The 214,198-nt window shown below is 40.3% G+C and overlaps 16 protein-coding genes across 25 annotated transcripts; 7 read left to right on the top strand and 9 right to left on the bottom strand.

Moving 5' to 3' along the window:
- The first annotated feature begins 1,701 nt into the window (after window positions 1-1,701).
- Window positions 1,702-16,482, top strand: si:dkey-98f17.5 (uncharacterized protein LOC569123 homolog). Its single transcript, XM_042422595.1, has 12 exons — window positions 1,702-1,945; window positions 3,876-3,987; window positions 6,345-6,438; window positions 8,226-8,280; window positions 11,289-11,429; window positions 11,525-11,685; window positions 12,372-12,470; window positions 13,177-13,322; window positions 13,440-13,611; window positions 13,704-13,816; window positions 14,016-14,103; window positions 14,856-16,482. The coding sequence occupies exons 1-12, from the start codon at window positions 1,834-1,836 to the stop codon at window positions 14,907-14,909; spliced, it is 1,347 nt and encodes a 448-aa protein (XP_042278529.1). The 5' UTR covers window positions 1,702-1,833; the 3' UTR covers window positions 14,910-16,482.
- Window positions 16,483-16,593: 111 nt separating this feature from the next.
- Window positions 16,594-30,450, bottom strand: LOC121904098 (apoptosis-inducing factor 3). Its single transcript, XM_042421630.1, has 19 exons — window positions 30,394-30,450; window positions 26,135-26,312; window positions 24,443-24,552; window positions 24,230-24,339; window positions 24,082-24,126; window positions 23,894-23,990; window positions 23,682-23,794; window positions 22,815-22,901; window positions 22,555-22,646; window positions 22,287-22,417; window positions 21,887-22,002; window positions 21,532-21,603; window positions 20,943-21,006; window positions 20,155-20,231; window positions 19,944-20,061; window positions 19,744-19,842; window positions 19,472-19,547; window positions 19,203-19,307; window positions 16,594-17,884 (listed from the first exon to the last, which is right to left on the bottom strand). The coding sequence occupies exons 1-19, from the start codon at window positions 30,422-30,424 to the stop codon at window positions 17,842-17,844; spliced, it is 1,764 nt and encodes a 587-aa protein (XP_042277564.1). The 5' UTR covers window positions 30,425-30,450; the 3' UTR covers window positions 16,594-17,841.
- Window positions 30,451-37,325: 6,875 nt separating this feature from the next.
- On the bottom strand, window positions 37,326-38,019 carry cldn26 (claudin 26). The gene has a single exon (XM_042422478.1). It carries the CDS (start codon window positions 37,980-37,982, stop codon window positions 37,326-37,328), a length of 657 nt encoding a protein of 218 aa, XP_042278412.1. The 5' UTR covers window positions 37,983-38,019.
- Window positions 38,020-39,391: 1,372 nt separating this feature from the next.
- On the bottom strand, window positions 39,392-47,441 carry lztr1 (leucine-zipper-like transcription regulator 1). 2 transcript variants are annotated; one of them, XM_042422412.1, is made up of 19 exons: window positions 46,830-47,441; window positions 46,228-46,290; window positions 46,084-46,140; window positions 45,913-45,992; window positions 45,707-45,815; window positions 45,178-45,261; window positions 45,026-45,083; window positions 44,787-44,926; window positions 44,498-44,699; window positions 44,013-44,123; window positions 43,721-43,813; window positions 43,494-43,589; window positions 43,008-43,194; window positions 42,748-42,917; window positions 42,246-42,529; window positions 41,597-41,746; window positions 40,911-41,016; window positions 40,706-40,786; window positions 39,392-40,266 (listed from the first exon to the last, which is right to left on the bottom strand). In XM_042422412.1, exons 1-19 carry the CDS (start codon window positions 46,979-46,981, stop codon window positions 40,150-40,152), a joined length of 2,340 nt encoding a protein of 779 aa, XP_042278346.1. In that variant the 5' UTR covers window positions 46,982-47,441; the 3' UTR covers window positions 39,392-40,149. The 2 variants fall into 2 exon arrangements, with proteins under 2 accessions (XP_042278346.1, XP_042278345.1); XM_042422411.1 differs by having other exon boundaries at window positions 43,008-43,197; window positions 46,830-47,440.
- Window positions 47,442-50,983: 3,542 nt separating this feature from the next.
- gal3st1a (galactose-3-O-sulfotransferase 1a) lies at window positions 50,984-54,652 on the bottom strand. Its single transcript, XM_042421872.1, has 3 exons — window positions 54,313-54,652; window positions 53,890-54,040; window positions 50,984-52,742 (listed from the first exon to the last, which is right to left on the bottom strand). Exons 1-3 carry the CDS (start codon window positions 54,353-54,355, stop codon window positions 51,605-51,607), a joined length of 1,332 nt encoding a protein of 443 aa, XP_042277806.1. The 5' UTR covers window positions 54,356-54,652; the 3' UTR covers window positions 50,984-51,604.
- A 3,837-nt stretch (window positions 54,653-58,489) lies between these two features.
- pes (pescadillo) lies at window positions 58,490-68,304 on the bottom strand. The gene is made up of 15 exons (XM_042422599.1): window positions 68,121-68,304; window positions 67,851-67,930; window positions 66,065-66,218; window positions 65,620-65,729; window positions 65,199-65,370; window positions 64,974-65,063; window positions 63,822-63,938; window positions 63,459-63,536; window positions 62,094-62,183; window positions 60,687-60,817; window positions 60,422-60,547; window positions 59,766-59,950; window positions 59,416-59,579; window positions 59,159-59,326; window positions 58,490-58,888 (listed from the first exon to the last, which is right to left on the bottom strand). The coding sequence occupies exons 1-15, from the start codon at window positions 68,142-68,144 to the stop codon at window positions 58,814-58,816; spliced, it is 1,764 nt and encodes a 587-aa protein (XP_042278533.1). The 5' UTR covers window positions 68,145-68,304; the 3' UTR covers window positions 58,490-58,813.
- A 585-nt stretch (window positions 68,305-68,889) lies between these two features.
- p2rx2 (purinergic receptor P2X, ligand-gated ion channel, 2) lies at window positions 68,890-75,234 on the top strand. Its single transcript, XM_042421928.1, has 12 exons — window positions 68,890-69,316; window positions 69,948-70,083; window positions 70,197-70,268; window positions 70,374-70,449; window positions 70,541-70,637; window positions 72,364-72,444; window positions 72,554-72,707; window positions 72,923-73,053; window positions 73,153-73,243; window positions 73,320-73,385; window positions 73,496-73,573; window positions 74,671-75,234. Exons 1-12 carry the CDS (start codon window positions 69,150-69,152, stop codon window positions 74,767-74,769), a joined length of 1,248 nt encoding a protein of 415 aa, XP_042277862.1. The 5' UTR covers window positions 68,890-69,149; the 3' UTR covers window positions 74,770-75,234.
- Window positions 75,235-76,397: 1,163 nt separating this feature from the next.
- Window positions 76,398-92,132, bottom strand: pole (polymerase (DNA directed), epsilon). Its single transcript, XM_042421907.1, has 48 exons — window positions 91,867-92,132; window positions 91,574-91,709; window positions 91,374-91,454; window positions 91,184-91,228; window positions 90,764-90,856; window positions 90,122-90,276; window positions 89,887-90,031; window positions 89,719-89,799; window positions 89,513-89,620; window positions 89,314-89,424; window positions 89,094-89,179; window positions 88,894-89,013; window positions 88,655-88,787; window positions 88,409-88,522; window positions 88,095-88,307; window positions 87,894-88,001; window positions 87,652-87,780; window positions 87,460-87,562; window positions 87,227-87,373; window positions 86,986-87,131; window positions 86,622-86,770; window positions 86,389-86,481; window positions 85,768-86,070; window positions 85,425-85,620; window positions 85,036-85,250; window positions 84,486-84,588; window positions 84,307-84,387; window positions 84,106-84,228; window positions 83,725-83,934; window positions 83,310-83,522; window positions 83,045-83,188; window positions 82,809-82,949; window positions 82,502-82,655; window positions 82,156-82,262; window positions 81,814-81,990; window positions 81,470-81,693; window positions 81,073-81,293; window positions 80,750-80,954; window positions 80,461-80,634; window positions 80,199-80,324; window positions 79,484-79,616; window positions 79,005-79,212; window positions 78,721-78,852; window positions 78,346-78,539; window positions 78,027-78,227; window positions 77,544-77,669; window positions 76,896-76,985; window positions 76,398-76,784 (listed from the first exon to the last, which is right to left on the bottom strand). Exons 1-48 carry the CDS (start codon window positions 91,932-91,934, stop codon window positions 76,668-76,670), a joined length of 6,882 nt encoding a protein of 2,293 aa, XP_042277841.1. The 5' UTR covers window positions 91,935-92,132; the 3' UTR covers window positions 76,398-76,667.
- Window positions 92,133-94,841: 2,709 nt separating this feature from the next.
- Window positions 94,842-117,243, top strand: acacb (acetyl-CoA carboxylase beta). 7 transcript variants are annotated; one of them, XM_042420519.1, is made up of 54 exons: window positions 94,842-94,895; window positions 96,760-97,333; window positions 100,349-100,481; window positions 100,578-100,716; window positions 100,920-101,029; window positions 101,135-101,216; window positions 101,315-101,413; window positions 101,587-101,696; window positions 101,791-101,901; window positions 102,017-102,226; window positions 102,322-102,492; window positions 102,603-102,764; window positions 102,863-103,026; window positions 103,341-103,491; window positions 103,609-103,712; window positions 103,796-103,877; window positions 103,972-104,117; window positions 104,215-104,365; window positions 104,474-104,608; window positions 104,954-105,100; window positions 105,193-105,381; window positions 105,547-105,647; window positions 105,766-105,854; window positions 105,968-106,092; window positions 106,194-106,307; window positions 106,529-106,642; window positions 106,734-106,823; window positions 106,907-107,025; window positions 107,507-107,530; window positions 108,180-108,320; window positions 108,438-108,537; window positions 108,623-108,730; window positions 108,843-108,899; window positions 109,243-109,284; window positions 109,404-109,619; window positions 109,788-109,943; window positions 110,298-110,501; window positions 110,698-110,853; window positions 110,932-111,054; window positions 111,137-111,406; window positions 111,509-111,606; window positions 111,737-111,857; window positions 111,945-112,055; window positions 112,771-112,914; window positions 113,019-113,139; window positions 113,247-113,343; window positions 113,451-113,547; window positions 113,634-113,769; window positions 113,859-114,036; window positions 114,177-114,289; window positions 114,426-114,580; window positions 114,715-114,885; window positions 115,036-115,172; window positions 115,998-117,243. In XM_042420519.1, the coding sequence occupies exons 2-54, from the start codon at window positions 96,780-96,782 to the stop codon at window positions 116,122-116,124; spliced, it is 7,305 nt and encodes a 2,434-aa protein (XP_042276453.1). In that variant the 5' UTR covers window positions 94,842-94,895; window positions 96,760-96,779; the 3' UTR covers window positions 116,125-117,243. The 7 variants fall into 7 exon arrangements, with proteins under 7 accessions (XP_042276453.1, XP_042276455.1, XP_042276452.1 ...); XM_042420521.1 differs by having other exon boundaries at window positions 94,851-94,891; XM_042420518.1 differs by having other exon boundaries at window positions 94,856-95,175.
- A 79-nt stretch (window positions 117,244-117,322) lies between these two features.
- Window positions 117,323-123,394, bottom strand: foxn4 (forkhead box N4). The gene is made up of 9 exons (XM_042420526.1): window positions 123,315-123,394; window positions 120,781-120,947; window positions 119,729-119,841; window positions 119,525-119,635; window positions 119,306-119,433; window positions 119,094-119,190; window positions 118,793-119,000; window positions 118,294-118,686; window positions 117,323-118,204 (listed from the first exon to the last, which is right to left on the bottom strand). The coding sequence occupies exons 1-9, from the start codon at window positions 123,392-123,394 to the stop codon at window positions 117,954-117,956; spliced, it is 1,548 nt and encodes a 515-aa protein (XP_042276460.1). The 3' UTR covers window positions 117,323-117,953.
- Window positions 123,395-131,404: 8,010 nt separating this feature from the next.
- Window positions 131,405-143,011, top strand: myo1ha (myosin IHa). The gene is made up of 32 exons (XM_042421276.1): window positions 131,405-131,639; window positions 134,326-134,460; window positions 134,544-134,659; window positions 134,776-134,974; window positions 135,076-135,156; window positions 135,571-135,750; window positions 135,845-135,943; window positions 136,031-136,144; window positions 136,226-136,297; window positions 136,378-136,497; window positions 136,591-136,658; window positions 136,851-136,956; window positions 137,056-137,136; window positions 137,222-137,313; window positions 137,720-137,814; window positions 137,940-137,986; window positions 139,446-139,526; window positions 139,756-139,861; window positions 139,962-140,079; window positions 140,181-140,294; window positions 140,378-140,454; window positions 140,528-140,596; window positions 140,695-140,779; window positions 140,876-141,038; window positions 141,113-141,196; window positions 141,274-141,367; window positions 141,439-141,494; window positions 141,576-141,711; window positions 141,799-141,869; window positions 142,209-142,306; window positions 142,385-142,484; window positions 142,603-143,011. The coding sequence occupies exons 1-32, from the start codon at window positions 131,634-131,636 to the stop codon at window positions 142,627-142,629; spliced, it is 3,090 nt and encodes a 1,029-aa protein (XP_042277210.1). The 5' UTR covers window positions 131,405-131,633; the 3' UTR covers window positions 142,630-143,011.
- Window positions 143,012-143,067: 56 nt separating this feature from the next.
- kctd10 (potassium channel tetramerization domain containing 10) lies at window positions 143,068-147,473 on the bottom strand. Its single transcript, XM_042420574.1, has 7 exons — window positions 147,372-147,473; window positions 145,941-146,154; window positions 145,676-145,845; window positions 144,927-145,013; window positions 144,771-144,823; window positions 144,459-144,654; window positions 143,068-144,363 (listed from the first exon to the last, which is right to left on the bottom strand). Exons 1-7 carry the CDS (start codon window positions 147,372-147,374, stop codon window positions 144,145-144,147), a joined length of 942 nt encoding a protein of 313 aa, XP_042276508.1. The 5' UTR covers window positions 147,375-147,473; the 3' UTR covers window positions 143,068-144,144.
- A 214-nt stretch (window positions 147,474-147,687) lies between these two features.
- ube3b (ubiquitin protein ligase E3B) lies at window positions 147,688-156,936 on the top strand. The gene is made up of 28 exons (XM_042420568.1): window positions 147,688-147,790; window positions 147,971-148,240; window positions 148,387-148,555; window positions 148,734-148,851; window positions 148,995-149,054; window positions 149,146-149,250; window positions 149,341-149,437; window positions 149,551-149,636; window positions 149,764-149,846; window positions 149,980-150,085; window positions 150,167-150,287; window positions 150,386-150,563; window positions 150,845-151,011; window positions 151,163-151,330; window positions 151,433-151,604; window positions 151,699-151,817; window positions 151,926-152,040; window positions 152,151-152,250; window positions 152,330-152,449; window positions 152,556-152,732; window positions 152,835-152,945; window positions 153,050-153,187; window positions 153,286-153,351; window positions 153,435-153,493; window positions 153,588-153,770; window positions 153,957-154,068; window positions 154,168-154,260; window positions 154,345-156,936. Exons 3-28 carry the CDS (start codon window positions 148,395-148,397, stop codon window positions 154,534-154,536), a joined length of 3,207 nt encoding a protein of 1,068 aa, XP_042276502.1. The 5' UTR covers window positions 147,688-147,790; window positions 147,971-148,240; window positions 148,387-148,394; the 3' UTR covers window positions 154,537-156,936.
- A 161-nt stretch (window positions 156,937-157,097) lies between these two features.
- aldh3b2 (aldehyde dehydrogenase 3 family, member B2) lies at window positions 157,098-161,102 on the top strand. The gene is made up of 11 exons (XM_042420569.1): window positions 157,098-157,187; window positions 157,363-157,463; window positions 157,939-158,134; window positions 158,272-158,382; window positions 158,682-158,802; window positions 158,907-158,992; window positions 159,551-159,632; window positions 159,718-160,107; window positions 160,200-160,366; window positions 160,464-160,563; window positions 160,653-161,102. Exons 2-11 carry the CDS (start codon window positions 157,411-157,413, stop codon window positions 160,850-160,852), a joined length of 1,506 nt encoding a protein of 501 aa, XP_042276503.1. The 5' UTR covers window positions 157,098-157,187; window positions 157,363-157,410; the 3' UTR covers window positions 160,853-161,102.
- A 55-nt stretch (window positions 161,103-161,157) lies between these two features.
- Window positions 161,158-162,922, bottom strand: mmab (metabolism of cobalamin associated B). The gene is made up of 9 exons (XM_042420575.1): window positions 162,759-162,922; window positions 162,440-162,498; window positions 162,237-162,330; window positions 162,087-162,144; window positions 161,926-161,998; window positions 161,741-161,838; window positions 161,587-161,651; window positions 161,414-161,473; window positions 161,158-161,331 (listed from the first exon to the last, which is right to left on the bottom strand). The coding sequence occupies exons 1-9, from the start codon at window positions 162,860-162,862 to the stop codon at window positions 161,247-161,249; spliced, it is 696 nt and encodes a 231-aa protein (XP_042276509.1). The 5' UTR covers window positions 162,863-162,922; the 3' UTR covers window positions 161,158-161,246.
- Window positions 162,923-163,069: 147 nt separating this feature from the next.
- On the top strand, window positions 163,070-173,218 carry mvk (mevalonate kinase). Of its 3 annotated transcripts, none has more exons than XM_042420571.1 (11): window positions 163,070-163,142; window positions 163,396-163,475; window positions 164,308-164,455; window positions 164,836-164,980; window positions 167,324-167,479; window positions 169,021-169,124; window positions 169,276-169,321; window positions 169,508-169,598; window positions 170,032-170,151; window positions 170,359-170,512; window positions 171,675-173,218. In XM_042420571.1, exons 2-11 carry the CDS (start codon window positions 163,398-163,400, stop codon window positions 171,824-171,826), a joined length of 1,194 nt encoding a protein of 397 aa, XP_042276505.1. In that variant the 5' UTR covers window positions 163,070-163,142; window positions 163,396-163,397; the 3' UTR covers window positions 171,827-173,218. The 3 variants fall into 3 exon arrangements, with proteins under 3 accessions (XP_042276505.1, XP_042276504.1, XP_042276506.1); XM_042420572.1 differs by having other exon boundaries at window positions 163,097-163,184; XM_042420570.1 differs by having other exon boundaries at window positions 163,084-163,475.
- Window positions 173,219-214,198: the final 40,980 nt, after the last annotated feature.

Raw genomic sequence — 214,198 nt, 5'->3', positions numbered from 1 at the left:
TTAGAGGGCAGAAGTTGGTATTCCCCGTTTAAAACATGCAAGGAGTCAGAAGAGATACTGTTACCAAGTCTGCTCTTGTAATAATATAACTGACTGGGACCACCCTGCTGCATAATAAGTACTTATACTTTTGTTACTTAAGGATATTTTGTGGTAATACTTTTTTTGAATGCAGAACTTGTGATGGACAATGTTTGAAGAAGTACTCTGATTCTTTGCATGTCAAAATACTCCATTACAAGTCAAAGAGCTGCATTCAGAACCCTGCTTACGTAAAAGTACAGAAGTATTATCTACTACCTAAAGTATCAAAAGTAAAAGTACTCATTCTGCAGAGAAAATGGCCCCTGTGACTGAGAAATTATCACATTGTTGCATTAGATTGTGAATACTGCTCAACCATGTGTAAGCAGCATTTTCCTGTAGCAGCAATAAACTTTCTAATTGTAACCAACCTCTATGTTGGATTCAGTTAGAAAGTTTAGTCCAGTGGTTCCCAACCTCAGGCTCAGGCCCCTCTAAATAGTCACAAGATGGATCTGAGGAGTCATAAAATGTTTAATGGAGAAGAAGAAGACAACAAAACAACAAACCTCTGCTGCACAAAATCGATTCATTTTTTCACTTTTTCTCTAATCTTTGCTTTTTTTTCCTTTTTTTGTTGCCTCAAACAGTTATTTAAATGAAACCATCTGAGAAGTTTAGAGGGGAAACTGTTAACAACTCATAGACATCTGAGTTGGACTAGAGGACCAAGTAGACACTTTTTTGAAGGGGTTACAAGCAAAAAAAAAAGTTTAATCGTGAACAATGTATTATATTTTATCATCTTGTCATGTTGTTATGTAAAATCTTAATCTGAAAAGTAACTAGTTACTATAACAGTCACATAAATGTAGCCTAGTGGAGTAAAAAGTACAATATTTCCCTCTGAAAAGTAGTGCAGTAGAGGTATCGAGTAGCCTAAAATGGATATACTCAAGTAAATAAGTCAAGTGCTGTGAGTACAGAACTTGAATAAATGCTTTACTTTCCACCACTAGTGGGATATTTTTACATTGTGGCATTGCTTTACTTAAAGGATAGGTTCACAGTGTTTCAAGTCTCTCCAGGTGTCCACATGAACATTGAAACAGGTTTTTCTTGTTGTAATCATTCCTGTTCATACTGACCATGATAAGATCCCTTCATAATGCACTTACAATGCAAGTGATGGGGGACAAGATCCATGGTTTGCATTTTGTGCAAAAATGTATTTAAATATTTATCTGAAACTAATGTGAGTCAAATCAAGTAGATATATTTCATCGTTACAGTCTTTTTAGTGCCATAGTCCTTCTTTTTGTTACTATACTTCCACCACAGCTCAACAGGGAAACACTGTTCGAGGCAACACAAAGAGGGAATTTCATGCTGGCAGGCAGATATCCACTTGATATGACTAACTCAGACTGATTAATATAAGCTTCGGATCAACTTTTAAATGCATTTTTTCACAAAATGACTGTGTGGACACACTGTGGATTCTGGCTCCTATCACTTACATTGAAAGCACATTTGAAGGGGATCTTTTAATAGCCAGTATGAACAAGGGTGAATGATTATAGTGAAGGACAGACTTGAAAAACTGTGAACCTGTCCTTTAAGACAGTAAAACCCTGCTGGAACAGGTTTGACTGCTCCTGGTCCTGCTGAGTCTGTCCTCGGTGCCCTGACAGTGTTCGTCCGCAGGGCGGCGCTTCATCTGCACCGCAGAGTCTTGTGTGCAACAGTGAAACTCTTCCCCCGCTGACTGTGGAAACAGCAGTGAGGCGGCAGGTTGCCCTGTTCATTATGTCGGGCAGAAAGCCCCGGTCGGTGGCAAACCCTTTGGAGTCTGCGATCACCACACCGAGTGAGAGGATACTGAAAGAATGCCACAGTTTGTATGTCGACAACGAAAACGGTAAATAACGAATAACTAAAACGAGTCGACGCTACAGCAAAGAACAAAAACAAGCAAGCATAGTTGTGATGTTATGTAACGTTAATGGTGCAAACTATCCAGCAGGACCCTGTGAAGTTAGTAGTTAACGTAACAATGAAATGCTGCTCATTTATTAACAATAATAATAATGATAACATGTGAAGTATGGTGGCCGTGCAGCAGAAGCTGGAGCAGCTGTCTGTCAGTGTCAGACAGATGTCATGAACCGGTGTTACACCGTATTTGGTGACCCATCAGATTCTGTGGCCTGCAGTGTTGGATGAAGTACTCAGTTTAGCTGGTAATACTTGTATATTTTTACAGTATTTCTACATTTTGGTATTGATAAGCTACTTTTACTTGAGTACCTCTTCCAACACTGCAGGTCACAGAATCTGATGGGTCACCAAATACGATGAAACACCGGAGGGCAGCGCCTATATGTGACTGTTTGAACCAATGATCCGTCAGGTTTAACACCCATGTACAATGTTCATCATGCAGGACTTTATATGAAATGTTAAAGGAGCCTGCTGCAATGTGCTTCATGATAAACTGTTTTAGGTTTTGGTTTTGAAATGAGACCAACTTTACTGAACCAGCCTTCTTGGTTGAGTGCTCATATCTTCTATCTGGAGGGTTGTGGTGTCCAGTAACCCTGCTGCAGTATGTACAGCAGGTGTAGTTCACTGGAACAGTATCTGTGCAGACTTTGCACTTGCAGCGCTTACAGGAAGTTGCCTCACTGTGTTTCCTGTCTCAGTTATTAGAGTGGGACACACTAATCCTCTGAGGGACTTTAAAGTAGAGCTGCAACAATTAGTCCACTAATCGATTAGTTGCCAACTATTAAATGAATCAGCAACTGTTTTGATAATCGATTAATCGTTTTGAGTCTTTTTCTTTTTAAAGACATGAGTCTCTGATTCCTGCCTCTCAAATGTGAATATTTTCTGGTTTCTTTAGTCCTCTATGATAGTAAACAGAATATATTTTGGTTGTGGTCTGTTGGTTGGGACAAAATCGGGACATTGGAGGACGTCATCTTGGGTTTTGGGAAATACTGATCAACATTTTTCACCATTTTCTGACATTTTATGGATCAAACAACGAATCAATTAATCAAGAAAATAATCAACAGAATAATCGTTAGTTGCAGCCCTTCTTTAAAGTTTTACAAGCTGATATTCTTCATAATGTTTGTGATTGTTTTGAGTAGTGTGTCTTTGAGAATGTTTGATGATTGTGATGAGAATGAACTGTCGTATTGTGATCCTGTGTGTATGTAACCTGTTCTCTGATTACTCTTGCAAAAGGGATTTTGATCTAAATCAGATTTCCTGAATAAATAAAGCTTATTAACAACACTAATTACAGCATAATGCTTAACGCTGGTATACCATAGAAGACAGAAACAGGCCTGTTTGACATGTGTTCATTTCAGAAAATTGACCGTCCCAATTAATGATTGTAAATCATCCTTTGCAGGGTCGTTGGGGCAAGTCGCCAGTCTATCACAGGGCTGACACATTCATCGAAAATAATAAGGGATTGTATGAGGCTGGATTGTGGATTTTGAGCTTATGCTGGTAGTTCCCAACACATTTGGCTTGTAGCCCCTTAATACTAAATACCACAGCTTTCACATGTATTTGAATAATTTCTGGAAGCCTGAGGAGATAAAACTAAGTAGTATTTCACAAAAGAAAAGGTTAGAGTACAGTTTAAAATAAAGCAATTTTGTGCAGCAGAAATATGCCCCTTGAGATTTTTATTGCGACCTCATGGGGGGATCCAGAACCCCATGTTGGGAACCACTGACTAACATTATTTAAAATCTCTGTATTACATTGTGATGATGCTCCTTCACTCCTGCTCACTGTGTGCGTACACGTCTGTATGTTTTCAGGCCTGGTGATGATCGCCAGCAGCCTAGGAGTCCGGCTCCTGCCTCCAAGAAAGAAGATCATTGTGATGATAATGGGGAACCACTCTGCAGGGAAGAGCTCCTTCATTAACTGGTAATACAGTTTATTGTGTGACTGGTTCCACCGTTCAGCTGCCTGATCATCACATGCTCTGCTCCATGTGTGAACGAGAGAACCACAAATATCATCTTCACACATGACTTTTTTAAAAAGTGCTTTGTGATTTGAATGAAGTTCGGTGCTGTTGTCACAGGAAATGTGGTTGTGGCATTTACAGAGTTGACAGTGAAAGACGGGCAGGTCTGACTTGTCATGTTCATGCTGGTTGGGTGTTTGACAAAAGCTACTTGTTGAATCAATCCAAGAAAACCCCCAAAAACATAAACGGACAGAAAATATTTACCTCACTTCACAGTTTTATTTCTTTTCTTACTCTGATCAAACATGAACGTTCAGGCATCCTAAATTTTTTTTTACCTTTGTCTTAGTAGCCATATATGTTGTAATAAAGAACATTTTCTGGAAATTCAATTAAGAAAGTGTTTATAGATAGAATGAATCAGATGGGAATGTCTGTTTTTAGCTCATCCAGTGACAGATTAAGGTATTTAATGACATCCTGTAAATCCAATATTGACCTAATACACAGATATATTAAATGTCTATTATTATTATCTACTGCAGTGAAAACTGCAGTAGATAATAATAATAATAATGAAAACTCTGCTGGCTGGGTGTTTGAACGAGCTCCGTATGGAGCCCAGCTGTCGATCACACTGACCTCTCATGTTTTATGTATGTCTGCAGGTCTTTTTATCATGTAGTTGTAGGGTGTGTTTAAGTGTTTGAGAGTAACAGAAATTAAAACGTTAGATAAGTTAGACTCTTTACTTATTGAAGTACCACCATTTTAATTCCACAGATTGCTTTTAAATTGGCTTCATCAGTATCCTAACCGTTTTAAATTGCAGAACTCGTTGGTTGGGGACATAATAGGGTTTCTCCCTGAGAGGAAGTAATATTACAGATGTTATGATCTACATCTGTAATATTTGCATAAGATCAAACAGCAATTTATCAACAATTCATCTTATGCAAATGTAACAGATGTTAATCATAGTTCCCATTCTTCGGATTAATAGTGAGAACTGTTAGATTTGAGAAGATGAGAGTATAAAGCCTGTTTTCCCCGACTGTCCATATATTTGAAGTTAGTATTTGACAGCGTGTAATTTACTGTTTACTCCTCCTGAGCAACAAAAGCCTGTTTAACACCTCAAACCGGTCCTCTTACATACAGAGCAGCTCTTTGCACAGTTTATTGGAAAGTGCTGAAGCAATTAGTTGATTAATCAATAAGTAATTCAGCAGAAAATCAATCAGCAACGACTGTGATAATTGATTTAGGGCTGCACCTATCAATTAGTTTCAGTTTCCAGGAGATTAATGTGTTGATTATTTTCTCGATTAATTAATTAATCTTTTGGTCTAAAATACATCAGAAAATGGTGAAAAAATGTCAATTACAATGTCTCAGAGCACACAGTGACGTGACGAATAGTCCAAACACACATATCATTAATTTATGAGAAAAGTAGAGCTGCAACTAACGATTATTTTCATTATTGATTGGTTATTCGTGCGGTCTGTAAAATGTAAGCAAATTGGGAAAAATGTCTATCACAGACCTTCTCAGAGCCTCTGGCTACTTTTAAAAATATCTACTTTTATCCGACTAACAGTCTGAAATCCAAAGATAATTGATTTATTATCATAGAAGAGTATGAAAAGCAGAAAGTATTCACATTTGGGAAGCTGGAACTAATAATATTTTTACCATTTTTGCTTTAAAAATGAGCTTAAATCATTATTCAATCAAAAAAATTTGTTGTAAATTTATTTTCTGTCGATCAACTCATCGATTAATTGTTGCAGCTCTAAAGAAAAGTAACTAATTCTTACATTTGAGAAGATGGAAACAAAGTTTTTAACATTTTTGCTTGAAAAATGATTTAAACGATTAATAGATTATCAAAATAGTCACCTATTAATTTTCTTTTGGTCGACTAATCAACTAATTGTTGCAGCTCTAAATTCAAGAATTGTTTAACTCATTTAAAAAGAAAAAATGCACATCCACTGATTCCAGCTTCTCAAATGTGAAGCTTTTCTGTTTTTCTCTGTTTTAAACCAGTGGATTTGAATATCTAAGTTTTAAACTGTTGGTCAGATGAAACAAGCAATATGTAGACCATTCTTTCTGGGAAATATTGAGCATTTTTCACTTTTTTTGACATTTTATAGACTAAATAAATAAATCATTCATTGTCAAAAATAATCAACAGATTTATCGATAGTGAAAATGTACTTTTAATTACTGGAATAAAACACAGTTTCTTCTGATCCTGTGCACTGGCAAACAGTTTTTGATGTATTTGCTGTTGTTTCAGGTATGCTGAAGAGCACATACAGAAAACAGGCGTCGCCATTGAAACGCAGGGGTTTACATTCATCACAAGTGGCCGCAAAAGAGAATCACTGACGGTAAGAGCAGCCTGACGACTGTCAGTACTGTTAATATTCCTCATGTGTGTGAGGATGCTTGAATAGAGAAGCATAATAACAACCCTCTCATAGTCAGTGTTGTGCTGCTCCATTTAATCACCTTATTTATATATATATTTTTCCTCAGATCTTATCAGTGCTTGTTAACTAACAGTACTTCATATTCAGACGGCTCTTCTCAGTTCAGGTGTTATTAAACTCTTGACTTCAGTAATGGGAACTAGGGCTGTAGTCAGCCAAAGAAAATCTTGGGCGACTGAAATCGTACGTAATCTTCAACTAATCAATTAGTTGAAGATTATGTAATGGGACAGAGTGCACAGTGAACTCACATTTCTCCGTTTTGCCTCTTCAGGTTAGGCTAACCTATTGTTGCTAACCATTTACTTTTGCAGCATTGGGAAACAACAGACGTGACTTTTTAGCATTTATTAACTGTTACACTGGAGTCTGTATTGTACATTTATTGCAAGACTGACAACTTACCGCTAACCTTTTCCTCTGCCCCGCTCACATCCACCGTCACTTATCTGCCGCTCTTTCCCACCTGCTACGCAAACACACTAAGCACTGCCCTATTCCTAAACCGAGTTACGCTACCGATATTTATTTTTGGCATTAAAAATTATCTTTTGGCCTGGCAGGGGTTCGTTGATATTATTAGAGGAGAAACGCTGATTCAGTAAACATTCAGTAAACATTGGGTACAGTTCATGGATGTATAAACAATATAAACTGGATGTGTAAACTGGTACAGTTAGATCCAGCGGTCTCCATTAGGTTGGGCGAGTTCAAAGTTGTGAAAATAACTAACAAATTACCTGTGAAAACGGGAGTATATTCAAAACACCCCCGTTTTCACAGGTAATTTGTTAGTCTGTCCCTCCCGCTGCAGGAAATAATGGATTAATCCTGGAAGGCTACTGATGTAGCACTTCTCTCCTTGTGAAAGCAACACGGAAATTATTCGACCAATGAGAATTTACGGACGAGAGCATATCGACCAACTAATCGATCAGTCGACCAGGAGACTACAGCCCTAATGGGAACTGTAGCTGAAACCAGTCATAAAGGCTGATGAAGCGTTACATTCAATGTCTGCATGTATGGAGGGCACTTCTCATTCTGTATGCTGCTCCAGTGAGGGGTTTTATTGTGTATACACACACACACACACACACACACACACACACACACACACAAACACACACAACCTAACCCTTACCCTAACCTGAACATAACCCTAAACAAACCTTAACTTTAAACCAAGTCTTCACCCTAAAATTATTCACATTAAGAGGACTTGCTTTTTGCCCCGATAAGGGAGGTGAGTCCCCACAACATTAGAATTACCACACACACACACACACACACACACACACACACACACACACACACACACACACACACACACACACAGGCATCTTTGCAGCATATTAACAAGCTCAGGAGACACCTGTCTCTCTGTGCTCCCTCATCCCTCTCCTCTGACTCTCTGTTAATATCCTGCTGCGGTGAAGGTGATGAAGATGAATAATATATTTGCAGTGCAGGACCGCAGACTGGAAGGATTATCTCCTATGTACAGAGAAAGCTTAAAGCGAGCGCACTGAGCTGCAGCACAGCAGCTGGTGCCACGACTGAGCGTGAAGTACCAAGAGGAGAGAGGACTCTGTCGTAGAGGGTCGAGAGCTCAGGAAGAACTGCAGATTAACATCAGTCTCATCTGGTTATTTCTCTCACTGTCTTTGCTCCTTTTTCCACAGGGAAATGCAACGCTACACCTCTACCCTCACTTTCGACCTCTCCTTGAGTTCAAAGGTAAGCATTATTCTCTTGTTTCAGCATCAAAAACTCATAATGGGCTTCTGATTGCGCACTATTTAGAGTATTTGCCACAACTGTACTGAAAACGTAGTGATATTGCTGCCAAGAGGCCTCTCTACTGCACTTATCCTTTAGTTAAATACATTTTTATGCTCCTAAGTGAATCATCATATGTAGATATTGTGTCTGCATGCAGTTGCTGATGTGACGCTTCACATAACTGAACCTTTTTTAAATATTTTATAAAATAGTTTACAACATATTTTACGTATTCCTTTTGAGGATAATGGGTTTGCATCTCCTTCCTTTGATTGCATAATATACAGCATTTTAAGCACAGCACTGCAGTCTTACTCACTTTGACCATAATGCCAAAAAAAACTAACATTTATGGTGCATGTAGAAGAGAAATGCATATATATGGTTGTGATTTTTTTTTATAATTGATTTTCTTTCTGCTGTTGGTTATGAAAAACATCAAAGAGAGAATATAGTGTTAAATTTTGCTCGAACAGCATGGAGGTGCAGCATCAGTTAAACGGCACTGTAGGAATAGCGAACAGGAGATTAATGTAATCATGAGCTGCAGCCAGAGATGGTTTCCTTTGAGGTTCGAGATAGAGCTATTTTCTTCTGTTAGAGTTCATCTAAATGTACATATTTACATATGTATTTAAAGTGTAAAGTTTTGCTTAGTCATTATAGATGAAAGCGAAACTTCTTGGCTGTGTTGCTAATGAAACATAGTTATTTATATGTTTCTGGATATTACAGGTCATGCTTGCCTGTTGTGATTTGATGTTGCGTTTAAGTGCTTCACCTTGATGACTAATTCTCACCACTGAGTCATAGCTCCTGTGTATTAAGTTTGTCTTTTCATCATAAATCAGACCAGACTCCCGCTCCCCTCCTGTCACGTCTCTGCTGTTTGTTTCTGAGATATACGAGTTGAGATTAGTCTCTCATAGGAGAAAGAGAGAGAGAGATCTAATTAGGAGTATATTGTTTTAAGACAATTGCTCTCAGCTCGTCTGTGCGTCAGCAGCGGTCTGAAGAATCTGGATGGTGAGGTGGTCGTGCAGAAAGTCTGGGTGTGCCTGCTGCTTGAGTGGGAGCAGCGGCGTGGAGGGGAGGGGAGTAATGTATGTCTGTGCGTTGACAGCGTGTAGAGAGTGAGGGTTCACTGGGTGCGGACCGGAGCGCTCACGGTATGGCGTGAGTCACACGCCCCATCGACAGCAGTGCAGTGGAGTCAGGAGGAGCTGCTTGGAAATGTCACAGCCATTAGAGACGGCACAGCCCAGACTCCAGCAGCAGCAACAGCCTCGCTCCGCAGGCCTGAGCCTCGCAAACAACAAACACAGATCTGCTCTGGAATACAAGCAGGCTTTTTTTTATTTTTTATTTTTTTTATTTTAACTTCATCGCCGTCTCTGGAAATACACAATATCAGGCATTTGTTTACCTGTCACAGCGACTGAGGATGACTCATCAGAAAAGCATCATATATCCTTATGTGGGAGTAGCTGCTGATTATACAGTTTGGTGTCCTCTGGGATATGCTCGGAGATACTTCTTTAATATTGTTTTAGACTTACATAAAGAATATTTAACCCTATATTTTTTATCTTCATCCTAGCAACCTGTTGTCAAGAGTTTAGACTACATGCTGCGTGGCATCAAATGATAAATTATTACCAGATAATAAAGATTTTTAGCTGTGTTCTCGACTCATTTCCTGTAGATATGTTTGCACTGTGTTTTATTTGACCGAGTTCTTTTTTAGTTCTGGTTGATGCAGCATTATTGCAGCCTTTGCCCTTTTCCTCATGCACAGGATCTCCAGTGTAGCCTTCTCAGTTACAGTCACTTGAGGAACTTAGCACCAGAGTCCTGCGAGTGTCGGTCTCATTCAGACCGTTCAGGGGGCTCAGAGGACTTTCTGCAGTTATATGGAGGAGGAATATGTCTTTAACAAGGGCTGTTTGATAGAGACAGACAGCAGACTTGCATAATTGCTATTTTAGTGTGTCTCAAACAGCGACGTATGCATGTGTTTTTAACTGAAGTGTATATATATATAATGTTACTTCAAGGAGATCCACAGTCATCTTGTCATGTTTTTCGTAACAGGGATGGCTCAGTATTGTCAGGCGGTGGGAATACACTCAGGAGGCTGATGTATTGATGTTGTGGCCATGCTGATGTAAGGGAGACATAAGGGAATGCTAATGTGCCACAGCAGCAGTGGCTACGCTCGCTGCAGCACAAGGATGTGATTTGTGCTGGCTGTTAACACCTGCCTCTTCCTATGAAATAGCCTCAGTGTCATCCCAAGCCTCTGTGTGTGTGCGTGTGTGTGTGTGTAGAGGGAGGGTGGGGGCTTTTTTTCAAGAGTGGGGGTATGTTTCAATAGTCATCCTGTTCTGGTGCTCAGAGCAGGGGTTGGTCAAGGGGGGTGTGGGGGAAGGTTTGGGCGTATCTTAACCTCACAGTGCGTTGCCTCACAGTCGTTCTTCACTGGCTAGCTTTATGTCCCACGCCCCATGCTAAAGCTGCCAGTTGAAGAGCTGTTGTGTGTAACCATGACAACAGACCTCTCCGCAGAGGGGATGGTGAGAAAACTGTGACCTAACAGATTTTTTTCATCTGTCAGAATTGAAGTTTTATCAGTGAGGGTGTGGCCGCCGCTGGTGTTTTTCTCAAGAGAATTTATTGATGCTTTTTATCCAGATGTGTATTTATGCGTGATCTGGATCCTCCCAGACGTGTTTGCAGTTTGATTGCAAATGCACAGAAAGCACAAAAAGTTGTTCTTGATCTTTCATGTCACTGGCCTCCCTCAGGTTTCCAAGTATTGACCACACTGCGGCTTTCAGTAGCACGTAATATAATCATCAGCGTTGACAGCTTCCTGCAGGGACTTTTTATTCATCATCTTTGTTTCTTTGAACTTATATTGAATGAGGCACCTGTACACACACAGTGTTTGCATATTCCAGGTGTTACGGACTATCTGTCTGCTGAGATCTCCACCTCCAAGCAGAAGAAGTTCAGCCTGGTGACGTTTGTGGACACGCCGGGTTTAGTAGATGGGGACATGATCTACCCGTTCGATGTGAACAGTGCCATCACCTGGTTGGGTACGTCTTCACAGATCCAAGTTGTCACTCCAGTGCTGATGGATGATACTCTGAAGGTGTCGTGTTTCTCTAATGGATGTCGTTTTCATCTGCAGGAGAACAGGCGGACCTGATATTTGTGTTCTTCGACCCGATGGGTCAGGCGCTGTGCAAACGCACGCTCAACATCGTGGAGAAGCTGAGTGAGAAATGCGGAGACAAGCTCTTGTTCTACCTCAGCAAGGCTGATGAAGCTGGGAAGGAAACAGACCGGCAAGTAAGTGAACTTACAAACACTTTTCTTTAACTGATTCATTTAAATGATTCTAAGAAAGTCAAGTTAAAGGACAGGTTCACAATTTCTTAAAACAACAGTCAGGTGCCCAAATGAACATTGAAACAGGTTTGCTTGCTATAATCATGTTCATACTGAACATTAGAAGATCCCCTCCCTCCACAGTCATTTTGAACAAAAACGTACTTAACAGTTCATCTTAAGCTTATATGAGGCTTCAGATGTCTGAGTTACAGTCGTAAAGTTACAGTCTCCCACAGTTACAGTCTTTTTAGTGAAAAAAATTCCCTCTTTGTGTCTTGATGGACAGTGTTTTCCTGTTCAGCTGCAGTGGAAGTATAGTAACAAAAACAAGGAATTTGGCACTAAAAAGTCAAAAGATATTGATTTGATTTAACTAACTTGGACAGCTGAAGCTTCATATTAGTTTCAAATAAACTAATATGAAGGAGGGCTGTAGATTTTATCCCCCATCACTTACATTGTGAGTACATTATGAAGGGATCTCTTAATGGCCAGTATGAACAGGAAGAATGATTACAGCAAGAAAAACATGCGTCAGTGTTCATTTGGACACCTGACTGTTGTTTGAAGACAGACTTGAAAAAATGTGGACCCGTCCTGTAAACCTGCAGAAATAACCAATGTTTTTGTATTTATTTTGGCAGAGGGTGATGATGCAGATAGTCCAGGAACTGTGTCGCCGTCCAGGTCTCAACAAATGTGGTTTTGAGATGCCCACAATATATATCCCCAACCCACAGAAGGTAAAATTTGAACGTCTATTGGTCATTATCATTACCAGCTTGAAATCTACATGCTTTTCATTTTAACCTCCAGTTTTATGAACTGATAATAACAACAGGCATCTCATACTTAGACACCTTAAATAATGCAGTGTTTTCCCACCTTGTAGAGGTGCCTAAGAGCTGTTTCTTGTATTTTCAAGAGTGCTTTACTCTAATAGATATCAAATCCAGGTCTCATCTTGAATCTGGATTTAAGGTCCTCAGCTGTCCTTGGGGTTGAACATCCATTGATTATCCTGGAATGTAAATTCCCTGCTCCATGTTTCCTTGTGGCTCTTGATGGCTGTAAACAGGATGATTCATTTTGCAATATGATGAGTTATCTGCTCTTGGAGGGTGGGGGCAAAGGGGTTGTAAACTATGAGCTTTGATCAGCCACCGCCGACAACGGCAGCCCCAGACCTGAGTTATTGCTGCACCATCCTGTGATCTACGGGCCACACAGCTCTTCTCCGCCTGGTAGATTTGTGCATCCCTTTCGACCGCCAATTTATTTTCGCTGAGCAAGTGCAGCCTCACTTTATGATAAGTGCACATGGCTGTTTGTCAAAATATACCCCCAGGATGTGTCATGGAAGTTTCCTGTCTTTCCTGTCAGAGACGCAAGTGATGTTTGCGTGGTAATTCCAAAACTGATGCACTTACGAGATTTTGTCTTGTCCAGCCGAGCCGGTGTGTGAACCAGATCGATGGGGTGTGTCAGACCATCGAGAAGACCATCAACCAGGCCGTTCAGAAGACTTTGAATCAGCTGGAGAAAGACTGTGACCTCATTTGTTCCACTATCAGCAGCAGACTAGAACAGGACAGGTTTGACCTCTTAACTTACAACATAACACACATTCATGTGGCGTCTTTCACTGCATGTGATCATCTGCAGCAAATATGATATCAAAACCAGATTTCCCTCTCTTTGTGCACATGCAGGGCTGATGTTTCTTACAACAGAAGCGTCCGTCTTCACTCATTCCTGTGCGGTGCTTTGGGAGTTTTCCTTCCTCTCCTCTTTATCCTCAGTTTCATTGTGAACACCATCTCCAAAGAGCAGCTGGATGAGCTGTTGGGAGAAGGGCCGTCTCGAACTCTCTCTGTCTTCACAGTAAGTCCTGACAGTCGTACAGGTGATGTTCCTACGGTGTTTCTCGTAGTGGTCTTGGTTCTCTGACTGCCTCTTCAACGTCTGTCTCGCAGGCAGTAGTCATGTATTTATGGGACTGGATACCAGAAGATGGACAAGTAGTGTTTGTGATCTTTTTTGGGGCATTTTGCTACCTCCTGCTGTTCCTAGCGAAGTATTTTGCGGGGTAAGCTTTACAAGTGCACGACACAAACACACACATACACTTAAATAACACATAAATAACCTTAAAGCATCAGGGAAATGTCAGAGCTCTTTCTTCCTTGAGGAGGAGGGTGTATGTTTGATATAAAAGAAGATGCACATACACACACACACATTATTAAATTCTGAGTGAACGTTGCTGTGATGTGCTTCATCCTCAGCCGAGGGAATAAGACTCTGACGAAGAAGGAGAAGAGGACCATGGCAGAGTACAATGACTATATCCAGGATATCGTCAAAACCAAGAAGGTTAGATTCTTATCTTGTGCCATCATGGATAGTACAGAAGTTAGAGCTGCAACGATTAGTCGATTAATTGATTAGTCAATCGACAGAAATTTAATAGGCAACTGTTTTGATAATCAAATAATCCTTTTAGTAATTTTTTAAGTAAAAATACCAGGAATGTGCTGGTTTCAGCTTCTCAAATATTAAGATTTAATGTTATAAGTAATATCGTATGTACATGATGGTAAACTGAATATCTTTGGATTTTGGACTATTATTTTGACAAACGTTAAAGATGTCACCTTTGTCTCTGGGAAATTATAACGGATATGTTTGTACTGTTAACTGACATTTTATTGACAAAGCAATTAAACAAGTAGTTGAGAAAATAATCGACAGATGATTCGATAATGAAGATAATCACTGGTTGCAGCCCTAACTGCAATAATTGATCATTTTATTATAACAAATTCTATGTTAATTGTGAAAGGAGTCCTTGTAGTGATAAACAATTATCACCCTGCGGTTCTCTGCTCTATTGAACATTTCAACATGTTTCACTTAATTGTTTTGGATTTAAGGCTCACAGTTTTACTGTTCACTGCTGACCGTTTACACTTTGCCACAACAGCTTTATAAGGTGTTAAAATTTAAGTACTGTGTTTAAAGTTGGCTCCACAGAATCAATGAATGCAGGTTTAAATGAACATTTTAATTTGTCTGACTTGAAACATGAACATTATAAATCTCACATGGTTCATTTTACTCCACAGGGTAAATTGTATGAATGGTACCTCCAGCAATGTGCAGCAGAATATGACTTCTGACCCCGAGGAAGCTGAACATCTGTTAGCATATTGCTGAAAGAGCCAAGGAAGATTTTTGTGCAAAGATGCTCCTTGTCTACAATGTATCATTTGGTGTTTTGCAGCGGGAGAAAGACGATCATCCACCAAATGATTTCCTGTTTTCTTAACCTCTAATGCAGCAGAGATAACTGCCAGCATTGTCATCTCAAGAGCTGTTCGATGATTCAAAAATGTTAAAGTGCCTTTATTGTTCGGTATAGCTGAGAAACTGTGATTGTAGTCATTTGATGGTAGCAAATTTCATAATGTGAATTCATTTTTACAATTTTTGTAGCACATAACTGTTGATGAGAGAAAGAAGTGAACTTATTCTTAATTTCTTCTTCAGAAGTAACTTGCAGCTGCTTTCTGACAGCAACATGTTTTCATGATGTCCTCTCTGTTAAGCCTCATTGTTCTCATGTCCTCCCTCCTGAAGTTTGTCTTTGTAAGATACCAGCATGTGTTACAGGGATTCTGACCATTAGCAAATAAGCGACGCAGTGATAATAATACTCGGGCATTTATGAAATACTTTCATACCAATAACTAATGCCTATAAGCTTTCTCCTGCCTCCAAAGAGTTTGTCCTACCATTTTGTTTTGTCGTGTAATTTGTGAAACCATCAATTTGTGTATAGATAGATTATCATCATATGATGGCATTTACATAAACCACAGTCAAGATAGTTGTAAAAATGGTTCAAGTACTTTAATACAGCAGTATAGTAAAACTGGTGAGCAATGAAGTCTGACACTGCACTGATGTTTCTCCTGATTTTGTTAATGATCCGTTTAACTCAAATCTGGTTTTATGACAGTAACACCATGTAATGCCTTCACTCCAGTATTTGTAGATATATTTATTAGTCTCAACAGGTGTCTTTGAGGTGCTTTTTTTTTTTTTTTTACAGGGGATGCACCGATCCAATACACCAGATCGGGATCAGGACCTTTTTAAGTGGATCGGTTAACGCAGTTCAGGCATCAGTCCAAAAATATACTTTCTTTCTCAGTGTGATTATAAAATTCAGTCTTTCCTCAATTAGCTACATTAATTCAGTCACGGTGGGTTTGCAGTTCTTTCATAAAATGATCCACTCGGTGAAGTTTACAGATTTTAAATTTGGGAAAAGAAGAACACTTGGATGGGTTGTTGGTATCAGCAGATACACTGATTTGAGGTATCGCAGTAGATATTGGCAGAGAAAATGTCAAATCGGTGCATCCCTACTTTTTACCCCAAATAAAGTAGAAAACCTCTTCGGGCTGTTTGCAATATTATTGTGAACATTGTCAGGTTATATTGTGTGTGTGAGTTAGATGCCTCCTCATTAGGACATTTCTTTCTTTTTTTTTTATGAGATAGTTCATTTATAAATTTGTGAAATGTATGTGTGAATTTATCTATTTTTATTGTATGAAATCAAAAAGCCTCTTTGTCTAGAAACATTTTTTTTTTAGTAATCTCGACTCAAAGAATGAAACCAGTCAGAAACAAGCAAACTATGCTGTGTCACTTCCTTGAAAATCATTAAACATTTTCTACTGACTTTTACTCTACCGGCTATTTTCTGTGTTTCCTCATTAATAAAGTCAAAAATGTCCCCAGAATCAACAGGTGGAGTAACACAGATAATGAAACCTTCTATAAAGCAGTGAGTAGATATTGTTGGAAGACTTTTATTTCAAAGTTTTAGTTATAAAAATGCCACTCCCGCCTTCTCTGTAGGAAGAACAATGCTTTTTTTTAACATATGTGTGTCAGGGCTCAAGTATTTTGGGGATTTTCAGCACACCAGGATGTAATCAAGCATCTGCTTTACCCCAAAGCACATCACAAGCATTTCTGAATGAAAGTGAAATTACAATAACTGGGTAAAATATTAAAGTTACAAATCCATTTCTGCTTTCAAAAGGACCAGTAACCCCAGGCCACAAACCTCAGTTCCCTGAGTTAGTAACAAAGAATATTCCTATGGAGGTGACAGCTATCAAAAATTACCTCAAGCAACTACTGCATTAATCTTGTTGCAGGGATGCCATTTGTTAGAAAATACATATTTCTATTGTGCAAGCACTAGTGTGTAATCAAAGTATGATTAGAATTTTATTTGTGCAATCTACTAGCAAGGCGACCAATAAGAAGAGGTATGTTTTAATCCTAAAAAACTGTAATTTATTACCAATTAAAGCTGCATGTGTGCGTGTTTGTGTGTGTTAGTCTGTTAAAGCTGCATTCAGGGTTCAGCTGCAAGTGATTATGCAGTTTCTTGTTGCAGATTTAAGCTTTGTTTGCAGATGCTTCTAGATTAAAAACTATTTTAGGGGCTTAATTTTTCCTTTTACAGCAAGTTATACCATGCAGATCTAAGGTCTGTATGCAAGCATACAACCAAATCTGTTATTTAAAACTTAGAAAAATTCAGTTCAAATTGTATGTTCTTATCTTGTTACAGTGCATTCAGGATTATAGCTATATACAATGTTATTTGTACAAAAAAAATGTCAATGCCCATCCCTGGCTTCTTATAAACAAAGTGTACAGGTAGATACATCTTGCAGCAGCACAAAGGCTGAATCCAATATTGCTTTGTTGTGAAACATGACAACTGTGGTCAGAAATGACCTGCCAACACAGTGATTCAGTGTATTCAGACTGCACATGGCTCCGTTCGTCACATCAGAGTGTCTCTCAGGAACAACAGCAAGTTTCAGTGTCGTCCTCGGGGGAAGTGTGTCTGAAACAGACGCAGTCCGTAAAGTGTGTCCTCAGTGTGTGTGTGTGTGTGTGTGTGTGTGTGAGTGTCCAGACCGGGGTTAGCTGCTCAGTGTCTCAGCACCATAAAGTGTCCATATTGAGGTGTCCAGTGCACTTTAGGTCTGTCCTCGGGAACCTCCAGATGTGAAGTCATTGAGAGCCTTTGTCAATCAACCAGGAAATGTCTCCAGTCCTGTGACAAAAACCAGCATTTAGACACACACAGATACATGTTTATCAAGGTATGAAGTTCTCCCCACAAGTGGTCAATGTGAGTGAAATGGTAAACAGAAAAAGCCCATATTTGTCCGTACTTGCCAAGCCGTGCTAACATCCTTCAATATTTGTGTGTGCATTGTTAGAAATAAAAGACATGAGAGACATGAAGAACAATGCAGTCAAATTAGACAGAAGAGACAAATCAACAACAAATGCAAATTCGGCGACATTAAAATGTTGTGACACTTCTTTTGTTTACAGGTCCCATAGTTCCCTAATAATATGATAATGTTATAATAAAGGAACTGATGTGAACTCTAATGTTCTCTGAGGGGACTGTGTGATTTGGTACTCATTACAGGTGAAACTGATTCATTACAATCAATTCCTTGCACAAAACAGACTTCAGACAGTCTTTGTGCAAAAATCTAAAACGTGTCTACAGGCAAGAAATTCAACAAATATTTAGAGTGTAACATTTAAGTATTTATTTATGTAGAAATACCTCCTCTTCACTCTCCATGACAACTGAGCAAGCTCAAACCGCTGATGAAGGCCAAATGACTCAGCTAAAAGTTGCTGACCAAATCTATTAAGTGGACCTCAAGAATGAACCTTCCATCTCAACATGTCTTCATAAGTTTAAAACACATTAATAACACATTTAACCCTGCCTGTGAATAATGTGCAAAAACAAATGATAACGCATGAATGTTTCATGATGCACAAGATTTGTTCATGTGAGTAATCAAATACGATTATTTATGAAATACTGCATATATATCAAATATATTATTTAGCGTTACATATGCTTCATAAGTTCAAATGGTTGACAAATACATTAATAAACACTTAAAATTGTCCTTATATCTGCATACAACTACATTATAGTGTGTTAAAAGTGTTTATATATGCTTAAACATGCTAAAGAACTATAATTTCCTTGTTCTTTATTAAAAACACAGATAAATTAGTGGGTACTTACTATACTGTCTCAGAGCGTTATTTATTTGTCTGCTATTTTCCCTATAATTAGTACTAATTAGTAATAAACATCCACACAAATTATCTATAAATAAAGTGTGACTGTATTAATTAAACATGGTGTTATTCCTCTTTAGTACTCTGAAGAGAAGCAACAATAAGTCAACTAGTTGGCTTCTATAATACTTTCCATGTGACATGGAACATTTGTCACGTTTTACTTCACAGTAAAGAAAACCCCGAGAAACCTAAAGAACATAACGTCTATTGTAACCGTGACCAGATTTAAGTCTTGGAAGGAGACTTACTCCACATCTCGTTTCTTAATCGTCTTTCCAGACCCTAAGACCTCTGCCACTCGGGACACAATAGGATCATAGTTCATGCTGGCAACAGCAACCACCTCCTCACTCCTATAGATGGACCAGAGAAACATGAAAAACTATCATTAACATGCACGATAAAAGATTCAAATGAGTTCACAAATACAGTCAGAAAATAACATATGTGGACTAAATATGGATATACTTTACAAATTCCAGTTTATTTCAGATTTGTTGTGAAAAGTGACCTTTACCTGGTATAAAACGCCACAAATCTGAGCTCATCCAGATCTCCTTGTATAATGACATCATCAAATCCATCACCGTAACCTTCACAAAAAATAAATTATATACATACATGCATTTATCAACAGCAAAAAGAAAAGCATCCAATTCAGGTATAATTCTTGGTCTTAGAGCTTTAACTTTAATTTTACAACTAGGTGGCAGTGTAGTAACTACTGTCAGAACACCATTCAGCCTCTTTTCAACCTCTGATCAGCCACTCCTTAAACTGCAAACTTACCTGCATAGCGTATGGTCTTCCCAAACATGGCTGACCAGAAGTAAGGCACAGTTTTAATCTCAGTGGCTCTGCCCATCATGCTGAGAGCTGCCACTCTTCCTGTCAGTAAGGTTAAAAAAACAAACATCATGTAAATCATCATCACGGCAACTTACAACAGCCTGAGATGTGCAGTCAGGAACCAGCTTTAACACACTCACCGTGCACATGAGCCATTTGCCAGTGAGGGATGTTCACCTTCTTATTGTTGCGCGGCGGGAAAGGAAACGTCACCATGTCTCCTCCAGCGAAGACACCATCAACATTTGTCTGCATCGTCTGGGAGGAAGTTTAAAGCAACACATCAACAAAATGATACAAAATACATGTTCACTTGGCAGCTTATGGCATGCATAAAACTTTGCAGAATACCTTGTTGACAGTGATGAAGCCTTTGGAGTCCATGTGGATGCCGCTTTGTTTTAGGAAGCCTGTTGCAGGAACAGATCCTGCAGGAGTAGAGACACATAAGAGTCTACAGCCATGCACAGCAGCGCTTTGTGCTAAATGCTAATGTCAGCATGCTCAGAATGATAATGCTACTGTAACATGATGATGTAATGTAGGTGTAATATTTGCTATATTCATAGCATGCTACTTTTTGCTAATTAGCACTACACACAAAGTACAGCTGAGGCTGATGGGAATGTCAATAATTTCGCAGATATTTGGTCATAAAGCAAATTGTTAAAACAATTGACCCGATGGTGGCACTAGATGACAAGTCAGGGGATCACAGAAGTTTGGGGACATGATTGAACCTAAATTTCACGACAATCCATCCATTAATTGTCCAGACATTACACTGAAAACCTCAGGTGTCAACCTCATTCATTGTCTGGCATCATGTGAATGAGATTTTGTGACAATTCATCTGGTAGATGTTGAAATATTTCACAGTATAGGTAAAAACTTTGACCTGCTGGTGGCTCTACAGGAAAAATCAGGAAAGCACCAATGTCAGTAGGATTCATCCTCTGGGTACCATGAACGTCTGTACAAGATTTCATGATAATCCATCTGAAGGTTGTTGAGATATTTCAGTCATCCCTACAGCTACGCTGCTAACAGTTCGTTGAACATCCGACAACAACCACAAGTCATCAGATAGGAGCTGAACAGTTGAAAGAAGGTACATTTTACATCATCTTTGACATCACCTGCTCCAATGACACACACGTCAGCTCGCAGGACTTTTCCACTCTTCAGTACCACCTCCTTCAGCTGCGTAACAGAAATAAACACGATGTTCAGTCCAAGCACTAGATGTTTATATTGATACAGTAACAGATTCAACGCTTCTGTTCAGACTTTGAGCTGATGAGCACAAAATTAGCCTTTCAGGCCCTGAAAACATTTTTTTCTATTAGCTCAAGCAATGAGCGATGGAGTTCAACATAAACACAATTTTCTGTTAAATTTAGAACAGTTTTGGTTGCATGACAGTTTTCTCTCTTCAAAATGTAATGACAGTTGTGGGATTGTCTTGATTAGCTTAGAGGTTGAACGTTTAACTGTTAAAATAAATATAAATAATAACTTTGGGATGTTTATTTTTGAACTTTTACTGTGAAGTTTTCTGGGGCTTTAAAGTTGCCACGCACGTCAAAACCAGGTGTTTTTAGCCCTTATATTGGTTAATATTCTTGTATTTCTTATCTGATTCATCTTCATCATAGATTAAATAAGATTTCAGGATAGTGATCTGCTGAGCATCATGTCATGCTGTTTCTCTCACTTTCTGAATACCTGTCCATGATGGCCTATCATCTCTGACACCTCATTCAGCATGTAGAACTTCACCCTGTTTGCTTCAAACAGCTGCAAAGACAAAACACAGTCACAGTAACCGCATAGAAACAGCAGCAGACATCAGCACATAATACTGCTGCATTTTCACATGTCTGCATAATCAATCACTTGTAATTAGGAAATCTACTCTCCCCTTTGGGGTTTACTGATGTATTGACCAGAAAAAAACATGATTTGCATTTTAACTAGTAGGATTTTTTTTCCTCTCAAGGAGAGCTGATAATACATTGATACGTCTTCTGAAGATGCTTCATGCTCTGAAAAGCTTGATTTCCCAGGAGTGACTCCTTACCTTCATTATGGCTTTCCCTACTTTCTCCCCGAGAGCTTTTTTAAAAGGGAGTGACTCAATCCCAATGACGGAGACTGAGTGGGCCTTGTCAGTCAGAGCTGCAGCCACCTCCATACCTGCAAACACAACAAATACACTACATGCAGTTAAAATGTACGGTAGTAAAGGATAAGTTCACTATTTTTCAAGTCTGTCTTTAAACAATAGTCAAGTGCCCATATGAACATTAAAACAAAAAGAGGGGATTTGATCTTCTAATGGTCAGTAGGAATAGGAGGAACGATTGGAGCAAGAAAAACATGTTTCAATGTTCATTTGGGAACCTGACTGTTTTAAGACAGACTGAATCTTTAACGCTTATTCTTACATCAAAATATTCTTGTAAATGTGTTTTTCTCACCAACAAAAGATGTTCCCACAATCACAGCGTTCTTGTTGTTGGCCAGCCTCGCTATGCTGTTAGCATCCTCGGGCGTCCTGAGGTGAAACACGTTCCTGACGTCTGTGCCTTTGTAGTTCATAGGTTTGGGTCTGTCCAGCAGGAAATGGAAGCAATCAGATGTCAGCTTACTAATGACACTCACAATGAGAAGAAAAAATAATATATAAATATATATAATATATATAAAAATATATATATATATATAATTTTTGAAGTTTTTCCTCACTTGCTTCCTGTAGCAATAAAGAGTTTACTGTACTCCATCCTCAAGCCGTCTTCAAAGGTCACAGATCGTGTTTTGACATCTATTGCCACAGCCTGAAGTAAATATTGAGTCACACAGTCATTTAAAGTTGGGCAATTTCCAAAAATAAAAAGTACAAGATAATCTATATTTAATTAAATAATTTAATATATATATTAATAATAAATCTATCATTAACCATCAAAGTCTTCACTTCAGATTCTGAGGTCACCACCTCTCACCTCTTTCTCTGTGAACAATTCAATGTCGTGGTCCTGCAGGAAGTCCATGGAGCGTAATCTCAGTTGCTCTGCTGTGCTGTCTAGGGACTGAGGGGTAGCAGATTAGTGCTGAGTCCATCAACAAAAAATATATAAACTAAATTAAAATCAAAATCCCTGAATCCAAAAACAATCTGCCGACAATTTCAGGGTCAAACAAAAACAGTCTGAGAATGTTACAGTCTGAACATTACAACTGAAAAAGGGCTGCAACTAAAGATTATTTACATTATTGATTAATGTTTTAGTTTATAAAATGTCAGAAGAAAGTGAAAAATGCCGTCATACATTCCCAAAACCTAAGATAACACATTCAAAAGTGTTTGATTCAGCTATAAGTCCAAATGCCCCAAAATATTTATTATATTCATGTCTGACAAACATTTTTGTTCTGACAAACTAAGAATTTTTGCTTTAAAAATGATTGAAATGATTATTTGATTATCTAAATAGATGCCAACTAATTGATTAATCAATTAATTGTTTCAGCTCTAAACTGAAATGACTGTTAACCCTGAAATCTGTAACTATGATGATGCATCTGGAAAACTGAGTGCAACCATTTAAAATCATCCATGATCGTGATGGAGACTGAATAAATAAAGCTCTCCATGGCAGAGAGCTGCATCCTCTTTGATTCAGTTGTGAACGTTTACTCCTGCACACATCGCTTTCCTCAAAGCTTTGCTGCTGTGAAGTGTAGCTGCTCCCCAAAGAGCTCCTGTTTTAGCACCACTGACCAAAGCGGCACCTGTGCAGTCTGTTATGTAACTTTGTTGGCAGATTCAGTTCTGTCTCAGTTTATGTGGTCAGGGTCTGTGTACAAACCTTACTCAGTTTAGGCCTGTCATATGGAGGATGTCTGTCCATGGTGCACATGACGATGCGATCGGTGAAGCCCTCTTGCCTCAGTGTCTCTGCACACACCAGAGCTGCTGGACCTGCGGACAAATCCACCACAAAAGAGGAACATAACTGTGAAAATGAGAAAGTGAGAGGAAGATCCTGCATGATGAAATGAAGGACAATAACGCGCTGACCTGAGCCGATGATGAGAACATGGCTGAAGCCCGTGCTGGAGTTAATGACTGCTGAACATCGGGCCATGGGCTTTGACCTTTTCTGCGACTGAAGAGCCTGGAAATGTTTAAAAGATCAATCAATCAGGCGGTCAGTTTATTCCCCTGCATAAATTCTCCACATTCTTGCAGGTTTCTTTTCTTGTTACCTGCTTGTTTGCACGAATGATGACCTTGTCCTTTTCAACTCTGACCTGGAGCAAACAGACATGAGCGATGTGTACACTTTTTGACGGTGCTTAGAGACATGATAAGGCAGGAAATGTGTTAACAGACAGCACCAGCGGGGAAGGTCACCTGGAAGGTAGGCAGGCTGTCCAACCCGGGGAAGTCCTCGATGTCTCCTGTTGCAATGTTGAAACATGCACCGTGCCAGGGACAGCGCACGTGTCCTTTTGACAGCACACCTGTAACGACAGACATGTCCTTTTCAGCTCAGATGAAAGTCAAATGTATCATACTATCTATTATTAATAATGTTAGAATTGTAACTGTAGATAAATGATTCACCTTTGACCAGGGGTGCTCCGTAGTGAGGACACTTGTGGCCCATGGCTGAGAACTCCCCATGTTCTTTGATCAACAAAGCTCTGCCACTTCCCAAGTCCACCTCTCGCATCCTGTAACAAAAAAAACAAAAAGAGTGTGTTCATAATGGTTCAAAATATAAGGAAACAGATTTGACTTCAGCTACTTGGATGAAAACTGTCAGGGATGATGTCAGTTTATAGCAGATTTATTTGTATTGGCGTATACTTTATGTCATAGCATAGAAATGCCAAAGAAATATTTGAGTTAATTTAGAAACAGTGTCTGCATTACATAGTTTGTCCATCAGGGGGCACTGACATGTTTATTTTTTATGAGTGAATGTCCTGCTCCTACACGTCTTGGTCACAAAGCTGTAAAAAAATCATTTAAAGGTCCAGTGAGTGAGATTTAGTGGTATCTAGTGGTGAGGTTACAGATTGGCACCAAATGAATAGCCCTCCCCTTTCAAACGTGTAGGAGAACTTCCGATGGCTGCAAAACTTGCAAAAAATGCGAAAGGCCCTCTCTAGAGCCAGTATTTGGTTTGTCCGTTCTAGGCTATTGTAGAAACTTGGAGGTGCAACATAGCAGACTCCATAGAAGAGGACTCACTTCCTATGTAGATACAAAGGGCTCATTCTAAAGTAATGAAACACAATGATTCAGGTGATTATACACTAATTAAAACATATCTATGAAGATTTTATTCCATTTCTGCCAAGTCCACGCCACTAGCTGCCACTAAATTCTACACACTGCACCTTTAAGGGAACCTTATAAAAAATATTTTTTATTCCTTGTGTTTATTTGTAAAAAAATGCATATCAATATATATCGGTTACCATCAGAACACATCAGGACTACGTTTACGTGCGTGAATCTAGCAGGTAAATCTGCCTACAGACTCTTGTATCAACAATGACCCAAATATATTAAATTAAAACACTAAAATAACAGTGGTGGATGCAACTATACTTATATATATTCTTGATATCTGCGATAACAATAGCAATCCCGTGCTGAAGCAGCATCTCTAGTGGCAATGTGGAAATTTTTAGTAAGATCCCTTTAATTTGCATGTTTCATTAAAGCAAGACTATGTAAACTTGAATTCATAAGTATTCATTAAACAAACCTTCAGGGGTTTGTTTTGCCACTGCAGCCTTATTGGTCTGGTATGACTGGTTGCTTGTGATTCCTAATGTTAGCAAAGCTTAAATGGATATTGTAGCTGACATCAGTTCACTAACTTTATGGCTATTATCATACATACAGTCTTTAGTATTTGGCCCATAATTGTAACTTTTGGCTGCTGCTCAGCAAAAGTTATAGTCTGGCTTTAAGATTTAATTTTACAGTTGAAGACTTTCAGATGCTCTAAAATACTGCAAACACATTTATCACCTCTGTACTGCAATTTCTTGTTACCAACCAGCCGACACATACGCTGATACAGATACATTTCTGATGAGATCATAAAGGAAAAATCAGTTTTACTATGTTTTTGTGTAACCATGTGAACTAATATCCTTCTGGATTCTTGAGCTCTGTTGGTTCCACTATGTTTTTCAGTGGGTCGTCTGTGAAATGATGACGGTTTGTATGATGTGTATCACAACAGCTTCTTGACCTCAGCACGTGTGTAGAAGTAAGAAAATAAATTTTACTAACTGTCCATTTTCCAGATCTTTGACATGACAGACGGAGGCCTCCACGTAGTCCCGTGGTTTGTGGTAGAGGGGCAGCGGTGTGGAGTCGTCATCAGAGCCGTGTCCCAGGGCCCCATTAGGTCTGCAGTCAGCAAAGGGACTCGCTTTGCCATTAGGTGACAGCCCGTCCACCTCTTTTTCTTTTTCCAGGAGAGAGAGTTCCACTTTAACTTCAACTGCACAACACAGACACGTCTCCTCAGAAGAAGTTTGAAAATATATCAACAAATACACGCAGCACAATCTCTAAGAGTCGTATTAGCAGTAGAATAAACCAGTAAATGAATTATTGATGCTACCAATCAGCAGCGAATTGCATCATTTCTATACTTGTCTTTGTTTTTTTTACTGTCCTTCTCCAATGCTTTGGAAGAATAATTTGAGAGAGACATCTACGACTTTGGGACAAATTGAGTTTGACAATTCCACAACTGGAACAAATGAAAGCAGGAAGCAGGTGAATGGAGAAGTTTGTGAAGGCAACCTTGACTTCTTTCTTTTCTTTTGTTTTCTTTTCCATTTTTCTAGTATTTTTTACCTGGTGATTTCAGGCAGTTAATAATATAAAAAATGGCAGATGTTCAAGTATTAAACATTCAACATAAATCCAGGTTTCCCATGTGCTATTAAACGCCCACATCTGTCTTCTGAATCAGTCATGCAGCATCAGTTTTACTGGTGATATAATCCACAATAATAGAGACAGAGTCACTAAATAAAAACTGTCGACACATTGCTGATTCACCTTTTCATCAAAATGGACTTAGTAAGGTGGAAAACATGACTTTGACAGAGTAACAATGCCTTTAAATTCCATATAACATTCCCCCAAATGATCAAATTTCCATAAAGGAAACTGACATAGACACAAAACAACAATTAAGTACAGCTTAGGTTTGTGACCATTTTCAGTTTTGCTACTTTTCTAAATATATGCAGTTGAGAAAGCAGAACTGTAACAGAGTGCGGTTCATTCATCTGTCTTTTCTATCTCGTTTTCTTTGATGACATCTGATGCGCGGCTGTTTGGGTTTATATTTCAGAGCATTAAGAAATGGTTGTGTAACCCTTTTTCACTGCAGCAGGCTTTATCTGTTCGGCTGGAAAAATGTGCTGATCATCCGGTTCTTACACAGTAATCTGGCTGGAATTTTCTCCCGCTGTGCGAGTCTTAATTAAAATCGATGGAAAATCATAATAGTGAGTGCAATTGCCGGAGAAAAAGAAAGAGAAAGCTTTCCAGAGTTTAAGAGAATCTCTAGATGCTGCTGTAATAACTGTGGTTGAACGAGACATCACTGCACTGACGCTGAATTTGATCGGTGCTAAAAAAAAAAAAAACAGAACACATAACAAAATATTTCATCTGTATGTTGTCAGCCAGAGATTTAACACAAACACGTTATCAATTTACGAGTAAGTACAAGGTGTTTTGAGCCTTATGTATAATTTTACAGTATTTGTAACTTCTCTGTATTTCTTCAGATTTTATGCCAATGAAGACGGTAGTGTGTCATATTTACAGGGTCTGCTTCACGTTTACTGTACATTTACTTAAATGTATCACTATATATTCACCTTATATTCAGAATTCAGTCTTCAGAATGGGCTTCACTTATATTCTGTTAAAAGATTTCAATTATATGTTTTTCATATTAATGCTAAGACTGTGATTTTAAGACCTGTACGTGACTGCAGTTGTTGTCAGCTTTGGAGGAACTTTTGTTGCTGGACAGCTTCAGCTTCATCAGCTCCCTGATTTAATTACTAATTAATTAACCAGTTCAGTTCCAGCACTGAGCAGTGAATCATTCTCCACATATGCCTGTAGGTGTTAACATCTGGTACAGTGCATCAGACTCTCTGCTCTATCCATCTTTAGTGCTGTGATTTATTGTATATAGGGCTGCAGTTAACCATTATTTTTGTTATCAATTAATCTTTAAATTCTGTAAAATGTCATCACAATTTCCCCAAACTTACTTTAACATATTTGAAAATATTGTTTTATTTGACTAAAAGTCCAAAACCCCAAAATATTCAGTTTATTTTCATTTTTGTTCTGACAAACAAAGTACTTTTGCAGTAAAAACAAAAACGATAATTTGATTATCTAAATAAACTCAAATATGTAGTCATTTCAACCCTGACAAAGTACCACTGAATCATAAACCACTGAGCTGTTCTGCCATTTCCTTTCTTGCCCAAATATAACTTTACTGTTGCCAAGTTAACAATCACAAGTCACACAAAATGTAGAACATTTTTCAGATAAGACTGAGCCTTCAGTCTCTGCAGTCTCTGCCTGTGGGGGATATTGGACTGCTTTATGCTTTATTCACCACATCTTTCAGCAAAGTAAAATCACAGCACACTGTAACTCAGCAATCTAAAATAAGACTTGAAATATCCATATTTATTTGAAGGATTAATTCTATATTAAATCGTTTGAATATTTACACCTTTTTTTAACCACATTTATGATTACAGGCATATTTTCAAAAGAACATTACGTACATGAGTCTCTTTACATACATGTACGTTGATGTGTCTGTAAAGAGACTCATGTTCTGTTTGTGAGATCTAACCCTCACTTTATGGCAGAGATGTTTTAGAATCCAATAAAAACATTTTATAGCATTAAAAAATATAGTTTTTCAATATTTTTTTACAGATTTTTTTGTTATTATAATGTTGGAGAACTGATTTTTAGCAAATTTTTAAAGCAAGGAATGTGATTTATTAGTAGCGTTCTTAAATAATGTTTGGCTTATACTCTCATACATGGTTGTCCATGCTCTTCTGATAGCAGTTCCTCCAGAAATATGCATAAATAGGACAAAACACTATTATACATTTTATGGTGAAGAAGTATGAAAACAACTGTTCTGCTCCTGATAACATTAAGCACAGCTACTAGTCAAGTCACGCTAGAAATGATGACATAACGACTTGGAAAAGAGAGATAATGTGAAGATGAACTAAACAAGTTTTCACTGTTGTCAAAAGTCTCCTTGGTGGCTTTTTAAGCACCATACTTATGTAAATATGTAAAATATGAATACAATCTAAACAACTGTTTTAAGTTTTTGACATTCTTAAAAACTTTCCAACATGGTAAAAGACGATTTGAATAGATATTTTAGTTAAGTTTGTTTTGTCATCAATTATTAGTAATTGGAGGTCCAACTAATTAGTCCTGACAGTCAGAGGCAGCTGTTTTGTCTTATATATACAAACAACTGGTACCTTTTCCTTCTCACTTTGCCTCCAACACATGATGCATTCAGCAGATGATTTAATCTAAGAGCTTTTGCTTCTCCACGCAGACGAATGAGGAGAACATTGTGTGACTATCACCTATAAGACAGCAATGAACTAACCTCTCCATAAGGCCAGCAGTGCAAACACTGAAATGGATCAACACACAGTGTCAAATTTTCATATTCATGTCTCAGTATGTAATCCTCTTGACCAAGATGCCACAGAGAGCATTAAAATTCCTGCTCCACAAAACACTACACTGCAAACAGAGGAGGCTGGATAGCAGAGGACACGTATAACAGGATTTGGAGGCAGTAGGTGGCTTTGAAAAGGATTCAAACTGAACAAACTGTCCCAAAAATGTATTTTTCAAAATCTACTTGTTCATTTCCAATAACGGCAGTAAAGCAAACACTGGTCTCTCCACAGAGAACAGAACAATAAATAGCTTCATTGCTATTGTAAGAAAAATAAAAACTGGATGGATAGAGTGTACGACAAATATATATCAAATCCATGGACTTAACCTTTACTGCTGTATATTTTTCACTCAGACTGCAACATTAAAAACAGAAATAAAAGATCTGGAAGAGAAGACACTTTCTTCTCCACACTGAGCGTTCTTCATATTTAACATTAATATTCATCAGATTTACTCTTTCATCTCTAAACACATAAACTGTCCAGATTCTGCTGGAAATGACAAAATAGCATCTATAGCATCTATGTAATGCAATTCAGTAAAACAAGAACCCAAACAAACCAACGTCTCTATGATTTAATCTCAACTACATAATGTTCCTGTTATTTTGTTCTCCGTCTATAGCTGAGGGTGCTCTGGAGAGTTTTGTCTTCAAAAAGTTGCTGTTTTTCTTTGTTGTTGTATATTTTCTTTCAGACTAAACTAAACTACTCAGGTTGAGAGAGTGAGATAGCACAGAAAAATTATTTGGTTACCTGGTTTGGGTTTGGAGAAGCATCCTCCCATGATGGGCCCAGGATTGAGGGACACTGAGGGAGAGGGAGGGAGGGGGGAGGAGAGGTGGTAGGGGGGTAGGGGAGGCGGGGGTGGGAGTGCAGTCAGATCCTCGGGCTGGGCTGCCTGGTCGGGAGGTAACAATAACACAGAACTGGGGGTACGAGAACCTGCAGGTCCAGGCCAGCCATCGCACACGTCAGCCCTTCCACATAATCTGCACGAGACAGAAGAAACGATAGCATCAGCAACACTTCAGCTACACACATGTGATAACAACATGAATGCTGCTGTCATTATATAAGAGATTGATAAAGAAATTCAATAGACTCCTGGTTTGTTTTGTTGCTCAGCAGCTTTTAAAGATGGTTTTGAAGACTTAACAGTCTCAGCAGAACATTTACAAGATTGTCAACAGTTCTTTTTTTATTGTTGTGGGTCTTCTAATCCATCATAGTCAGAGTGTGTTTGTGTTATTTATCAGTAAAAACTGTCTGATGTTGCACTGTAGTGACTGAATGAGTCAGGATTTAAGTGCTGGGGAGAGCAAGCCAAATTGTTTCCTGTGTGTGTGTCTATGTAACATATTAGTGCTTGTAGAAAGAGAAGCAATAGTGTTAATTGGGAACATTTCCACACACATTGTCACCTTTGTTCATGCATATTGCATGGGAAAGCGTTAAATATTAACAGCACTCCGATACCTATTAACTTTCTCGTCACACTGCGCCTTAAAGGGAAGCAAGGGGCCCCTTGAGTTTCAAAATCCCCCTTGTTTTGTTGCCACGTTGCCCTCACATTTCTGCCAGCTCTGGTATTTCACCCAAACGTACAGTTGTTAACTCACAGAGATTCACGTCGGCTGCTGTGAATCACAACAGGACAGCAGGTGTATCACTCAACGTGGTGCAATCCATCACCAAATTATCCTTTTGAGGTACAACCAAAAGGACTGCTTGATATTCTGAGCACATCTTAATGTCCTTGAACTTCAGAGAAAAAAAAGTGCACAGAGTTGAATGGAGCGCTGCTTAGCAAAGTTCCAGAGAACAAACGAGAAATGGAAAGATCTCCTCCGACTGCTCACAGCTCTGCAGCTGAGGTTGAGTTGTTGTATCTAAAACTATGAGTTTATTTGCAGTGGTGGAAAGTAACTTACTCAAGTGCTGTACTTAAGTAAAAATGTGAAGTAATTATACTTGAGTATATCTCTTTCATGCTACTGTCATGCTTATATCACAGAGGAAAATATTGCATTTTTGGCCCCACTACATTTATTTGACAGATATAGCAGCTAGTTACTATTCAGATTCAAATTTTACATTAATAAACATGAGATTAGATTATAAAATACAATGATTTGTTAAAGATTCAGTCAGAGACTTTTTGGTTTGTGACCAAGACTGATTTCCCCTTTAACTTCTCAGATGGTTTTTCATTTAAAAAGCAGTTTGAGGCCTCAAAAAGTATCCAGTATTTCATAAAAGAGCACCACTGTGAAATATTAAATCAAAATACAGTACAAAAATAATTTCAAGTCAAAGATGATTTTTGGCTCAATATCTTGTCAGTCTTTCCAAATTGAGCATCCTTCCAAAGTGGAAAAGCCTCTTTTTGATCTCTATTCCGGCACACATTTCTGTGCCAAGCACTTACATTTCCCTGCATTCAGGTAACAACCATGCTAACACAGCAGAGTCTTTGATGTTGTGAAGAGCAGCAGCGTCACACTAAAATAAAGAGATATCCAATCACTTCCCAAAGAGAGAGCCTATTTATGAAGGCTTCTCCTTCACATGTTGCCCCTTGAATAATTTGTTACAACTTGAAAATTTGATAAACAACAAATTGGACCGGAGTTCCAGCAAGCCTGGGATATTTTGTGCAAAACTAAAGTAGGTTAAGCAGATTTGGTCCTCACAACATATGACGCAGATCCCGTTCTCTCACTGTTGGGCCTGTCCCCAAGCAGTGCTAATAATCCTCCCTGCAAACAAGCTGTCAGTTTCACTCACTTCCCTACAAATGTAATACCTGTTACTGGAATGCTGGGGCAGAATTAGCAAATGCAGCTCCTGGTTGGTGGTGAGGAGGCCAATCTATAAACTGACTGCGACTGAAAAAAGCAGGAATGTTGAGTGCCAAGTGCCTGTGCTCTGACGCTTACATCCATCACTCAGAACTGGAATCAGCCTTCCACAAACTGGCGCTCTCATATTAAAACAGGGGTGTTATTGCTGTACACAGATGAAAACGCCTCAGTCTGTCATGCAGAGATTTATTGTCCCATATTCCTTTCAGCCAAACCAGATGCCCGCCACTACACATCAGCAGCAGAGGAACAGATGCTGTGACATCCATATGCAGTACTAACAGTGGATATTTAATTATAAAATATATATTATTTTACAGCAGTTAATAGGCCCTGGCACAATTCATGAAGACTGGAAATTTGCAGCAGCACTTATAAATAAAAGAAGAGCTCATTTTCTTCCAAACAAACCATATTGGTGGTCTCAGTTTCATTCAAACACTTGTTTGGCAGGTGTGTTAGCCTGTGGTTAACGATTAGGGTGCTCTGATCCTCGGCTGATAAAGGACAAGAGCTCACAACAGTCTAACCGCACACTTAAATATTTGCCCACACCTCTTTCCCTCACTTCTCCTGGTTTGTGAAATACAAGATAAGCAGGAGGATTCATCCCCCCGGATTGTGTAAACCGGAGTGTTGAGCAAAAGCGCTGTTAGTGGTTATTTATTTTTGTTGACTGTTGGCTTAACAACAAGCTTAATGTAGGGACAAGAGGATGAAAACTGAGAGTTTAAATGCTTGATATTTTTGGTATTTCTGCCTTTGTCATTTTGATTGTTCATAATGGAAAGAGACAGGCGGGATAGGAGAGGTAAAGACAAGTGTCCTTGGACAACATACGCCAACAGAGTCACCAGGTTGCCCAACAACATGACAAAAAGCTTGACTGACTTCTGTTTATTCCTGTAGTTACATCTCTTACTCTGTAATAGAATAGAAAGGATTCCCATTAAGAAGCTCCTTTCTGTGGAAAGTCCAAAGTCGTTTTCTTGTAGATAAATGTTACATGTTACAGTTAAGATCAGGAGAACTGACAACAACTCCATATGGTTCTAAACAATTCATGGCTAAAACAAAGTGATATAATCCTGAATGTCTGAACTATGTTTTTACTGTGAGCAGTCACAGAGGTCACATACTTAAGCTTTTGATGGAATTCAAAAACAAACCCCAAGTGTTTAAGGTAATGCATACATGCCACGTGGCTCAAGAAAACAAAGATTATACCGTCATTCAGCATTGTTCAGTGTTCAGTTAGCATCACTTTATCCGCTTTGTCATGAAAAAGCACCTAAACTTTACATTCTGTGTGTTGTATTCTTCTGTAAAGTTGGATAACATTATGGCACTGCGGACTCGTATCAGGATAACTTGCTGCTGCTTTGAGCGATAACCTCTCCATGATGTCATGGAAAACTAGAATTGTGGTTTACTACAGTGGAGCTGAGCCTCCATACAACAATTTTGCAATGGACCAGTTTCGCAGCACACACACACACATTAGTTCCTGTCAAAACCAGTAGAGAGATGTAACCTCAATATTTTAAAGAGTTACTGATGTGTCCTGACTATTAAACACTCAATCAGCCCTTTAAGGGAGTGTTTTGATCTGGTTCTTTCTCACGTGTGTGTGTAGCAGATTTTCATTCACTGATCCATGAATTAAAATCTGTTATGAACTGTAGCTCTGTGGGGGGTTTTTCTACTGTGATTTCAATAAATATACTGCACCACTGGTTCTCCAGAGCAGAGCAAACAACTTCCATACAAGTACTGTACTGTATTGTATTTAATGTGGCCACAGTGTACCAATGCAGGCAAAAATCCACTTAAAGAAACAAGTCAGAGCATCACAACATTAACATCCTATTAGAAAGTCACAACACTGAATCATGTCAAATGAATACATCAGCTTACCAAAGCCAGCGGTGTGCATGGAGCAGGTGCACTGAGATCCAGTCAAACTCCCTGGTGCTCAGCTTCCCCTGCGGAGCACGGTAGCATATTAGCACCAGTCCCCTAACAATCCCTGTCCCTCTCCGGGATTGGCTCTCTCCACTGGAGTACTCCCAGTCTGTGTGTCCCTCTGTACCCTCCTGCGCTCTCCTCTTCTCCCTCTTGATGCAGCAGAGGCTCTGGTGTGTGTGTGTATGTGTGTGTGTGTATGTGTGTGTGTGTGTGTGTGTGTGTGTGTGTGTGTGTGTGTGTGAGCCCCCTCCAGCAGCAGACTGAGCCGACCGGTCGTGGGAGTTGCTCTCTTTCGCTGGTCGAGCCTGCAAATGCAGCACGGAGGACCTTTGCCAGTTTCTCAGCTGTATGCAGTATTGATGGAGTTGCTGAGGGGATGCTAACACAGCATGAATTCTCACCGTCCCCTGCTCTCCCCCTCCCACCCCTGCTCTCTCTTTCCCAAACACATCCACACACACACACACACCCACACTCTCTCTCTCTCTCTCATAGAGGCTGCTTGCTTTTCTGTTCAGATCCTTTCAGCCTCGCCTTCAGATGTCAAAGACCTGAATTGCCAGTTAAGCCAGATCAAAGACTTGCTGCCCTCCCCACTGGTCTGACTGCCCACTTATCACACTGCCTGCTTACTGTGCATGCATGCTGCTGCTTAAGGAGTATGTTGTTAAAACTTACCACTTTTATTACATTTATCCCGACCACCAGGAGACATACTCTTCAGACTGCAGAACATTATAAACACTGAAACAGCTCTTACTATACAATAGCATGTGTGTCTGTGTGTGTGTGTGTGTGTGTGTGTGTGTGTGTGTGTGTGTGTGTGCTACTGTCCTACACTTCTTTCAGTCAGTGCAGCATAGGGAGAATGAGTCAAAGTGCAGTCGGTGCAGTAAATCCCAGTTTCAGTCAGGGGGGTAGTGGTGGTGGTGGAGCAGGATTAAAAAGGTATACACTGAGTCTTATAGAAATGAGCTCTCAACATATTTCCATTCCTTATGCTCCCACTGTGGGAGGAACTGTGCCTCCCTTTTAACCAACTGCAGGGAACAAAGTAATTCACCTGATAGTCTCAGATTCCTTTCTATGGAAATGACGGCAGCATGGATGATGATCAGGATGCAGCACAGATAACCTTTACAGAAAGCTAAAATGTCCATGAATGGGCTTGGTGCACTGATACATCAATCATTGTACTTTCTGTCTGTTGGGCTACTTGATATGCAGGGAAGTGAACTGTACATGTCATATATATTCACTGTGCTAATCTCTCATTCATGTGTTTGTGAGTGTTGTTGTAATTATTTATGGTGCCTGTTTGCTTGTTTTGTTCTTTCTTTTGCACTGGAACTGGAGTATCTATCTAAAAAGATACAAAATCTGCTGTACTTCAGTTAATCAGATGAAACAGATTCCTTCTTTTTTTGTGGCTGCAGTGTGCTGACAGCTGACATGTGCACATGTGTCTGTGTGTTTTTGTTACTCTCTGCATGTGTTCGGGTACATGTATGGGTGTAATTGAGAGTAGGGGTTGTGCACGTGCACAACGAGATGACTGATCAGGCTCTCCCAGCCCGCAGAGAGGGCAGCCTTACATCACTGATACATCACTCTGTTTAATTGAATTACAGGGGGATTCTCATCTGCAGGGGCCAGGGAGAACTGCAGCATCAAAAAAGCCAGATTAAGGGAGGTTAGAGGAGTCAATGAATCATTCATGGGCTAAAATACAAAATCATACCCTGCAAAAATATTAATGTCAGCTGTTAGGGTAGATTCAACCCGAATGGTAATAAGATCTAAGCATCAGCTAAGAAAATGAGCATCAAAAAATAGGACTAAAAGTATCCAAATCTACTGTAATCATCACATTGTACAGCAGTGTACCAAAGCCAAATTGTCTGTTAAAGACTAAGACAACCTGGTGGTGTCCAGTCCCTCCCCTAAACTAAATTCAACACACAATAGCTGCAGCACTGGAATGAAACTCTTATTAAACTATTCACTTCTTCCCTGACAGTGGGCTCAGAGACCCTACCATAATATGGTTATGACTTTACTTCCACCATCTAGCACATTTATTTAGTAGCTACTGTGTTGAAAGTTTAAAATCTTACTCTTCAAACGACACTATAAAGTCCAAATTCAACAGAAATTCAACCACAACTGTAATGTTCACACATTACGTTACTCTGGTACACTGACTTTTCAGAAAGCATGAATAACTTTGATTTAATCGTTGTCTGGTGTCTGTTATATTAAAACACCTGTCAATCAATTTGGGAGTCAGTCCTTCAGTTTGGATCCGAGATTATTGTTAAAGTCAAGGTTTGTTTTTTGCACCTGTAGAATCTTCAACAGTCTCAGCTAAATATTAAGTTAGTTAAGGTTGTCTTTCACCTATTATTACTCTGTTGTGGTGTTTCTATTTATATTTCAGTCAGACTTCTATTACAGATTTTTAAGGAATCTGAAAAATGAATGACTGAAGTTGCTTATGAGTCATTGTCTCACATTATTTTAATAGTTTGCGAAAGCTTTTCCACTCATCACAGTTGCGCCACCTGATGTGGACAATCTCTATAGTTAATGAATACAAATTACAGAAAGGTATTTGATACTTTTGGTAAGAAAACTGACTTATAAATGAACAAATAAAACACAAAGAGCCATGTAGCTTTCAAGTTACTTTAGTCAGAAATTTGTTGTTCTTGTTCATCATTGTGACACAAATAGAGCTACTGAAATATTTCACATGTAATTTGCTGATCTCATCACTCAAGTCAACAGGCTGACAGGCTTCCATATCAAGTACATACATGTGCAGGTAAGACACATTTTACAATAAGAGATTTATAAAACCTCAGTCTTCAGGTAGTGCTGCGTCCTGTGCTTCACCTGGGGGCTGTTCGGCACACTTGGTGGCTGCTGGTCGAAGTCTCCCATGCACACAGCAACAAAGAAGAGGGTCCCTCCGATGATCAGTGCCAACCCTCCAAACCATCCAGAGAACATTGCCTCTCCATACTCCCAGCGTGGCATCACATCAGGAAAACCCTCGTTCCAGAAGTCAACCACAGTCGTATAGGCCACAATAGAGACAGGAGCCAGAGTGGTGAGCCCTGACACCCAGGACAGCACCCCGGCGAGGATGAGGAGCCCTCTCCTCAGGTGAGGTTGGCCCAAACACATCTCAACCCCCTCCAGTCCCGGAAAGGCAACCAGCAAAGCTAAACCTCCAGTGCCTAAAGACACTGACATGAGCACCCTGGAGATCTGCAGGTCCATAGGCAGTCCCAGGACGGACTCATAGGCCTTGCACTGCACTCCCACCTCCTCAGTGTAGAGGCAGGTGTGCCACAGTCCAGAATACCAGTTCTCCACTTCGTTCAGGTCAGAGTTCATTGTCTTCCACAGTGGGAGGAAGGTGGTGACCAAAGAGGTGACCAAACCCCCGAACGTCACAAAGACAGCAGTCCTCTGCATCATTTTAGTTGTCAGAAAAACCATCTTCTGCCTCTGTTGATGACACACATACACACTCTGTGCTGCAGCCTCTGCTCAGCCCTGCAGGTCTGAGGAACAGGTCAGGAGATCCAGAGTGGCTCTGAAGCCGTCCCACCTGCTGAGGTAGCAGGACCGACCTGGCCAGCCCACTTATTCAGGATCCTTAATAAAAAGCACCAGATAAGTGGGAGATAATCCAGGACCGTGGCATGACAACAGACATACTGTTTTGTTCCAGTGTTCAATATCGCAGCGAACAATGAACACTCTTTTTAGATGAAACCCAGTATGTCCAATGGGATTCTGGGCTGTGAGTGCACAAGTAGACTTAAATGAATGAAACATGAGCAAGCTGTGCACAGGGGAACATACAAAAAAAACAAAGAATAATTAAAAGATACCCAAGGGATGACTATAATAGCCTGTTCCTGTGCAGCTGTGATATTCAGTCCATCTTTTAAAGTTGTAATTATTTCAGATGAAACATTTCACAAGTGTCACTGATGTGACTCACTGATGAGGCATTGTTTTAGTCGAGTCATTTATACACTCTAAGGAAATCGAGGGAGGAGCTTTTGATTTGCCAAGCGTCTCAAGTATCTGGACTATGAATAGCACTTTGTGCTCACTGCAACAGTACTTACAACACTTTGTGAATTCCACTGTGGCTCTCTGCAGATCTTAGAGTACAACTTGGCAGTGAACAGAAAATTCAATCTCAGCATTTAGGTCAGCTTCTTTTTTATTTTTAATAAAGAAACAAATGTCAAAAAGCTTGAGTCCTTCCCAACAATCTTGTCATTTATTTGAGTCGTAGCTATGGGTTTAATTACTGTATAAAGTTTTTAAGCAACTGTGTTATTAATAAAATTTAACTATTTAACCAATTAGTTTATTAAAATTGAACCCACTTGTTCCACATATAAAGTAAATATTAACATATTTTGTTAAAACCTTACAGAAGCTGAAGGAGTTCACCTTGTCAAACCAAGGAGCATTGTCTGAGCTTATCACCAGAGATCTGCGGAAACTGAAACCCCTGATGGCGTGGGTAATTTTACAAAAGGTCAAAGATTGACCTTCAGTTTTGTCAGGTAGTATATGGGTCACAGGGGCCTTAGTTTATGACGAGAGTCTGGATAAGAATTAAACATTTGTTCAGTTCAATATAAAACAATATTTGTGAATATCCCACTTTAGTTATCAAAACTTACAGCAGAAACTGTCACTCCTGAATTTTAGATATTTAAAACACTGTATTTAAGCTTATTGCAACTTTACAGCATCCAGATTTTCTGAGATTCATCATCATTGTGCATTTAAATTATGTACAAATGTAAGTTTTCCAAACAAATAAGAGTGACTAGCTCTCACTGTGGAGAGAGAACAATAAAAACTCAGTTCAACATGACTCACTTTATATGAAGATTTATTAAGGCTTTAAGTACATGAAACCCATGTGGGTAAATATTTATTAACAGCATACTGATGTCACTAATTATACATTGCTATATTGTACAGATATATAGAGAGTTTATGTCTGTTATTTATGGTACCGTGTTTATGACAATGACATTAAACAGAACAAATAGCTTTATGACAGACATGACATACATGGTGCTTTTCATAATAATATTGATTTGTTTAATTTAATCCAGGCTTGTTAACTGTGTCAGAGCTGAGAATAATATGAGTGATGAATACAGATACTTTGATTAAGTTACATTTACTGTAGACGACCGTGAATGTATTCGAGGAGACGTCTAAAAACTAGACAGCTGACATTTCTATAGTGTCACAAGTATGAATTATTACAGTAAACTGCATGTCTATAAAAAAATGCAGCATCAATACTGAGCAGAATAAAACCTTGCAAAAGTTTTGTTATGCATATACAAAATAAATACATGACAAAATAAACACAGTAAACAATCCTAACTGAGCTAGAATCTGGTTTCTTCACTGATTTCACTCCTCATTTAGACTCAGAGTGACAAACAAAAATTTGATACTGCAGGAATAAAAAAAGGAGTCTATGGGTGTTGAGACGTGCAAGGTCCAACATAAAGAGAAGTACTGTGTGTGGGGAGGAGGGAATGAATACAAGTAGGTGGAGCAGAGATGTATGGCTTCTGTGAGAGGAGAGAAGAGCCCGGTTCTCCACGTCATCCTAAATGTCGGAGCCCATCTCGGCACACTGTTTGTCTGATATGTGTGTAGCTAGAGACTCAATGATGTCCAACAGCAGCAGCTGGCTGAGAGACCGCAGGTTGGGAAGCTTGGATACCTTCGGAAGGGGAGGAGAGCAAAAAAAAAGAAAAAAAAGAAAAAATAAATGAGCCAGAAATTAATACAAGACAGTGAGTCAAACAGAGTAAAATGAGGAATAAGCGGCACTTGATTTGCTCATGCTCAAAAAAATAAAACAGAAAGAAGCTTAAGGAAAACATTAACAACAGAGCTAACTCTCTGTGAAGAAGGGTGAAGATTGAGCGCTTCACTGTGTCTTTGAATAACAAACAATAATCAGAGTGGCACTATGACCCTCATCGTAATGTGATGAGGTGCTTGTACAGCCGGCCTCCCCTCTACGTAGAGGATAGAGGGTGATCCACTAGGAGGCCAAAAGGTGTCGGTCTCCCGCAAAGAAGACGGGACTACAGGGTTAGCTCAGCTGCAGTGAGTGGGCAGCAAACCCCCAGGGCTCCGGATACGAGCCCACCCACCTTGATGAACTGGTGGACAATAATGTGGAGGCAGTGCTTCTTCATGTCCAGAGCCTGGGTCTTATCAGCCGCCTCCAGAATCTGAAGAGGGGACAAAACATCAAGGTGGAAAAAAGTGATTCTCACCGCATAAAGAAATTCTTCAAGCATGGGGCAGCACTGTCAAATTAGGTCACTGCTCCCACATGGCTGAAAACATAAATACCTGCAGGACATTCTCCACAGTGACGTTCATCTCCAGATTCTGCTTGCAGTAAGCCTGCAGCCTGTTATTTGAAAACCCGTAATAATATGGTGCAGCAAAGAGATAGCTGTTCATCAAAGGTCAAGGGAAAGAAAAACAGGATTCATCATTGAGTTTTGACCATCGCGGCAACTTTAAACTTTTCACTTAAATGTGAATTAGATATATTTGCTCATTTAATCATATTAATTTATATGCAACTTTTTAACTTAACATACACATCAAAAATATAACATTATAATGGATTAATGCTAATAAAACTATTTAGAGCTATATTTTATTCCCTGTGTTATATCTCAACTGTTGAAAGTTAAAAGCAGAAGCACATTACGATGCAGTTCCAATAATGTCCACTAGGCGCTGACTGCAGCTTTTTATGGATCCCAATGAAGTCATTTTGACCTAAATCTTAACCATGCCAAACCCTTACCAAATCTCAAGCATCTATTTTAATAAAAACATAACTGCTTTCTGCCATATTTTAATTTTACACCTAAATCCAAACATCCTGTTTATTGGTCCACTTGCAGCACTTTACAGAGTCCACTGAAATACTACAAAATCCCCCAACTTCTCTGCAGAAATAAAAACTAAACAAATCAAATCTTTTAAAAAGGCAAAAAGTGGTTTGAGTTTGAGAAGGATACAGTGAATCCTCTGGAGGCATGTTGACGTCCCCATAGTAGATATAACGCAGCATGGACTCAAACGCCTGCTTACTTGGAACCATCTCACCAATGGAGATGTTTACTTGACCGTCTTCAGGCATGAAGGAGCGGAACATCGCCTCGAAGTAACTGAGGAGTCAAAGAGTACAAGTTACAAATACAATGATAATAATTAATAACCTTTCTGGAATTGTAGCACATTTCTAAATTTTGCAAAAGGAAACCATTATATATTTTATGCAAACTGCTCTTAACAACCTAAATAAATATAAATTTACGTAAATGTACCGGCACATAATATACTATTATACAAACTGTTTTATCTAATTGTTCAAATTTTTCAAAATTTCTGAAAATGCCTTAAAATGTCTCATTAAAATCTTAAGAGCACATTTTTGCTAGTAAAAGTTAAACAGAATTGATAATTAAGAATGAAATTTTTCTCTTTTGAAAGTAAAAAGTTTTTAAATCACGTTTGATAGTACAGAAAAGCCTTGAAATAAAAGGAAAGTTGAGCTTATGTTCCATTAAACAAAATATACAATAAGTCAGGGCTTGCTACAGTGGCTATATGTGCAAAAAAAACCCTAATACTTTAAGGATAAATTTGGTACTGCTGGGTCTCTACCTGGATCGAGCTGCCAGTATGGCTTTATGAGCAGGTCGCGGGTGTCCGTCTAACAGCAGAATAATGTCGCAGAACTCCAGGCCGCCTCCCTCCAGGTAAGCCTTCATGTCCTGCACCAGGGACGTCCCGATGTCCACAGGCTGGTCAGAGTACAACCTGGGGGGAGGCTGCTGCTTTCGCCGCACGATCTCCACAATCAGCGGGGTGGACAGATGTTCAAACTCCTTTGTCATGATCACCTGGTTGAAGTGTGACTCCTTCACCACAAAATTAAGGCAATGTTCCTGGAGGAAGAAATCAATTTTGGGTGTCACTGACAGAATAATTGATTATTTCTGTTTCCTTTGCAACTTAAAAAGTAACTTAACACAAAGCTACAAACATTTTTAACTGACCGATTTTGTTGAGTTTTAAATTTGTTGTACTCAAGACTTCAACCACTAGAGGTCAGTAAAAACACACTTGCAGCAGGTTTTGTGTTGCAGCAGTTATTCGGACGTACCTTCAGCTGGTCCAGTTGCAGCTTGTTGGCATTTTCACAAACACTGAGAACGTTCTGCAGGTCGACAGATGCCTCAATGTACTGCACGCACAGCTGCTCCAAGCGGGAAAGCTTAAAACTAAGGGCCAGTTTGTATACATCCATGATTAGGAGAACATCCTGGACATGACCTGTGTAGACAGACAAGAAAAAAACATTTTTGTCTCTTCTTTTGATTTATTAAAGGATCCAGAGACAGAGAAACATATGAAGAGGGCTACCTCTGCGCGGGTACTGGATCTTGTCTGTGTACAGGAACTGCATTAAGACTTCAAAGGGCTGGGCCTCCGCTTCCCTGATTGAGACCTCTAACATCGGCTGTGTGCCTGAAGGCCTGTTGCCTCCTGGGATATCCCTCGGTCCTCCAGTCGCCCCCTCGTCACTTTCCTCACTGCTCTCCTGTTTAGTCTTCTGCACACAGACACAGCAGATTATGTAACATTTTCTGTTCACGTCTCAGCAGAGGTTCATCTATAGCCGTGACCTCCCCCTGTTAAAGTGTTTCTTTGAATATATATATTGTTTTAATAGTAGTTCATGTTGATTTTCTATTCTATCTACAAGATTGAAGTTTGAATTAGTTTTTTTTCTGGTCTTCCAGTCTGTGTGATAGTTGAGTGAAATGAACTACAAAAGCCTCTTCCTGATTTTTCTTAATCAAATTCTGTCTGACAGGAAATGAAGAGTACTTGCTGCATGGCTCTGACCTGTCGCTGCCTATCCCGAGCCTGCAGGATTTTCTTCCGCAGCCACTGGCATCTTGCAGTCACTATGGCAATATGGCCCAAGACTCTCTCCTCCCTCTGTACATAACACACAGAGTCAGACAGACGGAAGAAAATAGTTATTTGGATAATGTTTATGACACCTTGTACTTTTTTCTCAGCAGTAAAGAGTCTTCGACTCCAGTATCACATTCAGATATGAAACTCACCTCTCCCAGAATAAACTCCACATCACAGAACTGACGGTTCTCCCACAGTTTGCCGTAGTCTTCATGGAGAGTGCACTTTGGATAGCATGAGAACTGCAAGAAGAAGAAAACAAATATTGTTAAGAGTTCAAGGAGTAACTATTATAACTTCTCTCAGAGAATGCTTGATGCTTCAAGTACTGCAAATTCATCATGTTTTCTTTGGGTAGGAGAGGCTTCTGACCACTTTGGAATATTAGATATTTGAAGCAAGTGCTTGTATATTTCAACAATAAAACATAAGGATGCCAACCTGGAATCTGTACATCTCCCCACTGCGTACATTGTTGTCCACAGTCCCTCCAAAGATGTACATGGCATCTTGAATCACAGCAGCAGCATGGAAGAGTCTCCCGCTGGGCATCTGAGGCAGAGACAGAAGAAATTCAGGATTTAAAAAGTGTAAGGAGACTGTTATTGATTATTATAATCTGAATTTCTATACAATTTATGTAACTTTTAACAAAAAGATGCAGCATGTCCTCTACAGTTTCAATTAAATGTAGCTAAACTAAAAATGAAAAGGAAAACAAACTGATTTTTATTTCCAGTAATGTTTTAAGAAACACAAACATTTTTTGTGACCTCAAAGATACAGGAAGTGCTAAATGGATGTTAAACACATAACTAATATATTCCTGTTTATCATTTAGATGATCAACCAAATATATTTCTGAATCAAGCAGCCACTACCTTTATGTCTTGACACAGTACTTTGTAAATCCACTGGGTTCGTACCTCACTGTCTAGGCTGGGTTGGATCACCTCCCAGGTCTGAGAGTCCACATCATAGCAGTGCAGCTCGTTGGGCAGAGTGTTATCAGCAGCACCTCCAAACACGTACAGATGGCGGTCAAAGGCGACCATCGTGTGGCCGTATCGTCTCTGGGGAGGCGGAGGGGAGCCTCGCAGTAAATGTTCAGTGGGGATGCGTGTCCACCTGAGAAGATGGAGAACAGGATTTAACATTTGCAACTACTGGATTAGTGACAGCGAGTCACAGGCACATGCAAAAGAGTTTGCTCACATGTGGCCTTTGAACTCGAACTGGAAGAGGTTGTTGGTGATCTTGGCTCCACTCTGACCAGAAAACACAAACATCTTGTCCCTGCATACGGCTACAGGGAAGTTGCAGCAAGATGGAGGAATCTCACCGCTCTGATCGATCTGATGGACACAAAGGCAGAAACTGAGATGTTATTACATACAGTGTTTGTGTGTGTTCTACTCTCAATGTTGTATATATAAAAAAGTTATTATACTAGCCTCCTCCCAACACGCGTGTTCTCGATCCTGCAGACTGATGGTCCACATGTCATTCAGCCTACACATGGGGAAAATATCCATCAATATTACACATACACACACACAAAAAAAACCCAAAGTGTGGATGAGTTAAAGAACAAAATCAAACATACCTGGCATTCCCATCATAGCCAGCAAATATCCAGAGTTTATCACTGTAGACTGTGGCCCCGTGTGCAGACCGAGCCACTGGCAAACTAAAACAGAGACGAAGGACTGATTAACTGATGAGCTCATTGTTTTCCGTTTTATTGATTTCCACCAAAAAAAGAAATTTCCGTATGGATTTTATGGCCCAAACAACCAATTAAATGTGTTTCCATTTGCAAGAAAACATTAGTCACTGCAAGATCATCTTGCAACGAGGACATTTGAGATTCCACAATAAAAACTGACAGACACAAACATGAGGAAAAATAGAAAATGAGGTGCAGATCATTCACCAGAGTCCCTCAAAGTAATCTAAAAAGATGGTTAAACTACTTTTTGAACTACAAATAAGATTTATTTTTTATATAACTGATATTTTATTCATGCACTTTATGTTAATATTCTAAATAAACACAAAATATGTCCCATATTTGTTTGGACCCTTCAGTGGCTTTGAAACAAGTGGCAACAACAACTTCAGAAATAAATTACCTCCCCTCCACTTTCCATTCAGTCCACTGTCCTGTTGCAAACTTGTACTCGAAAAGATCATTTTTGTTTTTCAAGTTTGAGTTTGAGTAGATGTCTCCAGTGTAGCCCCCTGAAATAGATTCAAGTCACACATTACATCATCAATATTACATGGGTTTGAAATGTGTAGAAAACATGGTATTTGATTATGAAGAACATAAGCTTACCAAAAACAAACATGCTGCTGCCATAAACGACAGCCGAGTGGTGATATCTGGGAGCAGGTGGAGTTCCAGTGGTGAAGGCTCTGTAAAATATATTATAACCACGGATTCGGTCAAATTGTGCAGCTTATATGTCTATAATTTATAGGTCATAGTGTATTGCTGCAATCTTACCGACACCATGAGCAGTCCTTCACATCAAAGCGGAGCAAGTCATTCAACATGTTCTTCCTGTTGGACAACAGATTTTAACATACGTTTAACATACATATGTTGTGGACAAGTATGAAGAAAAATGCCTGTCTAACTACCACTTACCCATTGTCTCCCCCAAACACGTATATGGCATCCCTGTACGCCACAACAGTGTGCTTGCTGCGCCTGAATAAAACCAAATGAAGGTCAGGGTGAATAAACATCCAGGTTTAAAAGGACAGGTTCTGTCTTAAAACAACATTCAGGTGTCCATATGACCACTGAAAGAGGTTTTCCTTCCTGTCCATACTGGCTATTAAAAGATCTCCTTCATATGTGCTTTCAATGTAAGTGATGGAGGCCAAAATCCACAGCTGATATGAAGCTTAAGCTGGCACTAAAAAGACTGTAACGTTGAAAGATATCTACTTGATTTGACTCATTTGGACGGCTGAAGCTTCAGATAAACTTTTAAATACATTTTTGCACAAAAGGAAGCTTGTGGATTTTGTTCCCCATCACTTACATTGTACGTGCATTATGAAGGGATCTTCTAGTGGTCAGTCTGAACAGGAGGTATGATTACAGCAAGAAAAAAAAAATCTATTTCAATGTTCATTTGTGGGTTGGTTGACTGTTGTTTTAAGACAGACTTGAAAAACTGTGAACTCGTCCTTTAACCAGTTAGCTAAAGCTGCTGCTATCATCATCTGTCAACACGTTACCTTGCACCAACAAACTCGTCACAGGGAGGGAGTCTTCTCCAACGATGAACAGTCTCAAATGGGCCGAAATTAAGTGTCAAATATTCCACACTGTCGGAGCAACTGTGGTCGAAGTCAACACTTGGAGCCACTTTAGTAGATTTACAGGACATTGTTGCTAACTCATCCAGCTGATGCACTTCTTCTCAGGGCCATTCATCTAACGCCATCGTTTAAACGCTCATTTATCTGTCTGACACTGCTATCACTGGAACAGATACAACAAAAGTCTAATTTATTTACGTTAGAGCATTATTTAGGTCAGAGGATTAGTCAGCTAGCGACTGGCGACGCTAAAAGCTACAGTTAGCCGCATAGCTAATGCTTGCTAACTAGCCAGTGCTGTCCTACTGCTAAGCTGCTAAACAGCTACAGTGAATAAAACAAATAATAGACGATATCCTGTAATATCTGCTTCATCCGGTTCAATTCTTCAGCTGATATGTTCCTCGTAATTCAGTGGAAGGACAACAAGATATTAAACGTGAAAACTAAACTAGCAAAACAGGAGCAGCCGTCCAGTCACACCCCCGACTGACAGACACTTCCTGTCATGTAAAGAGATACAAAAGGACATAATAGTTCATTATTAATTAATGATTATTATTACTAATTATGCATTTAACCCTCAAAACCATTGGCTGTATATACAGCAGGTCTATGTATTTAAAATGTGACAAATGTTAGTAAAGCTTAGTAAGGAGTCATAAAGGTCAGCAATAAAAAATGTTGATAAAGAATTAAATTTAGCCCATCATACAGGATCATACAGTCCTGAGCTGTCTAAAATTATGAGTTAGTACTTCTTTTTTTCTACAGTAAGTGTCAAGTCAGCCGTTGTTTATGGTAATAAGTTGTTAATTAATTTTGGTCTATGCTGCAGCTCTACATAGGCCTATAGATAGATTGTTTGATTCACAAAATCACAAAAGTTGTTCTTAATAATGGCTCTGTCAAGCATCCGTAAATTATTTGTCAAACAACAAAAAAGCAAATTTTTACAACTGTTAAATTCTTTATGTCATTAGTCTTATGTGTCTCAATAGAAAAACTTTCTAATTTTGAACATGTACTGCAGCCTTCTTCTGATCAGCTTTTCATCCAGGTACCATACAGTGTGTGTGTGTGTGTGTGTGTGTGTGTGTGTGTGTGTGTGTGTGTGTGTATGTGTGTGTGTGTGTGTGTGTGTGTGTGTGTGTATGTGTGTGTGTGTCTGTGCGTGTTCATGCACATTCATAAGTGTACATATTAAAGAGATATAATGTATTGTTGCACACTAAAAATGTCTGCATGTCCCTGCAGGTGAAGAGGGCAGCTCACCTTCTGACTCCTTCTCTGAGAGCCCAAATTTCGTGAGAAAATCACTAAAGCTCCTGTCAGACAAATAGAAAACAATGTCTTTTAATATTAAAAGGGACCTTCAGGAACCACTATTCACTATTATTTATTTTATTACAGCCTCTGTCTTTCTATAAGTTATACTGTTTCCATTGGCTTATTGTTGCCTCCTATAATTTTCATGTTTTCTGCATACAAATCACTGGCATGCAACGTCAATAGACTTTATTCACAACAGACATTTTGACATGTCATAGAGAGAAAAGCACAGGTTTAACTAATGACATTATTAATGTCCGCATGCAGTGATCAGATTCCAAAGCCTGGTATTGTGCATGCTGATTCACCGGCTTGACTTACAAGACATAAATTGAACTTGGCCATCGTTAACGTTATTAGTTCCACCTGTGCTTTACCTGTTATGACAAGTCAAAATTTCCGCTGTGGAAGAAGATATCTAAACAAACTAGTGAGGATATACTTATGAAGCCCCATTTGTAAAAGCCTTTTTCACAGAGGACATTTTGACATGTCACGGCTGGAGAAGCACAGGCGTAAATTAAAAAAAATCAATTAAAACCAATGATGGTTGAATTTCATTTCGGTTTCAGGATCCTGACATGCTGGATCACTGTCACACTATCTTGGCTTTCTGGCACATTTGAATTGAATATAATTGAATAGAACAATGTTATAAGTAAATCCTGTGTTTTTTCTACTAAGTCAAAATGTCTGCTGTGAAAAATATTGATTTTACTTTGATGAAGTTCAACTTCATTGCTGGCATATGGCCTCCTTCACACAGCCTCTTGGTATTTATATGAATAACTTGGCTAAATAAATTTGTCTCCTATCAGTTAACAGTGTTAAACTGTTGAGATAATACAGTTTATAAAGAAATATTCACCCGTCCTTGAATTTTTCATGTTTTATTTTTACAACAGTGAATCACAGTGGATGAAATTAGGATATTTCTAACACTGATGAACAGAAAAAATACTTAAATGTGGGTGCCTGCTGATTTGCCACTTTGGTGTATCATCTGCATCCCAAACAAATTTCAAGAGGACAATCCTCGTACATTTGCTCATTCAAACAGCCACTGCCAACACTGGTTTACTTACTCACATATACTGGTGCTTTATCTTGGTCCATAATTTCAATTTCAACTTATTCAAAGATGTTTGGATGTCATATACATTCATACACAATAAACTGAACAATCTTTCTGCTTACTGTATGTACCAAGAAACATAATAAGGATGAAACAAATAGTCACAGATCGAGAGAAAGCTGTCAGCTTTATGAATCAGACAAAACACTTAATACATGCAATATTACATGTAATTTTCACTTTATTTTAAGGATAAACATAGAAAGATTATCATATATTGTCAAATACGGGGAGGTGTATGGAGGACAAAGTCAGTCAATTATAGATAAATGAATCAATACTAAATATACATTAATAGATACAAAACACTTGAAACAAAATATTACATGCATAGAAATAATAAATAAATAATGAGTGATACAATGTATTAACAAGGAAAAATATGTATTTCTCAATTTAATTCCCTTTACCTTTTGCAGGCAGTGATTACAAGGCTGTGCAAACACATGTAGGTGGTATTTAACACTGTTGGTCATTGTCATAGAGACTTGCTAAATAAGATTCACCTTACTTGGCTGACAATGACAATTTTTTTTGGCTCACTATGCAACAAAGTGCTACCACATCATCAATGTACCTGCCAAGACACTTGGCAAGAGTGCTATAAGGATTAACAATGTGTATCAGTAGACTGCATGTTATATAAGGCAGCAGAAAACATACATAAATATATTAACAGATAAAGAAAGTAAATGAAAAAAGAAATAATTTTGTTCTTGATTGCATAGTGCTCATATCTATTGAATTATATTCATTTTTAATTTATTAATATCTTTGCATTTTATTTTCATTGTATTCAAAAGTCTTTTTCATGACAGACATTTTAAGATTTCACAGCAGGAAAAGCACAGGTGCGATTAATAACATTAATCATGGCTACATTTCATTTAGATGTATCAGTTCTGGGGCTCTGGAAGAGAGTGATTGTTAATGTTATTAGTTGCACCTGTGCTATGACTGCCACCATTAAAGGACAGGTTCACAATTTTTCAAGTCTGTCTGTTGTTTCAATGGTCAGGTGCCCAAATGAACCTTGAAATAGGTTTTTCTTGCTGTAATCTTTCCTCCTGTTCATACTGACCTTTAAAAGATCCTTCATAATGCACTTACAATGTAAGTGACGGGTGCCAAAATCCACAGTCCTCCCTCTGTGCAAAGATGTATTTAAAATCTGGAGGCAATATGAAGCTTCAGCTGTCCAAATGAGTCAAATCAAGCACATATCTTTCAACTTTACAGTCTTTTTAGTGCCAAAGTTCCTCTTTTTGTTACTATACTTCCACAACAGAGAAACACTGTCTGAGGAAACACAAAGAGGGAATGAGATGCTAAAAAGACTGTAAATGTAGATATCCACTTGATATGAACAAGTCAGACTGCTGAAGCCTCATATAAGCTTCAGATAAACTTTTAAATGAATTTTTGCACAAAATGACTGTGGACACACTGTGGATTTTTGCCCCCATTACTTACATTGAAAGCGCATTTGAAGAGGATCTTTTAATAGTCAGTATGAACAGGAGGAATGATTACAGTGAGGAAAACCTCTTTTAGTGTTCATATGGACACCTGACTGTTGTTTTAAGATACACTTGAAAAACTGTGACCCTACCCTTTAAAAAGCTAATTTTCTTATCTATTTTGTAAATTATGGCTGATTTTGTCCTCCATAGACAGTAAAGTGGGATGTAATACTTACATTCACAATTTTCACATCTGTATTTTACCCCTCAGAGGGATTTTAGACACTTAGAACTTTAAAGTTATAAGTGAAGTATTTTATCCGTGTCTTTGACCAATCTTAAAAGTTTGGCAGGGATGGCAACGTTTGGTCTTTATTCCATCAAAGGACATGTAAAATTAGTCCTGAACTCCATTGTTCACTGAACTTCTCCATTAGAACAAACTCAAATCTGATGATAAGAATATTTTAATGTTTGATAAAACATAGAGAACAATACTAGGCCTCAGCTATGTGTAGTAAACTGGTTCAGTATTTGTAGATTGTGAGGTCAGCTTTTTTTTTTTCTCAAGCACCCATCAGAGACATTACAGCGCACAGACATTTGAAATGCAAACAAGTCAATGCGGATACATTTTTTTAAAAATTAGACAGGTCACAAGATTGAAATGTGACAGAAACCTCTAACCTCTCACTCTACATTTCTCTACTCTTATTACAGTCTTTCAGAGTTGAATTGGCCCCTCTTGCTCACATGCTTAGTCACCAGTTAATAATATCCCGGACATGGCCCCACAGCTTGGTGATCCACAGGTTAACCCCAAGCTCTGTTAAGTACTGGAGCTCTGGCATCAACATCTTACGACACAACTTCTGATGTACCTTGTCCACATTCTTCTTCAGGTTGTAGCCCATTATGGACTTCTCTCCGATGGGCTGCCAGGGCTGCATGGCTGTCTCTTGGATGCTGCCAGCTTCCACAGCGTGACCCCCCTCAATGCAGATGGCTGCCATCTCCGCATTCCTCCTCCTGAGCTCCGCCACATCCTCAGCCATACGCCTCTGTCCGTATGCGTCCACTTTCTTCCAGAAGGTCTGGTTGAAATGCCGGTACAGCTTCCAGTCAATAGCATTCCACTCAAGGGCCCTGGCCCTCAGTTCTGGGGTAAGTTTAGATACAGTGGATCCCTTGCGGGCGTTGAGCTTGAAGAAGAGCAGGTCATCCATCTCCCAGCAGAGAGCATCCTTGAGCAGGATGAGTGATTCCTCAAAGTATTCCACCAGCATGACCAGCTGAAAACGGTCAGTGATGAACTTGATTCCCTCTTCCACCCGAGGATCATCCAGCTCCAGAGTGTTGTCCTGTCCAAAGTCGAAGAACAGCAGATTCTTGAGGTAGAAAGAGTTGAAGCCCTCTGGATCAAAGTAGTAATCGGGGTCATGTAGAAACTCAGTCAGCTTGTCATCTCCTGGTATTTTCCAGGTGAAAGGCACCAGCCGGCCAAAGTAGTGGAAGGATGACTCAAAAAGCTCCGCAGGATCTCGCAGAATAGTGATGTAGGAAGTATCCACGGGGAGCAACTTGGCCACTTCGAGTGCATTGAAGCGCATGTGATTACAGATAATATTGAAGCACATCCCAGGTCTGTAGTCTTTAACCTGGGAGCGCTGGAAAACAGAGGGATAGAGGAAGTCATTCCTGCTGTCAGGGAAGGCAAATTTGAGCTGGTGCTTCTCTCCGAAGCGGAAAAGGATGTTGAGGAAGGTGCTGCTGGCCGTCTTGTGGGTCTTCATGAACATGATATCCACTTTAGGAGTGCAGGTCTGTTGTGAGCTGTTTGTGGTTGGTTTGGTGTGGAGCTGGGATGGACGGTGGGCACAGGAGTAAGGCACTGGAACTCTATGGGGAGAAAAACAATCAATAAATAAAAGGTTATTTCAACAAATAACCCCAAAGTAATCCAGCAAATGTGGAAGAAGCTTTCAGATCCTTGTACGCAAGTAAAAGTACCAACAAAACAATTACAAGTAAAAGTTCAATGTCCTACTACCTAAAATATAAAAAGTAATATTACTCCTATTTCTCCTAAGTAGAAGTACATAAGTATTATAGCACTAAGATGTAAAAAAAACTGAATATTACTGATGCATTAAGGTGTAAGCAGCATTGAGATGTGGCTAATTTTAACTACTTTATTTATTTTTGGTAGTTTAATCTATAACAAAGCAGCACATTTTATAAGCTGACTATATGTTATGTGTATAAAATCTAGATTTTCAAAGCAGTAAATATATTGGTTAAATAAATGCAGTGGAGTAAAGTAAGCAGTAAGTACAATATTTTCCTTTGAAATGTAGTTGAGTTGAAGTATAAAGTAGCATTAAATGGAAGTAGTCAAGTAAAGTACCTCAAAATTGTACTGAAGTGCAGTATTTGAGTAGCATTTTACTGTTGTAGCTGGTTACGATGGAGCTAGTTTTAATACAGTTAGTAAGTCTGGTCCAGTTGTTCCCAACCTAGGGGTCGGGCCCCCTCAAAGGGTCACAGTATAAATCTAAGGGGTCATGAGATGAATATTGAGGGTTGGAATGAAGGAAAAACAAAGTTCTGCTACGCAAATTTATGTTATTTTTCCAGACCTCCGGATTTAATCTTTGCTTTTTTGTGACATATTAGATTATTTGATCTCTTTGGGCTTCAAACTGTTATTTAACTGAAACCATCTGAGAAGTTTAGAGTGGAAATCTCTCTTTGGTGACTCATAGGTTGGGAATCACTAATTTAAAAAGCATTGTATTTTATTAGCTAATCATATGTTTTTTTTAAATCCATAAACTCATATAGCTGTTAAATAAATGTAGTTGAGTAAAAAGTACAATATACTAACTACTACTACTATAACTACTGTACTTATATTTTCCATAGAGTGTATTCTTTGTTTTAGATGAATTTCTAACAAAATGTGATGTGAGCTATGAACATGTATGTGTGTTAATATGATGTTGTTTTCCACAGACTGCATGAACACCAATGTGATGAGTCTTACTCAGGCAGACTGAAGTGGACCGGTGGAGTAGAGAGGCAGTAAAGCAGGATCATGCAGCTGGTCAGGAGGATACCCAGGACCAGGCTTTTGCACATGGACCTCCAGTGCCTCCCTTGCTTGCCAGTCATGGTCCAGCAGAAACAAGGATTACCTTTAAAAAATAAAAAAAAAAGACCACCATCATTATCATCTTTATCATCACGGTTAGGTTTTCCTACCTGTTATAGCTGCCCAGACATGACAGGGTAAATATATACCAGAAAAACCTGAATTTATTATGTTTTAACAGCTTCTAGAGATTTCTCTGCTAATTAGAAAACTGGAGGCAAGCTTTGTGAGCACAATTACGACACTTTATGTTATTTAGTTGGACGGATGGTTACTTTGAACTAAATTAAAGTGTAAAAAGTCTCTAGAGATTACCATCTGTCCTCTGGTTTCCACAGGGGAGGACACGATAACACATCCGATGCAATAGATCACTGTTGCGAAAACATGGAACCTTATCGTGTTAGTTTTTAAAACTAAACTGGGACATAGAGATTTTGATTCAACTGCATGGTGATGTCAGTATTTCTGCAGTATTTAATGCAGGGCTCTTTTTATTGGTTCATATTATATTTTTGGTCTCCATGTACTTGCATCCCCCACCTGTAGCTTTAGTTGGGATGCTTTTTATTAAACACAAACTACAGATTGAATTCAAATGACTTTCCCTTTTTAATTTTACATGTATGACTCAATGATAACACTCTGACAGAGAGGGAAGGAAATGTTGAGAGTTTTCATTGTCATTTTGGTGAGACAGCTTGAAGTGATTTTATAATGGCAGCCGTATAGACGACAGTATTGTCATCAGGTGGACCATAATTTAAGGTGCTGAATAATATTTACCTACAGAGAGCTATAATCCCTCTGTATTTTGCACAGTTAACCTTATTTCAGTTGGCTGTCCGCGTCATAAACACACAGTGTGTAGTTAAAATTGTATGGTGAGGCACTAAATGACATACCTTGACTTGAAATGACCAACGCTGTGTTTCTCACCTGTTCCATAAAATAAATAATGCATTCCAGTGGAAAGTGATATTGCTTTCTCCCCTGCAGACTGCGGTAAGACGAGCCACCTGCTGACTCAGCTACGCAAGTAGCAAAGTGACACTCACCACCTGGAATTTCAAGCATTATGTGACCCAATGTGACCTCAGTACAGAGCAGGATTTAGGGAGATGTTTACATAATTAGGGCAATCTGTCAGCTTTTACTGCTTTTTGTGAGTTTATCATCATATATTTCAAATAAATTACTCAAAAATTGGGGGGAAAATTAATCAAGCCTTCTGTTTTTCTCTCCACATTTTTAGGCGATACTGATCTGCAGCATTATCAGTAGATCACTTGAGTTTTCTCCACATTTTAATCCCCATTTTCTATCTGCAAAAACATTCTGAGCTGCCCTCACCGTGAGAGGACCCTCCCCCAGTGCCCTATTGTAGCAGGAAACAACAAATTTATGAGTTAAAATAACATCTTTTCAGGCTAAAATTAACTATATCGCTGCTCAAAACTTTGTGGATTGAAACTCTCCAGAAAGTTTTAGACTTTTTGACAATGCTGGACTTCATCTGATGTGACATTTTGAACTGTGACTGCTTCTAAGATGCAAATGTATGGTAGGGGTGTTATCAGTGTTTCAATTGTTTGAAAGCCAAATTTATAGGTGTCCGTTATATGTGGCTGAGGTTGTGATACCATCACTGAAACAGAAAGTCAAATCCAACTATGAGCACTTTTCAGCTGCACTGGATGGGACTTTCATTCAATATTATGGTTTTGAACAACTCTTCCCTCCTTTTCTCTTTGGGTTAATAACTGAAGTACCAATGTTTTTGACCAGCATCATGTTTGTAAATCACACACCAGAGTTTTAGTGGATGCATACTGAAGTTAAACCATTACAGCCTTTCAACCTCATGAAAAATCAATTTCTAAAACCTTTTCTGACAGGACAGCTGTCCTTTTTACTGTCCAGTGTATTATTTATTATTCATATTTGGAATTAGTCCAGCTCTGGGTTATGGCTGGATTTCTTAGGCCTTTTATCAACTTGGGTTACTGTTGTATGAGTCTGTACAGTTACACTTTAGGTCCAGTTTTAGCAGTGTATCATTGTACAAACATTACTCTCCACAGCTAAAAGGGCTATTTCTGCTCTTTGTGTGGACTCAATGAAGGGGCTATTATGAAGCCGTGTGAGAGAGCTTTCTTTCCGCCATCAGAGTAGCTTCAGATGGTAGAGAGAAGACGGAGAGGAGATATTTGAGGTTAGTTTGGGTTGAAATGTTATTGTTAGTGACATTATCTCCTCTTTTCCTCAGACATATGCCTGCATTAACCTCCAAACCTGAGATCCTTTAGGACGGATAAACGGCGATGCTATTTACAGGGCTAGTTGATTTTATTGTTTGCTCAAGTTATCCCTAAAAGGTGTCGTTGTAGAATTCATACTAGTACAACTTTATCCATTTTCCTTATCTCACCAACTCAGCATGAATGTTACAGCTCAAACTTAGGCTGAAAATGTTTACCCTGAGCTTAGTGTAGCTGCATACCAAACCCAGACAGACTTATAAAAGCAGTGATATTGCATGTTATAATACAGTAGTATAAAGACTAGTATTGTTTTAACAGTAAACATTGTTGGAATGTTTTTTTTCCTGAGCAGCATTTCATGGTGCTGTCAATTATAATAATGTCTAAACTATCTGATTTCTTAAAATCATATAACAAAACCATTATTAACATTACAAAGCACAAAATTAATTTATTTCAATCAAAAGACCGATGAATGATACCTTACCTTCATACATGAATCCAAAGAGAAACTAATCAAAGTGTTATTTGTCCAGCTGTGTAGTTTTCTGCCTTTCCATCCAGCTCCAGATGACTCAAACAAGTTGATTCCCCTGTTCTTATATCTGATCTTAACATACACATAGTGTCACAGACCCAGCACAGTCCCGCGCTCCCCTTATCACATGTTCAGTCCGACAGAGCTCACTCATCTGGTCGCTGTTCCTCTTCTCCTCTTTCTCTCTGTGCCTCTGCGCGCACACCTGATGCCTCTGCATGCACACCTGATGCCCCACGCCGCCTCTCCCCTTAACTTTCAATTCCAAAACTGATCTCACTGAGTAAAGCACTGCAGGGAGGCTCATCTAGCCACCTGTGACGTCAGGGTCTCTGTCAGGGGACGTGCACTTGTCCAGTGAGTGTAAAAGAGGAGGGGAGGGTGGAGGGGGTGGAGGGGAGGGGAAGGGAGGGAGGAGAGGCTGTATAGTCCCTATTCTGTGTCTACATACAGAGGGCTATTGAGTGCAGACACTGGAGTCTGAGCTGCAAGCTGATAGGAGGGGTGGAAAGCAGCATAAAAGGAATACAGAAAGCCAAAAGCACAAAGGCTATAGTTGTACCACTTGATCAAGACTGTTCTGTCTGTATTGTTTGATATGCTTATTTAGCAAGCTGTGTCTACACCTGCAATAGCAGAAATGTACATAGAGTGTAATTTAATTCTGGACCACAGATTAAACAATTATTTAGATGAAGGGTCAGGGTAACCTGATCTCAAATCACCACAAAGAGCATGTGCTTAAAAAAAACAAAAGTTATAAAGGATTCATATTGTTCCCTCTTGAGCAATATTAAATGCATTAAAAACTATATTTTTCACTCTGGTGCATATAAAATATTGATAGATCATAGACACTGAATCTTTGGCGTGTGAAACTACCATTATCAATACAATCTCTTGTGCAAGACAGCAGACGTTTCAATAGAGAATAAAATGAACATTCAACCGTGAGTGACGAGTCTATTTGGCTCTGCGTGCCAGGATGTAGCAATATGTGGTCATAACGCCTCATCCAGCACAGTACAGTGCGTGAGGTCTATCTCTCTCCAGCACTATGGCTGGTCCTGGAAGGGGCACTGGATGCATGCTGCTCATCCTACACTCGTCATGCTCAGGCACGACACTGCTGCTTTTGTTGAGCGGCAGGGCGTGCCTCTGCCTGCAGGCACCCAGAGTGCCAGGCTGAGACCCGGACTGGGTGGGCATGCGTGGAATGCAGATCAGGGTGAGAGGGGAGGGGGGTAAGAGGAGGCAGGGAGTGCCACAAACTGAATGAGGAGATTGAGTGCGGGGCATGACTGGCCTGGCCTTTGGCCCACCGAGATCACAGCAGCGTCTCAGAGGGCAGAGGGGCTTATGCTCCTTCGTCATCGGCGCCTACTGCCCGTGTGTGAACCAATCAAGTCAAGATGCCACGCCAACAGCATCACAGTAGCTTCAGCCTCTGCACAGATGTAGACTCTTGGTGTAGAGACAGATTTAAACCCTTCTGATTCATACACAGCCGTAGGAAGTGACACAAAGGCAGTTCATCTGCCATTATGACCTTAGTTGTAGCATAAGTAAACATTCTTACATATGCCACCCAGTGTTGCAGTGTGAAGAAACACGGAGCAACAAACTATTAACTAACAGCTAGAAACTTCTATTTCATTTGATTACTGTTTCAAGAACACACGTAACAAGATGAATACACTTTGTTTTTACTTTAAAATAGTCCGTTTCAAGTACAGATCTTAAAATACAGTGAAAGAGGTGTCTTATGTATTGTAGAATAGTAGAGCAGAGTTCATACAAACAAAATGAAAGCAAAAAGTCACTTTTACATCAATAATTACACGATCAGCATTACACCACATCCTTGATATCAGCTTGAAATTATGCAGAGGTTAATTCGCTCACAGAGCTCTGAAATGCACTTGCAGGTTTCATGACTTGTCAACCTGTAATGCAGTCTACCTCATGAAGTTAAATACATAAAATCAGTCTGAACAATACGTCATCATATGAGTCATTTTCTGGCCTTCTTCTTCTTTGCTTTTTCAGCATCATCAAAGGCCTTCCTCTTAGCAGCGAGCTTGTTAGCCTGTGAGAGAAGAACAAATGCAGTTAATGAAGAGATGATGAGATCAGTCACAGATGTCAGTGAACTCGGGGTCACCACTGGGTTTGCACGTTCTCTCGGCAGCAGCTATACAATACTGTTAAACATTCTCAGTCCGAGATAAGATGCCAGATACTGACAAATAAAGAAGAGAATGTTAAAAATGTGCAAATGTTGTCTGAACGTGTGACTTCTCAAACAGTCTTATCTACATGTGACTCCATGTTCAATAAATACCAAAATGGAACAAACCTCTCGAACTTTTCTCTTCTTTCCGAACATGATCTTGTCATAGAGGTACTTTTCCTTTTTCTTCATCATCATGATGGCCAGACGCTTCTCCTCTGCTTGCTCCTCTTGCTCCAAGCGTGCCGGGTTTTCCACTTTCATTTTTCCAGGCGTCACTTTCACTGGCAGAGACTAAAATGGAAGAGAAACGAGTCAATCAACTGATTGTAAAAGCAAAAGATGACACAGATGGTAATTAAAACAAATCACAAGTCACTTACTTTGCCCTGGGATCTTTGCTCTTCCATCTTCTTCAGATTTTTCTCCTCTGCCTCTTCCTCATCATCTTCCTCTTCTTCATCATCGTTGTCATCTTCCTCCTCCTCCTCCTCCTCATCATCTTCACCCTCCTCTTCTTCCTCGTCCTCTTCCTCCTGTCCTTGAGCTATGATGGAAGAAAAATATATAAATTATTTTTGGTTGAAAAAAAAAAAAAAAAAGATTCTTTAGTATCAAATCTCTACAAACTGATTTATTTTTAGCACAAATATCAAAACGCAAAGTCATTGATTACACATATAATATCAATATTGTTCAAACAATATGAGCACTGAGATGCCTGAGTTCATACCAGGATTTTCTCCCCGTTGTAAGGCCATGATCTTCAGTTTCTCTGGGGGCACGTAGTCTCCATCCTTCTCCACCACGAAGGGAGAGAGATGAGGGGGCAGAGTCACTCCGAGGAAGTAGTCCTCCACTGGCAGGACTAATTTGGCATTGACACAATCATACACCCACTGGGGCTGGATGTAGTACCTGAAACAAACAGTATCACAGTAAGCGCTATGAAAATAACCTCTTATGGTGCATGTTGTTTATTTCCCTGTTCTGATAAGAGTGATGAGCACATATATCACTCTAAAAAAGGTGAGCAAGTATTATCTGAGGGAGTTGGCAGGCATGGTGGAAATAATGTGACTCTTATGTGGAAATGCAGAGAGCATGATAAAGGAAGAGGGCAGGGTCTGTCAAACACAATGAAGAACAGAGTTGCTTTGAGGCAAGAGAGCGGAAATAGGGCACTGAAAGGAGGCATTGTAGAGGAAATGATAATGTACAGGGAGAGAGGCGCACAAATCAATCAGCAGACTTCCTGTATTTAAGGATTCTAGTTGATACTGTAAGTCTCTTTCATGCAATGATACATTCTAGACATTTGGGTGGAAAAGGAAGATATTTTGAGTGAGGAAAAGTACAAAAAGTATGAATTTGACATATTTCTTTTACCTGTTGATATACTGTTTGTCTATGTTGGGTCTGTCAACAATGTGATGCGTGATGGTCTCATCTGTCACATCGTATGTGCTCCCGATGCAAACAGACTTGTCCCAGGACACCTCACCACCAAGACACCTGAAATTGAGCAGCAATACACAAAAAAAAATTATAAAGGGAAATGCATCAGTTTGAGGTTTGTTTGAGGCATATTGTATGCTTTCATTCTTTCTAAAACACCATGTGGCCGAGTTTCATTGCAGCAGCCCTCACTCACCTGATGACAAAAGCCAGCGACTCTCTCGGGACTTCTCTGTTGAGGAAGAATTTGAGCCCCTCAAAAAGCTTTTTCTGGGCTTCCAGCTGTTTCTGTTCCTTTTCTCTAGCCTCCATCTTTTCCATGTCCTCCTGAAGAGAAGCATTAAGCAATATCGTTTATACAGATGTTTTATAATTCTGTGAGGGCTTGGCCATGAGAAGACCTGACCTTTAAAACTAAATTCAAATTCAGCATTAACGGCCTTCTTTCAAAGACGCTGCTTTAGAGGCATCAACAGTCATTGTGAATTTTGTGAATCACTTCCCACTTGTAAATAGATTAGAGTACCAGGCAAATTTAAGTACAGAGAATAGTGTACGTAGATTTATTGTAATGATAACAGTGAACAAAACCTGATTCTTGAAATTCAAATACCTCAAAACAAAAGGTTCAGTACGGTTCAATTGGTTCAACAGTAGTTAAGGAGCGTTTGGCATCTATATAAATGAAGTTAAGTCCCTTATGAATTTGTTTATTTGTATGGCCCACATTCTCACAATATCACAGCTCAAGGTCTCTACAAACAACAAAGAAAACCTCTTGAGGAAAAAAAGGACATGTACATTTTTAATTTTGTTGCCAAAGATGCAAATACTGGCAGTAAATCCGTGAAACGTTGTAAACATTACTACTCTGATATTCTTTTGCAAGACCTAGAACAACATGGCAGATTTATTTTAATGAATGCAGTGTCATAACAATAGCGATACAAAAAATAAAATGCAACCAAAGTTACAGCCATTTCTACCAAACTGTCCCAAAAACTGAGGAGGACAGGAGCTAAAAGTCCCTTTTATGCATTTGTGTTTTCATTTCTACTACATCAGAAGAACCATGAAAATAAGTGAAATCAGACCAATGAAGGATTAAAAAGCCACTGTTTTGTTTGAGACAGTGATTGTGTAGTTCTTTGAAATCACTGATGTGTAAAGTCTAAATGAATGATGCTCACATGTGGCAGATTGAAAACTGCCACATGTTAAGCACCGCCACCTCTGCCCTGATATTTCTTGAGGTTGTAAGTGGAATAGAGATTTAATGCCGACAACCTGAACTGGAACACCAATTCCTAAAAAAGTTTTTGGGTTCCTGGAAAGTCCCCATGGTGAACAAGTTCAAAAGCTGTCCACCCCAAACCAGTTTGGCAAAACAAAGCTTCTCAGGGTGAGAAACACCTCGTCCTTAGCAACAGTACATTGAGCAGTAATCCCCAGTATCACATCTCTAAAAGCTTCCTTGATAAAGATATGTGACCTCTCACCTCTGCCATCAGAGACCGATTAGCTTATCAAAGGTTGTTCTTCTACATGTTTTGATGACATTTTCAGACACATGACAGTGATATCAATTTCTAAACTCTCTTACCTCTTCAACAGGAAACTGGTCCAGTTCAGCCTCCTCCTCCTCTGCAGCGGAAACCACTCGGGCCAGACTGGCACTCAGGGCTGACAGTTTCTGCACAGTCAAAAACAACAGTATTACAACCGACCCCCTTATGTTTATTATCTACATGCATACTTGCACACCAAGTTTGCACCAATCATTTGATAATGTCCAAAAGAATTGGCAGCACCCTACATACCAACCAACATAAGAGAGGGAAAGTGCAAAGGCGGACATAAATGGCATGAAAAATTATTAGCATGGGTGGGTATCGATGCAGAGGGCTCACGCTAAAACACAGGGTTACTAGCGAAAGGGTTGAAACTGGCTTAAAAGCAATGTGACATCATCTGGCAACGCACCACCTTGGCTAATCAATCAGTGCCAAACGAAAAGTCATGGTAGATTAATTTGTGACATGATCAAGGTAATCTGGCGATCGTTGCAAAAGGTTGAAAGGATTGCAATGACATTTTTTCCAAAGTTGCACAATTCTCTCTCTTAGCATTACAATCTGCTGTATGTTGGCATCTGATAAGCCTTCAAACTCACAGATCTACAGTCTAACTGGCCTTCCTGGATCATATTTCATCTTCTCACAGTAACTGAAGCAAAACACCCCCATCAATGCCACCCCCTGTATTTTTTAACAGTGTTTCTCCTGCCGGCTGCTGACAATGCTGTCAGCCGAAGAGTCGATCACACTGGCGGTAGAGGAGGAGACTGTAGAGACGCTGGTACGCATCTCTTTAAACAGTAGTTTAGCTGACTTTGCTGCATTTAACACCGGAACTGAGAGCTCGGAGCAGGAAACAGTTACTTAGTGTCTCACTGTCCTCTGTTTTCATCATCTCTCTCTGTTTCAAATCACAGTTACAGTACAAGTCAAAAGTTTCTCATTCAAGGGAATGGGGAAGTGTGTCTAAACTTTTGAATGGTACTGTATGTATTTAGGTCATTTAGAGACAAGAATATGTTAAAGTTTACAGCCTGTCATGCTGTCACTCTGTGTTACTCTGTCTATAATGACACAAAACAAAAGGCAGCAATTCAATTGACATAATACGAGTCAACTCAGGGTGACTTTTAGGGACCAGCACTAGTGAGATCCATTTCTAATCAAATTTTTATATTGAATGATTTTATTATGACTGATTTTTCTTATTGGCAACATGGTTACAGCCTGGTGATGGCTGTTATGTCAGAGCTTTGCACTCCTTCCTGACTCTATAAGTCAGCCCAGACTTAATGGGTGTGTAGGAGGTTTAGCAGTTATCTACATAACAGTAGAGGTAAGTGAGCAAATGATTTAATGGACCGTTCATCGTGGTCCATAAAGAATCTCACCTCTAAGTAGCTCTCTGAATTCATGGCATAGTCATCCTCATCCATGTCCTTCAGCTCCAAGTCTGCTTTACTGTCCAGCTATAAAAGAAAAATGGCATTAACACAGCACAGAACCACCAGCCATAAATCACTGCTGTAATCATCGAGAGCTATTGTGGTTTACAGTTCGCATCTCTAATTCTATCTCAGTAATTGATCCATTTTAAGTATTATAACTACAACACTTATAATAATTGTAATATAACATTTTGCCCATGTTACACACTGATAATTCACTGTCCTACTGATATTAAGGAGTTAGAAGTGATATGTATATATAGAGCACAACCCTTGTGTAGTTTACAGTGCCAGAGTTCAAGATACCTTTGGTGGGTAAACCAGATTGAGGGAATGGTAGAGTCGGAAGTTGACGAACCCCAGGAGTGTGGTGTACAACTCTGTGAAAGTTGCCATTACTCTGTAGTCAACATCTGTGGGGTGCTGAAAAACCAAAAAACAGAGTTTAACTAAGTCTCAATGGAAGAATGAATAAACATGAATGCAAACAATTATAGTCATTTGTAATCTCTGGAGGATTCAACATCCCAGAGGCCTGTACTATGAAGCCAGTTCAACATACTTGGGATATCTTTTCGTTATCTGGTTTCACTAAGTCAAACAACCACAATCACGCTAAGCAATCATATGACGCTAAGTCAATTTTAGCCTTTCTTTCAGCTGGAACCCCGGCGGTGTCAAACGGACTTGACAGCAAATAAAAATAAATATAAAAACATAATTCAAAGCAGTAAGTAGGCTTACTTTCATATCTTATAAGTACAACAAGTACAAGGCTTTTAGTGCTTCAATCAGTCTCTGTTTTAGGATGATATTGGTTGACATTGCTTGCAGCCAACAGGGAAAAAAATTAAATGAAGAGGACAGGAGGAAGCCCTCCAACTCAAAAAGCTGACACAGATAAGTCATTCCCTCTGACAAGAATCTATATTTCTCATGTAAACCCGAAGGGTTTTGCTGGTCTCTGAACACTCTTGCACTCCTAAGAGACCTTCTCATGATCCGCACATCGAGCTCCGTGGGATCTTCTACAAACGGTGATGTCATTTTTCCAAGAGAATTGATTGGTCAGTAGTCGGTGCTTTTATATGTGTAGATCTGTTATTTAGAACATAATCTGCTCAGGTTATGTGTTCAGCATAAGGTACCACAGTAAGAAGTGAACCACCTTGGTAACCCTGAAGTTACCTTGCTAACCCCAAATCCTGCTTTATAGTACAGGCCTCTGGGCAGTCAGTGGACTCATTTTAACCACCAATTACACTAAAGTTCAACACCCCTCCATCAGCCAGCACGGACAGTTTTTCTGTATTTGACAGCAACAATGTTCATTGACTTAATGATGGGTCCAAATGCTGACAGAGTGGTGTCATCCTTCGGTGTAATCCCATAATAATAAACCGACTGCTTACTATTGGCATAATCACTATGGACTGCGTTTCATCATTCTGCACTTACATCATGGGAGAACTGATATGGCACCAGCCATGTAATGAGCTGCCCCATCACCTCTGCTTGATAATATATTCCCTTGATGGAGATGAAAACCTACCGGGGACAGAGAAGTGTTTAGTGTCAGAACAGAGGTCAATGAACTCAAGTCATATCAATACTTTGTATTTATACTGTAATGTCAAACAAAGAAAGCAGCCTGATGGTTGCTGTGCAGTGTTTTATTGGCACCTTTCTGAGCGCACGAGATGTGATCACATAGTTCATCCATTCCACAGTGAGGCGTCTGCACAGCTGGATCGTCTGCACGTGACATTTTCCTGTTCGGGCGAAGGTGGAGAAGAGGAAGCACATGCAAAGTGCATCTTCGATATCACGGAGAGCATCGATGAAGGAGGGGTACCTGCCACACAAAGGAGCACCAGTAAAGCAAAGCAACTTCATACCATTTACTATACATTATATCATACATAGAAGGGGAGTAGTTTCATTTCCAACTTATGAAATGCTTTATTACTTTATAGAGAATAATTCCCACAGTGTGCAGTTAGCTGACATTTCTACTGATGTCTTGTAAATCGACGTCACACAGAGAAAACCACTTAAGCTCAACTACGACATCCTATGTTCACTGTTGAACATGACATCTCACCGTTCTTTGATGATGTGGTCCAATTTATAGGCTGGCTTGTTCTCCCTCAGTCTCTCCACTGCCGACCATTCTGTTTTTCCATATGCCTTCTTAAGTTTGCGTACAAACACCTTCAAAAAAAAAAAAAAAGGCACAGTGACACATCGATCGCACTTATACTATTACTGAAGAAAATCTCACCATAGTATAAACAAGGAATTTCAAAAAACAAGAAAAAAAAAAGAAAAGGGACAATCAGATCCTTTTCAATAATAGAAAAGCCCTCAGCTGACTGATTTTCCATTGAGCTGAGTGCATTCTTTGAGGGAGCCATTTATCAACAACAGAAAACCAAATACAATTTAAGTGGGATCTTTTCCTGAAAGAATCAAATCAACTCTTGCTTCAAGAATGTTCATACATCAGTGTTGATATTTATAAAATAGTCTAAATATTACTAAAGTACCTTGTACTCTCTGAATTTGCCGACTATTGGCTCATGCAGCAGAAAGCGGATGTCTTTAAGCAGGTAGAAGGTCCTTGGGGCTGTGGAGCCCTTGTTCACTTTCTTCTTGTGCTTGGGCTCATGAGGGTAGATGCCTTTAAGGATGCAGAGTCGCCTGAGAAACACAAAAATCACTTGTCAGTGACATGGAAGCTGTCTGACTGTGTTTTGCCAGCCGAGTGTCCTGATATGAAACTAATTCTCAACAATCATATGTGATTAGGATTGGGTGTTGTGATGTAGTGTTGAAACAAGTGATCAGTTACATAAAGTTAATCGCTAACAATTTTGATAATTGGTTACACGTTTGAGTCATTAATCTACCAAATGACAATGATGAAAATAGTCATGGGTACAGTTTCTCATACCACGACATGATAGAAATGTGTCGACCATCCTCTTACTGTTTATAAGGTTTATAAAGTAGCAATCCCTTTAATAAAAGGTTGTATTAGGCAATCAATGTGAGGGACTGCTTTATGGCATCAGGGGCGGACTTTACCATTAGGCAAAGTAGGCAACTGCCTGGGGCCCCCCAACAGCTACAGATTTATTATGATGTTTACATATGAAAAATGTCAAATTACGTTACTATTCTAACTAATTGTACCCCGGAATAACTAACAAAAGGCCTCCAAAGCATTTAAAAATAAAAATAAAAATATGCAAATGTTTACTTTTACTCCAGAGTGTGTGTCACTACATTTACCTGACAGAAATGTTGTTGGTTAAGTTGCAGATTCAGATTTTACTCAAAATATAAAAAAAATAAAATATGATGGATTATTATTGATTAATCTCCACCTTAAGCTCCACCTTTAACAGGCGTAATGTAAATTTAAGTACTTTGTATTAATAACACCTCTCTCTGAATGCAGGACTTTTACTGTATTTTTACTGTGCGGTTTTCTTGTTTTACCTCAAGAAAACAGTTTTGAGTACTTCTTCTACCACTGCCAATATATGGTCAGTTTTTGTTTAAACTGTTTGAGGAGATGATTCAACTTTATGGTCATTTTATAAGCCGTTAGTGGTGCAGTTGAACTGTATTGCGTTATCCTGAGAGAAATTAACAACACTGAAGTCAGCTTCTGATTCAGTTTAAGGGAAACATAAATAATGATATTTAGCTGCAGATTCTCCATATTGCACCACCACTTGTGAAAAAAATGTTCAACATCGTAGCAAAAGCCTTAACACTGTTTAAACCCACTCTCAGATTTGTGAAAGCTTTATTTTATGTGAGAAAACAGAAAAAAACACTATACTTAGACATGTCAAAGCTGGACTAGGTTATTGTTATTAAGACTTGACAAGTGTAAGTATAGTGGTTTTAGTCTAGACCTGGGCTGATGTGGTCTGGATGGAGAAATATCAGTGAAATTGCCCTTTTTCCAACTTTCACTAATAGAATAAAGGTTTCACAAATCTGAAAATGGGTTTAAACACCATTAAGGCTTTTGCTACAATGTCTAACATTCTTTCATAAGTGTAAGTGGTGAAAAGAATGAGAATCAGTAAATATAATCGCTAAATATAATTATTCATGCTTCCTTTAACTTTCCTCTCAACATTTCCCCGAAGCTAACTTCAGCGTCTACTATAAATATAATACTATATTTAGTATAACGTTACCGTGATAGAGTGATATAAATGGGATTGACAACATATTGGGAGACATCTCTCAGTTGGTGATAATTGACAAACATGCAGCTATTATTCCGTTTAGCACTGAAGGTTAAGTTACCTGAAGTCTGGGAGGCTCAGTTGTAGCTTCTTGCGAGCTTTGTTTCTTGTAATGTAGTTGGTGGCAGAGCCCCTCTCAAACTGGAAAACAGAGTCAGACATTCACATTAAACTCTTGTACAACATGTCACTTTACTTCATGTCCAGATTGTCGAAATAGTCTGACTTTAAACTCCCTTGTCTTCGCCAACACGTTGAGAAAAACAAACCGTAGTTAGCTTCAGTTAGCCAGGTTGCTAGCTTAACATTTAACAGTTACATCGACTCTCACCTTTTTCTTTTGAAGACCTCCCATTTACACACAGTATGTGACGCTCCAAACAATTTTAGAAGATGTGATTATTTAGAAATAATGCAGTTAGCAGATGTACACAGCGCGAGCCACTATCACCAGCAGCCGACACACGTGTTATTTGACATGCGCACAGAAAGCGTGCGTGCGTGGTAGGACCCAAAGCAAGAGATGGTCCTTTTATCCGCCTGTATAAAAAAGAAAGCATAAAGAACACCTCTTTGTTGCTCTTTGAAAAAAAATAGTTTTATATCCGTTTTTACTAAATCTGACTGAATGTAACTTATAAAATAAGTATATCAACATGATGCGCTGCTGCACTTAGTCCGTCAGTAACACTGCAATGGCACTGAAATAAGTATTGCAAGTTTCAAATAATACAAACAAGACATGGAACAATATAATACTTAATTTTAAACCCACTCAGATATAAAACAGAAGCAAAAGAGTAATTGACAAGGTTTAAAAACGCCCCCAAAAGATTCCTGTGCACAACTGTATGAAATGTATTCTTTAATACTACTACTACTAGTACTACTATTACTAATAATAATAACAATAATAATGATAGGCTAATAAACTTTATTTGTATAGCACTTTTCTTACAACAATGTTAAAAAACCCACAAAGACAATGATGTAAAATTACCACAATTAAATAAATAAAATAGAAAATAAATAAATAATAGGAATAAAAGGTAATACAATCCAAAAACCAACAAACAAACAACACAACACAAAGACCCCTTTTAAGAAATGTGTCAGATTTTAAGTCAGATCCAGAAACACATCATGAAGCTGCACAATCATCAGAATAAACTGTCACCACATCTCAACCACGCCCCCTTCTCTTTTCCCTTTCTCTGGCTTTGGACAGGGATGCTTGAGAGAGATGCAGACTGGAGCTGAGCAAAGAGAGAGAGTGAGAGAAAGAAATAGAAAGTTGATTACAGAGAGATAGAAACATTAAGAAATTAGATTCAAGACACTACACAGGACATCTCACAATATGTGTGGAGCATTTCATAAATTCATCATGGGACTACATGAGTGTATGAAGGACTATTTTCTTGGTTTCTGGGACTATGAGACCCCAAAGATGATGGTGGTTAAAAACAGAACTCTTGGAGTCATATACAGGGGTGTTCAATTTCTTGTCATCACCTATTTCATCTGGTAAGCTTCATGTTTGTGTATTTATGTGCCTATCGTTTGCACTATAAAGGATGATCTACAAAATTCAGAGGCTGTAGTAACTTAAAACAGAAATGTTATTGATTTTTCTACATATTTTATCATCAGATGTATAATGTGTTTGTTTAATGCTTCCTTTAGGGATGACACATTACAAATATAAAAGTCTGATTTGCCAACAATATGCTTTTGTGTGTCAAAAATGTGTGTAAGTAAAAGGAAATGCTCTGTGTCTTTAAATTCTCAGACCCATAAAATAGCAATTTTGTTGAGAGGAAATGCTTCTCATTTGCAATTAACTCCTGGGAACAGACAAACTCCATAGCTGATAGAAACATGGTTGAGTCTGTCCATTATCACATATTTACACATTTGGTCTTAGTAGAGCAGTTTTCATTAATGTGTGTGAAAATCTTATCATTCATCTGATTGTTTCAGATTTTAAATGACTTTTTAGATTAGATGTGTTGAGTTTTATGACTGGAGTGCGTCATGTTTTCTGGGATTCAGCAGAGATGGCTGAGCAGATCCAGGGTAACCTGATACTGCCAGTAAAAATTGACATCATGACAGAAAATGTAATATTGCTTCTGTCTGTTCTATCATCCTGAAGGTATGTCTTTATAAGTCAGAAAGCATACCAAGAAAGTGAAACCCGCCCAGAAAGCTCTGTTTACACTGTCATGAAAGGCTCAGCAGTTCATGGAGATCAAATCTTGGACACTGTGGAGTATGCTCGACCCTCAGAGGTGAGTTAAAAAGAAAAAATACTGCAGCATGAAACTGTCTCACAATCAATATTGTGTCAGCATTATTATCTTTACACCAGACCAATAGTCTTTTTGTGGCATTTCCCTCATAGGGTGGTGATGTCATTAGCACAATATTGAGACGAGAAGTCACGTATGACCAGAGACAAGGAACTTGCGCTGAGGTGAGTGGTCAACAAAAGCTCTCTCAAGTACGCAGGAAAAGACAATGTAATAAAAAAAGTGTGTTAACTACACAGACACTGAGCATCCATCTTGTTTTACTTCAGTATTTTCGTGTTGCCAACGCCAACTGTACGACAGATTCTGACTGTGTCCAGGGAGAGGTTGACTTTAATGGCCATGGTACTGTTTTTACTTCTCAAAAAATCTGTCTTCATGCTCGGTTGGTCTGTATTTGCTGCAGATTTACTCTGTTTTAAACACTTTCTCACAGGCAGGAGGACAGGCAGATGTGTTCAGTACTACAACCAAACCTTCAAAACCTGTGAGATCCAAACCTGGTGTCCTATTGAGGAGCACGCTGTAGTACGGTAAGGCAGGTGATTCAGGTGTTCCTCGCCAAGGTGGTCTGAATCACCCAGTAATCCAAAGAGAGTCTCAAGGGGCTTCATAGACCAACAGCAGTACTGTTTTGTGCAACAGACCAAGTTTAGAAAAAACAACACGCAACACCTTATTATATCACATAAAGAAAAAGAGAAACCAAGGGAGAGGCACTTAGAGGACAGACCCCTTGACAGGAAGCTGAGTCATTATAGAATTTTTTAAAACATTCGATTATCACTACAGTAAGTTCAATATCTTTACACTATTCTTACTCCAAGAAAGGCATGGTGGGCGTCTGGACAAAGCTTTGTTGAGTTTCTTCTGTCCTCACTATACGTGTAGATGCACAGCTATGCAGTGAGCTTAACACACATCCAATAAAGGTTCAAGACAGCAGTTGACCCATGAAAATAGTATTGGACAGCAAAATTCAATGAAAGAATTTTTTTTTAAAATGGGTATGATAAACAATAGCTAGATCTATGGACAGATATGGAAATGATTGCCACCCCCCCAACAACACTACCACAACCACCTTCAGTGATGAGGCAACCACACAGTTCTTTAGTTTTGTGATTTCAGAGGTCATATTGCACAGCATCAATACTGAACATAAACTGAACTAGCCCTAAATATCTTACATAAAACCTGAGGGGATGATCACCCCCTTTAAAGGTGTCATGAGGTCTTGTTTTTTGTGACAACAACAGAGTGAATGTTTTGTCTATTCACTCCGTTTGTCAGAGCGACTTTTTGCCCTTTCTCTTTGCAAGAATAAATCTTTATAAAAGTCACTTCTTACTGAGGCTTTGACGTAGGGGCCCTTTTACCCCTTTGGGCCTAGTTCAGTAACCCATCCATGGTTAGACCAAAGGTGTTGTAAGAATGAATTAGGACAGTAAGAAGGGAACTGTATTCACAAAAGTATAAATTTGTTTAGCTTTCAAATTCATTTACAAAGTTTCAATTTACATCCATATAGGACATAACACATTAATCAATCAACATCCAACAGGTAACGGTAATGCAGCAGTTGGTGTTAGCTGCTGAATATTGTGTTAGCAACACAGACAGAAAAAACAAATTAACATCTAGTGTTTAAAGTCAAGTTAATTGTAAAACACTTTTCAATGGCAGTGCAAGGCGCTCAACATCAGCATAAAAGGAATTGATCAATATGATAAAAATCATTTTAAAGCAAAGTTTAAAAATACAGAAATATAAAAATACAACAATTAAAATTGACCACCAAATCAAGCACTCACACACACACACAGACACACACACGTCATATCATGGTCACTTTTGGGGACATTACATAGACTTACATTCATATCCTGGAGACTTACCCTAATGCTAATCATAACAACTACTTGCCTATCCCTAATCTTAACCACTGACCCAAGAATCAGCTTTTTCCCAATTGGGGACACAGCTTTTGTCCCCAATTGGATAAGCTGCTCCCAATTAACTGGTCTTTAGTCTGAACTTTGTCTCCGAAAGTAGCCTATGACAGTGAGCAGGTCAGTAACATAGTGAGGAGCCAAATCAGTAAGTGCTTAATAGACTATCAACAGGATTTTGAAGTTGACTCTGTGCCGTACTGGGAGCTAGTGAACTGGTGTAACATGTTCTTAAGGGCTTTTAAGGTCTTGGTCTTACTTAAAGTCTTACTCTTGGGAATGATTGATTACTTAGTGTCTTCAACAGAGAACCAGCTCTAGTGGAGGCCATCAATTTCACAGTGTTCATCAGGAACTCTATCCACTTCCCCAGATTTAAAGTGCTGAGGTAAAGTACCTCCACACACAAACACACAAACACACACACACACACACAGGAGCCAATGCTTCTGACAATTTTCAGCTTCAGCGACAACTCCTGTTTTTATCTTCGACAGGGGAAATATCAAGGACGCCTCAAACAAGCGCGACATGCGGAAATACCTCAGTAAGTGTCATTATGATGAGGAGAAAGAGCCCTACTGTCCAAACTTCCGCTTGGGCTACATCGCAGATCAAGCTAGGGAGAATTTCAGTGAGCTCTGCAGGACTGTAAGTATGAGGCCTTCACCACTGAGTCAGCTAATGTTTTGATGCAGGATTTCTGATTTCAAAGATCTTTTTCTACACATATATATCTTATTTTGAACGACACATTACTGTCTCTATGAAGTCTTCAGGATGACACAGAGATGTGTTAATAAAATGAAATACTATGTGACAGTGTAGCATTGCTTAAGGTATAATTATTATCTGCTTTTTTTCAGGGAGGAGTGATTGGGGTTTTCATCAACTGGAAGTGTGACTTGGACCTGGATTCTTCACACTGTAAACCCACTTATTCCTTCCGACGTCTTGATCTCCGAAAGGATCAGGCCAGCTCTGGTTACTATTACAGGTGACCCCCAACACCAAGCAATGACTTTCATGTTCAAAATGTTAGACTGCGACCTTTACTGTGGCTTGTGTTGAGTTTTTTGTTTCTTTAATTGTCCAGGTTTGCCAAATATTACAGCAAGGATGGGATAGAGTCTCGGACACTTATCAAGGCCTACGGCATCCGTCTGGACGTCATAGTTCATGGACAAGTAAGTAGACACTCTGTCATCACTACAGTTTATTTTCAGCTTGTCATTGTAATATTTGCATGTAATTTTGTTGTAGGCAGGTAAATTCAGTCCCATCCCAACCATCATCAGCACAGTGACAGCTTTGACTTCAGTTGGGATTGTGAGTTTTTACTTCATTCCTCTCTTGTCTTGTGATTTTTGAAGTTGCAGCTTCTTTAATTGCTCTTTCCACCACAAACTGCTTTTTCTTTTTCATCTCACCTTCTTCAGTGTACCATTATCTGTGACTGGATCATGCTGACGTTTATTGACAAGAATGAAATCTACAGTGACAGAAAGTTTGATGAAGTGAGTAAAAAGCATCATATATTTAACCGCAGCACATGGGGCGTCTGTGTTCAGGGCATTTTATAGGGTTTTATACCTCAGAAAGAATAGCTATCGAGATACATTGTCAATAATCTTTTTTTAAGAATATGTACAGATCTATTTGGCATTACTTACAATATAGCACACATGAATTTGAATAGAGAACATATCAGAAACTAACTGATGATTAATGAATAGCTAGTAAGTAGTTCTTGAATGACTGAAAAGATGACTAATGATGTACATATTAATTATTAATTTGGTGCATCATACGGATCAGTCTGTCTGAATCCTCCATTACTTAATGATTACTTTAAGATGATTTACTATTTTTGTGTCCATTCAAGATAAAGGAAAAGCATCATCATACCAAACTGGCAGGTAGATACTGAGTTTTAACTAGAAAATAATTTCTTAGTCACAAACCAGAGATAACAGGATTCTCAAAAATGTATTTTGTGTAGTGTATATGCCTTTTTTATGTTTTTGATATGTCACAGTGGGAAAAGCACAGGTGTAAATAATAAAATGAATGATGGCTGAATTCCATTTAGCTGCCTCAGTTTCAGGGTCCTGTTTCACTGTCACGGCTCACTGGAGCCACCATTAATGTAGTCAGTAACATCTGTGCTTTTCCTACTATAAGAAGTCTGAGTGTCTGCTGTGAAAACGACCTATTGTTAAGTGTCACCCATAATTCATGGTTGCTCTTACCTTGCCTTTTTAAAGACTGAGGAATTGAAAATGGGACCACATCAGGCATAACTCAGGAACGTGACCTCTGATGGGTTCAGTCGTGTTATTGCAAAGGTTAAGATTAATCTCTTCACTTTCAGGTGTCCATTTCAGAAGGAAACATCAGTCAGGGCATTGTACTTGATTTGATGGTTTAAATGTGATTCATGTTAAATGCAGAAGGTATTTTACAGCATCATGGCTGAACTCTCACTCTGCTTTCTCTCTCTGATTGCCTCTGCGGGATGATTGTTTGTGGAAGGATTACATTTAATAACTCCCAGTATATTATAGTGGTATCAGTAGTATCATGTCTAAGTGAAGGATATTTTCCCCCACAGGTTATCAAGAAGCCCAAGGTACCCATCTCCACAGAGCTCAGCTACATCAACAGCTACGGCTCAAACCATTCAGACCTGTCAGACGGTGTACCGCTGTGATGTCATCACAGTTGCCTCAGTCCTTGCTGGACAAGCGTGTGGACCCTCCTCTCCATCAGCCGACTGTGGCGACAACAACTCTTCTCAGGGGTCTGCAGCAGCACAGTGATGGACCGGCTGCTATGCTGCTGTTAGTGGGAATAAACTGAGAGAGAACCACAGTGACAGAGAGCATCTTTCTGAAAGGCAGCCAGGTCTCACAATGTCTCTGCTGCCTGAGTTGCAGATATAGTTCATGTATTATCTCAAAACTTGTTGATCTGTACATGGACCTCAACTGTTCAACAACAGAATAAGTTCAGTTTCTTTTTCACTTGACACAGTTACAGATGACATTAATGCAACTTAGAGAATTTTTATTTTCTGAATACGAAAAGACACTAAACCATACAAACTACATTATGTCAATTTCTATCAATGTATTGCTGACATTCAAGACAACAATAAATTACCTATATAAACCTTTATGTCAGAAATAAGCATTTATACAAGCATTTGTACTGAATACAATTAAATATTGACCTTTGCTCTTTTAAATCTGCATCATTACAAACATAAAATGCTGTATTTAAATATTCAGATTAATTTGCTTTGCCTTTCAACCTGATGTGTTCAGCATAATGAGAGGATGCTGGATGAAACAGCAAGGAGACGCCCAAGAAGAGCAATGAGCTGTAATTGAATAACACCGACATTTCCCATAAAGTGGTTCCTCTAACAAGATTGTGGGGGAAGTGTGAATCCATCTGGACGCTTGAGAGCAATACAAACGTCAGCGGTGAAAAAAGACTTAATACTCAAGTCTAATGGATCAATATCTGCCATGATGGGTGGAGGAGCACAATGGACGACCATATGTCAGCTTGGAAATCATATGTTTAGATGTGAAATGATCTACTGTAATAGAATAAAGGCAATGGTGAGGTTTCATTTCACTACTGAGCTCAGAAAGCGCTGTTAAGATGTACTGACTGAGAGGTTAATAATGTAAAATGTAAAATCTGGAGTCACAGCTCCTCTATATGCTCTCATCCCTTCATTCTTCAACCTACATGTACAGATATGTGTCAGTGAGAAGCTCTGAGGAGCCAATCTAATTGTGCTTCAGTTCAGTTCAGTTCAGAGTCTGAAATGTGATTATGTGTCTGGGAGATGCCCATCAGCAGGCAAAGCGAGTCATCTGTGGGACAATGAGGTTAAAAGGATGGAGGCGTATGGGTTAAGATCATTTTGATCCAGACTTACTTTTTCTCCACATTCAGTAACAGTAAAAAAATAACTGCCACACCAAAGAAAAACAGCTAAAATATTATATAGCATGCAATAATGTGGCTTCAGTCATGTGTTTGCACCTTTCATAGCAGCTTGACAGAATAAATGAGGGGTTAAATTGGTGGAGTTCAGGTCACAAGCTATTGAAGCTCCAACAGACACATTAACGGCCAAGTGAAGAGGAAGCAGTCAGTGTGTGACTGCAGACTGATGAGGGTCCCCAGAGAAGATGGCACTCAGCATGTTTATGCTTCTTCCTGTGTGGCAGAGCTGAAGTCCTTAATACAGAGTAGAGTACTGAGTAGATTTCACAGCAGAAGGAAACAACTGAGCAGTAAAAACATACAGGCTCATGATTAAAACATTTGGAAAAAATATTTATTGACAGTGAAAATCAGAAATTTACACACATACATAAGTTTAATGACATGATCATAAATTCAAACATATCTACAGTGCACACTTTTCTCTTCCACAATATACACTCACACATAGAAGTCATCGAGAGTGATGAACAAGTGCATCACATCGGTAAGCGAGAGTTTCAGCATCAAGTGCTTCCCAAATTAAAATTAACTAGCAGATGCAGCTGAGGGAGTGTTGGACGTCAGCGGCAGATGTCATGTTTACTGAGTGTTGATCTGTGGACTCATAGCAAGCAGCCAGTCAATGGTTTCCTCCAAGAAGCTCATGTTGTAGTGGGATGCTATGTTCCGAAACACTGTGATCTGCTCTGCAAAGCTCTTTAAAGGAGGAAAAGAGGGAAAAAAAGAAGTAAGAACAACATCAAATTGTAATAATCATAGACTTTAATCACTACATGATTTAATGTAATGCATTTAAAGAGTAAAAACCTTTGCTGGGAAAGTGAGGTCAAAGTCTCCGGCGCATCCGCAGTAGAGGGGCATGTTAGCCTCCTTCACCCCTTTACATTTGGTACACGCCTAAAAGCACACAAAGATCGTGAGGCTGTGATATAACTTCAGAAGAAAAAAAATGTCTGAAAATGATACGCAGACTGTTAAACAGCAGGTAGCTTCAGACAGGAAATTTGGACAAATGCTGCTTTACTGTACACAACCAGGGTCACGTGATTTGTTTATGGTACTGCTTGGCAATAAGGTTTGGTGCACAGTGTCAGCGGCATCATATATAACATTTTCCTACATAACTGAGCTCCTGGGAAGTTGTTAGTAATCTTCCATGATTTCTACTGTATTTCAGTTCTTAGGTATCGGTTCTTCTTTGAGGAAATCGTTTGACAATGTACACATGTATTGTTAGCTGTGTTATAACAGCTTTAATACTATTAATGACGTTCTTCACTATGAACATCTTTAACAGGTTACTTTGTTGGTACTAATGGTCCTCAGCTCTGCATCTTACCAATCAAATCACTGTCTTACCCTTTATGATGACTGAAAACCCTCTGACGCATGTTTAAAACTCTTCTTTTGTCAAGTAGTTGTATCATTTGAGTAGACATGAGCATTTTTACTCACCAGGTCCTGCAGTGTGTAGCTCATCAGTTTCTTCTGTAGAGCTTCCACCAAAGCCATCTCAACAGACTCGGTCTCGTACTGGGCTTGGCAGTTGGAGCAGAACCACTGAGGCAGGACAGATCCATCCTGAAGAGAGTAAAACACAGTTTATATATACATTATATAAGTAATGGCAGCTTTAAAACAGTGTAATTATTATGCCCCCTGCTGTTGCCTGGTCAGCAGTGCTCTTATAACTAACTCACTGGGTTAGTAATCAGTGCTTACTGGGAACCTGGGCTTGATGATCCCAGTCCAAAAAGTCTAGGCTGCTACCAACAGTCTCTTCACTCTCATGCAAACCCTACAATAGTGACACCACTGATCTCCACACCTCATGTTCTTTTGCAGTTTTGTTATGTAGTCGAATCATCTTAATTTTGCCTGATAAATTACTTTAACTTTTGAAAACGGTGCACACAGGTTGTGACACTCAGCTCTTACTTGTGCCACGGATGGGTCTTTGCAGAGGTCAAGGTCACGACAGAAGTTGCAGTGGTTGCAGATGACTTCTGGCAGGATGTAAGAGTTACAGGGATCCCGGAACTGAGCGTCCTCCGAGAACTCTCCAACACCCACGAGGCGCAGGAGGTCTCTCTTCAGCTTGTTTACCTGGTTCGCAATGTTGGCATCTAGTGACAGGACCTGAAGAGACAAAAGAGGGAATTGAGAAAATAAAATCATTGGTTGATCTGATGAAAATTGTGGTGTGTTTCTGTTATTTTGTCCGGTCAATAACGTGGTAGTCAGTTACAGTATTTACCTGGCAGACATATTTGATGAACTCCAGAGCTGGGTTGTTAAGCAGCAGGTGTGAACCAGGCAGGACGGGGAACATCTCTGAGGGCTGGGTCACATTCCTGGTACCCGTCACCTTCTTCTGGATTTTTTGCGTGATGGTGAAAAAGTTCTGCGTCAGCTCGTTGGACACATATTCCTGGGAGAAGGAGATCATTCCTGTGGGAGAGAGTTAAAAAAAACAAAACGCACATCTGAGATGAAATCTATCTAAATGCAATTAAAATCTACCCATCATAGGTTTAAAGGTAACAGACACTGGCTGGAGGTGACTCTAATGAGTGTAACGTGAAGTTTCTAAGAAACACAAAGGAAGTCTTTAGTAACTGAAGCGGCTTACCAGGAAGAGCACTCAAGTCTCCCACCGCCTGCTGGGAAGCCTGGCTGCCTCCACGTCTCTTGACTGGTGTTGCTCCTGGAGTGTTGCGTCTCAGCTCCTCTTTCATGCTGTGGTACACTGCTGCAATGTAGGCTGGGGAGGAAAATGAGAGATGGTAGAGAGAAATAAATGAGAAAAGAAAACATCTATTATGTGTACATCTACTCTGAAAACTCAAATGTGTCTTTTGAGAATAAAAAGTCCACAAAACCTCATTAGTTGTACCACAGGTGTGTCACATTTACCTGAGACAATCATGAGGAAGTAATTCTGACAGGAGGCGGTTTGAGGCAGATACTGCATGATGTTCCAGTTGCTTTCAATCAGCTCTTCCACCTCGTCCGTCTCTCCATCTCCATCATCTTCCTCAACGTTGTCTTCATCCTCATCTTCATCCTCACTACCATCCTCATCTCCCTCCCCTCTTTGTTTTTTCTTCTGTTTGACTCCATCCTAAAAAAAAAAAAAGAACCATGGAGGTGAGAATTAACTTTATATTCAGGCTAGTTAAAAGTCCTCCCCAGACACACTATATTATATAATTATGTATCATATAATATTTATATAAAATACTGTACTTTGAATAATACTTTGTGTCCGATATGTTTTTTTCCATAATTATCTCGTCAAAATCCTTAAAATGATCTACTCCGTCTACTTGAAGGGGACTTTAACTGTAATAAATGCAAATAAACTATAAGGCCGAAGGCGCGGTTTGAAGTACCTCTCCATACAAGACGCTGGAAGGCAGTTTGCCCTTCACACCGCCATAGTTGGCCAGGTCCATCCACAGCAGGAACTCCCAGCATCGCGAGAAGGAGATGGACAAAGAGTGGAAGATTTCTCTAGAGTGTATGCTAAAGGAGAAACAGTTAGGGAGGTGACTTTTTTTTAGGTTTTGGGTAAACATACAATGTGAAACCTACAGTAAGATGTTACAATGTTTTGGATGACTGGTAAGATATTTACACAAAAGAACCCCCCAGAAAAGTTAGAACACATTATTACAATAAGTTATAGATATGCAAGATATATAGTTTTATGTTACATTATCGGTTTTATATTGATATATTGGCCTACGTCCAACTGCACTTTATAGTTCACGCTCCCATTAGTACAATGGGCAATCTCTGTTGGATTTGCTTTATAAAATTCACTTTCCATGATGGAGACCACAACATAAACATCTAATTGTCTAATGGGTAATTGTTTTTTTTTCTCTGAGGGAAACAACATAAGACAATCAGATTAAAACACTCATTTGTTAGCTCAGCTGCTTCTTCACTGAGAAGCCTTTTTAGATATATACTTTTTGCATTTTGCAGTATTTTATTCTACTGTATAATAAATTAGTGTTTTAGAAATTAACCGAAATTTTGTGATACTATGCGAGGATTTCTATTCACTCTATAGAGACATGCAGATGGTAAATATCTAACCTGTTGGTGATGTATTCTACGTAGCCAATGGCGTCATCTATCCTCCGCTTTTTAGTACACAAGATGATCCTGTTGAAGTTTCCGTACACCACAGTGGAGCCAAGACGCTTAAACTCTGCAACCAACCTGAGAGAGTGAGAGAACTATTACTGGAAGGACTTTGTCAAATTACCCCACAGGAATCATACATCAATGAACCAAGGATAGCAGGGTCTGATAACTTCCGCCATGAATCTAAAATAGTTCTTAATGTGGCACTCACTGGAGGAAGACTTTCTTCATCATGTTGTGCAGGGTGCGGTGCAGCGCAGGGTCGTAGAGCAGAGAGCTAGGGGAGCGCAGCCAGCGGTAGAAGTGCATCACCTGGTTGTCTGCGTACACATTGTGGTACTGTGTGATCTCCCGGACCCAGCCCACCACCATGCTCTTCAAGATCCTGCTCATATAGAAGAAAACAACATGAATATAGTATGAACACTGTAACTACAACCTGTATTATTAGATCACACATGCATATGGATTTATATTGTTATGTACAGATGTTTACACACCTGAAGGTGTTGGAGCAGAGAGCAGTCTCATCATAGCTGGCAAGAGAACTGGCTCCTTGGTTTCCTGACATCATGTCCTCCAAAGAGGCCTGCTGGATCACGTCAAAACTGACACCCAGACTGGCTCCGCCCTCCATGTCATTGACATGTTGCGACTGGAGGATGGTGTTCACCGCCAGGCTCTGCACGTCCAGCTCCACACACACTAAAAGAAAACAAAGACACTTTTAAAAAAACATACATTGTTCTATGATCTTTTGCTCAACCTGTTCTTGGACACAATTTATATTATATTACTGGCGTTTGTGTGTGTGTTTATGTACCTGTGGAATAGCATCCTTGAGCGTTGATTTCCACAGAGCACCTGTCATCACTTTCCATGACCAGACGGCTATCATCAGCCTCTTTTCCCCCGAGGTCTGGCCTGGCCGTGGGTGAAAGCCACAGCAGGTGGTTGTGTTTCCGCAGATGTCTTGCCAGGAACAAGTCCGAGCCAAAGATGGACACATCCTGAGGCAAGTTACCTACAGGTAAGTGGTAATACCTGAAAGCGAGAGAGATTATATGAGTTTTAAAAGTTCAAATGTTTCTTCACACAGAATTTAAAGCAGTCAACAAAAATGACTTACAGAAAAAACACTTAATTAGAAACAACAAAGAGCATGTCAGTAGAGGTCCATGCTTGATTAAAATACTAACAGAATAAACGGAGTAGTGTACCTGGCCATGTCGAAAGCCTGTGACAGGCAGCTGTCCAGGTTGAGGTAGTGGCGGATCATGCGCCGGGCACCATGGCGTTGCCAGTCCAGCACATTATAGCTGATTTCATCAATTACGTGCACTGGAACGACCGGGAACTCTTCAAGCACCGGCATCCCCGCTGCCAGTCGCCGCAACTCCCAGTTGGACTGCACTGCGATGAGGGTGGGCCCCCGGCGCTCCTCCTGTAAACAGAGAAAGACAAAGCACATACTTGATTATACACGGCGATTTAGTCACATTAACCTGATTAGTAACGTCTATGTATGTAATCATTAGAAAATAATTAAGTGTTTTGTTTTTACCTTATAGTTTAGCAATATGCGTTGAAGTGCGCGGTAGATAGCCTTCACGTCGTTTTCAGCCCGAACCTCGAAGTTGTGTTTCTCTGGAGGCAGCAGCTCCTCTGTCATCTTCTCCAGGAGGGCAGTGCGCTCAGCTGTGTAGACGTTACTCATGTTGGGCATCTGGTTGCTTCGAACCTTTGAGGATAAAATAAAGACAAACCGTGAGTAGCATATTCATACGGTATTGTCTTAGTTCAGTCATGCTTTTGTTGGCTGTTTAAGAGTCTCACTTGACAGCATATAAGGTAAAATAACTAACAGCATGGCACTGGAAGAAATAAAGAGACGTATTGTTCTTACTGTGTCCAAAACAAAGATGCTGGCTTTGCGCTGTGAGGGGATGAACAGGCCAAACAGAGCCTTATGACCTTGGTTGTGATGGTACAGGTACATGTGGCGAACACTCCCTGAGAAGAAAGTAAACAAAACATGGTGATGTCACATCTACTGTCAGGAAATTACATTTTCATCTAGCTAAAAACATGACATTTCTTGAAATCTAACTGTGCTAGAGGTCTTCAAACCATTAGGTCAGAGGAAAAGCTGATGGTTTAAACAGTCCATTCAGCACAAAACAAACCAATAATCTCTGTAAGAAGATATCTGAATTAAAACTAATATGACCAGTGTGTGTGACAGGTCCTACCAGGCTCCAGGTAGCTGAACTGGGCCAGAGATCTCATCTCCAGATGCTCCAGGTCAAAAGTGTCAGCCTCCCTGCCTGCCATGTCCCTCACAACGTGCCTATTGACCATACACACACATCCGAGCTGCACCAGTGCACGAAACAGCAAAGGGACCTAAGAGAGTGAGGACAAGAAGATTATAGAACCACTGCTTCTGTTTACAATGTGGAGAAATAGAGAGAAAACTGATAATGTGAAGTTTAGTATAATTACTACACATTATGTTACAGTAAGCTATGAATATATATATATATATATATATGATACCTGTGTTTCATAAACTCCTTCAATGTCTGGTGCCGAGAGGTCAGCATTGATCTCATTGATGTGCTCCTGATACATGTCCTCTGGTACGCAGTACTCATACAGGTAGTACACCATGTTGGAGCGAGGCAGCATGCGGTTCACCTGAAGCCAAATGATTTGTTAACCAAATACATTTGAACTATTTGTGACAACACATGCTTGCAAACCATTTATAGTAACAGCAGTTCACTATGTACCTTTTTGTACGTGGCTCCCTCCTCCTGTTTTGGGACTTTCTGATTGACATAGAAGACACGAGGGATGTTGAGCTTCATGCAGTGAAGATCATTTCCAATCACAGCCCACAACTTGTACAAACCGGGGTGACTAGTTTCTGCAATCTGTGAGGCAGAAAACATCACATTAGCCATTTCTTCATTTTCATATGTACAACATTGAACATTTTTCTTTGAATTATGTCCTTCAGAGAGGGTGGTGATGGTGAAATTGTTTTTGCTCTACCTGCACAATTTGCCAAGGCATGTCCAGGATGCTGCGAGCTGTTCTGCGGAGGAAGCTTCCCAGGCCCGTGGTGGGGCCGTCTCTGATCACTCCTCCCCCTACAGGTTGGGCCTCTCCGTCCAGTAGCCTCCTCCTCTTCTTCCTCTCCTTCCTCTGCCTCAGCTGCAGCTCCCACTTTTTCTTGTGGTAACGCAGCCACACAAGCCGCTCCTCCTGTATACACACAGTTATTAAAACTAGATTTAATAACTTGTTTTTTGTACAAATTTCTCAGTGAACTCTGAAAAGAATGATTAGAAATGTTTAAATGTATTTAAATATCTAGGTGAAAATACAAAAAATATTATTAAACATATTAAATAATGGACGGACAAAGACTGGAGGCAGTAGTTTGTTGTTATTGTTGCTTGCCTACCCGTGTTTTTCCCATGGGAGGGGGTGGTCCCAGGATCTCTCTCCAGGACTGGGTGAGCTCGAGATCCTGAGACTCCACCTGGCTGTCCTCTCCTTGAGAAGCTCGCTTCCTCTTGGTGCTGATGAGGATGGCTGGCTGCAGAGGTTTGGGTGGCATCCCAAAGTCCTCAATGTCAGCAGCCTGGCCTCCCTCAAGAAGTTGATGAGCCACCTGGAAGAGAAGAAGCCATTAAAGAAAAAGAATAATACAGTATGGGGTAGCAGGGGTGAGCTAGTGTTTCAAGATGCTTTTTGTTAACCAGAGAAACATACATCAAAATATATATATTTAGTCTTACTAAATAGAGTTTGACAGAACATTTTGCTGTCAGGTGAACCCTACCTGTCTCTTGCCCTCACTGGTGAACAGCTCACTGATTTTCTTTTGCTTGTAGATGTCATTTTTCTCCAGGAGTTTCTTGTGAAGCCAGTCAGGATGCCTCACTCTGGGTACTGGATTCTTCACCTGATGATGAACGGACACAGTTAAAAAAATATCTGTGCATAAACTTGAGATAAAGTGATAGACTGATGAAATGTTTACCTGTTGAAGAGCTGCGGGGATGGTGATGATTTTCTGGATGGCACTACCCAACCTCTCTATGTAATAACCCCAATCGAGGATCTGTGAGGGCCCGACACAGAAATGTAAGATGGAATAAATTCATAATCAGATACAAAGGCTTGTGTCCATGTGCATAAAATCTTTCTCTGAGCACTTACAGTGCGGATGTCCAAGTCGTGCAGGCTGGGCATCTTCAGCCACTTACGAAGGAAATGTTTCTTCACACTGGGCTCTGCTTGGAAGATGGCCAGAGGAATGGCTCTGATTGGGAAAAACACAACAATCAGACATTAAGGCTTTTACTTCGGGGAATATTACAAAGTGCTTGTTCAACATCGGGGAAACAACTCTGAGATAATTTTATTTGGTTTGCTAACACCAAAAAAACAATCATGATTTAACGTGCACTTGACAGCATGTTTTCCAACAAAGATTTATTTCTCAGGCATTTTGTGGCTTTATTGGACAGTTTATAGTGTAGGCAGGAGATGAGGGGAGAGAGAGATGACTAAGAAACTTGAGCAGAGAAACTTAATTTTTTCTCTCCTGATTTTTATTCTCACTCACAACAGCTACAGACCTTGGTCCTCAGGTAGGAATTTGTCAATTACAGGTGTGTAAAAGTGAAAAGTGCATGTGCGTGTTGTACGCTGCTGGCTAGGATTGCCCCAGAGTCACGAGTGTTTATTTTTAGACACGTTGTCCCACCTCTCTGTGACAGGAGAACCCTCAGGTTTTCGGGAGATGACGTAGCGACAGCTCAGACCAGCGTCTTTCACCATTTGGTCTCCCAGGAACTCTGCCAGTCTCTTAGCTGTGCTGATGGAAGTGGACTTCTGCTCTCCGTAGTCCTCTAGCCTTTTGGACATTGAACGATTCTCTGAAATCAGTTCAAACAGCTCTGCATCTGGCATGTTGGCAGCCTGGAAAATCAGAGAAAGAAATCTATAAGCTTTTAATGATGAAGATAAGGACTGGAGCCAACGTTTTGACCTTTTTATCTGAAAATGATACTGCGGTTATTATCTCATTGAAGTTACACAAAATGCTGAAGCATGATGTAAATGTACAACATCAGTTGATGAAGTTTTTTTTACCTTGCTATAAAGCACATCCAGCCAGTAGTCAGCCACTTTGGCCACAGAGGCGTAGACCTCCTCCAGAGTGGTGCCTTTGAGGAAAGCCTCAAACACAGACGACTGAAAAATCTTAATGAGCTGGAGCTCTCCTCTTCTCTTCACTTCAAAACCCTTCAGTTCAGCCAGAGAGCCATCTTCATTAAACACAGCATATCTAAGATGAAGAGAGAAACCTTAAAATCATCATCATCATAATCACTGCACATTTTAAAACCAACCTTACCAGGTAGCCCAGTACAGTACGTTTAATCAAAAGAAATAAATTAATAAAAATTAATATAAAATACCACTTCTGCCGTACCTTTTCTTCAGCTTCTTCCCTTCTTCTTTAGACGCTGGCAGAATCATGGCCAGGTACGGCCCATCCACCTCGAAGAAGATGCTGTTCTCTGACCTGATGTTGTAAGTGAGCGACGCCGGTTCGACCAACTCGTGGTACTGATCGTTGGTGAATCCCTCCTTCACCAAGATATTCAGCATGGCACCTGGGTAAGAGATGGTCACCTTGGGCTTCTTCTCGTTACTGGTCTTCACTACGAAGTTCTCGGGGAAGGTGTTGGGGAGGACACACCAGATACCATCAGTGTCCAACTCAAGGGGCCTCCTGAGTGGCAGACAAGTAGATGTGGAAAAGGAAATTTAATGCGGTATTTTTCAGTTTACTGTTGAGCTGTTCAAAATATCTACTACTAAACTGCAACGGTCAGAGAAAAAAAAAGCAGGATACAATACTGGAGGAACTGGACACAAGCCTACATACTGGCAAGGATCTGCTGATAAAACATTGTTAAACAAGGCAGCAAATCCCTTCCAGCTCCATCTTTGCTGCGCTGGAGCTGACAATGCATTCTGACTTGCATTACCCTGAACAAAGAAATGTAATTTCTTTAATTACGTATCACATTATCGTTATGACACTCACCCTATTTGTTCGATGAGCTCTCTGGCCTGAGTGATAATGTTGGCTCCAGTGTAGCACACAATGCCAGCCATCTCCATGGAGTACCAGCGCGCCCTGATGGAAACACAAAGACAACACAGACAACATCAGATCCGTAGCTGAGCACCGGTTATCACTCAACAGTATCAGTAACAGTAACAGTGCATGTAAGAGGATATTGGATAAAAGATCTCCTGATGAAAACTGACTCCTACCCTTTCCTCATGACATAGCCGTAGAAAGAGTTGAGAATACACTTGTGAGCCAGCTGAAGAGACTCGTAAAGGATCTCCATGTTCTTGCAGCGTTTCACCTCGGCGGCGTCTCCGCTGTCCTGAGCTGCTGACAGTTTCTTCTTCCACACCTTTCACAATGTGAAAAACAAGCGTTTGAAGAAACCACTTTTGTTGGGCCAGAGGAGACTATAAATGTGCATTTAGAAAACTAATGAGGTTGAGTTTAATGGATGAACATCTTGAAATTCTGCAGAAAAAGCAATTCCAGGTCCTGTTTAATAAATTACAAATACTGTTTAAATAGGGGTTGCTTTGCATTGCAATCAATACTAAAAAAAGGTACCTTGTGCAATCCTTTGAATTCATAACGCCGATCTCTGAAAGCTCTCACAGTGTCAACATAGAAGGAGTTTTCTCTCTGGCAGATGGTGGTGACTCGCTCCTCCAGCCTGGTGATGTGCGTCTTCTTATAGGCCCTCTTACAGTAGTCTGAGACAAAGACAACACGTGTCAAGATGAGCTTTGACAAACAGTAAATCAAAACAAGGAACAAACTTAGTAAAGGCTGGACGGAAAGGAAGCACCTGCCAAACGCTTTTTCTCATGCTTGGCCTGCTCCTCCCTGTTGAGAGTGTGGAAGGCCCGAGGTGGACCGTTGGGGAAAAAGGGCGGAAACTTCTCTGACTCGAGTTGCTGCTGGATGCGGTGGAACTCACTGCGGCTGGCGGGCACTGCAGACAGAGGGAAACATCTCTTTTTAGCTCAGCAGTTCTTTGCCATATCAAGAAACAACACAGGATATACAATGCCGACTTACTGATTTCCCCTCTCCACTGCCAGGCCATCCTCCTCTGACAGGTGGCGCCAGGTTTGTTGAAATCACAGGCTGCACAAGTGGCTTCGTCTACCATGGCGGACGGCTAGAGTAGACATTCGAAAATAAAGTGCTGAGTTTCATGAATTTCTATATCTTCTACTTACATCCATGCATTTTTTTTCTTCCTTTTACCTGCAGGCGGTTGGTGAGGATGATATTGGGGTACATCGCCCCGACATCCAGATGGTAGATGAGGGGGCATTCGATCCTGTTTGGGACCTCCTTCAGAGAAGTCAGCTTCTTTTTGATCTCATCGCAAACCTGAAAAAATACCGAAGCATTTTACAACTTCACGCTGCGTGCGCTGGGAATAGTTGGGACGACTTTGTAAAATAAAAAACACTAATTGGAGACAAATCAAAAAAGAGACACACCTCATTAAAGTTGGTGACTTGCTCCAAGGGGATCTTCTCCTCTTCCTCAATGGCGTGACGCATCGTTCTCTCAACTCTTTGAAACAGGAAGTCAAATGCAGCCGGGTTCTGTCAACAAATCATAAGTGACTGTCACGCTCAAAAATATACAAAAAGTATAAAAGCAAAGAATCAAGCGTTGAGGAAGCGAACGGACCGTACCATTTTGAATCGGCAGGGGATGTCACTGCGGAACACTCCGGACTCCAGCGCCTCCACGTGACCGCCCACGTAGGTCTCAGAGTCCATGACATGGCCGTCGTCTGTCAACTTGTTGAAGACCTGCTCCTGCTTGTTGGGGAAGATGATGTTGGCATGGAAGGCCTGCACCATGAGCAAAGCTTCACACAAAGTCCCAGAACCCTTACGCAGCACCTGGAATCAGAGGGATACATGAGCAGTGGAAGATGAGAAACCAGTAATAATCAAAAGGTTTGTAATGTTTTATATTTTAAAAGTGGACACAATAGACAAACCTCATCAGGCTCCATGGGGATGATGGTGCACAGAGCAAAGATGAAGGGGTGAACGTATTTCATGTAGAGGTAATATGTGGCCACAGCGTCTGACACAGAGTAGGTGGCTAAAGTCTGAGAGAAAAGTTATAAAAAAAAAAAAAAAAAAAAAAAAAAAAAAAAAAGTCAACAAGATTGCAAAAACGCATTCAAACCATTTCAATTCTTTCTCATGTGATCTGAGCACAAGGAAGTCCACTTCTGTACCTGTGGTTCCTCTGTTGCCATGCGGCACATCTCCTCTGGGTCCAGCTCCACAGGGTCGTAGCCCAACTTAGCTTTAGCTGCTGCCTTCAGATTATGGCTCCCCACTGGCAGGTAGCTGTCTCTCTTAACCCACCTGACATGGAGGAAAAACAGGTTTCAGTTAATATATTATTTCACCCTAACACTTAAGTATACACTTAAGTAAAATATCGTTTTAACAGTGTCAGACGTGTGCGAACCTTAAACAATCCATGTGGATGGCCTGACTGGACTTGTACTCTCCCTGGCTATCCTTCTGGAAACCGATCTCCCTGTGCATGCTCAGTCCGTGGAGGGCGGCTCGTGTCTCAACAAAAGGCCTGAAAGAATGGAAACAAAAGTTGTAGTATGCGAGTAATAAATGAAATCATTTTAAAGACACTGGAAAACAATAACTCACCAATCAAAGAAGTCTCCATTGTAGGTTACAAAGATGTTGGGCTTTGTTTCTTGAACGTGATCAAACCACCTCTGAAGAAGAGCCGCCTGCAGCCGAAGTCAGATTACAGCGTGTTATTACACTGATACAACAGATCGTTACATTTATATAGTAAAAATACTCAGACGCACTTTCATTGTCAATTAAACTGCAGTATTTCGACAACAACCCAGTTATGCACCTCATCATCCTCATTGAAAATAGTGAAAGGCCCGTCATATTCAGGTTTGGGAGTGAACTCAAAATCCTCAATGTCCTCAGAGACGATCTCTCGGTTTGTGATTAGAAACCCCTTTAAAAAGGAGACATGAGTTAAGTTAAACTGACACAACAATCAACAGAATATTTCATAACAAAACTGTGAAGGAGATAAAACTCACCTGTCCATCGATCATGTAGGAGATCATCATAATCTGATCGCTCTCTGCGTCTGGGAATTTCAGTGGAAGCTTTGTGGTCTCAATGTCAAAAGCCAAAACAACAGGGTCCTAAAAAGAACAAGAAACTTTATGCTTTACAGAAGTCACCGGAAAAGATGAACGCTTTAAGATGACAGATCTAACATAATAAAACAAAATCCCCATACTGGTCGCTCCACAAGATCATCTCTCCGAACAATCTCTGGTGGGTAGGCGCTGCCTCTGTATCGAACGTTGTACCAGTGAGCCTGAGAGATAAAGACAGTGATGATTAGGAGAAGAAGCGCACGTATCTGTGTAATATAAATGTTGGGATTAAAGAAATCGATCTTTACCACGTGGATCTTGAGGTCGATGGACAGGCGCACATGGTAGGGCACGTCATACTCTCTCATGTCCACTATGTTGTCTAACTGGTCGGAAATACTCTTTAACGTCACCTCTTCATCTGCCGCCGCCACGTTGCCACCTGATAAGGCACTGCAACACCGAGGGTGTCGAGAGATCAATATAAGAAGGAAACAACAGAGGAAATCTGGCTATAAATGAACAGTATCATTGTGTCTTTACCTCGATAACATTGAGGTGTAAGCGTCATTGGACTGCTCCCTCTCTCTGTTTTTGCGCACTGCCGGGGAAATCTCACGCTTGACTTTGATGAGGTCGTCCACGGTGTTGAACGACAGCCTGATGTAGCTTCTCTTCAGTCCGACCAGGTGGTTCGCCTGAGGAGAACAGACCAGAATAGTTCAGTGTGTTTGTAAAGTTATGGGATCTCACATCAACAACCTGTAAGGCCAATGCTAGAGCTGAAACAATGAATCAATTAGAAAATAAATCGCCAACTATTCTAAAAATCAAATTAATCGTTCTAAATCATTTTGAGGAAAAAAAACAACCAAAATTATCTGGTTTCAGCTTATTAAGTGGGAATATTTTATGGTTTTTTAGATCTCTACAATAGTAAACTGAATATTTGTTGATCAACAGTTTTCAACATTTTATAGACCAAACAACTAATCAAAAAAATAATTGACAGACTAATCAATAATACTGAATACATCATGTACTATTTCTCAAACAGTAACAATAAAATGTGGCTGTTGTGTTAAAATCTTCAAATTCCACTTTGACATCTTTAATTTTTGTAAACAAAATGACACTTTAAAGCTGGACAAAGAAAAAAAACAAACAAACAAACAGTAATCTCACCAGGTCCAGATCTTCTTTTGGGAGAATTTCAAGCTTTGCCACCTTTCCTTGGAACTTCTTTGACAAATATGAGATAACTTCTCTCTCGCAGTTCTGCAATCAAAACACAGATCTTCTTTAAATAAGCGTTTACACACCCTCACATTTCACATCAACCACAAGTAAAACTTGGGACATGAATTCTCTTCTTTCCTATCCTCTTTCTCTGAAAACTAGTGGCCTAATACTGGAATGCACTAGATCTGTTTTTTGGTATTATATTAGTCTTGTAATGTATTTTATTACATGGCTGATTCTTGATTTAGGTGCCGTCATGTTTTTTTTGTTGTTGTTTGTTTTATGTGTGAAAATTAATAAAACACACACACACACAAGTATATATATATAATATATATATAAAATAAACAAACTTGGACTTACCTTTTTAGTGGCAATATAAAAATATGGCATGTATGGGAGAGCCACCTACAGACAGAATAAACATCAGGAGGATTATGTTAAGAGCTTTCTCATAGATATTATGACATGATAGTTACTCTAAACAGCGGACTGAGTGTTTTGTAACGCTGGTAAACAGTAAACAGCATCAGTTGCTTTTTCTCCAACACACCTTGAATCTGCTGCCATCCTCCTGAATGAAATAATAGTCCACAGCACTGATCATCCTTTTGTCTTCATCCAGGATCTCAGTCTGGAAGTGCAAAAAAGAGCAAAGAGTCACACATTTATTATCATATATCAGTAAGAACTACAAAAATAAATAAATAAATAAAAATAAACACTCAAACATTACACACTGTGTTGACCTACAGGATGCATGTTGATCAGCCAGCCGGTTTTCTCCCCCGGCTCCTTCATCCTCTCGAACCCGAAGCGTGAGTCCATCTCGTCGGTGAACTGGCTGCGCTCCAGCCTCTTGAGGGCCGACATGGAGGAGCCATCGTCCCTGTTTCAAACACACACAACAGTTACAGTAGATCTGACTTTAGATTTTTACTTTACTTCTGTCTTCATTAGATGTCATAAACATAAACACTATATTTCAGCTGTCTAGAGACACTGAAGGCAAACTTCCAGTTTAACCGTGAGGTGAAACTACTTACTGGTTTTCTTGGTCTCCTCCACTTTGTCCTCGGTCAGATTTGTACCTTCCACTGTTTTGTAAAACCATTTTCAATCTGTAGTCTACCGACAAAGCGCTAAAAGATAGCCCCCTGTCCTGGTTTTTTTTAGTTAAGTCTGTAATAAAAGCTGCATTTGTTTTCAGTTTTTTTTTAGCTACTTTAAACGTTTCTGCTCTCACTTCTTCTGACACTCACACGGCTTGTTTTCTTATTTTGGCGCGTTCCTGTAGTTGCCGCGAGAGGAGGAAGAACAAAGATCGTTTATTGAAAGGAAAGATGAATCACTCGAACCAAAACTCTGCACTGTTTCCTGGTCTGTGAGGGCGTTATGAGTGATGCGTTCATGATTATTTTTTTCAATTCCAGATCAAAAATACTTATTTTTTATTTTTTTCAGGCACTTCACTTCAAAGTTCACTTCCATATTATATAACATATTATATTATTATAGTAGGAAACTGGTTATCAGAGCAACTTCTGACTTCTGACTGACATGGCCATGGCATAAATAGTGTCTAAAGTGCCTGAAAAGACAAACAAACATGAAGGAGTCCCAAGGTAATTAAACCCATAAATAAAGTAAATTAGAAATAAAGTTATATTGATTCATATTTTCAGTCTACACTATTTAACCCTCACATGACCAACTTTTACAACTGTTTTGAATTGTCTTGTGACGTGAGCACCTCGCCAGTTGGAAACATGCTAATCTTTCCCATTTCCACCTTCAGTCCCTTTGGACGTGAACGCAGCAGATGTAGGAACGCCCACGTTTTCAGACAGGAAAAAAAGACATTAAAAAAAATTACATCTTTAAAAAAAACTTTATTAACAACACAGTAATATTACAATACTACCAACAGTACAAGGAGTATTGGAGAAAAAGTTACTAATTACAAAAACACAAACAGAAATAAAATAGTATACTGTAATAATACATAATACAGAAATTAAGTAAATTAATAATTAAATAAATAAATATTACTTTAAAAAAATGAATAGTTGAAGTTTGAAGTTTTTGAAGTTTTTGAAGTTTTTGAACCTGAAGAAATCTGGCTTTGTTAATATGATGTCTGCTCAAAAGACACAGCAATTTTATCAAGTCATCAACTTCACAGTTGTTAGACTGAACCGTGTTTTTAATACCGTTCATATTCTGATTCTTCCCAGCTTAAGTATTTCTTTATAATTAGAGCCTAACCAACTTTTGAACCACAAATGTATTTTGCATCCATAGATATCTTATCAGTCATTAATAAATGGGTGATTAATCCTTCATTAATGTTTCAGAGAGCAGAGAGAGTGTGTCTTTAGATTTGATACTATTCATTTATAGAGTAAAATACATTCACAATCACACTACATTATGATCTCATGTTATCTAAAACAAGAGAACATGACAGCCATAATTATTTCTATTAATTTATTGAAAGTGAAGGATGCAACAAAATTTGAATGGTAGGTTTCATTATAACCATTAAAACCATCAATCAACACTGACTCAGAACACCCTCTATGTGGATAATGTTTACCATCGGCACAAAAATAAATAATTTTGAAACATTTTTGTATATTCTGGGCCACTTTAGGAAAAGTGCCATGCTTAAAATATATAAATTTGGGTGTTTTTATTACTTTCAAATGTCAAAATGGGTCAAATTTGACCTGAACTGTATATAAGAGTTAAAGCAGTTTGAAGTTTGAAAGGAGTTTGAAGGCCTCCTCTGCCCCTGTATGGAGGGCCACAAGTGTCATGGAAATAGTAATAAAGCATTTCATTAATTAATAACTAATTGTAAAATAAAAACTGGAATTAATAAATTGGTTAACAAATCAATTACTTAATCCATAAATAAATGGACAAAATTACAAAGGAATTCATTATTTGATATTTTTAAAAAAATACAAATTAAATAATTATCCCTCAATAAATCCTTCAAATTAAAAAGGACAATATAAATACAATATTGCAATACAATATACACCACATGCATACAGAACAGCTTCGATGTGTCTTGGCATTGATTCTACCTCCAGTAGAGTTTCATAGACTTGTAGAATCAATGCTGTGTTCTGTTGGCACGTGGTGGCCCAACACCTTATTAAGACACTTTATGATGGCGTCTGTACATTTTCCGACATACAACAAATCATAATGTGCAACGTCATCTTTAAATGCAAGACCCTGAGCCTATCTGGCAGGCTGAGCTGATCATGGATGTATGAAGAGAATTGGATACAGGAATAGCGCCAGGCTTTGAAGCCAATTCTACATAGCAGCAAAACTGTATAACTACAACATCACATTATGCTATTGGGTCCAAAAAGACTTTTTCCCATAGACTTATCTTGTGAAAGACACGTCTGTAAATCAGCGGATACATTTTTTTGAGTGTCACAACCCCCACAAAATGACTTGTTTCACTGTCAGAATTTGATCCATTCAGTCCGATCACATTTCGAAAGTCTAGAAGAGCCACCCGATTGAATTGTTTTATCCCCATTCAAGTTAGCCAGAGGGCTAAACTAGAAGATAGCCGTCTCGGCTGGTGGAAGTCTCTAGTGAGCATGCTCCTGGGCGCATTGGGCCCATAGAGCATATGTAGTATGTTTTCAGGAAGTATTTTTTTTGGTTTCGTGCACCACTGAGCAACTTTCATAGAATGAATGGGCCCCCGCCCCCAACACTGCATCCAGTTCTTTTTGTACATCCATGGAGCTGATCTGGTACCTCCACAGGTTTTTATAATTCCTCTTTTTATTGCCCATTAAAATATCAAAAAATGAATTCATTTGTAATTTAGTCTATTTATTTATGGATGGATTTGTAAACCAAATTATTAATTCCTGTGTTTATTGCACAATTAGTTATTAATTAATGAAATGCTTTATTACTATTTCCGTTGACACTTGTGGTCCTCCATACATCGTTCACCCCCCTCTGCACATGTTTACTACCCGAGGAGGAGGCTACGGTCGCGGGGGGCTGTGAGAGACCGCACTGGTGGGTAGGTGGCTTTGACATTTGTAGCTGCTGTCATACAAAGAACTTAACAAAACCATAACACTATTTACAGCGGTGTGCTTCACTTTTTGCGGAGTTTTAGCCCTCGGTTGAGATAAATAGACAGTGAAGACTAGTCAAATTCAAAAATAACTACTGAGAAGTGTGAAGTTATGAAAAATAACGAGTGGTTTGGCTGTCAGCTAGTTAGCTCGCTAGCTAGCTGTGTATCGCAGCAACAATAACAACGGCTGGGCTGGGCTGCCAGTTGCTTTCTGTTACTGGTGAGTGAAAATCACACCTTTTTTTTTTACAGCTGAAAACCCCCTTTTCAAGCTCACTTTTACTAGTTGAAACACCCGAATCATCTCGCTGACACACATATATATATCACTCATGATGTTGAAAGGTAGGTTCATTTTCCTGTTGGTATTTCTGCCAGAATTGACTTGCCTTGTCACCCTGCTTTCATTTAACTTCTTAAAGTCACGTTTTTTTGTAAGAGAGAAAAGTACATCGTTTTGCTGATAAGCCACGTTCAGTCTGTGACATTTTATGTACATTTGCCAGTCGGTCGAGGTCAGTCATCACTCTTAAACTCCATTCATCCTCTGATATTTGATAGTGAAAGAGGCTAACTAACTTCAGTTTAGATTAGTGATTTACTGGAAGTAGTAATGAAAGAAAACTTTGAGTATGCTTTTTTTAAATGAGAAGTTGTAAAAGCTATTTTTTAAAAGAACTCTCTCTCAAATAAAGTGCTTAATTTGAAAAATTACATTTTAGTCCTTTTGTTTCTGTCATGCTACAAAGACAAAGTGGCTCCAGAGGACAAATGCCCCCCTGTGTCTATATTAAATGCCTCTTTCACATGGATTGCATATTGATATATCATCCACTTTAATTTGAGGCACCCATATGTGTTTCTTGGTGACTGCATATTGACCTATGCTTAATTTTTAGTTCTTTATTTTGGTGCTTTCAGATGTCGATGTTATTTGGATGTTTGTGCCCCCTCTTCACCCTTCATTCCCTCAGTGATGACCTTTACCCCATATAAACCACTCGGCTCTCATGCCAGCTGTTACAGACTGGCTGTTTACCTGACACTGCCTGGTAAATGTAGCCTGCCAGGCCCTGCTGGTATGGTAAACTACATAACCTTCTTATTGATTTATAAGAAGATTAATTTGACTGTGCAAATTTAAACTACTGCTAGAAATCAGATTTGAATTGATTTACTTAATAGAAAAGACATTCTACTTTTTTAGCTGTATAATTTAAATCTTTTGGGTTAAGCTAATACAAAAGTAAGATTCTCTATGTGTTTCCTGTCTGTGTTTTGAAGCTAAGCTTAAGAGCCTAACCCACATGTCTTATCTAAAATTACCCAGCATGCCTCTGTCCTGAGAGGGCTTGTGACCTCAGACCACCCCAAGAGAAATGTCTCCAGACTAGAATAGTACAAAGATAGCAATGCTACAAATCAGGTCTGACAGGCCAATAGTCATTTCTTAACATAAACATATAACATAAAAACACATGTTTGATAAGGATCCCTTAAATTTGGTTATTAAAGAAATGTGACTGGCTTATGATGTACTTAGTGGGACATTTTGCAGTTGAAAATTGAGCTCGCCTGTGCTCTCTGGTGGACAAATGGTGTCACTGTTTCTAAATTACCTTAAATATATCTTTGGCATTTCTGTACTACAAGGTTCTGCTTACAATACTCTGTTTTAATGCCACAAATATTTGGAGTGGAAAAAGATGTATGATGATGAGCCTGTCATCTCAAGTTCACCTTTGATGTGAAAATGTTACTGTCATCTCTTATATGAATTATGTCCACTTTGTTTTCATTGCAGTCTCAGGAGGATGTCTGTGAATGCTCCCGTTTGCAGTTCTGGGATTAATCCTATGGATTTTGTTGCTACTGTGGAGGATTAATACCAAGACAGTAGCGATGCCCGAGAAAGGAGAGGAATTTCCATCTGGCTGTGGTCCCTCTGCAACCCAGGAGGACATGTCTGCTGCACACTCCCCTCATCCAGGCGAACATTCCCTGTTAACAGTTCCTACTACCTCAACACACAATGAGGATAACAGTCTTCAGGTCAACAGTGCCTCTGTGGGTCTGGAAGTGAACATGGCTGACACTGAGGTTCAGCAGGCCTCCTCTGAGGTAAATTCAGAGCAGACACCGTCGCCGCCGATCACCCAGAAACCTTCCAAACCCAAGGTGCCAATGCTCAGCTCAGGGCCCGAGGCGAGGGAACGTCTCAAGTTCATTCTTGGAGCGTCAGAGGATAATTCTTCAGACGAGGAACCTGTGGTAACCAAACTTCCAAGTGGTGCATCCCCGCCACCGACCTCCACTCCAAAATCATCTCCTCTGCAGGTGTCCTCTGAAGTGCCACAGCCCAGCTCCTCAGGCATTAGGTAAGATTTTATTTATTTTATTAAAGTCACTTTAGTGTCCAGGGTCCGCTTTGTTGCAGTTTACATCAGTCCATCATGTGACTACACATAAGTGAAAAGCTTTGTCTGGAAGTTGTAATTCTGCATGTCACTTAAGCATGGAGACATCTCACTCATGCCAATTATTAGTCTTGAGGTACATAAAAAGTGTGTCTTTATTTAAGTTAGTCAGAAGATGTTTTTCCTCAAAAATGCACTGTCAGATGAAGGTCAAACCTGGGCACACTGGTGACGTGCCTTTGTGCTCCGACCCTGTCTTCACAAGATATGTGTTATCACGTGACTGCATCGAGCTGACCTGCATTATTGTCACATGCCAAACACTCCGGCTCTATTATTGGAACAAGAGCGTGAGCTAGTGACTTTGAAAATTGTGGTGTGACTCTAGGTCACAGCGCAGTGAACTGAGAGGCAAAAAACCCTAAAAATCCTCGACAGATATTTTTTGTAATTTTATCTTTAGATTCACCAATAGTATATAATATGATAGATGGTCAGAGGAGCTGTTGAGTGCACACAGCTACGAGTTCATCTTGACAAACTTAGTTGGACTGACTTATCCAAATGCATTAAGCTATGTGTGCTAGTAGGCTTTGTAGAAGTCATCATGAAGGGGAAAAAGGTAAGAAATTTTCCTCTCCTAAATCTCAACTTTCGAAGCATGTCTTTGTAGTTAAGGGGAATAGTTTTGCAGCAGAATGAGATTTTATATTTAGGGAAAATATTTTATGGAAAATAGATGTTTGTTTTGTTTTTGTGTGCGTGTGTCAAATTGTACATGAAGGTTGCAGCCTTTTCCTGCCCAACAATTTTGGCTTCACATTTTTCCTGGACAGTAGTTTGCTTTCTTTAGCGGACGTAGCAGAATGAGCACTCTTGTCCTGCTGTCTGCTTTGCTTCTGGCTGCGCTTTATATACTTGCAAGGAGCAGCCTGTGATCTGTCACAGGGGATCTGTGGATGGAGGATATTTTGCTGCACATGTGGGAGGAGTGAGGGGAGGCAGCACCTGAGAGGAAGCACTTTGTAGAGGTCTCTTTGTTTTGGTCTTAGATTTTAAAATATGTTCTTACCACTGAGGCACGTAAGATAATAAAGCGCGCTATATAATGGAGGGAAATGGCTGTCAAAGTGTCAACTGGTTCCCATATCTCCGAAGGTTAGTCCCATTAAGAAGTGGTTTCCGCTCGGTGTAATTTGAGACTGTGGCTGGAGTGTTTGTTTTGTGCACATGATTTATGTTAGAACAGTAGAAATAATGAAATTGTGCGTTACTTTGTACAAAACATGAACAGATATTGTAGTAACATCTGCCGACATGTTTGTGAACAGAAAGAATCGCTCATGTGGTCGTAGTTATGTAACTGTGCAGAGCTTGTCTTGGCACATGTGAGTTTGAGGAAATAAAAAAAACACACTCAATTTGTACTCTTTAGAGAAGGGAAGTGTTAAACAAACCAGAAGAACTTTGTGGTCTGGCGTCAACATATAGCAGTACAGTAATAAGCTAGTATGTTTTAGCAAAGGTTATACTCCTCCTGTCTCAAATTCATGTTTATGAATAGATACTCATTGTTTAGTCTATGAACTAAGTGTCTAGTTAAAGTAAACGCTGTGCGGACATGCCTCATTTTTTGGAAAAAGATTATAAAGTGCTTCACACTGAGCTGCAAAAAGGTTTTGATAAACTAGTTCAACAGCTGAGTGCACTCGATAGTTCTTGAGTGAAGTTTACAGTACAGCAGTATGTCTAAAGTCCATATCAGCTCAGAATTGCACTTCAGCTTCACTGATGCAACACGTGTGTTTCTCAGTGATATCTTAACTCGGACCAGAATTTCTACAAAAGTTCAAGTGGTTGGTGGTGCAAAGAGACTGAACAAGGCACGAGCCGGCAGATAATTATGGTACGTAAAATGGTCTTAAGTTACTGTAGTATTTACTTGAATAGTGTATTACCATACATGGAAAAACAGCTTTGCCTCTGTTGTCTTAATGTGAGCAGTGTTGTAAATGTGTCTTACTCTGTGTGTTGTAATGCTGGTCTGTAATCTGTAATCAAATAGTGAACCAGATGAGACGATCCACAACTTAATGGCATTAAAATGGATCTTGTGATTCTGATACCAATCATATTTTGTAGATCTCTATCAATAATCACATAAGAGCAAAGTCATAACTTCTTGGATATTAGTGTCTGTTAAAATATGTTTTGCACTTGAAAGTCGATTAAGTTCTTTAGAAAAACATGAAGGCTGTAGATTTTTTCCAACTAATGTCACATTGCTCAAAAACTCTCAAATTAAAGCTGATTGTCTGTCTGGATTTCACAATAATTATCATCAGTAATCAGACATTTTATGACCAAAGTGATACATTTCATGAGCTTTCTTTCTGCACTCATTTGAATTGGTGTGTTTAAGGACAGCCCAGTTGCTGGAGTATTTTAAATACTTTTATCACTCTCCTGTTTGGAGCAGTCCTTGGCTGAAGGTACAGTATGTATGAAAGCATCATGATTACACCATTTAACTTTTATTAGCTCTCTTGTTGTGAACATCCTATAAAAAGAGACACAGGGTGATAACTTTGGCCTGTATTTTGAAACAAATTGAGTTTCCTGTGATTGTGTTGTTTGGTGGTTTTCTGTGAGGAACAGTGGTTAAGGGTCATTTTGAAGATAAAGTCAGACATAAATGGGCTGGTCCACAGAGGCAGACTGAACTTTGACTTTGATTTTTGATTTTTCAGAGCTGTTGTTCTCTTGTTGTTTACCACCATGGTCGTAGAGGAGAACTGTAGCCTGTTTCTGTTTTCACCCGCTCGGGTCTGACATTATGGAGGATGATATGCAGACTCCAGTTTCCTGGATGATTTAATATTTATTGCAGCTAATATACAGCACAAACTACACCCAGGTTATTACATTTAGCAGCGTTACTGGGGAAGACAAATAACCATGAGCTTTCCACTCCAGGCCTAGCATGTCTGGTCTTCACTTGGTGAAAAAAGGACGGGAACACAGAAAGATGGATCTACAGAGGGACTTCACTGTGGCCTCTCCTGCCGAGTTTGTCACCCGCTTTGGTGGCAACCGCGTCATCGAAAAGGTAGGAACAAAACTCCATCCTGTATTTTGATTGATTCATTTCCCAATTTCTGTTTTTCTTGAGGTTACTCAAGTGGCGTCTATTTCTGTTTTACAGGTGCTGATAGCTAACAATGGTATAGCTGCAGTCAAATGTATGCGCTCTATCCGTCGCTGGTCGTATGAAATGTTTCGCAATGAGAGGACCATCCGCTTTGTGGTCATGGTAACCCCTGAAGACTTGAAAGCTAATGCAGGTCATTGTGAACTTGATACATATCTTTTTTTTATTACCCAGCAGTTATTACCCAGCACTGTTTTGGGTGAGGGTAAAACACTAGAAACTGTGTCTTAACTGTGAGTCAGCTGTTTGACTGTGCTGCCATAGAAAGTGATGCCCTGAAAGCCTCCACTGGATAAATTATTGACTATTATGTGTTGTTCTTTTCTTCTCCCACAGAATACATCAAAATGGCAGATCATTACGTGCCTGTTCCCGGTGGGCCCAATAATAACAACTACGCCAATGTAGAGCTGATAGTGGACATTGCCAAAAGAATCCCTGTGCAGGTAAATGTCAGCATGTATCCACATATCCGTCTTCTTTTACCTTGTCTACTCAGTAATAAAAACTATGAGAAATTATTATATGTCTGTGTGTATCACTATTAACAGGCTGTATGGGCCGGTTGGGGCCATGCTTCAGAAAATCCCAAACTGCCTGAGCTCCTGAACAAAGCAGACATTTCATTCTTAGGTACAACCCAGTTTGAAACCACAGAATCTTCACATTATTTTGGTTTGGTTCCTTCTATCTGTGTTAGATGTTTTTGTTAAATGACAATCTTATCTTAGGACCGTCCAGTAAGGCTATGTGGGCCCTAGGGGATAAGGTGGCTTCATCCATTGTGGCTCAGAGTGCTGACATTCCCACACTACCATGGAGCGGATCAGGTGATGCCCTTGTTCCCACTGTCTCAGTTTACATATATGTAGTACACGCTGTGCTGCAGATACTGACTAAAGATTCCCTCATGTGGTTTATTTTTAAATTTATATTTGTGCACCTGTACAGAGAAAAGACTAAACTTTTCAGTATTCTTCCCTTGCCTGTCATTGTGCTTCAGGTCTGAGAGTGGACTGGGCAGAGGAGGACCAAAGACGGGGCAATGTAATAAGTGTTCCTCCAGAGGTCTACAGACAAGGCTGTGTTCTTGATGTAGATGATGGCTTGGCGGTGAGCATTTTTAGCAAAGTCGTCAGGTAGTTTCTTTTTCCATGTGAGTCCTTTAAGTAAACCAAGTTCAATTTCATGTGTCTCCTCCTGGCAGGGAGCTGAGAGAATTGGTTATCCAGTTGTTATCAAGGCCTCCGAGGGTGGAGGTGGAAAAGGTATCAGGAAAGTAGAAAGCGCTGACGATTTTCCAAGCTTCTTTCGACAGGTTTGTGTAATTACATTTTACAACCTAACGCATGTCTTCAATTGTGTGTACTTCAGCCCCAACCTTCAACAGCTGAATTTGATGTCATTGCAACAAATGTGTATGTTGAGCGCAGGTTCAGACAGAGGTACCCGGCTCGCCCATCTTTATCATGCAGCTGGCACAGCATGCAAGGCACCTTGAGGTACAGATACTGGCTGATGGGTACGGAAATGCCATCTCTCTGTTTGGGCGAGATTGCTCCATCCAAAGAAGGCACCAGAAGATCATAGAGGAGGCTCCGGCCACCATAGCTGCTCCCTCAACATTCGAGCAAATGGAACGGGTCAGTTATTTTACTGCATGTATTCATTTGCTTACACTAATCAGCTCTCTTGCTTTGTTTGAGACTTCACGTTTTGTCTCCTCTTCCTGGCTCAGTATGCTGTGCGACTGGCCAAGATGGTGGGCTATGTGAGTGCAGGAACTGTGGAATACCTTTTCTCTGAAGATGGAAGTTTCCATTTCCTGGAGCTGAATCCTCGCCTGCAGGTGGAACATCCCTGTACTGAGATGATCGGAGATGTAAATCTGCCTGCCGCCCAGCTTCAGGTAAAGCTCTCATTGGACTTTCAGAAGAATTATTACACCACAGAAAAGATTTGATTCCTCATGCATCTGAGGCTTTAACTACAAATCATGTCATATTTCATCTTCGGTAGATTGCGATGGGAATCCCCCTTCACAGAATTAAGGACATCCGCTTGCTTTATGGAGAAACTCCATGGGGCGACACCATCGTTAACTTTGAGAATCCAGAATGCATACCAAGTCCAAGAGGGCATGTCATAGCTGCTCGAATCACCAGTGAGAACCCTGATGAGGTAGAGCTCAATCTCATCAACACTGAAGACACACCTCTTTATTTCTAATAGATATTAAAGTTGCACCACTAACCTGTCCTCTTTGTGCTCCTTTAAAGGGGTTCAAACCCAGTTCTGGCACCGTGCAGGAGCTGAACTTCCGCAGCAGTAAAAACGTCTGGGGTTACTTTAGTGTTGGAGCGACTGGCGGCCTGCATGAATTCGCAGATTCACAGTTCGGACACTGTTTCTCTTGGGGCGAGAACCGTGAAGAAGCCATTTCGTAAGTCACTCTCGCTCTCCCTCTTCTTTTTTTGTGCTCTGTCAGGATATTTTATCTTTAGCAGTTTAAGTGTTGTCTATGAGGCAACAGCCAGTAATGCAATATCTGCCTTGTAACTGCCTGTGATGTAATGAAATAAAGTGGGAAATGCAATAACCTGCCAATAATATAGTAAAATCTTATTACCAATGCATTTATTTTATAGCAAAGTGTAGGCTCGATTCTATAATAATGTGAAGCAGTTATAACATAAAAAAATCAATATCTCACAGGCTGTTAAGTTCATCTTGTGTCATAATTGCCATTTGCTTCAGGAACATGGTGGTGGCTATGAAGGAGCTGTCCATCAGAGGTGACTTCAGGACTACGGTTGAATACCTCATTAAGTTACTAGAGACAGAAAGCTTTCGAAACAATGACATCGACACCGGCTGGCTGGATCATCTCATTGCAGAGAAAGTGCAGGTAAGAGACTGGAAACCTTATGTAATGATTTATGTCATAAATCATTACACAGTTGAACACACAGTCACTGAATATGTGAATGTTGTTGTTTAATGAAGCCACATCCTCCTTCTGCAGGCGGAGAGACCAGATACCATGCTGGGTATTGTTTGTGGCGCCTTGCATGTTGCTGATGCAGGCTTTAGAAAGAGCATGTCTGACTTCCTACATTCACTGGAAAGGTCAGTTCACACTCTCCCTTCGAATTAATACCTCACCACAGTCGTTACTGTATGATCATGTTCTCTTGTTTATGCATCTATAGAGGCCAGGTACTGCCTGCAGCCAGCCTCCTCAACTCTGTCAGTGTGGACCTTATATATGAAGGAGTCAAATTCTGTCTCAAGGTATCTGTTTCCTTCCTCTTACACATTCCTTGTTTGACTTAACCTCTTACCTTTTTCATTCTGATCAATAAATAATCACCATTGCTACTTGCAGGTGGCTCGCCAGTCCCCAACAACTTATGTCATCATGATGAACGGTTCCCACATTGAAATAGATGTCCACAGGCTGAGTGATGGTGGCCTCCTGCTCTCCTACGATGGCTGCAGCCACACCACCTACATGAAGGAGGAAGTGGACAGGCGAGAGCTTTACTGTGTAGTATCTGGATGAATTGAATTGAATTGAATTGTTTATATGTTTTGCTAATTTTCCTTCTGAATTACTTTATTCCCACAGCTACCGCATCACTGTTGGCAACAAGACTTGTGTATTTGATAAGGAGAATGATCCCACGGTGCTGAGATCGCCCTCTGCTGGTAAACTCCTGCAGTATGTTGCTGAGGATGGTGGTCATATTTGTGCTGGAGAGACTTACGCAGAGATTGAGGTGAATTTGATGGATTTTGCTTGTGTGTGTGTTTGTTTTTGTTTTTTTTGAGGCATGCTGTGTGTTACCATATTTTTTATCGAGTTTCTGTTTCTGCTGTGGATTCAGGTGATGAAGATGGTGATGACTCTGACTGTGCAGCAGTCTGGTTGCATCCACTTTGTCAAGAGACCTGGGGCAGTTCTGGAGCCTGGCTGTGTGGTGGCACATATCGACCTGGACGACCCTAGCAGTATAAATCGGGCAAGTTGATCCAAATCACAATATACAGTGCATAAATCATTTGCATTAATCATTTGATTGTGTTGTAATTTATACTACATTTGAGCAATGTTCAGTTGTTTGCTAATAAGTGTCAAATTAGGCATTTTGGCACATTTTGGCCTGGGTTTGTCCAAATTTACTCATATTAAAAAAATTACATTGCAGGTATTTACTGTTATTTGGCCAAGCCCAGTGGAAGCTCTGATGGCAAAGCAAAAAAAATCTTTTTAATGTCCCTCTTATAACTATTTTTATTGTACTATTCATTGCAGAAAATAATGGAAACTGTTCTTCCCCACTTTGGTCCCCTCCCTCTTGTCATAGGTGGAGCTCAACACGGCCACATTGCCACCCCAGCAACCGCTGCCCATCACTGGGGAAAAGCTCCATCAGGTGTTCCATCAGGTCCTGGAAAACTTGGTTAAAGTTATGGATGGTTATTGTCTTGAAGAGCCCTTCTTCAGCAGCAAGGTACATCGTATGCCTTCTGCCGCTACAGATTCTTGAATGGTATCAGTCATTTATATTGATTATACTCTATGTTTGTATTTTCTTCTCTGCAGCTGAAACAGTGGGTAGCTACCCTGATGAAGACATTGCGTGACCCTTCACTGCCGCTGCTGGAACTGCAGGAGATCATGACCAGTGTGGCGGGTCGTATTCCACCTGCTGTTGAGAAAGATATCCGTAAAGTCATGGCCCAGTACGCGAGCAACATCACCTCTGTCCTCTGTCAGTTCCCGAGCCAAAGGGTGAGAACATAACAACAAACTAGAGAAAGTTCTCTAAATATGAATAACCACATTTGTCTGTGTAGAAACAGTTGGAATGACACAGTATATACAGTGTACTGCATATTTCACGGTTTAACAGTGCACCGTCCTGTATATAATGATATTTTATTTCATTTATTCCAGATTGCAAATATTCTCGACAGCCATGCAGCAACTCTACAGAGGAAGGCTGACCGAGAAGTGTTCTTTATCAACACTCAGAGTATTGTTCAGCTGGTACAGAGGTTAGCTTTTTGTTTTTTCGTAATTGTCAGATGCACATGTTTCTGCAGTAATACATCATATATTTCAATGATAGAAGTATTGCATTGATTGACACATGTTGGAATATATCTGGTCCAGGTACAGGAGTGGCATACGTGGTTACATGAAGTCTGTGGTTCTGGATTTGTTGAAGCGATATCTGCAAGTAGAGATGCAGTTTCAGCAAGGTGACCTTAAAACACTACACTAAAATTTAAATGAAACTCTACTTTTTTAAAAATCTTAACTGTGTTTTTTTTTGTCATTACTAAGATAATTTCACTCTCGTTCTCACAAACAGCTCACTATGACAAGTGTGTTATCAACCTGAGAGAGCAGTACAAACCTGACATGAGTCCTGTGCTGGAGTACATCTTCTCTCATGCACAGGTCTCCAAGAAGAACGTCCTGGTCACAATGCTCATAGTAAGGCTTTCATCAAATTTAACACTGACATGCATGCATTAATCATTCTTCCTACATGAACAGAACTTGACGTAGCGTGCTGTGTCTTTGACTTTGTGTAGGATCAACTGTGTGGAAGAGATCCCACCCTAGCAGATGAGCTGATGGCAATTCTCAATGAGCTCACACAGCTCAGCAGGATGGAGAACTCAAAGGTCGCCTTAAGAGCCAGACAGGTAAGACCGTAGACTGTCTGTGTCTCAGTTTAACACTCTGTTGTCTGTTTTGAATATATAATTTAAGCACAGTAATCTACCAAAAAGGGAATCTTAAGTGACATTTTTTAATGATGTTTTTCACAATATTGTATTACATTAGTTACGCACCCTTTTTGAGCAGTCAGATTATTCCAGCTTAATTGACTTCATACTGTATAAGACTTGTGGATGTGTCATAGGTGTTGATTGCCTCCCATTTACCGTCATATGAACTGAGGCACAACCAGGTGGAGTCCATCTTCCTGTCGGCCATTGACATGTATGGACATCAGTTTTGCCCGGAGAACTTGAAGGTGAGTGTTGTACAGAGAATTTATCATCACAACTATCAGTTTTCCCCAACTCGAATATAAAATGATTAACATTTGCTTTCATTTCCCACAGAAACTCATCCTCTCTGAAACCTCCATTTTTGACGTCTTGCCCAATTTCTTCTATCACTCCAATCAAGTTGTATGCATGGCTGCTCTGGAGGTATGGATAGTGAATACACACCAAGATATTTCCTTATTTTTACTTCTCATTCAGACATCAAGACTTTCTCTGTTTACTCACAGGTGTACGTGCGCAGAGCTTATATCGCCTATGAGCTAAATAGCATCCAGCATCACCAGCTGCAGGGTGGAACGTGTGCTGTAGATTTCCAGTTTATGCTGCCGTCATCACACCCAAACAGGTAACATGTTGCCTCCACTAAACTGCGCTGCAAGGAGCCAGAGATGAATGACACACTAATTATTCCTTTTACAGGTGAATCACCACCACCAAAATTAGACACATATTACCTCAACTCTGCTTTCTCTTGAGACATTTTACTGATGTCATTAAACCAAATAAACCGACATTCCATAGGAAAGTACATGAAGAAAGTGTCTTGAAGAAGTCCAGGCCTTAAAAACAATCTTTAAGTGTCTGTCAGCCCCTAACATAAATCATAGTTACCCTTTGTATAGTGGTACAGGCTGAGAGTGGCCTATAAATTGTGGCTGTAACTGCTTATAGCTAACTTTGAATGCAAAATGATTTTACCAACTGGACATTAATGTGAATGTGCGTAACATCTTGTAAAGTGCTTTAATCTAATCATAATGCCTAGAGGTAGAGGTGAAGTTTGATCATCCACTGCTAATATTCACCTGTCAATCATCTTATTTCAGAGGGAGCAGCCCTACTCTGAACAGGTAGAGTAAAGCTCCTCCCAGCCAGCTACACCTGATGGTGTGTATGTCTCACGGCAATGCATGCTGAATGCACTGTGTTGCTTTTTTTCCATCCGTCCTCTGAAACCAGAAACACTTGCTTACGGACTCCTCTAACAAGTCCTTCCTAATTCACTTTTTAGCTGAGCTTATGTGCATATGAGCATATGTTTTTGGGTTTTTTTTTTTTGCTTCTGTAAAGCAATAAGGAGCTTTTTGAGAGGTTCATCTTTTATTCACTTCATGTTCCTCTAAAAAATCTCAAGCCTGAAATTTTATTGATTGCTACTGAATGGGGAGCCTGTATTCCCCAGCACCAGATTTTGATCCCTGATTTGCAACTATCAATCAAACATAGTGAGAACTGTTCTTGATAACAACAATTCATAATTCTTTCCAATAAAAAACATTAAGTGTACCTATCAACTGTATGTAATTCTAATTGGATATGAGGGTGGTAATTCCTGGTTGTTTTTTGATGAATATGTAAAAACAACCAAACTTGCTTTAATTGCTCTCTGTACAAATACTTGTTTTCTTGGCTGTTCTTTTTTTTGCCAAAGCAAACTTCTCTATAGTGATCATTCAGTGGTCCTGTCTGTTCATCACTGTCCATGTATGTTTCTCTCAGGGTTCCTGTCCCAGTGAATGGATCAAGCCAGTTTAAGATGAGGCGGCAGAGCAGTGATCTCTTCCTCGAGGGAGCCCTGTCTCCACCTTGTCAGCGCATGGGCGCCATGGTGGCTTTCCAGTGTTTTGATGACTTCAAAAGGTCAATTTGATCAATTTATCATTTTCTGTTCTTTCCTAATCATTTATAACAAAGACATTGTAGATCAAATTAAGAATATGTTATTGAATGCTGATATTGTGTTTGTTTCTTTTGCAGGAAATTTGATGAAGTTCTCTGCAGCTTTGCAGAACCACTCCTGGAGAGTTCATCCTTCTCAGAGTCCTGTTCCAGTCTCTACGACGAGGAGAACTTCAAGGTGAGCGCTGTGGGTGTGTAAAGGTCACTGATTTTTTTTATTCCTGTGTCTCTGCATACACCAATTTCTCTTCTGTTCACTACAGAATACAAAGGAGAACCCAATCCACATCATTAATGTTTCCATAAAAACGGCAGACACAGAAGATGATGATGCCTTAGTCACAGCCTTCGCTGCCTTCGCCCAGTCAAAGGTCAGCTTCCTCATCTGAAAAAAAAGACTATAATGATAATTGATTCTCATGAATGTGAGGAATTGTCTCTGTTTTTTGTTATTGAATTGAAAATTGTGTATTTTTTCTATAGAAAGCAGTCCTCTTTGAGTATGGGATCAGGAGAATCACATTTTTGGTTGCACAGAAGGTAAGTCTGCAACAATCTCAGCAAGTACATTATTTTCATTAGGCCTACTATTGTCATTTACATATATTACTATATATTATTTTGTGAAGTACTGGATAAGGCTATAAATGACTAACCCTAACAGTTCAACAGTACATCATAGATCTAAATGTGAAAACACATACACTTAGTTTGTACTTGGTGCTGATTACTGAGCCATTAATAAATGGAGTAAGTGAATACATTTCAATTTCTTTCATTTGTTTTTTCTATATATGGTGCTGCTTCTATTGCATAATTCTAATAGCTTTCATGTGGATTTAAAGTAAACTATCTGATTATTTATTTTTTGATATTTCGACAGAGAGAATTTCCCAAGTTCTTCACTTTCAGAGCAAGAGATGGGGTAAGTTTTTCTCAATGGAGCAAGATATTGTAATTGTTAATCCAAAAACAGTCAGTCAACTGACATGCTGCTATCTGAGAAGAAGGAGATGAATCACTCTTATCTGTGATTCTCCACAGTTCCAAGAAGATCGTATCTATCGTAATCTGGAGCCAGCTTTAGCATTTCAGCTGGAGCTCAACCGCATGAGGAACTTTGACCTGCAAGCCGTTCCCTGTGCCAACCACAAGATGCACCTCTACCGGGGTGCTGCTCGTGTTCAGGAGGGGGCTGAAGTTACGGATTACAGATTCTTCATTCGAGCTATTATCCGCCACTCAGATCTCATTACAAAGGCAAGAGGGAATATTTGAAATTTGATTCATTATTTTTTTTCAAAACAAAACAAGTGAAGTATTTTTCTAAGATGTAAGGCTTATGTGTAGCTTTAGTAAAAAATATTATGTTGTGCTGTTAGATTGAGATTTTTGCTGAAACATGTGATTCTCTTTATATGCAACCAGGAAGCGTCCTTTGAATACCTTCAAAATGAAGGAGAACGTCTTCTGCTGGAGGCCATGGATGAGCTGGAGGTGGCCTTCAGTAACACCAATGTCCGCACAGACTGCAATCACATCTTCCTCAACTTCGTCCCCACTGTCATTATGGACCCCTCTAAAGTCAGTGTGCCGCACATCTCTGCTGACATACTGCTGTATTGCAAGTATTATTATCCACTGTTGCATACAGTTTTCAGAATTCATATAATTTCTGTCTGCAGAAATTACAATTTTCTGTAATGTTTAGACTTCATTTTTCATTTTTCTCAGGTGCATATTTTGGGTGTGATTCTGATATTTAATTAGATATTAACCCACTAATATATTGTTATGATTTCAACTTGTACAGTCCATATTCACTGACCTAACTGTATATACTGACTTCTGTACAGACTTAAGAATTCTGAAGACTTCAAACCTCTGATTATCCGATTTAGTTCTCTAAAATCCTTGTCCTCTTCTCGGTGCCCTCAGATAGAGGAGTCTGTCCGCTCCATGGTGATGCGCTACGGGAGCCGTCTTTGGAAGCTGCGGGTCCTACAGGCTGAGCTGAAGATCAACATCCGTCTTACTCCTACTGGGAATGCCATCCCTATCCGCCTTTTTCTCACTAATGAGTCTGGCTATTACTTGGACATCAGCCTGTATAAGGAGGTCACCGATCTAAGTTCTGGGCAGGTGAGGAGAATTGACCGTGATAGCCTCATGCAAACATGTTGTGAAATGCAGACCAATAGATTTGATACATTTCAGTTGCAGGGGATGTGTTCTGTGTATTATTTTTTTTTACAGCTGCAGTTGTAATAATTTTACTTCTGAGCAAATAATTATCATGGGCATATGAATTAACAAAATTTCCTTGTCATCTATCCAGATCATGTTCCAGTCATATGGAGACAAACAGGGTCCTCTGCATGGCATGTTGATCAACACTCCTTATGTTACCAAAGACCTTCTGCAGGCCAAGCGCTTCCAAGCTCAATCTCAGGGCACCACTTATGTCTACGACTTCCCTGAGATGTTCAGACAGGTGCTGCTACCTCACTTGACTTATGTCTTTCTTTGATGCTCCTAAAGTGTCTCACTCATACTGAAAATCTTCCTGTAGGCACTGTTCAAGCTGTGGGGTCCAGGCGACAAATGCCCTAAAGACGTGCTGATGTGCACAGAGCTGGTTCTGGACCCACAAGGTCGACTGGTGCAGATGAACCGCCTGCCTGGAGACAATGATGTAGGATACTTTTTAGAAAGTTAATTCATGCTATCTTTCTCAGTGTGATAATGCTGATGCCACTTTAACTGCTCTTTATCAGGTGGGAATGGTTGCCTTCAAGATGAAGATGAAGACTCTGGAGTATCCAGAGGGTCGAGACATCATTGTCATCTGTAATGACATCACCCACATGATAGGTTCTTTTGGGCCTCAGGAGGATGAGCTGTTCCTCAAAGCATCTGAGCTGGCTCGAGCTGAGGGCATCCCCCGCATTTACATCGCTGCTAACAGTGGAGCACGCATTGGCCTCGCTGAAGAGATCAAACACATGTTCCAGGTGGCCTGGATCGACCCCTCTGACCCCTACAAGGTGAACTCTGAGGCCTGTTTGCATTTTACACTTGTAGAGTAAATGACCACATGAAAAGAACATATGTATGTGTGGTTTGACATTTCTCATATCACCCTGTAGGGTTTCAAGTACCTTTATCTGACGCCACAAGACTACACCCACATCAGCTCCACCAATGCTGTGCACTGTCACCATGTGGAAGAAGGTGGAGAGTCCAGGTACAGTAAATCATCTATGTATACTCATAAAATATAACAAAATCAGCCACATTTGACACACTTAACTTGTCTCTGTGGGGAAAAAGGTTATTTCTTTGTTGGTCTTTGACACTGTGCCCATATTTTACAGGTACATCATCACTGACATTATCGGGAAGGATGAAGGTCTTGGGGTTGAGAACTTGCGAGGTTCTGGTACCATTGCTGGAGAATCCTCTCAGGCCTATGAGGAGATTATTACAATTAGTATGGTAAGACTGAATACCTGATTTCCCTGAGCAGCAAGAGTCTATGAGATTCTCTTGGACCTTTATCTAAGCCACTTAATGCTCCTGCAGGTGACGTGCCGCGCTATTGGAATAGGAGCCTATCTGGTCCGTTTGGGTCAGAGAGTCATCCAGGTGGAGAACTCTCACATTATCCTGACTGGATCTGGTGCTCTTAACAAGGTGTGTTTGATCCATCTTACTGTTATCAAGGAATTTACAACATGCTATATTTCAGCCTTGGTTTGTTTGTGACCCTGATATTAATGATATTTTGGTGAAAAACTTGAAAATGTTGAAAAAAATGCATTTCGACAGGAAAGAATATCTAGGCAAAAAACTGATGAAAAACAAAGATAAATGTAATCATCTTCTTCAATATCCTGATTTTCTGCATTTATTTTCTTCCACAACACTGTGGGATTAATGATAATCTATTAAGCCCACATTAGGTGTTTAAGGTGTTACTTCTGTCTCAGGCAAGGAGTTGTTTCATAACTAGATAGTTCATCAAGATTATTGGATGCTAGAGAAGCAACTTAAAGGAAGGAAAAGTGGCAACAGCACCCTTGAGTCAGATTTAAACCTGATAATTTGTGGATTAAAGAGTTTAACACCAGGCTAAAAAGCAGTGTTTTACTGCCCTCTGTAATTGAAAGTTTCAAATCTGTTTCATCTCTGATCACATGATTGTGGCATCACTGCTGACTGTGGTTGGGTGTGATCAGGAGTGTGCTTTGTTGCACTTCTAGCCAGAGGGATTTCACAGGGTCCTACAGTGAAGAGAGAAGAAGTTAAACAACTGGTTGCAGCAAAAACAAGATTTTTTCAGGGTGTGTTAAGTAACTCTTAAAAAAAAGCCATTACTGTGACCCATAAAGTCTCTGTTTCTGTACAGGTTCTGGGCAGACAGGTCTACACTTCCAACAACCAGCTGGGAGGAGTCCAGGTCATGCACAATAATGGAGTCACACACTCCACTGTGTCAGATGACTTTGAGGGTGTCTTCACCATCCTCCAGTGGCTCTCCTACATGCCAAAGGTTCAGCTGAATGTTTGAAGTTATAGTGTGGCATCTAGATCTATATACAGTGTCTGAACCAATCCATCAGATCACTAACCAGAGTGGTTCTTCTCTCCTGACAGAACAAACACTCCCCTGTGCCCGTTTTAACGACTACAGATCCAGTAGACAGAGAGATAGAATTCACTCCTACAAAAGCACCATACGATCCTCGCTGGATGCTGGCTGGGAGACCCCACCCCAGTGAGTGGCATGAAAACGGAAAACTAAAACTGAAACTGTACTATTTATAATAATAATAATGTAATAAAGCCAGTTAATTTGCTTTTTGTCTGCATTTAAATTATCAGTGGTGAAAGGCGCCTGGCAGAGCGGATTCTTCGACCACGGCTCTTTCATGGAGATCATGGAGTCTTGGGCTCAGACAGTGGTAGTGGGCAGAGCACGGTAAATCTCTTTACACTCAATGTATGCAAAAATATTGTATATGTATGTTTGTTTATTATTAAATCCCACTACTTACACTGTTTTCTGACTCTGTTGAATGAATACAGATTAGGAGGAATCCCGCTTGGTGTCATTGCTGTGGAAACGCGTACAGTTGAGTTCACTGTCCCCGCAGATCCAGCCAACTTGGATTCAGAATCTAAAGTGAGTTAATCTGTCCATGTATCTATGATTTGAACATATTATATGAGTATCTCATCCTTGCCTGTGTTGATGTGTGTTTATTCCAGGTTATGCAGCAGGCCGGCCAGGTGTGGTTTCCAGATTCGGCCTTTAAAACAGCTCAGGCTATTTGTGACTTCAACCATGAACGTCTGCCTCTCATGGTGTTTGCCAACTGGAGGGGCTTCTCTGGAGGAATGAAGGGTATAGGATGAATACTTAACACTGAAGAGAGACTTCAAAAATTTGTTGAATTAAGTGATAATTTATTTGGTCTCCCATTCCTCTCCCAGATATGTATGACCAGATATTGAAGTTCGGGGCCTATATTGTGGACGCCCTGCATGGTTTCCGTCAGCCAGTGCTGGTGTACATCCCACCACACGCTGAGCTGAGAGGAGGGTCATGGGTGGTGATTGACCCCACTATCAACCCACTGTGTATGGAGCTGTATGCTGACAGGGAGAGCAGGTACATGAAGCAGCAATGTTTTTAACGGTTAATCAATGGTGTCTGATGTGACAGACAAGACAGATGTGTGTGTGTGTGTGTGTGTATGAATCAGTACTTTCTCTCTTTTCACTCCTCACTGTTTGACTTCCTGTAATCAGAGGTGGTGTGCTGGAGGCTGAGGGTACAGTGGAGATCAAATTCAGGAGGAAGGACCTGCTGAAGACCATGAAAAGACTGGATTCAGTCTATGCTGATCTGGTTGAACAGCTTGGTAAATGCTATTTCCTTTGAAGTCACACAACCAATCCTACTTTCTTATTTTCTTTTTCATTATAGTACTGTTTGGATGGTGGTAACCTCACTGGCAAGACATTTATATTCACTCAGAGCACTTATATTTTCATCAGCTTCCCCAGAGCTGTCTGACAAGCAGTGCAGAGAGCTGGAGTCAAAGCTCAAAGCAAGAGAGGAGTTCCTGTCACCCATCTACCACCAGGTGGCAGTGCAGTTCGTAGATCTCCATGACACTCCAGGCAGGATGCAGGAGAAGGGTGTCATCACTGTGAGTGTGGACTACATGAACACTGATCTTATGACAACATGGCAATATGTGTGACACGAGACACAGAAAGTAAGACTGAATTCAGTGGAGGTTAATGTTGTTATAATAACATATTTCACTGTGCCCTTTGACAGGATATTTTAGATTGGAAGAATGTTCGGACCTTCTTCTACTGGCGTCTGCGCCGCCTCCTGTTGGAGCAGGTGGTCAAGTGTGAGATTCTGCAGGCCAACAAGGACCTCAGTGACGGACACATGCAGTCTATGCTGCGACGCTGGTTTGTTGAAACAGAGGGAACTGTCAAGGTATGTGGCTGCAGCTTTTTTGCTGCAGATTTTATTTTTTTAAATCCCTGTACGTTTGCCCCAGTACCCCTGTACTAAAATGCTATTGCCTATTTGTTGTGTGTCTAATCAGTATTCACTGCCAGTTTCTGCTCATGTCTTCCTTTCCAGGCCTACCTCTGGGATAATAACCAAGCAGTAGTCGAGTGGCTTGAAAAGCATTTGTCGAAGGAGGATGGTGCTCGATCGGCCATCCGAGAGAACATCAAGTACCTGAAAAGGGAAAACACTTTGAAACATATCCGCAGGTATGCAGACACACTCACACAAACCATTAACAGTTACACATCACATATAAATGAATCTACAAAGCATGTAAATTGTAAAATGATGAGCTTATACATAACTGAGCTACACTTTAGACATAAGTGAATGATTTTCGGGTCCCCTCGGATATCCCACTCCACAAAGAGCACCAGCTAAAAAGTCAGAATCACTTGTTTAGTCATGTTTAGCTAAAATGGACTGTAGAATTCTAAATTTAAAGCTCTCCCTTAACATATACCTTCATCTTAAAGCGACTATGTAACTTTTAAAAACAGAAATAACAGATCTCCTTTTACAAATGAAAACTTGAAGTCACCAGCAAAAAAAAAAAAACGCATCCTTGCTCAATTCAGCACTGCTGTTACAGCCTTAATTGGTCTGGTATGATCAGTAGCTTATGGTGGCTACCATTACTGAATCAGTTCAGTGACTTTATGAGTTTTCTCTATTTGTTCTACTGTTACTACGTTTTAGCATTTACCATTAACCTTTCAATAGTTTGGCCACTTTTGGTGGTCACTGTTAAGAAAAGTTATTTAGTCTCACTTTGCGCCCCATATATTTACTCACCGAGATGCATTCTGGGCCTGACAAGGTAATTTAATATCGATAGAGTCATCATGGTGGTATGCAACCAAAAGTGAGTTTCTAATCTATCAGCAGACGGGCCACTAAAAGCAATAGTTTGTTCAGATGCAAGTAAAAACGACAGACAATTGACTTGTTAATTTTTACTATTACTACATTTTCACCATTAGCATGTTTAAAAGGTGCAGTTGTTTTATAATTTTCCTCCTGTGTCCTAGTCTGGTGCAGGCCAACCCTGACGTAGCCATGGACTGCATCATCCACATGAGCCAGAACATCACTCCGTCCCAAAGGGCCAAACTCTCTCATCTGCTTGCAACTATGGACAGCACCAGCAGCAGTTAAACTGAGGGCCTTTATCAGGTTATATTATTAAAGAGAACAAAATACTCTGTTCTAGTAGATGGCACTGGTAAAAAAAAAAAGAACTACATTAGTGTCAACAGGTGTAAAGCTTGTTCTACTTTAAGGATTATAGTCAGGGCAATTCTTTGCAATATCACAGACATGCACAAAATGACTTGTTCCTCAGTCATCGCAAAACCACTACAGTACTCTGTCTGTTGTAAACATTGCTGTTGAATGGCGTCTACGCATGGACGATATAATACTCTTGACTGACGGTTTGTCTTTTGTGAGTTAAGCTGCTCAGTTTTGGTTCACAAACTGTCACTGCAAAGCACATTTGACTTAGCTGTATTTATACATATGACAATGTTCACTTTGCCTTCTCAGTGCTCAGTGCAGCTTTTTGAGGTTATGCTTGAGTTATACAAGCTGCATGAAGTGAAGACTTCATATGAAAGTAGGTGCTGCTGGTCACATTTAGTTTAAGGTATACAAAAGACTACGTGTTATCTTTGAATGTAGCTCACATAAAAATGAGTATGGACAACTGATCAATTCTATGATCATTCTTCAAATAAAACAATAAGAAAACATTTCAAATTTCTGAGCCAGAAAATGAAATCCTACAATCAGTTAATCTATGTTTCATTACTGCATTGACTGAAATTCTGAATTTTTATCAGTACTGCAATGCAGAATGCAAATTAAGATGGAGATTTTTTTTCTAATAAGCAGTATTATGAGTGCAATTATGTTTGTCATTACACTGTTGACGTTGGACTCATGTCGTCCATCTTTTCATTGTCACTGTTTGTATGTGTTTATGCTGTAGGGTTGTGTGTGCTAAGCCAATGGCATGAATGATAGGAGATACTGTGACAATGCGTGTGATAGATCTGAATATCTATGATGTGTAGCAGTAATTCTTAAAACTCAGGTTTTGCAAAAGGTGGACATAAGTCACAAAAGTATTTCCCCTCATGTAGAGGCTTGATTAGCTTTACCTCTGATCCAAATACCAGAATTATCAGCCATATTTCATTTGAATGTGTATAAACTCTTTCCTGTGTCTTGTGTTCTACCAAGGGCTGTTTATTAATAAATGTGATTGATATATTTTTTGGCAAAAGAAACCTCTTTTATTTACCCATTTTATTTTTATTATGGTCAAGTTAATGAACATAATATGCATCTGACTTTCAGGCATGTTAATCACAGTGTGTAGAAGAATAATGCGTAAAATCTGGATTACCGAGTGTTGGCACACGTTGGCATTTTGGAACGAGGTGGGTAAATACAGTCAAAAGAAAGCTTTTCTGTGGCAATAGCAATTTGAAACATTCAAATATATACAGCAAAAGATTGATAGAGTCATCACCTTCTCCAGCTGCCTTTTTATAAATATAAATAAAACATCACAGCAATAATGTCTAGCACGATACAACAGACAAGAGACAGGGAGCTACAGTATGGTAGGGCTTTAAAACGCAGAGTGAACAGTAGAAAAACTGGCGGATGCTAACTTACTTCTCCACAAAGAGTGTATGTACTTACACAGGCTTTGAGTCTTTGCTTGGCAAAGCTAGATATTTTAAGTCTTACATACTTTTCTCCTACAGCAGCCTCTTTATCAATCACCAGTTTTATTTCTTAAAGAGCTGTTTTCTTGTGGACTGTATGTGGGGAGATTGTTTTCAAACATTCTTCAGATAGTTCCCAGCTTATTTGCTCAAAAGAAACCTTCAGACTTCTTCAGCCGGCGCCCACAGATATCCACAGACAGTCACATAAATCACACTGACTCTTTTTGAGACAGTTCAGCTGCTTTAAAGCAGGGCGATGGGCTTGCTGGTGGCTGGTGTGCCCATGTACTGGGAAGAGAGGTGATCCTGGGAGGTGTAAGAGGTGTAGAGGCCCGTCACTTGCACATCTGACAGCGGCAGGTTTGCTCCGCTGGAGGCAGGAGGCAGGTTGGCCGTTCCCAAGTCACAGTCTGATAGTCGGAGGGGCGAGTTACTGAAGGTACCCAAAGCATCCAGGTTAAAGCTGTCGTCCTTCATTTCTTCCCACAGATTACCTGAGAAGACAGGTAGAGGGGTTAGTGTGCTGCTTCAACGACACAGCTGTTATCTACTGTAGCAAACAAAAAACACTCCAAAAACTCACCTTGAAGGGCAAAGTCCATGATGCTGGGATCCAGCGCGTCCACCTCTGTGTGAGTATCACCATGCACACTGTAGAAATCGTCTGGCGGCTTGCTGGCCTGCTGGGTGAGGGGACTGTGGGAAAGGTCAGGGACTGTGTGGAGGGGGGGTGTCTGGGCTGGAGCAGGGGACATAGGGGCCAGGCGGGCCTGAGCCTGGAGCTGGGCCTGAAGCTGGTGGTGCTGGTGCATGGGTAAACACGGCAGGGAGAGGGTGACTATAGGCTGGGGCTGCATCTGGGCTGGGACCGGCAGCGGGAGGCCAGTTGGACAGCTGGGCAGCCGTGTCATGCCCGGCTCTATAGTCTTTCGTCTGCAGTTCTCGGGGCGGTCTGTGATCAGTTTGTCCAGCTCATCTGCAGGGAAGACGACAGATTATCAGAATAAGTAAGAACCTTTCTGCTTTTCTTGCCTCTTGGCTCAGCGTTGGACCTTTAATGTTTAGGAAAATGCATTTCTCACCAGGATTAGCCATGCTGCGGCGGATGGCTGGGAGATCCTTGCGTTTCCACTTCTGCATCTCTTCCTCCATCTTGTCTATTTTGGCAGGGTTCAGCGCCCATAGACAGCCTTTACGGGAAGAGCTGCTCGTCTTGTTCTCCACTTTCTCAAAGCATTTGTTTAAGGACAGATTGTGTCTGACTGAGTTCTTCCATCCATCCGGTGCAGTCTGCAGGGAAAGAGTTAATGTATACTGTCACATCCTTTAACTACACACATCTCTTTTTGCCCTTTTCAGTTTAATATTAATAGAGGATCATACCTTGAAATAAGGAAAGTGTTCCTTCATAAAGCTATAGATCTCACTGACTGGGAGGCTGCCAGTTTTGCTGTTCTTCAGAGCCATGGCAATCAAACAGCTGAGAAATAATCACCAGGAAAAAAAATCATTAATTGAAAGAAATTGAAAGCAGACTATAAAGTAATGCAGGTGAATATTTTTATTTGATTTCAGATAGTTAAGTGAAGTCTGACCTGTAGGAGTAGATTGGCTTGGGAAAAGACTTGGGCTGCAGCTCCTGGTCTTGTGGAGCCAGGCGAGGTTGCGTAAACAGACTTTGGTTGTTGAAAGAGACATTGCTATAAAGCCCACCAGTTGAACACTAAGAGATAAAGGAGAAGATAGTGATGAGGAACTTTATCATTTATAGTATCCCTGTTGATCAGACTCTTTATGAAGTTAGTGTATGTTACCTGTTGTCCAGTTTGGGTTAGAGAGTACACCTGCTGGGGTGTGGGCTGGTAGACTGAGGTAGGGCACTGGTATCCAGGTGAGGGCAGCCCATTCATGGAGAATGGAGACATCTGTGAAACAAAGGGACATTTCACATTAAATTACACAATAATCACCATACAACACAAAACTTTTTTTTTCTTTGCACCACTGCTAAAACTCACACTTCCGCTGTGGGTGTTGATGATGCTGATTCCCAGGGGGCTGTGCTGCATGTTGCTCTGGAGGTGGAGCATGGAGCCCTGACCTGCGGTCATCGTCATGTTGTTCAGCTGAGCTGTAAGGAGGAGCAGCCAGACTGTTGTTGAATTTAAAGGAAAGTTTGCCCAATAACAGAAACAAACACATTTGATTGAGGGCTTTCTATCCTTTTAAATATTTGTGGTGTGGTTTCTGAGGTTTAAAGATATTTCTCTATTTCACTACAGCAGCCTCTCTAAAAACAAGTTGATGGCTACTTCATGACAATCCACAGACTTCAGAGTGAACAGTTCTTCTTTTTCATAGTGACAGATTTGAAGGTGGTTCTGGATTAGAGCTGCAACGATTAGTCGATTAATTGATTAGTCAATCAACAGAAAATTAATCAGCAACTTTTGCAATTTTGATAATCAAATAATCATTTTTGTGATTTTTTTTAAAGAAATTATTTCTGGTTTCTTTATGACAGTAAACTGAATATCTTTGGGTTGTGGGCTGTTGGTCGGGATAAAACAAGATATTTTAGGTTGTATCTTGGGCTTTAAGAAACATTTCCTACCATTTCTGACATTTTATAGACCAAACAACTAATCGGTGAATCGTCAAAAATAATTGACAGATAAATCGATAACAAAAAAATAATTGTTAGTTGCAGCCCTGTTCTCCTATTAAACTGTTCAATTTAAGGTCTGAGAGTTGGTTTTGTGAGTAACTTTTCATTATGTTTCAAAAGGGAAGATGTTCAATTTTTTTAATTTGTTTTTGCACTTCGACCACCAAAAGTTTTTGAATGCTTTGCACTGGGCTGAGTTAAAGCTGATTGCTCAAACCTCAGAAAATCTCATCAAAAGTGAGTCGGATGAGATCAAATTTTATTGATCTCAGAAAGGAACTTTTAACAAATTTCAGACTGTGTTCTATCTACAGAGGCTATGAATCCAGCACTCCTGATTCATCCAATCGGAGAGATGACGAGGTTTTTGAATGTTGCACTGTCCCCTGCCTGTCACCTCACCTGTCTGTTGCTCCAACAAGCTGCCCTGGGAGGGCCCGTTACTGTGGCCTCGACTATCAACCATCTGCTGTAGTCGGGGCACATCCACAGAGGTGAGCCATGACAGAGACTGCAGGTCCCCAGGGAGGTCCTCCTCCCTCAGCTGGGAGGGGTCCGTGGTCAGAAGCCTTCAAGAGAGGAGGAGGAGGAGGAGGAAGGGGAGGGGTGGTTGGGGGGGGGGGGGGTTAAACACGGCTGTTGGCTCAGACACACATAGACCAGAAGTGGAATTTAAATCTAAACACTTGAAAGAACATGTTTGTCCTTCAAAGTCAAAACCACTGTAATGAGTCTGAATCTGGGGAAACAGATGAAAGCTGCTCAGCAAAGCCGTGTATTAGCTGTGCCATCCAGGATTTACCATAAGAAGATTAACTACAAGTGTTATTTAGCAGTGACAGTTTTAATCAACAATGAGGGAGTTAAACAAGCTTTCCATTCAGAGGAAATCATCTGTTGAGATTGGAATACAAGGAACGGCACACTGATCTTTGTTTCTCTTAGTTTATTCTTCTTTGCTGATTTATGAAAATATGGAAAACATATATTTTCAAAATTGCAAATATGTTTTCAGTAATAGATGTTTTTAATCCATAATTTTATTCGTATAATCCATGCTATTATTTTGCTGTAAACTGGATTAAAAGAAGGATTTTTGTTTAACCAGTGAACTGCCAGCGCCAATCAGCTTTCAGCCATTACGTTTTTTATGCAGCGAGCCTCGAAGAGAAAGAAAGAAAAGAGAGGAATCCTCTTGAATCCTCTTCAGTCTCCCCTGCACACACACTTACTGTGCAGGGGTTTAGTAATTGGGGTCGCTATGACAACACATACTATTCAGTTACTTTGTGGGTCTGTGGACAGTGTAGAAGTACGCCCCTCCACCGCCACCCCCACCCCCCTCATACACACCAAATCTCCTATTAAAAAATCAACCCTGTGTCAGGTGACCACAGTCTGGCCCTAACCATTGGCTGAATCATAAGTAAACAACGCATGAGATCGTTTGAAACATGGGACAGCAGCACATGTTGCCTGCAACAGTTGGCCTTGTCTATTGAAAAATGATCACCTATTGTGTCCCAAACGACAAATCTGCCCAGTGGCACGTGGCTCTATTGTCTTCTCCAGACCCTTCCTTGATTGTCTCTGTCGTTTCTTTTCTTTACCCGGCCCTTGCATTAATCTGTTGGAATGACAGCCCTCACATAAGAGGGACAAATAGGATGCCATCTGCTTCCCTGTCCCTTTCCAGCCTCTATCCTCACTGCCGCCCCCAACCCCCCCACCCACCCTCCCTACACGGGGAAATCAACGGAGCCTAAGGCCAGGGGGGTTGGGGGTTAGGGGGTGCAAATGTAGTTTGAGGTCAGGGCTCTGTGTCTGCCATCTGAATAAATGACATCATTGCAGCCAGGAATCAGCACGATCAGCCTCGAACACCTTGCATGCGCCAGCAAATGATTCTGTGTGATCGTCCTTTTTGAGGACAGAGGCAGACAGGTGTTGTTGTGAAGTTCAGTATCACAATATCCCAGCTGGAGCTTTGAAGTTTGTGAACTTTGTTATTGCTGTCTAGCAGCTGCGAGTTTTATTTCACTTTTCACGAAATGAATGAATAATTTTCAAGCATCTATGAGTGACTGAATGTTGAATGAAAGCACTACAAAGGTACAAATGCAGAGAGTCTTTTTCTTTTTGTGTGGCATAAAAAGCATAAAATTATAGTCAGTAGTTGCTATAGCTGCTCTTTTACACTTTTTCTTCACATGTCTTCTCAAGGTTGCAATTATTCATCATAAATGCCCAGTACATACTGATAAAAACATAAGAATAGATGACACATGGGGGGTATTCCCACCTCCCCTCCTCTTGTACTACCAGCAGCATAGAAATTGCTCACTGATGCAAAACATGTTGAGCTGGTGTCGCCATGTATCATCCGAGCCTTCCCAGAGGTTCAACAACACTAAATATTGCACCTCCTCCTTCCCTCCCTGCCTCCCTCCCTCTCTCTCCCTTCCCTTCCCTCCCTCCTTTTCTAATTGGGAGCCACTTGTGCATACTGGTGACCCAGAGCGCCCCGTCTCCCCCTGAGCCAGCAGGCCAAGAGGCTCAGGCTCTCCGTGTGCCGACAGCGGGAGTGTAAACAGAGCTGATGGTTTCTGACAGATCCATTCAGTCTGAAAATCATTTATTCTTCAGTTCAGATTTTTTTTCCTCTCTCCTTTTTCACGCAACCCCCCCTCATGCACAAAAAGAGCTGTCCATCTACCTTTAGATGAAACATAGTGGAGTTGAACAATTTGTTCCATGACTCTTTGCAAAACACCTTAAGGGGTTTTATTAATAAAAATATGCATTTCATCTATTAAGGCGTCTCAGAGAGTGTTTTTTTTTTGACAATATGCAACAAAAGAAATTATAAATTGTTTAGTCAAAGATGAGTCTGTAACAGTCGGTTCTAATAAAGCTGAACATGGTTTAAATCCTACCTGTAGTCTTGTGGAGACGGATGATGCCCAGCATTTTCAATTATTCCTGACATCCTGGATGTAATTCCACCTTCTATCATTTCCTGGGATGTGTGGTGCCTCTGCACGGACATCAATAAAATGAACACACTTTAGATTATCTTCAAACAGAAATAAAGCAATGTTGAAGCTTATTACAACATGGATGATATTACTTTGACCAAATTGTTTCTGAGTTAGTAAAAAGCAAATATATCAACCCAATTTTGAGGAAGATTAACCAGATGCAAAATAAATTGATAACAGGCTCGTACATGCCTTTGTTGTTGTCTGAAACCTTTTCAAGTGTTTAAATGATTTTCTACTCTTCACCCTCATTAATTGAATTACATGAAAAATACATATAATAAAAATAGCCTGTATTTATAGACAGACATTCAGTTCAAATGTTTACATAACAGTTAGGTCACATTAAGTTAGCCTGTAGAAGTAAATGGTTCATCATGTCTGCCAACAAAGAAATTAAGAATAAAGCTTTTAATCATTAAAATGTCACTTAGCTCATAAAAACTAACAATCACACAAAGACTGTGACGCTGAAAGAGAGAAATCAGTAAAAAAAATATTCACCTGTTTTGTAAGATATTGAAGGATGTGTGAGCCGGTCGCGAGCCCCTGTACTGTATTTCACTGTGTTGCACTTGATTCTCCAAAACCGTTTTTAAATTTCCCTCTCTGGAGCTGTCCAGCGCTCTGTCATGCGCAGTGGAGACCTCAGCAGAGCTCCAAGTCGCCCGGGGCGCAGGAGGAGGAGGAGGAGGATCCCATGAGTTTGACAGCTGCTGTTAATGCAGTGCCTGTTAACAGTCCCGAGGACATCCACACTTCCCAATGCAAGGAGCAACACAGAAGTAGCAGAGATTTGATTTTTTTTTCTCTCTCTCTCAGTTTGTTGGCTGCTTTGTGTCACAGCAGTGCGCTCCTCCAGTGGATCCAACAGCAGCCAAACGCGAAGCTTGTTGGATTAAAAATCAGACCATACTCCATCCAGACATTTCAGTCATCTTATGGGGTTATTAGTAAAGAAATAAGTTGTTATATCTACACGTTTTTATCTTTTATCTTCCTCTCTGTTAGTCCTATTGCGCTGGTAGCTCCAGGGACACAGGTGCGCCTTGTGCGTCTTAATATATCACTAAATACATAAGTACAGGCCTATAGGCCTATAATCTGTCCAAGTAATTTGACTAGTATGGCAAAAGAAAAAGTTAAGTATATTAAAATAGTTAAACTAGGTCATGCAAAACAGAAGCAGCAGACAAAAACACCTAAATTAAACAAAAAATGAAGAAGAATCATGAAATATCCATTTTGCTCCAGTGTGCTCCTGTCAGGTTATTCCAAGTAAGCTCCTTCGTTCAGGTCTAAGACGATGTGAGTCGCTACTTGTGGTGGCATCTGTGTATGTGAGTGTGAACTTTTTTTTTTTTCTTTTAGGGAAGTGCTTGTAGATAATTTGCTTCCCGCCGCTGTGGCCGCGTCCTGCTCCTCTCAGCAGTGGGAAAAAGAGCCGGGGAGGCGCGTATAGGGAGGGCAGGGGGGCTGCAGCAGGAGGCGGCAAAGGCTCACAGTGGAGAACAGGTTCACTCCAGCACAAAAAAAAGAGTGGCAAGAAGACAGAAGACAGTACACTAACCAGTTCAGAAAATAAGAAATGACTGTGACACCTCCTCACTTCAGCTGAGTAAAGAAAAAATCTCACCTCCAACAGCTGGTTTTCTTTATGAGATCCTCTCAATTGTGCAATGACTACTTGGGTGAAATCTTTTTTTTTTGTCTCTACAGAGAGTCTAACTGGGTTTTTCTAATATCTACAGCTCTAAGAGGATTGATGCACCCTTACATTTGTAGGGAAAAAAAGAGGAGTAATGTGGTAAAGCAGCTCTAAGCATTCATATTTGTTTGCTGATTTACTTTTTCCCGAATTTCTCAGAATAATAAATGAATATGACTATTTGATTGTTGCATTCAGTGACCCCCAGGGGTCCTTATGGGAGCTCCAGGGGGTCAAAGCAAAAGTTAGATTTCACTATTATTTAATTGACGAGAAATTTTAAAGGGATGGACCCCCAAGTGACAGCCATGTCTCACTTTAAATTGTTATACAATTTGATAGAAGATCAGAGATGATAAAAAATCTGCCTTTATAGAGGAAAATGTTTGTGTTCCAGTGGTGAAGTTGCTGTATTTTAGGAATTAATATAATCTTAAAGGTGAAACCTGTTAAAGATTAAAATTGCGGCCGGATATTAAAGGGGCATTCCTTCAAGTCTGTAGGGAGGCAGCACTGACAGCACTATCAGTCCCATGGGACCCTACAGATGGTAAATCGGCCTGTCACAATAGGCACAATCAATGATTACATGCATGAACGTAACGGACAAAAACAAGGCCGTCCTCAGAGAGCACATCCTCCAGGTCCTAAAGCCTGCAGGGTTACGATCTGGAAACAGGAGAGTGACACCCTGGACCAGTGTATGTGAAATACTGTCAAATACTGTTGGTCAGGTGTTGTTGATGTTTGGCTGACAGAAAAAATAATCTGCAACTATTGTGATTCATGATTAATTCTTTCTAAATGTATTTTTCAAGCAGAAATGCCCAACATTCCCTTTTCCCCCATCTGTATAGTAAACTCTCTTTATACGGCTCTGAGTAAACTGAATATCTTTATGTTTGGGAGTGATGTCATGTTGGCCTTTAGGAAATTGTGACGCCAGTTTCCTCTCTCTTACACCAAACAATTAGTCGATTAATCAAAAAAATAATCTGCAGTTTAATCTATAATAAAAATAATAGTTGCAGATTTACTGACAATGCAATGTAGCACCAGTGCAGTAAATACCAAATCTGAATTGGTGATTTTTGATGCTATAGTTTTTACTTTTGGGTTTTAGTCAGTGTGTCTGTGTTGTGTCTTTTTGTGATCACTATTTACCTTTCTAAGTTGTCCCGGTTTAGTCTTCACTCTACACCACGTTCTACAGTGTTCTTCAACTGATGCACCAGCAGTTCAGGCAGCAACTGTCTGGCTTAAGTTGTCTTGAATATTCAAATGGTGGTTGTCAAACTTCTTTTAAGTGACACCTGCTGCCATCGATGTTAAACTTGATAGGACTCAGTTTGCTGCATGAATTGCTGGCGCATCAGTCCTACAATGTCACATCTGGCCATGAATAAATATCTTGACAATATAACCATCATGCAGACATTTACTGTAGGCATGCACATCTGCTGGGACAAAATAAGAGAAACATCTCTCAATAAAACAGAAGAATAAAGACTTCTTTGCAGATGTACATGTCTTTTTTAAGCCTTAAATGGGAAAAATCTACTTGTATCACCTGTCCCTCTATGCCAGTAGTTTTATTGTGTTTTCCTGTTGCTAAATTACATAATTTGTTGGGCAATGAAAAAGCTTCTGCGAAGTGGTTTCTGTTCTGTGGTTTTACTGTAGTGTGCAACCGGGCATAGCCTCAGTAACTGTCAGGAACATGTTGATATTATCAAGATATTTCTCCACGGCCAGCGAGTGAAATTGTAGGACTCTCAGGTTAATGGCAGTGACCTGTGGGCCAGCTCTGAGAGCTTGACCTGGCTGCGTGTGATGCACTCAGGGAGACTCTGAGTGCCACTGATGCATCAGAGCACGAGGACTCCCTGCAGTCCAGGAACACAGAGTGACGGCTCTCCTCTCTCATGCCTGTTGTGGAGTAATGGGGAAAAAATGGGATCACCGCCCAGGGTTGGCCTGTGTTTGTAGCCTGTGTTTTTGTCTTGCACCAATTGTTTACTCAAAACACACCAGCCCCTCTGAGAACGAGGTCAGCTCACCCCTCTAATCTCCTCTGCAGGCAGAGAGACACAGTGTCCCCCAGAACAGCATGTCACCCAGAGTGACCCTCATGGTCACACAGAGGAAGCTGCTGTCGGCCATGCTTAGCCAAGACGCAGCATCGGGGTCCTGCCAAAGACTTTGTTTCCCCAAAGATGCTTCAACCTGGACGGAGCAGAGTGTCCAGACTGTCAGGCCTCAGGTTGCTCTGTCAAAGGTCAGTCAGTGACGACTTACAAAAGGTTTCTGTGATGTAACTTCTGTTTCCTTGATAGAAGAAAGACGTGACACCACAATGATAAAATGGCAACTCTAGTATTAAGTTGTTCATGTAATGTTACATCATTTACTCATTTATGTGTTTGCTTCACATCTATTCAGTAAAAGGGGAAATTAAATGTTTACTACACAAGATTATAGTTGTCTTAAACCTTTTAAGCTCAAACACTGTTGTGATATAATAAACTTGATATGTTGCATAATGACTTCCAGAATTCAATAATCAGAACAGGAAATTGTATTAAAGGGTCACTTTATCCAGATCACACATGAATAAATGAAATTACAATCAGACAACTTGACAGACAAGCATACAGACAGTTTTGGGTTTTTTTGGTGAGATATTCAGATCTCCATCGCTCAGATTCTTGCCACTAAATTCAGATTACATAATGCCATTTATGTACATATAATGCTATGCATAATGCTTAGAAGTGTATTCACAATTAGCCATCTGTTTGTATCAGTATGGACAATGGGGAGGTTGAGCTGCAGTGGATGTTTTATGCACTGACTGAGTATTGGTTAATAATGGTCAAGCACACATCCCATCACACCATTTTCCCTCCTGCAGGGCAGATGATTTCTCTGGACAGACTGCTGGACTTCACAATCCTATTGTCCTGCAGGATCACAGAAAACCCCATCTTCAAGTTTTAGAGAGGTCAATGGTGTTGACCTCTGAGCGACCTGTGTCAACACCAAAGCCTCTGCTCTGAGGCGAGGTCAGTCCTTTTTGGTGCCCTAGAGGGTAAAGATGGAGCAAAAGTCTTCTTCGTTTTCACAGCCGATTGAATGTAAAAGAGCCTCATTTCCAAAAGAGCTCTCATTTACTTTTTATGTGGCGCAGCAGGCACATGGTGTCCTCTAAGGATGGCACTCAGACACCGCTAAGTCAAGTTGTCTGAATAACTGTGCATTTAGTTTCAGCAATGACCTTTCAGAGGTTATCCAAGCTGACAAATATTTCATTCCTGGTGTTTAAGTGGGTATTGTATAAAGATAATTGTCTAATCAAGTGTAAAGCAAATTAGAATGAGATATTTAAAGGCACAGGTCCAAAAAAATGCCTGACAGAAGAAAAAAACAATTAAAAGGGAGGTTTAATAATGTTATATATCCTTCTTGTTTCTCAAGCAAGACAGAAATTATGTCTAAGTAAAAAATGTCCAATGTGAAGTATGAACTAACCTCACTGACCCAGCACTTAAGGACTGAAATGATGACAGGCCCAGCCTTCGTTACGCTGCTCTGAAAAATTAGAATAATGGACTATGAAAGAAGGAGAGATCAAAAGAAAGGGACAGGGGAAGAAAGAGGGTCTTTGGGAAAAGAAGAATTAGATAGGAAGAGAGGGAGAAATAAAGGGAGGGAAACAGTGAAATGGAGACAAAATGAGAAGGAGAGAGGCGAGAGCGAGGGGGCAGTAGTGGTGTGATGTGAGTGTTATCATCAGCTCTCATTCTCAGCATGGAATCTATAATGGGAAAATCAACCTCTCTGACTCCTGTGTAATTGGATTTGCCGGGTCTCGTGCTGAATCAGAGCCCAGTGGGTAGCACAAAGCTTGTTAAGATTGGACAAGCATGGGCCGGGGGAGAGGTGGGGCGACGGCGGAGGTAACCTTGACAACTTTTCTGGAGTGGAGAGTGAATAATTAAAATATGTTCAACACTCAACTGGTCACCAATTATAGCAACCGACTGAGAACTTTCCAATAATTAATCAATCCATAAATTGGGTGAAACCTGATCTTTTCACACATTTAAGTCACCAGAGCAGAGAAAACTGACACCTGTGTTAAGGTGGAGGGTGTGTGTTTTTTGATGGTGGTTACCAGGTAACAGAAGTAAACACATTGTTACTTCCACCCAGTCTCTTCTCACAAGGTGCAGCTGCTTTAAGGAATGTTCATTTTTATACACAAAAGAAAACTCACTATTGATTTTTTAGCACATAGTCTCAAGACATAAAAATAATCATATATATATTTTTAATTTAAACTTTATTTAATCAAGTACTCTCATTGAGATTGAGATCTGTTTGTCAAGAGACCTGAGAACAAGAAACAACCAGTATACAGTAACAACACAGCTAAGGCAACACAATTACAATGAACAAATAATGAATAAAAACAGTCATAAGAATCATAAAAAACATATCAGATAATTAAGTTTTTAAATCTCCAAAGAGAACAAAAGGATCTAGTTTGTGGGCAGTTTGTAGTTTATTCCATTTAGTACCTCAAACGAGTTCTGTGTCTAGGGTTAGGGTTAGTCACAAGATATAAATATTAGAAGAGATGTGAGGCTTAAACAGTAGAGCTTTATAGATGAATATCATGAGTTGATTATTTCTCCTTGTCTGTAAGGAAGTCCGTCCAAACGTGTAATACAGAGAGAAATGATGAGTATGAAATGTATGTTGACTGCACAATAGTTTTACAGTTTAAAAAAGATCAGTATTGCTGGATATTGAGGATATGAACAGCCTTAATACTAAATCAAGGCCCAACAATTACTCCACTATAAGTTTGCAAATGCTTAAGCATCTAGTTGTAAGTAATAATTTATGTGTTTAAACATAAGAGTTTGTCCTTTTATTTTTAACCATGTTATCATCATAGCTCTATAGGGAGGGTAGTATTGTTTGATCAGTTGGTTACTTTGGTCCATGCCATGAGATTTTCTAGAGACTTTCATGTTCCCCAGAGGATGAATCCCATAACTGAAACTTTCAAATTAAAATTTATTGTCCCTGAGGGACAATAAAATAAAGACTTAAGCACACAGAAGAAAGTATATAAACATGCATAAAACATTTAAAAAAAATATTTGAAACATGCGTATTTCAAGTGACAACATAAAATCTGGAATGTGTCATCACATTCAGGGGATACTCATCAAAAGCTGAGTCGTTATGAATATTTAAACCGTTTGATGGGCTAAACACATACTGACTTTCATGATTGTCTGACTTTTTTCATCTAGTCATCGTCTGATAATAAAATTTGTTTTATTTGATAAATTTACTTTGGTTCATGACTAGATATGTAAAAAACTAATTACATTCACATTCACTGTCTCAGCTGTCCTTTGTGTTTAGTGCCAATTAGCAAATGTTAGCATGCTAACATGCTAAACTAAGATGCTGAACATGGTAAACATTATACATCATAACATCACCATGTTAGCAGTGTGACTGTTAATACCACATATACATTACCAGTTGAAACACACAGTCCACACTTTTGACTGGTACTGTATATATTCACACAATTATATTACATTTTATAATAATATTTTAATGAGAAATTTTCCCTGAGTACGATACAATTAAAGTTGAAGGCCAATTATAGACTCTGGCATTTAAATGCTGTTGTAGGAACTTGAATTGAATGTGCTGTTGTCTGATAATTGTTCTCACTCAAGCAAAAAATGAGGTAATTGCATTTGGGCATCAACCCAGTCGCATTTTACACAAGGACTGAACATTGGCAGCTCAGACTGCCTTTCTAAACAACGCTGCTCCCTTGAACAACTCTGTTATGCTGAGCAATAAAGCAGTTAGTGAATACGCTGTAATGTATCCATCTAATCAAAGATCAGTAACCAGACCTAGACTCTGCCAGCAGGGATAAGGAGACTTTTTTTTGCTGTTAGTAGAGATGTAATGGAGCTTAAAGTGGAGGAGAAGAAGAGAGCGAAAGGGGGACAGTTGGTTTGGTGTGGTTTGGATCTTGTTTCTGTATTGTTATGTTACACTCAGCAGAGCAGTAGATACCCAGGTAAGAACTGAATAAGATCTCTCTGTCCCTTCACCTCCCACGACATGAATGATTAAGCACCTGGCCCACAGTGTCCCGAGTCTGGGTCAGGATGGTGTGGAGGAGCATATATGTGCCCAGGCCTCCATGCAGCATCACCAACACCTGCATTACAGGATTAATGAGCTGCTAGACAAACCTCAGGAGAGGACAGTAAATGTGTTTTTTATTAGTATTACACAGGCTGGACTTTTGCCAACTAACTGTCAAGCCTCCAGTGCTTACAGGTTCACTGATTGTCTGCGTGCAAGCAGACACAGGAGGACACGTTACTCCTGTCTAACTTCTCTGGAGACAAGGAAACTTTTGCCAGTTTGAACAGACGGATACAACTTCAAAAATGCAGGTTTGAGGGTTTTTTTTTTATTGTCATGTGATTCTCTTTGTGAACAGCCTTGTAGTTTTATTGCATTTCAAAGTGCAGTTTGGGTATTATAGATGCTGTCAAAGGGTTTTAAAGCTTGACAGTTCAGTGTGAATGTTCTCTTATGTTTCCCAGTGTTCCCATTTTAAGACTAAGATGATATGAGTCCCATTGTTGTCTACAGGCTAAGATTACATACTGTCTTAGCCTTAAGCTGCTTCTTGGAAATGGCTTTGGTCAGTAGAAGCTACACAGAACCATTTGTTTGTTGCAAGATATGAAGACCTTTGGGGTCAAGTGGAGATATTACCAAAAACCAGATAATCAGGCAGAATCCCCCTAAAGAGGGAGATAAACTTTTCTGTTACTTGGTTGGTAAATTGCTCTGTCTCCCCCTCCCTCCCTCCCACCCTCCTTCTCTCCCCTAAAGGCTACTTCTGCTTCTTGCACAGATGAGGTCACTCAGTCTCAGGCAACACTGACACTCTAGACCAAGATGAGGGACCATCTCTTAATTAAAATACAATTGGTTGTGACTCTGAGGTAGCGAGGCAATTCACCTGATCTGACAATGGCTCAAGTGGATTCATTACATAATCATTCTTTCCGCTGTGCATCAGATCAAGCTGTCGGCTGTTTAATTATAATTAGAATTACAATCTTGTTTGTATATAAAGCTACAAATAACAGGCATGAGGGGGAGTTCTTTCTATACTCAGACTTTCTTGTCCTCGCCCCTTTTAATGTTAAGCTTTTCTAACATAGTGTGATTGGAAAAAAATACCTGCAGGACACTAAAGCAAACAACATTCAGAGCACAACAACCCTTTAGATTTTGTTCTTGCTCTGGATGAAAACCTAAAACATTAGCATCATTATGACCACTGAATTCACGAATCCTCCTCTTGACAGGAGCTTATCTGTCCGTGTTATTACTTGTAACACTGTATGGCAGATCCCTAAGTCACGCTGTCCCAGCATATTGTCTGCTTGCGCTGCCCTGAGAGAAGTTTGTTCCCATGAAGAAAGGGGGGTGTCACAGATACCCCACACCAGCACCACTACCATCACTTTGCCAGATTGATTCTGACATCCCAAAAAGGGTTCCTTCATTGATATTGTTCACCTGTCTCATTGGCTTAAAGTGGGTGGGGGTGGTGGGGGGGCGGCTATGGGAAGGGGGTCGGGTGAGGGTTATTGGTGGGGACACGGGGTGAGTGGTATTGTTGAGGAGAAGGGTGAGAGCATTCGGGGGTGCGGGGCTGACAGGTGGAAAAAAACACTCTCATCTGACTAGCCTCCTCTATCCGTCCATGGGGCCCCGTGTGAGCAAAGTAATGAAGTCCAAATTACAGCACAGGATTGCTTAGAACAAGCCTCTATTGTTCGTCCTCGGGGCACACTAAATGAGTGTCACAGCAAGCAGCGGGGCACAGACCGTTACTGCACTATTTAGTCTGTCCCGTTGTCTCAAGACGGCCCCGTTTCAGAGGTTCTCAGATCAGACAAATACTGCTCCCCTCCTCACCCCCCTCTTTCGCCTTCACCCTTCCTCTGTACAGCCAACCCCCTCCCCAACTCCTCACCCCAAAATAGGCCAAATCTCCTCTATTGTGTTTCGACTGCCTAGTGTGAAATTCACTGTGACGTTAAATGTTTTCTAATGAATAATTACTGAATGGATATGCAGGGGGAATATGTGTAATGGATTGTAGACTGCATTTTAAAGACGTCTTTTTTGTCTCTGCTCCGTGGTATTTACAGGACAAAAACACTTGGCCTTTCTCAGAAGAAATGAGGGCCATAGGCGGAGGATAGAGGCAGGGGAGGAGGAGGGACGGAGGGCTTTGTGTCAATTAGATCCAATGGATTATCTTTTTTTAATGTTTTTACAGAGAGAATTGAGAATCAAAGGACTTCTGCTTCCAAAGGAGAGGGGAGAAAAAATACAAAACCAACAAAAGCTGTGAAAACCTTTGGTCTAAGTGTTGGTGCTGAGAATGCAAAACAGATCGGTGGAATTTTTCCCACTATGCTTCTTAAATGTGCCGCTGTTTTGGGCTCCCCCAAGTCCATTTGCACAGTGTGTTGTGTTTGGTTGGTGCGTCAGCTCTAGTGAACTATGGGCTGCCAGCCAAGGTCCCTGTGTGCTGTGTAGCGATCATTAGCTTCTGTCTGTTCGTCTGCACAATCACAGAGCTTTGCTTCAAAGCCACATAGGACCTCTAGACCTCTTATTTCAATAGAACTAACGGGGACCATGTTTGTGCTTTTTCTGGTGCTTTTTTCAGTTCCTTCCTCCCCCACGGAGCCATTTATTCAAACAGTCATTCATCCAGCTGCATGAGTTAAAATACATGGTTGAGAATTTTGAATATCATTGTTATACATGCAACGTATGTTACACTTGTTACTGTTATTTTGGCAGATGTTGCTTCCTCAAAAGTTGAACTTGAAGTTGAATAAAAAATTTTTTTACTCTAAAAACTTCTGTTTTTGACTGCAAAGTACTATTTATTAGGTAATATGTTTGAGAAATATAGATATATCTAGATTATTGTGTAGAACTCCTGGGATTTGGTATAACTTAAACTTTTAAGAGTTTTCCCATTGCTCTTAATACTTTTATATATTTCCTTTATAATGGTTGATGAAACTTGTTGCACAGGGTCAGCTGGACATGGAGGGTGCCCTGACTGCCAGGGACCGGGTTGGCATTCAGGACTTTGTCCTCCTGGATGAAACCACAGAGCCGGCCTTCCTCAGCAACCTCAAGAAACGCTTCAGCAAGGATCTCATCTATGTAAGTCCAGGACTTTGAACCCTGCAACTGATGTATGTACACACTTTACAATGAATCTAATATGTTTTAACTCACTGTTTTAGACCTACATTGGCACTTCGATAGTGTCAGTCAACCCCTACAAAGATCTGGATATCTACAATAAGAAACAGATGGATCTATACATGGGTGTCAACTTTTTTGAGCTTCCACCACACATGTGAGTAAATAGCCTATGTCTGCAAGCACACACTGACAAGCTCCTGAAAGTAACTTGAAGTAACTGTTAGTCCAGTGTTTTTAGGTTCACCTGTGAAATGTTGTGCACCTCTACAGCTACGCCTTGGCAGACAACGCCTACCACACCATGCTGACAGAGTTAAACAATCACTTCATCCTCATCTCTGGTGAGAGCGGTGCGGGGAAGACGGAGGCCTCCAAGAAGATTCTGCAGTATTATGCTGTCAGCTGTCCGAGCACCACTCTACTTAACACTGTCAGGGACAAAATGCTCATGTCCAACCCTGTCCTAGAGGTATGATGGTTACTTAATGTTATATCATTGTAATGACATAACAAAATTCAGGTCATGCTGACATTAATTACTCTGCATGATATGCTTGTGTTTCCCTGCAGGCTTTTGGGAACGCTAAAACACTGAAAAATGACAACTCGAGTCGGTTTGGGAAGTATATGGACATTCAGTTTGACAGTGAGGTAAGGATTAGGAGCCATATTCACAGATGTGCTATTAAAATTCTATCTTCAAATCTAGTTTTTACATTAGCATATTAAAGTGAATATACAAACAGGACATACTCTAAATAAAATGACAAGATAATGTTTTAATTATATGACACACAAAGTAAAACTATTGATATGTTCAAAAAACCTATATAATTGTAAAAAAAAAAAAAAGTTTAAAAGGGCTAAATCAATTTGAATCCCTTAGAGTTAAAAAAAGGACAAATTGACAAACTTCACTTCAAAGAAAAAAATATCAACTTTCCTCTCTTACATCTACAAAATAACTTTCAAGAGGAAGATTTTTAAAATATGGCCATTGGACCATAGGCTATGTTCTTTCTGGAGGTTGTAGAGCTGCTGTCTTTAGGATCATGATGCTCATAGGGGGATGCTGTTGGAGGACATATCCTGAACTACCTGCTGGAGAAGTCGAGGGTTGTGCATCAGAATCACGGGGAGAGAAACTTCCACATCTTCTACCAGCTGGTGGAGGGAGGGGATGAGGACCTGCTGCACCAGCTGGGCCTGGAAAGAGACTGCCAGCATTACAACTATCTAACGCAAGTCTGTGCAACTCGGTGACTGTGTTAGGAATTACATTTTATATGTAGACAGTACTACACTTACAATCTGTCACTGTGTTGACTCTCTTTGACAGGGAGAGTGTGCCATTGTGCCTTCTATTAATGACAAAAATGACTGGAAGACTGTCAAAAACGCACTGCAAGTCATCAACATCAATGAGATTAACACTAATGTAAGTTGGACGATGTTGCTGATACTCTGATTTAAAGCAGTCACTCTTGCCTGCTACTTTTGCTTGACAGACATTCATTCTGTGCAGCACTTGTTCGGGATCATTGCAAGCGTTCTCCACTTAGGAAATGTCCAGTTTGACCCTGACAGTAAAGGCCATGCCACCTTGAACAACAACGCAGAGTTGCGCTGGGTCTCAAATGTAAGAAAATAACCTAAAGATATTCAGGATTATTACAGGAAGACAAAGAAGAAACTTAATTAATGCTATTTTTCCCTGCAGCTACTTGGAGTTGATGCTCACAGTCTTCAAGAGGGACTAACATACAGAAAGATAGAAGCCAAAAAAGATCAGGTGCGAGCATGTTTAAATGGTCTCAAGTTGTTTTTCTATTCAAACATGCCATGTAACTATTAATTTGTCTCATTGTAAAGGTCTTCAGTCCGTTCACAATCGATCATGCCATCTATGCCAGAGATGCACTGGCCAAAGCCATGTATGGGCACACCTTCACCTGGCTGGTCAGCAGGATCAACGAGTCCATGGAGAACAAGGTGAGGAGAAGACTGTGTGATGAATTGACAAATCTCAGGCAGTAAGAATGACTATGTATGGAGTTTACACTCTCGTTTGTTTTTTTCTGCCAGGACCATTCAAGGAAGACTGTGATAGGGCTTTTGGACATATATGGCTTTGAGGTTTTTTATGTAAACAGGTAGGTAGTCTAATCTTTGCCATTTCTTACAGTTCGGCACATTATGGTTGATACCCTGTTGAAGGCTGTTTTAGAGACTTTTTAGCCAATAATAAGCTGAAGTTTTCTTTGATACTCTTTGGGAAAACTGCTTGATTGTTGTTACTGAGCTTAGGCTGTTGTTGTTGATGTGATCACTCTCTCCCCGCTTAGTTTTGAGCAGTTCTGTATAAACTACTGCAATGAGAAACTGCAGCAGCTTTTTATCCAGCTGACACTTAAGGCCGAGCAGGAAGAATATGAAGCAGAGGATATTGAGGTAATCCTGTCAACCTGAAACAAAAACTATATTATGTTTACACTGATTGGCGTTGAATTGAGTCCCATTCACAATCTGTTCCATCACGTTTTTCCCCAGTGGGAGCCTGTGCAGTTCTTCAACAACAAGATAATCTGCGACCTCGTTGAGGAGAAACACAGAGGGATCATATCAATACTGGTGTGTACTTGTTGAAATATGCATTAAAGTCAGGTCAGAAGTTTATGAAATGAACAACACTGATGTGCTAATGATGATCTTGCAGGATGAGGAGTGTCTCAGGCCGGGAGACGCCACAGATCTAACCTTCCTGGAGAGACTGGAAGACAAGATGGGAAATCACCCTCACTTTGTCACGTGAGTTAAAACCTGACCTTGCGCACACACTTATAGAATATGTCACAAGTAGGGAGGTTAAAACTTTCTCTAAAAAGATGTTTAGTAGGTTTAGAAGTGAAGAAACTGACAATATGACAATGGGACACTTTTACATCTGGGTTTTCCAATCATGTTCAAGTTTACATCATCAGTGTTTTGGAGCAGCACATTTGGTAATTAACCAGTTCTTTTAATTAATTACAAACTGCATCTCTGTGATACGTTGCAATTCAAAGCTTGGACTCTAACTCCATTCATCGACGCTCTGCTGAGTGGAGGCTTTCGAGTGAGCCGACAGTGAGCCGATAGAGACGGAGGATTAGGATTCGTCCATAAAGCCTCTCACTCTTCATCCCTCTGTCTCTCTCCACCTCTTTGACTGCAGGCACAAACTGGCTGACAAAATGACACGTAAGACTCTGGAGAGGGGAGATTTTCGTCTGCTGCATTATGCTGGGGAGGTCACCTACTGTGTTGTGGGTAAAAGAAACTACAATCTCAGGCTCTGTTACTTGGCCCTTAAACATCTAAACATGGTTGTTTTCAACTGACAAACAGCCTCCTAATGTTTCTTTGTTTTTTGTTTTCTTTCTCTGACATTCTAGGTTTTCTGGACAAAAATAACGACCTGTTATATAGAAACATAAAAGATGTAAGTCTGCAAATGTACACTTTATAAAGTTATTACCTCAATTATTAACAATGTAGACTTCCTGTAAATCAGTGGTTCTCAAACTTGGTTTCCAAAAATGTTCTTGACAGCCTGATGGCATCATCTTCTTCCTTTATTTTCCTTTTCTTTATTTTTCACATTTTAACTTGTCATAGCAGAAACAGCACAGGTGACGCTAATAACACTGATGATAAAACAAACAAACAAACAAACAAACAAACAAACAAAAAAACACCCATTTTCCTTTACTTCAGTAAAAGTACCAATACAGCAACGTAAAAATACTCCACTACAAGTAAAAGTCCTGCATGAAATCCTACTTAAGTAAAATTACATAAGTATTAGCAGCTTGATGTAGTTAGTATGTAATACTATACTATACAATAGTAAGTATTGCAGTAAAAGTAGTGGTTTGGTCCCTCTGACTGATATATTACTATATATGACATCATTAGATTATTAATACTGAAGTATCAGTGTGTAAGCAGCATGTTACTGTTGTAGCTGCTGGAGGTGGAGCTAGTTTTAACGTCTTTATATACAGTTAGTTAGTTTAGTCCAGTGGTTCCCAACCTAGGAATCGGGCCCCTCCAAAGGGTCACCAGATAAATTTGAGGGGTCGTGAGATGATTAATGGGAGAGGAAAGAAGTAAAAACAAAGTTCTGATACACAAATCTGTTTTCAGTTTTTGGACTTTTTCTCTGATCTTAGATTTTTGGTGAAATATTGGATCATTCGAACATTTATTGAAATGAAACAATGTGAGAAGTTTAGAGGTAAAAATCACTATTTGGTGGAGCTGTTAACTCATAGACATCTGAAATGTGACCCCGACTACACACTGCTTTTTGTAAGAAGTCAAAAGCCAAAAAGGTTGGAAACCACTGGTTTCATCTTTAACAATGCTGTATTTTAAAAGCTTGTTATATTATCCATTGTGTCAAATATTCATCTGAAAAGTAACTAAAGCTGTCAAATAAATGTAGTGGAATAGAAAGTACAATATTTCCCCCTGAAATGTAGTGGAGTGGAAGTATAAAGTAGCATAAAATGGAAATACTCAAGTAAAGTACAAGTACCCCCTAATTGTATTTAAGTACAGTACTTAAATACTGTACTTAAACGTAAAACGTACTTAGTTACTCTCCACCACTGCTAACAGTTTCAGGGAGCCAATGTAATGTCTCTCTTCTATTTTTGGGATAACAGCCTCATAGCAGAGGTCTGAGTCAGTTGCAAACTGTTAATTGATATTTTATTGATTGTAGCAATTCACATTGTTATTAGTTAAACCAGTTACCCCAGTGGCTCTGCGACTTCCCAAGTAGCCTCAACCCCCAGTTTGGGAACCACTGTTGAAAATAATACAAGAAGTGAATGCAGGATACTTGAAATTTAGGTTTAAGCAACATCTTGTGTTATCCCACCTTCTCACAGCTGATGTGTCAGTCTAAAAACGCCATAGTCAGAGAATGCTTCTCCTGCGTGGATCCAGACAGCAGGCGACGACCAGAAACAGTGAGTGCTCATATTTAATTTCTTCATATTCTTCAACTGTATCACCAACAAAATCTGATTACATGTTATCAGTAGTACTGTGTAATGGCTCAGAGTTACAAATCATATGTAAGATCATCCTTCTCTTTGGCCACTGAGATAAAGTCAAGTAAGTTTTTCCCCATCATTAAACCATATGTATCTGACAGATGAACTGTTGGGGATTATGACCCTCTTGTTTTGTCTGTAGGTGGCGACCCAGTTTAAGAGCAGCCTGCTGAAGCTGACAGAGATCCTTGTGGCTAAAGAGGCCTGGTACATACGCTGTCTTAAATCCAATGAGTCCAAGCAGCCAGGTACTTTAATAAATAGAAGGGCTTTTTGTTAACAGGGTGAAGATATTTGAACCTGACTAAATGCTCTTTCGTTGTCTCTCTCATTCACACACACACACAGGGCAATTTGATGAAGCACTGATCAGGCACCAGGTGAAGTATCTGGGCCTGATGGAGCACCTCAGAGTCAGACGTGCTGGTTTTGCTTACAGACGCAAATATGAGGTCTTTTTAAAGAGGTGTGAAGGGCCACAGAGCTCGAACTTTATGCTTGACTCTTTAATTTAAAAATCTCAGTTGAGGGGCTCCTTTTTAAAACATGCTTTGCTGCATCTTACAGATATAAACCTCTGTGTCCAGCCACCTGGCCACACTGGAGAGGAGAGCCTGCTGATGGAGTTGAAGTGCTGGTTCAACATCTGGGCTACTTTCCAGATGAGTATAAAATGGGACGGTGAGGACAGGTCTTCCTTCATTCAACTGAGCAAATACGCTATAAGCTGGGAGCACATTTTTACTTTATTTTTTGTTCTACAGAACCAAAATATTCATCCGTCATCCGAGGACACTTTACGCCACAGAGGATGCTTATGAGAAATGTAAACATGAACTGGGTGAGTGCAAATCTAATAGTTTTTAGTCATAAATAGTTGCACAGTGATTTAACAGCATGTGTTAAAATTTCAGCAACAAGACTTCAGGCCAAATACAAAGGATACAAGGCAAAGGGAGAATTCAGAAAACAGAAAGAAGCTGGTAAATGTTATATTTCATTGTATAATGTAAATCAGTGCTGTTGTTTTGGGAGAAAAAGGAAAATGACACAACTTGTATGATTTTTTTGACACCCTCAGCCACTAAGATTGAAACCTGCTGGAGAGGAGTGCAGGCTAGGAAGGAGAGAGATAGGAGAGCCTGGGCGGTGAAAGTCATCAAGAAGTAAGACAGAAGATGAAACTCATACTCATCATTACACAGCTCCTCTCAGCGCCACTTTTAACTTTAACTAATATAATATTTTACAACTTATTTCAGATTTATCAAAGGCTACATGACCAGAGGGCAAGCGAAAAGCGCAGATAACTCAGAGTATCTGGCCTTTGTGAGACAGAATTTCCTGAACAGGCTTAAACTCAATCTGCCAAAAACAGTTTTGGACAAAACCACCTGGCTAACTCCACCACATGTGCTGATAGAGGTACAAACATCCATTGATTTCATTGCACAAAAGTTAAAATAAACATATAATTTCATGTTTTTGTTCTTCCCCAGACATCAGAAATACTGCGTAAGCTTTACTACCGTCTTATGGTGCGGAAGTATGTGAGAGGAATCACACCCCAAAAGAAAGCACAGGTGACACGTAGGTCAAAGTTTATCATCATATTTTCTTTTTTACTTTTCTTAACTTCACGTGTTTTTGCTCCTTCCAGCTTCAATTGAAGTTTATTACCAGCTCCATCTTCAAGGGGAAAAAGGACAGCTATCCACAAAGTGTCGCTCAACCTTTTGTGGACACCAGAATCAGTGAGCATCAGATACATTTACACACGCTTTTCTTTTGAACAATCCATTTTTACATTGATTAATGTCTTTAGGTGAACAAGACATAAACATGAGGGTCCTGCAGATGATTCGCAACGAGCAGATCAAGGTAATAAAGTGTCATTATAGACCTTGAGGAAATTAGCATCACATGAAACAACTCACTGTGCTGTATTCTGTGTTTCTGCAGTACAGCGTCCCGGTGATTAAATATGACAGGAATGGTTTCAAACCGAGGCCGCGACAGCTCGTTCTCACCCAGACGGCTGCCTACCTGATAGAGGAAGCAAAGATCAAACAGAGAGTGTTGTACACCTCTCTCAAGGGTCAGCACAGTATGATATTAGACACGTCACCTGCCATCACAGATGTTCCCAAATTGAGCTAAAAGTCTGTAATTTGACTCATTTCAGGTATTTCGGTCAGTAACTTGACAGATGGCACCATTGTGTTCCACATAACATGTGAGGACCCTAAACAGAAGGTACCTGGATAAACAGTATAATATGACAAATATGACAGTGGGAAAGTTTTTAAATGGAAATGATTAGTTGTGTTGGAACAAATCAAACCTTTAATGAAAGTTTATGATGTTCAGGTTCTATGAATAAGAGATCAATGTTCAGAAGAATTAATGTAAAGAAAATATTGAGTGAATTGTCAAATTAAACCATAAAGATTATTTACACAGAACTCTTTTCAGCCACAAGTTTCTTTGTATAATAATAAAAGGAAAAGGCACAAGTTCCTACAAATGTGAAATGGCATTTTTAAAAATATACGGTCTATATGTCTGGTTGTATATATTCTGTGGTTGTTTCAGGGGGATCTGGTGATGCAGTGTGACCACCTGTTTGAGTTTTTGACCAAACTCAGCGTCATTGTGAACAAACAGAATGCGATCAAAGTGGTTCAGGGCAGGTGAGTCTGTGACTAAGAACTGTAGACTTAAAATGTGTGCTCTGATCTAAAACGCTGCATGTTTGCATCAATTCTTAGCATCAAGATTGAAATCCAGGCAGGGAAAGAGAGTGCCGTGGACTTCAGCATTGGTCAGGAGCCAATGGTATACAAGGCCAAGAACGGACACCTCATGGTGGTGAGTTGAGTGCTGTTATGATGAAGAATGTGCTTAATGACGCTATTTGATACTATAATTTAAAATGTGTCAGCAGACAACACAATACAAGGTGAATCAGGCTGTTTTGTCGCTGCAGGTCGCCACTCGGGCTCGGACACGGTAAAGTGTAGGGCTGAGAAGACACTTAAGAAGCACCTGCATATTTCATCAAGGGACCCCTAAGTGGAGGATCAGCATGGCCACAGGATACACAGCTGACCAGAAACAGAAGCTCTTTAGCAGCCCTGGATGAGCTTGTTTTGTTGTACAGTAACTTTTTTCATCTATACATACTAGTCAATGATCAAATACACTTTTCCATCACAGAATATTAAAAAACAAATGAGAAGTTTAAGTTTTTAACATCATTATGTGTATCTACTGTGTCCAGTACTACAGTAAATAGCAATAGCTGACATTGGACTATTTAAAAACACCTAATGTTGCTTAAACTGCTTCAAAGAATGTGTAAATCTGATTTCTAAAGAAAGAAGCCATATGTATCATACTTTTGTAAAGTTCACTGACAATTAGAACAAATAAAATAAAAACAGAACAGAACAATGTTTGTAGAAATTTATTTGTGATAAAGTATGTATAAATATAAAACATACATATATGTTCACTTCTGTACAACAGGCCTACAAATACTGTGATTGTTAAACATATCAACTCAAACCTATTGTGTGCAAACAGTACATTCTTTGATGAATGTAGCGATGAAGGACAGGTCTAATTTCTCTCCCTGTTAAAAGCTTGTAGACAGGATTCCCTTCCTGCCAGGAGAGATCTCTGGTTACAGTCATTCACTTCAACCTCGGCATCCATCATTCAATCACCCAAGTACATTTAACACCTCAGGTCACAGCTCAAGTTCCCTCCATAGAAAATGATTATTTTGTGGAGTGAAGGGAAACTGAATAAATGTTAAAACTAAATATGGCAGAAGCACTACTTTGAAATGTTGCTTCCACCTGTGAAGTGTATCAAAAATGGTTAAAATTTTAAAAAGGTTTAATTTCTATTATCTGCTGGCTTCACAACAGCCTTGGTAATATCTTTTAGGAATAAAACAGTGCCACCATGTGGCCCCATCATGTATAACACCTGGTTCATCCACTGATAACCTCACAATGGACCCGTCAGAGCCACAGTAAGGAGAAGCAAAAATTATGTACAGAAATTTTTAGCTGCTTAAGTCATATAATTCTTGCTCTCCTGGATGTAATGTAGTTAGAACTCCATATAACATATTCATACAGACAATACTCTTCTTCTTCATACACTCAGATTAGACTGTGGTCACCTGCACTGCTGAGCGCAAACATATGTGATTATGGGCTTCTGCATGCCAGCAGAAAACAGTGATAGAAGTTATTAAGACTAACAAACATAGAAGGAAACACTACAGCCTGTCAGACCACACAACAGAGATGACAAGTGCACAGACAAACACACACAAAATCACTTCACCACTACACACTGTTGTATGACACTCGTCTCATAGTAGTCTCCTGGAGAAAGCTGGTAAAATAAGAGTGGAAGTGAGACGGAGAGGCGCTGGGTATTGTAAGGCACGAGCGTGGTGCAAAGACTGTCTGGGGTCAGAGACACAGGCTGACGGGTCGAGGGAGGAAGGTCACTGGTGGTGGTGTGTGCGGTCATCGGGGCGTTTGATGTGAATCCTACGAACTCGTTCAATCCGTTCCCGCTCCTCATCCTCATCCAGATGGTGGGACCGTCCTGCGGCACCCCCTGTTGCCTCCAACAGGGCATTGTCTGGACCCCTCCCATCATGGGACTCGTACAGGAGGATGTTCAGGGTCTCTTCATAGATCCGTGCCTCAGGGAATTCCACCTAGTATGTAGAGTGGTTCACGAGATATTAGAGAGATTTAAACAATACAGCTCTACACAACAGCAAAGAACTCTGTAAAGTAGAGACATATTTACCTTGGTCTGCTTTTTTTCAGTGGCATAAACAATGGAGGTGCAGCATACTTCAGCAATCTTACGACCCTGGCCATAAAATGACCAACAACAGATCTCATCTCCAATCACATCTTTGATGAACAGTACACGACCGTTGAACCGCAATGAGAGCTTGTCGAACAGCTCTATATTTTTCAGCATGTTGTCATCAGAATTGCTGAGGGGAGAAAAAAGTAACAGGAAGGCCATTTATTGAGACAACTTGCATGATTTCACCATATTATGCTACATGTTTAAATTGACACGCTAGCTGCTAATTGAAAAGGACTTTACCTGGTATATGAATACTTATTGTTGCTTCTGTTATACAGCAGTTTGACAGTAGGCTGTGAAGACAAAGGATTTTGTAGATTAAAATAAAAATCTCCAAATTTCTCTTGATATTGAACAATGGAATGTAACACATGTTAAAAAAACAACATAACAAACCTTATTCGAAGTTGCAATAAGCTTCTGCTCTTCCTTAGACGATGTCATCAGAGGCACTTTACAAAGGGGTTCATACGTTTCTTTGTTCTGAAGGACAAAGGAATTTTTTTTCCATTTTAATTTTTTCCAAGTTTAATCTGCAAAATCTGTAACATGTATAAGAGGTAGGACGCCACCTGGTGGAATACAGGAGCAAACATAATACAGGATGTGCAACGCCCCACCCCTTCAATACCTAAAGGCTCGTTGTTTTAGTTACTGTCACCAAAAAATGGTGAGATTGTTTTAAAAAGAGCAGATTTAAAATGATTTTCACACAGATTTTATGTTTCTTGTAGTAGTTAAAAAACAGCAATAAACTGTATCTAATTTTCACCCACACTTTTGCACATCTTATCCAATAAGTCATTTTAAATATTCAAAATATAAAAGATTTAAGTAAAAAAATATATGAAAATAAAAATAATGAAATCTCTCAATATTAAACAAGGTGGGAAATATCTAATTGAAAAAAGTCTGAAATGTATCGGCCAGTCTGCTTAAAATAAAAGAGTAAAAATATAAATTTTAAGGTGAAATAAAGGTTTAATATTTAAGAATTTATTTCAAAGAAATCTGACATAGTAATCAGTGAAAATTCTGATGATATGGTAGATTTAGCATTGATATAATTCCCTGCCTATTGGACAGCCCTTTGATTATGATGATGATGATGATGATGATGATGATGATGATGATGATGACGGTACCTGCAAGGCAGCTGTGCATTCATCAGCTAGGCCTTGGACAAGGTAATACTTGGCCTCAGCAAGCAGCTCCTCTGTTTCTCGTCGGCTGTCTGGGAGCGGCACTGCACCGTCTCTAAGGTAGTTCAGGATTGTTCCAAAATGTTTCCCACAACGATCAATCAAAATCCAACCTATGGATATTAGCAGTGATTCATTAGTTAGTGATACCTCACAGTCACAGCTAGTACAGGGCAGACCAGGACAAAAGCTTTCACCAGCAGCTCACCTTCACTGTCTGTGAGGACCTCCATCCTGCCACTGAACATGGCTTTGAGCATTGTATCCTGTTTGGTTAGTGTTTGCATTGTAGTGTAGTAAAGTGCCCCACCCACATTTAACTTGACATATTTGGAGCTGGGGCTGGAACCCTTGAAGGATGTGGTCCGGGTTGTAGCTGCCGGCACTGCCGAGCTCACAACACTCTCTCCTGACATCTCTTCCTGGAACAGAATAAGAAAAAACACAAAAGCATTATTAAAGATGAAACCAGTGGTTTCCAAACTTTTTGGCTTTTGATGTTTCACAAAAAACAGTGTGTAGTCGAGGTCACATTTCAGATGTCTATGACTTGTTAACAGCTCCACCAAATAGTAAATTTTTCCTCTAAACTTCTCACATGGTTTCATTTCAGTAAATGTTCAAATTATCCAATATTTCACCAAAAATCAAAGATTAAAGAAAAGTCCAAAACTGAAAACAGATTTGTGCATCAGAACTTTGTTTTTTCTTCTTTCTACTCCCACTAATCATCTCACAACCCCTCAAATTGATCTGGTGGCCCTTTAGAGGGCCTGACCCCTAGGTTGGGAACCACTGGCCTAAACCAGCTAACTGTATAAAGTGGGTCAAACTAGCTCCACCTCCAGCAGCTACAACAGTAACACGCTGATGCTTCAGTATTTATAACTAATGATGTCATATATGACAATATATGAGTCAGAGGGATGAAAAAAGCATTTTTACTTTAATACTTTAGGTACATTCTGCTGCTAATACGTATGTTCTTTAACTTAAGTATGATTTAATATATATACACAGTATATAATTAATTTGTTACATGTTAAAGCATGTAATAAAACACAAAACGCAGACAGAACTTCTTCCCCTGTATTGACATCTCATTTAAAACATGTCAATGAGAAACAAAAAATCCTCTACTCGGTCTGCTCAGGTTCTACACTCGTTTGTTTCAGATAATATTTTGTAGTCCTTCCCTGTTTTTTTTTACTTTTTGTCCAGTTTTAAGCGTGAATGTTCTGATTTACTTAGTACATCTGTTCACGTTACCATGATATCATCATTTAAAACGATAAAGAAGTTGAATCAGAGACAATTCAAAGACAATGCCACACGGCATCCTTTTCAAAAACACTATTTATGAGATTTATTAAACGTATACGACTGATCATTAGCTAGTATTCTTTTCTCCGTATAAAATAAAACGTTGAACTTGATCCCTCAATCCAATAAAGTAGCTGGTAATTTGATTTTAGCTGGAAAGGCTAACGAGCTAGCTAGCATTTACTAAAGTTACTTATATTATCATACATCTGTCAAAATATACACATATTATGACATTGACTATTAAAAAACTATCTCCACATAACGTTAGCAAGGTGTTAGTAATAGGCTTTTAATAAAACATAATCATATTTACCATAGAAAACGCAGCAGACTTCGTAATTGTAGCTTGCTAACGTCCGTCAGCTAACACCCACTTCCTTCCGGTGCAACTGCTGCGCAGTTATTAAAATTACGTCATTTTCCTGTGCTCCGTTTAAAGGGACAGTCAACATTATTTTGTTTAAATGTTGAAAGCTGAGCGTTGGAAGCCAAAGAAATGAGGTATACATATCAGTACAGCACCCAACTCCACCCCACTTTGTGCCTTTCTGTGTTTAATCATTATATTATAGAAAATGGCTTTAATTACATTAGCCTTTAGCCTGCACATTTCCGCTGCTGAAGGAGTAACCGTGATAACAGCCCCCTCCCCTCCACCCACCCAACACACTGGACGAAAGCTTTATCCACCACCAGAAATACAAAGTTCCTCTCTTAACACCGTGATCAGAGGTAATTTTGGGGTATTAGAGAAATTCTATCATCAAAAACTTTCATATAATGATTTCTTGGTGAAGACAAACACTACCCGGACTCATTTAATGCGACACAGGGGATTAATGGCTGCAGTCTGTGTGCGGATCTTCTCTCATTGTTTACATTTCGAAACGGTATGTTCCCCTTGTTTTTGAGGTTGTCATTGGCAGAGGACCAAACCTAACCCCGCGATGATGATAAACATCGCTGAATCAACGTGACAAGATCCTTCCTGAGACAGTGTCCAGCCGAGTTGCGGTGAACTAGCCCTGTGTGCTAACTATCCCAGCTCCATCTTTACTGTGATCGCCCGCTGATCCAGAGAAATGGCAAGTTAGTCTTCACCTTAAAGACATGACTGTGGAGGTATAGCGCCAGGTGAGCCTCCAGGCCCAGACTACATCTTTCACTCGAGGAATATCGCAGGTAAGTTGCTGTGAGGATTGCTGTGTTATCATTGTTACAATCCCTCATAAAGTAAAAAATAATCGCTCTAATTAGACCCCTATCAAATGTGTACGTTTACATTCTATAACACAGTAGTAAAGTGGTTTAAATTCTTCTTTTCCCAGGGTACACAATGTTTAGTGTACCTCAAAGCTCCAAGTCAGAGTTCCTGGACAAAGCCAGGCAGGCCAGGGAGGAGAGGAAGGGGTTGAAGGAGAAGGAGAGAGCAGCAATCAACATCCAAGCCCTGGTCAGGAGATTTCTCTGTCGCTGCAGACTCCAGAAGCAAATAAGGTGGTCTCCAATACCTTTTTTTTTCTCCCTTGCACAATCACCAATCACCTTTGATTGTTGCAAGAGTTCAGTGTGTTTGTGGAAAATGGTTAATTACTCATCAATTCATTTACTATCCAGCTTTATTTTTTTAGTTTGTGTAACTGTGTCTCCATGTTTTCTTTCTGTGTCTCACCAGGAAAGAGGTTGATGACTATTTTCAAGCCTCTGAAAGTGGGACATCAAAAAGAAATGCACTTTCAATTTTCAAAATTGCCCGGAAATTACTATTCATTTATTGCCAGGAGGACAAGACGGTGAGTCGCCAGTTTTGCGCATTTATTAGTAGAGAAATAGTACAAGTTAGTTGTTTTTTTGTACTTGCTCTCATTGGAGGTTGTGTAAAGAACTTGTCTCAGGCTGTTGGATTTAAGTGACTCTGATTTTGTGTATCACACAGAGGTTTGAGAAGCTCTGTCGGGCTATTCTTGCCAGCATGGAGGCTGAAAATGAACCTAAAGTGAGTACATACGTTCATACCTTCCAACATACCAAACATTTTTTAATATGAGATTTGTGTGTCAGTGACTGTCCTCTGTTGTGGCTCTCAGGTCTGGTATGTGTCGTTGGCTCTCTCCAAGGACCTCACCATTCCCTGGCTTAAACAGATAAAAGATGTGCTGTGGACCTGCTGTCAGTTACTGAAAAATTTAAAGGTTAGTCTTGTTTTGAAGCTGGGAAATGTGTTTTGACATTCATTGCGTTAGATAAATTGTACATATCACTGTCTATTTTCTGATTTGCAGCCTGACATCCTTCAGGACAACAAATTGGTAACGCTGTACCTCACCATGCTGGTGACCTTCACAGACACTTTGACATGGCGGATAGTCAGAGGGAAGGGTGAGTCTTGTGCCGAGTGGAAGGTGTTATTGTAAATGCATCTTTTGTCATTGCAGGACATGGTTTTTGCAAAGAAAAACACAATATTTCCCCCTTGTTATTTTATATTTTAGGTGAAGCTCTCAGACCTGCTTTGATGAGGATTTGTGAGAATATCATGGGTCATCTCAATCTAAAGGGATTCTATTCGATACTGCAGGTTCTGTATTACAGCTAACACTTTCTTAATTGTAGATGTAATAATCGATGGTGACACCTGTTTTCTTCTTCTCTGCTGGCTGTCATGTTATTAAAACTCCTGTGTCATTTTTGTTTTTCTTGTTTAGATCTTGCTGACCAATGGCTTGGCTCGTTCTAAACCGTCTCTCTCCAAAGGCAGTCTCACAGCTATCTTCACTTTGTCATTAAGGTGATTAACTTAAGGTTAACTTCTGTCTAAAAAAAAGAATGATATCAGTTGTACTATACTTCAATTGTTTTGCTCTATATGTTTTTATTTGCTCATTCACCACCCCTTGAACTCAATCTAATATATTTCTCAGGCCAGTCATTGCTGCTCACTTCTCTGATAACCTGCTGAGATCATTCCTCATTCACATCATGTCGGTTCCAGCAGTCGTATCCCACCTCAGTGTGCTTACTCCAGAGGTAAAATCTCAGTCACATACAACTTGTTATTTTAGCATAGTTGAATTTTTTAAAATTTTAATATCTGCTCTCTTTTGACAGTGTATGGCATTGATCCAGACACATGACCTGCTCCGAAAGTTCATTCTGTTTCTCAGTCACGAGGAGCATTGTTTAGACATCTGTGTGTGTCTCGAGGGCAGCCACACACTCTGCTTACTTGGTATAGTATTTGACATGAGCTTGCACTTTAATAGAGCTGATGCAGTTGTATATGGATGAGTGAATCATTATGTCCTCTGTCTTTCTCATGTGTTTCAGGCAACCTGACTCACTTGGGCTACCTTAATGTGAAAGTCCTAGAAGAGGAGGCCAATCATTTTGTCAAGGACCTGACTGACATGCTGTCCTACTGCCAGAGATATGTATCCCAAAAGAAGTCCAACCTCACCCACTGGCACCCTGTCTTGGGCTGGTTCTCCCAGACTGTAGACTATGGGTGAGTGAAAGAGATGCTGTTTACTTGAATGAGTTTCCCCTGAAAATTTACCATACCAACATATACAAACAAAGGAAATGTGGGAGCCCTTGTTGTAATTTCTCTGATAGTGCACACATAAAACACTCATTATTAATGACAAAAAAACATGCCACCTGTGTAGACTGTATACTAAGTTTTCTTTATGTTTTATGCTTTTTAAATCACATTTTGCAGTTTCTCACTTTGCCTTGGTCTGACTTTATCTCCCCTTTGTCCCCTCTGTCTCCTGTGCTCCGTAGTCTGAATGAATCAATGCCGCTGGTCACTAAACAGCTTCAGTACCTGTGGGGTGTTTCCATCATTCGGACGCTCTTTAGTGACGTTCTCTCCAAAAAGCTGGAGAGTCAGGAGCCCGCTCCCTCACCCCCACAACCTAGCACGTCACAAAACAATCTACCAGTTAAAAGTGAGTTATAAATCTAAACTTTTTTTATCAGTTTAATTAATGAATATAATGTGTTACATGTGTTAACATCTGTAAAATATTTGAAGGCTCTTGAGTAGCTCTTTACCTAAAACAATAAAACTTCTGCTACTTTGTGTCTGTGTTTTGACAGACCTCTTCAAGCGAGCATTTCAGAAGTCCGCTTCTGTACGAAATATCTTGAAGCCAGTCGGGGGAAAGCGAGTCGACTCAGCTGAAGTTCAGAAGGTGTGCAGCATCTGTGTGCTCTATCAGGGTGCTCTGTCTACACTGACACAAATACGACTCCAGATACTCACCGGTCAGTGCCAAAGTTTGCTAATCTTACGCAATCATATTATGGAAACAAATCCTGGAAGATTCATTGCTGAATTTGACGCTGTATGTTCTCTTTTGTCTGCAGGTCTGACACATCTGGATGATCTCCTGCCCAAGCTGTGGGCTTTCATCTGTGAGCTCGGTCCTCAGGGAGGCCTCAAACTCTTCATGGAGTGTCTCAACAATGACACCGAAGAGTCCAAGCAGCTCCTGGCTATGCTCATGCTCTTCTGTGACTGTTCACGGCACCTCATCACGTAATTGCAGTGGTTTTTAATGTATCATGCAGAAGTTACGCAATGTGCACTCAGCAGCAGCACTTTTTCATGACACACTGTTGATGTATTGCAGAATTCTGGATGACATTGAAGTCTATGAAGAGCAGACGTCTTTCAAAATAGAAGAGCTCATCACTATCTCATCATTTCTGAACACATTTGTGTACAAAATGATATGGGATGGCATCTTAGGTGAGTGTGTGACCACACTGAACTCATATTACACGAGTGTTTCTTCCCTGCATGTCAGAGAAAGTGTATTGTGTCCCATTTCACTTAGCAAATATTTGTGTCTGACAGAAAATGCAAAGGGAGAGAAACTGGAGTTATTCCACAGTGTTCACGGCTGGTTGATGGTGCTTTACGAACGGGACTGCAGGCGAAGATTTACCCCTGATGACCACTGGTTACGCAAGTAAATCCAAACTCTGAGTAGTTGTTGATATCCTAAAGATATAAGTACTCTGACTGCCTTGTTATTAAGTAGTAAAGCTCACCTTTAAATCTTCCTGTTGTTGTATTCAGGGACCTGAAGCCCAGCTTATTGTTCCAAGAGCTGGAGAAAGGCAAGAAAAGAGCCCAGCTGTTACTGCAGTACATCCCGCATGTTATTCCTCATAAAAACGTGAGCAAAGAATCCTTTCATTGAAACCAAAGAGTTATTATTATTTTCAGTCTTCTGATTATTTTCCTGCTCATTTCAGAGGGTGCTGCTGTTCAGGAACATTGTGACAAAGGAAAAAGAAAATCTAGGATTGGTAGAAACGAGCTCTGCTTCGCCACACGTCACCCATATTACCATTCGTCGCTCACGGATGTTGGAGGTATGGAGTCAAGTGCTCTGGTGGATTTTTTTAATGATAGTAAAATATTAAAGTATTACATTATGTGAGTTGTTCCACAATAATGCTTGCATCTTCACCTTCTAAGGATGGATATGACCAGCTCCGCCGCTTACCAGTGAATTCTATAAAAGGCGTCATTCGTGTGAAGTTTGTCAATGACCTGGGAGTGGACGAGGCCGGTATCGATCAGGATGGCGTCTTTAAAGAGTTTCTAGAGGAGATCATTAAGAAAGTGTTCAATCCTGCCCTCAACCTGTTCAAGGTAAATCAGGATAATGGTGTGCCATTTTATTAAAAAAAACGCCACACCTCTGCTGTTCACACTGACCATACTTTTTCTGTATCATGTATGTCTTTTCCACAGACTACAAGTGGAAATGAAAGGCTGTATCCTTCACCTACATCCTACATCCATGAGAACCATTTGCAGCTTTTCGAGTTTGTGGGGAAGATGCTCGGGAAAGCTATATATGAGGTATTGTTTGCATTCTTTGAAGAAATGCTCTCATTGGTCACTCTCACTCTGAACACTGTTAAAATCTGAAATCTTGTGTCTTTATGACTTCTGTGTGTGTTCAGGGCATTGTTGTGGACGTCCCTTTCGCCTCCTTCTTCCTCAGTCAAGTCTTGGGTCACCACCACAGCACTTTCTACAGCTCCATCGATGAGCTGCCCTCGCTGGATTCTGAGTTTTACAAAAACCTCACTTCCATTAAGGTTGCTGAAAATTACCCTTGGACTGTTTTTATTATTATTTTTCCCACGTTGCAGTTCAATTTCTAATAACTGATGGATGTTTTATATTTGTTTTTCAGCGATATGATGGAGATGTAGGGGATCTAGGACTGACGTTATCCTATGATGAAGATGTTATGGGGCAGGTAAGGATGGAGGACATGGAAAATATAATGCAGTGATTAAAATTTCTCTGTGATTTTAAGATACCTTGTATGTTCCCTCACAGCTAGTCTGTCATGAGCTGATACCTGGAGGGAAGACCATGCCTGTCACCAATGAAAACAAGTATGTAAATTCATATCCAGTTTGAAAAAAAAAAGGGTAGTTGTTGATTGTAGTTAAAATCATCCTCTGACCTCGCCTCCACTAATCCCCGCAGGATCAGCTACATCCACCTCATGGCTCACTTCCGGATGCACACACAGATTAAGGAGCAAACAGCAGCTTTCATTCGGGGCTTCCGCAGCATCATCAACCCAGAGTGGTTGCACATGTTCTCCACGCCTGAGGTTCAGCGTCTTGTCTCAGGAGACAATGCTGAGATTGACTTAGATGACCTCAAGTATGTGCAACGTCTTCCATCATGTCTCTAATACTGATTTTGGGGTTTAAAATATAGTTTCTAAAATGTTTTGTTGATATATACCTGTCAAATTTGGTAATTTCATCTACACTTCCTGCATATATAGACAGATTAATTGAAGATGCTCATTAATGTTGCCTTTCTCTTTCTCTTTCTCTTTCTCAGGAAACACACGGTCTACTACGGAGGATTTCACAGCAGCCATCGTGTCATCATCTGGCTGTGGGACATCCTGTCCAGTGACTTCAATGCTGAAGAGAGAGCTATGTTCCTTAAAGTAAACTCTCTTATATTTGTCGCCCTCACTCCCAAAAGCTTTTAATTTCTAACCCAAATGTGGTTTAACAATCTTTTGTATTTTCATGTACCTTTACAGTTTGTTACCAGCTGCTCCAGGCCTCCTCTCCTAGGTTTCGCCTACCTCAAACCACCTTTCTCCATCCGTTGTGTGGAAGTTTCAGATGATCAGGTAAGAACAAAAAGAAAAGGGAGAAAACTGATGCTGCTTATTGCACTGATGGTCTGTATTAAATTTTCTATTTCCTGTAACTAGGACACCGGAGACACCCTCGGCAGTGTCCTCAGAGGCTTTTTCACTATCCGCAAGAAGGAGCCTGGCGGTCGACTTCCCACTTCATCTACATGCTTCAACCTGCTCAAGCTGCCCAACTACAGCAAGAAGAGCATCTTGCGTGACAAGCTGCGCTACGCTATAAGTATGAACACAGGCTTTGAGCTCTCCTAACGCAGTTGCAAAAGGACAATCTGCACAGGAGGAGCCTCTGCGTACCTGGACCGTCACATCTGAGGGGCATCAACAAAACAAAGGAGGAATCACAAAGGACCTACAAAACTCTCCTTTGGTCTCTTTTTAAAACTGGATGCTCTACTGCAGCCCAAAAGGGGATGCTGTTTTTGCATGCTGTTTTTGCAGCACAATCTAATTTTTAGCATCTCCCTTTGCCACTCCCAAAATCCGATTTGTTATGTATTTAACTCGATGAAATACAGATAAACAGTGGCTAGATCTCTGTTTCTCAGGCTTAACAGAATCATTCATGGATCTAACACTCCCATTTTAAGTGAACTGGAAAGCAATACAGATGCAATGCAAGCCATTAGACACGTGGGTTGACTCACTGGAGTGAAACCGAGCGATGCGTTGTTAATACACTTTCGAGCTAAGACTCCATTATCCAAGCAACTTTCAGCTGATATTGGATGAGTCTTAAAATGTTTTGCCGAACATGACGCATCTTTTCTAAATGGAAGATGAATCAATGTCTTGTGTTCGACCTCCATGAAGGAGGAGTGGCTCACCTAAAAGTGTTCCTGTGTTGATTACATTACGTCCCATTTCGAGGAACATCGCGTCGACCTCTTTCCATTTCTCCCCACTTAAAGACACTGCAGTCACCCGAGAGACACGATGACTGGTTTTTATGGTATATCTGAAAAATCTTAAGATCTGCCTCACTTGTGGTGAAGCAGCAAAGAATTTCTTGACATGAACAAAATATTTGGATGATGCTGTTGTTTGATCTAGAAAAGATGTCATTGCTTTAGCATCTTTTACCTTTAAGGATTAAAAAACTGGAAAATGCTTTGTCACTACAGCAGGCGTGAGACTGTTCATGTTACACGTCTGTGCTTGACCTCCACTTCGAAAGTCAATCAATGATGTTAGTCTTTGTACTTAATACTAGGAAAACTCTCACTACACCTTTTGAATAACGCTGAGTGCCTCATGCATCCCCCCCACCCCACCACCCTCCCTGCTACCACATGTCTGACTGTATTTCAACTGCAACCAACAACCACGTATATTGGAAACAAGCCATAGAAGTGGGAGCTGGACTTATTATCTGCTCCTGCCAAGAAGACAGCGCAGAAACCCAACCACTGTACTACCACTACAACAACCAAGGAGGGTTTTTACCAAGATGCTTTCTGATCTCTGTGGACTTTTTAAGCCATGTGGAAAAGAATTTGAGGTTTGTTTTTTTTTTTAACAAAAAAGAAAAACCTCTCAACATGATGTCATGGACTGGTTCGTCAACCAAATGTGACTGCTTGATTTGATGTTCCCCTTGGATGGAAATGTTGCACACGTTTCTGCTGTTGGGGGGGGAAAAGGGACATGAGGGTGAATGTTACCTTTATAAGCCTAAATATTACCTTACACAGGGTTCAGTTCTGTCATGGAGTAAAGGAAGAGATGTTTTAGTCATTTACCAGAAAGTGGACTGCAACTTTCAAAGAAAGTGTTAAAAGAAATCTTTACCAAGTTCTTTATTATGCAAAAAAAAAATGTTTTCTGTCATGAATGAGTATGGATAATTTTATTAGTAAGTACCACCGGCTATAGGACATACAGGTCATTAATGCCATGTTTCTAACCAGTAATATCATGGCCACTAACTTGTGTGAAAACAACAAAAAAAAAGTGATCATAATGAAAATGCAACAATTATATATAAATAACACTGGTTGTATTGAATTTACTTGCAGTCTACTAATTAGATTAAACTACTATTCTTTGACAAATCAGTTAGGAGTTGCTTCGGCTCTCCTTTTAATCAGAAACGCTGCGGATGGATTTTGAGCGTCGTGTGCAGAGAGAGATGAACGATACCTCACAAGCTTGTCTGTCTCCTGCGTGTGATGAGGTCCCTCATCGGTTTTAAATGATGTCAAAGAGTATTTGGCTAAATGTACCAGTTGACTGCTGATGCTGACTTTGAAAATCAACTCTTTTAGTACAAAAAAAATAAATAAAATAAAAATTATCCTGGGAGATGTTGTCACCCTTCATGTGAAAATACTGTCACTCATCTCTTCTTTATAAAAAGTGTTCTTCAAACTGGCTGCACTATGGCAGTGGTTCTCAAACGTTTTCACATCAAAGACCCCCAAACTGACACAAATTAGACCAGAGACCCACATCTGATGAGACTTATGCCTTTAGATGTTTTATTACAGAAAGTGCATGAAATCCATGACCAAAATAGACATACATACTGTCACTGTGTTACTTATGGATGGAATCATAGTGAAAACAAAAGACCCAAGGGGGTCCCCGGAGCCCACTTTGAGAACCACTGCACTATGGAGTATGTTGTAAAAAAGAAAAAGAAAAAGAAAATTGTCCATGTGTAAGATACTTTTTTCCTGTCATGTTAAATCATGTACATCAGTATTATATAAAACATTGACTTTCAATCATTTACAACGTAATGAGTTATTAATTTTCTTGTCACGCAGCGGGCTGTCGACTCCTAACAATTTATTAATTAGTTTACTACAAACACCTGCTGAGTCTTGTGTGGAAGGCCACGCATGATACTTGTTGAACTATGACAAGCCTGACAGCAAACACGGAGGAAACATTAACAGGTCTCTGTGGGATTGAGAATGGCTCACAACAACACCACATTTTCTGTTTTTCTTGAATAACGTGCACGGCGGATTATGGTGTAAATACGCACGTCTGAGTCATTTTCTCCATCCGTGCTCGCTCCCTGTGACTCTTAAATGAAAGGTGCTGTTGTGTGGATTTCTACAACACTAGCTGAGCTGTCTGCATGCCGACACCTGAACCTAAACCTGCACAGAGACCATGAACAGTCCGCCGAGCCCTTCTCCAGCCCGGTGGTTCAAAGCGCTGCGGAGGTAAATGGTAGATTTGATCTCAATTAACTTTTTTTCTGGAAGAGGAGTTGATCTGAACTTGCAAATCGTTTCATGTCAAGTACATGTCCACGTGTGTTTATGTGTATGCACAGTGAGATGCTGCCCTGTTAAAGATTATACTCACACGGATTTGCTTTGCTATGTGCAGCACCTGATTGGCTGGAGTTATTAGGATTTTCACTATCCTCCCTGCCTGCCTGCCTGCCTTTTAAGGCTTTTAATGAACTGGTGCATAGGCTTAACTAGCACACTGACTCCATTTAGAAAAGCCAGCACTGAAAAATTCTTGACTAGAATAAACATGAGTTTGAAAGGAAGGGCTTGCTATGCTTGTCAGAGGAATGGCCGGTTAACATGTAGAAGGTATAGTAGCAAACCATGTAGTGTAGATAGAATAAACTGTATATAACTGACCTGTGGTGTTAAACCCAGTGATGTTGGCTGGATGTTCCAGGACCAGGCTGGGGGAGCCATGTTTGAAGACGTACCCTTTGGAGTGTGGGGATCTGCTGCAGAGGGCCAGAGTTGCCTTTCAGGCTGGACGCACCATCAAGGAGGACTTCAGACTGGCTCAGCTGGAGGCTGTGGTGCGGATGCTGGAGGAACACGAGTGTGACTTTGTGGATGCTCTTGGAAGGGACCTTCATAAGGTGAGAGGTGAAGCAGTTGCCTGCAGTTTTTATGTTTGCTGTGGTTGGTAAAAAAAGATGACACTACTACGATATTGACATAAAGGTTCAGATTGTTGTCTATTGGCATTTTTGTCTTTATCATTTTTTTAAATCAGCCACGGTTTGAGACAGTTGTGTCAGAATTGGTCCTTGTCAAAAATGAGGCTCTTCATGCCATCAACAACCTTAAGAAGTGGATGCACCCGCTGCATGTGGAGAGAAACCTGGTGAGCCCTTTTTTCTGAACACATCTTCATAATATTATTGGGATTATTCACGATTTACACGACCTTTTTGGAGAGAACATTCCGTCTCTGCGCTACAAGGAAATGTATTGTGCTGAGCGTGCCAAAGCAGATTAAAATATAAGTTGCCGTTGCCCTTTTTGAAAGATTAAAGTGGGCTGATGTCTTTTCCTTTCTGTTAGTTGACCTGCTATGTGCGCTGATAAACTCTGCCCACATTTACTCATGAGAGTTCTGTTTCAGCTGTTAAAATTAATTTTGAGCTTGTCTAACTGGTTTAGTCCACCACACTGGATGAGTGTCTGGTGATCAGTGAGCCACTGGGGGTGGTGTTAATCATGGGGACCTGGTGCAGTCCAGTCCAAATGTGCTTGGTGCCGCTGGTGGGGGCCATTGCAGCAGGTGAAGACACACATTTAATCAGTTAAATTCTAGCATAATTTTTTCCTCTCACAGGCTTATCGAGGATCTGACAGACACTGATGATGTTTTGTTCAATGATGTAGGTAACTGTGCAATCATCAGCCCCTCTGAGTGCACCGCTCACACAGCAGAGCTCCTCCATCGTCTCACGCCCTTCTACTTGGACAATGTGAGTAGTTACATGCTAGCAGGGAGGATGGAATACTCGACTGACTGATTACAGTATGTGTCCTGAAGTCTCACAAAGACTTTTGTGTTTGTTTTTTTTGCTCAAATATTGAGTGGTTGAGCAAATGCTTGGAGAAAAATGTGATGCACTAAGGAGCATTAGCCTTTTACTCCATTTATCACAGCTAATATGGTGAAAGAAATGAAGAAATGTCATTTTTGGTTTCTGCAGCAAGAACAAAACCACTCTCTGTCACTGTTGCCTCTGGCAAAATGGCTCGATGAATCATCTGAGTACATCTACTCGAGACAATACATTTTGATCTGAGCTTTTCAAGAGGGAATTTGCTCATAAACACAATGACTTTGTTGAGGCTAGATGTGCTAAGATCTGGAAGCCTGGGAACATCCAGGACTAACTAAATGGTTGACTTACAAATTATAATTATGCTTTACTACAATACGCATTGATTTTTTTTTTTCCTTTTTAACAATAAGACATAAGTGCTGTTTCAGAAAAAATGTAATGATCTGATCTACAATTCTTGTTTTCCTCAAGGAATGCTTCCATGTGATTCTTGCAGGCACGAATGACTTGCCTCAAGTTGTCGAACTACATTTTGATCATGTCTTCTTTACAGGTAAGGATAACATTAACTTAAAATGTCTTTTTCTGGTTATTTATTGACTTTTCTAAATGTATTAAAGATGTCTGTAAATCCCTAGGAAACAAGGAGGAGGGAAGCAGAATTGCTCAGGCTGCAGCTCGCACTCTCACACCTGTCACCCTGATTTTGGGTGGCAAGAACCCATGTTATGTGGACCAACACTGTGACATTTCCACCACCGCGCAGCGCATTGCCTGGGCACGTTTCCACAATGCTGGACAGAACATGGTGGCTCCAGACTACATCCTGTGCCACGCGGATGTCAAAGCTCGGCTGGTCCAGGCCCTGAAGTGCTGTCTGATGCAGTTCTACGGTTCTGATCCCAGAGAGTCCCGCAGCTTTGGCCGCATGGTTAATCTGGAGATCTTTAACCGCACGAGAGACATACTGTGGAGATCTGGCAAGGTGGCCGTGGGTGGACAAGTGATAGAAGCAGAGAAATATATTGGTAAGACTCCTCGCTGTGTGATTGTCAGAAACAAGGCCAACTGTAACATATGCAGTATATTTCACTTAATTGTTTTTGTTCTGTCTATAAAGCCCCAACAATTTTGACAGAAGTGGCAGAATCGGACCCTATCATGCAACAGGATATTTTCGGCCCAGTTCTTCCCTTTCTGGCCGTAAACAATGTGGATGAGGCAATTGCTTTCATTAACAAGCAAGAGAAACCCCTCTGTGTGTATGCCTATTCCAACAACAGCAAGGTGCAGGGCAGCAATTTAAACTAGACACTCTGTATTCATCGTACAAGCTTTGGGCAGCCAATGTGCATTCTGATTGTTGGCCTTTCTGACAACACAGGTCATCTCAAGACTCATGAGTGAAACCTCCAGTGGAAGCTTTTGCTCCAATGACAGCGTCGTGCAGAGTCTCATGGTAGCTCTGCCTTTCGGTGGAGTTGGTAAGTTTTCATTGTGCCAAATGTCTTGGTGGAATAATATTACCTACAATATATATATTTTAACTCTACCAACTTTTGTGTTTGGACAGGTGCCAGTGGAATGGGATCCTACCATGGGCGCTACAGCTTTGATACTTTCTCTCACAGGAAATCATGCCTGCTAAGAGGCACACGGTTTGAGTGTGTCACCTATCTGCGTTATCCACCCTATGAGGACCGCAATCTGTCTCTAATGACATGGGCCAGTACTCTGTCCCAGAAGAGCCAGGGCTGGTGCCAGATCCTGTGACTGTGTGGGAGGGTGATGACAGAGCCTTATTGGAGGAAAGCTGAGTGCGCCCCCCCAAGTCTATAACAGCCCTATGTATTGTATTGTATTAATAATAAAAAAAAAGGAACAAAATCCACTGGAAAAAGAGTTTCTGAGGACATACCATAACTGTATACCAACTCAAATGAATGCACGTGTTTTGATGAAACAATACCTGTCAAATTAAATTACAAGATACCAGTATTATGGATGCTCATACTGTATCTACTCACTGGCCTTTATTCTCACAATATGCTGATTAAAGATGCATAAAAATGACAATCTGGACCTCATTCATATTTATTAATATATTTACAATGTATGTGAAATTATATACATGATCATACATCTTGTTCCTCATGTGAGGATCTGATCATTCTGGTCTTTTGTAGATCTTTTCCTCGTTGTTTTCTTTCAAGGCTGCATATCTGGCCAGAGTGAAGAGGTAGTCGCTTAATCTGTGTGAAAATGTTAGGACATCAATCAGGTGTGTGGTAGAGAAAACATGCTCTCATATTAATTTGATAGCACTAGACTGACCTGTTCAAAAACTTGGCAACATCTGGATCCGCCTCCCCTGAGCGCACAATTGGAGCAACGCTGTAATAAGAACAAAGAGCTGTCAGATTCAGCTGTGTCGGTAAATCAAGACAAATAGGCACAAACGGGTCATTAAAGACAATGTCACAATCAGGAAACACGTTGAGACTGACCTGCGCTCTGCTCTCCGACAGACTGCACGAGCTACATGCAAGGCTGCACTGCTCTTTCCTCCAGACTGTGACACATGATGCATAAATGTTTAGTACGTCACAAAAACTGGACTTTTAAGAACTCAGTGTCTTACAAATGCGTAAATGGACTTACAGGTAAAATGAAGTTGGTCAGTGGAGGAAGTTCCTCTGTGAATGTATCAATCCAGCTTTCCAGGTCTGCAATTGGCTGAGCAGTAAATTTTGTTTTCTCTTACATAAAGAGAACAGAAACAAATTCATGAATCCGCACACAAAACAACATTTTACTGCATTAAACCATAAAACATCTGTACATACTTATATGACTTTCTCTTGCAGATGATAGAGGGGTGGCAATGTTGGAGCCCACGTCTTGCAAAATGCACTGTATCTGGAATGAAAACATCAAAATACTCTCAGAAATCTTGACTCTAACCCAATGGAAAATAAGGATAATAAATGCTACATATAAATCAAACCTTGTCCAGCTGATGTGCAAATGTGTGACCTTTATCAAGGCAAAATTCTCTGGCCAAGCTGCAACATACAATTAAACATGGTCAGTTAAAGTGAGGCAGACGACAGAAGTTTTAAAATGGACTGTGACTTCTGACTAGTAGAAGTTTTACCCTATAGCTGATGACAGCTCATCGGTATTTCCTAAAGCTTCAAAAATATGATCTTCCTTTGGCCTCCTTTCTCCTGTAAATGTGCTTGAGAAACCTGTTAGGAGAAACAATGAGAATCAAATCAACCTTTGTAAGAACCTTTTACAGTGACTGAACTGTGGTAACTCTACTGTACTAGCAATAACTTCAGTTGAAAAAACAACCTTTGTCCCCTGTTTTGGTGTATATTTTGGGTATCCTGCTGTCTTCTTCAGTGGCATAACTGTCAGTAAAAAAGAAAAAACAGGAGACAGGATGCATAGATAACACAAGATGTATGTGTATAAATACTTCTAAATGTTTTTTGACATAATTGTCCAGCAGATAACAACAATTAACAAATGGACATCGAGTAATAACTTGGAAAATACATTGTTTACGTTACAAACAGCTACTGAGCTAGTTATGTCACATAGCCAGCTACATGAATGATATAAGGAGGGACACATATTTTGACACGGAACAGACAAGCACTACCACTACCTTCTCTTTGAAAATAATGTTATCCCTGTCCGATGCTCGCTTATGAGCCTGGCTGTCCTCACAACACAGCGGACGTGGGTAGGTTTGATAATGAACGAAGCCATGTTTGCTTTACCGGCTAACTGCTAAAGCCGAACGACAGTTAAGGCCTTTTTGTCCCTCTACGGTGTCCTTACTTTAAGGGGCGTCTCGTTTTTAATCGCACGATTGGTCAACTCACCGGGTGTTGGGACAGCGCGGGACGGTGATTGGACAGAAGAATATATGTGCAGCTAGCTGCGTCGCTGATTGGATACTGGAAGCTAAACATTATTCTCGTCCCTCCCCCTGCGTGTCAGCTGTGTTTTTAGCGTAGTTTCAACCCTCATCAAGCCGCATTGGAAAGTATGTGTTCAGAGCTTCAGCCCATTCAGTGACCATGAAAAGGTTTTGTTAAAGTCCAAATATTCGTCGAGCCTTCATGAAAAGCGCTGAGTTGTGGAGTAGAGTTGTCGACTGCTGGTTCAAAGGATTAACATTAGCTAACGTGGCTAAGCTAGCTAATAATAACACTGTGTCAGCGACAAGTTGAACTCGACCAGGCTAATTGTGCATCTCACAGTGTTGACACAGTGTTGTACTCTGGAAACTGTTACAGATATGCAAGTCAAGGACTGCATCGTGTCTGCTCCGGGGAAGGCGATCCTGCACGGCGAGCATGCTGTTGTTCACGGAAAGGTAAAGTGGGAAGAGTGAGAGTACAGCTAACAGATATGATAGTGCATGTGTGTGAGATTAGGATGAAGCTTGGTACGCCAGTCAGAGCAAGAAGCATTCAATACCCAACCAAAACTTTGCAGGTTTAGCCAGTTTTCTACAATTCACTCAAATGTTTTAAGTTTCCAGAATCTAGAATTATGCAAATGTTTTTCATTTTAGAAGTTTAACTGTTGGACACAAGATGTCTCCTACTTCATTGTAATGTCAGTTCTCAGAGTTTGAGCACTGTAGGCTTCAAGTTTCCACATCACATACTTGCTTAAGTTGAATATTGGACCAGAAGTGGCTTTGAAACTAGTTGTGATGTCACAAATCATGCTCTTAGGTCCACCCCTTAAAATCAGATTCTCAGTGAGCACAGAGAAACTTTCCACTTTCAGCAGATGAATGTGAAAACATCCTTCTGGTGTCAAAGTCTGCATATACATCATTCTGCACAGGAAGCTCAAAAATCCAATTGAACAAGAAGAAAAACATATTTTTGAGTGGAGGGGGACTTTTAACAGTTTTGTTTAACAGACTGTAATAGCATACATTTTTAATGCAATGTTTACATCACCCAGAGACAGTAACAGAAAACCATTTGTTTCAGTACCTGTCAGTTGACTTTCAGACTGTACTGTAGATGAAAGGGAAAGTACTGACTGCCTGCTTCAATAATCACAAAACCATGATATCCTTGGAAAAAAACATGCTTAGAAATAGACATGATTTGCAGACACTGAGCTAAAACTTGAAAAAGTGTGATCCTTGTATGACCCTTATACTTGTTGTTGTTGGTCCATCACAGGTGGCACTGGCTGTGAGTTTGAACCTGAGAACATATTTACGACTGAAGGCTACCAATAGTGGTAAAGTTTGCATCAACCTCCCAAATATTGACACATTCCTCTGCTGGGACCTGTCTGAACTGAAGAGGCTTATTCCATATTCCTACGGTAAGGAATGATGCAGAGCTAGAGATCATTAGAGATTGCATTTACTGTATTTTTACTGTTGTGTCATGCATCCAGTAATCCAGCACATACAGAGAGATTTCAGCATTGGACATTTTTCCAAAGTCAAAAAAACAGCTCCATTTGTTTTAATGAACAAATACCAAAACTGTCATATGAGCATATTGCTCTCAGTGTCATTGGAAGAGAAGATATGGAAAAATTCTGGATCAGATTAGTTACTACAGCTTGAAAATAACACATATATCTGTGGACATTATTATGGTATCAATACCCTGTCATTTATGTATCTTTTGCAAACATCACTGTCTTATTATTACACTGATTTGATCATTACTGTGTCTTGTCGCTCATTTTAATAGGTAAGAGGGAAGAGGTGAAACTTCTGGATACTGAACTTGTGAGGAGACTACGAGACTTTGTTGGTGTAACAAATGGAAACTTGGATACTTGCAACATGGCCACCTTATCTTTCCTCTACATCTACCTCTCCCTGTTTGGACCAGGGTGAGATATTACGATTCTTTCTCTCAGCATGTGTTCATTTTATTATTGCAGCTAGTTTAGCACAGATGAAAAATGGAAAAAAAAAACACATTTTTGATTCAAATTAAATACCTTAAACCAGACCCACAAAATATCACTAAATATTTAAAGAGCAGCGGCAGCAGTTTAGAACTCCAGATGTAAACACATCAATGTGCTCCATCTACAGGCAAGGGAAGTATTAGCTTCTGCTAATGTGATGTTTTTGTATTTCTTAACTGGCGATAATGAGAAATGGATTTATAAAATCCAAAAAAACTTACATTTGGTGGTGGTTTCTACAGACAGAAGCTGAACAGTCTTTTTGTTTGAGTATTTAATGCACACCAGACTATAGTGTAATACAGTGATATTCAACTTCTCTTAGATTTTTTTATTGTAGATAACTGATGATACAAATGTAAACCTCAAAAATAAAAACTCAGCAGACAATAAAAAACGTGGCTGTAACTCTCATTGCCTGCAGGTGGTGCAATTGTTAAAATTGCAGCAGCATTACTGTCTTTACCTGTGGAAGGTGAGATCAACATGTCAACATCTGCAGATTTAAAATGTTGCTTGGTAATGTGTTTAACTCTTTTGACAATGACTGCACTCCTCTACCTTGTAGGTGATCTGCAGCATGAATTATTGAGCTTGTGTGCGAGCTACGAACCAATTCCAATTTAGATTAAAGAAGCTGATATGTGTTATCAGATTGACCAGACAGTTTGTCTCTCAGTTGGGTTGTTAAAAAGCACACTTTGTTCATTTTCATTTGCCTTTTACATTTTTTAGCCTTTATTTATTCAGGGAACTTTCACTGAGAGGAAGCCTCTCTTTTGCAGAAACGCTCTGTTCCTCCTTACACAGTTACACACAATCACGCCTGGAAGCTGCCCAGTACAACCACCATCTGGAGCAGTTAGGGTGAAGGCCCTTGCTCAAGGGCACCTTGGATTTATCCTGCTGGTCCAGGGATTGAACCGACAACCTTCCCGTCACAAGCTTGCTTCTCTAACGTTTATGCACTACTGCCACATTCTTTGCACTGTGACCACTACACATGTCTACACTGATATATCTTTAACAGAGTGAATTAACAGGAGCGCTGCTGGTGTCCCTCAAACCACCAGTGCTCAAGGAAAGGAATAAGATTCAAGAAGAGCAGAAGAATTATGACCAAAAAAATGGCTAGAGTCATTAAAAAGCACACCAACGCATCGGTGTGTTTTTTAATGACTCTAGCCCATTGAAATAAAGGCCTTTCATTTTTCAAACCTTCAAACCAAATGACTGTATTGTTTGTCTCTTGTGGCAGCTGAATGGTGTAAATGACACCAGTAGAAAACAACAACGGTCAGTAGTAGTAGTAGTAGTAGTACCTGTCACTATCTGTTGTCCTGGAGGCTTATCACACCTGTGCTGTCATGCAGTCACATTCTCATTCAGCTTTTTTTTTTTATGTCTTTATCTTTAAAAACTGGCACAAGAGTAGCAGGAGCCTTTCAAGCTCTCTTGGAGATGCCCTGTTTGGAACAAAAATCACTTATTATTGATGTAAATGCGAACAGGCAGTTAGGGGCCATTTTCACTGCATCTGAAGAAAAAAAATCACTCTTCCTTGAGATGAAGACGGTAGAAAGAGGCAGACTGAAAGGCCGGATGTTAGTTTTAGCCACTCCGTCAGCTGTGAACAGGGAAGATGCTCAGGAACATTAGAGCCGCAGGTTGTCGGGAGGTTTAATCGGCGTTGACACGTTGCTGGCGTGTCTGAGAGAGGTGATGGGTTCTGACAGGATGGACACTAATGAGAGTCTGGCACTAGGCCACAGCGCAGCCTTTAAAAAGTCTGAATGTGTTTTTCCCTCGAGAAGAGCCGGACAATTGGTTTATAGTATTCTCCTGTCTGCCCAACAGCAGCTTCCCTGACAGACATTGACAGCAGAGTCCGAGTTCTGTTGTGTATACAGTAGTTTATGAAATACTATACATTACACACTGTAAATACTGTGAGTGCTGTACAAGATAATGTGATTTAAAAAAAGGGAATATTATTTATTATATACTTAATTTTATCAATATGTTTTTGTGAAAATTCACCATAAGTCATTGTAAATAAGGAATCACTATTTTTAATTCTAAATAGTAATGCTCATTGCTTGTGTAGTTTTTCTCATTTTTGGGATGCAGTTTCAAATTCTTATAACCTGTGCAGTATAACTTTCATATTGTCATTCTTAATTATTTGCAATAATCTTTTAATAACAATAATAAGTCACATACACAGTATTTGAGTGTATATATATATGTTTATTTTCTTAGGGAGCTGCCCAGCCTGACGGTGTCTGTGTGGTCGGAGCTGCCGACCGGAGCAGGACTGGGGTCGAGTGCTGCCTACTCTGTGTGTTTAGCTGCAGCTCTGCTCTGCGCTAGTGGAGCCATTCCTACACCTCTCAAAGAGTGGGATCACACTGCCAGGTAATGACATTATACCAAAGGAAAGTCTCTATCATCATGAGCTGTGTATGCAGTATGTGTAGACCACCACCGTGCATAGACAGAATTGTCTGGCTCGATGCTGTAAAAAGGGCTGTTGATAAAAAAACTAACAAGTGTATTAAATCACAGAGGTGATTTTACTTCACGTATTCTGTCTAATTAAAAAGACTTTGAATCACAACATTATAATTCTCAAGAATAAAAACTGATACATGGTTAGAGGTCAACACAATAACACAAACAACAGTACAGTACACTATAATGTAATTCAACACAGTAGACCTCAATACAGTGATTACTATCTTTAAGAAGCTTATGATGCTCTATTTTAGATGACTGTGTCAACTCTTTGATTTTATTACTATTTTCAAGAGTGTTATAGTCAAAAAGTGAGTATAAGGTTCATAAAGAAAAGTGGAAAAACCTAAAAACATTGTAAAATATTAAATTTTCATCATATTGTACTTTCCCATTTCAGTGCTTAAATGTCCATAAGTAACTTGAAATGATTTGAATTCTTTTGGAGCTCAGTTCAACTACAGTACATGGGACTCCCCCATCAGTGCTCTTTTACCAAGATCTGTATGAACCACAGAAACAGACACAAATAACAACTAGAAGAATGCACTCAGTAGAGTGCAGATCTCTGCCAGGGGATATGTTCATCTCGTATCATGCTTAACTTTAGTGGATCATAATATATCAGGTATGGAATTAATCTGCAGATGCCCTGGTTCAAGATGAGACCAAACTTTTCTATGGATGTCAGTTTTTGAGCCACGACAAAGGCCAAAATGTGGCCTGCAAAAGACTAGGTGAGCCTTGTTTTTAGCCTAGCCAATTGTCGGAAATGCCTTTTGCTATGTTGTAATGCATATTATAAAATGGCGAGGAAAACACAAAAGTCTAAGCTTTACGATAGGCTAATAAGGAATCCTATCAGTATTCATTTGAATTCACAACACAACCTGCTCTCAAGGTACCGAAATTTGGCACGGCACCGATTGATCACATGGCAACAAGGGCAGGATCGGTTGTTCCTAGCGGAAACAAGATTCCAAACTGCCGCAATTGTTGATCACAGGGGCCACAAGTTGTCCCTACCGGCCGGTTAAGAGGAGTGAGGAGTCAGCAGTCAAGGGTGGTATAAAACAGAGCAGTCAATGGTGTTACAAAATAGGTTTTTCAAAAATTGTTAAACACCGCAACCATGTGAGGTCCTTGAGCATACAGTCATAAATGTGCACAAAAAATATAAGCTGACGGGTCCAGTAGTATTTGAGATTAGCTGCGGACAGATATACACATGGACACACACATGCACACACAACCAAACGCATGACCCCATCCCGGCTTATGCCTGGTGGAGATACTAATAATTTATTGAACATACAACAGTATGACCCTCCCATATACAGTACCAGTGTTTGGTTAGGAACTCGAGAGAGTTAAGTAGATGGCAGGTCAAATAGGGTGTCAAGCCACAAAAGTTCCTCTTTTCATTTTTACATGATTTGCAGGTGGTGTCAGGAGGACTTGGAACGGATCAACAGCTGGGCTTTCCAAGGGGAGATGATCATCCATGGTAATCCTTCTGGAGTAGACAACGCTGTCGGCACATGGGGTGAGGCCTGAAATTATCCGGCATACGGCACACTACATATGGTGTTATACCTTCCTTTGTCTCTGTGGACACACACTGGAGTATTGAACCTCCACTGTTCATTATCATCTGATGATTATCTATTTAATGATTTTGATTTCCATGTATGTAGGTGGCATGCTGAGGTTCTTGGCTGGGAAGATAATACCACTCAGCAGGTACTGACACTGATTAAAAATGTTTTTATTTGATTTCATGTAAAAAGTGTACAGAGCGATTTAATAAAATCACGGCCTATATTTTTCTCACAGAAAACAATTATTGCCAGGTAAAATTATTGCATCAGCAGAGCACTTGAATAATAAAGCTGGTTGAACTCTTTGATCTGTCTGCTTTACTTCCAGGGTGCCGTTATTAAGAATCCTCCTCACTAACACCAAAGTACCACGTAGCACCAAGGTACTTGTTGCCAGGGTGAAGGACAAAATTAACAAGGTACTAAATGGTTTCTTCCTCCCCCGTGTGTTACTTGCCGACACTGTAATTAATATAATAGGCGGTGCTTTTGCATGGCAGATACTCCAGAGCCCAGCGTTGAGTGCCTTCATAAAATATTGAAATGAAACTCTTAGCCAGCACCCCTGTGTGCTGTTGCCTTGGTGACACCAGCAGGTGTGCAGATTTCTGCCTGAGACATAGATAGGCCTGTATGGTGTTGTGGCAGTGTTATGATCGGGCGAGAACAAAACCAAAGTCAAGCCTGCCATTTTATAATCCCTATTTGTATACAGCTTATCCGTCACAGAATGGTTAGGACTTTTATAAAAACACACACACACACACACACATTTGTTAGACATGTTTTGCACATAAACTGCTGTGATGTTGGAGATGCTGATTTCCCTGTTTTTGTTTACCCCTCCTGTAGTTTCCCTCCATCATGACCCCTGTCCTTGACTCGGTTGACGCCATTTCCTGCACTTGTGAGAAAGTCCTTTCAGAGATGACTTGTGAACCCATCACAGGAGAGCACTACAATATATTAGAGGTAAAAAATATTAATAGATTTCGTAGAGCACCTTGCGCTATAATGCTGAGACAACACGGTGGTAAAAAGTTGCTGTCATACTTAAAAATCTAAACACCATTTTCATTTTTTAATCTAAGATTTAAAAAAAAGCAAAGAGCATCCACATGACTTATTCCCCGCTGGAAGCAACAGGTATTAACTGCAGCTGTGTCATATCACTTACAGGAGCTCATTGACATCAACCAGCACCATCTGAATGTGATGGGTGTGGGACACCCTGCCCTGGACACACTGTGCCAGGTCACACTGGCCAGAGGGCTCCACAGCAAGCTAACAGGTGCAGGGGGAGGAGGCTGCGGCATCACTCTTCTGAGACCAGGTACTATAGGCCTCTTTATGTTTTCCAACCTCCACCCATAATTATTAGACACTTTATCCTAGTCTGTGTGTGTCATAGCAGTGTGCATTTGAAATGTCTACATAAAGGGTAAAGTCAAAGGTTTGTGTCTGTTTTTCAAAGAAAAATAGCTATCGATACATTTCCCTAAGTTTAAAAGATGCATATAATTGAATTGAATCTCATTTTGATGAGGCTAAACTTCATCCTCCCATGAATTAGTCTTATAATGAATTCAATTTGATGAGAAAAGTTTGATGAGCCAAGATGTCAGGACTCCCGCTGACAATAAATGTTGTGTTTTCCTCAAACGCTCCCTCACTCTTCCTCTGTGAAATGACAGTTTGAGTGGCAGGAAATGATGAGAAGGCTGCACAAGAAGGGTCCTTTTTGGTATGCGGTTACTACTGTGCAATTGGTTATAAGGAAAGTTTTTTTTATCATCCTTCTTTGACAAAACAAACAAGCAAAGAACCTGCAAGTTCAGGCTTTGTTTATGCCTGCAGCCTGTAGCATGAATTTTTAACACATTTAAAATCCTTTAAATATATTTCCAAATGCTCTTTGTTTGTTTTGTTAGCAAACGTTTCCATTTGTGTGAATTACAGCTATTTTCAGATAGATGCTCTAGTATCTGTCTTCTCTAATCTTCTCTCTCAGAAAGTCTTTAAGCTCTTTGAGTTATGGATGCAAGCATGAAGTTATTTTATCATTGCACTTAAATGCTGCTCTTGTTTCTGAAGCTTGAAATTTTCATTGGAAGTGTGGTTAGCATTAGTGTTGCTGTGCAGCTGTGCTGAGCCCTTGCCTCTTGAGTTTCGGGCCATTTCCTCTGCAACAAACAGCAGGGTAGTGCCAAACATTTTGTAGGATCACACTGAGTACAGAACACTTATTTATGTACATCTATTATTGATTTAAGAGATTATATTTTTGTGTAGCTACAGTATAATGTTGCCTTTTTGCTGCACTGACTTTACAAAACCTTTCCATACATTCTCCTGCCTCGTCCCTGAAACATTAGTCATATCCACTTAATTTCAGTTTTAACATTCAGCACCAGTTGCCCCACTAAATTGTAATGCAGTTTTCCTTTTGATGTATAACTCCAGCTCACCCTGACGTGACTTGCTTGTTTTTGTAGAAACAGACTCCTTTGTTGTCCAGAGTACAGTGCAGGACTTGAAAGACCGAGGCTTTGACTGCTGGGAAACGAGTATTGGTGGACCAGGAGTCCAGCAGCACTCTCCTCTCTCTGTTAAGGAGGATATTCTGGAGATTTTAAACCATTACTGAGACCCACCTGTGTATGAACAAGAGGACATATTTGCCGTTGGGTTTTTTTTTTTTTGTCATGATCCTCAAGACCTGAGGTACGCTCAACTGCTGCAGTGGATCAAGGGACATTTTCACTCTGAGCAGAACTGGACAGAACTTCCTGAATTATAGATTCTGACTGAAGTTTTGAAACTAACAAGTCAGCCGTGTCTCTAATAAATTACTGATATCTTTTAACCACAGGGACTGACATTATTTTTACTTTTGGGTGAGGCCTCTCAAACATACAGTGTAAAACGGTGTAATTAATGAACTCTTTGTCCAGTAGATGGCATCAGAATTACACAAATGCTTTTCAATGGAAAGGGATTTATGGTGAGAGGCTCTGATAAATTGATTAATGTGTAAGTTAAGCGCTGGCAGAATTAATTTGTAATTAAATCCAAATGTTTAAGCAGCAAGGTCAGTCTAGCCTAGTGGAGTAGATGATCATCTGTCATTAATTACTCACTTTGGCATTGTAAAGGTTTGTAGAAAGAATAAAGGAGAACAGAGTAAGAAAGTAGTCAATATGTAGAATTTACAGAGGAAAATAATGGGGAAGTTATGAAATTATTTGTTTGGTTCATCAACAAAACACAATGACTTAATAGTCAGATATTTATTTTGCTCCACAGTTCAACAAAGATATTGAAAGTGACTGAAATAATAATCATAAAAATACTGTACGGACTATTCACATGCAATGTAAAGCTTCAGTCTTATGAATTATTATGAAGACAGATGTTTGCTGCTTTGAATCAACACCTCCCTGTATAATGCTGCAATGCTCTTTATTGTGCTTTACTTTTAATATAAATGCTGAAATATAAAAGACTTTTCTGTGATTTTCTGCAATCAATTCTATCTGTAATGGTTTGTTTAAATATTATTCTCATGTCAGAATGTGTTCATTGTTCATTATGTTCATTCAATATGTTCATTTCTTCTGTTAGAGAGTAACTGGCCGTGTTGTTTTGCTAATAGAGGATGGGGAAGGGGCACAGCAGGAGTGTGTAGCCTCTCTGGAGCCTCTGGATTAGCGCCACTATAATGTGAATCAACAACAACCAGCGTCCTTCTGTGAGTCACACATTTGTACTGACGTATATGCACACACACGCGCACACACACCAGCTTTCCCAAATTCTTCTCCACCTAATCTCTCATCCTCCTAAGCATTACAAAATATTCTGCAAATGCCGCAGATACAGAGGACTGATCTGTTTAGAATATCCCTGATTTGGGGAAAGGTCACTGTGGGATTCGCAAGTTTTGAATATCCATTTCATTTTCTATTTTTTAAATGTCATGAAGATTGAGTGGTACGAATGTGGCAGTGTACGTGAATAAACGACATTTGTCACCCTCCCTCCTTTTCCGCCTGGCGCCCCCTCTGTCCTCTTGAATTGTGTCATCTTTATGTCAGGGCAGCCCCCCGTCAGCGCGCCGCACAGTTGCCCCTAACCCCTGCTGGAATTTAATTACCACTGCGCTTTTCAATTGAAATGGCATTGACGAGGGGGAACAAGAGAGAGACAACAGAGCCTGTTTCATTTGAAGCCCCTCTCTTTCTTTTCTGTTTCATTCTCTCTCACTCCTTTTTACCCCTGCAAGGCACAGATGGTATTTTTTTTTATCAATGTCAGCGCCTGCTTCTTTCTGCTCTGATGAATAGAATCTAAGGAGGCCCTGAGATTATTTCAGATAACAGAGGGAGTGAGGAAAGGGGGTCAAGGATAGAGCGAGAATGTCAGAATTAGAGAGATGGTGAAAACAGAGAGCTGTCCCGGGAGTGTGAGGAGGGAGACGTACAAATCATTTAACATTTAACGTTTTGGGAGTTTTGTCTGGATGGATCAATGTGGCAGAATCAAGGATGTATAATTCATTTTGTCCAAGCAGGGGGAATGAAATGTTAAATGTGAATTTGCTGAGTGGTCATGCTCACTGTGGCACATTCCCTCTGGTCTCTCAGTCGACTGGTGAAAAGCTTGTCAGGAGCCATTAAGTTTGAATACAGAATTAGTCCTGACTGACAAGATATCATGTTGCTGATGGCCACTGGTTTTACTAAAAGGGTTTCAGTGTGTGTATGGCTTCCTACAGAGGGTATATACATTTACATATAAGGTAAAGGCCTCTGCATCACAACATGTTGTCAGCTTTCATTAAAAAATAAATCATGTGTTTATGATGTTATATATCACAGTGTCAGAGGGGGAAATAAAAATGGGCTCAGCAGGGCAGATTTGTGCGACTGTCTTCTCCCAGCATTCATGTAGACACACTGACAGAGGCAACATCAACATCATGAGCTCCTCTCAGTCATGATGGGCCGTATGATCCTCCCGGGGGTGTTTGCCCTTTCGGTAAATGGGGGGTGGCGGACGGTGTTAGTAGCAGGGGTCCGATTAAGACAGCAGGGTGCAAGGGCACTGTCAAAGAACTCAGAGGAATTAGTTTTAGTGGGGAATATATTGTTCTTTTAGCTCCTCATGATACATCCACTGTAATGGATAAGATGAGGATAAGGATAAGATTTTCTTTAAATACGCAGTTGGAATACAGATTTCAGCTTTTACCATCTTGGACTGATTTAACATCTTTACCCCAGGGGGTTCCCAAGCTTTTTGGCTCATGACCCCTCAGAACAAAAGCAATGTCTACTTGTGACCTCCTGTCACTGGTTGCATATATCTACCAGATGTGAAGAATGCATTTCTCCCTTTGTTTTATTTTTAGTAATTCTTAGAGGCCTGAAGAGGTAAAAATATCCAGTCATTCATAAATCCACAAGAAACAAGACTTGGAATCTATAGCCACACTGTGACCAAAGCAAGAGAAAAATGTGAACCTCATGATGGCGCTAGAGGAAAAGTCAGGGGACCACCCAGTACTAGGAGGATTCATCCACTGGAAGCTATAAATTTCAAAATTTTGTGGAAGACAAGTACATGTTAAAGTCCATGTGAAATCACATTTAATCATCCCTTTTGCTGTCCAAAATAATGTTAACATGTTTTTTAAAAAATGTGCTGTTAATTGTTTTGTTTTATTAGAATGAAGAAAAAAGGTCTTTGAAAAAATTTCAGCAATGATCCTTTTTGTCATTGACCTTAGCTTACAGAGCTGATACAGTAAACAAACTGCTGTAGCTACAAGTCATGGACAGACAGCGTGTTGAAAAACAGGGATTTTGAAGAGCAATGACCAAACCAGTATCTAACCTGACCGATGTGACATTTTCAGGTGTGTTTACATGCTGTTTAATGTGTTGCAGCTGAGCAGCTAGCTGTTAATTGGCTACTCAGCCTGCTAACTGACATTAGCCGGGGAATGTTTGTTTGGTTGCTGTTCTGCAAGCCAAGGAGAAGGACAAGATGTGTGCTCATGTTTGTAAGTTTGACAAGAAGAAGATGTTAGCAGGATGTTAGCTGGGTTGTTGTTCAGTCTGTGGCTCAGTTGTGTTGTGTGGCAGGAGGCTATCAGGCTCAGTGTGACTGTTTGCTCTGCCTATGATAGAACGACATTTTTGCTACAATATTTGATTTGCTGTATCAAATATAATATAATTAAGTCTCCTGCTGCTTTTTAATCAAAATAATGTAAAACAAGGGGGCATTATCATGAAATCAAGAATTTGAAATATAAATTTCTCCCTTTTGGTTTCTGATTTTTTTCTCAAAGGAGAACACAGGACAAGTGCAATTTAATTCCAGTTGGACGTTAAAATATTGGGAGTACTTCATGGTGGAACAAGAGGAAAAGTCTGAGGATCGTCAAGATCATCAGAATCGTCCTCTAGTTTATCCATCCAATTGTGTACAAAATTTCATAGCAATCCATCTAATAGTTGTTTAGATAGACTATATCAGTCTGGACCAAAGTGGTCAACTGACCAATGTTGCCAACCCAAGAGCCACCCTGCAATTCTGGCTAGAAAGCAAATATTGAGGACTTCTTTCCTATTAATCATCTTGTGATTAATTTTACAACCACTGTCTTGTGGGGGTCCTGACCCTGAAGTTGCTTTAACCTCAAACTCAGACAAAATATTTCAAATGAGTTTTCCAGCTGCAGGATCTGTTTGGTCTAGAACTGGGCCTCACTCATATTTATGAAATGGCCCTCAGTGTATACACCTGCTTGAGCTGTATTATTGTAAACATCTGAAACACATGGCACAGTGCGACTCCCAGTGCTCGTTCCATTTTCCATCATAGAATTGTATCATGTCATTGTATCGATCCTGTAATTGATTCTGTGAAGAGGGCACCTGCAACATACTCTGTCATCCCTCAGTGCCAGGAGCGCTCTTGTTTAATTGCAGGCTAAGGCGCTGGTTTTTCTTGTTGCCTTTGAAAAGCCTCATTGATTTTTATACCACCCTTCATCCTTGCTGTGCTCCATTTTAAGAGCAAATCCCTTGTGTCGAAGTTGCCCAGAATGTAGAAGTATGAAATCTGTCAGCGCTTTTCACAAGGCTTCCAGGTGCAATCCAGACACGTTAACACCAAAGTTGAAAAAGTCTGTGTTTTAAAAAATGTTTAAACAGAAGAAAAAAGAGGAGAGGCTGCGCTATATTTTGTCAGTCTCTGTCTCACGTGGGACCAGTTGAATGTGAGGTTGAGTTGGAAACACTCTGATCAGACTGGGAAGGTCAAAGTTCATCTTTTTTAACTCTGCCTGTTTGGATTGTTGTGTTTAAAATGAACTGATTATGTCCAGTATTTTTGGATAAATCTGAGGTTTATCAGTATTTTTAGAATAAATAAATATGTTAGAGAATAAATATGTTATCAGTTTAATTCTGTCTTTTTGTTTATGATATGTGCTGTATGCATGTATGGCTCTTTTACCAGAAACACATTATACTCAGATAATACATTGCATTTAATAATCTGAAGCAAGTAATCCAAACAGGAATGATATATATTTTTTTTAGTCAGGCTTTAAACTGCAGTTTAGAAACTGGCACAGAAATATATTCAGTGCATTAGGGTCTATATAGAACAAAAATATCCTAAATGAAATTTGATTTGCATTAATTTGAGAAGCAGCTTATCTAACATTCATACCCTGAACTTGCTTTGAATTAGAAATAGGTTCTCATCATTTCCCTGGGATTGCAGCCAATTCATTGGATTCAGTTTTTTTTCTCTCTCTCTCTCTCTCAGAGGCTCGGGGAGGAGGATGATCTCAAAATGTTATCACATGACACCAAGTGATTGATGGACCATTAAAATGTCAGCCAGATGTACTTAAAACCACAGCTTTTAGGTTGATAAATCATGGCACAAATGGATACATAAAGCTGTTAGAAACAAATATTCCCATCTAGATCTATCTGCAGTCAGATAGTAATGGATGTTCTATCTGCTTGTTTGTCTGTTGCTCTGTATGTTTCTTTCCTCACATTTTTCCCTCTCCGAGTGTATCTCTAGTCCTCTGCAGTCATGTAATTACAATGGGACAGGTAGGAGTGTTCATATTTCATCTGCTGCATTCACGATAACATCTAATAATCCGAAAGCGTTGCAAAATTGGTATCTCGTTGCTCATGCATTATGAATGAGTCACTGATTGCTTTTTTGCATAGATTAGCAATCATTTCACAGAAATCTTTCATATAAAAATGTGCCAGGAGGGTTCTATCTCTTTTTCTGAAGAGTTGAGGTGACACATCCCGCCGCTTTTTAAGATAAGACAGATCAGGTGATACCACTTCTCCCCCTTGCCCCTCTGCTCCTTCTCTTGCTCTCTGATTTATTTCTCTATGCATATCATCACAGGGGGGATAAGTGTAATTTTCAGCCCACTTTGCAACTGATTGCTCACTTAGTGAATATATTCAGCATCTGCAGTGTTATTGTGTTTGGAGCCAAGTGGCTAAGTACCACTGAGATTCTTTGGCATCAAAGTAAACATTTGCAGACTCCAGAAGTGCATCAAGAGAATCAAATTGTCTTCTTCAGAGCTCGGAGATTGTGTGCCCTACATATGGATTTCACTGACCTCTGGTTGTCCTGACTTACAGCCTCAGATTGGCATGACACACAAGGGGCTTGTATGGTCTAGTGGTTAGGAAAATAGGCTGGCGACCAGGTCACAGTGTAAAGTCTCAGGTGAGGTTTACATACCACTTTTGTTTCCTGTCAGGCAAATAACCTGTTTCACAGATGCAACCATCAGCATCATCCAGTGAAACGTCAAGTCAAATTTATTTCACAGAACACTTCAAGAGAGTTTTATAAACAGTGAGAACAGTGCAACTCTGATTGTTTGAATGTAGGCTCGACATGAAACAGAGTTGGTTGCGTGCTTAAAACTTTTCATACATAAAAGCTTCACTATCACTTTTCATAAAAGATATTGTTTGATGCTTTGATGCGTATGGACTTTGAATTTTTTAGATCTGCCTGGTTGTTGATTGAATTAGGAGGGAAAAGTGTCAAGAGTGTGCAGGAGGTGTGTGCATGTATGGATGCCTGCGTTGTGTCTCCCATCGTAACCCCTGGCCTTTGCCCCCTCCCCCAGATGGGCAGACTCTCAGCCAAGGCCCTGTGGAGGTTGGTGCCCTCTGCCTGACAGCCTGTCACTGTGCTATGGTGGTGATTTTTTTCTGCAGGAGATGGTGTCTGATTGGGAGCAGTGTGTGAATAGCCCTGTCACACTCGATAAGCCAGCAAGACGACCTGTGACGGGGACATATGGCATGTTTGACAGGGAGAGAGGGTGCGAATCGCACTGAATGATAAAATGGTGTTTTTCCCCCTTCGGCAATGTCATGCTTTCAGGCAAGCGTGTGGACCATCGCTCACTCAAGCGGCTGACTCCGGCCTCCTTGTGACATCTCCTTCAAGGTCCTGGGTTTCTCTGCCTCGCGCCTGGCCAATTCTGACACTGCAAGACTATGCTGCTCACAGCTGCTCTGTTAGCTTGTCGATGTGGGGAACATAATTGGATATCAGTTTAGTTTAGCGATGCAGACTGGGAAATTCATCTTAAGAGCCTGTTCTTCAGAGCTCCTCCTAAAGCTCTCTGGCACTGCAGCCCTTCATACTGTCTCTTCTCAGCCTGTCACATGCCTCACACTGTTGATTAATACACACACAGTCTCATCAGACGACTAATTGATGGGTTCAGCCTCCACAGGACCCTGATTTATTTAAAGGGCCATGAACACAGAGGGAAGGAGAAGACGAAGAAAGGAGGAAGGAGACAAACAGGCTTGGATTTAAATTGTGTCGGGGAAATCATTGAGTTAAACTGCACGCCTCTCATCCCTACTGTCAGCTGGGTCTTGACTTCTGCTGTTGCAGTCTCAACTCCTATCCTGTCAAGTGTCACATTGTCTGTGTTTGTGGCTGTGACAGACAGCCCAGGTGTCACACTCAGGCTTCAGTGCACCATCAGGCACCTCTGCTCTGGTCCCCAGTGGCTCACAGTCAGAGAGACAGCACAGTCCAATAACCCCTCTCAAACCCAGCATGTCTTGCTCCCCGGGGACTCCCCTGTGGAGTTTACTCTCTGTCCATTGGGCCAGAACTTAGAAACTCTGCCAACAGTCACATGATCCTACAGTCACTCTGAATGCTAATTATAACTCTTAACTGCGGCGTTACTGCTTCTGCTATTCTGGCTATTTCTGCTGCTTCTTTTTTATAGAAAACAAAGAAGCAGGACATGTCACTAAATTGGTGACTAAGTGGATAAGGACATTGAGATTGTGCTGTTTAAAGCCTTTTCAGTAAAGGAATTTAAACATTTGATCAGCTTTTAAGCTTTTTCACAAATCCGCAGTTCTAATTAGAGTGTAATTTTGAAATATGGGCAACTTTTTCGATGCAAAAACTCTCTGACCATTAATTCAATAATATTCTTTGCTGACTTTCAACACAACTACATTGTATAATAGAATGCCTTTATTGTCACAGAACATTTCCAGTACAACAAACTTCACATCAAGGCATAAATATAAATTAAAAAAAACAGTATAAATAAAAAAAACTGATATAAAAACAGTACCTGTATAAAAAGCAGCAGCACTTAGCTTTTTTTAGCTTGTAATGTTGCACTTATTTTTGTAAGTAATTTGTAAACAGCAAATATTGCATGTATTGCATGTGCAATATCATCGTGCAATTCTGATGTGTCATTTTATTCTGTAGATTTCTGCTGTACAAATTATTGATTCAGTGTAAAGTTTTACAGAGTATCTGGTCTCATGTAATCTACAGTCTATATGGTGGTAAGTAATTAAGTACATTCACTCAATTACTGCAAATACTTGAAATTTCTAATTTTCTGCTACTTTGTAATTGTACTTCACTACATATATTTATATCTATAAGAGCTATAGTTGCTAGTTGTTTTGCAAATATTGTGCACACAAAACACACAAAACATATGATCAACATATAAGATATGATACACTGCTATTGATAAAAAAAAACAATAAATAAATGAAGGATTTATAATAGGTTCTTCCTGAACCTGCCATAACATTAAAATGCTCAATAACTCTTCAATAAAATAGAAAATATAATAATACAACACCGTGAAAGGCATCTGTTAAATCAGTGTTTTTACCTTTGATACTTTCAGTACATTTTGCTGACATTACTTCTGTATTTTTATGTTTCTACTTTAACTAAAGGATCTGAAAACTTCTTCAATCACTGACAGTGGAACACAGTTCATTGTTTTGAATCAGCTTGATTATTTTATGTGTAATATTGCATCTATTTACCGTATTGTGATAAGAAATCGATATTGAAAAACATTTCAATTAACATTGATGATTGTCGCCCTTCCTAATGTCATCCATTAGGAAAAAATAGCACATTGTTAGAACTATTGTCACGCATTTGATCGTGACATTAAATTTTTATTTACTCTGCTTCAAAGTTAGGTTAGTCTGGCTTCCTGTTTGTGTTTATATATGTTTAGAGGGTGTTTGACAATTGAGTCACAGTTTGGCCTTCAGTTCTTACATATCCAGAAATTGTGTTGACATTTTCCCATTTCTCAGAAGTGCTGTCCATGCCTGTGTGAGCACTTTGTGACAGCTGCTGTTCCACTGGACACAGTCTCAAACTGAGCAGCAGTAGGCCAGGACCTTCGCTCAGTGACCCCACATCAGATTTTTTTGTTCTGGATTCCATCAATAAGGCTTGAGTGGCAGGCCGTCCTCTCATACAGCTCCACTGTCGAATGCTAAAGCAGAATCGCCCTTGCAGCAAGCGATGACCTCAGTGTCGTGATGGTCCTGCTGCAGCGCTATCAGCAGACACGAAGGAGTCTTTAACATCCGCTGCACATTAGTTATGAGCACTCTCACTGTGTGATGACTGTTTGTTAGTCAGCTGTCAGGGTCCTTGCTCGTCAGAGAAACTTTAGTCAAGTAGCCATTTTAAGGATTTTTCAATGTTGGATTTCATGCATTTTCTTAGAAGATTATAGGAATAGCTGGCATTATAACAACATTCATAAATATGCATCAGGCTTTTTTTTAAACACTAGAAACACAAAAGTGGCCATTTTGCATGATTGCATTCACTTACTGGAGGATTGTTGTGGAAGCAATTTTAAAGAATTGTGAAGTAAATCAGCTCTTTGATTAGCTGACAAAATCTGTGACTATTAGGCACAAATGTATTTCTTTAGAACAGAAAACAAATGGAAGACACTTTGTGATCCAGCAAATGTGACTGTAACTAAAGGAGGCTGTTTATCAGTATTGGGGGATTGCTATAATATAGTGTGTTCAGAATAAATAATAATGTGTTTGTAAAATGTTAATTAAATGGTTGCAGTTTAAAAAATACAAAACAAAATAACTGATCACATTTTCCTGACAGCAAGCAAGTTTTTTTGATTCTGATCATATTAAATATGTAAAGCAATATAAATACATTTAAAATATCAAATACTGAATTTTTTTATCATCTTATTAAATGTCATATTATATACGTGACAGTTATATCTTAAAATGTTTAAAATTGAATACATTAAAATGCAATTTGATGTTTCTTTCACTTCCTTTCATTGCTATGTGTGCTGCAGTTTAACATATACATTTTTAAGGAAGTGATAATACATTCAAAACAGATTAAGAGATTGTTACTGATCTCTATTTTAAGCAGAAAATGATTAAACACTTCCTGAATATATTTTAAAGCATCCTGTCCTTACCAATCATGCATTACATCTGTACCAGGAATCCAGTGATTACTTTCTCCTGCCTGGGCTGCATTTCATGTACTTTGTGATCTTTTCCATTAAATGTGTAGTGAGAAGAAAAAAAAATCACTGAGGATGAACACTAAAGTATTTAGTCCTCATTTGTAGTCATGAGGGCATCGGCACTGATGAGCGTGGTCAGGGTCACAGCACTTAACTCTGCAAAGGAGGACCAGTGCTTGTAATCACATAATATGTATGATCTCTCATTCAAGTGGAGCTGACATTCGGCAAATGCAAATGGATTTCATGGACTGTGTGGCTGTTTTCAGAGAGTTTTGCTCTCTGTATGCTTGGTATATAGCCACTATGTAAAGCATGTCAAATGCAGGCTGTTATGCTCAGGTTGGAAGAGTGATTGACAAAATATTGACAATTATTTTTAGCACAGCAGGTGGACTGTCATGCTGCAGTGGATGTTTAATTTGCCTGCATTCTGCATTTCAGAAATTGAACCCAAGTGGATCATGTAGGAGCTGCAGCCCCTCTCTGTGCTGTCTTTCCCCCTCTGTAATTAAGAACAACATTTTGTGTTAGATTATAGGGAGACCCATTGTGCCATTGAACTAGTCTGCCTGATTAATAAAAGGCAGCTAATTTCAGTGGAGGAAGGCAATGCTCCAAAATGTCTCCTAATTACACATTAGGAGTGTGAAAGGCTCCTGCCGCTCCGGCCTCAATCCTCCACCCAACCCGCAACCCCTCCTCAGCCGGGGTGCATGTGCTGGCCCACCAGCACATTAACGCCGCTCCCAGGAGTGGCTAATTCCAGCCAACCCGACAGCACAATCAGTGGCAGATGTCAGGAATCGAAGATGATGAATTATGAATATCCCGGAGATGTGGATAGGATACCGGCTTTAGGGGGAAAAGTTTCCTTTTTTTCCGTGCCATTTTGGGCAGCCAAATAAGCAGACAGATTTAGGAGGAGTGCGCTGTGGTTGGAGTGATTGATTTCTATTCGTCATTATAAATGGGGTCCGACTGAAATTGGATGTTTTAGTGAAGTCGTCAAGGACTTTATGAGTTGGAGGGGCTGTCTGGCAGTGTAGGGACTGTGCCTGACTGTGATAGCAGTAATGACTTCCTCTTCTCCCTCCCCTGGGTGGTCAACTCGAGGGCTCAGGCAGCTGGGAATGATGTCCCGGAGAGGGCAACATGAATCTCTCAGTGCACAGCATTTGCATGTCTACATGATTACAGCTGAAACGGAGGAGGTGTGGTGAGGGGTCGGGCTGGGGGTGGAAGGTGGTGACAGTAACAGCTGCAGAGAAGAGGACAGGAAATGGAGAGCAGTTGTTTTTGTTGCCATTGAGCCACATCCACAGAGGCATGATGGGAATGTTTTGATGAGAAAGAACTGATACCTCGGCACCAGAGTATAATAAAACAGTGCTTGATGTAATTGCATTTCCATAGCTTGTAGCTTTTATTCTCGTTATTAAGGTTGAGTTTCAATAAGGATTGAGTTGAGCTGAGCTTACTTTTAATAGATTGTTATCTGCCATGAGATAGAATGCATTTCTTTTAAGCTGGAGGCAGGTGCAGCTGCTTAAACTATGCCTGACCTTTAAACATACCCTTTTCATATGAATGGAGGAGAAGCAGTGGACACTATCTGCTGCACCAAGGGACCTTGAGACACACTGATGGAATCGGATTCCCTGTCAAAACAGATGTCAAACTGACGCCGTGGCCTATTACTGACTGACCAGCCGACTGATGAGTTCGCTGCTGATATGTGAACGCACACCTGGACATCTGTGGGGGGTCACAACCATGGCGTGGGGAGGGGATAGTAAGGTGAGGTACGAGCCCGGGGCAGGCTGCCAGGCCAGACTTCACCTTGCCACCTCCAATGAGCCCACAGTACATTTCCTCAGCCTTCCTGCCATTCATCACCACACCATGACAGGGAAATTCATCTGAGCAGGAAAGAGGAGCTAATCCTCTATATCTGAGACAGTGATAGACTTGCTGCTCCACAGGACTGCTGCAGGACCAATGAAATTAGGCTAAAACTGCTGTGGGGGTTCACAGGAAATTGGCCTTGCCAATCATACGCAGCAACCCAGTGTTGTACTCACAAGCTTCAAATTTAATGTCAATCTAGCCTGCATCTGCTCATTTATGCTGCCCTATTTTCATAATGCAAATGTATCCATCTCTGACTTTGATTGCCCTCTCACTGCAAAGTTGTTACTTTCTCTAATATGATGTAGAGGTTGCTGCAAAGAATGTTTTGAATCCATGATTTTGGACAACAGAGGTAAACAGCAGCCCTACTGTATGTCCATAGTAGAAGATCAGGTAATATATTATTTTAGATCTCTCCAACTCTCTACAGTATGTGGCTGTATTGATGTAATTTCAACCCATTTTCCTGATGAGTGCCTCAGTTCTGACGCCCACACAGCTTCTCATAATCGCAGCGGTCAGCATATAAGTGGGCTCTCCACCAGCAACTCAGCAGTATTGAAAAGTGAAAATCTATTCATCAACATGTTTTTCCGTTAACTACATCTGAATGCAGAGTGCAATCCCCAATTGGGTTGAGTCATTACTTTCAGTGAAATAACTCCATTAAATAACAGCGAACACAAAGCTGTCCCCCACACGCAGCCTCTACTTTTCCCCAAGCTGCAGTCCCTCCTGCTGTCTCCCAGAGCTCGGGGTTCAGAAACACTAATACTGTCTGCCAGTTCAGTTCTACATAGATTTGTGAGGAGACCAGGGGTGATCATTTCTTCCCCCTTTTTTTTTCTCCCCTCAGGTGACACTCTGAAATATATTTTGTGTGCCCTTTCACTTCAGACGAGCTCAGTGTGGAGGAAGCCCAGAGGAGACTAATGAGAGAGCGCAGGGGTATGGCTCCGTCTGCCTCCATGCCTCATTTTTCTTGATTTCAGTCGCTCCAGTGTCGGCATGGGCTCCTGCTGGTCAGGTGATGGCGGTGCCAGCTGGTGCATCCAGCTCGGACGGACAGCGATTCATTTCCCCCAGCTGGTGATTTATGGCACGGCAAAGCAGAGAGAAGCTGGTGTGCATGGCACCAGGCCGCCTGAGTTAGTGCACTGTCCGGCCCCGTCATGCTTTACCACACAGCGGGCTGGACTGCCTAATTTACGCTGGCAGACAGTCACATATATCACACCCCGTCTGGCCAATGAAGATTGGTGGTGTTTGAAAGGGTCTGTATACACAGTCGATTTTACCCACGTGTTACTCCCTGCCCAGCATTGCACCAAGAATATTGTTTTTCTTTTTCCTCTCCTTCTTTGTCTATTTGATCTTTCATGCTTCATTTCTGCACCTCTTTTTGTTCTCTCTCATCTGTATCTTTCTCTGTCGCCCCCTCTCTCAGTGTGTGGACGTAATGTGAAGTGACTGTGTTGGAGGGAGGCCCTCTCTGGCTCCTGAGGACTGTGCCCTTCTGTTCAGAGAAACTGGGGGAGGTCACAGTAGGTAGCTCCCTCGAGCCATGGCGTATTAATGCCTAGGCTGACCTCGGTGATAAGAAGGAAGCTTCAGGCGCATGTTTGATTCATGAGTCCATCCTCAGTGGGCCCTGGGGGGCTTTTTCCACTGCTGTCCTTTTACTGGCAGGGTGGAGGGTTGCTGCAGGGGAGATCAGTCCTGTCTGTCACAGAGAGGTTGGGGTGTGATAAAGGCACAGGGGCTGGGAGTGGGCCAGAGCACACAGATCGGCCCCTGTGTCGGACACAAGCGATGACTTAATGGTGGGTGGTGACGAGACAGCCGAGTGTTGAGGGATATTAGAACGGATATCAGCGATGGGGCCTGACATCATGAGCAATCCACCTGCCTAGAGGAGGGTTTGTTCAGGAGCGAGATGAGAAAGTGAGTTGAAGGGCACTTGGCAGCTCCACTTCTTGTTTTTTTGCCTGTATTCTACCATTTCAAAATATTGGACATGTCTGAGGGCTGGCAAAAAGGAGTTAGATGGCTCAGATGGGGTGGAAGATGGAGTTTGTGGGGGTAAGCCGACACAGTTTCAGTTCCAGCGCATATCTCCAAATTACATCCTCTGGAGTTTGGTTAGGGATTACTCCTGTGTAATCCTGACAAATGCTGCAGAGTGAGACACATCTCTGACAACAGAGCAACTACACAGGCCGCGATGACCATGGTGATCGGTTTAAATGAGTGCAGGGAGCAGGACATACTCTTGTTTAGCCCCAACTTCAAAAGCTTAATGTGCCGTAATGAAATATTGGATGTCTTGATTGATAAAATGAAAACGGAAGAAGCACAGAAGCACAAAGTTCACTTCTCTTTTTTTTTTTTTTTTGACAAATTTAGATGATTTTTGGCTCACTAAAGGTAGTGCAGAATGTAAGTATTCAGGCCATGGTTGCATGCCTTCAAATGAAATGGTTCTCTAAAAGCCCAGATCTGGGTAATTACAGCGACAGAGAGAGAGAGAGAGACAGAGAGAGAGAGAGAGAGAGAGAGAGAGGGCACATCCTTGAACACCAGCTGTTTGAATATGGCTATGTAATACATAATCCTGATTTGTGTTCCTTTCAGTCACCAAAAGATCTGTACATGCCTCAAAGAAACTTGTCAAGGCTTTTCAGTGCACATTGCCTTCTCACAATCAAGTCGATGCTTGTCAACGCTACTGCTATCAAAATAGTCACAGTAGGGAGGGGCAATCCACTTTTCACATATCCCATTGCTGTCACCTCCTTCTGCTCGTCACTAATCTTTAAAAGCTATTTGCAGTTTTAATACAGATCTCAAATCCTGTTTCCCTTTCTCCCTTCCACTTGTGTACACACACACACACACACACACACACACACACACGTATTGTTCTTCTTTTGTGGTTTGCTGGAGAGCTGGGTTTGGTGGGTAGAGCGAGTCTCCTCATTCCTCCATGCGTTCCCATGGCCGTGCTTTTGTTTTAGCTAAGCTGGTGCCCCCGGATTAAAGGGAAAATAATCCTTCTTTCATTGTTGTTTTTTGTTTTGAGAACCTGCTGAAAAGCGATCTGTTGATTTTTCTCTCATCTTTCACAGATTAAGTTTAAATTGAACGATGAAAGGAGAATTTGATGGTAATGTCTGTTTATGTTTGTGCGTGCTAAGGCAGAGGTAATGTTGACATTGTTTTTTTTTTTTTTTTCTGGTGGTTTCGTTTGAGTGTGGTTAGAGAGAGTGGAGGAGCTCTACAGCCTTTTCCAATTTTACAATGTGTAATTCACATTTGCTGGGAAATGTGCTGTATGTTTAATTCATCCAATCTCTGATTCATATCCACTTGAGTTATTGTCTTGCCCAGCAGCCAAGCTACCCATTTGTGTCAGATGGCAGACTAATGGTGATATTAATGAAGTCATTGCTTTCGTCAGAAAATCAATAGTCACTCGAAACAGTCAATGCAAGCGAGTGGGCTTGAATAGTGACCTAGTTCCCATATAATGACAGCTCCTAACCCATTCTGTATTGTTTGATGCTCACAACATCTGCTCCCATACTGCCATACAATCATATTTATGCAACAAAACACAGTAGAATACAATGCACAGCAGCGCGGAGTATATGAGGAGGAATTGGGGCAGCTGTAATTTCTTTGTTTGTATGTGGCAATCAACACTGCAGAGCAAAAATGAATTTGCTGATGCTTCACATGACTAGTAATACCAATATTATTCCACATCATTAGCTGTGAAAAACTGCTCCGTGAAACATCAACCCCAGTCTTCCTTTGGCCACAGAATGCAGGGGCCAAGTGGGGCCAGGAGGTTAACCTGGATTTGGCATTAAACAGCCTGGCTGTTATTGTTGGGTCTTTTGAGTCTATAAAAGACCCAGCAGTGTTAGAGTTGGAATGGGGCCACATAGAGGTCAGTGGGCCTCGGTGGTCAACTGAGCCATGAGGAGAAGGTGAGCAGAGCCTGTATAGCAGCTCTGGTTCCTGCATACGGAGGCAGCCCCGCGCCTCACTGACATCAGTCAAAACTCATGACTGTGTTATTACTGTGCTCTGTTGTGCGCTCTGAGATGAATAGGCTCTGCATTCAGCCTAACAAAGAGCCTTGGCATGCATACAGGAGCAGGAAGTGGGAATTCTAATACTGCTTTATCATGGGCAGTAAAAGAAGACAATACGAGCTGTCCCCTCTGAACTGGTTTAGTGAACACTCAAATCCCTATCTTCTGTAGAGACACTCCCTGCAAGTCATTGCAGAGAAGAATATTTTTAATTTTTTTTTTTTTCAAAGGGGCTTACAGTGGTATGAGTGCATACTTGCTTCAGCACTCATAGCTCCAGTAGCAATCAGTCTGCTTAGCTGTAGCAGTGTCATGTCTTATGGAATTACCATACAACAGTCACACTTATCTTAACAAGAAGGTTATACTGAGTTCTATGTCAGCTTTGATTTCATACTTTTTTTCTCTGATCACATATGCAAAGCTTTCATGAAACCAGTAATAAATATATTTAGCCACAATGTCTCCAGCGCTCATCTTTAAGTATCCTTTTTGGGACTCCAGTGTCAGTACCTAACTTATATCAGTTGACTATGTGCTACTCAACATCACCTGAAAGTCTTCCTGAATGTCACCACGAGCAACCATGAAACACCATTCTTTCAAAACATATTCCCTCATTTGGCGTCTCGATGACGGTGTGGCAAGCGCTCTCTTGCACGTCAGTCCAAAATCTCTTAAAGTGTTCAGTTGGGTTGAGATCTGTTGACTGTGGAGCTACTCGTCCCCTGTATGGTAACATCTGCATTTATTATTTTATGGCCATGTTTTTCATTTAATTTCACAGTAGGTACTGCATAGTGTGCAACGTGGGAAATTGCATGGAGCCTCACACAGACCAGAGCACATTAACTGCCACCCTGCATATTACCAGTGGCTCTGTGTGTATCTATTATATGTATATAAGGCAGCAGGCAATACAAATATATAATTATAAATAAAGAAGGATGAGGGAATCTGTGTGTGTCAGTCAACTCTGAGCAGAAGGACAATGAGACATGATGTGGAGTGATGAGGTCTGGAGCAAATGGCTATAGTTATAGAACTTTTTATAAGGTGCGACAAAATAATGTTTAAACATAAGATATGGCTTTATCAGAGTTACTCTTATACACTCTATATATACGTTTTAAAAAAACTTACTGTATATATATGTTCTTACTTGCAATACTCAGTTCAAAGTTGAGCATTAACAGTGGACAATTTGATACAAAATGAAAGTGATAATCTGCCCAAAATGTATGTTGCGAGTATCAAATGCTCACCCCCTGGAGGCTTGCAAAGTGGCATTAATCTGTGAAGGAGCAAACTATTTTTTTACAGTCACCTTTCAAACAAAGAGGAGGAACAATTCAGTTTTGTCAGTGAGTAGTAGCATTGACTGAACTGTAAAATTTGCTGATAGTTGATGATGAGGTCGTGTGGATTTTCATATTAAACTTACTGTATATCTGTTTGACTGCACCATCCTGCGTTTCCAATTTTCAGCTATAAGCAAGCAAAGAGATGTTGAGGCTTCTCTACTGTGACCTTTTATGCCACGGCACTGTCTCATCTTACCTATCTTGCAAATATTATATTGTATACATTATATATAGTATATAAACTGTATATATGGCTTATATATAAAGCCATGTTGGTCATACTGATTAAAAAACTGTAAACTATGTTGCTCAAGACTGAAATTGTGCTGTAACAAACTGAGGTTAAAATGTGAAGAGCTTAATCATAATGATTGTTTGTGCACAAAGGGCCATAATCTGTGTCTGTGGGGCTAACTGAGGAACAGTGACGCGAGTCAGCGTCTCCTCTGTGGGCCACAGAGCAGATGCAACTAAAATGCTGTTACCAGAGACAGCCTGGTCCTCAGGCTAAGCTCAAATACCCAAATGCCAACCCCCCCTCCCCCATCGCCACCCCCTCACCCCCTTCAGCAAAACTTCCACATTTTAATCCAATAGTGTGCATAGAGCTCAGGGAAATGATATTTAGGAGACAATGAGTGCCCTGCAGAGAAAAAGAAGGGAGGGGGGATTAGAGTGTGTCTCTGAAGTGGCTTTGACTCTCCTACTGATGGAGAGTAATTAAAGCAGCCTACTGTGTTGTCGATGTAGCTAAAGGGGGATAATAATGAAACATCACAGCTCATAGAGCTTTGGCCTGCAGCACCTTACTTTGGCCTAGAGCCCTGATTAGGAGCACATTCACTATGTAGGTTGTTCCTAGACTCACCACTTAACACTCAAACACACCAACATACTGCTGCTTTCAAATGTGGCAAATTTAGTTAGAAAGTAAACAAAATCTCAGTAAATTACATTTCTCATGAAATTTGCATTTTTGATCAGATTATTCATCAAAAGTGCAGATTGTCTGGCTCGTCCAATTACAACTGAGCTGAGAAGATATTAGTAAAAATGAACTATTGCAGTTATCTAAGGTCACTACTTCCTCACAGACCAATTACACACAAAGCTGTGTAAAGTCTGTGACTCATCATCGCTGCCTGACTCGTCTTATCTTCCTTTAAGATAATCTGGCACGCCCTAAATGCCACTGCTTGCATCTTGAAACATGTCAGTGGGCTCAACAAAGTGTGTCTTTGATACAGCATGGAATAAAATGGATGACTGACTTACACATAATGCCCGGGCTCTGAGCTGAAGTGTCAACCAAACACCTGCGCTCTCCTGCCTCCCCTCTGCAGGTTATTGAAGGTCACATCAGCTGCAGGTCCTTTGAAATTTGCACTGAACCCCACAGACACATTAAAGCCATCATAGAGCTGACCGTTGAAGTGACCTTGTCAAAATGTATTAGTGAGATAGTAATGTTTTTTTTCTTTTTTTTTATGTTGGGAAATTGAGTCAACCTGGTTGTCAGCCTACAGTTGGCTGTACATTATTAAATGTTCATTTCACACACAAAATTCCATTTATCATATTGGAAGTAAATTTTCAATTTACTTCAAAATTTTAGATAAACAATCATTAAGAGAAGAAGAGAAATAAAAAGATTACATGGGAATTTTTTTTCCCACTAATTCCAATGGGTAATTTGATATTGCAGCAACAAAGAACAAGCTGTAAGAAATAGTCAATAAAATATAAACAAGGGTCAGAAACTGGTGTTAAAATAAACAGGAATGTGTTGTTCTTCTCTTTATGAATAAATAATAAAACTGTGAAGAACTATTCTGAAATAGATTGGAGTCATATATGTTGTCTATATTAAAACATGGTTAGGTTGCTTTAATTTGAATGAATTGAGCACAATTTCTTCGATTCCAAGTTTGGAATCCACATTAAATGTATTCAATACATTTATTCAAATGTATTCAGCCTTAGTAGTGTTTTTTTGCATTTTGGCTGGTCTCAGAGAAGAAATCCTGATATTCCATATTCATCAGGATCAAACACTGATTATGTGCGTACTTTAGATTCTTTTGTTTTCTCCAAATGTAAATCACAAAACAAGACGGTCCTCCATTACTTGTAGCACTGAATGTGTCGTATAGAGCAAAAAAGGAGCAAAAAGTTAAAAAAATATATGCATTTGTTTCGAGATGAAAGCAGATACCCAGGGTTGTCTTTAATTAGCATGTCTAATTTTGGACATTGTTTCCCATTTGTCCGTGACAGCACTTTTTGTAGTGTATCATTAATTCACATTAGTCTTTGCCTTTCCCCTTCTGCGGCCTTTAACTTGTTTATCAATAGAAAACAATTCTTGGGGCTCAAGGTAAACACTGAAATACGACGTCTGTGGAGGAGGGGACTCGACTCGTATTATTGTTTCCTCAATCTTTATAAAACATCTTGATGAAAATGATACCACACTTTATTGCACATATATACTTGTTCCCTAAAGGCACCTACTATATAGTTTGGTTAAAGGATGGAAGAGGGGATTGCAGGTGAGAGACAATGGCAGGTTTCACGTAATCTATTTCTGTCAAGATCAACAGTTGCCTTCTCATCATGAGTGGTTTGGTTTGGATACAGTTCAGAGTGTTTTAAAGGAGAGATCACAGCTACAAAGAGGAACAGCTGGGATAGAGTTCACTCTGCCCAGACACATGTGGATAATGGATCATTTTCATTCCAACTCCCAATGCGTTTGCGCAAGTTATGGGGTATAGAGCAAGGGTGGAGGAGTCAGCAGATGTTAAATTAAGCATGGAGTGAATACATAATGAGCTATTAAAGCAGGAAAACATGTCCTAAATACGGTGGTATTTTGCACACAGATCCCAAATGGTCAGAGGACTCTATCTCAAAGCCTCACCCCCTGCAGAGGTCCTGGCAGGGGAGAGGATATTGGGAGGATGGGTTTTTTTTTTTTGAGGAGGGCGATTCTGGCGCTTTCTGAATTTTGGATTTCAGCTTTTAGGTCAAACTTTTCCTCAGGTCTTGCAACCATCTGCTCCTGGGATGCAGGCCAAGGCCACAGGGCAGGGTTCTGTTAGCGAGGAGGAGGCCGGCGTCATCTCAGGCTCTATAAAGAGGCCTTATAGAGCTCAGCATTTCCCTGTAATGTGCCCTCTCTCTACCCTGTGTTTTCAGGTGTTTTCCCTTTTTAGCTGCATCCTCCTGGGAGCCAGCTTTAAAATGGATGATTGCCTGCGACCGTCGCATTAAAAGCATTAATCCCGCTCTTATCAAGCAGGGAATGATGAATTAGGAGCATCAGCTCTGGGCTCACCTTTGTTGTCATTTGAACAGAATCAAAGCTTTAAATCACAGGGCTGCACCTGGTAATAGGAGGGGGGGGTGGGGTGGCGGCGTTCTAATACTGTGTGTGACAGAGCCGCGCTGCTTCCAGCTGATTTAATAACTCCAGAAGGAGGGGGTGGCGCTGGGCTAAATGAAAATTTGAGCAAGGTTTTAAAATATATGATTGCAGGATGAAATGGCAGGTGTCCTCATTTCTCTTCGGTAAGTGTTCCTTTTCCTTGCTGTGTAATACAAGTCAGCTGAATTTGAGCTGTCATTCAGTCATTGTCAGGCCAGTTTTGATAAGGTTTGTAACAACACAGCACTGTATGTGCTCAGTGTAGGATACTTGCTTTCCTTTTTCCTACCAGGATCAATGGGAGTTTAAGTCCTCTTTGACAGATCAGACTGACTTGCTGGCGTTTTCCACAGGGGAAGGTCTGGTTATAATCAAGGTTGATTTGTTTAGAGGTAGACGATGCGTCAGTATAGGAGCAGAGAACATGCTCTACCAGCGGCATGACATTCGCTCCCAGTAGTGCTGAGCTGCTGCAATACTATTTGCTACTCACAATAGCAGGTCACATTGCTCTTATAACGCAGACTACTGATCTGACACAAAATGTTCATGTGGTGTAAATTTTACTCACTGCGTGGTGAATTGTGGTTGAATTCAGTCTTTTAAAGTCTTTTCACATCATTTTGATATTGAGGTGGGAGTGCAGCAATTGAACATGACAAAACAAATCAACCCTAGCTTTTTATGTGTACATGTTTGCATATTTTAATGAAATTGAATTGTTTATGAGCAACATTTAAGCAGCTAACCTCTCTTGTTTATGGAGTGCTGCCGTGTATTTATGATAAAAAACACGCATGGAATTAAGCAGCTGCTTTAATGAGAAAAGACGATGTAACTCTATTATTCAAATTATTTCACCACGTTCATTTCTGTAAATTCTCACATCAAAGCAGCTCATTACATTTTGTTAATTAGACCTAGAATAATTGAACCTTACTTCAAAATGCAAGAATATGAGAGTGGATGTCTGTAGTTCATTGAAATATGGATTGGACTTCAGTAGCCTAGTTTCCCACAGCATCTGAGGCAGCTAAAGGTGATTTTCCACTTTCTAAATTATATAATTATTCCCCTGTCCCCATCTTCTACTCTTCCTATTTTTCCTCTTTTCTCTGGCTCTGTTATTTCTTTTCTGAACACCCACAAGGTCTGTAAAGCACTCAGCAAGCTCAATCCATACCCTTCAAGTAGCATGGAGACCACTCTCCTTTGAGTCTGTAAATGCTGCAGAGAAATATGTGAAAAGACAGTTATGTTGTAGTGAATATTAATGGCTCTTTGAGTGCTTGCTCCCTGGTAAACAGAAGGATTGAGTTGACATGTAGCCAAAGACATAATTTAAATCTGGGGAGGTCACAGGAAACATTAGCAAATTATCTACCCAATGCCTTCCAAGATCTCCCGGCAGATAATGGAAAAGCCAATCTATTTGGCTGATCGGTATCTTATCGGAATAGGCTGAGAAAAGCTCACAGTAATTTCGCTTGATATGATAGAAGATTTCCCTTCACTTTGAGATTAGGTTTGCCTCAGGGGTCTGTGCTATAATCGTAAGCTTCTAACAAGGTGAAACATTTGTGGAATTCACAACTATATTTTTCCATGAAACATGCAAAGAGAGGGCGGCACTGTGTGAGATGTGCAAACTTGCATGTCCTGTGGGTAATACCGAGGCATGTCTTGGATAAAGGAGGGTGATTATTGTCAGTATGTTTAATTTTAGGTAATGTAACATTTTTAATACTGGAATTCCATGTCTAGGGTTTGTAATTATGTATAACAAGTACATTTTTTTGCCATTTCAGTGTTATTAATCTAAAAACTTAGACCCAATGTAAAAGCTATTGTAATGTATCTTTAGTTACACTTATGTTCAGTAAATATATAATTTACCAAATATATATTGTTTACATGTACATTAGAGAAGCACATAGTTTACTGCAAATAAGTTTGGCTCTCATCTCAGCTACAAAAAGCTGTAAAGCAAGACTAAGAGTCTACAGCTACATGCTAGCAGCTCTGTGAAGCTGTTTTTAGGCCCAGTGGTGCTTTGAACTAAATGCTAACATCCTTACAATGATGCTGATGCTGATGATAAGCAGGTACAATGTTTACCATGTTCACTATCTTAGTTTAGCATGTGAGTATGCTAACATTTGCTAATTAGCACTAAACACAAAGGACAGTTGAGGCTGATATGAATCTCATTGATTTTGCAGGTATTTGGTCATGAACCAACATACTGGACAAATTAATCCTAGAGGAAAAGTTAAGAGTCACCAAAGTCATTATAATGCACCGCCTGGGGACCATGAATGTACAAAATATCATGCTCATCCATCCATTTCACTAATAAATTAAAATGTCGACCTCATGGTGGCGCTAGAGGGAAGGTTAAGGGATCTCCAGAGTCAGTACGATTGGTTCTCTAGACACCATGAATGTTTGTACAGTTCATTGCAATCCATCCAAGAGTTGTTGAGATATTTCAGTCTGGACCAAAAGAAGGACCAGCAGACTGACATTGCCATCCACAGAGCCACACTGTTAGCGTGGCTAAAAATGTAAAATCCAAAACAGATGGAAAGATAGTTGGCTGGATGAAAAATGAATGGATGGAAAGAGAGATGGGTGGATGGGGGGATGAATCATTAATTTAATTATACTGTTATCCTTAGTGTGGTCAAAATGTCATACCAATCTGTCTAAATTATGCTTTACTACTATTATGAAGTCATTCATGGTAATAAATGTTTGCTCTTGCTGTTGGTAAAGCAGTTGTCTGTGACCTTAAAGATGTTGAAATAAGCCATCAGTGAACTTGAAGCCATCTGTTGCACATCTGTAGACTGTATATCCATCCACTTCCAGGGAACGAGCGGAAGAGAGAGGGAGACGGGGAGGCAGAGACAGACAGAGGGGAATCCTACCTTAATCTTCTGTCTATCCAGTGAGATTCCATCAGACTGGTTTCTGCCCCATATTGCTCTGCGCTCTAAGGTTTTGTTTTAGTTAAGCCCAGCTGAGTTATCTTCAGAAACGGCGGTCCATCTTGACGGGAATGAATCCTGACAGCTGTGGCTATAAAGTGGAAACAGATCTGTGGCCTTCTGTATGGCTTCTGGAATTCCACGGCTCTCTGGGGCCAAATCAGCTGTCCTTTACACCAATCGATCCAAGACCATTGATTCCTCTGCCAATTTAATTTGCTTTCTGGTGTCTGATTAGTAATGATTTACAGAGCCCTTTGTTCTCCATGCAAAACCTTAAAACCATGCTTTGATGAATTATCTATTTTCTCTGCGCCCTTTCATGTATGAACCTTAAAAATTCATAGGTTATGACCCCACCCACCACAGAGGAGTGTGTTCTGCCCTCTGGTGATCAGTGGGAATTGGAGGAGCTTGTTTTCACCTCACCACAGTAAATCTAGTAGCAGAGGTCATCAGCTCAAGAGGCACTCACCGAAAGACGGGCTGACAGGTATCTACTGTTGGCTCACTAAACTATTGACAACTGGACTGGCTTACAAGTGTTGGTAGAAACTGATTAGTAACAATTTTTTAAATGTAATTATATATACACTCACACGTGTGCAATCTAATGCAATTCAGTACAGCTCTGCCATAAAATTCTACCTTTACTTCATGTATATTAATGGGATGGACAAAATATCAGCAACACTTTTCAATAAACACACTCCAGTACACCACCACCACCCACTATGGCCTCAATATTAAACATAAAGAAAAATTATCACCTTTCTGACAATGTCAACAAAAACTGGAAATGTATAAGCTTAGTAAAAGTAGAATTTATGGCAGAGCTGTTGTATTGGATGGAATTAGATTGCATGGGTGTTCCTAATAAAGTGCTCGGTGAGTGTATATCAATATAGACAAACACACAGTACCAGTCAAAAGTTTGGACACACTTTCTCATTCAAGAGAATGGGAAGGTGTGTCCAAACCTTTGACTGGTACTGTACACATATGGTATACATATTCAAAGTAGGTAAAGATTAAAAAAGGCAGGGCAATATAATAAACAAATAAAATATATTGCAGTATGTAGGTATGTAGGTAACCACTAACCATTTTCCCTTATGAGAGGAAATGTTTCTCTTTACGATCAAAAAAGCAACAACTAAGAAGTAGGTTTCAGTAACATTAGAGAATCATATCAATGACGTATCTAAAAAACGCTGAGGTTGAGTGTATCAAGAGTGTATATTTGAAAATAGCCCACATTACTGAAACCCAACCTGCATGCCATGCTCTCCACTCAATGTAACCTCCTCCCGCCATGCGGTGCAGAGAGTGCTCGTAGGTCACAGCTGCAGTGTGCGGGGGATGTCAGGGCAGGCCGGGTGGAAACCTGGGCCTGAGAGGAGAGGTTTTGTTGAAGGGAAGATTTAGAGACTCTCTCCTGCTGTCAGGATGGAGGGCAGGAAGTGACACTTATACCAAAGCAGCCTCATAAGCAGAGGCCTGTGGGTAAATTAAGCTTCACAGCTGGAGCCCCCCTGCCCTCCCCCACCGTGACCCAGGGGCCCCTGCTGCAGGTTTCTGTGGTGTTTACAGCCCTGTGATAAAACATGAGAACATCTTGAATGAACAACAAATTATTGACAGACAAGAAATATATTGGCATAATGTCTGACAATTCAGGAACATCATGCAGTGGTACATTGTTCAACCTGCTTTATAGCTGAAAAAAATGTTTTATAGGTTGCTTGATAAATTACATATTTTAGCAGGTTAGTAGATTAAGATAAAAGAATACTGTGGAATGAAAAAATCAATATCATGTCTTAGCATAAAAAATGAAAGCAGCGGGAAACAACCTACCTACATGTCTAAAGCTCACTAATTATGCTATTTAATCGTGGTATAATTATGATATAATAAAAGTACTGTGCTTCAAATGAAGTCCTTGTTATTCCATCAAACAACATCAAATGTAAACATCATCATGAAGGTATGGAAAAGGCTCACCTAAATGGACTGCAACCATCATTAATGTTATTAGTTTCACCTGTACTGTTCCTGTTTTGAAAAATCAAAATGTCTGCTGTGAAAAGGGTCTATTAAAGGACTAGTGTGTAGGATTTAGTGGCATCTTGCAATGAGGTTGCAGATTGCAACCAACTGAATACCCCTCCCCTTCCAAGTGTGTAGGAGAACCTACAGTGGCCGTAAAACCCACAAAAAACGCAAAATTCCCTCTCTAGAGCCATTGTTTGGTTTGTCCATTCAACGCTACTGTAGAAACATGGTGGTCCTCCGTGGAAGAAGACCCGCTCCCTATGTAGAAATAAAAGGCTCAGCTAACGAAAACACAAAGATTCTTATGTTCAGGTGATTATACACCAATGAAATCATACTTTTATATTCCATTTCTGCCAATAGATCCCCCTAAATCTTACACACTGGTCCTTTAAGGAGGCTGTGACCTTAGTTTGTGTAACTTTCTGGAAACGACAATCTGACAAGCATGGCCACCTCTCGCAGCTTCTGGACAGCCGTGTGGAGTAATGCTTGTGTTCCAGACAACTCAGAACTTCAAAATTTCCAAGCTCCAACTGGGTAACTTGGGCCAATGTCATGTGCCCCAATTTTACCGAGAAGCAGATGATCTGATGTCACTCAATATGGCAACGTCCATAGAAGTGAATGTGGAGGTCAACATCGTGAATGGTAACTAATCAATTTAAGACCATATAGTAATTTCCACTGCCTAAAAACACTGTAAATAAATAAGACCGTTATTCAGGTAATGTGATATCAAAATAAATCCGAAGTTTTACACATATTCATATGCTGAATGCCATAAGAAGATGATTGTTTGCATTTGGTGTCGTGAGTCGTGGACACTTTGAGCTTGGAATTAGAAATTTTCAACTTGGAAATTTCTGTCCGCTGACTTGAATGGAACGCATCATTAGTCCGTAAGTGCCTTCAAGGACAGACTGTCCAAAACTGTGCACTATTATCCCATTTTAATGTTATGATGGCTATGTGGCAGTTTGGAACAGCTATAAACACTTTTTCCTTCCAACGTGATCAGATAAGACAATGTGTGAAATACTTGTTGTTTCAAACATACAGCTTACAGTTACAGTTACAACTTACAGTTACTGTTACAGTAAGGTTACCAGGTTTTGTAACACTGTGCCTGTACAGAGACCTATACCAACATTGACTGATGACCTGCACAATAGTAGCAGACATTAAACAATGTACTGGATAGATGGATAAACTGTTATTTGTCAATGCTCAACTCCCCCTAACATCACAAATTTTCATTTTTACATTTCTGTTTGCGTATCAATTAAACAAGCAAGATACTAGTTCTAGTGTTAGAGGTGTTGGTAGGCATATTTTTAAACACTCTTTATGCTAAACTAGTCTAATCGCCTCCCAGCTCTTTAATGCGCAGAGATTCATATCAAGTTCTCGTCTCACTTGTTGAAAGAAAGAAAATTTTTACTGTAAAAGGCTATAAAGTCATAATATTAGGTTGAGTATTAATATTTGACAAAGTGACACTACCTAACAGATTTAATTTGACTACCATAGGATAAATTAATATTTGTTGTGATGATATCTAATGTAGTCTCTAAATCAGAGCTGACAGTGCTTTAACTACCAGTATGTAAGAGTCAGATTTCCATATGGAGCGCTCCTGATGTGAAATAAAGGAAAGGCACGTAACCTCTGGTGTGTAAATGTGAATGTTTGCCCCGAGTCATTTGCCTGCCAACAGACATGAAGACTCGGGGGAAATGAGGTGTGACACACGGGCCCACACACGCCAGGTTGTGGCAGTTGTTGCTTTGATGATCGTGTAAGCTTATGGGTCTCCAGGTGAAACGCAACTCCCTGTTCCAGACGTTGACTGTAAATATCCTACTGTTGTCTACACCACACAAGTAGGGGTTTGACTTTCCCTTCACACTTTTTCATGTTTTTTCACCTTATGTGTTATTCACACAGTCTTCCTGAGAACTTCCAGATTTGTTGCATTACAAAGCAACAGCTCAGTAGATTATTATCCTTTGTTTTGTGCGTTCTGGACTGTATGTGTGGAACAATGAGAGGAGATTGTCTCTGATTATTTTGCGGCCGCTGATAATTGATTACGATATTTGAGCTTCGTCTGCAGCAGCCCAGAAGATTACAAGTGCTGTTGGGCAACCAGCTTCACGATAACCCCACACCTGGCCTGATGATGAGATAGAAACAAAAGGAGCCTTGATCAGCTCAAGATACCCCCGCTTAAAATCATCTAAAGCACAACAGTGGAGCAGTTGGGAAAAACAAACTTCTTAGAGATGAAAGCAGTCTGTATTCATGCATTCACAAAAATCAAAGACCACCTATGACTCTTTGTTAGATCATATGAGGTGACATTGGTAATAAAACCAATTTGTTTTCAATCAGATAGAACATCTTGTGCCGAGATTCGTCTGTGTTTTCAGAAACAGGCCTTGATTATTGTTCTGCCCTTACCTTCAAAGTAAGCTTCAATAACATTGCCTCACACGTAGGTGTCAAAAGTACAAGGCCTCCGAATACACACTGTCACATTCCCTCTTTCTGTCAAATTATTTCTCTCTGTCTTTGCACTTTGTTTGCCATCAAAAAACATCAAGCAGGGGCCCGTGTGTTGTTTTCAGGCTTCTGTTTGTGATTGTGAGTGCATGCATTTTATGTGCACAGTGGGTGTGCACTCAAACACATAGTAAGCTGATGATGGCTTGGGACGGCCCGATTGATTTCTGTCAAAAATAAAGCAAGCCGAGGCTGCACTGAGACAGCAGCTGGAGGTTTCTGTTAATGGCAGAGCGGCCCAGTCAGACTCCACCGAGACACCTGGAGTGAGAGTGAAGCTCTTAAGGTCAGGGAACAAGCGTGTGTATGTGTGTATTCTGCATGTTGAACACATAAACAAACATAGTTCCTAGAGCACAGCATAATGTTTGATACAGAACGTGTGTCTTTATTCACATTGAATAAAAGATAATTGACCATTAGCTGAACACCTCCCCCAAACAACAATTGTCAAATCATAGTTTAGCAACCAAGCAGTTGGCATGGCAGGCCTGTCAAGTTTAGATTTCTCCACACTTTGAAGCTGTGTGTGTGAGGTTGTAGAAAGACAGATACTCAGTAGCCTATATAGAGTTCAAAGGGTGGTGTCTTTTTTATCACCTTTCCAAAATCAAGAACATAAGAGCAGAAATGTAAGAAATTGTTTGTTCTTACGTAAGCTGCAAATGTTAGCATGTCCGACTAATTAGCTAGTCCCTCCAGGATTTTGTGGAGTTTTTTTGTGATTATTGTGGCCAAAAATGCTTCATTTTGCAGCTGCTTTTCTCAAAAATTGTAATACAATTTACAATATTTTATGTGCTCTTTTTTCAGTAAAATGGCAGGAATTGGGAAAAACTGCAAGCAAAGGAAAATAATGCAATTAAAAAAAAAAAAAACTACCACCAATGAAGAGTCATATGTAATCACTATAAAAGAATACTGCACATGACAGAAATAAATATCTTTCAGGGCTAATTTTTAAATCTATTTTCTGAACTTGAGAACTATGGGCTCAGAGTTATATAAAAAAGAAAATACTGTACTTGAGTTCAATTTGTGAGCCTTTGTCAAATAAACTCACCAAGTAAAATCAGTCAATAATGCCATTAAAATAAAACCATTAACATAAAAATATAGTTTAATTTGCAAAGTGCCCATTTTTATGTTTGAGGTGGATTATGTCCATCTTTGTTGTCTGAACAACACATCGACTTGTATTCTTCTGACTAACTCATTTGGGAACATTTAGCAGTATTTTTTGTTGACAGGTGAGATTTGTCCATCTTCCACCTGAATCCTTGCTGAATGCACACCGTTATGGCGTAAGTTGCCATGACACAAAATGTGACATTTGGTCCAAATCACAAGCAGACTGTTGATTTGGCCATTTCATGTGGAAAAGTTGCTATAATTAAGCACAATTAAGCTCTCTCAATTATTGCACAGATTTGTTGTATTTGCGTTGATTATTGTGATTGCGAAATCACAATTTCCTGGAGAAACTAGCTTACTACCAGCGCTAGTAACTGAGCATCAATTCCAAGGCCAAGGAGCACATAATTTTATTTTGTAGGGTTACAGTTTACTTTAAAAAACACAATAGCACATTGTATTTCTGCACTGTGTGGAAGCCAACTGGTCCTAGACGCTGCTATGTCAGAGTGCAGGCTAATGTTAGCAACTCTGTCCTGCTCTTTAATAGATTGGGGAAATTCCAGTAGCCCCAGCCAAACCCATTATACGAGATAGTGTTACTGTGGTAAACACTGGTTAGTCATCATCGTAAAAGCCATTTCTTTTAAAACATAAAAACATACTGTTTGAAAATATGGACAATGAAGTATAAATTTAACTTCTGTTTTGCTAGTCCAAGTGTGTAGCTAAGCTTATCCACCAAACATGTGCTATGTTAGAATGAAATAAGAGTTTGATCTTACATTTTTCCTCATCCTACTATAACTAGCTATACACCACAATACAAGAACAATGCTGTGTCTTCTACATGAATCATCAACTAGTGGTGATGCAGACTTTTTACCTAATATATGCAGCTTTAGCCTCAGTGTTTTAACACAACATCAAGCAAGTAGTCTTCTTTTTTTTTTTTCTTTACAGGATTCTCATTTTAAAACAAGTCTGGTGGAAAATTTAGAAATGTATTTGACGATGATGGGGACAGTATTTTCAACTACTAACTCATGGAGCTAACATAAGCTTAATTAGCAAGTTAGCAACAGCGGATAAAATCGCTGCTATTATTGAAATGCCTGCTTTTGTTTACTTCTGTGTGAAATTGTTTAAGAAATGAACTGCATATGTGCTGTGCGAGAAAGGAAAGCTTGACAGGGGCTCAGTGAACGGTCAATTGTCTCTAATAAAACCCTTTATATCCTATCTCGTTGCTTTGGAGTTGCTTCCTGCCCCCACCCACACTTTTCTCCTCTTTTTTCCTTTTCCTCTCCTTTGCTGTGGTGCCGGTGGTCGGGTGTCCTCTCACCTCTCCTCCCCAGAGGGCCCTCTCCCTTATTCAGTTCCCCCCTTATCTGCCACATCAAAGGATCTCATTACGAGCTGTGACACCAGCCCCACCCTGAGCCAACCTGTTCCTACCATCACATTTAAATAGCATCACATTGTATTCATAATAGGTAATGTCATGCACTGCGGTCTCTGATGTCTCCCAGATCCTCCTTTCCTTTCCTTTCTACTTCTCTCTCCCTATTTCAACCCCACATGCCCGACAGACGCCCCTCTATAAAATTCTCTTTTATTTATAGCTTGTTTGCTTTTTATAAGGCAGCTGTGTAGACCAAAGTCGCTCGTCTTGTTTGATGTGCACATCTCTCATCTGTGATTACGAAGTGAATCTTAAAAAAAAGGACAGGCTGTTAAATGAAATGACTGGAGTGGAGCCTCCTTAGTGAAGATTATTCTGCACGCATTTTATTTGGCTTCTCTCCATCGACAGCACATAATTTCTGTCTCAGATCCTCTCTGAAGACCCCCCAACACTCCCTACAGGAGACAGTGGGGCCTGTTTAGACAATCCCACCTGGAAACTTCAGTATCCCAGACCCTACCTGTTAGCTCAGGAGTCCCAGAGCTGCAGCCAAGGGCATAATTAACAGGAGTGGGGTCCCACTCTTGCCACTTGCTGCCCTCATTTACCCACTTAATTTATTTACTAAACAGAGCAGTGCCACTGGCTCAGCTCCACTCTAGTTCCCGGTAACGCTCTCCACACCGGCAGGGCTGTTAAAGAACAGAGCGGTGCTTTCGGTGTGTGTCGTAAATAACCTCCATGGCAGACTTTACTGGAGCCACTGAGCACAGCTAGAGATGAATCTGATTGTAATAGCGGATGGGGAGCTTTCGTGAGCTGCATTTATCATGACCAATGTGAAGACAATAGTATCCGGCGGGAGTGATGGATCTTTAACTTTGTCTCCTCCTTGTGCTCACTAGTTTGACAGATACCACTCATTCCCCACCTACAGACAGCCAATTAAATCAGTATACAGTCTAACCTAGATGCTCTGACTCCACTGACCCAGCCACAGTGTGCAGGTGTGTGTGTGTGTGTGTGTGTGTGTGTATGCTGTGTGTGTGTAATGTATTGGTGGGGGTGAGGGCACATGCAGAGTTTAGGCAGAGAAAGCACAACTGCAAGGACAACTTCTCCATCTCTTTCAGACATTTATCTGACACTTGAGAGTAATAGATGAAGGTTGCAACATTTTTGGAAGGGGATGCTAGAGTTTTATTTCACAGGATGTTTTGTTTTTCCCATAGAGGATTTATTTTGGCAGGGCTGTTACTCAGAAGCGCTGCTCTTTCCTCCCTTCTCTCTTCCTCTCTATCTATCTCTGTCCTCTCTTCATCTCCATCCTTTATTTCTCTCTGTGGCGCTGTCTCTTTCTTACAGCCTCCCCTCCGTTTGATAAACTTTTGAGATTTTGTATAACAAAGCACACAAGAAACAGCAGCCACAAGAAAAAAAAGGACAATCACACTGTCAAGGTGCTTTGAAGAGCAGAGCACTGCAGCAGCAGATTAATGTCCTCATAAAATGAGGGAGCTGATTTTGATGGAGGACTTTATAGATTTTGTAGGTGGACCACCTCCTTTGGGTGATATTTCTTTTCTCTTTTGTTCTACATACTTGAGGTAAGAGAGAGAAAGAGTGGAGAAATGTAAGTGTGGGAGCGAGCACCGGGGTTCATGGTGACAGTGACAATAACCAGATCAGCAACACAGTCCGTCTTGTATATGAAAATCTCTGCCTTGTGGGAAAATGGCGTACTGTTTCAATGATTATTACCTCTCAGGAACAACAGACAGTATGTGTCACCTTTAGCCCTGTGCTAAAACACACAGACATAGTTTTCAGACAGCTGAACGCTGCTACTGATAGTTCACCATTAAGAGGCAATTGTCCAAGAATGATTGGCCCCTTACAAACAATGAATCAATAGTTACTATGGAAATGGAGTCAAAAAGAAAACAGCAATGGCTATTGACGTGGGCAGGTAATGAAATGATAATACCTCACAGATGGAGCGGTTGTCAAGGAGTCATTGACCTTGATTCCTCCCCAAGCTCCTTTTCTGCTCTGTCTGCTCAGGGTTGATAAGAGCAAACGTGCTGGATCAAAAGATCTTTCAGATCAACACGTTTGTCTCACTACACATTTTAAATTTAACACAAATTTTAGAATTTTATCCATACCATGCTATGCATATCTATGCTTGATGACAAACAAAAGTGAGGGTCTATCCTCTAAAATCTATTGGTGAGTAAAGTCTACTGGTGCACAACTGAGTGATAACTCAGATGGTGTTTGCTTTTTATAAAATCAAAAGCAAACAGCAGCCCTTACTGAACAATGACTATATGTGATTGCATATTTGACTGGAGGGCAAATGAAGAGTCGGTGGAATACAAAAGCCTCATGTTATATATCTTCCCTTTTTTGTTGAGACCTTTTGATGAAATTCAATGTGATGGCCCAAACAGCAGTAAAAAGAGAGCCTTGATGGAGGAGAGTAGAGCCTGAGCCACGCAAGCCAGGGTAAGGAGACCTCCCTCTGGGCCTGGCAGCCCAATCCAGTTTATTGATTTTCTGTCCTCTGCTTCAATATCTGGAATGCGCCATACCCAATAGATTATGACAAACGTGCCCGCCAGAGACCACCGATCCTCTAATTGAACTTGATGGAGTACAGCTGAGGATCAAAGGTTGGGAAAATTCGGTGACATAGCAGGTTTCTTTACTACTCCCAAAGACACTCCTTCAAAGTCTATAAAATAGTCCGGGTTCTCAGGAAAAAAAGGCGTGTCTTCCCTCTGTCCGACCATCTCCCCTCTCTTGTCTTCTCCACGGCTGTGGACAGCTAGACTTTCACCGCACCGCTGAGCACAATGGAGTCAGTGCTTTACAATAACAACCTCCTGCCAAAAGCACAAAAAAACAAGGCAGGAGAAAAGCTCAGTGCTCTATTTTGATGAAAGTAACAAGCACAGCTTGTTGTAAATAGGCTTTCTGAAGCCTGAGGCAGCTTTTCTCCCCAGGGGACGTGCTTTCTGCATCTCTCCCAGGGTTGCTGTCGCCAAAAGGTTCTCTCTGTAAGGGAAAAAGGAGGCACAAACAAGAAGTTGCTTCAGCTCTTCTGGCAAGAGGAAATCATCCCTCAGTAGGGCACACTAGCTGGGATTTACCATCCATTCAGATTAGGAATAAGATGTTTGGGTTACAATACATGACTGTGTATAGACCTTTTTGTTAGCTGCATTGTTAGGATTACAGTCCAGGTGCACACAGAGACACATTGTTAGCTGAGTCTGTCGAGGTGTTGAGCTACTGAGGAAAGAGGTAGCGCCCTGTCTGTCTGAGAGCTCTTCGTCCTGATCCCTGATAACTCGGATGTGTGCTTATTCAAATGAGTTCTGCTCTGGGCACCCTCTTGCAAATCAGGTGCCATCCGCACTGGCATTGTCACACAAATTAGAAACGGATGTTTTGGGCAGAGCAGAGGTGCAGTCTGTGGACATAGTTAGCCCTGGTTTCTTTGACATGTTAGTGTCTCTCTCCACACCTCTACAGCAAACTCAACCGCGGGACCCAGTCACTCTCACCTCTTGAAAGGGACGTAAAAGATGATCGTCTCCAACCTGCCACCCACATTTGAGAGTAGTTTTTTTCTTTTAATAAATCTCCTCAAACCTCTCTCTTCAGTTACCTTTCTCCCCAATGCCTATAAGCCCCTCTGATCCTTTCCAATAATAATGGCATTGCCAGCCAATCTCTCTGAAAATGGGTTCAGCGCATACCTAATCCCATTTAATTACTTAGACACACAGGGCTCAGGACACACTCCTCAGGCGGCGGCCCCCCCTCTGTAAGCATGCCCTGTTTGCACCCCATCCACCTCTTCTCATGAATTATGGATCCCTGGCTGCAAGGCGAGGGGTGATCATTCCGCCTGCTCTGTCATAAGGCTCAGGGAGAGCCTTAGCTCAGTGTAAATATGGTGCCTGTCTGGGGTTGAGGTGCCCTATTGTGCGTGGTATTAAAAGCTCACCACTCTCCCTCTCAGTCCCTCCACCGCTGCAGTGCTCACAGCAGGGGGGCAGGGGTAATCGCACAGGCCTTCCAGCACTCTGCTCAACTGCAGCCGGGCTCACGCTGACCGGCATTATGGCTGACAGTCATCATACCTGAGAGGAGGGGAGAAATGAAAAGGAGATGGAAGCGGAAAACTGGAGAAATGGGCTGAATCAGCCTGGTTTTACTGTTGGTTTGTCAGCACAAATACACAGTGAGAAAACATCAACACTTTCATTGTGATCAGATGTCAAAGTCCGCCCGACCCTGTGCTCTCGGTGATGTAATGGTGATATGACTTGAACAGACAGTCCCTGAACAGACAGCCCCTGAGTGATAGGGATTTCTGAATGCCAGGCAGTGTATGCTATCTGAACACTCTTGAGTCGCTGCTGTTGAATCCAGTTGCTGCCACAGCGTTAGCAGCTGAGAAGAGCAGAGTAGCACACTGGATAAATCATGCTGTCCACTCCTTATGTGCTCGCCAGACAGGATCAGACCTCTCCTTTCCAGTTGCTATCAGATGCTTCAACTACACTTACTTCAGGGCATGATATACCATTCTCTCGTGTCACTACTTGGCTGGAAATATAATGACATGTTTATTGAGAAGTAAAGTCTACATCGGTGGTTATATACATTCACAGAAGCAGCTAAATAAAGTACAGGACAGCCACCTAAGGACTCTATAATTGGCAATGTCACAGTTCTCCCCTTGCCCTAGGAAAATAAAAGAAAGATGATGTCTGTGTCAGCTCTGAGATGGTTCGATGCTGTCTGTCAGGGCCCTGAGCACATTTCCCTGAGCTTGATACAGACAGGGCTTGTCTCGCTGCCCTCAGCAGCAGACAGACGTCTCATCTTTATCTCTCCAGATTTCTACCTAATCTGTTTCTCTCCCCTTGGCCTCTCTTCATGAATCTGTCATAAATCATTTTTGGATTCTGGCCCTGTTTGCACAGACGGTTTCATAAAGGGAGAGGAATGGGCATCAGATATCCAGACTAAATAGCGATCAAATTACACGGGATATGAAATGCTGTAGTTTGGAATCCATTATACTACTCAATATGAGTCTTCTCACTGTAATATGTCAGCTCTGGCCCTGAAGGGACAAAAGCACAGATGGTACTGTATATGTGCAATATGCATATGACTGAACAGTCTAATAACTATGGTTGACAGCTGAGTGAACAACATACAAGCTGAGTGCACACAACTTGTTTAAAATACAAGGTTTACCGTATACACATCAAAAACGTGCCCGATTGCATCTAATTTTGCATATCATATAAAGAAGCTCAAAAACATAATATGACATTTGGAGACCTTGATAATGAGTTTGTGGTTGCTTTCAAACCACCCACACCAGGTGCTCTTATACACAGATGAGGCTTCATCTAATGCTTAGCCTTCTTTACTGGTTACATTGATTCTGCAGGTTAATTACAATGGGGTTTTTTTGTTGCTTTTTTTTTTTTCCAATTCACAGTTCACATGAAAACAACTAATTACATTCAATAACAAACTAAACTGATGATCGCAGTAAATTTACTGGACCTATCTGCCTCCATCTGTTAAAACCACTGCCTTTTTTAAAGGGCTCTTCATTTTGACAAGTATCATTGAAAAATCCCGTCGCCATGGCAACGGCAGACTCATTACATTTAATCCACTAATTGCTAACTAGCTCCACAATTGGCTGTAATTGCTTTGGGGACACAGTTAACCCCTCAGTTGGTATGCAGAGCAAGGCTACTCCTCCTGGCGTCGGACAAAGGCCAGAAATGAAAGATGGTGCAGTGGAAACCCCACCCACAACATCCACCCCCCTCCTAAAGACAAAAAACCCCACTGTGCACACTCCGTCTTCATCATCCGTGCATTCCTAAATCTCCTAGTGCAATATTAATTAATGGGGATGGTTGCCATGGTGATTGATCACCATATTCTCTGTCAGCAGTATTTAGTCAAATGGGCCTAATGTTTGTTTGTTAATGGAGCCGTAAACAATACTGCTGGAAGTCTTTTATTACCTCCTCAGCAGCTCTGCTAGCACCTGGGCCATTCAACAGCACACTGTACACCCAACATCAAATGAAAGCGAGGAAATCTACTCGCTCTGCTCTGATAAATTGCAATTCTTTTGGCTCTCGTGCTTTGCGAGATTCTGCACAGCACCGCGACACAGGGAATGATAGTGACCTAACATGGTGATGTTGTAATATGTCTAACAATATAGGAGCCATTACAGACTGCAAAAATCCCTGCCACATGTAATGACTTGAAAAAAAATGAGCTACATTATAGAGGACATCAGAGTGCACTCAGTACACATGTCTGCCAGGCCAAACAAAGGATTCTTTTATTTATTTAGGTAATGTCTCTGATGGTATCAATGTCGTCATTAAAAATGACTCACACAAATGACTATGTGATGATGAAAACATATAGGGTGACCAATGTGAAAAGTGCATTTGTGGTTGTGTGTGTGCGTTCACATGTCGGTGTTAGAGTATGTTTTAGTGTGTGTGTGTGTATGAGTCAGGGCACTGAACAAACCCAAACCCCTTTGAAGAGTGAAAGGCTCAAAGGATGGAGAGGCAATCCGAGAACTTCACAGGCGCAGAGGGGAAATTGCCTTGAACCTTGAGGTGTATGAAAGTGCAATTTGTGTCCCATCTGTTCTGCTTCCCTTCCATTAGGAGGAAGGGTGCTCTAAGGCCACCGAGGAGAAAATGCCCCTGTGAGGGTCTCTTGGTACACAGAGGCTCTCGTAGATTTAATTTGCCAGACTAGTCATTCCCTTTCCCCTCTCTGTGCTATTAGAGCTTTGAATGTTATTACCTTTGTCATTTTTTTAAGATGAAAGAACAATGCGTTTTTGGTTTTGAAAAATTTAAAATGTACCTGACAAAAGTAGCTTTCGGATTCAGTGTCTGTGTGAACCGCTAAGTAATATTTCCACGCCGTATTGATTATCTTTCCAGTGGAAATGGGAACAGTGGAGAAGAGAGAAAGAATGAGAACGAGACAACCCTGCAGCTCTATTGCGAAGAGTCTCTCTACCTTTACTGAATCCTGTCTCTGTCATACCACTCTGCAAAGTGGCTGGATCGGCTTCCTTAACTTTTTGCCCTTTCTTCAGAGGGATTTGCATGACAGAAGGCAGGAGAGAAGTTTGTTGCCCGGGCAACGGATTGCCTCCATTTGCAGTTGGAGTAGAGGTGTTACTAGAGGAGTTGGAAACCATGGCATCAGAGATTAGATGGGCCCAAAGGATACATGTTTGTCAGAGCTAAGGTAGTAGAGTGCATTACTGGCACCAGAAAGAGCCACTATCATCGATTCCCATTTTAAATATAGCTTTGGAGGAGAGAATCTTTGAAGTATTAGCGGTGCATTAAGTCAACTGTTGGCCATTTTTTGCTGGCAGGGATCAGCATAGATATGCCGACAGCTTTTACTTTAAGTGGCATAAACTGGTGAATTTTGCAGATTATATTTGCAAAATCTGTGACTTGAAAGTTGAAATGTGTTTCTATCAGTATGTTGCAATATTTCATATTATGTTCACTTGATGCAAAGCTATTCTTTTAAACAAACTGAATATGACCATGTCTTAATTTAGGAATGATTGTCTCTCTTTTGAATTCCTGTTGGGGATTGGAGTGGCCTTAATTTGACACCCCATCCTCCTTCATCAATATTATTACTATTATTAATTTCAGTTTCATTTTACTTGTTTTTTCTCTTGGGCAACTACATAACATGATCAAAGTGGGACTTTATATACATCTTATATCTTTCTGTACATGATCAAGCAAACTTTTTGTGTAGTCCATGAGGTGTGGTCCCTTCAGAGGCACCTATTTAAATGAAGTAAGGTCATGGGTGCAGACACCTCCACCCCTTCCCCGTTGTTATTAGCAAATCCTAATGGCACCTTTCAGTGAAACGCTCGTCTCGACAAATTGATTTCCATGTGTGAAACAAAGCGTTGTCCCCTGAGACAACAGCTCCTAAAACCCTCTTCACACATATATGCTTGCTAATTCAGAGGAAAAGGCCATAAAATAAATGTGAAATATAAATGGGGTTGCATGGCAAGAGAATATTAACAGTGGGAGAGGCAAGGGGGGGGTTGTGTGGAGTTGGCGATTAGAACCACAGTTTATATGGGGAGAGTGCATACAGTCCCTATTACCAATTGTGAAACAAATGGCATCTAAATTGAATAATTCAGTCTGGGGGAGAAAGACGTGGGATTTGCACACAAAGACTGACTGACAGATAGAGTGAGAGGAGAGGCAGCCAACCTTTAACAGAGCTGGAGAGAAAAGACAGTAAATGGCAAGTTAGATTAATAGATTGGCAAGGTCTCACAGAAGATGGGATAATAATTCACGAAGCAAAAGAAAGGCAGCTTTTTTTGAGGTCAGAGTTGAGTGAGGAGGAATGATGAAGATGGAAATATGAATATTGAATAATGTAGTCAAGATCCTTCCTTGAGACAAAAAAAAGGGATTTAGAGTGGTAGGTAGAATCAAAGGTTATACGCCGTTGTGGAGAAAGATAGAAATAAGTCAGGTGGGTGTAGAAGAAAAATCTGTGAAGGAACTCAAGCGTAGTGAAGACAGAACAGCTGGAGTAAGAAGAGTGTGCAGTGTTAGACAGAGGTCAAGGTGTTATTATAATGCACATCCAGCATTCACCATCGAGCTCGAGCGTTCACGTCTGTCTGTATGCACCTTTTAACCAGCAGCTGACATGCAGACATGAAGCAGCAAACGGACATGTAAATGAACACCTGGATTCCTGAGAGCTTCTTTGGATCCAGTTTCTTACAGAGTAATTTTAGCTGAACAAATAAAAATCACTCCGAAAGTCAATTATGTCATGGTGAAAAGGGAAATGGACTATTTAATTTTACAAAGCAACCTCTAACTCCCGACTAATTACATGCTGCTTATTTCGGCTGGTTTCTCTTCCCTTGTGAGGTGACTGCATTTTTCTTCCCTGCTCCGGCTCTCTGCCCCCAGGGCCTCGGTTTTAGATTTTTCTCTGATCTCATTCAGACTATGTGCTTTGAGCAAAGATGTCCTGCTGGGATTGTTAACCAGCTTCCAACACAGACTTTTAACCTGCTCTCTCATTCGTCGTTATGTCCAAACCCATTATTTTCTACAACGTCTTTTTGGTCAGCTTATTTTTGACTGACAGTGTGAATGTTTGTGTCTGTGGAGCAGCCCCTTATACAACTGGACTGTGATTTTTTTTTTTTACCTTAAAGCAGCAATAATACCTATTTTTATATTAACATTGCATCACACAACTACTTGTATGTGAAAGTGTCTCTCAGTTCATTGTTTTGATTTTTAGACCTCAAACCACAGCAGGCTCAAAAAAAAAAAAAAAACACAACATGCACTTCCTGCGCAGCATCAGACGGCAGGAAGACAAAGTTAGCGACCAGCTAGTGAACATAACCCTACTAAACACAAGTATATTTAAATATAATCTTTAAAACTAAAAAATAAGAAGTTGTTCTTGCCCCCCTTTTGATTCATATAGATCAGGGATGTGCTAGTATCAAATTTTCACACTACAATTATCTTAGGTAAAAACATAGCGGTAAACGGTATCATCGCAATAATCAACAACGTCTCCTGAAATCCTTCTATTAGTGCTAAAATATAGTTAAATGACTTCACACCATGATCGCCTTGGATTTTGTTCACTGAACAGTGAGCTGTATATCGCAGCTTCAAAAACTGTTCAAACACTGTGAACACTTTAAGACAGTAACATGACTCCAAAAAATGGTCGTTGTTCTGCTGGATGTGTAAATAGGCAACTGTTTGCCATACTAGCCTAAAAGTTGATACCATGTTTTAACTACCCTGAAATGGCCAAAAATCAGTTATTGCAGGTTTAAGTAATACTTATGGATTTGTTTTTTTCTAGTGAGAAACTGTCAAGATAAAAAATGTCCTGTGAAAAAGCAAAGCTAGCTACATGCTGGCTAAAGGCTAAAAATTACAAGTTTAGCAACAAAAATCCTCCAAGATAAACAGCAAACTACGTTGTTGCACTCCAGAGCGACACATAAAAGTATTTTCCTATCTAACACTCCTGTCGTCAGATATCGGCAGGACAACATAATTTGTCTGTGCCTGGCCTCACTTCCTCCTGTGCTCCAGTCGTAATTACTACAACCATCAGAGGGCTTCTGTCACTGGAACGTAAATATATGTTGTTTTGGGGCACTTAAATCAATGAACAATCCTGTTAGTTTTCCTGGGAGGACAGTCGTGTTAGGAAAGCATAGCATCATCCTGGTCATCATTATCATTATTGTAATCATTGTCATTATCGTTATGTTTATGCTTCCTGTAGCTAAAACTTCTTCATTTATAGTATAAATGTCTTTGTAATCATTTCAGCTCACAGTTCAGTCGCATCAAGGACAATTTGTAAGGACTGAAGTAATTGGACGAAGAATTCAATGAGACAGTTTCAGCGTGGTGATTGCTTCCAGGAGACTGCGGTGTTTGAATGTTGTGGAGAGGTTTTCTCTAATGTGATTAGCTGTCTGTTTCAAATTAAACACAAGCCAATAATGAAACTAGGGACAAAGTATCCCATTGTCCTTAGCATCCCTACAGATATCCTCACTTCTCTGTTTCTTTCTTTACTTTGACAGCTTTTGTTCCGCCTTTCATTTCCAGCCCTCGTCCTTTTATGAGACAGACAGTAGAGAAGAGGTGAATGTGTGTGTGTGTGTGTGTGTGTGTGTGTGTGTGTGTGTTTTGGGGGTGCACTGTGGGTGAAAGGAGGGAGCACTCAAATCCCAGTGGCTCTGGGGAGCTGTCAGAACTGATAGTGCTCTATCACTTGCGAGCGGAGGTGCAAAATTGGGCAGAGCTGAGCACTGCGCAAAGCAGAGGATGATGGTCCCTCTGTCCACTGGAGCCTGACTGACTGAGATGGAGAGACATGGAAAGTGTTCAAGCAGCTGCCTCACAACTTGAAATGAACAAGCCTAAGCAATTCAGAGTGAAACAGGAGGAATTCAGAATAC

This window comes from Thunnus maccoyii, chromosome 9 (genome assembly GCF_910596095.1).
Source record: "Thunnus maccoyii chromosome 9, fThuMac1.1, whole genome shotgun sequence".
Lineage (NCBI taxonomy): Eukaryota > Metazoa > Chordata > Actinopteri > Scombriformes > Scombridae > Thunnus > Thunnus maccoyii.
Note: the sequence above shows the minus strand (reverse complement) of the source record. Positions and strands in the feature narration are given on the sequence as shown.

Excerpts from the sequence above, each read along its gene's own strand:
- aldh3b2 (XM_042420569.1), top strand. The coding sequence starts at position 157,411 with ATGAACAGTCCGCCGAGCCCTTCTCCAGCCCGGTGGTTCAAAGCGCTG. Across the intron at positions 158,803-158,906 it reads GGTGGGGGCCATTGCAGCAG|GTAACTGTGCAATCATCAGC; the intron begins GTGAAGACACAC and ends TCAATGATGTAG. Across the intron at positions 160,564-160,652 it reads TCTGCCTTTCGGTGGAGTTG|GTGCCAGTGGAATGGGATCC; the intron begins GTAAGTTTTCAT and ends GTGTTTGGACAG.
- p2rx2 (XM_042421928.1), top strand. The coding sequence starts at position 69,150 with ATGTGTGGAGCATTTCATAAATTCATCATGGGACTACATGAGTGTATG. Across the intron at positions 70,084-70,196 it reads AGTATGCTCGACCCTCAGAG|GGTGGTGATGTCATTAGCAC; the intron begins GTGAGTTAAAAA and ends TTTCCCTCATAG. Across the intron at positions 73,386-73,495 it reads CTTTGACTTCAGTTGGGATT|TGTACCATTATCTGTGACTG; the intron begins GTGAGTTTTTAC and ends CACCTTCTTCAG.
- acacb (XM_042420519.1), top strand. The coding sequence starts at position 96,780 with ATGCTCCCGTTTGCAGTTCTGGGATTAATCCTATGGATTTTGTTGCTA. Across the intron at positions 104,609-104,953 it reads ACCCTAGCAGTATAAATCGG|GTGGAGCTCAACACGGCCAC; the intron begins GCAAGTTGATCC and ends CTCTTGTCATAG. Across the intron at positions 108,731-108,842 it reads CTGCCTTCGCCCAGTCAAAG|AAAGCAGTCCTCTTTGAGTA; the intron begins GTCAGCTTCCTC and ends TTTTTTCTATAG.
- mvk (XM_042420571.1), top strand. The coding sequence starts at position 163,398 with ATGCAAGTCAAGGACTGCATCGTGTCTGCTCCGGGGAAGGCGATCCTG. Across the intron at positions 164,981-167,323 it reads CTCTCCCTGTTTGGACCAGG|GGAGCTGCCCAGCCTGACGG; the intron begins GTGAGATATTAC and ends TTATTTTCTTAG. Across the intron at positions 170,152-170,358 it reads AGCACTACAATATATTAGAG|GAGCTCATTGACATCAACCA; the intron begins GTAAAAAATATT and ends TATCACTTACAG.
- pes (XM_042422599.1), bottom strand. The coding sequence starts at position 68,144 with ATGGGAGGTCTTCAAAAGAAAAAG. Across the intron at positions 65,064-65,198 it reads CATCTCGTGCGCTCAGAAAG|GTTTTCATCTCCATCAAGGG; the intron begins GTGCCAATAAAA and ends TGTCCCCGGTAG. Across the intron at positions 60,818-62,093 it reads ACCAGTTTCCTGTTGAAGAG|GAGGACATGGAAAAGATGGA; the intron begins GTAAGAGAGTTT and ends GCTTCTCTTCAG.
- lztr1 (XM_042422411.1), bottom strand. The coding sequence starts at position 46,981 with ATGTCCTGTAAATCTACTAAAGTGGCTCCAAGTGTTGACTTCGACCAC. Across the intron at positions 45,993-46,083 it reads AAGGACTGCTCATGGTGTCG|AGCCTTCACCACTGGAACTC; the intron begins GTAAGATTGCAG and ends TATATTTTACAG. Across the intron at positions 44,700-44,786 it reads TTCGAGTTCAAAGGCCACAT|GTGGACACGCATCCCCACTG; the intron begins GTGAGCAAACTC and ends CCATCTTCTCAG.
- foxn4 (XM_042420526.1), bottom strand. The coding sequence starts at position 123,394 with ATGATAGAAGGTGGAATTACATCCAGGATGTCAGGAATAATTGAAAAT. Across the intron at positions 119,191-119,305 it reads AAGCCAATCTACTCCTACAG|CTGTTTGATTGCCATGGCTC; the intron begins GTCAGACTTCAC and ends ATTATTTCTCAG. Across the intron at positions 118,687-118,792 it reads CCGCAGCATGGCTAATCCTG|ATGAGCTGGACAAACTGATC; the intron begins GTGAGAAATGCA and ends TCTTCCCTGCAG.
- si:dkey-98f17.5 (XM_042422595.1), top strand. The coding sequence starts at position 1,834 with ATGTCGGGCAGAAAGCCCCGGTCGGTGGCAAACCCTTTGGAGTCTGCG. Across the intron at positions 3,988-6,344 it reads AAGAGCTCCTTCATTAACTG|GTATGCTGAAGAGCACATAC; the intron begins GTAATACAGTTT and ends CTGTTGTTTCAG. Across the intron at positions 6,439-8,225 it reads GCAAAAGAGAATCACTGACG|GGAAATGCAACGCTACACCT; the intron begins GTAAGAGCAGCC and ends CTTTTTCCACAG.
- cldn26 (XM_042422478.1), bottom strand. The coding sequence starts at position 37,982 with ATGGTTTTTCTGACAACTAAAATGATGCAGAGGACTGCTGTCTTTGTG.
- kctd10 (XM_042420574.1), bottom strand. Across the intron at positions 145,014-145,675 it reads AATGCACAGCTGCCTTGCAG|AACAAAGAAACGTATGAACC; the intron begins GTACCGTCATCA and ends TTTGTCCTTCAG. Across the intron at positions 144,364-144,458 it reads CTGAAAAAAAGCAGACCAAG|GTGGAATTCCCTGAGGCACG; the intron begins GTAAATATGTCT and ends TCTACATACTAG.
- mmab (XM_042420575.1), bottom strand. The coding sequence starts at position 162,862 with ATGGCTTCGTTCATTATCAAACCTACCCACGTCCGCTGTGTTGTGAGG. Across the intron at positions 162,331-162,439 it reads CACCAAAACAGGGGACAAAG|GTTTCTCAAGCACATTTACA; the intron begins GTTGTTTTTTCA and ends TTCTCCTAACAG. Across the intron at positions 161,652-161,740 it reads TGACCAACTTCATTTTACCT|TCTGGAGGAAAGAGCAGTGC; the intron begins GTAAGTCCATTT and ends CATGTGTCACAG.
- pole (XM_042421907.1), bottom strand. The coding sequence starts at position 91,934 with ATGGTTTTACAAAACAGTGGAAGGTACAAATCTGACCGAGGACAAAGT. Across the intron at positions 86,771-86,985 it reads AATTCAAAGGATTGCACAAG|GTGTGGAAGAAGAAACTGTC; the intron begins GTACCTTTTTTT and ends ACATTGTGAAAG. Across the intron at positions 85,621-85,767 it reads GGGAAGAAGCTGAAGAAAAG|ATATGCTGTGTTTAATGAAG; the intron begins GTACGGCAGAAG and ends TCTTCATCTTAG.
- LOC121904098 (XM_042421630.1), bottom strand. The coding sequence starts at position 30,424 with ATGGGAGGATGCTTCTCCAAACCCAAACCAG. Across the intron at positions 22,647-22,814 it reads AATTGTTCACAGAGAAAGAG|GCTGTGGCAATAGATGTCAA; the intron begins GTGAGAGGTGGT and ends TATTTACTTCAG. Across the intron at positions 21,604-21,886 it reads TAGGGAAAGCCATAATGAAG|CTGTTTGAAGCAAACAGGGT; the intron begins GTAAGGAGTCAC and ends TTGTCTTTGCAG.
- myo1ha (XM_042421276.1), top strand. Across the intron at positions 137,314-137,719 it reads AATCACCCTCACTTTGTCAC|GCACAAACTGGCTGACAAAA; the intron begins GTGAGTTAAAAC and ends CTTTGACTGCAG. Across the intron at positions 141,495-141,575 it reads TTCGCAACGAGCAGATCAAG|TACAGCGTCCCGGTGATTAA; the intron begins GTAATAAAGTGT and ends GTGTTTCTGCAG.
- gal3st1a (XM_042421872.1), bottom strand. The coding sequence starts at position 54,355 with ATGTGTTATCGTGTCCTCCCCTGTGGAAACCAGAGGACAGATG. Across the intron at positions 54,041-54,312 it reads TGGAAACCAGAGGACAGATG|GTAATCCTTGTTTCTGCTGG; the intron begins GTAATCTCTAGA and ends TATTTTTTAAAG. Across the intron at positions 52,743-53,889 it reads GTCCACTTCAGTCTGCCTGA|AGTTCCAGTGCCTTACTCCT; the intron begins GTAAGACTCATC and ends TTCTCCCCATAG.
- ube3b (XM_042420568.1), top strand. The coding sequence starts at position 148,395 with ATGTTTAGTGTACCTCAAAGCTCCAAGTCAGAGTTCCTGGACAAAGCC. Across the intron at positions 149,055-149,145 it reads AGGCTGAAAATGAACCTAAA|GTCTGGTATGTGTCGTTGGC; the intron begins GTGAGTACATAC and ends TGTGGCTCTCAG. Across the intron at positions 153,494-153,587 it reads CCTGTCACCAATGAAAACAA|GATCAGCTACATCCACCTCA; the intron begins GTATGTAAATTC and ends TAATCCCCGCAG.